General features: G+C 41.7%; 4 protein-coding genes across 9 annotated transcripts; all 4 read right to left on the minus strand.

The window, feature by feature from the left end:
- Positions 1–78,908: 78,908 nt before the first annotated feature.
- Positions 78,909–104,535, minus strand: PARVG (parvin gamma). Of its 2 annotated transcripts, XM_065637356.1 has the most exons (13): positions 104,331–104,535; positions 98,885–98,986; positions 98,339–98,403; positions 95,056–95,158; positions 93,858–93,998; positions 93,340–93,455; positions 90,824–90,879; positions 89,914–89,936; positions 87,820–87,881; positions 87,647–87,715; positions 86,437–86,538; positions 82,506–82,578; positions 78,909–80,566 (listed from the first exon to the last, which is right to left on the minus strand). In XM_065637356.1, the coding sequence occupies exons 2-13, from the start codon at positions 98,961–98,963 to the stop codon at positions 80,487–80,489; spliced, it is 969 nt and encodes a 322-aa protein (XP_065493428.1). In that variant the 5' UTR covers positions 98,964–98,986; positions 104,331–104,535; the 3' UTR covers positions 78,909–80,486. The 2 variants fall into 2 exon arrangements, with proteins under 2 accessions (XP_065493428.1, XP_065493436.1); XM_065637364.1 differs by lacking the exon at positions 93,858–93,998.
- Positions 104,536–106,435: 1,900 nt separating this feature from the next.
- Positions 106,436–175,245, minus strand: PARVB (parvin beta). Of its 3 annotated transcripts, none has more exons than XM_065629686.1 (13): positions 174,868–175,245; positions 149,933–150,022; positions 146,973–147,043; positions 137,687–137,789; positions 134,523–134,663; positions 133,551–133,666; positions 127,327–127,385; positions 125,597–125,616; positions 123,807–123,868; positions 122,655–122,723; positions 120,373–120,474; positions 116,957–117,029; positions 106,436–111,847 (listed from the first exon to the last, which is right to left on the minus strand). In XM_065629686.1, exons 1-13 carry the CDS (start codon positions 174,980–174,982, stop codon positions 111,771–111,773), a joined length of 1,098 nt encoding a protein of 365 aa, XP_065485758.1. In that variant the 5' UTR covers positions 174,983–175,245; the 3' UTR covers positions 106,436–111,770. The 3 variants fall into 3 exon arrangements, with proteins under 3 accessions (XP_065485758.1, XP_065485766.1, XP_065485774.1); XM_065629694.1 differs by lacking the exon at positions 174,868–175,245 and adding an exon at positions 152,645–152,768; XM_065629702.1 differs by lacking the exon at positions 116,957–117,029.
- A 4,431-nt stretch (positions 175,246–179,676) lies between these two features.
- SAMM50 (SAMM50 sorting and assembly machinery component) lies at positions 179,677–203,526 on the minus strand. The gene is made up of 15 exons (XM_065637925.1): positions 203,411–203,526; positions 200,446–200,556; positions 198,969–199,070; positions 198,275–198,362; positions 197,079–197,185; positions 195,041–195,171; positions 194,739–194,826; positions 194,060–194,188; positions 193,313–193,384; positions 192,143–192,229; positions 189,659–189,729; positions 188,833–188,900; positions 187,922–188,068; positions 186,856–186,997; positions 179,677–186,099 (listed from the first exon to the last, which is right to left on the minus strand). Exons 1-15 carry the CDS (start codon positions 203,429–203,431, stop codon positions 186,054–186,056), a joined length of 1,410 nt encoding a protein of 469 aa, XP_065493997.1. The 5' UTR covers positions 203,432–203,526; the 3' UTR covers positions 179,677–186,053.
- Positions 203,527–204,123: 597 nt separating this feature from the next.
- On the minus strand, positions 204,124–224,032 carry LOC135993933 (1-acylglycerol-3-phosphate O-acyltransferase Pnpla3-like). 3 transcript variants are annotated; one of them, XM_065644171.1, is made up of 10 exons: positions 223,221–223,310; positions 221,063–221,181; positions 218,987–219,219; positions 218,167–218,232; positions 215,068–215,277; positions 213,884–213,944; positions 211,597–211,812; positions 211,047–211,179; positions 209,724–209,840; positions 204,124–206,362 (listed from the first exon to the last, which is right to left on the minus strand). In XM_065644171.1, exons 3-10 carry the CDS (start codon positions 219,197–219,199, stop codon positions 206,071–206,073), a joined length of 1,308 nt encoding a protein of 435 aa, XP_065500243.1. In that variant the 5' UTR covers positions 219,200–219,219; positions 221,063–221,181; positions 223,221–223,310; the 3' UTR covers positions 204,124–206,070. The 3 variants fall into 3 exon arrangements, with proteins under 3 accessions (XP_065500243.1, XP_065500226.1, XP_065500234.1); XM_065644154.1 differs by lacking the exons at positions 221,063–221,181; positions 223,221–223,310 and adding an exon at positions 223,717–224,032; XM_065644162.1 differs by lacking the exon at positions 221,063–221,181.
- Between the last annotated feature and the right edge of the window lie 26,702 nt (positions 224,033–250,734).

Raw genomic sequence — 250,734 nt, forward strand, 5'->3', positions numbered from 1 at the left:
AATGTTTGAGAATACTCTCCTATTGGCCAAATTACTTTCTTTAAAATTAATTTTGGTTTGAATTACTTTTTAAAAAATGAATTTTGGTTTCAACTGACTGCTGGAAAAATGCCTTTTTTAAAAATTTTGGACTAATGAAAACAATTCAAAATTTAGAAGCATCTAACCATCTATGTTTCATTTGACCTCAAGTTTTTCACTCCCCAGCATAGAATCTACTAGTTCCTTTCTCCGGTATTTGCTGGCCTGGGAATCAAATATATTATATTGTTGATAACTAGTATTGTGCAATATCAAACTGTTCACTGCAAAGCCACTTCTCTCTAGCATGCCCAGATTTTGTTAAAAGATTTGATGTTGCAAAATGCTGCTAGGGTAGGTGGTAGCATAGTACGAAGTACGAACTCTGGTGAGTAAGTGATAGCTGGGATTTGCTGTATGAACTCCATTATCATTTTAACCACATAGCACACCTTCTCTCCCCTGAGTGAACACGCTCTAAGCAGCCACTAGAAAAAAAAAAAAAACACAACACATTTGGGAATTTATCTAGAAAGGAGACACAACATCCCTGTGCCATACCTGCTATTACTACACAGAGATATGAGCTCAAAGATATTTCACAACCTTTCCCTTTTATCTTTGCTAACCACATGGATGTTTGCTAATAAAAAAGTAGAAATCCCCAAACCCTACGAAAAGAAATCGCTCAATACTGCATGTCTCACAGATTTTTCATTTTGTTATACTACCCATACAAACACCACATGAACAACAAGCACCACTTAAGCCCACACTCAAATTTTTGAGTTCCTGGGCTGCAGGTGAGCAGCACAGGAGATGACTTCTGTTGTTTGTGCTATGCAGTCATCATTCCTCCATTTCATATCTTTGTCCAGCACTGCCCGCTCACAACGAGCTGCCGCTCCAACCACAGCAGTCAGTGCTTTTCGCACACCTGCAGGTGCTCCCACCCTCCCCAAGACCCTGCCGTGGCTTCTGGCACTTAGCGAGCAAACGCCTAGCTGCAAAGACCGACTGCTTCACCTTCTAAAACACTGTCCCTCCTAGTCTACACGTGAATGCTTTTCCTTTCAGCCAAGACATCATCAGCTGATGGCTTCAGCTGGGGGCCTGGCTCCTTTTTCTCAGGTACTTCAGCCTCACAGTGACAGAAGGGGTACCACACACATCCAGAAGTGCCTGAAACTGGAACTGATTCAGGACTGAAATAAAATAGGAACACTTGGACTATGTGAACACTGCGTCTTACTCTTTTAAATCGTCCTCCCAGTTCCCAGTGCTCGGACAACAAGAAATCAGGCCATAGTATTATATGGGAGAACCACCAAGATTAAGGAATCTCCTTACTTAACACCGCTTTGCATGAAAGTTTCCAGCATCCTTTTGCAGAGACACACATTCCTTGTTGGCAGGAATGGACAAATTCTGCAAATCCAGTTTCCCATTTCACTTCTTCTCCCTGACAGTTAAATGAAGAATATTTTGGCTGGACCATAGTCTTGACTCACCATCTCTCTCCAGCTGGTGCAAAATGCCCGTTCTCCCGCACAATCCTTGCAGCCCCACCTTTGTAGTCACTACAGATTCAGATCTCCTGGATGAGATCTCATTGCAGGGCCCATTTGGAGGTCCAGCGTACTCTGGACCAAGTCTTGTTCCCAAAAAGACTCTGTCAGAGCTGTAATAAACCCTGCACCCTAGTGCTACAGGCGGATTTCTATGCTGCTTGTGACCACTTCCTGAGGTTTGATCGAGGATTCCTCATTCTGTCCTGTCTTCCAGGTCTCAACTCCCGGAACACTGACATCGCCTTTGACAGGTCTCCCCTTGTTGCAGGTGTGTTTTTCCAGCCCCACCACAGCTCCCATGCCTCGCTCCATCACCAGCCAGTGAGGCATTTCCCTCCTTTGTCCCATGGGCCAGAAACATCCATGTGTACTGAGGAAGGAAGCGGCTGCTAAAACTAAAAACACTTTTAAGTGCGTGCTTTGCGTTTGCTATTTGAAACCCGGTTCTGCTGTCCAGATGCTCTCCAGCTTGTACCGCAGGGCTGGGCTTTGGCTTTGCTGCTGCCCAGACTCCGCTGAGATTAATTGAGGAGACCAACCCCGGTGAGCTGGCAACCGGCAAATAAACTTTGGAGGAGAGTAGGGTAAAAATAGCAGAGTCTGAAGGAAGGCCAAGCTGCGTGCCTGCTAACGCTGAGCCCAGACCCCTCCAAGCCAGAGGGAACCCAAACTCCTCTTGTTGTCAGCACGGCTGTTTGCACGTATCCAAGTAGCAGCTGCCTACCTCGGCCAGGCTCCTTTCCCACCGCAAACACACAGTGACCCAGATCAAAAGAAGCAGCTGCTCACCCAGTGTGTGCGAGCACATGCCAAGGACGTGTCTGAAAGCATTAAGAGGGATCTGACCCAAACCCAGAAAATTTCAGCCTGCTTGGCTAAGGTCTGCTGGACTTGGGCTTGCCTTCACTGGGCCATCCCCCAGCTCAAGCCATGGGCTCGACTGTCTCACTTAAGCCTATGTGAGTTATACCTCTAATTCCTCCAGAACTGCTATAGGAAAATGAGCATTACAAATGGCTATTCATGGAAATACACACAGAAAATGTCAGAACTCATGAGAAAATATAAAACTGGATGACATGGGTGGGGTTTCCGCAAAAACATGAAGCTTTTGCCAAAGCAACTGCAGGATTTGCCATTTCAGGCAAGTAGCCATGTTTCTCATCCAAAAAACTTAGCCTGGCGTAACCAAAACCATTGACTTTAGCAGAACTACCCCTGGGTTTACACGTGATGTCCGGCTCCAAGGCATGAAAGCAGGGTGTGTCAAACATGAAGAGCTCAGGTGGACTACATTTGGCACCAACCAGATCTTAACAGGCCCTGAAGCTTATAGGGCATTAAGAGAAGAATATAAAGCAAAAGGCTGAGCTAATTTTTGCCATAGACTATCAGAAGGAAGAAATGGAGAAAACGCCCAGTCTGTAGAATATTGCATGCTCTTCTTTTTAGTCCCTCCGAATAGACCCTTCTTGGATATGAGCTATTATATGAGATATAATATCTCATATCCTATATATGAGATATTGCTATATTACTCATATTACTATAATATGAGATATTGCTTCTAATGTCTTGATGCAGAAAACCCCTAGGTCAAAATATGCATAACAAAACAACAAATTCAAGGCTTCAGTCAGAGCTTTGTGAAAACTGCTGTGGCTATTGTAATCCCAGCATCTGCTGTTTTAATTCTCCCTTATTGAAAAAGAAAGGAACTCAGTAAAATGGTGGTAATTAATTCTGCAACAATGCTCAAGAAGGGAAAGTTTGATTTTAATAGGCAAAATGGAACTACTGATTTAACACAAACATGTTCAGTTAGAAGAGGAGGACATCTCAAAAACATTTATATTTGAAGCAAGAACAAAGCAGTAATAACCACACTCTACAGGAAGCATTTCTTGCTTTCTGGTGATTCATAAAGCCCGGGAAAGAATAAAATAGATGGTCTTTTTTCTTCCCTGTTTCCCCCAAACTGAAGTGCACAAAGGAGACAAATACCTACGCTGAAACTGAAGGCAAAATTTTGCTATGGGCTTACCGTATTATAGGAACACATTGAGGTCCCTCCCACTAAGGAGCTCAGATTGTTTCTTATAATGTTGATAAATCAATGATAGGTAAGGCTTCTTTCTTCACTGGAAGTTCGGTAAAGCGTTTGCACCCTCTGTGCTTTCAGTTCCAGGCAGCAAGTTAAGGGTCCCAGTGCTCTCTGGCCAGTGCAGCAGGAGGGTGGGTCAGAGACCTGCCCCTCTGAAGCAACACCTGGACATCACCTGGACACATGTGAAGGTGTGGTCAGATGGCAGAGATTGGGTGTGCAATGGTCTATGTCGCTCTGCACAGGAGGGAGAGAAAAGCGTAAGAGGAAAGTTCCCCAGCTTCCTCAGAGGCGACTGGAAGAAGCCGTAGGTTGGGCAGGTGTCATAGAAGTTTTCTTATAATTATTCAGCTCTAGAATAATGAAGAGCTCTCCAGTTTTTGGAGACTGTCTGTCAAGCAGGGAAACCTTTCCTCCCCTGCCAGCCCCAGCAGCCGCAGCTCCAGCAGAAAGCAGCGGGAGCTCAGGCACACGCATCCTCAGTCAGCAGCCATGGTTAATCCCTACCAAAACAATGCTAAAGAATCAACTAAAACCTAATTATGGCATTTCTCATGAAAACACTTAGCTCAACAGGAACTATGATGTCATATGGGCAGTAAAAGTTTTATTTTTTTTTATTATTATCCTTTGTTTTTTCAAGAAACTGTAGGAAAACAAACTACAGATCCAGTCACTCCTGGATGTTTGCCTCAGAGAACTTCTTAATATTCCTTTTATCTAAAACACTCTCTCTCCAAATCTGCCTGGCAATGTTTTCTCAGAATGAAATTTGTCATCAAAAATGTTTCAGACAGGGCTTTATGGCCCCCACATCAAACCACAACTAGAGGTCGGGTGGGTTTTTGGCTGTCAGAAGCTCTCTCTAAACCCTTGGGCTGCACAATTCATCTATCCCTCACCCTCTCAGGTCCCTAACAAAACATGTGTGTCTGAGTCTGGCACTGCAAGGGAACAACCTGGAAATCTTTATGAAGTTTTCAAATGCTGTGGTGAAGTTGTCAGAGAAAGGCAAGCAGTCCATACGGACTTTGCAGGCAGACATTGGAAACTACAGTACAGAATAGGCATATGACCACAATAGCATGGCACAAGCACCAAGCTGTGAATATGCTCTACTATCCTTGACTTTGGTCTTACCGCTAATGAATTCCCAGCAAATTTACCATAAGAAGGTAAAATCCCTAAGAAATCAGAGCTACCACCGACAGTCAAGAAGAGGAGCGGGAAGGATTTAGCCAACATATTTTAGCAGCTTAACAGAAATAAACTTACATAGTAAGTCACTCTGGGGACACTTTTAAAGGGAAGTCTGAAGGAAGGCAGAAAGAGATAATTTTGTAATACTCGGTGTGAATCCCCAAAATAAAGAGCTTTATGGATATTCCTTTGAAATATAAAACAATCATTCATTCCAGCTGTGTTCACATCTTTTTTGCCTTCCAGGGTTAATCTGCTGAAAAGCTTTTAGCTGAGATTAATGTAAATCCAGCTGTCTCTAGACTTTTCTCTTTTATCTGAAAATTAACACACAACAAACAAACAAACATTGGCAATAATATATTAGCAAAAAAAAGGAACATTTCGATTCAGACACAATTCCCACAACATTACCTTTAATTCTGGAAGAATAAAATGAATTTAATTTGTTTTCCAAAGAAAAAGAAGAAGGCGGCATGAAAAAGGTACTCTGCTAATTTATAACATTGCTTAGGATACAAGGAGATTAAAGGGATTAATAGCTAGGAGCTTAAAGTTGCCAATTGCCTGTGTGGTATGGGTAGTGATAACTTCACCATGGTAAGTGATACTATGGATGACATCAATGGTTTCACCTCACACCAGAAAACCCTCTAAAATCTTCTGCAGAAAAACATGTGCTTTGCTTGGGTCTGTTGAATCGCCAGGCTTTCTTTTATGTTTAGCAATTCCTGAGACAGGGCTAAAATTTCTTTCCACCTCTCACCAGTTCTCTTAGGCTCGCACACAACTGAGAAGCACCATGCCACATGCTCACCTTTGGACCCTCCATCCCATGCACCTCGCTACTCTGAGGACACCCTCACCCCTGGCTTCCTCCTGAGGGGCTGCAGTAGCGGGACACGGTGTGGTGTGGCAGAGCAAACCCGCTTAATTCTGCCTGTGCCTCCCTTGCCCCAGATGAACCCTGTACCCCCAAGCAGGAGGTTTATTGAACAAGTGCTTGTCCCTCACGTAGTGCATTAATCCCTCAGCTCGCCCTGCCCTGGCATCTCTGTACCACCACACAAGAGGTGGCCAAGAGGATGCTTCAGCATACCTGAATTAACTCATCAGTTTGCCCAAGTGAGACAAGCCTTTAGTTAGGTGTATTTTACCCTTCATGCAACTGGGGCAGAGAGGTCAAGCTGTCATTGTGAGCTGGCGTTGCTCACAGCCCCAGAGATGTGGGGTAGGACCTTGGGCTGGCTTTACCCATCCCAAACTGCTCAGCATGGGTTTGGCATGTCGGTAACAGACCATCTCCACAGCATCATGATGCCAGGCCTTCTACTCTCAAACAGAAAATGGAAACAGCCAAGCACGGCTTCACCACAGCTGGCTCTGGCGTCAAAGTTTCACTTGCAGGACCTGCCAGTTGGCTGAAAGAAACACGGCAGGTCTAGTTGCAGCGGGTTTGCTCACAGATGCTGAGGTGCCACCTCTGCGCTGGCTGGCTTGGTGTTGAATCAGGGGACTAGACAATCAAAATGATTTGCCAAAATCCCACAGCAACTTAAAGAAAAAAAAAACAAACTCAAATTGATCCCCATGGCGTGCTTCAGCCAGGCCATCTGCATACAAAGCGGGGTAACAGTAGACATGGTTTACATCCCAATGACAGACCACGATAAGTGAGATTCTGGTGGCAGCCTCTTCTGGCTGTGGGTATCATAGCCAAGGAGCCTCACTATGAGCTTCAAGGACCAAGACACAGCTGTTTTGTATCCCTTGAGCTGCGCTGGAAGAAGGGGCCCTTGTGGAAGGTTAAATAAAGACAAAAATCTACAAGATAAAAGAGCCTAACTATATTGGCAGAAAAAATATTCTTCACCAGAACACCACCAAAAAGAAACCAAAGTGCCCCCATGCAAATGCACATATCAAGGCTGAAAATTTAAGGATGAACATCCTTAAACAGAACAGAGAGAAAAAAACAAAAGAAAACAAAAAACCAAAACAACCAAGATGGTACCAACAAGTGTACTTTGATCTGGTCTTGACATGCCAGTTTTTAAGGCATCTTTCTAGGCCTTACTGGATTCCTTGATACACCACCAAATCTCACCTGGGTGTATTTAACTTACTATTTTTTAATTCTAAACTTTCATTTATGTACTCACCATACAGAATTTTTTTTCAATGCAAACAAAGTTGCTGTCACTTCATAGTACACAGCTAGACACTGGTAACTGCATCACCCTTCCTTACCAAAAAGAAATAATATACTTTTTAAAGCAGGGTTACTGTTCCTCCACATTTAATTAACCACCAACAACTTTTTGATTTACAACAATCACAACCTTTGCATAGGCCCTGTGATAAAAGCTATTTTTCTTTTTGAAATTGTGGGGAACCTATTTCCAGCTCTATAGAAAAAAAATCAAAAGAGCAGCTAGGATAACTTTCTAGAAGAGCTCCACAGAATAGCAGAGAAAATCTGCAGTGTAGTGGGAGGTTAAATGAAAGCTGTGCAGAAACTCTGGCCTGCACAACTAGTCTATCGTCCATGGACCAAAGAGCACCACTACCACATCACAAGGTCCGCATGTAGATGTGTACACACAGGAGGTAGCCAGAATCCAGGCACTTTTTTCACTGACAGTTTTTTCAACGGAAAGTGCTGCTTCAATTCTGCCCAAATTGGTAGAAAATAGAGTGAAACAATCTCATGAAAATGAAGTTGGACCTTATTCTATCACAAATGTTTCAGAACTATGTATTCCAAAGCGGATTTTAAAAAAAAAAAAAACAATCTTTCAAGCCATATGTACTATATTACATTTTCTTCTGAATTTTAAAATGGAAATAAAATGAATTCTTGCACACAGTCTCTGCAAGTGATTAGCTTGGAGTGAGAAGGGGGACCTCCCCCAGAAATCTCAACTTTTTTACAGAGTAAAACAAGCTCTTCTCTGATGAGTACTACTAGCAGATATATATATCTTTAAATACAGCTCTGGTCCTTCTCTGCACTGAGACATAGAAATACATGTCTGTTACAGCTAAAGAGAAGCTTAATTGGAGCTGAAGAAGTTCATGCTTTCAGGTTGGGAGTTTCCCTTGTCAGTAACCAGCACACGAACCAGGATGGAGTGCCATTTTCCATTGCCTTGCTTTTGTGAGGCCATAAAAAGATCAGCCTTAAATATTATAGCATACTTTTTTTTTTTTTTTAATAATGAGGGAAATATTTTCCAACATCAGCTTACTAGGAAAATTCTTCAGGATGATCAAAACCTTCTGAAGAGGTTGAAGTACTGACAAGGAATGAGAAATTCAAACATCATAGAAGTTGCGGAATTAATTCCCCTAACGTGTAAAAACAGCTATCAGAGAAACCTTAAAACATGAATTTGTTTACTTGTTTTTTTGGGCCTGACTGAGATTCCCTGTAGGGTAACTGTGAGAGCACAAGCCTAACCACATCCAAACCAGCTTTCCCTATAGAGCTATTCAAAAATGCTACACGAAAAGGGAAACCAAAAGTGCCAGGGCACTGCAATATCCAAGCACCTCATTGGCAAATGAACTACTAACCATACAGTGTCTAAGTTATAACAGATATTTTAGACTGTAACAAAAAATTCAACTTAAAAATAAAATTTTTAAAAAAGCAATCACAGAGTGCAAGACCTTAAAATTGGATAATCTTAGAATAACATGTCAACAGAGCTAAAACTAGTAATGATGTGATATGAGGTGGCTGAAAAGAGGTTATTCCTGGATCGCTACTGCTGTGCCACTTCTACCTACTCCTTTTCTGCTTGTTAATGGTTGCTGTTGCTTTTGCCTGAGAGTGCAGGAATTCAGCCACATATCAGGGACACGTATCCATAAAACTGAAAGGTTTAGACATCATCAGATATCTCCTCGGTAACACCAAAGTCTGGGTTGTATTGGTAGACCACTGTGAAAAGGAGGATTCCTGATCTTCTAGCCTTCCTTGAGACACTGCTCCCGAATCTGTCAAAGCACTTCTGCTGCCACATCTGAAGTACTATACAGTTTATCTTCAGGAAGCATCACAGGCCGATGCTGTCTTCGTCTTTTCCTACTTCCAAAAGCTGAGGCTACCCCAAAGCAGCGGGGTTTCCTTTTCAGCATCCCCCTGCAGCTGGCCTGCTCCTCGTAACATCTACTAATTTTGTCTTGGCAGGTTTTCTGCAAGAAGACAGACTGCAAGAAATAGTCTTGTTCTCTTCAAGTACAAAAAAAAAAAAAAAAGTCGAGGCCCTGTGAGTTCAAACTATATACTCCTCAACAATTTTTCTCTGCATGTAAAATTCAATAGTGGGCTCATCTGGAAAGCCAGCACACACAGTGTGCCAACATTGAGGTATTGCTGAAAAACTCAGCCACTGCAGTTTCTCAGCGTTGGGTGCAGACCCCTTCCAAGCACGTGAAGCCTCACAGCAACATGCACACCCGGCTGAGGCTTTGGTAACATTGCAGGTCAAAATAACCAAAATAAACCCTAGGAAATTTAACGTACGCTGCATGAAATATTTTCCTTTTCTTCAAGGGAAGCTCTATTCAGCAGACTTTCTGCTTTGCTTTTAATGACAGCATCCGTTTATTTTATTGGGCTATTTTCCAGCAACATACAGACCCTCCTGCGGTGCTTCCTTTTTAGTCTGATTTGGTGCTCATTTGCACAGCAAAAACAACAAATGGTGAAAATAAGATGCTGGTGAACAAGCCAAGGGTTGAGACCGTGTGTATGTGCAAAGCTGGCAGCAGGTGGTGTGGCCACCTCCCCCTTGCCCACACGTCGCTCAGGCTGTGGCACCGGTCATGCTGTGATGCACCACTCGGCCATGGAGTTCCAGCACTGGCAGGGACATGGTGGACCCCAACCAGCATGGGTGGGCTCACCAGCACCACAGAGCGCAGGGAATGAGCAGAGCCCATGCAGCACCCATGGACTTCAGCGATAAACAAGCTTGGCCGGGCTCAGTGCTGGCATCTGAGCTGCAGCACCAGCAGCTGTCCTTTGCCTCCCATCATTCATTGGTTATTAGGAAAATGTTCTTCCCCCAGAGGGTGGTGGAGCCCTGGAACAGGCTCCCCAGGGAGGTGTCACAGCCCCAAGCCTGACAGTGTTCAAGAAGAGACTGGACAAGGCCCTCAGACACATGGTGTGAACTGTGGGGTTGTGCTATCCAAGGACAGGAGTTGGACTCGATGGTCCTTGTGGGTCTCTTCCAACTCAGGACATTCTATGAGTCTATGATTCTATGACCTCTGAGGGTTTACTAGTGACACGGAAACACACTGGAATTCCTTGGGTGGGAAGCAGCATCCCAGATCATTGAGATTTTCAAAACCTGTGAGGGGTGCAGAGATGTCAACAGGTGCCCTGCAGCTGCTGCCCAGCACCTTCCAGCTGGCCCCAGGGTTTCCATTTGCTGTGGAGTCACAATCACCCTCTGTGATGTTCCATACCAGGTTGCTGACAGTACTAGGAAGTTATCATCTCTTTTTCTTGCCTATCCACTTTATTTTTCCTTTATGGTCTGGTTTTTTACCTTTTCCCCTTTACCGCCTTCTTTTCTCAATTGCATAACTGCATCGATATTCAAAGCCTTTTAAGGATTACATTACTTGTATAAAGAAAAGTTAGGCATCAGGTTAAAGATACATCAATTACTCTGTTGCCCTGTAATAGTAATAAGCAATGCAATACAGATCAACTGCAACTTCTTAAAAGCTTACTCAAAATAATAGATTTGTCCTCTACCAGCATTAAAAGAGAGTTACATGCCTCCTGGCGTGGACTACTTGCTTTCTTCTGTTTCCACTGTAACACCAGACTCCAGCAAGCTTACATGCAGGCAGAGCTGCAAACAGAGAAACCCGTCTTCTGCCCCTCCATCCCATCCACTGTGCACACCTAGATTACCTGTAGCATTAATAAGCTCTCAGGTCATAGATTGCTAATAGTAAATCTAATAGCTAATGGGTGATTAATTAAATGCAATTCAAAGCCAAACACATTTCTGCCTGTATTTACATTTTTAATGCCGATACAATGCACTTTTAAAGCAGCATGTCACCTTTAAATAGCACTTAACTTCTAAAGGTTTAAAAAAAAAAAGAGACACAACCAAAACAAAACAAAAACCCACAACCCTCTATTTTTTACTGCCAGTTTTCTGCCAGCTTATTGAGAGCAAAATGGAGGTAAATAAACCAAATTCCCTGGACTGAAATACATCCCATGCAGCAGATAAGCAGAGATTAAGTCTAAATACAACCAATCCAAGACTCACAGTAAACAGTGCTGGCAGAAACTTCAGTGAGTGACCTCATTGACGCCCAGGGCACGAGACAGGACCAAGTCTGCCACAACAGCTGCTGAATCCGCCTGACGAACACCCAGCTGGGGAGAAGCCTCTGTCCCCCCAGCCTGGCTGCTCCTGCGCCCACCCGGCCCAGCACATACAGCCCAGAAGCTTTCTTCAAGCCTGTGGGATCATTCAGAATATCATTTACCACTCCCCAGAGCTCCACCTGGGATTAGAAAGGATGGTTATCTTACTTCTTTTTTACACAAAATCACTAAACAGAAAGACTTCACTGTTTTTCTAGAGATACTACTGTCCCACTGTCTTCTGCTCTACCACTGAGCAACTGGCTGTGTTTTCTCTTACAACAATAGCAGTGATTGTACAGAAACAAAAGGGGAATGGCCTTCATATATTAACTTTGGCTCTTTACATGTTCTCATTAAAGACTCCTTAAACATCACTGAGCAGCCATTTGCTAGGACTCCTCTTTCAAAAAGTGAAATCCTGCCAAGTCCCACGCTCCTAAGCCACTCGTACATTTTAATCCTTCTGCCTGAGTGCAGAGAACAAACCTGCCCGGTGATGTTTATCAGCCTGTCACCAAACATAAACGAAGCCTTCAGTGTTGGGGACAGAAGATTTCCCCAGCAAACGCTGAGTGATAACACTTGCTCCTGTTCAACTAAATCAATCAAACAGCTGGCAAATGTAATCCCATGTGTACTTTTTTTTTTCCAGAAGTATAAATTCACGTTAGAGAGGAGCCTCAACTCAAATGTCACACTATTGTCAGAAACCCACTTTGGATTTGATGGTGGCCAGTGGTGTTGGTGCCAACCTGCTTGGCCTTGGCATCTGCTCTTCCCATCAGCTCTCCATTCCCCAACTCCTTGTTGCTCTGTGCAGACCTGGTGTGCTGCCTATCAATCATCATTACGGGGCAAGAGCTGCCTTTTGCCAATTATTATCGCAGGGAAAAGACACAACTGTGAAGCTGACATACCTATGAGAAAGGGCAGGTTATGCATCACCTTTCTCAAAGGCACAAAGATGTGGAATAAGTCACCTAGAAGCTAAGCCTAACATATACTTTGAAGAAAAAAAAAATTCACCAAGAGCCACATGTCAGTGAGAAGAGTTTCTCCAAGGCTTCCCACAAGGGCCCTTGGACCACCATGGGCAGCAAACACCTTGGGAGAAATCCATCAATCTGGGCTGGTTGCACACTGCTGCTTCCTTGGTGTTGGCTGCAGCTGCAAAAACTGTCAGTATTTTTCTAACATTTTGTCACAGCTGGTGTTACACGAGATTTTCACCACAGCCACGGGGTTGTCACACCACCATAGAGATGAAGGGCCATGTGCAGGATGGAGAAGCTAACATCAAGCACTTCAAATGATGACTTCTGCATTTAAAAGAGCTGGGCAAAACAAAGTCCCTTTGGTACAATGCAAATTAACTGTTATCACTGACAGATCCAGAGGGAGAGGACCGTGACACTACGCCAAACAAGAGAAGAAAGATTAATCTATTTACAGATATTAAGAAACTGCCTGTTAAAAAAAAAAAAAAAAACAAAAAACAAAAAACAAAAAACAACAACAACCAAAAACGACCAAACAAAACCAAACAAACACTCCTTGAAATGTGGCACAAAAAGGCACAGGCATCCCTCCATTATACCTTCTCCCTAGCCCTGACATACCTTTCAATCACTCATTTTGGCAGGATGATGCTACACAGTGCCTCATAGCCCCACACAGAGAAATTTGCTTGGCACCAGCTGCCTGCAAGGCCACGGCGAGTGGGAAGCGCTGGCTGCCCACTCGGCCCATCCCTCCTGTCTGCCTCCAGCACCCAGCAGCACTGCAAGGGCTCCCCACAAGCCCCTCTGGCTGAGGTCAAATGCCATTGGGCAAAAAGGAAAGAAATCTTCTCCAGTCAAGATTTTTGGTGGTTTGGGGGTTAAAAGAAAAGGTGGGGGAAAAAAAAAAAAAAAAAAGTCTGTCCAAAATTGTAAAAATCAACGTGTTCAGTATACTCACACATCCAGCTGGGAAGGATTTATAGCTCCATGTCCTGGAAATAGACTTTATTGAAAAAAAAAATAAGGAGAAGGAGCTCTTGCATCTAAGAGGGGGGATGGGAATCAGCAATGCAAAGCCCCATCTTTACCTAGTCATAGATATAAAAAATGGGGAAAAAAAATATAGACCCTGTGTATCCTCAACTCTCATCACACTGGCTTGCAAGCTGGGAAGAAATCAGCAAGGTGCTTCGGCCACCATGTACTGGAGGCCAGATCTGAACCAGGGATTTAGGGATAACACAGCTGGTTATTGGCTCCCCAAGCACTGCAAATGTACCCTGTACAGTACATGTGTATCTGAACCCTCCTGTCTATGCTGGGTAAATCTATCACATAAAAGGGAAAAACTCTATATAACTACAACAATAACTACAACACACTGGTAATATGATGTGGAACACAACTTATTACTTTGCCTAGAAAGGCCAAGGTGAATTTAAAATTAGTTTAGCATAGGATTGATCAGGCTTGAAATCACACCAGTAAAAATTGCTTTTATTAGGAAGAGTTTTTTAGTGGAGACAAGTACTGACAGCCTGTGGCACTCTAAAACCAAAAAAAAAAAGCTAAATTCAGATGGTCGGGAGACGCAGCTTAAAAATAATTAATTATAACCTGACAATACTGAGTTCTTCTTAATCTCCTTATCTTCCTGGAAGCTTAGTCAACACCTAGATTTTGGTTTTTCTGTTTTTTAAACATCCACCTATGATTGTGAGTGCTGAAAAAACATTTTTAATAAATGAAAGCTGAATTTCTCAAGTAGTCACTTGCCTCCAGAGGATGAGACTTCAAAAGGAGGGGAGAAAAACCTACTACTGAATCAATTGAGTAAATTTCATCATCAAAATTTCAGTTCGTGATAGATCTGTTCCTTCATGTCTTTCAAGAGATTTGCAAAAATGTATCATTACTTCCTACAATACGTTACAGAGAAGTTTGAAAATCTGTCTGAATGCACATGAATACACCTAAGCAATGCAGTGGCTTTGAAATGCAGAGAAGTTCCCCCCCGTCCTTCCCACTGCGTGACCTGAAGGGGAGGAAAAGGAGCAGGAACAGAGATGACAAATTTAAAAATAAAGGGAAAACCCAAACAACAACAAACAAAAACCAAACCAGCAAGCCCAGGCAGGAGCAGTGCATGGACTGTTTTAGGCGGTTGTTGAGTCACAGGTGTAGGGGACTCTGCTCCCCACGTGTTGCTCTCTGCCAAGTCCTTGAGGATGGGACAGTCATTACAGGTGTCAGCACTGGTCTGGAGAAATGGGCCAGGGCTCACCCAGAACGGGATCTCTTCCAGTAATCCACCAGCTAATGAAAGGAAAGGCTTGGAAAGGTTTCTGAGGGTTGGCCATCAAGGAAGAGCTCTGAGCCAAGCGGGGTTGATGGGCCTCCCAGCTCTTTCTGTACTCCCGTACAGCTGCAAGCTCTTTCCCCTCCTAGACAGACAAAATTGGTTTATCTGCCAGATCGGTGTGGAGGAAGAGGAGTCTCTGTATCTTTACTCTTTTTGACCTCTGTGTTTCACAAGGGGCATGTTTAAGCATTTTGCACTGACCTCTGAATTCAAAGAAACTACACACTGAAGCCTCCAGCCTTCCAGAGCTTCTGAGGGGAAAAAAAGGTCATCCAATTCCCCAGTTTTCCCTGGGTTTGCTCCCAAGAGCTTAGAGTTTGCATATTTGTGTGCCTGCTTTGGACTAGAGCACACCACACCATGACGAGCCAAGTGCAAGAGAAATGCTCTGCAGATGGTGCCAGATGGATACCAGACAAACCATTTTACTGTCCAGCAAAACCACTAAACTTTTGCGTCCCAGTCAAACTTCCAAGGCATCCAACACAAGTAATTTACTAGCTAGAGGGATGTGTCTTTCCAGTGCCAACTCAGGTCTCAAGTTTACTTATTCTCCTCACATAGCACAACTGGCCGAAGTAACATAGCAAGATCAAAAGGAAAAGAAACTAGATGAGAAAAGATGAAGTATGAAATAATACTGGTAACAGACAAGCTGCAATTCATGATCAAAGGAATGAATCAGGCCTCAGCTATCTAAATAAAGTACCTTCCCCCATTTCTGAAAAGAAGAATTTGCTATTTGCCCTCATGTCACACAATCCTTTCAAGTATACTTAGGTGGCTGAAAGAAAAAAGAAAAGTGACAAAGCACCTCAAATTTTATTTATTTGCTTTAATCATCACAAAAGAGGGCTCTCCTGGCATCTCGCTGATTTCTCATCCATGTTGTGTATAATCCAGAAAACCAAAATAATCAAACCCCAGAGCATCCTCCATTCCAGTTAAAGCAGGATAATATCAAAATGAGGTCTTATGACCATTACCAGCTCAAAGCAAAGGTTCTTCAGCAGCCAGAGCAGCGCTGGCTGTTCTCCACTTATACTGCATGCCCCACACATCTGCGCCCCTCCACAGGCTTGCAGTGCCCAACAGTGCCGGCACCTGTGAGTTGACTCTACCCCAGAACTTCATCTCCCTAAATGAAACATGCTACTGCCTGGCTGCTTCTACCCTCCCTCCTGTATCAGCTCTGCTATGGACACACCAACCTGCGAGGCAGTAAAATTGCCACCTCCACCTCCCCAGTCAGGGAAGGCAACAGACTGATGCTACCAACCCCATGGATCTTCTTGGCCATCTGCACTAAGGTGTAGGCAAGATACTCAAGGAGGACTTGATGACGAGGTAGTGGAAGCACACAAAGAGAAGTGGCTTTGCACCCACCAGGACCTCAAAACCTGAAAATGGAGAAGTACCCCAAGCCCCTCACCCACAGACACTAGCAACCCCATGATGAGATGGCTGTCATCAGGTCTGGTACTGGTGCTCAGGTGAGCAAAGGAGATCTCCCCACTGGGGTTACTCCTGGTCCTACAGCACCCATCATGCAGGTCCATCCTGGGGAATGGACTTTGGGGCCCCAGAAAAGAGAGGGGGGAAAAAAAAAAAAAAATCCAAGTTTTCACTGCCTAGCGGGGGGGAGAAAAAAAAAAAAGACATTTTACAATTCAGACAAAAGCAAATAAACCCAAATGTCTAGAAATTTCAAGAGCAATTCTGTGGTGAAATCCTTCCTTTGGTTTTAAAAGGGTCAAACACCATTCACCTCTCATCTTGTTTGTTGTGTGATGCAGTGCACCCCTTTGGACACAGAACACCGGGAAACCTGATGGCGTTGAGGTGAAATCTAGGCTGTGACAAGCTCAGTGGGACCCCCGACACATTAAACACCAGGAAGCAGCAGACTTTCTGTGACACATCCCAGGTCTGGATGAGTTGTTCTTTTCCTCTCTTGCCAGCATCCTACACCAGAAATGGGTGCAGACCCATCTCCTCACTTCAGGAGATGCCAGTGCCAGCAGCAGCACCGGCATCACTTTCCTCAGCGTGCACATTTCTTGTGCTCTGACCTCTTGCATCAGTCAGAAAAACATTACAGGGTTTCCTAACAAAATGGATGGTCTCACAGCATACCTGTGCATGGAGATTTTGTACCAAGAAGTGCTTCAGCCTGACATCACTAATAACTAATGGGCACACCAAAAAGCTGAGTATTAAAAGGCTTTGTGTCTCCATGGGAAGGACTGAGTTTTGCAAGACCTGGGCTCATGCTTCTATATTTTACCAACAACCTGTCGTGCAGAAAATTTGGTTCACCCGACACAAAAGGCTGCAGGTTTTGGATTCTATTTTGTTTTTCAGTGTCAGCTTTGAAATACACAAAATGTCCTCATAGAACAGAAATTTCCAAGTAATTTGATGTTTGCATGCCAAGATTTTTCAGTGCAATCGTTCCTGAACAGAAGGTGAACGTTAGTAAACACATTAAAAGGAAACATGCTAGCATCACTGGAATTAATTCATCCATTCCTGCTGACAACAACTGACACATCCCCATGGAAATCTGAACTTCACAAAGCTGCACCTTCTGAGAGAAAAAACTCCTTTGACAATTTCAGCTGTACTGCCAGGTCAACCAGTTCATTTTACCTCTTCACCTTCCCTCATCTCTTATCTATTTAAATTAACCACTCTGAGGCATATTTCTCTCCCTATTATTTTTTTGAATTGCTTTTGACTTCAGGGGAGCTCTCACCTCTGTACAAGCCCCTTGCCACCTATTGTAACATCGATCATTTCAGCATAAATTTTGACTGGATGTGTTTTCATAAATGCTTCGTTTATGTACATTACTCACCTAATAAATAGTTGGCAAGCAATAAGTGACTCCTGGCTCAGTGAATGGGCACGATGCTGCTAGGACTAGTGGAAACATTATCCATCAACACATGGTGTTTCATGGAAGAACAATAGAGACATGGATTTACAGCAGTGCGATACAGAAGGTGATGACAGCCGAAAGCAGGGAAGCTGGATGGTGGCTGCAGAAATCCAGAGTTTTGTTTGGCTTTGGATATAAACCCAAGCTGCTCTCAGCCTTATGTTTTCAGCTGACTTAGCTGCAAAGTATTTCAAGGTTATCTGATTCAGTTGATGTTTTGGGGCTGTCTCCCCAGGCTGTTTCGCTGTCCATGCAACCAAGAACCATGTTGTCATCCCATCACTTGACAATCTGGATTTAATTTGCCTCCCAAGACGCAGAGGCACAGAGTCTCTGCCACAGGAAGAAGAGGACAGTCTTTCTCAGCAAAGACAAACCACATCATGTGCTCCCACACCTCCATGCCACTCAGCTTGTCTTGAATTTTTGCATATCCTTCAGGCACACAGACGAGGTGGGTAACTCCTGTTTGGCTTCATCTCTCTTCCTCCCACTGTACTCTCTTCTCTACTTTTCCCAGTGCATCTGAACCTAGCGTGATTGTTCTGCTTGGGTTTGGGGTTTGTATCCTGAGGTAGACAGTCCAACTACAGCTACAGCTATGGGGTAATGTTTAGGAAAAATCATTTTATAGTTGACAGAACTGAGGGAAAAATAGGGTTCAAACTCAGGCAAGGAGAGGACATTTGTGAGATGGAACTGGGTTTATGCCAGAGAAAGAAGGACTATGGAGGCAGAGGGAGGAAAATTTTATAAAGAAAAAAAGAAGAAGAAAAAATAGAAATGCCAGATGTTTTTTACCATGTCTGCATGCCAAAATACTGGCTAAGAAGAGGAAGACTCCAGCTTCAGGAGACAGAGATGTCCCCAGACCTGCTGAGGGATGCAATCACAGAGGCCTGCTAGGGCCATGTCTCAATAGGGGTAGGACAGCAGAAGACCCTTGACCACACGGAGTACAACTTCTATCTCAATAGATTCACAAAAAGATAACTTAACAACTCCTGCCACCTGAAGCTGCAGGCCATGCTGAAAGGAAGCTCAGATCCAGGGGCTCCCCACCACCATGAGGCAGGTTGAAAGAGACCACGTAGCCCCTGGCTACCTCTTGTTCCAAGGCACACACAAGTTCATATGACTCCCCCTCTCTCCAAAAATACCACACTTTCCCTAGACAGCTGTATTGCACATTAGCAGACCCAGAAAGGTACAGAAGGTTAACATGAGATGCCAAACGAATTATTCCTAAGCAAGTGCTTTCTCACATATCATCTCCAGAAGAGAAAGGCCAGTCTCAGGGCAAGGGCTGGGGCTGCTCGTACGATGGCACCTTCCGACACTGAGCATCCAGATACAACCCAACCGCACTGCTTTCCAGTGAGTCTCTTCCCCACAGGCTAACACTGTGTTGCAGCTGGGCAAGGGCAGCAGTCACCCTCACACTGCTTGGACAAGGGATCACCACACTCTGGGAAGTTTTCCCAAACACCATTTCAAGCCCAGAAGGTTCCTTCTTCCACCTTCGTGTCACCAATGGGACTTTGTGACTAGACATCATCAGGGAAATAGAACAATGTCCCAGTAAGGTGGAGCAGAGTCCTCACTCCACCCCAAGACAGAACAAAATAAGGAAAGCACAGACCTCTTCCTAGAGACTGAAGGACTGTGCCTGATAAGTTGCCTCAGGTTTACAAACCAGGATATTTAGGGGTAGAAACTCCTTTTTTTTTACTTTAATAATTAAGGTCAATACCTCACATAACGTGTCCTTCTACTGATACAAATATTTAAACTAAACATCCTGATTTATTCAAAGGGGTTTTGTTCTTATCTAGGCTTTTTGTTGTCAGTTTTTCTTTAAAATAGAGAGGTGCCACCAAAAACAATTCTCTAGTGGAATAAGTCCTTCAGTGCTTGATTACTGTGACCCTTCAGTTACAAAAGCGTTTGCACAATTCAGTAATTCCTTCCCAACTAAATGTGCAAAACATCAATACTACACATTATTTTTCAAAAATTATCCTGGAGAAAATTTTGTTTTTCATTCCGTTCACCACAAGCTTAATGTGCTTTCTCTAAGAAGCAGCAAAAGAGAACCATTTGAATTCATGCTCTTGTCTCTTTACCCACTCCCATTAAAAGCCCAAGTGTCAATATTAGAGTACCCACTGGTTTTAAGAAAATAAGACGAAAAAAAAAACCAGCAACAGAAAACCTTCACAGCCAACCCTGACAAAAACTAAGCTGCTTTCTCTTGTTGACAACAACCTGAGCAGAGCTGCAGCCTGTCCAGCAGCGCCTTTGACCTGTGCACCAAACTCTGGGGGGCTCGAGATGTGTGTCCTTCTGAACTGCCACCTTTTCCCTTAGCTCAGAGTTGGGCAGCATTATAACATTTATAATTCATCAGTTTTATATCTACTTGCCTGCACTAAGAGCTCCAATATACAAAATTAAAATCCTTGTTGCAAAACTGAAGTCATCAGAACTTCCTGCACCAAAAAGGCCCAACCTCGATTAATAATTCATACGCTCAGAGAAGGAACAATATTTGCTTTACAGTGTGAGTTTGGGGCCTGAGTTTTATGGCCTGAAATGTCCAAAGGAATATTCATAAAATAATGAAATATAAGGCATAGTCTGGCAGGCTATTTTTAGAAAACTAAATTATCAAGCTTGAACACTAAAGTTAAAGCTAGGGCACTGCAGGACTAAGCAGAAAGAAACATAATAATGTCACCATTTTTGAATTTATTAAATATTTGCTCTTTTAAGTAAAATTGTACTTTTGTAATCTCTCCATTTAGAGAAGAGTTCTAGGAAATATTCATGCACACAATCTGATAGCTGAATCACCTCCATTTGCTGTGCATTCCATTTGCTTTTTCTGTATTATTCACTACCACAGAGATATGGTGATTTAACATTAATTTAATTTACATACATTAAATCTGCTCAGAGTATTTGCACAGCTTGACTAGAACTATGGGACCAGCTTTCCAAATTCAGCTAACTTCATGGCAAAGCCCACAGGATGCAGTTATTTTGCTAAGCTGGCTGTGGAACACAGTCACCTCTTAACTCCCCAAATTTAACTATTCATGAAGAGTTAATTACTTCTGTTCTGGGTATCGGCAACAGCTTGACAAGCCTTATGCATTGGTATCTTTACCCTTTCTCAGACCGTTGTTCTGCGTCTGTGTCTGCTTCAAAGCCTTTCAGAAAGCCTCTGTGTTGATCAATACTCTTTTCCTTTTGGAAATCATAAAATTTGCCCAGTATAAAAAAGACTGTCATCATTTTGAGATCAGAGGGAATCTGGACCTTCACAGTTACCTTTTTGCTCCTTGCATCTGTCTAAGTCTTGCTCTACAGTGCTATCTATCCCATATCATCGGTCAAAACATCCACTTTTGGCGATTATTTAGAAGGATCTTTATTGGAAACCTGTTCACAGGTGGATGCATTCCACAACTGCTACAAAACAAACAAACACACACACACACACACAGAGTCACCGTGCTAGCTGATGGAAATGTTTGTTGCTTTTAAATCTGGGAGATGAATTAAGGAAAGCTCACTAGGAGCCCAGCAGATGTACTGCAATGAATATGGTGGGTTGTTCGACTCAGAGAATCAGAACCTGGAAACTGGAAAAAATAGGTTCCTGAAAGTCACATTTTGACATTTTAATCAGCTTATGTTTGAAGTACGTCATTTTTCCTCAAATGAAGAGGAAGTGACTTGAAGTGCAACATGAAACAAAACACGACAAGGGCTCCAGTCAACAGCTCACACAATAGGAGAGTACAGTAATGCTAACAGTATGCCTCTACTGCTGTGAAAATCCTCCTATCCAAAGACTCTCTCTTCTCCTGCACACACAATCTGATGTAGGTAATTCATACAGGTTTTGTGAAGGGAAATATAGAGGCAGGTTTCTGTGGAAAAAATGGTAAACAATGCTGTAACCTTAGCTGTGGGATTATGGAGAACACACAAAAACGCGGCATGGGGACATCCAGACATGAGGCTAGGAAGAAATATTTGGGGGCATTTGAGGTAAATGTCTGCTCCAAAAGCCACATAACAACCACTAGTGCCTGGCGATAAATTTATGTATTGTAGTAAAGGACTAAAACCACCTATCCATAAGGAACAGATGTGAAAGAGATTACAGGATGTCAAGAACATAACCAGTGTCCTAAGTCTCTGTAATAGTAGGAACACGTAATATTTAACTCCTAGAATAATGTTGGCTAGCTGCATTCCATTTTTAAACAGAAATACAGAAAAGAGTTTGTGTAGTCCTTGTCAGTCTCACCCGAGAAAACTATCTTCCAGGGAGACCTTACAGCAGCCTCCCAGTACCTAAAGGAGACCTACAAGAAAGCTGGAGAGGGACTTTTTACAAGGGCATGTGGTGATAGGACAAGGGGTAATGGCTTTAAACTGAAATAGGATAGATTTAGATTAGATATAAGGAAGAAATTCTTCACCGTGAGGGTGGGGAGACACTGGAACAGGTTGCCCAAAGAAGTTGTGGATGTCCCATCCCTGGCAGTGTTCAGGGCCAGGCTGGATGGGGCTTTGAGCAACCTGGTCTAGTGGAAGGTGTCCCTGCCCATGGCAGGGGAATTGTCACTAGATTATCTTTAAGGTCCCTTCCAACCCAAGCCGTTCTATGATTCTATGAAAATACTACACACAGGACTAGGCCAGAGCCTTGCAGAGTATTTCTTGTGATGGCACAGGGCAATTTGATGGTGGAATGGGAGAGAGAATTGAAAAGGTAAAAGTGAGAAGAGTCATAGGGTGAGATACAGTTTATTTATTTATTTATTTAAACTAATTAAACAACTAAGAACAAAACCAAGAAAAACAACTAACACGACCCCTCCCCCTCAATTGCTCACTCGTAGCTGACTGATATTCAGCCAGCTCCCAAGCAACAGAAGTTCTGGCAACAACTCCCCTAGTTTTTGTTGCTGAGCATGGCATCCTATGGTATGGGATGTCCATCTGGTCAGTTGGGGTCAGCTGTCCCAGCTGTGTCCCCTCCCCATTTCTTGTGCACTCCCAGCCTACTCGCTGGTGGAGTGGTGTGAGAAGCAGAAGGGGCCTTGACACTGTGAAAGCACTGCTCAGCAAGAGCTAAAACATCCCTACATTATCAACACTGTTTTCATCACAAATCCAGAACACAGTACCATACAAGCTACTATGAAGAAAATTAATTCTATCCCAACCAAAACCAGTACAGCCCTGAAGGAGAGTACAAATCATAAAATCATAGAATAGTTTGGGTTGGAAGAGACCTTCAAAGGTCATCTAGTCCAACCCCCTGCAATGAGCAGGGACATCTTCAACTAGATCAGGTTGCTCAGAGCCCCGTCCAGCCTGGCCTTGAATGTCTCCAGGGATGGGGCATCTACCACTTCTCAGTGGAACCTGTTATTTCCCTGTTCTTTTTTTTTAGTAGAATCAGCTACACCAACCTCTGGTTAACAGATATATGCAGATCCACCTCTTGTCTCCCATTGGTGTGCTGTCTCCCGCTTTAGAACAAAGAAAATCTTGTTATTGATTCCTAAGTTTTATTCATTCTGCCTCTCCCACTTCATTAAAACATCACCCAGTTCTTCAGAACTACCATCAGACTACCTCCCATCTGAAAATTTATGGGTCATCCCTATTTTCTAAGAAATATCTTGAGCTAGAACTAACCACTCGCCACCCTAATAATCAGGTTTTAAAATTAAATGAGAGCTTCAGAAAGCAAACGAGAAATTGACCTCTTCTGTGCTGAATAAGTATCAGGGTCACTTAATGTTTTATAAACATCATCTTTTGGCTACCCTAGGAAGCAAGTTTTTTTAGGTTATGAACTTCCTTCCTACAGAAAATGCCATATGTGCAGGGATACATAGCAATTTATTTCTGGTTGTGTGCTGCTTCTACCCCTGCAGAGAAGCTTTGCAAGTAGACACAAGGAGAGGAGTTCAGCTCTTCTAGCTCATTTTAGGATGGGGATATATACACAAAAGATGAAGAATGGCACATACTAAAATTATGAGAGTGAGTAAGAAAGCAACAAGAGTCAGCAGACAAACCACCAACAGGATTTGCTAATTATCCATCAGCTGCCATGGAGGTAAGTGTAGAGGAAGCATGATGCCCCTAAGCTGTCACCATCGTCTCATCAGGGCTCACTTCCCCCAAACATCTCTTCTTTCTCTTCTCTCCACTGAAAGACAGAGTCCTCAGGGACAAGTTGATGAGGAGCAGGAAAATACAAAGCTCGGCAGGCAGGCAAGCCTGACACTGGAGAGCTGACAGCTCGGGGAAAATGCCTCTGTGCAAGCTTGCGAGACTTTTGCATTCCAGCATGGAGATGAACTAGATTTTGTGTTGGCTCCACAGGTACCACCCTTCAGTGGAGACATACTAAAAGCTGGTGGAGCTTCACTTTCACTGAGTCTTTGCCATACAGCCCTCGTCTTCTTTTGTCTGAACTTGAGCTAGATATGCAGAAGAAACTACAAATGAGAGATCTTCTGTTTATTAAACTGTGTATAAAATTACTGTGCCACATGGGTGCCATCTGTGTTAGCAGCAGTGGGTATTAAAAGCAAACAGTGGAAGAATGAAATTCATGTTGCACGGCAGTTTGTGCTAAATAATACTCCATGGTAAAGGTCTTACTTGAAAAGCGATTTGAAAATCTGATGCTAAGGCAATTGGCAAAATTGTATTTAAGAACCAATTAAAAATTAGGAACTGACATTCTGATTTAAGAAATACAACAATTTTTCATGTCTTAGCCCATACCTGGAATGAAGAGCACTCTTGTAAACTGAAATTACTATCTAAAAACAATGCTTTGAGGGAGTTTTCTGTAAGGTGTTTTTTTTAGTCTGAATTATCACAGTCTTTTACCTTAGCAAAATACATCTAATTTCCCATTCACAGAGCCCAATCTCTGCTTGATTTGCAGTCCACATTTTGCAGTGCTGAGCAAATTCCTGAGAAGAACGCAGATAAACCAGCTAGAAACAAAAGGAAAATAGTCAGTTTTGTTTCACTGTGTAAGGAGAAGGAAACACAAGGAATTAATGAACAGAAGAAATAGGAAACGCAGGGCAGAGAGAATAAAAAAAAGATATTTCCACCACCACTTTTAAACGGTTAACAGCCTCTCCCTTCTATGGAAAAACACTTGTTTACTGCAAAGAGATCCCTGACTCCCACAGGACATTAACTCTGTAAAGATGGGACCTTAACACTTTTTGAGTCACTGTCTTTATGGCAGACTGCATGGATTCAAATAGTCTCAAATAGGTGTCCATCACGCTTCCCAGGCTGCAGGGCTGCAGCTCATCATCGTAGACCCCCAGACCAGAGCTCTAGGCTTTCTGGCAACCCTATTCTTCACCCCCCACCCTCACATTTGGGCAGGTAGATTCACACCAAAGCCCTGTGGATTACCACACAATCCCTTTTAGAAAGACAGCCTTTAAAAATAATTTTATAACCACCACCACTTTTACTCCTGCAAGCAGGAGAGCACTGCAGGTCTTTTTCTGGGGGGAAGAAAAAAAAAAAAAGTTATACATTCAGTTTCCCACAAAGCAATCTTACTCTTCTGCCTCCCATCAAACAAAAAACAACAACAAAAAAAACCCACAACAACAAACCCTTAGTGATTTCTGGTTTTGCACCTTTCTTTTACTGACAACATGACAACCTGCTACCTCTTCGGTCAGGAAAACACCTGATTTTAAAAAACAACCCTTTTCTGTCCATCCTTTGCAGCTGGGAGACTTCCAGACCCCATCCCTCTAGCTGGAGTCAGCCCCAAATCAACAGCTCCCAAGCAGAAGACACTTCTGCAGATGGCTCTTCCTGACCAAAATGCACCATGCAAAGGAGTACAATGCCGTGGGCTGCCTGAGCTGCCTTTTCTACCTGGTAACACATCAAGCAGAAGTGGTGCTTTGGGGACAGACCTGGAGAAATTGGTGCTTCTCTCTTGCCTTCCTTCGGGTTTACAAGACATGGTGCTGTGCTGCCCCCACTGCAGCTCCTGCCTACCCAATGCTGCATTGGGAACATCCACCCCACCTGGGGCCGTGCAGGTGAAAACACGTCTTACACACCAACTGGCATCAAATCCTTGCTGCAGAGGGAGGTTTTAAATCAACCAAAAAGGCTGAAATACCAAAGAACAGTCGTCAGATAGCATGAATAATCCTGAAAGGCAGAGGGGTTCAGCCATCAAAATGGAATTTGGCTTGGCACAGTCCGATCCCAAATCTATTACAGGAGTAACTGAAGAATGCAAAAGTGAGGAAAACTAGTTTTGGCATTTATTTTTCTTAACTTGGACATGTTTTAAATTTTAAATGGGAAGGGCATGTTACTGCAATGAGAGTGGGCAATATATGTTGTTTTCTATAAAAACAGGCAGAAGTTACATCACCATTGACACAATAACACCATTAATACTTTCTGTGAAAGCACAGAAATGCACTAAAACTTAGGTAAAGCAACCTGGTCAGACTATCTTTTTGTAGAATTTACCACATGGACCTTTTAACTTAAGTCAAATAATCAGTTTTTATGAACTACAAACACTTGCGCTCCCTCTCTGAAGTAAACATTTTTCAAATTAAGTCTTGGGTGGGTGGCAGCAGGACAGGGAAGTCCATATATTTTTTTAATTAAAGTTCCCATTTCTCTTGGTGTTAAGTCTCCCGGTGACAGAACTGGAGCACAAGTGCCTGTGGGGAGCCCCAATAACAAATTCAACCCAAACAGTTAATCTTTAGGAAGTGCCTCATGACAGTCCTAGCACTTTCTTGCCCCTTCTTCTTTGCAGATGCCCAACATTTGGTAAAACACAACTTACTGCTGTGCCAAACAAGCCAGTGCATGGGAAGACCGAATAGAAAATAAACCACTCTCATCAATAACCTATGATATTATCTAACCTCCATTCAGGTGTATCTTTCTGAGATATTACTCTCAAATGACTACCCTAGAAAAGCAAGGAATCAGAGATCTCTTTTACAAAATATGCTGGCTTAGAAGCTGAAAAAATTCCTGCTTGGTAGGGCTTGGGCTAGAAACCTGGTCTTCAAAAAAGGCAGCCTTAGGTATTCACTTGCACAATCTGCCTGAGTGCATGTGCCAAATCTCTGGCATTTATTGGAAGGTTAAAAAAAAAAAATAAAAAAACCACACACACACACACAAAAAACCCTCAGAGATAATTGTTACTATCAAACTACTGCTACTATCAAATAGCAGCAGACATCATCACAAGTGCCCAGTGCCACTCACATCCACCTTGTTGTCTCATTTTCTCTCAGAGAAACTCAAAATGTTGTGCCAGGGGTTGGAAAGCACATACTTAAAGAGGAAGAGTTTCAAGAACTTAATGGAAAACATTTGCAACTGAGATAAAATAAATGTACCCTTTAATATTAGATGTTCAGAGGGAGATTGCTTAAGCCACAGAAGCAGAGCAGAATAAAGGGAAAGGATGGGATCACATCTTTAAAGATATGCCTTTGATTTTAGTGTAGAAGAAGTTATGGAAGAAAACTGACACCTTGTTGGTAAGATACAAGTAATCTAAATTATACAAAGGTTCCTCTTGCCTTATTAGAAAGACATTTATTCTCTCCTGCAAAAGATACTGGAAGAGAGGAATCTGAAAAGGCTGCTCTGCTGCGGTAGAAAACAAAAAGCTAGATCACAGGCTACAACTGAAGGCACTGAGAAGAAGCCTACAGGCTGGTGGAATGAAACTTCTGCAAAGGAAAAAGTTGAATTTTACTTCAATCACTGTTATACCATCTTCTCCTAAGGAGAAAAAATTGCAGACATTTGCATCGTCTGCTTGATAGTGACCCATTCAGCCCACACACCCACTCTAAAGGCCAGCAGGCTGTGAAAACCCATTTTCAGTTTAACAGACACATGTCATATTTCAGCTAGTCTAATCACACAAGTGTTCAAACACACCCAGGCAGAGAATTCAAGAGCAGTTTTTTCTGCCAATGCTGTTGCAGCATTTAGGGATTCACATGCAGGGCAGGGAGGACATCAGAAACATATTCTGTGTTCACATCTCTAGAGAGGTGGCCTGGAGCATCTCTCTGGGAAAAAAAAAAGGAGTCGCATGAATGGCAATAAGGAGACAACTATCGCACCTTAACAGCGAGGTGCCTGGGCAGGTGCTGTCAGGAAAGGGCTTCAAGCTGTAAATCTTTGTGAGGCTTGGCTGACCAGCACCCTGGGAATTTAATTCTGGGGGGGCAATAGGATTTAAAAGATATCCATTTGCTCAGCACTGTTTCCCCAGCTAAGTGCAAGGGATATGGTGAATTTAGAAACAGCTGGCATGTCCTCCTGCACTGCCAGGTGCCTGTCCATTGGTTTGAGTGCCCTGTGGAGGCTAAGTGTCCAAGAGCTACGCCAAGGTACCAGTGCTCTGAGCGTTGCTGATTCCCCCATTTTACCCATAAAGGGTGGGATTCAGTTACAGAGACATCCTGCATCATTTTCGGTACAATGGGAAGCCCCATCTAGTCTCCAGTTGTCATCCTTCCAGAAACAGACAGGCCTCTTAAATCCCATCACTGTTGTCCTGTTTGCCATCAGGGTCCAAGTGTCTCAGATTAATAAAGACATCACAAGTGGCACCAGGACCCTAGGTCTAGACAACCAAATCACACCTTAAGTGTCCTACCCCAGTAATCACTTGGGTAGTGTGCGAAGGAGCTAATAGCTGGACCACAAAATTTTTCCTCTACTTTTACCCAGTTGCCCTGCTACCATTCTGGTTTCAATGAGCGTATGAATGCACTTCAGGATGTTTATTCTGAAACAGGCAGCAAGAGCCACTTTCAAACTCAGGAAAAGTAAAGCCCAGTAAGACATTGCTCATCTCCAGATAAGTTTAAATAAATATTCATTGAATAAATTCTGAAATCTAGAGGGTATTCTTTCACAGATAAAAAGTAATTGCCATGAATGCAAATAGTTGAAACAACACAAGTGGTTTTAACTGGAGATGGTTGGGAAAACTCACAATAAGCTTTTCAGGCCAAAGTTTTCAAAGCTGATAACACGTATTAGAGTTCAGTTATTGTTATTTACCGTGCTTTGCTTGTTTTCTGTTCTTGCAATGATCATAACCAGATTGAACTTCCCCAGGCACATTTATGACACCAATATATGCAGTAATGTCTGGATGTCTTATTCTTGCCAGGTTTTGTTACCTTGATGATTTGTACTCAAGAAGTTTCTTTTAAGTCTTCCAGGTCTCAGATAAAACAGTAAAGTGATTCTTGTTGCTCAGAATTGGTCACGTCACAGAAAAAAGGTGGTACAAAGAGTACGCCAACACTGCAAGTCTCACCTGGGAAAACAGCAGTTCAAGGTTTTCCACAGCATGAGAAAGAGAAATATGAGATACTTTCAAGGAGGTTTACTGTCTCAGAAGTTATAAAGGGTGCTCTCTATCCTATCCTGGAATTCATTCCTTAAACTGCTCTTGCAGAGTTTGTCTACTTTCAAACACCACTGCAATGACAGAACGTAAATACAAGAGATTATGTATGATCCAAAGACCTTTACTGACCACCACTCCCCCTTGACCCACCCCCTCCTCCCCCACAAAAAAAACCCCAAAATCTCTTAGGCAGTTTCACTTAATTAACTTAGTTAACTTTCCAAAACCATCAGAGAGCTAAATGTTGTTTATCTCGTAGTTATTCAGAAAGGTTAGATAAATTTGAGGGTTAATTTTAGCAAAGTAATATCTGATGGCTAAGAGCTAGTAGATGTGTGGAGTATGAGAAGAGAGTGATGTAGAAGCACTGTGTTGTCATGGAAAGGAAAAATTACTTCCATAGTTTCTCTCCATTTATAATTTCTATAATTATATTATCTCGTAAAGAAAATAACCTCCAGGATGTCTGAGTCAATGACTGTTATGTTAAACCACAGCTTTCTCAGATCAGTTTTATCACATATTTTCCAGACATATTTTGATCTTTTCTTACACACCCTTAGTTAGGAAAGATCATCAATCTACAAGTTCAATACAGCTCTAGCCACAGCAGTTAGATTGCAGACTTTATCCACAAAGAAGCAGTAGGTTGTTTAGTACAAAATTAATCTGCTGGAGGTTGGAGCACTGACACTCAGGAAATTATCATGCAGCTTAGCACCATTTCATAAGCTCTTCTGTTCCCCATAACCCCTTCAACATCATCAGCCCTAGCATGAGAGGCTGAGGCCAAGCAGCTGAACAGCACTGAAACATGTGTCCCTACAGAGCCCTTGGCAGAGGGACTGTTGGGACCAAAGAATGGCAAGACATTTCCCAGAACAGGCCAGAAACTGGGGATGGTACCTTTACAGCTTCTAAAGAAGAACAACCTGCAGGTATTGTCTGGTGGGCAAGCAATACCAAATGGTTAATGAGGGTCCAAGAATTATCTTCCTCAGCTTTGTTTCTTCAGCTTTTGGAGACAGTCATGCCCCACAAATGGCAACAAAAGATTTTTGTCTTCCTTTAAAAAATTAGAGCTTCCCTGTGGTAGGGTACAGATTTTATCACAGCGCTCCACATTGCCACCTTTGCTCCTACAGAAATGGCCACCTGCACAGAGCGCTTCATGCCTGCCTGGCCAGGGTGGCATTCTCACTGCTTCTCAGTGCTGAGAAGCAGCATTTTTTTTAGCATCTCTCTGGCGAAGCTGGAGAAAACCTTTTTCTTTCTTATTCACACAGCAATTCTGTGAAGTGAGGCAGCACTAGGGCTGTCGCCCCACCCCAAAAGAAACAAATGGAAGAGTACCTCCTGAGGGCCATGGACCACAGATAAGCTTAACACAGTTTGTAATTTCCTCAACCCTTCCCAAACACTATGGGTTTGCAATAACCTTTTTTCTTCAGGTTTCTCAATAGAAAATTGCTTTTCTTTCTTCATAGGGCTCTTTTCAGCAAACTCAGACTTTGTATTAGTGCTCCTTTCTGTAGCGCTCAGCTGCTCAATTCCCTTTCCTTTCTCTTGTCTTGACTCTCCAGGTGGTGGCAGTTCCTGCAGCTTATTATGGCCACTAGACAAATGGGCAAACTTTTCATGCAGGAATTTTTCTTTTCTAGTGAAAGCAAGTACTCTTTTACCCGAGTGTACTTCATTTCTTTTTAAAGCTACACGCTTTACTGTAGCCTTTGTAGAAGAGAGGGAAAGAAATCAATAAATAAAATAAATAAACCATAAAGGTATCTTTTCCAGAGTCAAATGGATGAAGGGGAAATGGTACTGAGGAGGCCATGAGGTTATTTGTGTGGTATTTATCAGTCTGCCATAATTCCTAAAACATGCACCAAAATTAGGGAGCATCGTATCACAGGATGCAGAGGTCAGGCACATTGCTCAAAGCTTCAGATCCTGGAATCACAGGAGTACATTGAAATTTTAATACCTTAGAAGAAAGGAGAAAAGAAAGAAAAAAAAAAAAAAAAAAGTAGTTTCAAGCCCTGGTTGCTAGGAAAAGAGTACACATTTAAATATGTTCCAAGGTGATACAAAATGTAAGTGTAGAGCTCTGGAGGAAAAAAGACAGAAGTTCTGCTTCTCAAATGAGGCTTTTTAGCCAACTAGAGTACATCAGCATCAGAAAACTAATTTTTCTTGTGAGAATAGCAGTGTAATGCAATTACCATTAATTTGTAGAGGAGTGAGGAAATGGTTCACAGTGACCATGCATAAAGGACCCCTACAGGCAGAGTTTCTGGCTATAAATAGTCCAGTCACAAGTGTGAGATGCAGGGTAGCATGGCTAACACTGAAAACCAAATTTAAGTTGGCTTTGAAGTTACCTGACCTAAAGACAGTGTCAATCTGTAGTGGCAAAGGCATTTAGGAGCAGGCAGTCAAGTCAACTGAATGCAACAGAAGATTACTTGGATGAAATTACTCTGAAATCAGAGAGCAGGGAGTAAGGCTGTGCAGGTAGATCTGCCCTCAAGCAGTGGGATTTGGTTAGGCACAGGCAGAAAATAGCAGCTCTTGCAGTGAAGAGGGACTGGCTACAACCAGGAAGACAAATGGTGCCATCATTTACCTAAGAAAGAGCACCAATATTAGGGAAAATATCACCCCATAGATTTTCTATCTTAATATTGTTGTTTATATACTACCATTTTTCCAGAATTCCTTTGACTCTGATAGGCAAGTCTTAAGAGCAGGGACCAGACCTTCCCAACACCAATCAGAGGAAGAGAAATGTACTTTGAAGTTGTGCTATAGACTTTTTCCCGTGATTACATATGTAAAGATTACTGCAAAAGCACCAGCTGAAAATTTGGCCCATTACATTGGATGATGATTGATTTTGTCTTTTGAATGTCTTCACATACATATAAGTGACCTTGAACATCTGTTTTATGCTCTCCCCATTTTTTCTCCTTATATATTCTATATTTGAACAAATGACAAGTCTCAATTCCTAAACTATTTGACACAGTGTTTTTTCCAACAATACAAGCCATCAAATGCTTCAACCTTGTCAAATCATAGAAGCTAGGCAGGAGTGCAATAGAATCGCTTGGATGGCATATCTGCAGCACATCCCAAGATACTACCAAAACAGAGATGGTTACAAATATTTATGTGGTATCCTTCCTCCACGCAGGAGATAAACCCAAGTTACCAGGAAAATGGGACTCTAACCTTGATTAGAGAGTCCAGATTATGGGACTCACTGTATTTGTTCCAGCCCAAAGTCAAAATTAGCATGTTTAGCTTAAAAACAAGGCCACTTTAAAGGTCTAATATCTGAGGAAACCTAAGATCTATTAAAAAATAAAATTAAATTTAATAACCACTTAAAACCAAACAAAGATCCAAAAAAACCCCACAAACAAACAAACAACAAAAAACCCCACCTAGCAAATTATATTCTAGCTTTAGCAAGGTCAAAAATGTTAGGCCTTAAAAATGTGATTCTAACTATATTAGACCTTTTTAATCACTCTGCTATGAAACTTTTAGAATTTAGGATTTCCCAAGTCTAGAAAATTAAAGCTTTTTTCCTTATGAAAATACAAGGAGTGCCAGCCTCCGGGAAAACACACAAGATTAATCTCTACCACGAGCAGCCTGTGAGAAACCAGATGCTGAAATCAGGTGCATGCAAGTATAAAAGATGCAAAAAAGCTTATATTCAACACACCTATATGAAGGCTTTCAGAAACAGCCAACACTTCTAAATCCTGGTCTTAGACCAGTGATCACTAAACGAAAAAATCCCAAAAATCCCTGTTCTGCAGGCACTGGTGATAAGGGTATTGTTTTTCAGATGAGAAAGGAAAAATCAAGATCCTGTACTTGTAGTAGTTAAAATCCTTTGACATTCTTTCTAAAACAGGACTATCCAGATTTCTGCTTTGCCTCTAATTTGACTATTTCCTCCCTCTGCTGCCCATTTCAGTTTGGAAAGGTATCTTTGCTTCCTGTCCCTATTTTCATGTAGCATTGCAGAGAATTGGCATCTACCACAGCTGTTTCATACAAGATATTCAAGTGCAATACATTCAGGCTTATAGGATCTTTGGATTGTGTGGAAGAAACATACTGAAAAATGTCGTTATATAAGCAAGTTAAACAGCAGATTCAGGCTCATTTCAGCAACAACAAAAAAGGATTCATTGTTTCGTTACTTTGATATTGAAGAACATATTTTTCAAAGGGTATTTAAATGTATGCTTCCTAATTATAAGAACAATTATTTGGTACAAACAAGATACAGTTCAACAGCTAGCTAAATGGCCTGTGTACAGAGTTGTTTATAGATGCAGAGTTCATGCAGGGAAAATGTATTCACAGTACTGATACCTCTTTGAAAACATCAAGATGCTGCCCTAAAGCTCTAGACACAAAGTCGCAGCCAGTGTATAGTGTCAGTTCCAAAAATGAGGCTGTGAGGACTTCTTGTTTTCACAGATTAGTATCCACATCAATTACTTCCAACTTAAAACTAGTCATAAAATAAAGACAAGGTTTTACAATGCAATGTTTTCAGTTCAGAACATCCTAATAATACATGGGTAAAGAGGTGCCTCTTCCCAACCATTCCCTTTTTCTTAAAATTTAGTACAAAAAAATTCAAAAGCTTGAAGAACTGTAGTATCCTTGCTCTGGTCTTACTCTAAAGAGTATCTTTTCCCCTATCCTTTTTCTTCCCTCCTGAATTGTTAGTGATAGTTTATTCTATCAGGATTGACAGTATTTCATTGGGTTACGCAAAGATCTGGCAACTTATAACAGGAGAAAACTTAGCCATTCATAAAGGTAGAGTTAGAAGATGAATTATCATAAATCCCTTTAAGTCCAAATCCTAGTGAATCGTATTTGTGTAACAAAATACTAGAAGGTAGTTCTCTTCCTTTGCCATCTCATAAGTTTCCCTGTCATCCTGTAGCACAATTCTACAACAGAATTATTGTGGTGAGCAAGCCAATGATTACAACAATGGAAATTACACGAAATTCAGTGAGCCACAAAACACTGATATTATTTATGTGTATGAAAATACGGCTTATCAGAACAGTATGGACAGATGCTGCTACCCCAGCTTTCCCTAGATGGAGACTGATGCTATGAGATACTAAACATCTTGAGCACCAGTAACAAGTCAAAAATTAAGAATGCTCTACACCTCACTCATATGGCCAGGATCTATAATCTTAATTATTCACCAGTTAAAGTGGGACCAGTCAGCCGTACACACTCCAGCCTATGCTACAACATGGGCTCCTGTTGTCAGCTGCCTCCAGCGTCTGAGGCAGCACCAGTTTTCTCACACACAGGAATCGCCAGCAGTAATGTAGAAGGATGTAGCCTAAGGGTTTCAGCACTTATGTATGGGAGCTGTGGAGCATTAGTTACACAAAAACAATGTATCTGAAGATTTTATTTATTTCTAGTAGCTGTGCGAAGGGAGTTTGCAAATTTAAAAGTGTATCTGTTGAAAGCTTTACTGCGGGGAAATATCATTGTTAAGTGATTAATAAGAGAAAAAGGAATAAAATGTATGCTAGAAATGTAAACGCTGTTTAACTGAAACAAAGTTCGGAAAGAGTTCTGTGCGCCATTTAGTATTAGCTGTACAGGTTCCTTCAGACCAAATATCTAGCTTAACAAGAGGGGCTTATGTATATATCCAGTCTCTGAAGAACAATTTCATACCATTTTGTAATAGAAACCTTTTCGAATTTCTTTCTTTTCTAAGAATAATCCAGAATAATAAGGGTATTGAAAACCATTTCGAAGTTGAACAACATGAAACTCTAAGTGCCCTCTCTAATGACCCGCTGCCCCTCCACGTGAAGCATCGTTGCTCAGAAATCTTGCACTGATCCACATTTCAGACACTCTGTCTGTCTCAAGCTCACTAAAAGGTCATTTTTGGACTCCAAGGATGCAGTTTGAAAGTTAACAGAGCTCTGAAAATAACCTTTCATCTTTAGTGTTGTGTTATAATCTTCCCACAAAATACTAATAAAGTGAAGTGCTGGATTTTAGATACTGGTGAGGAAGTCCCTATGCAAGCACATTCATTTTCATATAACTTATCGATTTTTTTCTCTCCACACATCCTGTCATTTAAGCCAAGAAAAGAAGGAATATAAAAGCAACTTCTGCCAGCCTTCCTCCCTCTTCTAGCCTTATTTATCACTTTCTTCTTTCAGAAAAGGTCTCCTGTGAAGGATCACATCAACTCAGTGTGGCAGAAAACAGCAGCTGCAGGAAAATTCAAATAGCAGAAAGACTATGATAATGTCAATGCATCAAAAGGGTGATATTGTTACTGAGAATTTGCTGTACTGTTTATGTATATCCTTGCATACCGATAATTGAGACACTCAGAATACCAGTTGCCATGAAAGTGGATGCAACTCCTGGCCACTGTGATGGTGGTCAGCACCTCAGAAGAAACTAAATATAGCAGAGCTAAGAGAAAAGAGGCTGGGTCCTAGAGAGCTGTTGTGAGACGGAATAAACCTGCACCCTCATGTAGCTCTCCAGTTACATCTGATGCCTTCTCTGTTAAAAAAAATACCATCTCTTAGACTTGTATTATTTCAAGTGAATTTTGACATTCACTTGGAAAAAAAAAAAAAAAAAGAAAAGTATATAATATTTCCCCAAAAGAAAAATCAGGATAATGCAAATGCTAGAAAGCTCAAAGGAAGAATCAACATTCCTTAATGTTTGTTTTTAATCTGTCAATTTTTAAGCATCCAGCATTTTCTAGGTGCTCAAGGTTGAAAGTTGCATTTATTTTGTCCTTTTCTGCTACACATTCAGATAGGCAGCAGTCATCTAGAAACACACTGAACAGACCAGTCAGGGTGGGGTTTTTATGTGAAGCAATAGATTACAGAAGGTTACATAGAGCGTGGAGATTGTGTATCAGGGTTACATCACCAGGAACTGAAATAACATGACATTACAACTGGAAATTAGTTACAGGGAATTTTGCTACTATTTCTAGAGTGCTGTGCCATCACAGATGAAATTAAAAAATGTGGTGATGGTGGGAATGGGAAGGAGAAATAGCTTTGAGGTAATCTCTTCTGTAAAATAACATTCAAGTCAAAAAAGGAATTAAAGAATCTCCTTTTTCATTTCCAGGGAGATAAAGGACAGTCAGAAGACCATCATGCTTGGGGATAAGTTGACAAAGTGAGATTCTTGTCTAACATCAACATCTGTAGCTACACTCCCTTCACAGTTAATGCAGAGAAATCAGTGGCTGCAGGCCGGGATGTACCAGTGTAATTTCCGATGCCCACATCAGGCAGAGATGCATTTACTGCAGAAGCCTCCTTTCTAGCTGAGTATTTCATAGCTAACTAGTAGTATCTAACCTGTCTGAGATCCCACCTGTGGAGGTTGCCAGGGTTTGGAGACTTGTTGTCCAGAACCTGAAAGATATTTCCACAAACTACTTTTTTTTTTTTTTTTTTTTTTTTTTAGGTAAGGGATCCAAATCTATTTGAAAAACCAGCATCCCCAAAACACAGGCTATTCCATCAAAACATCACCCACTTCATGGCAAATAAAGAATATGTAACCCAAATTGTTTCTGATAAGATTTTTCCCTCCAAGCATCCCAGAAGAGGGTTCGCTAATCACCATCAGGATTTCCTTTGTCCACATTTTTTTCGTGTTTTGTTTTAATTTTTTTTAAACGAGCTTTGGTAAGCTGCAGTGTAAACAAATTTTCAGGTCTTTATATTTGGGGGACATTATTACCAACCATGACCTTATCTGACAGAGATCACTTCACTTCTGGAAAAAATATGACCACTCCACATCTTCAAGCACATTTGCTCTTTAAATAAAGTCTATGAAATTTCTCTGAAATTTTCCAACAGGATGTATCAATTCAGGACTGGGGATTAAAAAAACAAACCCATAACCAACACTTAGCTGCAGCTCAAAATAAAGCAGATGTTCCTTGCAGGATTTTCCACCTCTCTTTCTTGAGTTACTACGTAAAATCTAATCACACTGTGTAGTCGCTTCATCACGGAAGATTTCATTACTTAAAATTCATTCTCATCAGTAAAAACACAGATGGCTCCTAGAAGCTGCTTCTTCCATATCAAAATGTCCATCCATCTTCACCACGTGCTTGGCAGGCACTCAACAGGATACTTCTCCTTTGTGGTCCAGTGCTGGACATTTTAAAGTACATGCTGTCATTCAGTCAACTGCAGGACTACAGCAAGTTTGATTCAAGGGGTGGTGCCAATGGGTTTTTTTGAGATCTTTGAAATCAGAGCAGCATATCTAAAACTATTAGTAATCCCTATGAATCAATCCACCAACAACATTTACTCTGTCTCTCAGTGGATAACAAAGGAAATTTTGTACAATGAGAGTGGTAAGACACTGGCCCAGGTTGCCCAGAGAGGTGGTAGATGCCCCATCCCTGGAGACATTCAAGGCCAGGCTGGATGGGGCTCTGAGCAACCTGATCTAGTTGAAGATGTCCCTGCTCATTGCAGGGGCTTGGACTAGATGACCTTTGAAGGTCCCTTCCAACCCAAACTACTCTATCATTCTATGGTGCACTGAGTTTGCCACCTTGCCAAAATCTTCCACGCAGCTACCACCACTTTCTCTGTAAGCTACACTTGAGAAGATGCTGATGGGGTTTTTGTCCATCTGCCTGGGTGGACAAGCTGCGCCGTGTGGCTGGTGCAGAAAGTGCCGAGTGAAGCACAAACACTCTGAGTCCGTGATTTCCCTTTTCATGGGCTCCACTGAATATGTGCGCTCTGCATTTCTGCAAATGACTAATAATGAGGAAAAGGCTCACAGTACCAGCAGCCGGGCGGCTGGTAGCGGGGCAACACAGATACTAATGAAACACTCGAAAAGGCCATTATTCTTGCAGAACTAATGAGAATTAGAGTGGAAAAGTAAGTCTGAGTCATTCACATACCAATATATTTATACAAATGAGACCTACCTATTCGGTCTGCTTCTATCAGTTGCTCTTGTCTGGGAACCAGACTAAGAAAAGATTATCTTAGAGTGAGAAATGATGTGCAGAATAGTTAATTCTTTTTTCCTTACTTGCTTACAAAACATGTTCACATAAAAAAGCACTGTCTCTTCTCCTCATGCGCATACACACTTTCCTTCTTTCCCATCTATTAAAATATTACTTTCCTCAAGAACTTGTAGCTATAAAACATTAGACTAACATCCATCAAAAGTTATCAAAAGAACTACTAATGAGACCAAATTATTCCCACTAGCATCCAGATTAGAATCAGACTGATAAATACAAGTTAGTCTGAAACTGCTGGCCCTGCAAAGCAGGAATGGCTAAAGGGTTTTAACTTGACACCACGCAGATTGCCACGGCACCCTGTGACACATCAGCAACAGCCAGGATGCCCTCCATGCCCTAGGAGTCAAAGTTTAATAGAATTAAAAGAGCAAATGACTGAACTTCAGAAGTGAGGTTCCCTTTCTGTCAAAAAAAAAAAAAAATGCATATTCTTCATCTTTATAAGAAAAAGTTATAATGAAAAAAGTAGTACATAATCTAATATTTAATTGGGGGCAAAAGTATTTCAGCAAAATTTCCTCATCACAAAGACAGGGATAGAGGAGAATTTAATTACAAAACTTATTGAAAACATGTTAGCTTTACTATTCTTCCTCCTTCCATCATATTTCTCCTTTAAGAGTTACAAAAAGGCTTGCAGTCCAGGTACCCTAATGAAACTGGCAGCTTATGAATACAATATAAGCTCCTGAACATACTGCATGCAGCAAATCTTTTTTAAAAAAATCTTGCTTTGTCTCCATGACAAATTATTTCTAGCCACAATTGCACTGACACGCTAAGTACTAGGCTGCAAAGCATAATATGTAGCGCATGGAGCTTTGTGACTTATCTTTGGGTCTGATTTAAGAGGATGTAATATCATTGATTTCAAAGGTATTTTTTTCAATGTTGCCTTTCATCTTACATCCTTGCATCAAAATTAAATATTGAAGTGGTTCTAGAAAATAAGCACCTTCAAAACCTAATCTCTGCTCAGTAAGCCAAAGTTATCAACCTGCTGAGATTATCAGAAGCACTATGATATCCCACAGAGGCACTCAAACCTTTCAAAGTTCAACCAAAATGCCGCTGGGGCATCTGAGCGGGAACGACACTGGCAGCTCCCAAATTCTCAGCTTCATGAAGATGCCCATGAACGTGTCCCATTTGTTTCTGTAAAACTACTGGTGCACAGCCAGTTCAGTGTGTGCAGGGCCACAGCAGCACATCCTCCAGCTATCGCTCGGGAATGCCAGCACACGAGTGAAATACTCAAATAATTAATAGATTGAGTCATTCCTCCAGTTTGTGTGCTATCCTGGAAATGAACATCAAACCTTTGGAAATGACTTTGTTATGCGAAGAGGCCTGAGGTCAGATATTTCCACATACAGACCACTTGCTGTTACCAACCACTATGATGCTCTAGCACGTTCTCTGTCAGCTATTCACAATTCATGCTCTATGGCTGATTACTTAAGTCACTGGGTATTACTTCTCCTTCCAGAGAGCTTTCAAAACGTTGATTAGCATTTATAGAAGTAATATTTTGGGAACCACTCTGTTGCCTGAGTATTTGCTGGTAAATATTTTTATTGCACAAGCACAAGTCTTTTCTACAAACTCTAGAAATTAAAAGAATGAAAAAGATAAGAAAAAAGTTTCAAATCTAGCAGGTCAGTGTGTCATCTTAATTTGATTTTGGGTAATAGTGATAATCTATTAATGACAGTAGCATGAACAGCAAATATAAGAACCATAAAAATTAATGTGGTAGTTGCGGGACAATACAAAACAAAACTAGAGAGAGAGGGTGCACTGCAAAAAAATATTGTTCTAAGAAGAATTCGTTTAATATATTATTTTACACTTATAATGAAAAAAAAAACCACCCTCCATTCTTCTTTGCTTTTCTTTTCCCCTGAGAGTCCAAAAATTATCTCCTTAATTTGAATATTGATTTTATGCGAAGGGAGGCTGTGTTTTAACCAAAGATGACAAGAAGTATTAAGCCACATTGGGCTTTATGAAGTCAGGGAAGGAACACAAAGATTGAATTCTGCCAGCAATCCATCATGCTGTCTTCAAGGTGATTTTGGATTGAGGTATTAGACTTCGGGAATGTATCTTTCTACCCAGTTCACACGGTGTCATTTTTCAGTCCCTGTTCAGAGTAAGTTACCCAACATTTATTCTGCTTCTGGTGGGAAGGAGCCCACCATCTCATGTACCAGGGAACAGCTGTTGAGAGACATCTTCCTTGCTTAGGCACAAACCAGTGTTTGTGACGTTCAGCATGTTCTCCTGATTATAAGAGGAACCGCATGCCTTGACGTTTTACGAAACACCTCTCAGTCACATTGGGAACGAAATTGCTTTAAAAGCCGTGACTTCAGGGGTATCAGTGCTTCAGCTGCCTCGCTGCAAAGTGGGACTGACTGCACCCTGTTCAAGACAGCATCTAACTAGATAAAAAAGAAAGTAGGAGAAAGATAATACCAGAAACCCAACCGAAAATGTTAAAAAAAAAAAAAAAGCAGAACGTGTGATTTGCCTCAGTTCAGAAGAAATGAATAGCAGAGCTGGGAATTGAAAGCAGAAAGCAGTTCTTCTGGTCCTAATTTTGAAAATATCTGTATGCAGCACTACCTTTCCCAAATGAGAACTGATAGAAAAGCAGCTGTTTGATTTCTTCTTCTTCCTAAGAAAAAAATCACACTGTAAACAAGATGATAAAGCGAGGCAGGATCTAATCAGGACCGAGACAACCTCTGGCAGGGCTATCAGTCTTGATGTTCCAAGAGCTCTTCAGGCACTCAAGGAAAGGCATTTGCTCCCCAGTCCACGAGTCTGTCTCAAAGGCTGGCTTTGCCCAGCAGTTGAGGTAATTGGATGAAATAAATCCCTAAGGGAGCTGGGAAAGGGGTGTTTGAGTGTGGGTGGCAGGGAGTGATTTAGCTTCAATAATAACATATGTAGCTGGGCTTCAAAAGCCGTGCTAATCTTCAAAGAAAAGATGAAAAAAGCTTTGATCAAAATAGTTTACATTAAAAAAGAGAAAGAAAGAAACAAACAAAAAACCCCACAACATGGAAAGGATGTCCACAATCAGTTTAAGGCAATCTGATTTTTTATGAGATTAGAGACATCCTACATCTTACAACAGCAAGGAGCTTAACCTCATGAATACAAAGACACTTAACTCTCACTACATTCCAACAGAACTGCAAAATCGGTAAAATGATCTCACTATAACAAAATTACATCTGTCAATTTATACACAACTAATCGAGAGTCTGGAATAAACCAAGTTTCGGTGTGACTCCATTTGCATTGAAACCGCTGTATAATAGAGACCTTCCCATGTGTAAACATCTACTATAGCTCCTGCAAACAGTCTGTACAGCCACACTGCCTCAGTTTCCAGACAAGTTTTCAAATGCCTCTGGTCCTCCCACCAGAGCCTGTTTTTCCCCAGAAGGACTTCACAGTCAGAACCTATTTTCATGACATTCTGTTCTTTTTTCATTTAATTACTTGGGCTTCTCCCCACCCGCCCCCCAGCCCTGTACATTTAGAATAATTTGCAAATGTGACTATAGCTGTTTTGCTTTCCCATATCACTATGTTTTCTTATATTTGATAGGCTTATGCACCTCCTTTTCAGCAAGCTAAGGAGCTTTACAGGCTACTGGTCATCTGCAAATTTAGATTCAAAAGATCTGAATTGTCTTACTGTGCTTCAAATTAACCACTGTAGGACAGAAACACTTCACTATGGCAAGACTGACAAGAAAGAGTGAAGAGATTTCACTGGCAATGAGATATTATGACATATTAGCTAAATAGACTTGGGTATTTTGCAAGGATAGATAGGGTACCCAGCTTTAAGAAACAGTTTATTCCTCTTCAAAAATTTCAGACCTACTATGAAATAGAACCAGCTGACAATGGCACTAAACTGCTTTCCTGGGTGCACAAAAAATAAAAAAGGAGACACAAATACTGCTAGATGTCCAGTGAGACAACCTTCTCTAGATATTGCCTGAGAAGGGGGCAGTGCAAACTATCATAGGAGTGGAACACGGCTCTTTCCAAAAACCAAGCTGGCACCACTAGATATGAAAGCAAGGACAATGCAACATGCAGTCCAATTATATTCGTAATGAGCAGTTCTTCAATACTGACAGAAGCTTTAGTTTCAGTGACAATTGGAAATCTGGGCAAGGTACATTTTCAAGAATAAGGTAAGTTCTGGAAAATAACTGATAACACGATACTAAAACAAACAAACAAACACAAACCCACAGAAGATTCAAAGACATACAGTACTGTGTTTGCCATTTACTTTTGCACTGCTAATGGCGATAAATGGGGATAGACCAACGGTGGTGGATGTGGGTACACCATGGCCAACTTGGAGGAATAAGAAAATGCAAAGAGTAACCAACAGCAAAGGAAAGGTAAAAAAACGGGGAGGGCAAAACAAACGAACAAAAAGCAAACAACAAAAACAAAACAAAGTGCCAGATCCCACAGAAGAGGCAGAGAGGAGTATTCCCAGAAAAGCAGAGAGGGAAGTGTTACCTTTAAAACTGAAGCAAAGAACAAAATGAAGATTGCACTGCCCTCAGGGAGAGATACTAAGATGTCGTTCCCAGGAAGTAAGATAAAAGAGGTCAACTGAAAAGAGTCAGTAGTAACGCAGAGAAAGTAGAGGCAAGTCTGTGATAGCAGAGACAACGATAACAGAGTACGTAAAATAATTGCTTATTGTGCTGATCGTATGGGGAGATGAGGAACTGATGTCAAGGAAACTGAATCGTTTGTTGGGTTTTTTTAAGAAATAGTAGGAACTAGGACAAACTAGGTTAGTAACAAAAAAATTGAGAAAAACACTTGATCCCTACGAACTTCACGACAGATTCTGGCAGAGGCCCAAGTGGAAATGCTTTTACAGCCAGGAAATAATCTGAGTGTATGACAAAAATTCCTACTACATGACACTGTGTGAAGGACCTGGAGACTGTTAAAAGGATAAAATTTGATCTCTAGCTATTGTAAATGGATTTACAAAAGAAAACATGTCAAAATTAAATCTGGTAATGCTTAAGAGGTAAATGTTAATTAAGGACAGAGGAGACCCTGTGTGAGACCTGACTTGGTACCCTGGGCTAGAAGTCAGAAAACAGGTTCTGATCCCAGCTCAATCTCTGACTCTTGAGGGATCACACATGTTAAACCTCTGCTCTTTGTCTTATTTGATTTATTTGCCAGTAAACTCTTTGGGGCCAGTGCTGTTCCTTACACACCACAGACAGCACACTTCAGTTACAGATCCAGAACTTAACCCACTCACTTGTGCCGCATAAAGGCAATGAAATCTAAAGACAACAGGGCATAAAATAAAGCAGCAGATGACTTAGTGGGTAGAGGAAAATCCTAAAAACACTTTTTATTGAAGAACAAGAGTAAGTGCTGCAGAAGAACCATGTGGGAAAGTAACAAAGGCTGTAGATGTTACCACAGCACATACTCTTTCAACAGTGAGCTGTAGTAAATGACTGAGACAGTGCAGAAGACAGAAATCAAATTCAGGAGAGTGTGGGAAGACTAGCAACACCAGCAGATACAGGCTGCGTCATGTACAGCCTGATGTACATGAATATTCACATGTCCCTGTTGGGGGAAATGTCAGGCATGCTTTAGGCTATCCATATGCTTTCCGAAGAAACTCGTTGAATCCTTCTTGACATAGTTAAGCATTTCATCCAAACTTCCCACTCTCTTGTACCAGTGGGTGCAAAGTTCTTACACAATGTTTCTCTTTTCTGACCAGAAAAATATAGCCCTTAACCAGGTTTTCTCTGTTGACAGGTATTCCCCAATCTTATTTTTAAATTATGCACTTTCTTCTATTTTCCTTCTATCTCCTTAGAAAAGAAAACGAACTTGGAGTGAGGAAAAAAAGCAGAACAAATTCAATTTAAAACATGTAAGTATTAGTAAAATAATTGTCAATTAGGTAGGGGAAAAAAGGCAGCTAGGTGACACGTATTTGTGCTGTGAGCTGCAGCTCTGTATAGGGCAACTCAATCCCACTTTAAAGGAGTTATCCTAGTTCTTGCAAGCCCTCTGCCAGCCTGATGCAGAGCCTGGAGTATTTCCCCAGAAGTGGAACCAGTCTGCTTTGAGATCCCTATTGCTTCACTCAGGCAGCGAGGAGATAAACTGCTTCGACTGTCAGTGCTCTGAGTTGACACCAAATTAAACTCAGTGGTCACAGGATAGTTTTCATAGAATCATAAAATCATAGCATCATTTTGGTCAGAAGAGACCCTTAAGATCATTGAGTCCAACCACAATGTAACTCTAGCACTAAACCATGTCCCTAAGAAGCTCATCTATATGTCTTCTAAACACCTCCAGGGATGGTGACTCCACCACTTCCCTGGGCAGCCTGTTCCAATGTCAGACAACACTTTCCATGGAGAAGTTTTTTCCTAGTATCCAATCTGAACCTTCCCTGGTGCAACTTGAGGCCATGTTCTTTGCTTTTAGTGTGAACAATGATAGGTGAGCATTTGAGTGAGTGATGAGATAATCCACTGACTCAGTGGAAGCAAGAGGTGGGTGGTCTCCACCACTGTGGAAAAGGAGTTTCCTTGCTGTTTACTAGCAGTGGGAAAAGTTTTCTCTCAGCTCAGCATCAGCTGGAGCCTTCTAATCCTACTCTCAATAAAAGTTTGCCATCTCTGGGTTACATTACACAGGACACAACAGACATGCCCCAACACTCCATTGTGCAAAACGCTATGTACTCTCAAAAGCAAGAGGTAGCTTGCAGTATTTCTTGAGCATTAGAGTTAGTTAAAATAGAATCTTCAACCTAAACCTGCATTTTTCCTTTCAGGTCCATGCCAAGGCCACGTGGGAGAGACAGCTTCATGCTCCCTCTGGTCTCTGGTGGGCTGGGTGCTCACTAGGGTTTGCCCTTCCACAGCCCCAATGGCACAGCCCACAGCAGGCACTCAGCCCACACAGGAGGGAACAGGCGCAGGTCAGACCATGCTGCCTCTGTAACACCCATACAAAATCTCTGTTTCGGGCTGAACTACTGAAGTTTTCTTGCTCTTACAGAAAATTTATGAAATAATTTCCCCAGTATCTTTAAAAGCTCTGTGATCCTTAGGAAGGCTCAAAGTGAATTCAGTCTTCCCTAGCATACTTTAACAAGTATATTGAGATCAGAATAACAACCTATTTAATATAAAAAATGGCCATAACCTGCAAACACAGCTCAGAAAAAATAAGATTAGTGCTGAAACAATCATTACAGGATAGCATGTTGGCTAATGTTATAAAATGGTGGTGTCACGTTTTGAAGTGTTTGCTGATCCCTGCTTATTCTATTAAGGATGAGAAATTAACAAGTCAGAGAAAAATCTAGTGAAAGTTGCTGATTTATAAAGCTTAGCTGTACAGAAAGTCCTAGCAGCTCTAGCCCTATATCATCTTGTGAGGAAGAAAAATGTTGACCCGGTAGTGACATGCAGTGTTCTGGAAAGAGTAAAAAAGCCCTTACAGACACAAATTTACATCGCAGACTAGAGGTAAAATATGGAAAGGGTCAGATGTCAAGGAAGCTCAGTAAAATATAATTTGGAAAAGCTGATAGGTAATTTTGGTGAGCAAGGATGAAGTGGGTGCACTACTGCCAAGCTGAAGACCAGAGGTCTTACCTAGCACTTGCATGTTTTCTACTTTTTCTAGTTATTAGAATTTTAGATCTCATGCCTCTAGCTCGGAGAAGCCAAGGGTTGTCTCTCTTTTTTTTTCTTTTAAAAATATTTGATTTCTACCTACTTGCAACCAGTTTTAATACCATGATCAGATGTTAAGTCCTTCAGAGGGGAGTTCAAACGAGCTAGTCTAATGTTAAAATGAGTCAGCACAGAGAATCAGTCTCAGGTGCCTTCCTTTATGTAAGAGACTTGATAGACTGAACTTACAGTCATTAACTCCTCCTGACTATTGAAGGAGATGGTTTTGTTTAAAAAATTAGCACACAGCCTTCAGCATCTGGCACACTTCAGTAACTTTTTCTCCAAAACCAGTTTCCTTTACACACTGACTATGTGGGAATTCCCCCTCACCACTCCCATAAATCTCTGAAATTATGACAATATTATAGTACAATGTCATGTAGAAATCCCAGCTTCAGCCAGAGCCTCATTGCAGCAATCACAATGTAGTCACAAAGTTAAAAATATTCCTTGTTATACTCTAAATATAAGAGAGAAGGAAGAGGAGAAATAAATCATATCATTTTGTAGCCAAGGAACCAAAGCTCCAGGATGTTCAGAAACAGCCCCCTGGAGGCAGTTAATGTTTTTTAAGTCTTCCAACAAGACTCAGTCTTATGTGACAAAATATCAAAACACTGCAGTTCAATTTTTAGGCATTTCTGCCCCACCTAAACCAAAGCCACTCACAGAGTCCATGAGCTGAGCACCACATTATACACCTTTTCCCTCCCTCAACCCTACCCAGTATATTAATTTCAAAGTGGTTTCCCCAGTATTTGGCATAGCTGTTATCATTGGGACCATGCAAACAATAGATCTTGTATCCTCCTGTGGCCTCCAGTGTGCCATGAGAAACTACTAGTAGAAATAATTTAAAAAACCCTCTACCTTAAATCTTTTTCCTTCTGCTTTTCGCTTCTCATTTTCATCAGGTCTGTTAACTTGCCCAGGTTCATCTGTCAGTCTTTCGATCTTCTAATCAGCAAAGTGTCCATGTTTCTCCATTTCAATCCCTACTCAGCCAAGCAGAGACATGCACATTTCACATTAATGTTTTGCTTAAATCCTGTAGGTCTCAATAGCTGCAGTATGAGTTACACAAGCAATAGGGGCTTAACTTTTCTCCTTATTAATGACAGATAGTTGATAAAAGGTGATGACTAGTAAATAAATACATGACAAAAATTCCTCCTCTTTTTATCGATAGTAAAGGTGATGATGTCTGACTCTCCTTATCAAAAGGCTTTCCCTGACACACAAAATCATTGAACATAAAGCACTGGAGAGTAAGCTTCTGGACTGCTTTTTGAACATGACAGGAATTATGATGTTCATTAGCATAAGTTGGGAGGGGGGAAGCAGAAAGAGATATTGCTCTGCTATTTAAAGTTTTGGAAAACTGTTTTACTGAGAAATCACTGTGATTCCATGATATCATGCATAGTTTGAAGGATGACGTTATGAATTTTCAGAGGTTATTCCAGCATTCGGCCATACCTTTGCCACTCTGGCAAAACATTATATTAGCTTGGCTAATAACATATCTCTGAATACAATAACTTAGACATGTTGTAAGAGAGTTTGGCAGCTATATTCCCTAAATATATTATTTAATCTTGGCCTACTCTGTTATAGTCTTGCAAAGCAAAATTCATCTTTCCTCCCTGTGTTTCTTCTCCAAAGTGCAAAGTGTTGCATAGTCACACAGGGAGCTGAGATGGCGTGACTAGGAGCACAGGCACATAAGGGTGCTGGAAGGGTCTCCCTCAGCATCAAGGCTGTAGCTGCCAGACAATAGTATAAATAATTTTATAGCTGACTAGCCTCTATCTCAACAATAGTTTTTCCTCCACTACCCTTACAGGAAAGTTATTTCAAAATCTTGTTTTTCTGACAGTTGCATACCTTCTAATTTTCAGCCAGAGTATATGTATAGTTAACAAACACCTACTACTTTTTGTATTACTTGTCTTTTAATGCAAAAAGTTCTTTTCCATCCTGCTGCCTGCTACTTCTCTATTCCCAGACAGATAAATGCTCCCAACTTCATGCCAGCAGCAAATTCCAATAACGTATTATTTTTTCTGCCTATAAGCACTAAAGAAAATGTTAAATAAAAGTAATTACAAAAGCAACAAATGAAGTCCAACTGGCACATTTTCTTTCAAAACACTGTTACCTCCCCAGTCATGTTTTCTCCAGGACAGCACCACAAGAACACCCCCAGGTTGCCTTCCCCATTGCATCTGTGCACCAATTTTAAGGCCCATTTGCATCCTAGGGGTTCCTCCCCAACAGTGAAATTACACAACATTGATCAGTGTTATACAAGTATTTTGAGCAACCGCTGACTCCACCGCACAATTTTGCTGATAAACTGTCATGGCTTTGGAAAAGAATGTACCTCTGACTTTGCAAGACATCTTTTACTCAGTCCAAACCATTCCTTTGAAATAAATAGCTGTGTGTGCCTGCATACATACCTTCCACAGGCCAAGGAATCAGAGACTCTTCCAAGTGTCACTGATTACATATACCTGTATTGGTCAGAGATTTATTCATCGTATTATACCTGTAGTTTCAGGAATGTCATCAACTAGCTACCTAGCAACCATGCAAATCACAGGGTCAGATAATTTGTGCTGATCAGACACACAATCAGTTGATTAGCTCCAATTAATTTGGAGTTTGATTTCTTAATTTTTCAGCCACCTGTTCTCAGGGAGCTTTCAACACTCCTCATGTTCCTCAACAAGAAATAACTCAGCTAATATAACTGAATTTTGCATAAATATCTTCCTCTCAGGAATTTATATTTGTACTGCTCATTACATATGCAGGAGGAATAGAAAAACAAGAAAATCCATGTGCAAGAGTCCTTGGACACAGGAAACCCTCTTGGAGGAACCACAATATAGTGAACACTGCAGCAGCACATGACATTCCTGTGCACATTGAGTAGAAAATGTTCAACATTACACTTTTTTATCAGTGACTTTTCATTCCCTGAGCTTGAGCAGATAGAAAAGACAAAGCGCAGTATTTATGAATTTGCCCAAACATTGTTTTGTCGTGCTTTGCATTCAGAAACAAATACTGCTTTAATTTTGTTTGAACTTTCCTTATCTTTGCCTGTCTTTCCAGTGGAAACAATACATGATTTCTGCAGGCAATATTTCAAAGCTACAGCACAGAAGTAAAAATGTGCAAAGAAGCCAGAGAAGCATTAGAAGGTTGACATTCTTTGTCCTCTTCTTCAAACACTTGAAATTAAGTGTAATCAACTCAAGCTCTGTTTGGTCCAATAAACTGCTGACAATCAAATGGTCACAAATTCCCACAATTATGATTCCAAATTTTGCACAATTCTCTTTCTGATATGTCAAGGTACTACAATAAAAGGAGATCATATAGGAGAGGTTCAGTTTTGGTTTCTTAAAATCATTACACTGATAGAAATGAAGATGTTTTGGGCATACATACAGAAGCCGTATACCAATTCTAGGCACTACTGCTCATTCTTGCTGGGGAAAATACCCACAGAAATACAGTGTATACACCTTTCAAAGATCCAGCAAGTTTTAAACACCAGTTTGTAGAGAAAGAAGCAACAATTTTTAGCTCATTAAAGAGAAATGCTTTCAAATGCAACCTTCTATGGGGAATATAAATTAGAGCTAACCCTGGAAATGCACAGGCAGGTAAGATAAACAACCATATCCACGAGGTCTGGATGGTGGTTTCTTAACATGCAGTGGTGAAGAATCACTTGCACAGGCTCCCACTGAACTCGGTATTGCCTTTCCACAAGTCACCAGAGTGAGGAAGGAGGGACATTTCATTGCACTGAATTCACTCAAGACTCAGAGGATTCAGCTGCCAAACCCTGATGAGCCTCTGCTGGTAACGTGCAAACTGCAGCAGAGCCAGGACAAGCTCGGAGCACAACCTCGGTACAGCACTTCTCTCAGCGTTAGATGTTAAACCATCATTTCACACTGCGCGAGGCTCAATGTCTCGATTAAACAGATGCAAAGGTTTTAACCCTGGGCAAAAGCAAGACATTCTCCTCTTACCTCATTCCTGAGAACAGCAACACCCTTTTTTGCTGGAGCTTCCCCACAGGGCTGAGAGAGGGGCCAACACCAGCCTTGGGGGCTGTCCCCACCAGCAGCTGCAGCCTAACAAGGCTCTGACCAGCCAAAAGCAGAGATATGCTGATGGCTTTATGTACAGGTGGCACTACCTGCTTTAGCTGATACACGTACCTAATAGTTAATTGGAACAATTTATAGTAAAGGAAATACATTGGGAAGTAGGCTTTGCCAAAAGAGCCCTGATGGTGAAAGTTTCTGAGATACATCAAGCATCTATAAGAAAGATGAGGACAGACTTTTTAGCAGGGCCTGTTGTAATAGTACAAGGGGTAATGATTTTAAACTAAAGGAGGGGAGATTCAGGCTAGACATTAGGAAAAAAATTTTTACACTGAGGGTGGTGAAACACTGGCCCAGGTTGCCCAGAGAGGTGGTAGATGCCCCATCCCTTGAGACATTCAAGGCCAAGCCAGATGGGGCTCCAAGCAACCTGATCTAGTTGAAGATGTCCCTGCTCATGGCAGGGGAGCTGGACTAGATGTCCTTTGAAGGTCTTTTCCAACCCAAACTGTTCTATGATTCTATGGTTCTATGATTCTATGATCCAGGTCATTCTTCTCAGTGTTGTGCCTCACTCAGTCATTACTGTGACCGGCTTGCTGCCTTTGTAACAGCAACCCTGTGCTAACACCTAAGCCTTTCCATGTCAAACGATCCACTGCCTTCCAGTTTGCCACCCAGCATGGAAGCACCAAGACCCTTCAGCTTTCCACTTGCTGCCAGAGAAATCAAATTTGGCTGTGGACCCCACAAGAAGAAACACAAAAAGAGGAGTAGGAAAAATTAGACATATTGCTGTCAACATCACCCCTGTCCTGTGAGGAGCTCCTGCTCCTGCTACCTGCAATCGACAAAAGTTGGTTTTAGAAGTTATATGGGGAAATGGATGGACATTCATTCTATTCTCACAGTGGCAGAAAAGGGGGTACACGATGTCATGTAAAAGGTGTAGGTATTAAGGAAATCTAAAGGTATGAAGACTCTACTCACACAGAATATAAATGTTTATAAACATTTATAAAAATCCTTTACATTATTTCACCTCAGGTCATGGTAAATTCAGGTTTTGGCAGAGTCTGGGATCTGGAAGTCACCATCTCTCACAGGTGTGAGATGCCACCAGTTTCCTGCCTGGCTGCATCTTGTTTCGAGGCTCTCACTACGTTTCCAAAAATAGCCCTCAATCTTTTTCCTTTTACCTGAAACCATTAGGAGTATTCTGGTGTTCACAGCGTACTTCCATGGAGCATCCTGTTTTCAGCTGTGTGTACCTACAGATGCAGGTAAAAATAATTCGGGAGAGCAGAGTGATGAAATGTTTCCTTAAAGAGATTCCACTAAAGGTTTTTTTTAAATTATTTTAATTTTTTTTAATTAAAATGACTCAACCTACAAGTTTACCACACAATGTAAGCACCTTGATCATAAATATGTACGTATGTCAAAACACCACATACACATGAAGACCACCAGCTGCACACTGTTAACAGACTCGTGATAATACATACATTTCAAAACAGAGGAGTTGGTTTTGATAGCTCAGGGACAAAAAAAGCCTTTCGCCATCAGTGAGAGCCCTGCCTGTGCTCACTGCTCAGTCAAGGGCATGCCAGAGCACCTTTGTGGAGCTGACCCTGTGTTATTCCTGTTGTATTGATTCTTCCCTGCTTGCTACCAATGGGAGACACGATGATGCCTCTACCATAAAATGTGTTCGATTGTGCCATGCGTAATAAGGATAACTGTCCTGTGCAACAAATTTTTACCTAATTAATGTGTAAAACCTATAATAATTTTAAATAATAGTCTAATGTGATGTTCTTGATTTTTAAAAAGCATTAATATATGATGCGAAACACATTATCTCCAAGTACTGACTTTTTCCAATAAATAATGAACGCACACAAAAAAAGTCCACATTTATGACACCTTCAGGACAAAAGTATGCTGAACCTTGTGATATTTGCATGGAAAAGAAACAAAAGCATATACAGTTTTAAAAGGGTCCGTCACTTGACCCAGAAGGAAATTATACACTCTGAGAGAAACATATGATAAGACGTCCCTACTCTAAGGGCTTCTATATGAAAAAAATAATGAGACCCCAAATCTTTCTTCAAATACCCCATTGAGCTGTGCAAAAAGCATCCATCTCCCCAATTACTAAAACATCCAACTCTTCTGTCACTAGAATCAGGTTTTAAGTGAGGTGTTCACTCACCAGCTACATTTTCAGAGACCCTTTACCTCTCTTTCTTATCTTTTCCACTTCTAACACCATACACACCCTCCAGACAGACACCAAAGGTTGTGGGGAGTAGCATCCCTCTTGAGACCCCCCTTGCATTCAGCTCTCCAAAGTCCTGGAGCAAAGTCATGAAAGAAGCAGATGGTTCCTAAGGTTATGATGGTGTAAAATTGAACATTACTGTTTGCAAAGTGCTTTCAGCTGTCTGAAGGCACCATCCAGCCAAAGCTGGATTATCTCTAAAATGGAGGTACCACCACCACCCTGAGCAATCTCCTGTCTATTTACACTTCCATTAGAAAGGAAATTAGGAAAGGGATACAGAAATATAAATATTTTCTGACTTCCTGCCAGTTAATTGCATGAGGACATTTCAAATACATTTTTTTGAAAAGAATTCCTGCAATATTGTGGGAGGACTTGAAGGAAGATGACTGCTACCCTTGATTTCATTTCAGGAAAATCATATGCTAAATTGTAGGAATTAATTTTCCCAGCTAATATTTTGACATTTCTACAATATAGTCAAATTAAAATTATAATAACTGAGATTGGCTTGTTTATCCTGCACCTGATGGATGAATATATACTGGGGGGGGGGAGGCTGTATGTTAATTAATGCTAATTTGCATGAGATGAAAACATCAGTTGTGTTGAAGCTGTGAGATAGAGCTTAGAATCGTTTTACTAGCCTGATTTTTAATTCAGCCAGATTAACTAAGTAGTGTGTGTATCACCAAGATACTGACTGAAAGTATAATAACGCCATCTGCATCCAGAGTTACATGATGAGTTGCATGTTGGTGTCAATGCACACAAACACGCATTTAATGAGGAAACACAGACCCACACCGTGGCAGCTGGAGCTCAATAAAGGCAGCTAGCCCTAAAAGAGTGGATCTGCTCCAAAGATGTGGCCATTTCACCCACTTGTGAAAAACATCCACATCATTTCACCAAAGGAAGCATATTTCCTTCTAATTTCTAGCCCTGCACATACAGACTTGGGTGTGAAAATCAAACAATATGCCTTCTTTGTGGTAAATTAGAGGCTTTTTTTTTTTTTTAATGCACATGTACAACCGCCAGTCTAAATCTCCAGCTTTGACCCAGACAGAATGGTGCAATAGCTCCAAGTCAGGGTTCGCGCTGGGGCTCGTACTGCTCTTTCCTGCAGGATTGTTTCAAATTATTGGTCTGGCTATTTTCCCCTCCTTGATTTATTGATTCAGGAGGTTGCCTCTGCTAAGACTATATTCTGTCATCCTTATTCATGCAAATAATGTGTGATTCCAGTGGTTTAATTAAAAATAAGATCACAGACAGATTAGAAGAGAAAAACCATAACAGGACAAAACAACTGCCAAAAATACCTACATGAGCACTGATCATGTTCCTTCTGAAGCCCACAGAAATGCTGACATCTATACTCAGAGCTAAGTCAGACATTGCAGAAAAACAGTATGTCAGCCATGTACCCTAATTCAAGAGAAGCTGCTTGGCTTTTCTAGAGGGCTGCTGAAGTGGCGAGACTGAAGCGGCCTGCTTTTGACTGTAGACCCTACAAACCTGACTCTCACAAGGCACTATCTGTTTTGTCCCACGCAAAAATCTGTACAAAGTCTTAAAGAGATTATCACCTTTTCTTAGGAAACTCTCGGGCCTGGCTGCTCAGGTCTTCTTTGGGTTTTTCTTTACTGGACACATTTTTAAAGTTATTTTTAAAATAAATGTACAGGGCTGAGGCCCATCCCGACATCTTCCAAAATAACAACTCTACCCCTGACCACCACAGTCTATCTAGTCTTACCCGATAGCCAAGATTTTGTGTATCAGTACTACTAGATAAAGGTTATAATCTGATCCCCACTTAGTTTTCTCTTAAAGATTTAATCACTTATAAAACTAATTCTACCCTATTCCCACTTACAATTAGGCCAAGATTAAAACTCATAAATATATCATGTAACTCACTTTCTTCAATTGATTTGGTCTCACAGGACTCAAAGAAATAAGCAGCAGTAACAAAAATGATTTTCCATCACTGAGGTTAGAAGACACACCTCCAACACAACATTCGTTGACAAAGGGAACGTTGTATTTTACCATGCAGACTGCAGACTTTCTAAATAGTATGCAGATGCCAGAGTAAACCAAAAGAAGCAGCAGAAATTAAATTCTGCAAGTATTGAATTACGTCTCCTGACTGCCAGCCAGCTGCTGTTTATTTTCAGATTAATAGACAGTATGGCAATGCTCAGGCATCCGACCACTTGCAAAAACCATGAGAAACAAAGTTCGTCCAGCAGGTGACTGAAGGAAGGTGACTCATATTGTGAGTGTTAATTTTTTTTTTTTTTTTTTTGCAAGCAACTTAAAGTTATTATACTCTTTGCTCCTGAGTTCGGAAGATACACACATTTGCAGCCATCATCCTATGGCCTTTCATACTATATGAACAGATGCAGTATTAACTCTTTAAGTTAAACATAACACTGAGAAACAAAAGGTAGCTCAGATCATCACAGCACATAGCAAATGAGATGTCAAACTAGCAACTGGCAATTAACATCTTAATACACAATCTGCTTGACCTAAATGATCCACAAGGACCTGGAAATGTACTAATTGCAATGTTTTATCTCATGTGATTATATATATGCACTATTTCCTCTGATTTGGGCCTAATCCTTTTTTTAAAATTACCAAAGTACCACATGCAGGCCCACATTGACGGGTGCATGTCAAGGTTCAGTCTTTCTAAAACTTATAATTTTTTGCACTCTGTAAAGTTGAAAGCAAGAATTAAGTCCAGATCACTCCTTTCAAAAATACTCTCGAAGTTCACTATGACCTCTGATTTGATGTCTCAGGTAGATTCCCCCTGATCGTACACAGTCTAAGTTCATTTTCATTTAAAAATTGCTTTAAATATTTTCCATACTTCCTCAAGCTAACACTTTCCTACCTTAATGATAGTCTTATGTCTAAAAAATGTTAGGAGATATGCTACTTCTCTTTCATTGTCTCTGAGTAGTGTGACTTTTAAGGGACTCCAAGCCATTTTAAAAGCTATGCTACCTACAGATAGCTGGGGTGAAGGAGGCTTTTAAACTTGGTTGGGGCATTTTAAAAGTCATTATCTGAAAGCATTGAAGAGCTGGCTGAGACATGTTTTAGGTCGGCATCTTAAGGCTTTGAGTCCTGTCAGAATTCATTAAAATCTTACTTTAACTCTGGTATTTTAAATGCCACCTGTCCCAGCCCCAGCGTGGGCTGATGGGCAGAACTTTGCTCCCTAGCACTGTGTTCTCTGAGGCTCCCACTTATTTAAGGGCAGCTCAGGGGGCTGCAGCCCCATTCCTGAGCTCACCAGCTCCCGATGTCAAATAAACAGCCAGGCAGGGACACAGAAGCAGCTGGCACAAGCCCAGCCAGGGTCCCAGCAGCCAGGCACGAGGTTTATATGAGGGACGTTAGCGTTTGGACCAGAGACAGCAGAGGCAAAGGAAGCTAGAAAAGCCATCACACAAGTCTCTGAGGGGTAATGAAACAAACTGATTCTTCTGGGAAAGCGGCTGATCGTTTGTGCCAGCACGTAATAATCCTCTAAAGCTGTCAGACCCAAAGGCTCCGAAGATGGAGGAGAGATGCTGCTCAGCAGGCTCACAGCATCAGAAGCAAGGCCGTGCTAACAGGGGGTTGTGCATAGCCAGAGCCCCAGGTAACCTGGCCCAGGATGGCAGAACAAGGTAGAAAAATATTCAAAGGAAAATGTCAGAGCTGAGGAAAACACACTAACATTTAAGCATTTTTTTTTTTCTTACAAGATGTGGTATCAGCAGCAGCTAACTGATATTATTTGTTTTAAAAGAAGTAGCATAATGAAGCAGATTCTGCTACCCTCAACTCAGCTGAGTAGTCCTTATACATACGTAGTCCCAGTGAAATTAATTATTCTTTTCATAGACAGCAAGATGTTTATTTACATAGGAAAGCCAGACTTGAAACCTCAGTAATTTTCAAACACTGTATGTGGACACACACTATCTGCCTCGGTACTAAAGAGACCAAAAGAAAAAAAAACAACAACCAAAAAAGGCTTAACAGTGAGATTAATGAGAAAATGTGTTTCTTTGCCATGGACAACATAATCAGAGGAGAGGGAAGAAGGCAACCGCTGGCACTTCTTAGCTGCATTACAAGGTAAAAAATGCCTGGCAGCACAATACTGCGTTGTAACACTCAAAGCAGTAATTCTCTTGATCTATCCACCAGGAAAAAAACTATTTGCCCTAAAGAATGCAGCAAACACACAGAAAATGATTATATGATAATGATAAGGTGAGAATTACCAAGGAGGCAGACCAACCTGCAGACAGAGTTAATACTTTGTCTCTAATTAAAAAGCTAAAGAATACTGGATAGTCATGAAGCTCCACAATTTAAATAAAGCTGCATATTGTGAATGTTATCTGATACCAATTGTTGACAAAGGAGCAGCAGAGGTTCATAGAAGCAAAATCTTCCTCTATATTAGATGCATTTCAGCATGGAAAATTAGATGAGTCAATATCTGATTTGGTATTTAATATTCCATTTGAACACTATAAATGTAAGCAAATGTTGGCATTCAGGGATGATAGTGGCGAATGAAAGCAAAAATTACTTGTAGCAGAATGCTGCTAATTTGCACATCATTAATCTTCATGCCCCATAATTCAAATGCATAATAACAGTAGTCTCTCTCCCTGTCTCAGCAATAGCTGAATAACGGTGCTGTACTGTAATCTCACATCATGCATTCAATTCTCTTGGAGTCAGGGCTGGTAATACCAATTATTATTTAAATTGCTTAGTATTGCCTGCATAAAGGCATGCTTACAGTATCTTATAGATCTGTGCCTTGTGATTGCCATCTAGATGGATGCTGGGTGTCTTCCTTAAAGGAGATTTTTAAGTTTTTTTCAGATTAAACGCCTGAGACAAGATAATTCATTTGCTTCTGAAAATGTGGGCTTGTGAATGGGAAATGCGTTTTTCTATGCTGCCCTTTTTGGAAAACTGCTATTTTCCGTGTTAGGGTGGCAGCTTGAACAGGGCAGTAGGTGCTTCTCCGTGATCCCATATTGTTTTTGCCATCAGTAGAACAGCTATGAAGTGAAAGATAAAAAGTTGCCGAAGGCTCTGTCTCACTATGTCTCACGGGGTTTCCAGGGCTGAGCAGCCAACACGTGCACCGTCTGCTTGGTGCCACCAAGCGCATTCCCACCTCAGGAAGGCTTTACGCCTATTGGTGAAAGACAGCCAAGCTGTGTAGATCCCAAACGTGAAGTCTGGGATCTGGAGCCTTGGGTGGGCTGGGTAAGAAGGAGACCGTCGGTGACGAGGCAGAGACAGACCAAAACAAGGACAAGTGAGAGGCAACAGAAGAGTCAACCGCTGGAGAAACCAAAGCACGGGTGCATGTTAGGCCTTGTTTCCCTCTAGCACAAGAGGTGGAAGCATAAGTCTCAGGCTTGCTGTTTTCCAGTGAGCATACCTCATCCCTCGCTGGTTTTGCTTCACGTAGAGCGTAACCACCCACCGCTGCCAATTTTCGTCACCACTGCGTCGTCAGCCCTAGAGCTCTTCGTGGTGGACCCTAAGCCTCGCTGGTGATCTGCATCAGCATCACGCTGAGGCTGCACAAAGGAAATGGTTTCATTTTCTCTTCCACAACCTGAGATAATACACACAAACACACTGAAAAGAACATTATAAAAGCCAAAGAAGCAGGCAGCCAGCATCTGGGATGTGTAGAATTAAAGGCATAGAGGGGGATCTGAATTCATCTCCTTTATATATATACATGAAGATGCTGCCTTTAAATATCTGATCACACACAGGTTTTCCACAAGGCTCCCACATGCAGAAGACCCCGCACAGACAGCCCTCCTGCTTCCTCTGCCACTGCCCCCAGCAATATTCACTGCCTGCTGCTCACAGTTTCTTCTGCAACCAGTGCAATTAGGTTTCATATAGGGTCTCCATGACATTATTGCTAATAGTACTGTATGTGTGTTTAAATAAATAGCCTCTAACCAGTGAACGAGTACAACAATTATCATACACACAGATTAACCTAAAGTCAGCTGTGCTCAGTCTATCTGCAAATCCAGACAGCAGGGTCTTGGATGAGGACACAATTAGTGACCACCTCCAAAAAGCCAGCTTTACATGTCCAGGTATCAGATAAGAACAGACCTACATATAGGTCATATAGAACAGATCTACATATAGATCAATATTATTTGGCTTATCCAAAAAAGACACAAAACTTTTCAGAAAAAAAAACCCCAATTTCCAGTCAACCTGAACTATTTCTTTCAGACAGAAAAAACAATTTAATTTTCTATCAGGATGATTATTTTACAGAATTTTCAAATATCATTTGGTATAAGGCAATTTTAAATGAAAATACCATTTCATACTAAGAAGTCAGTAAGTTTAATTTCAAAAGTCATGGAAACCAAGCTCTTACCGGGTTTCACCATGGGAAAGGTCAGAATCCGTACATTCAGAGCAGAAATACTGTGTCCTGATTAGGCAATCATCTGTTCATTCACTATACAACAAATGCATCAGGGATACAGGCATAGTAACTTCTTTTGTTGAAGTCCTGTGGTGGGAGGGGGAATACTTATGTGATGGTGATAGCCTTTCTGTAGTGTCTATGCAAAAGCCAGCATGTTAATTAAGAAAAGCTTTATAAACGATGGCAGTCTCTTGGCTTTGAAGATTTAAGAGTTTTTGTTCTTAAATCCAGGTTTTTGCCTATGTTGCTCTTCCCAATAAGTTGCAGCTTTCTGATGAACTCTGCTATTTCTCACAAAGAGTCCTGACTATTTCAATTTTATAGCATTTTTTTATTTTATGGGTAAAATTTAAATGTGAAGATGTCGGGACAAAAGAAAAAAATATTATGACAGTTCCCAACAAAACCACAACATAAAAAGGCAGCATATCTTCATGTTTCCATCAAAGGATGTTCCTCATCCTTCAGCACAGGTTTCTGATACTAAGACTCTCTTCCTTGCCTCAGGTGATCACAGACTCAGTGTGAAGGCAGCCAGAGAAAAGAAGAATTAGATGGAACTATAAAAACGGGAGTCAAAAGACTCTTACATTCTTACCGAGATGAATATCGACATTCTTACCGAGATGAATATCGCTGCCTCCTTCTGAACCTCTGCAACCTAACACAGCCCACCTGTTCCAAAATTCCACTACTTTCACAGGGGTTTTTTTTCTGAAACAAACACATTGACTTTATATATAAAATATTGATATATGTAATTGTACACACATATGTATAAAGTATGTATGTGTAAAATACAAGCACGTATAAATAAATAAATGAATAAACAAATCCACATTTGGTCACATACCTATCGCATAAAGGGCATGCCGTAGATTAAGTGTCATGTTCACCCCAACCTCTAGGCTAGGAAGCTGGTCATCTGAATGACTGTCAGGATTCACTGAACAGACTGTTACACTGATCACGAGTGCCTGAGATTTCTACTGATCATTGCAGTGATGAGGAGGCACTGAGACTTCAGGGGGAGAGAAGACCTTGAAGTCATCTTCTGGTGCCTGGAGTTCCCAGTTCAGAATTTCTGAGATTGTAACGATATTTGTCAGTATTAAAAAATTTCATTCCTCCTTCCAAGCCATTTCTATGCAAATTGAGTCAGAAGAAAGAGCTAAACCAAAGTATTATTTCTGTGGCACATTTATAATACTGAATTCCAAAAGACAGCAGATTCAGAAAGCACTCCAAAGGATTGTCCTCGTTAAGACATAAGACATCATCGTGGAAATATGCCTTTTGCTGTTGAAGTGATTTCCCTGGATTACAACTAAGCATACACCAACGACTTGGAAGAGTTCCCATAGCATGGGAGTGAAACGTTTGAGGCATGCAGTTATGCTTTAGCACATGTTCCTGCTTAAATATACTCAAAAGGGAGTTCTTCTGGAGATGGAGAGAGAGCATTACTGATAGTACTGCAGTCATAGTAAGTAGTCATCATTTGGTGAATACCAGCAATGCCTTTCACTCTTATTCAAGTTATATGAAAATTTGAAACCTATAGACTAACAAAAAGTGAATTGAATGAAAATAGTTTCTGATGTTACCTGGAAAAATCTCCAAAAATGTCAGAAGTAGCAACTCAAACTGCTAATACCTGAAGGCCTATCAAGTCCTCCGGTTTACAAGAGAGGCAAACTGAAGTGCTTGGGGGTTTTTTCAGTATTTTACTGCAAATTAGCAAAGGACCTGGACAGAACTCTGTCCCTAAGCCCTTGAGAGTGAACAGGCTTTGAGAAAACACCTTTTATTGTATCTTTCTCACTATAGAGGCTGAGCACCAGAGAACACAGGACCAGAGAAGCAGAATCCTCAGGCAATTGGCTTTGATTACATTTGGATCCTTTTTACTTTCACCTCTGCTAATGCTGTAGTCAATAAGCACAGAAGTCTGTTTTAAACAGATATTGGAGAAAATATCTATTTGCATGCAAAATGTGATGAAGTATCATGATTAGCTCAGCTGTAATAAGTGTTTGCAATTCCAGGCACATTTCAGGCTCACTGAGAGGGTGATTTCTCTCTATAGAACAGATTTATTCTTCTGTTGCACTAACAAAAAAAGAACCAGAATAGAAATGAGTAAAGGATTACGCCACTGTAAAGCCTTAAGGTGTCTTATGGCAATCCACTTCAAAATCCCATTTCCAGCTAAATTAGCTGTAATTTCATAATTAAATAGTCAATCACAGAATTTCATTAAATAGAAACATTCCCCTAAAACCTTTTTTTTCCCCTTTCTTTTTACTACTCCCAGTCATTTCTCTTTCATTTATGGGTTCTTCTCCATCAGTTGACAGGTGACAGTAACACACACAAGATTTTAATGATTTTAATTTCTTTCCCACTGTGCTAAGTCTTTAGTACCACATCCATGTGCAGAATTGACACACTCAAGCCGCTTTGTCTTCCATTGCATAACCCAAATCTCTCTCATGGGTATCAGTGGGTGCAACACATGAATATTCAACATGTTGCATGCAGCTCCCTTGGATCTACATTGCAACATGCCATCGATGACAGTTCTACCAGGTGTTCAGAGCAATTCTTGTCCCATGACATAATTTAATATTTCTAATTACTTTTCACTATTCTGAGAATACATATTTTATAGCTCCATACCTCTGAGATGTCTCACTTGAAGTATGAAGTCTTCTGGGAAGCATCAATGAAATCACAGCAACAAAGTTTTGGAGAAGGGGGCAATAGCAAGTTAAAGTCCTGATGAGACTGGTTTCTTAAGAAAAATTAAGCTAGCTAAATATGTTGAGCTTGGCCCAAAAAAACCTAAAAGTAACGTTAAAGATAAACAGTGGAGAACCGCAAAGAGGAATACAACTGGAGGAAGTGGCCTGGAATCAAGAAAAGAAAATTTTGATGAAACATCAAATTAAAACAGAAAAATAGTGGAATTTGCCCCATGAAATGGCTCTGCCCCTCTGCCTCAAACATCTAGCACAGAGCAGCTCAAGAGGCTGTGTCAGGGAACAATTCTGTCATGGTAGGGTACAATATATATACATATGTGTATATACATATTGCAAGGGAGGGGTGTATAATTGTATTCTGTGATTAAATCCTCTATGCAGGCTACATTCAGAGGTGAAAAGCCCTGGAATAAGCTCAGTGAGTAGCAGGTAGGCATTCTAAGCACGTCTACCTAAGAAAAGTTGGGTAGAACACACAATCAGTGTAACCTGATGTCGTGGGGGAGTGATTTTAGGGTTCTGCTTCCTGCAGAACAATGTTTAGATTTCTTAAAGAGAAGAGCAACCTTAAAGAGGCAGGTGGCGGGTTTGTTCTATTATTTACTGCATGGGGGATATATACCAAGCCAAATGCTGCTTACCTTCTCTCCAGGTGCCCGTATCCATTCACGAAGCAAACTTTCAGGTGTCTTCTTTCCCTGATAACCATTCGCTCCAGGGGCTGTGTTTTGAAGCTCCAGAAGCAAACTTGCAGGTGAGGTTTATATCCGTCATGATGCAAACGTTCAGGATTCTTCTTCCCCTGATAACCGTCTGCTCCAGAGCCTGTACTTAGAGCTCCAAAGGCAAACATTCAAGGGAGACCCATAACCACATGCAAAGCAGACTTTCAGGAAACTAAATTCTCAGGAAAAAAATATAATGGACTAAAATAGCCGAAGGGCTGGCTCAAGTTGGGTACCTGTGCAGAGGTCCATACAAAACTACAAACTTTTATATCTTTACAGAACATTCACACCAATATCCAGTCCAATAGCAAAATTTTACCACCAGGTCCTTTGCTCCCCACTGGACCCTTTTTCCCTGACTCCACATGGGCCTCTGTTTTGTTCAGTTGTAGACATTGGTTTTGGTCCATATCCTTGCAGGTGCCATTTTGTTTGGATAAATCCTTTCTTCTCAGCGAACTGCAAAATAGGCCCTGCTTCGCAGATGTCTGTGATGTCTCTGCGTTAGCCTTGGATCGTTGTTTTCCCAGTCAGTTCCATTTTTCCCAGCAAAATGCAAGCTAGACTTTATCTTGCAGGCGTTTAGTGTAGTCTGCAGTTGCTTTTGGTAAATACAAGCAGGACCTTACAGCTTAAAATTTTAGCAAATCTAGTCTACCAAGTAACATGAATCAAAGAGTATGTTAAAAATCATACAACCTTATATGTCTAAATAATCCATTACATTTGGTGTGCATCTACTTAAGCTAAATGATCAACACTGAACTTGAATTGGGCTCAGCCACCGACCTGTGAGTAGTAAAACCATTGCCATACAGCTCACTTATTTAGCAGGGAGAGCTCAAAGTAGGCTCATCCAGGCTATTGTATTTATAGAACGAACTGGTTGACTCGTAGTCAAATTGCACACAGTAGGAGAAGTACGCACGAGACTCCCTGTGCCCACAGGCCACCGGCGTTCAATGTGCCGTTCTGCTTCCCTGTGGGTCTCCTGGAAGGAGTTCTTGGCCTGGCTGCGGCTCAGGCCCTTCCCTCCTCTGGAGCCTGGGCCGAACTGCTGCTGGTTGGGCTGGAGGAGGAGTCGAGTGCATCCTCCACACCTGAATAAAAGATAGAAGGAGAAGTAGATACAATGACCTTCTGTCTTCAACAGGTTGCTAATAAATAACATGGGCATAATATTAATGACCTACCTTTTGGAAAAACTGTGCAGATCTGTTAAATGGCATTTCAGAAGCACTTCAGGGGACTCAGAAAAATGGAATTTGTTATATAAAGTGCTTGTGTTTGGGAATTACTAAACAAATATAAATGCTAATAGGGAGTCTGGCAACGGTTAGCCACTCCAGGGAGTCCTCCATCCTTGCCATTTGGATACTGAAAACAAGGAGTGTAAATGGGAGCAAATGAACACACTTGTAATAGAAGAGGAAAATGCATGTGGTAATGAGCCAGAAAGTCTCAGCAAAGCCAAGGAGAGCGGTGATGTGCGGCTCGGTGACTGCCACAGCATGGCTGGAAAAATTGGCCTCCTACTATGCCAGGAGAAACCAGCTCTCCAGAGCTGCCATGGGCCACAGAAAAAGGAGAGTATTGCTGAGTAATTAATAGAGGTAGCTCTCATTCCACACAGAGGATTTGGACTGGTGGGGGAAGCTCTTTGAATGCCCAGCAGCCCTCTGGCAGTAAAATGTGCCAAAAGAAGAGATTCTGCAATCCCTTGCCGAAGGTAACGTGTCCTCTGGGATATTTCACTCTGTCCAGCAAGGTACTGAGCCATAATTCCACATCCTTTGTCCACGTGGGCTTGGGAACCTGACTCTGAAATCAGTATGCGGAGTGAAATTGCCTTTTCTGTTGCACTTTAATAAGGTAAGCCAAGCAAACATAAGAGAGCCTAACATAAACAGAGCCTAATGCAAACAGAGGTATCAGACTGCACCTTCCTTGCACTTCATTATCACCATGTTTACTTAATGTGGCCACTCCTCAGCATCAGCTGTCCCTCGGCCCCACAGACAAACTGTGGCCCACCACTTTATTGTTACTTACCTGGGCAAGTTGTCCTCACTGACCACCCTCACTCTGGTGGGGATGCTCCAGCAGCTGTGGAAGCACCATCTTTCCCAGGACACATTGCAGACTGTTCTGATGATTGACTTGCTGATAAAAACCACACTCACTCAGAAAAGCCCCTGAAGCATGGCTTTAACAAGCTGTGAGTAAAAAATGGCAGTTTCCAGCATACAGTTATTTGCTTTCTAGTCCAGGAGACCCTGGGCCACCAGCACAGCACTCATCAGATAGCAAAAGGTCATCTCCCACATTTCTACCTGCTTGTTTCCACTCCGTGCTACACGAGTATATCAGTAGTCAGCTTACCCGTGGTCACTGAGAGTGTCACTGGTGCAACTGAGGTGGCCCTGGCTCACTGCATGGTGCAATCAGCTCTTATACTTCAGTCCTATACAAGAATAAGGAAATAGAGAGGAACACTAATATGTACCACCTATAGTCCCTTGTCCAAAGTATAGTCTTTCGGGAGCATTAATCCATCTAGAAAGTAGTTCACCTTCCAGGCTGCAGGGGAGGCTGAGAACAAGTGTCCCAGCGCTGCCCAAACTTCAACACCAAAGAGCTGATCTGGGGACTATGGACACACGAGGGAAAAGCAGGACTCCCTGTACTACCTGGTACTTCTGCACCCTGCTGTGCTACCACAGGGCCTGCCCTTCAACCATGTGGAGTGTGAAGGAAGTTGGCATCTCCACCACACAGCTGTTTTTCTCCAGAAGCTTCCAGTTTTTTAAAGAAGAATAATCACAACCGAACCACGTTCTTCCTGCCTGTCCTTGTCCTAACACCCTTCTCTTCCAGAGTACTAGGTTTTTATATTGCCAATCTGCAAAATCCTGAAAGTCTAGTAGAAACAAGAAGAATCCCACACACCTAAGCCTCTGTCTCCTGCTTCGAAGCCTCATTTTGCAATGCCATACTCCACCATGCTGGACACTCAGTTCATCCAAGCTCTATCACCCTTGCTGTATCGCCTTGGAGCTACAGCCTCCTTTCCCTCTCCTATTTTTTCACTTCGTCAGCAAACAACAACTATGTGTTTATGGGCTGTCTGCAGCATTTCTTCCAGGAGCAGCAGCCTCCCAGCCCCTTCCTTGGCCATCACCAGCCATCACTGGTGTTTCTGCTTCCCCTCAATACGTGTCAGCTGCCAAGTCCCTTCAGAGATGCTGAGAAATCAAATGTGCCCCCTTCACATTGACTTTTAGCTAATGCAGCCGGGACAGAAATCTTTATTTTCTTCACCAAAAAATCCCTTCAGAATTTTTTTTGACCAAGATTTTAAGAGTACCTTAGAAACAAATATTTTGTTTTCTTTAGATTTCCTACTTTCATGGAGGAGAGGCAGTTGCAAGCGAAAATCTTTTGTTCCCTTTATCGAATACTGGGCCATGAAGGGAACAGGCAGTGAGAGAAGGAGTTTTTTACTTGTCTCCAGGGAAAGAAAGTGGAGGAGCAGGGAAGAACAAATGGGAAGGAAGAGAACAAGTCAGCAAAGGTAAAAATGAAGATATTTTGCATGATTTTACATTAATTTTCTCTTAATAGGCAAGTACAGCATTTCAAATATTTCCTTCAGAAGCCTTACATTAAGAACAGTGAAATTTACATGTCACTACATGTAAACAGGTTTTTTTTTGTTTTCCAATTATTTATATTTAGTTTATTTATTTGTGATATAGCAGTTTAGGTTTCTATGCTCAATTAAACCAGCTTCATTCCTTTGGTTTTTATAGCTCTAGAATCAACTGATCTAGAAAGCAATTTGCAATGGAAGGGCAAAAGAAGCAAGTTACAGCCTAGAAAGAAGCCAAATAAACCATTTAATATCCACCCACAAATATGAGAATATCCTTCCTTTCCACACCCCTGCTATGGAATGGAAATATTCCTTACTGCCAGATATTGGGCATAAAAGGTGCACTTTGCATTCAGGCTTCCTGCTTTTCTGAAGTATTCGCATGACAGCATCCTTTTGCTTCACCACATCTACTTGTGGACTAGACCTCTGTCAGAGCACTAATTTTTCTGATTCAGAAACAATTTTCCAGCATAACTACAAGATGTTCTCCATTTGAAAGATATATGTGTATGAGCAGCTCCAGATATATTGGTTTTTCTTTTTATGTGAAGACAAGCACGTCTATACAAATTCCAGTGATAAATTGCCTCATGGCCAGCAATCCTCTGAAGCTTGCTGCACAAAGCATTACTCACCACTGCTTTCTAAGAGATACAGACAGATGTTTTAGACTTTGGCCAGCTTAAAAAAAACAAAAACAAAAACATCAACAACAACAAAAAACCACACACACACACACACAAAAAAAAAACCCAAACAAAACCAAAACAAAACCACCAAAAAATGCCACTAAGGCACATGGGAAGAGGGCTGCCAGGTCAGTATTTACTAGGCTGCTTCTGTTGTGGTTCATCATAAGATGTCTTTGGCTATTTTAATTGACTACAGTTTTGCAGAAGAAACGGATATCAATGCTGACATCATTTTGACCTCATGGCAAAGAGGTCAGGAAGCATAGTCAGACAGTCAGACATCCCATGTATTTAATGCAGTGGAAATATTCCTGTAGGATGTGAACCACACCAGGAAAATCTGTTGTGGTTTGGCAACACCTGGCTAATATGGTTAAATTTTTTTTTAACTAAATAGCTGGTTACTGGAAAGAACTACTGAAAACAAAGTCCACTTCAAGGCAGTGAGTACCGTTAGGAGTCTTTAAGTAAGGCAATAACAATTAAATTACAATTGCTCCTGTTCTCCCTGGGTAATGAAGGGCAAATCTCTTCCAGCAGAATATTCTCTCTCCTTCAGTTCTAGGGAAGAAAATTTGTGGAAAAATAATAACAATACACATCCCTGCCTTAAAACTAGGGATAAGTCTAAAAAAGGCCAGTTCTAGTCAAACTACCTGTTGCTGACCCGAAGCACAAATTGACAGGTAGCAAAATCTTGTGCCTTTTATGGAGTTGGTACCAAGACACCACCAGCCAGTACAGAACAGCCCTGTAATGTACCTGTGATGAGACACTCAGCTGAAGCTGTAGGCTGCCCTGTTCCTCACAACATGTAAGCAGGGCCAGATGCCAGGGTGAATTAATTTGGAGGATGTACACCGCACAGGTACAACTGTGTTTGCTTTGCTCTTGCAAAGACCACTCCAGGGCTAAATTCGAGCACCTGAGGCTGGACCCTATGCCCAATATGGATACCAACACAACCACATCCTTCCACCAAGTTATTTTATGTATCATTACCAGAGGATTGCCATTTAAAATATGAAGGTAGAAATTCTCAGGGAGTCCTTTCACATCATCTCATTATGTTCAAGCACTTAGAGCACCTATAGCAGTTTCCAATACTGGGGAGTTTGAACTATCATAGTGAAACTAAACCTAGCATCCATAACCATGCAGCGCAGAGCATATCAAGATGGAAAGCTGGACTACAAAAAACTAACTAAGCCCTCACTGCTGCTCTTCTTGATTTATGGAATATTTCAGTCTTACTTCACTCCCCAGTATGATTGCTAAAACATGGTGTTTTGTTTCAGCGTTTTAAATCTTAGCTGCTCAGTACTGACAAGACACAAAACTTCAGTATTTCATCTGTAAAGACTTCCTTAGCAAGGCTACAAGCTACAAAGCTACCACTGTCCATCTTAACCATTCTCTTGCGTGATTTTTTGATTATTAAATACCTTCAGATTATTTATAAAGCTGTTTCATTTATCAAGTCCATTTCCCCCAAGCAAATAAATGTTAAGAGAGAGTCAGGATGAAAGTAAAGGAACAGAAACTCTTGTTCTATTGGCACCACAGCACCTGGGGTTGAAACAGCTCTGAGGGACAAATCTTGCTCTAAAATGACAGAGACACGAAGGAGGTGAGGTGTCTGTCTTCAGCCTCACAAAAGCTCTGGGAGTTCAGGATGACAGCAGCAATGTGAGAGACCCATCTTTCGCATCTCCACTTCTCTTTCTTCCCCTGCCCCCAGCCCCCCACAGCACCAGAGAGGGAAGGACAAGACAAAGCCAGGCAAAATTTAAAAATCCGTAGCCAGATTCTGCATCTTAGTGTATTTGTTGCAGGGTCTATGATTAGGTGCAAAGCTTAACGGGAAGTGGAAACAGAAAAAGGGAGAAAAAAAAACACACACAACTTTATAATGACATTAGACACTGAGTGGGAAAGGTTAGCAACTTTTGTCCCCTCCATACCTTTTTTAAATAGCAAGCCAGTGGCATATGCTTTGAAAGCAAATAAGCCTGAATATTTTTATTAGGAATTACTGGGAGCAAGTTGCTAATGCTATTATTTTTCTAGGTCCATTATCTGAGATTTGCTTTCAACTTGCCCCCCAGCCTACTTGAGGCAATCATTGAAGAAATTTATTGACAAAAATAAAATTCAATCACCACTTCAAAGGCTTTTTCTTGTTTGTTTGGGTTTTTTTAAGAGAATGCAGAGGTACCACTCTCACAATGACTCTCCTCATTATAATTATCAGAATATAACTCAGAGACTGGAATCTGGAAAATAGAATAAAGGTGGGAAGTGTGACCACTGTGCCTTAAAAAAAATAATCTTCATGTAGTTAACTGTCTCAATCGGCTTGCTTAGACTTCACAGTATTTCCAGCCTTATGAATTTCCCAGACTTGAAAACATTTATCTCAGCAGGTTGCAGAGCTTTCTGCTTCTGTCTTTGTTATATATAGTTGGACTGTCTTCATTTCTTATTTGCAGGGGGTTGTTTTCACAAGCAACCACTGTTTGCTTTGAAAGATTCATGATCTTTCATGTGCCAGTGCACAAGACATCTCATCACTGAAGGGTGGAAGGAGATTTTACCCAAATATAGCTGTCCTCCAAGTATCTAGCACAGTCATTGTAAAGCAATTCTGCTGGAGATGTTGTTTCACATTAGTACTTTTTTTTTTCTTTGCAAATAAAAAGGGTATCTCTGCCTTGACTTGCAATCATGGAGAGATACGGATTTGCAACTAAATGTAATCTTTACAGTAAACTTGGTATCTCTCTCCCACCCTCAAGAAAAATTATTTACTTTAGCATGCATCTGTTCACATTCTCACTTTCTGCATCAGAAAATGATTACTGAAATTTCTTATTTACTGGATTATTCACAATTTAGTCACTATGTTCATTTAGTCACTTTGAAATGTAATTTTGTACAGAATTTAGCATGCAGAAAGCCAGATGAGCACACAAACATGCACCCTCCATACAAAGTGTCAGACATGACAGATACTCAGTGAAAGAGCATTTTTAAATGAAAAATTAAAAAAAATTATGTAAAAGAAGTTATTTGACCTGTTTCTGTGTGTAGCCATCAAGACTCCCAAGCTGGTGTTTGTCCCCCACCCCGTGTACCAGAAAAATTCACGTCCTACCCAGATAAACCCTCCAGGCTGGCTTCCCAGGACCAGACTCTATGTGCAGACCCATGGTGGCTCTGTCTAGGATAACTGATTGTGTTCTGAAATAGCTTCACTATCACTGTGGCCCAGGGACATGTCAGTGGCTTTAAGTAGATGCCTTCACCCCAGCCAAGGCTCGGGAAATGTTGAGCCTTGGCGGCCGTTCACTGCAGATCAAAACAAATGCTGGCTTGTGTGCCAAAGGTAGAGACTTTTGGAAAAGCCAAAATTAAAAGAAATTTTAAAAAAAAAACAACACATGAAGAAAACAAGAAGCAATAACTTTAAGAGCTGTTTCAGAGGTGGAGAGTGTTGCAGGGGCTTTATCCCAAGTCTCCAAAGCAGCAGAGCTGATCCCCACTATAGGCGGGTGTTGTGGAGCAGTGGGCTGAGCCTGTCGCCTTCCCTACGAGCAGACCCAACAACATTAATCACACATCTCCATGAATGCATGTTCCCAGTTAGAAATGAGCCTGCTTATGCGAGGAAGATGATGATGCCCACTCAGGGAGGCAGCTGGTCAGGGAATGGGGTGGGGGGGCTGCTCTCTGGGGCTGCCTCCACCCGTCCCCCACAAACATCCCCATTATTTGGTTCCCAAGTCAGGGAGCCACATCGGGTTGTCCCGGCCAAAACCAAGTAAGGACTGGGGCAGCACAGTGTCCAAGGGACACACTAACCATGCTCACACCTCTCCAGCTGCTCTCGCCCCAGCGCCCCTCCTCTTTCTCTCATCCTCACCCAGAGCCGGGCCCACAGGGAACCCCATAGCAGTAGAATCTCCCCAGAGTCACCATCCACCCCACAGAAGAGGTGCCTGGCCCCTGCCGTGGGGCTGGGATGGGACATTTCCCTGCAGAGACCCCACCACCAGATGTACCCAGTTGCAGCACGTGGCAGCTCCCCATCACGACTGCTCAGCAGGGCGAGTATCACCTCATCCAGAAACACTGGCTTTCCTTGCTATGAAATCAATCTAGTTTGCAAAGCACCTATTTTTTTTTTTAATAAAAATCCTCATTAAAGGGCAGCAAGCCAAAGCAACTGTTAAAACACATCCCCACAGAAGGATAAATATGAAATTAAACTCACTGCAATTGGATTATTAGAGCTGTCAAATCACAGAAGTATCATTTCAGAGATGAGCATACTTCCAGCTATTAGTTCATTTTCCAGTACAGTAAGTCAGGCTATTTGCTGATAGATTTTGCCATGTTTGATTATCAATGAGTTAAAAAACCAACCCCCTTCCTTGGGACGTAATGGTTGCCCACAGTCATTTCTCCAAAGATAATGCGAGCAGGATTTCCATTAATTGTTTGCTTCAGCTCCCCGCTAGACAATTCTTAAACCACTAATAACAGATTTGCTTCTGCACTTGGATGAGAAGAAATCCAAGATAACAGAAAGTAATAAGGAAATATCCTAGTTCATGCTCAAATATCCTTTTCTACATGCAGATATGGCTAAGTATGCAAAGAGGCTGCCACTGAAAAGTCAGTACAAATGTCTGCAGTTAATCAAAAATAGCTTATGAGCAAAATTGAAGTGAACATTTCCTGCTGCTACTAGGACTGCGAAGGAGCGTTTCTTGATTGGACTGGCTCCAGGTCAGCAAGAAATGTATTTTCTAGAGCCACTAACTTTATAATAGATTTTTTTCCAGAGGAAAGTTGTGAGCAGGAGGTGGGATCACCTGTGACACGCACATCCATAGCTCTCCCAGCAACAGGTCAGCACCCAGGGGCCCACGCTCATCCCACGCTGGCTTCCATTTGCACCCCACGGGTGGAGTCTGTCACTCTCACAAGCGCTCAGCAACGATCCTGCTCGGCCTGGGAGCTGCTCTGGAAGGCATCCAGGCAGCATCCTCATGAATAGCAGGCTGCATATTTTGGAAAGGATTTTCTGAAATGCTCTAATTTGGCTTAATGCCCACTGAATTTACAGTTAAGTCAGTGGTGGGCGTCTTGGGGAAAAAAAAAAAAAGTCCACAGGACCCAGAAAGCACAAATTTTGGACAATGTCAATGTTTCCTCTGGGTAGAGGGGGTAGGAGGGAGGGCATTGACTGCCCCAGCACTTGCTCCACCTCTCCTGACACACGGTCGCCCCTGAGAAACCTTTTTCTCTTCTGCTCTCAATACTGTGTGGTCGCTTGCTCCTGTGCAAAGCTGCCTGTCTATCATGACTGTTTTGTACCCAGTTTCTGTAGGAACAGCCTCACAAGGATCAAGGCAGTGAGAAGTCAAAGAACAGAAAATTTTCCACTGTGCTCAGTAAGGCTGTTTGCTGATGGATTTTTATATATTTGATTACCAACCCATTAAAAAGTTTCTTTATAAGTACTGACTGCCCGTCATAATTTCCCCAAATGATGTTGTGAGCCCATTATGTAAGTGCCAGCTTATACATGGTAGGGTCCCCGCAAGCACTCAGGTCTGAGAGCACCTTTCTCAGGCTCTGCACTGGCAGAAGTAGTACAAGGTTAGGACCTTGGTAGCTGGCATGAGCTGACATTAAAGCAGACTGTACTCAGCCTTCTGGCCACTGAGCCCTTTGCTCGAAGGGACCCAAACTGGAAGGTTCCCAACCACTCAGCTTCCTCCTGCTGGGTCTAGGTTAGGGCAGGTTTCTTGCCTGTATTACTGTTTCCTCTTGCAGTCACCACCTCCTTTGAAGGCAAGACATGAGGACCTGTGACACTGCTGAGCAAACATGAATCTTCCTTGTGCACCTTCCAGGTTACCCTTTTAGTCCTGGCCAAGTTTCTTCTTCCTCCAGGCTACCTGTGCCCCCTTACTCTCCTCCTCCAGGTAACACATTCCCCTGCAATGTCTTGCAGCCCTGAAGTCCACTTTCCTCATTGCCTTGCCACAATTCACACCTGTCATGGGGTCTTTGCTGCTCCTCACAGGTCGCATCCTCACAGAGGTGCTGATCACGTAACCTCATCCACAGAGCTAGGGACTCCAGGTATGTCTCACTCTCCCTGGAAACCCTAAGAGATGGTGATGACCATAGCAAAGAGGTACCAAAAACTGGCAGCTCCACTGGTGAGAACGAGAATAGTCATAATAAAACCATGCCAGCTGGCAACAGCATCGTCTGTCAGTGGGCTGGATTTGCAGGGAGGGAACCTGCTGTCGTCTGTGTCTTGAAAAACTCAGAGGCCTGTAGGAATTGTGTATAAAGAGGATGTCAGCGCACCCTCTCCCTCCCTCAACCTTGTCCTTGCCAACACAAGTCCTACCTTGCACCTACAGACAAGTCACAGCATCTGACACAGTGCTGGCCACCACTTTGGCCAAGGTAGTGACTGGACTTGTGGTCTGCAGAAGCAAAAATAGGAGGTTTTAGGGCTCACACTAAAGAGCTCAGTAATATCACTGACTCTCATCCTCTGAGTTTGCCACAGATGGGTTCACAGAAGACACACCTTGGCAAATGGATTTCACATGCAAGATGTGCAACAAGGGAACGAAATGTGAAACATGCATAGTGATTCACAGCTACAGATATATTTTTAAAAGAAAAAGTCCATCTTAAAGACATTTCCACCCCTTGAGATCACATACAACAACAGTATGCAGGACTTTAAGATCTTCTGATACCACCTGTAAACACTATCCTGTGACCTGGTCCTTGGGATGCTCCGTATATTAGCTCGGCTTAATAGAAAGCAGGTAACTTGACAATAGTTTCAGATTGTCACTCATCCAACAAAACTGGAAGAGCATTTCAAGAGCAAGTCACTTGGATGTAAAGCCTTGACCTGCTTGCTGAGCATACCAGCCCACTCCAGGTGACAGCCAGCTGAACCAAGTACTTTTGCCTGGATTACACTACGATGTTTTTGAGAAACTGTTTCAGAGAAAAGAAGAACATGCAATGACATACAGAGACCTGAAGAAGCTAGTTCTTCCTAGGATCCCTTTGCAATGTGATCATGATTAATACGATCATGTTGTACACAGATCACATATATCTTTATTAGTACTTCAACACTGATGTTTGCATATTTTCAGTTCTTATTGTTAAGATTAAACAATACTTTGGTTTTTTAAACCTGTCTGATCATAGTGGGTACCAAACCTAATAGACTCTTCCGTGTAGATGTTAAAAGATTGTAGAAACTGTATTTTTTTGCAATAAATTCTGAGATTTTCATATTTCTCCCATTCTAGAATAAAGGGAGGAATTATTTCAAGAAGTATATTAAAAAGAAAATGAAAATACTATTTCGTACCAACTGGAAGGAAATTGTGGCTTTGGAATATGAATCAATTTCATGGATTTCAGATTGCTTTTCCTACTCACACACTTGAGACTCCTTTCCCCACCTCCGCTCAAGAGAACAAGTAGGAACACAACTTCTAGCATTTTTTTTCTTATTTAAGAAACTTTTGGTATAGCAGATGACATAAAATGTGTTAGCTGCCTACTTTTGCAGAGATGTGCAGTGAACTTCAGTAACATGCTATGAGCTGAATTAAATTGTCTGCCAAAAGCAAGCAAACTTTTCTAGACAATCTGTTATTTGACACACCACAACCAGTAAAGCCTGTTGTACCATCTGCTCTGTATAAAGTGCATGGTCCATGTTTTACATGGTTTCTAAACTTAGCAGTGAGCCAGAGTCAACATTTCTACAGTGGGGATCCCCTATAAGAAATTCTATCAACAGCTCTTGCCCTTTTGTTTTCGTGTCCAAGATCCTAGAAAATCCCTTTCTGTATAGACTTCCTTGCCCTTCCAGACTCTATATCACCAGGAGAAGCAAAAGTCTTTTCATAGTGTATCTTGCTGGTGATCTCATGAGTAACTGTAAGGACTAAGCAAGCACTGAGGTCAAATCTATGGCTCTTCAAGTTTCATTACACTGCTAGGATGCAACCTTTACAGGTATTTGTGTCAAGAAATTGTGTGCTTAAATTTCTCTTACCTAAGATACACTAATTTGGAAGAGTCTTGGTGTAAGAGTTGTATTCCTCTTGTCTGTACTGTAGTTGTCCCAAAAGCAACCTCCAGCCTTTGCCTTAGATGTCCAGCTTTCTGTGACTGTTTACTATTGATGAAGGCCATCGTCATGACATTATTTTTTAACAGAAGTATGTGTACAAAACCTGCAGAGTGCACAAAGAGCAAACCTGAGGTGTTGCAACTACAAGGTATGTCCTATACATACCTAATTCTACTTGCACACTGCAACTCTGACATGTTCGGGAGAAGTTACACTGCTACACATGACAATACAGCAGGGGATACATTCCCACCAGTGCCAACTGGGAGACTGGTATTCAGAAATCCCACGCATGACCACAAAAAAATCCCAGCATACAACATCTGTATCAGAGGAGTCTGATCTGCTGGAGTTCTCAAACATTCAGAAATTTTCAAAACCTCCCTGTTCAACATTTTCTTGCCACAAAGGGAAACCAGGAAAACTACACACACACATATATCCTAGTTGCCTTGCATCAAAAGGTAAAATGAGGATGGGAAATTAGCTCCTTTCTGTGATCTGGATATACTTCTGCATCCTTGACATACTGGGTCAGTCAAAACGCTATCTTGATCTTTGATCATTATTTTTTTTCGTTGGAGGAAGGACAAAGGAATTCTTCTTGCATACCACTGAGAAACACTTTAAAATCTTACACACAGCAGCCAGCTGGTGTTTCCAGATTTTTTTCACAGCTTTTTTGCATTGCAAATATGTCTTCTCTAGAAGCTGCCTTCCCAGTGACACCCCAGCAGCTCTGAGCAGGGAGAGAGGAAGGAGGAGGCGCTGTGGAAAGGCAGCTGTGTGACCACCTGGGCCAGCAGCACAAAGTGGGCACAAGAGGGAGGAAAATTGGGGGAGCAAGGAGTCAGAATGCCCAAGTACCAAAATATGCAGAGGGAAGAACACATCGCAAAGTTGGATGCTAGAAGGGGGCTGTAAATTGAGGTTGATTTTTTTTTTTTTTTTGCATAATTTTAGTTGGTGTGTCTATAGAATAACCTGATGAAAGACATATATCTGATTTCACTAAGACTTCCTTATTTTACGAGGACAGTATAATAACTTAACATGGACCAAACTCTTTTCTATCACATAACAGAAGTGGATTCTTTAGATGCATTTAAAGTTATACAATATGCTTGCAACTATATCTCTACTAAAAACATCCATGCTAAGAACTACTTTGAAACTTGTGGCTTTTTTAGTTTATACAATTTATTTTTCCTGGCTTTTGGTCCCTCAAAGCTTTACTAGCACTGTGGTTACAGACTTTAAAATATTTATTGTGTTTGCTGGCCTGGGGCTGGCAACTGCATTATATGACAGGCAGCCCTATAAAAGACATCCAAGCCCCGGAACAAACCAGCCACCATTACCTATGTGGGCATTTCACTGGAAAGATGCTCTGCAGTTTAGGATCCTGAGACACCGATTGCCCTGGTATGATAGTGGTGATTGAATGTTATGGCTGATATTTTTCCATTAAAATAAAATGCTTCTCCAATGGGAAAATTGGGCTTTAGGTGGGAAAAAAGGAGGGGAGGGGGAGCTAAGTGGGGAAAAGATGAACAAAGATGGAAAAAGAACATATTCCCATTATGCCAAATGCTTTCAGTCTATATATTTCAACCTTCCATTTACTATCATGGGTACAACTCCACAGTCGGGCTCCATTTCCCAAAAGAACCTAAACCACCCAACTGCTGTGGAGCATGTGCTCCCGACAGCATAAGGAAGAGCCCAGCACTGACTGCAGCTTTTTATAGGAGGTAAAGCCTGATGGTCACCTGGAACACAAGTGAAGGGACAGCATGAAGCACATGAACTGCAAGGGAGAGGGAGAGGCACTAAGAATAGGCTCCACACCAGAAGAGTACAGGTGCTGTTTCCACCTGGCAAGCACATTTGGGGGCTGCCAGTGTTTTCCCTCTGGAGTTTAACTGGCTGGTACCCAGAGAGGCACACCAGCAAGGTCCAAATTAGAGGGCTGTAGCCAAATAGGGGCATGAAAAAATGGCAATGTAATCCTCCTCCCAAAGAGAAGGGGGTTTGACAGCAGGAACCGATCCCCAGTTTGCTTTCCTAGGCTTTACAGCCAGTACCCGTCTTGTGTCTCTTGATCCCATTGACAAAATCTTTTGTGCTCCCGCTGCTTCCCTTAAAGTCATCATGGTAACTCTGCCCCTTCCACCTGCACTTCACTCCACAGACCGTTCCCATTCCACCTCTGGACAGACATCTTTATAGTTACAAGGCCATGTATTTTGGAAACAGAGGACAGCAAAAAGATGACAGCAAGCAGGAGTTAAAAACACTTCAGGCCACATCCCAGCCATTGACTTGCTGAGAACCCACCGCGCCACTTGTCTTTGAGACAAGGATAACAACAGAAGATACTGTAGGGATCTTCTCTGGCTCATTCTTGAACCATTTACTGGTTATTTAACAGATAAACAGACAGCATGTTTTTCCTTGGAAACCAAGTAAGATAGAGTCGGTCAATGTCTTTTGGAAAACTGAACAGTCATTGCAGTTAAACTTGCATACCTACCTGCACAGCACAATGAAAACACCGAAGACCTTAATAGTCCATCACACTTATCCGTCACAAACAGCTTCCTGTCTAGGATTTAAACATGAAAACTGTAAACTTAATTATGTGTCAATGAACAGCTCACATAGAGAGAGCTTAGTTTATTCAAAATATCATGGTTAATTTGCCACTTATTGCAGCTTTGTTTTTCATTAACTTGTATTTATAAGATAAAAGGGAAACAGGTTTTCTTGATGTAAGGAAAAAGTAACATATGAGAACAATAATATATATTTCTTTTTTCCCTAGTTTCATACTGTTGGAATATTCTTTTTAGTTCTGACACTTTATATTTACTATTAAAACTATGCCAAGTCTGTGACTACATCTCAAATGTAAATAGTGCAATTGTATATTCTACGCTAATTTATGGAGTGGGTGCCTGTATGATGGATTAGTAAAATTCTGTAGCGTGTTTTAGGAATCAAACACAGGCTCTTTATCAAAGTGTTCAGAGACATCATGCATGTTATAAATTACCTCGCAGCATAAAAAACAGATTAAAACATTCCATTTTGGTTTCGCTATATTTTTGATTCAAGCACATTAGCTGTCATTTTTTCCCCTGTATGTTTTCAAAAGAATGACTTGTTCAAAACAGGTTTAGGCAAGCTGGTGCTGGGAAGGGAATATGATCCTTTCATTTATTAAATACCAAGAACTAGACTTCCCCTGCCAGGAGTCTGCGGAAGTACAAGCACCAGATCTGCTGGTGGAAGGAGTGGACCACAAAACTCAAAACACACAGAGAAAAATCCAGCTGTTTCCTTGAGCAGTAATAACCATCCAACCAGGGCAGGACCCGCTCACCTTCACACCACAGACTTTTTCATGGCCTCTAGGTTATGCCTGAAGTCATGCACTGGAAGTGACTCCCAGTGACCAGAACCAGGAAAGAGATTCAGGTTGGCTTCCTCAGTGGAAATGGCCACATTGTCACCGTGTCACCACCAAATGCCCTCCTGCCCCCTCGCTCCTGCTTTCCACAAGCCACATCCCAGCTTTATCTGCTCAATAATGATTGATTCTACAACCCGCTTGCCATGTTACAGCAACAGCAGCAGGGATCTGTGAAGCAAGAACAAACTTCTCAGGTCTCCCAGTCAATTGTTGAAGTACATTACGAAATAAAGCAAGATACCTATGGAGACTTGCATACAAAAAACCATGTATTTCTCACTTAAATCATTTGAAACAGCACACACAACTAACATTTGCTAGGGAAGCAAACTGATCTTCTTGTAGATCCACATTGGACAACACATTGGATTTTTCTCCTCAAAAACATAACAAAGTAATTATTGGTACAAAAAGGATTAGGCCCAGGACAGTTTGCAGAACTCCTTCCTCCGGCAGCTGTGCAGTATTGCCATTTTCAAAGGCAGGACTCAAAGACTTTTCAGCATTACTATCCAAGGATCTGTCTTAGGCTGCGTGATCCAGAAGCAGACACAACAAATTCTCTTCTGTAAATGTCAGCACTCGCACTAGGCAAGCTTTGGTTTCCCCTTAACACACAGATGGAGGATCAGACCAGAGACCAAATGTCAGAGGCACTGACAACAGCAAATTAAATCAGTTTAGAAGGAAGCAAAAATAATATAAAAAAAAATTTTTTAATTAGATCTCAAGCTTTATGCAATACAAACATGACATCATTTTAAGGTCAAGGGAGTAGACAGAGGTTTTGAAGGAATTACGGTTTAAGACCTCTGATAGTGACAGCTTATATCAATTGCGGCTAGCCTTGCTGCATCCAGAGGAGGCTTCTGGGATGTTTGGGAATGGTAGCTGGACAAATTCAGCTAAGAGAGTCCCAGAGGAGTTTGAGAGTCCCTACAGTGTGAGTTTGCTGTCGGAAGCGGCAAAAACTGAGAGGTTCCTTACTCCCATCCGTGATGGCTTCTACTTCTACCAGCTGTCGAGGAAGCCAGCATTGATTCACCTCTTACCAGAGAGAAAGTGTGGTCGTGTTATTCACTCCCATATGCTGCTTGACACAAGAACTGGCATTCCTGCTACTCACACATTACGTAAGGGCTGCAACGGGCTGGAGCTGGCCACAGTTTGGTGTTAGCTTCGCAAGGAAATAAGGGCACCTTGCCACAGCTGTGCAGGAGATCCCTTTGTTACTGCACAGTCGCGCATCAACATGTTATTCTGTGTCCGTTTTCGACACTCCAGCAGGCAAATGGTAAAACTTTTATCGAACACTTGGCAAGTTCAGATTTCATTTCGGCTACCTATTCATTTGGTGTCCAATCCACGTGCTCTTCACTTAGAACAGCTGGCCACTGGTCTAAAGAAAGTTTTGAACTTGAAATTCAAGCGTGTCTTCAGTCTTTCTAGAGGCACCGTGGTTGGTCTTTCACTCCTCTAGTTTCCAGAGTGAATCAGAAGCAGGAAAGTGGGGAGGTTGCAATAACAGCTTCCAAATTCATCTCCAGAAGCAAAGAATCCAGACTCTAGGATAAACACACATTGCACCACTTTGCAGCATTAGGGGGCCTCAGAGAGAGTAAGAGACAGGGGCTGGAGCAAGAGCTACAGCCACAGAATTACACAGTGCACTGGCCCTGGATACACACATACTTACAGTTATTCAGACTGATTTGTGAAACCTCGCATGAATATATACTTGCATATACAATGTTAATACAGCAAGTATCAAACACAAGTGCATGCACATAAACAGTGGCAAATAGAGCTGCGAAACCAAAATTCAGAGCATGACATGCTAGGGAAAAAAAAAAAAAAAAGCCCAAGCTCTTGGCCTTGCTCTTCATGTTTCTTTGGTCTTGTATTTGGAATACAAACAATACAGAACCCGCATTGTAGTCTTCATATCTCCATTCACAATATCTGTGGATACACAAGAAACAACAAAACCAGATGTGAAGTATTAGCAGTCCCTGGAACAGAAAGAGACTGCAACTGCCAAAGACAATTTTCCACCTTTCCCCAATTATGACATGAACTTAGACAATCTAGTTGTAACAAGAAGCAAAATAGGTACTGTAGAGCTAGAAGAATTTATTTATTAAACGCACTTTAGGAAAAAGGACCTTCGCTGCACTATCTTGCTAGAAGACAGGATAAATAATGCATAGTAAGAAATAATTCTTCACTAGCAGGGAACAGCGTATATAATTTAAAATGACTTTACAGCTTTAGATTTTATGATTCTTCTATGGCAGGAATCATGCTGGGAATTACCTGACAATTTTTTTTTATTGTAATGTTTCCATCATGTTTTGCTGCTGTTGGTTGCTTTTTTTTTCATTTAGTATTTAGCTTGCATGTTCTTGGCTAAACAAACTGCTCTCATATCTAATAATTGCAATGGGAGAGAGCAACTGATTTAAAGTGTGTATTGTTTTTCTTACAGTGCTGTAAATCACCAGGAGAAAGACTAACAATGAAACACTAGTAAATGAGATCCTTGAACAGTCTAAATATTATAGCTGCAATAAGTACCCCTAAATCGTATTAAATTCAATCACTCGCTGAGGATTTTTCCAGTGAAGCTAAAGGCCCTGCAGATATTGGCACCAGTATTCCTTATACCGATCAACTCCATATTTGAAGCAGTACAGAATGGCCAGATGGAAGGAAAGCAAGCATGGGTTTAACTTCTTTCATACAAAAGGTGGATCTCAGCATGGAGACCTGAGCTTGCACAGGTTACTCCGAAGTTAACATAAATAGCTTTCCAATCTCCTAGCTCTGTGCAATATGGCAAAAAGCCCACAATTCATGCATGCCCATCATGCAAACTTCCAACATCACCAAAGCATTACTGGAAAAAGAAAACAAAAGAAAAACCAAAGAAAGTCCTAAATTCTACCCTTCTCTCTCCATGATGTCATGGGTTACATACCAAACACATGCACCCTCTTGCTTATGAATAACTAACAGAGGAAGAGATGATGTTTTCTGCTTTTTAAAATTATTTTAATTCATTATTCAGCATATTCAGCAACAAGCTTTTGAGTTTAGTGGAGGAATGACAGGTTGAGGTTATGTGCCCTGCGAGAGGTCAGGCTGAGACGTCATAAAACCAGCTATTAATGCATCCTCATCCCTCATGCCACCTGGAGCTGGTAAAAAATGTGGTGCATTTTTGTAATTGGAAAAGTGGAGTCTTCCAAAGGAAACTTTTTTTTTCTTCTTTTTTTTTCTTTTTTTTTTTTTTTTTTTTTTTGCTGAGGCAAGAGAAAGGAGCATGTATGGACATTAACTCAGCATCCACTTGGATGCAGGAGATCAACATTCAGCTCCCAGGCTTGAACTAGACAGAATAGCAACCTAAAACCTATGTACTTCACATTCAGGAGACTGAACCACCAGCTGTTCTGGGTTTGAATACAGCAGCCAATGTTTCTGATTTTCAGAACGTATTCTGCAAGGTATCTTACCACATGAACGAGCTTGTTTTTAATGCACTAAAACTTTTTATGACATAGGAAAATAACTTTCCCTCCAGCTCAGCTGCTGTAATTTCCCTAGAAGTGGCCACTATTTTAAATCTTTAACAAATACTGACTCATTAAACAGTTTAAGTTTAGGATAAAGTTACTAAACTTACAACAATCCAACACTTTTACTATAGAAATAACAGCTGTTCAAAACAATTCTCAGCTTTATTACTGTTCATTCTGAATGAGGAGCTATGGAACAGCCATATAATGAAATGTGTCAGTGTCACACTGCAGAACCTACTTTCTTCAATTACCCTAACTTTTGCTCAACCAGGATATTAGCCATTCTATTCCAGACAAGTTTGTGTGTCATGCCTCACCTTCAGAGTTCACAGAAAAATTCAGAAGACCTCCATCTGTCAGTAAGTCCAATGCAAGGTTAACGTTGTGAAGCTGTCGATGAGAGAGAGAAATCAATTTAACAGAAGATATTTTCCACCCAATGGTGCAGTGGCCATGAGGTTTTAAAACTTATTTCTCTAGTTGCTGAAGTAAGATACTGATTCATAAACATGTACTCATATCCATCTCCTTAGTTTTGATGGAGTACTCTTCAGAATTTCTACCAATTACCATATAAAATCCATCTCCAACAAAATGTATCCCATGAGGTGGGTAGAAGAATCCATTTATTTAAAAATAGACTTTGTATGTGAAAGTCTTGTCTTAATGGATGTTTCTACAGGGGAGAGAGGCTAGATTAATAACTGTATCTAATAGATGCATGGAATTTATTTCTACTTCTACAACAATGTCCATATGCTTACCACATTTGGAACAAACAAAAAACACATAAGGAAAAAGGTTTCCCTATTACGTTCAGAATTACAAAGACTGGAAATCTCCCAATCAGCTATATTTCTGAGCTAGAAGTTTATGCTTTAACATACAAAGATGTCTATGAACGATAACAGTAGTGATGATATCCTTAAATTACTCATGAGGAATTAAACACATGTCTATGAATGCAGGCTGGGTTTTTTTTCTGTTTTTTCCTCACTTGCTTTTCTCTCCATTCCCCACATAAAAGCAGCATCACACACACACAGTAGTCAGGAATTATTTTTTAAAGTAATATAACATCCCATTGGTAGCTTCTAACAGCTTAAGGGCAATTGTTTACTTAGTTGGCAATTAGCAAGCTCCCTTCCTCTAATGAAGTAACAAGACCTGAATGAACTTCAAATTGTCTCTTCATACATTCCTTAGGCTACTGAGCAGTTTATCCTTTGGGAAGCACATCATAACTGCTGCCACGCTGTTCCCTATTATCTTCTGACAATAAGCACAGAGGTCTCCCACGCATAAGCCAAGCAAAAACTATGTGCTCTGAAGCGAGGTGATAGATTTATGTTTTACCTGGTTCTGTGGTTTACAAGTAACTGAGACTGACAGTTCAGATTTGAGCTTGTTTTCTTCCGCTGATAGCCAGCAGACAGGAGAGCTTAAGCTCATACAGATCTACACAATTTTCTGATCAGGATGAATACATCAAATGTTTCCTTAACGAATCAGTAAAGGTTAAAAGGGCACATTTCCCTCTCTCTAGCACATATGAGATTTCAAGGAATGATAATGTGCACATTTCAAAACAAATCTTCACATAGAAATAGTGACAATTAGTAAAGAAAGGCAATCTAGAAAAATCAGTCATTTCATCCAGCTGAGCTTCCAGACTCAAAAGAGCCCAACAATTCTCCAGGATTTGTGACTGGACAGAGGTCAGGACATTTAGGGTCTTTCAGCTCTGGGCCTGTTTTGGCAAAAGTACCAAGTTCGCACAGTTGTAATAAGCACAAGGACCTTCCTTCATCTTCTTCTTCATCTCCCGAACACACAAGTTCACCCTTAATTTCAGCCTGACCTATTTCATGATTATATTCTTTGCCTCACAATACTTACTTTTCTATACAAACGAGTGCCCAGAGCTGGACTTTCTTAGTTACTTGTAAACTCCCTCCCCTCCTTTTTTTTTTTGCAATAAACATCCAGAAAAACAGCAAGAAACCTACCCACACACAGTGTTATCTTCTTGCACCTGCAGGTGGGTCGCCTCCCAAATTTCTGCTTCTGCTTTCCTCACCCCTCCTGTCCCTCTAACATGAGATACTACCCTGCTTATTTCTTGTTTCTATTTCCTCCTTGCTATCACTGCTTCCATCCCAATTTCCCCTCCTTGCAATTCATGAGGTGTACATACCAGCTATGAACATCAAGCTTTCCACTTGAATGAAATTTGATGCACCACACATAATGGTGTGTGTAGTTGTCACCATTCTTACAACACAAATTACATGTTTTAAATCTCAGCAAAGGTTACATTTTCATACTTTACTGTACCAATTAATGTCTAAAATGACAGGGAGTTAGAAAGCACAGAGGAATTGAAAGACATTTTATGTACAAATGACAGTTGAACTATGGTCGCTCGGTATTTTTAATTATATTGGCATCACGCTTTTCATCTTGTAATGAACACCAGAGGAGTAACGAATGGTAAATACCACTTCTGCAAGCCATTCAACAGTAAATCCAGTACTTGGAAGTAACTTTGCTAAATGAAATTACTAGGATGTAGAGAATTGTACTGAACCAGTACACAATTCCATTATATACTTCTCCAAGACCAATGACCAGCGTGTCCAGGGTAAGAACTAGAAAGTGTGAGCTCTGATTTGTACCTAAAATGTAGCAGTAACTCTTTTCTTGAAAGATATCTGTGAGGCTTGAACAGGGCTGATCCAAAAAGAAAAAGGTTTTCTATGAAATTTTAAATACAAAAAAAAATTTACTTCCTCTGAATAAAGTTAATTAAAATGTTAAAAATTTATTTCCAAGTCAATGGACAGGAGCAAACAATTTTGAAAACTGAGTAAAGGAGGATAAAGGGAAGAAAAACAACTGCAAGGAGTCACCATCCCTGGAGGTGTTTAAAAGGTGTTTAGACGAGGTTCTTTGGGACATGGTTTAGTACTAGAGGTAGGTTAGGTTATGGTTGGACTTGATGATCCTGAGGGTCTCTTCCAACTGAAAAGATTCTATGATTCTAAGGAAATGCTTTGATTTTGTTTGAGTCAACCCTTCAAAATATATTTTACCGGTCCTTATTCATCCTGGATATGAAAAAATTCTGAGTTTTCCTAATACCTTAAACAGTCATCAACTGACAGCAATGGATTTTTGACAAAATGTGAACCTAGGTCTCAAGCAATTATGGTTTTAAATGTTTTGAAGAAAAGCTCCACAGGAGTATTTATTAATTAATATGGGACCTCTGAGAATTTTCATTACAAATAAATATTGTCCAGCTGCACTAACTGAGGTGAGGTTGGGAATCAGACAAAAGCTTCATCTGTGTGGGGAAGCTGTAATGCAAATGATGCCAGATGAGACATTCCCTTCTCAGGCAGCTCTCAAGCAAAAAGGATCTGACACATTTCACTTTTGGAAACATAACTGAATATAACCCAGGAAAAATAGCTACAGTTTCAAGATTTTCAGAGCTATTCAGTGACCCAAATGAAAAACCAGAGGCAATTTGAAAATATCTCAAATATCTCAAAATACATCAACATCCTAGATCTGTGGAGGAGGCATTTACATCAGCAGCCCATCACACGCTACCTTCTGGCTGTTGCCACCTTTTTCTTTTAAAGCACTGCCTGCTAGAGGTTGGAAAAGGAGTCAAGCAAGTCTGGCTGGGTAGGTTACAGCTCCCTGCCTCTGGGAAGGAAAAGATGTAAATCCTCAAGAGCTTCCTAAGCCCACAGGGGGACTTCAAAATGCTCTGGTCATGTCTTGATTAAGGTATATTTTTAGCAAAGCGCAAGGAAGCCTATAGAGATCCAGTTCTGCTATGAAAGAGGTGTTAACCATTTTAAAATATTGTTTGCAGGACAGACTTGTAGGAGATAGCATACCAGTTCCTTGTCACACAGAGCCTCTGTATTTCAGTGGAAGGCTTCAGAAGGATGTATCTGCCTAACAAATGCAAGTAACAATAGTTTGCCTCCCGTGAGATAATAATTAATTTTTGAGAAGGCATCGACCTGTTCCAAGGTATTTTTACAGCATCAAGTGCGTGCATTTGTAGTGTCCCAAACCATCATCCTGCAAACCCTGTGCATGCATGTGACTTCATATGCAGCAGTAACAGCTAAAGCAAGAGGCAGAGCTCTTCACTGACATACGGAAGCATTAAACACAAGAAGTCTGAAGCCTCAAGCTCTAAGTAATTAAATAACAACCTACCATCTCCGTGCTGCTGGCTGGAGTCAGGAAGAAATCCCTTAAATTCAAAAAATAACCCTCCAGTTGTCCAATTAACAGAAGTAAGATAACTCCATCTGCAAACTAGATGAAGAATGAACATTATTTCTTATGCTAGCTTTTAGTAAATTACTCCAATAAATGCCATTCTAGCAATAAAGGAATTTAAATGGTACGCTGGCAAGCAGACAACCTAATGACTCAACCTCTTCTACAGTGAACTTCATATTTAGTTACATAAGGCTCCCAAGTTCATATTAGTAAAAATGCGACAGCTACTAAAACTAACTATTCCAGATGTGAAGAGACTTCAGATGACCACAAGCAATGAACACATAACTATAAATAAAAGTAACTTGTGCCTAGTGTCTGAGATTTATAACAAAACACTTGCAAAACTTCTTTTCTTATAGCTGCCCACCACGAAAACCTAGAAGAGCACCAGAGCGCAGTTCCTTTTCATCCACGGGGCACAAATCGCAGCGACCGCCACCGCTCCGAGGTCCTGAGTGCCTGGAGCAAAGCAAGAGGCGTGGGTTGATTTCTCCCACAGTTATTGCCTGCATGTTTGCAGAGGCAGGGAAGAAGAAGCCAGGAGGGACTTAAGTCCCCGAGCTCATTTCCCGTTGCTCGCTAGCTCCCTGGAGATGTGCGGAGACGATGCTGCAGCTCCCCAGAGGCAGCGGCTGCCAAGGTGCCTCTTCCACCGCATTGGGGCAGGTGATGCCAAGTTGCCTCATGAGCACTACTCCTGCAGTTTCATGGACTCTAAAGAAGCTCAACGTTCAGAGGATGGGACTTGGAAATGTAATGACAATCGGGCCTTTCTACCGTGAAGCAAATCGAAGGCTAAAAATCACTGAGCACCAGCGATCAAGTTGGCTTTCAGTTTAATTGTAAGAACACCCTTATTTCCGTCCTGACAGAAAGAGTATCCATAGTAGTTGGGCAGACTCTGAAAATTACCCCCTGCAGCATTACAAGGGCAGCATTCAACACAAAGCCACATTTTTTCACTACTTGTTAGCTTCAGAAACTTCAGAGCCTGAAGCCTGATATCTTAACCTGAAGCTACAAAGAATTGTTATGTTGCCAAGTTTCAAATTACTACAACAAAAAGGAGGAATCCTAATGGTGAGAGGAAACACCCGGGTGACGAAATGTGGTTAACATGCAGTTTAGAGCAGGCTACCTGAGATTCGATGTCTTTCACATTTAATCCTAATTTTCCAACATGCTGGTTGACAAACTGCAAAAATACCTAAAGAAAACAGAAGAGGGTGGAAGAAGAGAGAACTTTTTTAAGTGAAGTCATGAATTATGCTTTACCTTACAAATTTTGATGTCTATTAAAAAGTAAATTACCTTTTTTACAGCATCCAGTTTATCTGGAGCACGGCTAAATAATTCATCAAAGGCATCATCTTCTGTATCAAAACAAAATTAATTGGTATTATTTGGAATAGCTGTCAGATTAGAAGTTTAAAGTGCCTCCAGAATGAGAAAGGTGTTCACATCTTAATAAGCCAAGGGGTAAAAACGTCATAGGGAGATGGGGAAAAATCCTGGGTTTGTATTTATCAGAGGACAGGGTGACAGGGCTCCCTTCGGCCTCCCTACATCAGAGATAACAATTTCCTTTATTCAGCTTTGTAATTTTTGCCTTCAGAGGTTCTCAAGATTTTTGCTGCCACCAGTTTGAGCAATGGCTAAATTTTGCATCACTACAGTTTACCTCTTTTCAGTATTTTTTTTAACCCCGAACCCCTGGGATAAAATGTTGCAAGCAGAGAAGAGCTATACATTTTACTGCTCTTCCCCAACAGAAATGCCAGTTACATCAAATTTGCAGGGGGGAAAAAAACAAACAAAGAAACAAAAAACAAACAAAAACAAAACCAAAAAAACCCAAACAAACAAAAACAAACCATACAAACCTTGCTTCAAAAAAAAGCAAACTAGATATCGGGTTTGGAGACACTGCTCTCTGAAAACTCACAGACCTCTAAAACAACGAGCGCTGCCATCCAGTTTAAAGGCAGGCTCCAAGCCAGTGCCAGCAAATCTGCACCAAAGAACTAGCACGAGTTTAAAGATTTCAAAGGAAAAAAGATCCATTGAAGTCCTTGTGAACACCCACCCCCACCTCCATTTTGAGCCCAGGTTTAGTGAGAGCAGGATACATCTCCTCACAGTAACCTGGCCACAAGACTGCTCTGGTTCAAGCACGAACAAAGCATTTGAAACACCCTTAAAAATCAAGGGCACTCTGGCAGCATAACTAAGCAGAGAAACAATTTCTATGGTGCAGGAAAGCAAAGGCAGCCCTGCTTAAGCAAGTTTCCTCCCAAAAGCCAGTGACAGAGAAGCCTCTGCTGCAGAAGGGTTTCCCCAGGCTTCTCTGTTCTCCCTGGTAAGGCGTTGCTGCAGGAGCAACATCAGGGAATAGATGAATCCATCAAACAAATCACAGAGCAACAGTCTGAAACCTGCAACCGTCTCCCTAACTAGAGAGCCCTCTCCTGGAGCCACGCTTTGGGACTTCTCTCTTTGTTAAGCAAGCCGTGTTAAAAATAGAGGGAGCATTTTGAAGAGTGAATTGCAGATTTCTCTTTCCAGCAGAATCAGCAAACTGGAAGAAACACCTAATTACAGGGTTGGGGTTTTTTTTTTCACAATTTCAGCCCACGCTAGAGGCCACTCAGTGGAATAAGTGACAAATATGTATTAAATGATATCGTTTGCACCTCTGCAAAGGATGAAAATGCTAACATAAAGGGCACAGCAGAGAATTAAAACAGTTACATTGATTCATTGGGGATGCGACATGCTCCTTTGGAGCAAGGAAGAGCAGCTCACACTGAAGCCTGAGCAGTGCCCAGGCCTTCTGCAGGCTCTGCACACATGGACGTTTTTCACCTCAGGTGTTTCACAGCCCTCAAAAGCCCTAAAGGCAAAATCTCAAGGGATGCTGGCTTTACTGAGCTGCCGTCCATAATCAAGAACCAGTAGATTTCGAAATCTTGTTTTCAAACTGCAGGAAAGAAACTATTAATACATTGAAACTGGTAGCAACAAGAAGCACAATTCTCAAGCCATTACGCTCATAAATATTTCCAACAGTGAATGAGGTCAAGGTGTAAATCCAAGATATACTTTGTCCCTCAGTCAGGTCTTCTCTGTTGGGTTATCAACCTACTCTGTCATTTCTTGTCTCACCTCCCACCTGTTTCCTGCAGTCCACGGGCAAAATGACCATCTAATTCCCAAACTGTATAGTGTTGATATGAACAGATATTAATAGAAGGCATTTGGAGAAAAACACTAGGAGAAATCCAGGAGTCCCCATTAACTCTAATGGGAGCATACTGATTTTATCATGAAGCAAAAATGGATCAGAATGTGGTGTATAATAGCACATAATAGTGAAACACTGAACTTGGCAATGCCAGTACTTACTTGACTGCGCTTCTGAATTCTCCCTATAATGCAATAAAAAGCAAGAATTAGAAAAAGCATTCAGCAGAACTAATCTTATTCACAAGCAAAGCTTATCTGGGCCATCAGCTATCTTGCAAATCAGGAGATAGAGTACAAAGTGCCATTAACTTTATGTCAGAGTAACTTTCTAACAGACATTTTAAAGTATACTGTATATCTGTGTAGGTTTTTGGAAGTATTTGAAATTTCAACTGGCCCACAGACTAATGAACATTTATTTTATAAGCACAATCCTTAATATCATCTCCCAATAAGCTACTCATGATATTAGAGTTAGAAAATGTTCTAGCATATAAAAGATGATAGTAGGAAAATCTATTTCTAGTTCTCGGAATGATGTCCATATTTTCTCAGTATGTAAATTGCATCCTACTACTTAACTCCTTTAATAATGACAATATTTCACAAACTCAGCAAGCTCAAACCTTTCTCTCACAGTAAAATAAGAACTGCATCCTTTCTCTTTATTTAATGTCGCAATAGCAACAAATTAAAAATAGATTTAAACCACTGTGGCTTTAGAAAATTTCCAGTTTAGTCTGGGACACGCAAATTTACAGTACTGGATTTTTATTATTATATTTGTTATCATATTTCATGGCAATGACAAATACTAAGCCTCAGAAATAATCATACACATTATTTTAGAGAGGTTTATATAAAGAAGGGTATTATAGCATAATACCGAATCTGAAGAGGGGAAAAAAAAAAAGGAAAGAAATCAGAGAAATGGTTCGCATGCATATGCATGCTTGGGTTTATGCTTTTTGTCATCATCGTGATCACAGCTATTTTTGCTAAGAGGGAAAACGCCCACAATATTTCCTCTTTGATTGACAGTGTAAAAAACAGATACATCCCCTCTTACTTGTTTTCTGTGATATATTCCACCGCATTTACTGTCTTTAATCCTCTGGAGGTGTTCTGTTGAAAGGACAATAAATATTTTTGGTTTTGTTAAACAAAAAAAATCCGTAAGCATTAAGGAGCCTTTCACGACCTGTTTGCTGCCTTAAATGATTACCAGAGAGCACTTATTCAAGAAATCCAGTACAATTAGTGCTTTGGGAAGTTGCTGCTCCCTTCTGCTCTCTCCACTCTTCAACCAGAAATTACATACTTCTCCATCAGAGGAAGCCAAAGGAGAAGCACATGGTGCCTCAGCTGGTGAAGTTCAGAAGTCGGCATGTTCACCTGGAGTCTTGATGATGTATCAAGCTGCTTCAGGCAGGCAGCGATTTTCTTGTGCACCTCACTGCACTAAGGACTCCCCAGTTTTACAGCACTGGAGGTGGTCACCTCTGCTTTATAATAACCTTGTGCCATGGCCTGCCACCCATCAAATCCCCCATGCGGAGGACCTAGGTTCGGTGGGTTGCTTAGATTTAGGTTAGCAATTCTTACTATTCCTGAAACCACCTGAGATCTCTGCTTATGTCATTGCATCTTTTTTTTTTCCTCTGTATGAATGTTAGCACTCCACATAGCATCAAAAAACCAGTGCCTCAACCCAGCTGACAGTTTGAAGGGACAGGAGAGGATGGGAATGCCTGCTGCTTTATTCAGGCACCTGGCAAACATGTCTTACAGAAAAGTCTTCAGTGTTTGCCACTGTCCCCTTTTAGGCAGTGAAAAACACCCTCTGTTTATACAGGGTCAATTCCTTTGGGTCAACTCATGGTTGAAGAGGACCAGACCTGCCCCACCGGGGGCAAAGGCAGGTCCTTCCTGCAGGCACATGTCGCAGAAAGGCCCAGGCCTTCTCCAGTCTCCCTTGGGCTTCCTCAACATTTCCCAATACTGCCCTCAGCCCCTCTTCTGAGCTGTGCCTTCACGGGCTTTCCTCACTTTTGACTTAATGACTATCATTCCCATCAATTTTTCCTGCGGGAAACCAGCTCACTACCACAACCCCGTTTCTCCATTGCCTCTTCTCCCTCTCTCAGGGTTAACAGCCCTTTCCTGTGGCTGCCGTTTCATGCACAATCCCTCCCGATTTCTGTGCAGCTGAGGCGCTCACAGCCCCACAAGGCACTAGATGGGGAGCTGCTTTCCTCAGAGTCTGGGTTGCCACCAGTCAGACCCACATGACAGGAGCATGGGCAGCAATGTGCAGTTTGGACTCCCATTAGACACCAGAGAGATCACTCCTCTGCTGAAGTAGTCAGCTGGGACGGGGCCACAACAGCAACCTTTGCAGAACTAAGTCCCAGAAGAAGCTGTCCCTCCAGGATACTTTTAAATTTCCTAAAATGGCATAGAATCACAAAATAATTTGGGTTGGAAGGGACCTTCAAAGGTGATCTAGTCCAACCCCCTGCCATGAGCAGGGACATCTTCACCTAGATCAGGTTGCTCAGAGCCCCGTCCAGCCCGGCCTTGAATGTCTCCAGGGATGGGACATCTACCACCTCCCTGGGCAACCTGGGCCAGAGTTTCGCCACCCTCATTGTAAAAAATGTCACCTAGTGTCTAGCCTGAATTTCCTCTCTTTTAGTTTAAAACCATCACCCCTTGGCCTGTCATAACAGGCCCTGCTAAAAAGTCTGTTCCCATTCTTCTTATAAGTTCCTTTTAAGTACTGAAAGGCCGCAATAAGTTCTCCCTGGAGCCTTCTCCAGGCTGAACAAACCAAACTCTCTCAGCCCGTCCTCATAGGAGAGGTGCTCCAGCCCTCCGATCATCTCTGTGGCCTCCTCTGGACACATAGCTCAAGTGCACACTTTGTTTCAGTTCCAGTTATGATCCTTTGAGAAGGGAAGAGTGTTAGGTCATGCCATACAAACCATGTGCTGGGCTCCCAGCACCACGGAATTGCAACTCTGTAACACAGTGGTGCTAATTTTTGCAATTATATCCCAAACTGTGGGATATTTGATGTTGTCCTGAAGTCCCAGAGTTGACTTTAAGAAACAAAATACAGGAAGAAAGCATGTGGATCTCAGCTTGTAGAGAAAAATAACAAAATGTGACCTGAATGCAGAGGGGGTAAAAACTCCCTTCCCCTAAAAATACAAATCCTCAGCATTAAACCAGTGTTATGATTTAAGTGTGCAGGCTTCTACTTTAAAACATGTAGAGACAGTAACAGCAGAATTTCTTTTTTCTTCTTCTTCTTTGCAGAGATCAACAGCTGTTTTCAGTTTGGACCATTTTTTCTTTGATCAAGGAATAAAACCAGCATAGTGTTTCTACCCTTCTAAAGACACAGCATCTGAACTGAGCCCAAAATCATAGTCTAGTCCAGTAAACTCAGAAATTAAAAGGCACAGTTCACTGCATCACTTTCACAGCTGCACACACATTTCTCCCTAATTCTAAGCAAGCTAAGTCTTGTGCAAGGTCTCTAGGATCTACTGTAAGAAATATTAAAACTATATTTACCTCAATGGTGATTGTTTCCACTTGAACATTTGGAGGCATTGCCAGGTTGGGTTGGAAGTGCTTTGCTATTGCAACCAGAAGATGCAGTGTGCTCAGTAAGTCCTTTGTCAAGATAGCTATTCCATGCAAAGGAATAAAACAACGTTTAGTGTGCAAAACAATTAAACCTCACTCTGATATCCTAAATTCTCCCTGTGTAGAGGATCCCAAAGTCATGGAGGGTCACAACACATATTGGGGTTTATATAATATCACAATTCAGCAGTATTACGTCTTAAAAGTCCTTTTTGTGAGACATATGGACGCTGAGGGTGTTAAGTGTTCCATAAGCCACAAATTAGAGAATGTAGCTTGTATGACCCTGTCAGGTGAGATATTCCTGTCTCACTTGTGATTCAGCTAGTAATTGAAAACAAGCCATTTAATTACTCTTCTGGTGCCCCTTTGCCTCTTGGCAGCCTCATAGTGGAGGAGGCCCCATGATGGGCAATTTTCTTCAATTTCACTTCTGCACCTACATTCCACACTCCATTTCAGCTGACTTTCTTCCAGTTGCAAACACTTGGCCACAGCTTCCAGAATCACAGAGAGTTTCTGTCGCTGTTTTTTTTCTGTTAATGCAATCTTGTCAACATCCAGCTTGAGAGATCCTAGGTTTTCTTTGACAGAGAGTCCACATGAAGAAGGATATATTTTAACACCACCATAGGAAAAAAAAAATTAGAAACATAAAATGACAGCAAAGTACACAAAGCCTTGTTTTAAATGTTTTATATGACTCAATAGCTTCCACAGAACCACAGCTCTATACCTTGTTAAACTCTCGTGCTCTCTGAAAGCCTCAGTAAAATCAGTGAAGCTTTGCAAAAGGGAGAGGACTCAAGCCCTCAAGCCATTCCTTGCAGCATCATCCCCCAACCCTAGAATGTCACGTTCTTCCTTTTCCTACTGGAAGCTACAGGAATCCAACGAGAGAACCTTTCCTGTAGACAGTGCACAAAAGTGGTATCAGCTCACATATGTAGAAGAAATCCCAGCTCATTACTCAGGCAGGTAAACTATGAAAATAAGCCAATCCTATTCACGCTGCTGTCCTCAGCCTTGGTGAAAAGGAGGTATGATTTGATAGACTCACCAAAGAGAGTGAAAGGGGAAAGAATAATGAAGTAGGGACAGGAGAGATGGAGAAATAGAAACGAACCAACGGGTTGTTCCAAAAGGTCACATCTTTATACAAGCACCTCAAAGTGTAGAGAGCCTCGCAGATTTTCAGCAGTTCCAGCCCAGTACTTTAGACCTAGACCTTTTTCCTTTTTTTTTTTCTTTTTTCGCCCAAGCAGAAAAACACATATAGTGCTGATTCCATCCAATGTTTCTGGTAGCATCACAAGTCACCTTTGTGCTCCTAGCTTATGAAGGCCTTCCTCCCTTCAGAGGCACTGTAATTTCACACTTCGAAGTTAACCTTTTTAGTATGTTAACTAGCAGCTAAAAAGACTTTCTTAGAAGAAAAATAATTATATAAAAACAATAGTGGATCATTGAGCATTTGTTCAGAATTGCAACTATCACCGATGGCTCACAGTGCCCTGCTTTTTCCATTAGTGCAAAGCGAGACTTCAGCAGATCACTGCGATTGTGATTTGTGAGGTTTTCCTTTGATCTGGAAGTTCCTCCATAATGTGTTTGTGAGCTAAACTCAAAGCAGCAGCTTACCCAAAAGATGATGAAGTACCAGCCCATCATACAGATCTTCTTCCAGACTTCTCACTACTATGTGTTCCTCTTTCAGAGTTGTGTTAATCCAGTCAGTCAATACCTGTGGAGGAAAACAAAGCAGCTGGCAATTATATTATTATTGTTTAGACAGTATAGCACTAAATGCTATACTTCCTGCTTTTCACCTTTCTCTTTAGTCCCTTATCTCACATCTTGGTTTGCTTTCAACCTCCACTTCCTTTGTGCTCTTTGGTTGGTTTTTTTTGTTTTTGGTTTGTTTGTTGGTTTGGGGTTTGGTTTTTTTTGGGGGGAGGGGAGGTGTTTGTTGTTTTTTGGTTTTCTGGTTTTGTTTTTGAAGGGAAGTTGAGTATTAGTTCTTCCTAACAATATAGGGCTCATTGGCCAATTTGGGGCAAATTTTCAAGTGAGACAGACATCTCACAAGTCATAGGCCTATTAATTTTTTACTAATAGTTATACAGGTGGAGAGACAGACCCTATTCCCAGTTCCATCAGGGAAAAGGCTGCAGAGTTCACTTCCCAAGCCCTGCCTCTATTTGACATCAGAGAATTCACACACAAATTCAACCATCGGACAAAAGTTTGTAAGAAAAGAGGTTTCATTCATTCTGTTGGCTGTTTCTTGTAGTCATCCATGTTACTAGCACTCCTCCCTTTCCTCTCCTATTTTTGTTTTCTTTTTCTTTCAATTTTATACTACTCTGCCTCCAAATAGCGTGTTGGTTTTTTTGGGTGGTGGGGAGAAAAGTATTTTGTTTATTTCACTTTCTTGCATGACAGTCGTCCCATCACCCTTTCCAGTATCCTTCCTGCCTTTGCAAGGGGAAGCTGCTCAGGAAGCCAAAGGCTGGCTACAACTGGAAAGGAACCATATTCCCAGTTACACCCCTTGAGCCTTGCAGTCCCTTCCTTGAGCACGGAACTCCTACAGAGGAGACCAAAGGAGCTCCTCAGCACTTCTCCGACCACGTGTTTTGCCTACATGTTGGTAAAAAGGGAAGAGGACCTGCTGAAGCAGAACTGAAAACAATAGCCCCAGCTGGCTGTTAATGAGAACCTCTCAAAAGAGGGATGGGTATTGCTTGTATCGCTATTATCGCTACAAGTGAGTGTCTGGAGTTTGCTGTAATATCCTCCATACTTGCTGTAAACAGAGGAGAAAATTCATAGCAGATCTCTGTAAATTAGCCATTTTTTTTAAAAAAAAAAAAAACAGTTTTAAGAAAAATACATTTGAGATGCTTGAAACCTCACAACAGACAAAAATGCCTGGCTCTGGCACTTGTGTGAAGGAGAAGCTGTCGAAGAGTTTGTAATATACTTCCTCAGCTACCAAGTAACAAGAATTTTCTAGAGCAGAAAGCTGTGCTCTTCAACTAAGGCTTGCAGGTTAAGACCTGGCGGTGCTTTAGATGTGTGAGGGACAGAGCGGAACCCCAAACATCATGGTGCTATCAGGTGGAGGCTGGAAAAGCAGAAAGCACTGCTGAGTACAGATCCATGACACCCCTCATTCGCGCGCTCTCGCCTCCTTCCCCATCCTGCAGCCACCCAGCTGTGCTTTCAGTCCAGCTGTGGGGGCCCCCCTCAGCTGCAGAGCAGGGTCTTGTGTCTAAAAATGAATAAGTAGGGAAAGGAGAAAAGGAATACTTAAAGAAGTTTGTTCCTGGCTTCCAAATGTAACGGTCTTCTATTTTACATGCGGTTTGATATTTAGAGTAACTACAGTGAGCCATTTCACATTCCCTAGTTCCCCAAAGCCACCTCAAAATGAAAACGCAGTGGAACACAGTCTTTCTCCCAAGCGACTTTCTTTACTTCCCTTCTTCTTCCCTTGAAGACACCTCGCTGTCCCCTCCTCCACACCAATCTCTTCTCTAGAGAAGCCATGAACTCTTTTGATAAGAAGGCAATCAGTGGCACCAATGGACACCCATAGGATTGCCTCCCTTGGGACCCAATTTCCACCTCCTCATCATCGAAAGAAAAGAAATTAGACAGGGAAGAACATTGTTTCAGGAGTCTCTGACAGGAAATGGATTAAGCACTGAAGCTCACAGGAATCTTCATAAACTGAGGAAAGCTCTTCATTTTTGGCAGTCTGGAAAGAACAAATTCAGTGTCTCTGTAGACAACATAATTGCGTTTTGCAGCATCACCTTTCAGATTTTCTCTTTTGTATAAAAACATTATGAAAGCCTGACACAGAAATTAAATCTCTTTGATCAAATGTGCACAATGGTTTAAGAAAACATATTATAGAAACACATATGCTTATGGATTTATGAATGCCATATAATATGCACATAAGCATATAGCCTAAGCTGGTTTTCATAAAATTTATAACAATTTTAGTATCCCTGTAACACAAGAAGTGCTGGTCTCAAAAGAGACACGACACTTTTCTTCCAGGAAATTTCAGTATGCTAGCCTTCCCTTGGGCTGTGCCATTAGAGAAACACGGTGATTGAATGCACGGAGGAGATTTTCAAAATTACTTGGAAATAAAGTACTTTCCCGGGAAAGTACTTTCATCCTTCACAGTTACCTCAAGCAGACAATGTACCATGCAACAACTTGAAAGCTTTTCTCCTGACTTCCAGTGATGACTCTCACACACACCCTTCATCCCTTTTCCCTCTGCTCTGTGCCATCCTCAGCAGCCTCATGCCAGCTGAGCCAGCTGCCACTGGTGACTGGCAGACAGGAGGTCAAAAACAAGACAGAAGACTGCTGCAAATCAGCACAGTAACCCTAAAACTTGTTGTCATGAGATCAGGACAGCAAACTCATGTGTATCTGAACATCTCTCTTCAGCCACAGCAAATGCTGATGTGGGTTTGCTTTCAGTCATGGTCCGCGGCTCCAGATGGATTCTCTTTGCTATTGCAAATGAATTAGCAGCTGGGTACTTCTGATGTGACTCATTCACATGTCCAAAGTTAGGAGACGTATTATACAAGAAGAAACTCAGTTTTTAAATCTACACTTCACTTTACCCTCAGTAGTGACCACTCTTGGGTGACACGAGCATTTGAAGCATGGTCCTGTATAGCCCCAGGCACTCTCTCACTGTGCTTAAGCAAAAGCTTTGGTCTACCTGTGTGGAGCCCAAGTGCCAAAAGCGGAGCTTATCCCCATCCACAGAGAGCAGGGGACTAGGGGCAAAGAACTGAGTAATTTACAGGGCTGAGCATCAACAAAACAGGTTAAAACAACTTGAGGTGGGGGTTAAGTAAAACAGTAAAAGAAATGGTACCGATTTTAATTCTTCCAATTTGGGATTGTTGCTTGAGGTCGGTTTTATGAATTTCTTCTTCTCACCTGTGAAAGGAAGCAAAAAAGATCCATTACAATTATCAGATATGACTAATGCAAATTTGCTGTAAAATCTGCTATCAGTTTAATATTACCCAGTATCGCTAATTGCCATATGTAGAAACACTGTCATTTTTTATTCTAACTAATTCCTTATAATTGAGAAAATTATGTCAGACTATTAAGACTGCTGTTGGAAATTATGTTTCAATGTAACTCAAATCAGTGAGACCTAGACAAACCTGGTCAGATCCTTTATGTGAAATTTAAATTTCAGTTAAAGAATCAGCTAGAATTTGTGCTGCTTCTTCATGATCTGCTTCTAGAGAGTCAGCAGCCAAATTACACACACAGAGCTTGCTTATTGCTGCCAAAACCATGGGACCACTGCTGAAAAATACACAATTCATTTGTACTGCACATTTTCTGCTTAGTTCTTCAGGTCATTCTTTGGGCCGCCTTCTGTCCTGGGTCATAAAGTACATACCTTGAGCAATGACAGTCTCATCCAGGAATTGATTAAGTGCAGCAGGCTGTGTAAACACATTTAAGAAGTCTGAGTCCATTGTCTTTTCTCACTCCTGGCAAACTGGTAAAAAAAAAAGGTGGGAAAAGGAACATGAGTAAAGGCACGTAAGGATCAAAATTAGTACTAAGAAGAAAACAAACTGCAGGGTTTTCATCAGTTACTATTTCATGTCTGATGGATTGCTTAAAAAAAAATAAAATTTAAAAAAAATGAAAAAACAGAAAACAAACAAAAAACCCAACCAACCAACCACGAAACCAAACACATCTGAAAATGTATTTTAATGTGTGTAAAGAAAAATAAGTTAAAAATAACTTTCCTTTTTTTTCTGTTAATTGTCAAAATGTAGGGGAAAAAAGCCCTGAAGTACTAAAACTTGCCTTAATCCACCTAATTCTGTTTCAACTGAATTACATTAGTAAAATCATATTTCAACTGAAATTAAAAAACTTTCAATTTCTAGGTATCAATGAATATCTGGTATAAAAATGACCAATACTTAAGTATTAAAGCAGGAATACAGCAGTTAAATTACTGACACAAGCTTATAAGCAGTTTCCTTTACCAGACCAGCTGGTATAGCTATGGGGAAACAATGATATGTTTCTGGGTAGATGATCCCATCTTCACGCTAGATTAAGTTGCACGGCTTCTAAAAGATTTTTTTATTTTAAAAACAGATTGGAGAATGACTTCCCTTCCAATCCAGATGTCCTCAAATGAAAGCAGAATGACAATACACAATACAGAGGTGAAAATACCTTGACAAAACCCACAAAACTATGGGTGAGGTTTTCCAAATCAGCTAGGCATCACGTTGGAGGACAGTAGAAGTCAGAGAAAGGAATGGGGTTGTTGGAGCTGGGTGGAGAGGCTGCATAGCCATCCATGCGTTCTGTCCCAGATGAAGTTCATCTCTATTGTCAGCAATTATCTATGAATAAGAGCCTGGCAATGGTATCTCCCAGCCTTCTAGAAGCCGTGAATCAAAGTACAGTTCGAGCAGAGATGAGTCTGATTTTTTAACCCTGGATATGTAAGGTTGTGCCATGCTGCTTGCACAGGCAACACAAAAGAGAGCCAGGTTTTACAGGCAGCTTACGTGGTAGGTAATGTCCAGTTATAAGTGCTTGCTTTTGCAATCTTAATGTTTGTGTAAAGGTTTTTCGGTCAAGTCCAGAAGATGAAGAGTACAGGAATGTTTTAGCTTGGCAAATACTAGAATTACAGCTAGTAGAATGATGAAAGAAGTAGGATGGCTCTTTATTAAACCAAATGTATGTTTATTCAAGCACAAGCGACCAGGATTACATACTAGAACTGTGCCAAAAAATGGTTGTCTGCAGATGTGAAGGGAACTACAGAAGAATCACAGCTCTGAGGCCTGGACAACGGTTTGTGTCACGGCAGCATCTGCACTGGCACGAGTAAGAGATCTCATCTTTCTCAACAGTCCTAAAATCTATGAAAGCCAGAGCAAAGGCTACAACAATATGATGACCAGTAAGACTTTTTACACTCCTCTGAGTCATCAAATCCCAGCTGCTGCTGGACATGGGGTTCCTGGTGTAATACCTCCTCATGGATGGGAAATGCTCTCACTTCTCTCTGAAGTTCAGTGCTGCAGGGCCACTGTAGGAGAGGGCACTCAGACTCTTTTTGTTCTTTTTTAACAGAAAGTGAGATGTCCATGTTAGAGGATCACACAGGAGAGGACTCCTACCATCTACCAGAGGTGTCTGTATTAGGACTCCTCTCTCTCACGGCTCCCTCTGCAATGAGTGGACATGGACACGCACCTCTATGGTTGGACTCAATGATTACGGTTGGATTCGATGATCTTAAGGGTCTCTTCCAACCAAAACGATTCTATGATTCTTTAAAGAACAATCCAGAGCATTTGAATGAGGGTCTACCCCTGGCTCACATTTTTCAGTTACCCCCTTCATTCGCTTCCCAAAGAGGCAGCCTCAGCTGCTAAGACAGGTGCCCGAAGTGAGATGCTATGGTGACCCAGTCCCACAAGCACAGTGGAGCAAGGGAGTTGCTGCAAATGCTGTTGCACCCTGCCTGTGGAAAATCTTCAAAGTGATATTTCTCTCATTGATAGCTTTATACACCAAACAATATGGTGCTGCTCTGCAGGCTCTCTCTCGCACGTTTACTAAAGGCTTCAGTCAAAGTGCATTACTAACACAGATTTTAACATGGATTTTGCCAAGCCAAGAATATTGGTAGAAAACAGTGATTGGATGCTTTTGCACATCAGTCTGGTAAAACAAATCCGATACAAAATTCCCAGCACACCACTAGGGGGAAGGGTCACAAGAGAATTAGTTTCATTATGGTGGCTGCAAAACTGAATGTTGTCTCTAAAACAGTGCTTGGTAAAACAAGATAGCAGAAATTGAGTCATTTAGTGCCTGAGGAACAACCAAACTATCTGAGATAAGACTGCCTAGATGTAATTAACTGAGAGAAAAAAATTTCATTAATATAGAGCAGCCTAAGGACAGCTTACTTTTAAATTAGGTTTCTGACAGCTGTTATGCCTTGAGAAGTCGTGCTTATAAGTCTTCTGTAATCATCTGTGTAAACCACAACTTACACTAACCCAGCTTTGCTGCAATACACAACTTGTGTATCTCTTGAACTTCCTTTGACTACTTACACACCAAAAATTCAGATGTACTGCCCACCACATTCTTGGCCTCTGTTTGGCCAAGGAAACAGAAGCCACTCTTTAAAAAATAGTCGCCTGTATGAAAGGGCCTGATATTAAGAACTTGCAATAGCATAAGTTAATATCCTCTAAGGCCTCAGTCCTGTGTGTCCTTGTCAGAACGTTGCAATTGCTATAACGGGTAAGACTAGCTTGCCTAGTGCCTAAGTCCCTCACAGCACCCAAAAGCAGAAGCTTAGGGGGAGAACAAACAAACAAACCAAAACCAACCAGCCAACCAAAACAAACAACCAGCACCAAACACACACCACAAAACATAAACAGAGCAAGCACATACAGATACTTCCCTAAAACACACAGAATCACAGAATGTTAGGGATTGGAAGGGACCTCAAAAGATCACCTAGTCCAATCCCCCTGCCGGAGCAGGAACACCCAGATGAGATTGCACAGGAAGGCGTCCAGGCGGGTTTTTAATGTCTCCAGAGAAGGAGACTCCACAACCCCCCTGGGCAGCCTGTTCCAGTGTTCCGTCACCCTCACCAAGAAGAAGTTTCTTCTCAAATTTAAGTGGAACCTCTTGTGTTCCAGCTTGAACCCATTACCCCTTGTCTTACTGTTGGTTGTCACCAAGAAGAGCCTGGCTCCATCCTCGTGACACCCACCCTTTATATATTTATAAACATTAATGAGGTCACCCCTCAGTCTTCTCCAAGCCAAAGCGACCCAGCTCCCTCAGCCTTTCAACAATCTCCTGAGCTTCGCCAGCCTGCACCTCAGCCTTACTAAATCAAAACTTGGGCCCTGGTAACTAGAAGCTGTGAATGTATTTACTTCCCGTGAACTTCCTGACCACCCCTTGAACAGGTTCAGCAGTTAGGGGCCGAAGATCGTGGCTTCACCTCGCGTGAGGCAGCACCTCGTGTTGCTTGCTCCGGCCTGCCACCTGCCAGCTTCCCCTGACGCTCCCCACCACGCACAGTGCAAAGGAAACCAACTGATTCACATTCCTCACATTGCCGTCTTACTACTCCACGTTTACTACTCTGTTGGTATCCTATACCCTCAGCAGTCATCTCTTTCCAAAACTTTCCAAAAAAGCACAGCCTACATCTTAGCCATTCTTCACAGGGGAGCCACTCAGTGATACCTTTGGTCATGCCGGTCGCCCTTTTCTGAACTCTCTCCAGCACTGCCACGGCCTTTCTGAAGTGCTGGGAACCAGACCTGCATTTACACCTGGATTTAGAGAGGTGCACCAGAGTGTTTGCTGCATTGCTCTCCATTCCCCTCTCCCTAATTCCCAACGCCGTTTGTTTTTTTGATCACTGCTGAGCACCGAGCAGACACTTTAATGGAGCTATCTATTATATCCCCAAGATCTTATTCCTAAATAGCAACACACCACTCAGAACCCATCATTTATCTGTAGTGCTAGTATTGTTTTTTTCCCCCATGTGTTTCACCTCACATTTATCAACATTGATTTCCCACAGCCATTTCAGAGCCTGAGAACTGCAGCTCCTTAGCTTGTTGCTTATTAGTAATAATTAGCATTCACAAGCAGTCCTTTATGTGGCAACTTTAATTTCTGTAAGGCTTGATCCTAGACAGCAGCCTTTTAAAGAATAATATACCGCAGAAACAAATGGAACACGACTGGGTTGGGACTCCTTCTTGGGGTTAGCTGTTTCATGAGAAATAGGAAAGGACGGGAGATTTGGTTCTCACATGCAAGCTTCTGTGTTTGCCACAACCAGCCTCTGCAGCCCATCGCTCAAAGTTGCTGTTCAGAGCTGTGAGTGACAGGCTGTTTTTTCCTGCCTCCCCCCTCCCGCAGGCATTATTTATCAGTGCTTGGAGAAGAGATCATTGTAGGAGACAACCACTTGAATACTGATTGTAGAGGCATTTAATTATGACATGTTAAAATAAAACTGAGGTTTAATTATTGACTATTCAGATGAAACAGCATAATTTGGTCCTTCACTCTCTGAGAGCATCTTAGATGTACAGGCTTGTCTGTTTTAAAGTCAAGAGGTGTTTCATTTCTCTTGTGCCACCTGTTGAGGCAGCCAACAAGTGACTTTTTCTTAGGCCAAGAGCTAGACGATTGCACGATGTTGCAATGCCACAACCACCAATAAAACAACTAATTCTCTAAGTGGGTCAGATCAGTTCCCTTTTCCTCCAAGATTCTTCACACAGTCTAGCTCCCAGATATCCCTGATATACAATATAAAGCATTAATGAGCTACCAGGGGTCTCTGGCATACAAAGTAGCTGCATGACATACACACAAGGCACTTACCGGTGTTACCAAATCATTTCAACTTAGTTCCTGTTTCAAAAGACAAAAGCTCTACTCCGCATGAGCTTAAATACATTTCCTAGGAAAAGTTGTCCAAATAGATCACACAAAGCAGGGAACAAAAACCAAGTGGAAATGTTGATGTCGAGAGTAATATTTCTGCCTTCAGAAAACCAGAATTTAAAAAATAAATCAGAAAAAGAATGAGAATAAGCATTGTGTGCCCAAGTTTAAAACTTACTTCTACTTCCTTGTTTAGTACTGGACTTTTCAAGAGCCACTTTTGCTCATTAGCATCAGAAGAAATGTTGCCTTAGCAAGAACAATCCACGTGGACACGAAGTCTTACAGTTTTTAAAAAAAAAAAAAAAATTAAAAGCACCCAAAAGAGTCCCTTTTCCCAAACTTACTATTCTCTCCTGTAGTAATTCTCCAGAAGCTCTTCCAAGATCTTCTTGCAGCAAGCACGATGAAATTTTTGGGGAGAAAGGCCTGACCTCCAGGGTCGGAGCGTCCCGCACCGGAGCTGCAGCCTCCCACGCGGGGCGGCGCGGGGGACACACAGTGTGCGAGAGGGAAGTCGCTCGGCGTGGTACTCACTGCTCTCAAAAACGAAACCACAGTCGTGTCCGGAACTTAATTGTCTGTGTGCTGGGTTCCTTGCTGGAGACTAAGATAAACAGAAACACAAATGCAGGAAACTTGCAACACTGCAACTCCTGAAACAGCAGAAAGTATTGGGAAGATACGATCTTTCTTCCATGGCACTGCACAGCGTGTCTGTCTGCGTTTTTGGGGCGACTCACAGTGCACTTTTGCATGTAATAATAAAACAGTCAGCAACAGACAAAACCATCATGCTGCATTACACCTTTTACTCGTGGTCCTTTGAGCATTTTATGAAGCTGATCAGCACTACTCTACCTACCTGGTAGAAGGAGAAAGCTAGACAGAAGGAGATTAACTCATTTGTCCTTAGAGAGCTAGTTAGCCACACCGGGGCCCAAAACGCTTGCCTGAGACAAGAGTTATCTGCACCAGGCAGTGCTGCTGCTCTGCCCTCCCCTTTCCATCATCCATTACAGAGGGAAAGCTCCCTACAGCAACCACCCACCCTGGACATTTCCTACAGGTATCAGTTAAACTCGTTAGCTCTTCCAGAAAGAAAAAGCAACTCTTGAGTTCTCCATGAAATCCCCGAATGAGACAGTAAATGCTTCACTAATTAGGCTGGTCTGGTTTGACACTGCTAAGGGACTGACTCCTGTGTTTAGCTCCGTGCTATTGAGAAGAACGGATAGTTCGGCACAACCTAATGGGATAAAGAAAAGTGGGTTGCAAACAGATTTCCAGCTGCCATGAATTCTTAGTAACTGAGAACCCAAAATTCTTCATCAACAGGCAAACTTAACTGCATTTTCTAAGCAGGTAACAAGCACAACAAAATTAGCAAAGACCCAGAGAACCTTCTTACCTATGCAGAAGTGCATGCCACAACCTAGAAATGTAGTAATTAAAAAAAAGGAAGGTATAGTTGGAAATGCTATTGGGAACTTTGGACAAAGTCAGTTTCGTATCACCAGGCAGAGGGAGCAGGAAGAATTAAACACTGGGAAATTCATCTGTAATTACTAGATCTCTGGCAACTCAAATGTCTTCTTGAAAGCCTCATTCGCAATACAGTGTGCCAGTACTAAAAGAACAAATCTGAAATGCATCTTCTCCAAAAACCGATGTTGCCACCCATGCATGAAGTATCCTGTCTTCTGTGGAACAGCATTAGTAAATTCTGTATCGGAGCTGCATTTGATTTTATGCCCTTCTCCCCCCTCCACCAGAGTCTTTCTGTACTTTCCCAAAGCACACCTCACGCACACACCCCCCACACACACCTGGCCCTCACATAAAAATAGCCACTGAAGAACAATTCAAGGAATCAACAGCACACAAGTTCTGATAAGGCATTTTCCTGCTTCTCCACATGGCCTTGTTTTGTTGGAGAGCCGCTTTTTGCTCCCTTCATATCAGAGCAAAGGGAAGCATGCGGGCATTTACAAGTGTTACTCCAGACTTACTTGGACTTCTGGCTTCCCAAGTGCTCTGTAGACCCACACGAGACTGATTTTGGCACATCAGGCTTCCCTCCTGTGCCCCTGCGGAAGAACTGGGCCCTAAGTCTTCCAACATTATCAGAGGGTGTAATACCATTACTTTTCTCTTGTGGAAGGAAAAAGGTAAGCAGCTTGATCAGGTCCAGTAGCAGGACAATATTAAAAAAAAAAAAAAAAGAAAAAAGAAAAAAGTGGTTGATGAAACCTACAGAAGAGCTTATTTGTATCTGACCATAGAGTCTCATTACCTGTACCAGGGCCAGAAACCTGAGCTCACTGCTTTTCTAGGTCTACATAGATCACCGTATATCTAGGACACTTGATGAAGGAGACGATTGAAGATCACCTTCCCTTCAAAAGTTCTTCCCACAGACTTGTCCACTGAGCAAAAAAAACCCCAAACATAGAAAACCAAGTGATCATCATTTATTTATTTGAATAAATAGTACAACTGTCACAAACAATGCTCAACACTCGTGCTGTGATTTTTAGCAAACATAGCATTGCATTGTAACTTGCCTACAGTACACAACTCCTGTCACAAAGCTGGATGTCTCCAGTATATGACAAGTCCAGAAATCTGCAAGGCTGGTTTTTAGTAGTTAGAAATCCAGAGTAAACACTTAAAAAACAGTAGAAAAGAGTCTTAAAAAATACATTAATACTGAAAGCAATGGGGTGTGGGGAAGAGGGGTAAGAAGCCCTATAAAGTTTAAACTGATTTTTAAAAATCTGCCACTGTTGGATTTTCATCTTGAGAAACAGGATGTACCTGGGCTTCTTTTTGTGGTAATATAGCTCACTCCAACTGAGGATGTCAAGCAGATGCACCTAAACGGCAAGTTGTATGGGCTGGAAAAGACAGGCATTCATTGAGTACTTAGAAATGTGGAAGCTTGAATGCTGCCGAGCATGCAGCATTCCAGATGAACTCAACAGGATTCAGATCTACCCCACTGGCAGCCAGGGAACATACCTAAAGCTCCAGTAACACAGAATTCATTAATAACATTTTAAACACCGATTTATGTTTTCGAGAGGAAAAGAAGTTAAGTATCATGCATATGTAAGAGAAAGGCATGACAAAAACAGGTGGTTAGAGAAGCTTCACCTACAGTGCTCTTCATGTAAACTGGACTGCTTGAAGCTCCAGTTCAGTTAAATCCACCCTGCTCCCAGTCTGGTTAACAATAAATACAGCGTCTATGTGAACAGTGACCTGGCTAGACAGCAAGGAGCAAAAGAATGAAAAATATTTTTTCCCTATGCAACATTTACCAACAGACTTCGAAACAGCAAAACAGGGTATGACACCTGCCCACAATGTGTTCAGGGCATCAAACCTGCAGTCTTCACTGACAGGGTTATTAATCAAAGGAACCCATGCCTCAGGTTGTAGAGGAAAGACTCCCGTTTCTGCAGAGCGACCAGAAACACCTAATTGAACAGAACAGAGACTGTCTTAAAACTTGGCGGTATGCTCACATATGCCCTCACGCAGTGAGGATGCCAGCTGTAAACCCCCACCTCAGAAACAGCCATCCCCCCTCCCAAAGCCAAGCTCCTCTCATCAGTCTCTTCTTGCTACTTTCTCTCTGCTTTTGATATCAATACTGCTTGCAATTTCAAAAACTAGATTTCTCTGGAGGTCTTTCCCAGCACCTCCGAGAATATAAACAGCATCGGCACTTCCACATGAGCTGAAGGGAGGTGGGTAGAATGACGGCTCTTTAACAGACTGGTTTCCCACAATAAACCCTGCATTCAACTAAAAGTTTGAGAAACCTTTCAGTTCACTTTCCAGACTCACGCTACTCCTATTTCACAGCATGCAAGTTAGACCAATTTCATTAACTTGCCAGGAGAGCTGACCCACCAGGCCTTACTGCCTCTGCAAGTCTTCGCTGTAGTAATTGCTGCCAATGTGGTAGAGTCTAGTGAAATTTGGGCCAAATGGCCATAGGCTCTGTATAAACAGCAAGAGGTCAGCTCCCTCCTGAAGTACAGACAAGCAATGATTCCCCACAGAACCTTGTCGAGCACATGAGATATGAATTTTCCATGGAAAGAAAACAGCAGCTTCCTTCTATCTTTGTTTTGGAGGTGTGAGAGGAGGTGACAAATAACTCAGTACTAGAACTCTGAACCCCAAAATATGAAACAAAGCAGTAGAAGCCCATTTCTCTCCCTCTGAGATTACGAAGTACTTAAGGAGGGAAGGAGAAAATCCCAGTTGTAAATTATACCATTCAAATAGCACTTTTCCTCTTGAACTCAGAAGAGTAAATAAAGTTTGGTATAAGACATCAATGGTTACGGAAAAAAAAAAATGCCTGCTTACAGCTGGACTGAAGTGAGCCCATGGAGCAGAGCAACACTGCCTGCCTCTTCTTTGGGGCACTCAGCCTAATGTTTCATACAAAATCATGGTTGCCCATAGAAGAGAAGTTGCTGCTGTGATACATAAAAGCAGTAGTCAAATCTGTCCTCTATGCACCCTGAGGAAAGGACTGCTATTATATACATATTACAGAAATAACTTACTCTGGAAATTGCGATCTCATTTCCTTTGCATAGCTCTCTTCAAAAACCTACTCAGCTCACATTCCAGCACAGCCTCCTTGTACACACAGCTGCACCTGCACATCACCTGCCAGGAACAGCTCTACAGATGAAACCTCTTGAGTATCACAGAATCACAGAATGTTAGGGATTGGAAGGGACCTTGAAAGACCATGTAGTCCAATCCCCCTGCCGGAGCAGGAACACCCAGATGAGGTTACACAGGAAGGCGTCCAGGCGGGTTTTGAATGTCTCCAGAGAAGGAGACTCCACAACCCCCCTGGGCAGCCTGTTCCAGTGCTCTGGCAACCTTACCATGAAGAAGTTTCTTCTCAAATTTAAATGGAACCTCCTGTGTTCCAGTTTATACCCATTGCCCCTTGTCCTATCATTGGTTGTCACCGAGAAGAGCCTGGCTCCATCCTCGGGACATTTACCCTTTATATATTTATAAATATTAATGAGGTCACCCCTCAGTCTCCTCTTCTCCAAGCTAAAGAGACCCAGCTCCCTCAGCCTTTCCTCATAAGGGAGATGCTCCACTCCCTTCATCATCTTCATGGCTCTGCGCTGGACTCTCTCCAGCAGTTCCCTGTCCTTCTTGAACTGAGGGGCCCAGAACTGGACACAATATTCCAGATGTGGTCTCACCAGGGCAGAGTAGAGGGGAAGGAGAATCTCTCTCAACATACTCACCACTCCGCTTCTAATACACCTCAGGATGCCATTTGCCTTCCTGGCCACAAGGGCACAGTGCTGCCTCATGGTCATCGTGCTGTCCACCAGGACCCCCAGCTCCCTTTCCCCTACACTGCTCTTTAACAGGTCGTTCCCCAACTTATACTGGAACCTGGGGAGTACTATGAGGTAACTAGACTCTACCAGATAAATCCAGAAATCCTTTTTTAAAAACAGATTCCCACTGAGATCCACGACAGCTGGATTTGTGCAAAGCATTTGACACTGTCCCACACAAGATCCTTGTCTCTAAATTGGAGAGAGATGGGTTCAATGGATGGACCACTCAGTGGATAAGGAACTGGCTGGATAGTTGCACTCAAAGAGCTGCGGTCAATGGCTTGATGTACAAATGGGAGACCAGTGACAAGTGGGGTTCCTCAGGGGTCCGGTGCTGTCTAACATCTTTGTTGGTGACATGGACAGTGGGATCGAGTGCACCCTCAACAAGCTTGCTGATGACATCAAGCTGTGTGGTGCGGTTGACATGCTGGAGGGAAGGCATGCCATCCAGAGGGACCCTTGACGTGCTTCAACAAGGCCAACTGCAAGGTCCTGCACATGGGTTGGGGCAATCCCAAGCACAAATACAGGCTGGGTGGAGAACAGACTGACAGCAGCCCTAAGGAGATGGACTTAGGGGTGTTGGTTGATGAGAAGCTCAGTATGACTCAGCAATGTGTGCCTGCAGCCCAGAAGGCCAATCATATCCTGAGCTGCATCAAAAGAAGCATGAACAGCAGGTCAAGGGAGGTGATTCTCCCCCTCCACTCCACTCTTGAGACCCGACCTGGAGTACTGCATCCAGCTCTAGGGCCCCCAGTGTAAGGACATGGACCTGTTAGAGCAAGTCCAGAAGAGGGCCATGAAGATGATCAGAGGCCTGGAGCACATCTCCTATGAAGACAGGATGAGAGACTCTGGGTTGTACAGCCTGGAGAAGAGAAGGGTCCAGGGAGAACTTCTAGCAGCCTTCCAGTACCTAAAGGGCACCTACAAGAAATCTGGAGAGGGACTTTTTACATGGGCATGTGGTGATAGGACAAGGGGTAACGGCTTTGAACTGAAAGAGGGCAGATTTGGATTAGATATAAGGAAGAAATTCTTCATCATGAGGGTGGTGAAACACTGGAACAGGCTGCCCAGAGAAGCTGTGGATGCTCCATCCCTGGAAGTGTTCAAGGCCAGGTTGGATGGGGCTTTGAGCAACCTGGTCTAGTGGAAGGTGTCCCTGGAACTAGATGATTTTTAAGGTCCCTTCCAACCCAAACCATTCTATGACTCTATAAAAATACTACTAGGCCAGAGGCTAGCAGAGTATGTGTTGGGATGGCACAGGGCAACTTCATGAAATTAGTTTACAGCATAACCGATTACTGAAGAGCTTCACATTCAAGTGCTAACCTTTGCCTTGCGCTATGTATACCACGTCTTGCATAGTGCAATCCATAAGTACAGGCAAGCTCTTATTTGTACAGGAATTCAGTTTTGCTCTTTAGGAAAGAAAATATATAAAATTCTGTTTATAAATGCCTGACCCCAGAACTGTACAGCTGCCAGTAACTTCAACAGGAATGAATCTGAACCTTTCAGCCACGTGAAATGAAGAGTCATCCTATAAACTGCCAAGCTCATTATTGCTCATGTTTGTTCCAGAAAGGATCAGCGGCAAAATGCATTAATCCAGTCTGTGCCTATTTGACCAGCTCCCAACTGACCTGATGGAAGCTGCATGCTTAACACATGAAAGTGGCTGTAGCAATCAATTTTATCCTAGAAAGGAGATGAAATAAAAAACAGACATCAAAAGAGTAGCTGGTTATCCCATTGCAAGACTTATTTTGTGTAAACACTGAATGGAAATAAAACTGAGTAGCATGAGGTGAACACAAAAACTGAAACTTTTGCCATTAGCTGCAGATAGTGCCTGTAATTCCCCTCAGCCCCACTCACCCAACAGAACACACAAAACCTTATTTAACAGAAAAGGCTCAGCTTCTAAATAAATTCCAATGCTGATTTCCTATTGCTAACACGTAAGCCTGAAAAATTATCAAATGCAGTGGCAACCAAGGAGTATGCAAAAGAGAATCAAAGAGTCTCCAGCCATGAGGAAGGTCTCATGTTTTCCCTGCTTTTTAAAGTAGCTAGTGGTATATTTCCTTTATCAAAAGAACATTTGTTGATAACAAACAACAGACCCAACAGTATCTTCTGGTAAAAGTGTGAAATATCTACACATTTTCAAGTGACCTAGAGAATACACATGCATTATTTTTAGTGGGATTGTCATACAAACAGCTACAGAGAGACCATATCAACTGTAGAAAGAATGCATGAAATATAGCATAAGGCACAAAGGGAGCGTGCAGAGGGTGTGTTTATTGTGATTTCAGCCTAAGGAGGTTGGAAGGATGAAGGCCTCAGCAGCTTCCAGGGTCATTCAACGTTCTTGTACTTTGTGAACAGGTTGTATAGAACCCTGAGGGTGGACTTCAGATCCAAGTTGACAACATCTGTGGAAGAAAAGGAGAAATCCTTAATTTGCTTTTTGTTCTCCCTCATTTCTCCTTGTCTCTGACCCAGTGGGATCATCAATAAAAAAACCAAACCAAACCAAATACTACCACACAGAGTTCTGATCTCCTCAAAACAAGTTTTTAAATTCCCATATGATGCACTTCAAAACACCTTCACAATAATACATTCACAGCTAACTTCTCTCGGTAACGAAATAAAGATAATTCCCTTCCTCATTTAAAATTGGTTACAGAGAAAGTCTACTTCTGTCTGAGACCTGGGATAAAGGCTTTGGGAAAAACTGTCAATGATTTCACTGGCCACAGAAGCAACAAACAAGCAGCCACACACATCACATGAAATATTGAACCTCACATGCCCACCACTCTGCAATGATACAGTCCATGAATAAACAAAGCCTGAATTCTCTCAGCAGACTAAAAACTTTGTGTTCTCTCATATCCCTTCTTATCATACTAGGCCAGGGAACAGGTCTGGAACAGTTCTCAACAGAAAGCTTTTCTGCCAGCACCTCCCATCCTTTACTGTCATAAAATGCCAGGAAATACCACAGACATGTAACCCAGGGACTATGGGGGAAGGCAAAGCACAGACAAGGCTGAAGAGTCGGAAAGAAAAGTTGGGTAAAATACATAAGAAAGAAGGAGGAGGAAGCAAAAGATACACAGGAAACCATATATATGGAAGCAGAAGTAAGGAAGGCGGGATAATGAAAAATAATTCAAAGAACTAGGAAGACAGCAAGCAGTTAACAGACTAAGTATAATTAATGTGAGGTCCAGGGGAAACACCTACTGTCTGTTTGGAAGAATCATTGCCAGGACCTCTGCACCCTTCCCTCCCACCCCATACTGGATAACACCCTAACCCCCCCACTTCATCTCGTATTTTCAGCTAACTCACAGATTTTTCTTTCTACCTCTTTCCTCTTTATGTATTATTTTACATATTTCAATTATAGTTTTGTATTTTGCATTCACAAAACAATCTTCTGCTGCCTCAAATGAAGGAAAGGTCCTAACTACTGTGAAGTGATACACCCTGAAAAAAAAAAAGATGTCTTACCTGGATTACTGAAATATTTCTAAGTTTTTCAGGTATCACAGAAAGTTTCTTACTACTATAGCATTCTCAGTAAGGTAACAGGCAGAATCAATATTGGTTCCTCTGCACCAAGATCCAGTTCCCTCAGAGACACATTTAAAATGTAAATTTAGTCATGGGAATCAACACTTAGCAACAGCCACGCATCTCTAAAGCTGGGAAATTGAGGCAAATAACTGGAGAAGAGAGAACTACCAGCAAATTTGACCTGTTGATGCTGGCAGCCACTTTCGCTTGCTAAACAACTAAACAAAATAGCGCTGCCTCTTTGAAAATGCCAAAAAACTCCCTGGGCCAAGCAGCCAGCTCTGTAGTGGTCAGAGGTTTGTAGCGTGTATTTGCCCCATTCCTCCCAAATAGTTTTCTTCTCCCCATGCGACCCATTTCCACCTTCCCACTGCGAGCAGGATGGGTCTTGTCCCTGAGCCACCGTGAGCTCCATCTCAGCTGCCAGGGCATGAAGTCTTGCAGGGTTCAGCTCCTGCCTCCGGCTGACCTCAGTTCAGAGACAGGAATTGCCTGTGCTCTAAACCAAGATCAAGGTGGCAGTGGAGAGAAACAGAAATCTAGAGGGTAGAGGCAGAAAAATCACCGGAAGCCAGAAGGACAGTTGGGAAAACAGGGCACGGCCCAAGGAGAGAGCAGCTGGGAGTAAGAGGCAGCGAAGTGCCAGAGCGAGAGCAAAGGCACCAGGAGGAACCCAAGCAGGAGCTGGAAGGGGGTCCAGATCTACAGCTCTGGGCTGGGGGGGCACTGTGCATCTGCCCTCATGGAGACATTTAAAGCTTACTGCTACTGTACTGCAACAGGAATCTGAGCAAGGTACCTGCTGCTGATCATCCCTGGCAATCACCCTGGGGAATGAGAGGTACGGGAGGCCCCATCGCTAAAAGCAGGAATGGACCCAGCTCTTTTATTTGGCAGCATAATGACATGTAAATTTAGGGTCAAAAGAAACCATTGTGGTCATATAGTCCAACCTTCTGTACAACACAATCCTTAAAGAACTTTACAGTGGAAATCCTGTAATGAGCTTACTAACCAAGCTGTGCTTGATTTAAAAAAAATAAACTTAACATTGCATTTTTTTTTCCTTTTCCAATGGTGGAAATTCCACCTCCATCCCTTGACAATTCAGACTGATAATTAATTACCTTCACTGTTGCAAAAGTTATACCGTAATTCTAGTTTGATGTTTTCCTAACTTTCAGACCTTGTTATGCCTTTGTTTGCTGCATTAAAGAGTGTGGTAGTGAGAGACGCATCTTCTCTGTGGGCAATTACAGTGCTCCTTACTGATCAGTGTCTAACAGGCATTCCCAGGAATAAGCATATTCTCAGCCTCCTGCCTCTTATTTTAAGATGAAGCATGCACATTCATTACATTACCAAAACCAACTAATAAAATGTTAACTGAAAGTGGCCATAAATCATCAAAATAGTTTAAAATATTCCATTATTTTAAAACTGTCACACTCCATAACCCCATTAGAGGCTAATAACTTAATCCACCACAACATACTTTTGCAGCAATAACTCAGCATCAAGTGCTGCTGCTGGCTCAATCTACCGAATTGGGCTGGAAGAGCAGTGGACTTGTCCTGTATGCTCCTATTTTTCTACATCACCTGTACAAAGACACACTAAAATATTAAACAAGACCTCTTTCTTGCATGCACTGCAGAAAACATGGGCTATAGAAATAAAAATTGTGATGTTCTGCTCTACACAATGTTTTACATGCAAATCCTACAACCAATTCAAGATGCACGTACAACCCAATTCACACTAAAGGACATGGATTCACCTAACAGGTTTTGCAGACTATTTAGAAAAAAACAATACATCAATATGACATTAACATAGTATACTATACACAAATCCTTTTGCAGAGCATCAGTCTGTGACAAAATTAATTCTTCTTCTAAGAAACATGTATTACATGACCGTACTGACTATCAAGATCCTACAGATGATTTGATGAAACTACGGTGACAAGCAAAGTCCAAGATGTTCCTGTCCTTTCCAGAGGAGCAGCCTTTCAAGAGTGACAGTTTCAAAGGCAATTGCAGCCACACAGACACTACAGGAGCACACTCACTCCAACAGCTGTGACCTGCTGCCAGTGGGAATGAGTGCACATACAGAAGAGGAATCATAGAATCACAGAATGTCCTGAGTTGGAAGGGACCCACAAGGATCGTTGAGTCCAACTCCTGTCCCTGCACAGGACAACCCCACAGTTCACACCATGTGTCTGAGGGTGTTGTCCAGTCTCTTCTTGAACACTGTCAGGCTTGGGGCCGTGACACCTCCCTGGGGAGCCTGTTCCAGTGCTCCAGCACCCTCTGGGGGAAGAACCTTTTCTTCATGTCCAACCTAAACCTCCCCTGGCACATCTTCCTGACATTCCCTCGGTTCTGTCACTGGTCACCAGAGAGAAGAGCTCAGCACCTGCCCCTCCTCCTCCCCTTGTGAGAAGCTGTAGCTGCCATGAGGTCTCCCCTCCGTCTCCTCCAGGCTGAACAAACCAAGTGACTTTAGTCGCTCCTCATACGGCTTCCCCTCCAAACCCTTCACCAAATTTGTGGCCTCCTCTGGACATTCTCCAGTATAGAAATACAAGGAAGGAATACAAACAAGAGACCATACATCCTGCAGCAGCAAAAACTGAAAAGGAATGTTTTATGAGCTAATTTGGCTCTCTAACTTCTATTAATAATAAAATTTTCAATCAGCAAAACATGTAAACATATTCTGCTGCTTACTGAATCTACACACCTTGACTGGAGCAAACAAAATATCTTCTGCTATCATGTTGTGCCACTCATGATAGTGTACGGATATAAGATAGCCTTATGGGAAGGTAATCTCTGCTAGATCAACCAATGAAAACAAAAGACAAGCTTTCAACTAGAGAAGTCTTTTCCTAGGTTTTTAACATTTTCTCTCTCTCAAAACAGGCTTATCTAGCTTACCTGGTCTCCTACTGCAATCTCTTTAACCCTTCCACTCAAAAACCTGCTGTTCTTTATCCTACATTCATATTTCTCCAGCTTTCTTGTCCTCCTCATACAGCCACTGACTCAGCTCCAATACTCAGAATATTCCATTATTTTCCCAAGTTAGTGTCTTGTTTCACCACATTCTTCAGGAGCACTTTCCATCCCCAAATTTAAAAGAACGGCACTGACAGGATACAGATGCATTTAATAATGTCTTTTGCTTTTTTCCCCAACTATGTCCAGCTCCACGATTTGTCAGTCTATTTACTATCACAGCTTTGGCTCATTTTAAGTCAGATTGAACATTTCTTAGAGGCTCCTTATTTTCCTTTGTTCTGCAGAAGCCTCTAACACATATGTAGTTTGTAACACCAGGAATAAAAATTGCTCTTTTATTAGTCATAAAGTTTTAATCCCTCTTTTTATCCCTGATGCAAATAACAATGCAGACTTCATCGTTAATTAATTTCAAGGTTCAGAGACTTTAAAGGAAAACCTCTGTTTTTGTTAATACACTTCTCAGTTCTGACTCCCAAGTCCACATATATCAAGAAGAGAGTTTGCTTCTGGTTCTCCTGAAAAAAAAAGCCAAAAGTCTTTCTTACCTGTCACTGAAATTCGATCACAAGAGTCCAAACTAGCGCTAACTGTAAGAAGTATGAGAATTAGACCATGAAAAGCTTCCTGCTTGGATTGTTGTTAAGAATACCAGCTGAATTTCTAATATAGCACTGAACAGCTCTTGTATCATTCACTAAAGCCAGACTTGAACACCTCAGTGAACCTATCCCAGACAAGAAACAGGTAAGGATGTACCCCAGACACAGACAATGAATCCTTTGGAAAACTGTCAAGGGCAGCATTTACAGCTCCACTTTGTAGTACAATTGCTACTGTCCCAAATGGAGTTGCACTTGAAATACACCTGCTATTATGTCTTTAGATACAGTTTAAAGCTACATGGCACATCCATACCTTCAGGGCGAGCTTTTGGTTTCTTTAGTCCTCCATCTTGCATCAGCTCAAAAGCAAAGGAAACATTATGGACCTGAAAGAGGTAAAGTACTTGGAATCTCAAAGTTATGTAGGCATTAAAAGCCCTTAATCACATTTTTAAATGCTTTATTCTCTCTATACTTGACATATAGAATGATAATTCTATTTAAATCAATATTAAACATTCACATGTTTAAGCATGGCAGAAAGTACATACGGGTGATTAAGAAATGAAAGCTAGTATCGTTATAGGGCTGATATTCACTTTTTGATACAAAGGAAGTAATTTAGAATTTCCAAATTTCAAGTGTAAAAATGTGACTGGGTACCACATGAACCAGGAAACCCCATTAAGCCATGATCTCAGTCTCTATGGCAGAGGCCAAATAGCTCCCAGTAACAACTACAGCAAAGCTGCATTTTGTTGAGTTCTTCCTGCCTGTTGTTTTTCGGTTTTGTTTTTTTTTTTTAATGACTACAAGGCAAGAGATCACTTGGCATCCAGGCAACAAAGAATGTAACAGAAGTGACATAACTGAACAGAGATGAGAAAATACATATGGGTGCGCAAGAAAGAAGAAATAAAGACACTAAATGAAATCATTTTCAAACAACATTAGTCTTTTCTGCATTATTATCAGCTGCATATCAAGCAACACCAACATCACATCACCAAGGAGCCAGGCTGTTTGTTGCATGGCTTTGTGCTAATCCCTTAGTCTCTTGGTGCTTTGGTCTCCTCTACTTGAAAACAAAGATAAAAGTCAAATTAAGTTCCTCTAATGAAGGTTAGCAAAAGGCTTTGTGGTGGCAGTTCCTGGACAGACTGTGCAGTGAACTTGCAAAATAAGCTGGGCTCAACTGTGCAGAAAGAGCTCCCTGAGCAAGCCACGAAGGATCATCCACGAACATGAAGTCAAAATAAAGAAAACGGACAAAAAATAAAAATGCAAGAATGTGGGTGTCTTCTTTTCATCTCTCCTCTGAGGAGCAAACATTATGGTTTAAAGAGATCTGTACAGCAGCTTTCTCATCCATGCTTACCGAAATTTAAGCAAGGTAATTTGGATTATGAATTCTGTGCATTTCTGCTGCTGCAAATAACGGTTCTGGAGATACACAGTAAGGGGAAAAGATTTAGTTAAAGCTACTCATCTTGAACATCAGGGAATCACACATCCAGAGATCACCTACAACAAGGCAGCAAGGCCCCTTTCACTGGCGCTTATTGCTCAGGACTTCATTAATCTTTTTTTACCTGCTACAGTTCCTCCTCATTCGTTGTGACAAAAACTTTCAAGATGAAAATCTTTTTTCCTTTCCCAAAAAACAGAGAGTCTCCCTATCCTTCTTTGATTTACAAATTCCCTTTCCTCAAGGCAGAGTCTCCACACAAAACCACAACATTACTTCAGGAATACCGGATAATCTTTATGAATTTAAACCGCTAACAACAAAATCATGACTGAACAGGTGCTGGCTATAACTCAGCATTTCTACAAGGGGAAAAATTCAAGATACTAGGATAGAACAGCAAAAGAAAGTTATAAAGGAGAGCTTATATAAGACATAACAGATAACCATTTTCCCATTGCTCTACCAAGTTCCTGTGCAGTATACAACATTCAGAATGAACTAATCCTGATCTAACCCACAAACTTAACACCTAAAGAAGATCCTCTTACCAGAGCCTCATTTCCTGCTTTCACGGAGCCCCTTTAAGCTACCAAATAGCAACTACTCACCTCCTGAGGAAGTCAACAAACCCTGTATAACCTACAGAACCAGCAGGCTCAGCACGTTAGCCCTGGTCTGTAACAGCGCTCATTCGGTGCAGCTCCATTTCCTCTTGCAATGCTGATACGATCTACCCAGGCAAAGCTGGGATGTTCTACCAGTGATGAAGTCCCATCTCTCAGAGAGCAGGTACTATTGCTGAGGGGTGCTTGACACCAATAATCTGCACCGAAGTCTGAAAATCTGCACTGAAAAACCCACCATTTTAAACAGCCCTTGCATTACAAAGCATCTGATCTTTAAACTTTTGCCAGTGTTTCCACTCCTAACTGACCTAGCCATCTCCTGCTCCAGTTCAGCCAACACAATACTTGCATCCTCTCCACTGCAGAACCTGGCAGAATAAAATGCAGAAGGCTGATGCATTACTCCAGCACAACCAGGCTCAGAGTATTCTGATACCAGGCACTGAATATACACAGATGCGTGTGCATGTCCAGGAACAACTGCAGAAAGAAGCAAACTTTTGGTCATGACAACAAAATATGTGTTAAGCACTCTTCTCATCATTAACACTAGAAAGGACACAGGACAATGGAGCAAGTGTGGGGCTAAAAGCAGAACACTTATTTTGTATCCTTCCATCTCTAATACCCTAAGAGTAAGACAATCTAAGACTGCAAAGAATCCACTCTTCTTCCTCAAAGCTTGTTTCAGCGCTATTTGGCAGCAAGTCATTCACTCCTTACTAAACAGAAAGAAATATCCAAAAATGTCAAGATAGCTTTCTCTCAAGTTAAAGTCAGCAATGTTGGCAATGATCCTGGACACAGAATCAAAGTCTGTCCTCACAAATTGACTTCAGACAGGCAATTTATGGCATGGTCCCTTCCTGGCGGAATCAGGGCATCCATCCTGAGCTTAGATCAGCTCCAAAACATGTTACCTGTGAGCGCTCAATACCACCTCTTCTACTACAGTATCTCATTTACATTTCAAGTAACGATATTTATTCATTGGGTTTGTAGGAACATTAAATAAACTACAGAAAAAGAACTAATGGGTATTAGGTAACTGATACTAATGAGATGAGGGGGTGGCTTTTGGGGATGACATTCTGTGACTTTGAGAAGAAGCGCTGTCTCCATGTCAGTTCCAGTGTATAGAATGCAGTTAAAGCAGAATTTCCCATCTCTCACCTTTTGCCTTTCTTGCCTATTTTTGCATAGTACATACTAAGCAAGGCCAGGCATCAGCTCTGCTGTCTAGCACAATAAGGCATCCCTGCACACAAAAACACTTCAGGCAGTACTACAATTTAATAAGTCACTTTGATTATGCAAAGTGTTATACAGTACAAAGCACTTATTACTGATTCATTCATTCTGGATATTCATGAGCTTTATGTGTGACTTGATGCTAGTACCAGAATACCCTTCTTGCTTAACTACGGGGAATTTACCCTTTCATTTCACAAGCAACTTTTAGTGGTATTAATTAACTGTCAAGTGTCACACCTGGTGCACCTTTGCTACAGCTCCTGAACAGAAGAATGTACCAGGTTCTGATTTACTGGGCACAAAGAGAAAGGACACAATGATTGGAAAATATCATGTGGTAACAAAGCAAAAAAAATATAACCTGGAATTTCTACCCACCTTTTGATCAAAACTTTCAGGTGTTAAGTAGAAGTTGTGAAGTGGAACAAAATAGTCTTCAAGAAGACCCATGAGCAAAACCAAATAAACACCATCTGCAAACTAAATAGAAATAGTGATGACATTCTGACATCTGTTTTCAAATAAGCATTCATAAGCAAGCAGGACAAAGAATGTTTGGCCCAAATCATGTGCATTGATTTCTACCACTGTTGTTTGCTAACACAGAAATGCAACATGGCTCAGGAGTCACAGACTGCTCCTTTCAGGCACAGCAAGGAATTGACAGCAAATGTAACAAGCATTCAGGTCTTTGTTTCATCTGCACCCTGGATTCCCCTCTACCCTTACTATCACCAGTGCAGCTAAGCAAGCTCAATCAGTCTGTTCTTAAGAGCCTGTTGATATAGCTGCTTTCTTGCCAGTTCTCTGAAGAAAAGAAAAAAACCACAGGATATATATAAGGCTTTCTCCCTACATCTGGTAGCATTATTTCCTCTACTCATTTCCTGAGCAAAACAAGGCAGCCCATCAGCTATTGCTGTAGCATTAACCCATGCAAGAGCATGTGCCAATGACTATTTAAATTACTTACATAGAGTAAATAGCTTTAAGCAAAAGAAGCTGAAAGCAATTCACCTGGGAGCTATCTGCAATTTGTACTCCTTAGTTGTGCAGAGTATTATCTCCAGCCAGTTATTTACTTCCTAGGCTATCGAATACATTGGGGTGAGGTTAGAGTATATATGTCTGCTCTTGCTTTTCCTCATGCTCATTTTATTTGCCTGAGGAATCTTGGCAACCTCGATACATTATTTAACAAAGCTTTTTTGATTAAAAAAAAAAGGAAAAAAAACCCCAAACACACACAACCAACAACAACAGCCTCCTGGGAAACATGTTTAATCATTATATACTCCCAGTCCTACTGCTACAGCACCTGGTCATTTCAACCACTATCCCTCTTAAGTCGTTTGTATTAGACATTCAAATCCCTGCCCTTGATCAGAACTTGAAATTGTCTCCCCTATCACAGGTAGGAAGTTTAACTTCATAAAATAATTGTTTTTCAAGTCACAATAGATTGTTTGCAGTTTCAGTAAACACTAAATAATATACTAAATACTTTCAGCAATACTGTTTGGTATTCCTACCTACTGCCTACAGGGGGGTAATGTTATGTATTTCAAACAGACTTCTCAGTTGTGATTCTGATATGGCATTTGTAACACCCTCTAACCTTTTCAAAAATAAATTGTTGGGTACTTCCAAGGCATTAAGCCACAATTTCTTGTGACAGATCAGATCCAGTCACCCATTTATTCCAGCAAAGATATAAAATAGCAGTGAATGACTGGTATTAAACTAAGCCAGGCTCAGACCAATTACCCATAGCCCTGGTATAATTCTCTAGACGCCATGCTTCTTTTTTTGCCAGGACAATAAGATAACCACCTCTGCACAGTTCATTGAACTCTGAAAACAATCATTGCTTCTGCTTAGCCAAGACCGTACCAAAAAATTGCTTAATTTGACCCGTAAAAGGAGAACTACCCCAGTGACTCTGAAATGCACACTAACAGTTTCCAAGGCAGAACTCCTCCAAGCACACAGTGGTGGCTGACAGTCACCTCCACCAGCTTTAAACAAACTAACTTGGATACTGCTGGCAGCCAAGCCACCGCAGCACAGGAGCTCCGAGTCGTTAATCCACGTTGCTGAGGAGCAAGCACAGTGCATGCGCCCTCAAGATAGCCGGGTAAAGAGGAGGATTCAAAGGCCTTTGCTGCCACAGCGAAATTGTTTCCAGACCCACTTTGATGCGATCAAAGCTCACGCTGATATCTCTATGATGAACTGCACGCTGCAGCCCCCAGGCAGCCAGTGGTCCAGAGCTCATACCAGTTCATCGCGAACCCTCACAGCTGGGAAAGACACAGCACACCACCCACCCACCCATGACTGCAGCAACTGCTCTGCAGCACTCTGCTTTGATCCCAGAGACAAGCTCCCCTGAAACCCGGCTGTATTCTACAGTCATTAATATGGCTGCATTAAACACTCAGGAATTTCACCTGATACAAATCAAAAGCCATATGAAGTACGTGTAAACATGAGTAAAGCAAACAAGCATAATGTCATCGCTACTGAAAAGACAGATCCCCGATCCCATAAATTAACATGCCCAAGATAAACAGTTCCATAGCAAGGTTTTATGCAGTGAGGGCCTAGATTTGCCATTTACACACTTAGATTACATACAAAAAGACAAAGTCTCCTACCTGAGTTTCTAACTCCGTTACTTCCAAATTCAGTTTATTCAAGTGTTTGTTCACAAAGGTGATCAGAGACTATAAAAGAAAACACCAGAACCAGTGATGTTAGAAACTACAGTCAGTGCCTATGTGAAAGGGTTAACATAATCTTTTAAGACATTTTTTAAGCTTAATAAATATGCATATGTGCTATTTGCTTTTGCATAAATAAGCACATAAAACTGAAAACAACTCAGTCATACAGTCATTTTGCTGCACCATATGCCAGAAGTCACCAGATGGTGCTATTACACACAGCTTACTAGAAGTTATTTTTCCTGGCACATACACATACTTCAGTGTCATGGGAAAAAGCTGTGAAGACATTGTTTTTTTTGTAGGTTCTTTGTGAAAATGAAGCAAGGAGATTCATTTACTGTCCACGCTAATCTCTTCAGGTTCCATGAGAAGATCCACCGCCTAGGAGCAAGGCACCAGCAGCATTGAGCTAGGACTCCCAAGAGAAGATGCCAACAGCACACAGTCCTGCACACCTCTCTGCTCCTGGAGTGATGTGTGCATGTCAATTAGCAAATTACAGTCAGGCTGTAACCCAGGTCTGGCATTTCTGTTCCCTCAGGAAGCAGACAGGCAAGATTCTGCTACTATGAGCCAGAGACATGCTCACATATTGAAGGGCAGAGACCTGCCAACCTGCTGACACCACTTCCAGAAGGGACACAGATGTGTTAATACTTCTGTTGCGTGGACAGAGAGTTAACTTCATTCTCCATCAACTTTAAAAACACTCTTCTAGAAGGCGTTTCAGATCAGAAAGATAAGACCTTCCAGAGACTTCAAAGCATTACTTTAAATGCTTACATTGTCTGTTTCATATAAAGCAAAGGGACAAATTACAGTGCTGATCTTCACATACTACTTCACATGCTAAATAGCTTAACATCCACGTTGGAACAAACTGATGGAACAATGTGGAGTCTCTTCATTATGTGTTCTCTAAGACTAACAAGAGCTGGCAGAGATCAACAGCTATTTTACCCCTCCACTCTGTCTAGCAAAGAGATTTCTTTTGCAATTTTCCAGATATTTCTGGATATCCTTCAAAAAGCATAAGAAAAAAAGCAATGTAGCAAACAAAACTTGAACTTCATTTTTTACCTTTTTGACTACGCTGAGTTTGTCTGGTGCATGATCAAAGAGTGTGTCAAAGGCATCACGCTCTGGTTTTAGGGGGGGAAAAAGGTAAAATTAATAGACCTCCAACGGCCAAGTATGGGAAGCAGGTTATGTGTCACAGGCTTACAGGTCCGTCTCAGAAAACTGCAAAACAGAGACTCAAGCTAAAAGCTGTCACCCTGTTTTGGTGTCTTAACTAAACACCAGACTGAACTCCTCTGGGAATTTTAGAGGTAACTGAAAATCAACATATCATTCTCTGATTGCCCTTTTCTGCCATTCATAACTGGTAAACAAAACATGTAGGTGGAGAAAAAATTAAAATGCAACACCAGTTCTGATTGTGCCGCAATCCTACCTTAAACAATGAGTCACTGAAACATCGCCTGGTTTTGGTGCACTACAGCTACAATGATAGCTATGGTTGCATCCACCTCTCAGCGTCAAAATCAGAAATTCGCTTGGTTAATTCAAAATTACTGGTAGTACCCATGACTTCAGTAAAGCTTAAAACTGAACACAAGTGAAACCTTGTGATTCAGTAATGAAGAATAAAGCTTACATACAGTATGAAGATTTAAATTATGTTTAGACCTTCAAGGCCTCGTATAACAATATCTAATCCAAACTAAAATCTACTAGATTTACTACATTAGTGCAACATTTCATATTGTGGCAGCTTTGGGTTGACTGAAATTTTCCAAACACTAAGTTTTTTGAATGACAACTGTCATCATCAGGTAAAACAAGAAAAAATTGGAAATCTAACCAATTGCAGTTGCATTAAAAAAACGGCATAAACAATGCTGGAAAAGTGTGCACGTTTTAAGCTGTTATAACTTTCACCACAGTTTTTAACTGCTTTTCCAAGTTCAAATTATTTTTATTTACAGAACACATTTTAATAGGTTTCTATTGTTAAACAAACAAATGCTTACTATCCAAGTTCCTTCAGTATCTCAAGATATGTTATCCAGCCCCTATAGCCCCCTGACATTACTTATTTTCTGAGTATCTTATTAATTATTAATGTTGATACATTCCAAAGGGGAAATGGTAGTGTTCACGTATTGTAATTGGGGAACAGAGAAACTAAATGACATGTTCTTCATCACACAAAGGTGAGAAGTGGTTACTCAATGCCACTAACAGAACTATACACAAAAAGAGAAGTCTCTTGGCAGTGACACCAAAATATTTTTTTTTTCTTTAGAAGACCAGACCTATGGTTGGTCAGGACTAAACTCTCAAATCTAGTGAACATGGAGGAGATAAGACACTCCATGAAAAAGAATTAGAAAAGGATGACTGGTCACTGAAAATGGACAGAAAAGCAGAGCTTTCTTAGACCTCATACCATACACTTTTGCTTCAGTAATTTTCATGTATTCATTTATACATAAACTAAATGGCCACAATACGAAGAAGGTGTAACTTTTATTGCTGGGGGTTGCAAAGATTTTTACGTGAAAGCCACTAACAACAGTACTAGGAAATATTGCCCTGTGCAGCATTTTTGCTGTTCACTGCTTACAAATGAAAACAAATCAAGAGACCAGCCTAAAGAGCACAAGCAGTATACTGGATGATCTGGTTCTACCCATTATGCTCCACATCTGTATGGAGTAACAAAACCTGCCCCCGCAATGCATTCCAACCCTGTGGGATTGCTCAATCCATTGTCTTGATGTGCTGAAGGAAAACAGACAAGATTTCTGTGCCTGACATAAATTAAAAAAAAAAAAAAAATCAGAGTCAATTTTGTTACTTACCAAATCTTCCCATCATCATCCTGCAAGTCAGAGCATTCAAAAATATCAGGTTAGTTCATGAATAATCACTTTGAAAAGACGAGACCATGGGCTTAACGGGCCTTTTCCTGCAAGATGCTGAGGGCTAACCACTTCTATCAGGTCAGGAGGCTGAATATGCTGCAGACCAGACCCAACCTGATGCGGGAACAGGGAGGTGCATTTGAAATGAATGGAAATGCGTAATTATGTTTTACACATAATTACGATTTCTTATGCGTAACTATTTTTATCAAGAGTGAATGAACAAATGTACTCCTGAATGCAGTTTCTACAAATGTAGTCATCAGGTGCTACACCACACAGCTCAGAAGGAGCAAGGCTATCTATCTCACTTTAATCTGTTTTCTCTGTAGAAAGAAAACATACATCATATCTGGATATTATGTAAATAATACTGCCACATATGAATTATATACACAGCCAGTGACATCACCAGACATACTGCAGATGTTTATCTGCTGAGAATCAGGCCCTGATTTGCACGGAGGAATTTGAAAGTATTCAATGAATGCTGGATTCTGCTGATCATTGCATTTTCCGTTGCTATACTTATATCTGGGTACGCAACACATTAAACAGTAAACCTCTTAATATTGTGTAATATTAAATAACTTAATAAATGTATAAACATACATGCAAATCTGTAAACGTATTTCTTGCTAAAAAATGTCTAAACCCCACAAACCACATCTGAAGGAGAGGACAAGAAAACTACATTGTTCAAGAGCATAGGAGTGAAGGGAGGTATTTTGGCCCACAATACTGAGGCAGAGCTCTGATCCTACAAAAAACCACTATGAGATCTTCAGTGTCTACACAGAGATGTTATGATCTCATTTTTGAGTGTTTCCATCTGAAAGATCTTCCCCACTGAGCTAGCCACATGGTACTTCATTTATCTTCAAAGTCACGGAAAGCTGAGCCAACACGCTGATAAACTGAAGGAGGGCTCATGTAAGCCCCTCTTAGAAGAGTTGCCTTCAGGCCATGCGAAGGAAAATCTCAGCTTTTATTTGCAGCCAAAGTGCGTGCCTAGCCTTCTCCTTATAAAAAGGACTATAAAAACATAAAGCAACGTAAAGCTGTTGCAAAACTGCAGAGGGAAGAGGTTTAATTATTTGATTTATTTTTGCTGAGCTCTAGTCCTGAGGTACTATATGACAACAGAGATCATCTCTCCTTACAATTTTAACAGGGTATCACTTCGGTTTTGAGCGGTATTTCAAATAATTGCCTTTTGTCAAGCTAATTCTTCCCCAAAATATCTACATTGGCCAGCTTGTCTAGACTGTGCTTTTGCCAAGAAAGGTTGGACCAGATGATCCTTGTGGTCCCTTCCAACTTGATATTCTATGATTTACTTGAGAGAGGCAACAGCACTGGGCAGAATTAGTTATATATGGTTACCTGCAGAAGGCAGGGTGGGGAAAGGGCCCACAAAGGTCACTTTCAATGAACTATTCAGTTAAACACTCCTATAAAACAAAAATTACAATAGGACGCTTTTCTCCTTTGTGACATATTTCCAGAGCCCAAGTTATTTCTACATAGATAAAAAAGCACCATGTTAAGGGATTTTGTTAATTTAGCAGGAGCAAGAGGAAGATTACATCTCTGTTTTGTCTTTGCAAATGGTTTCACATCATGCACCACAAGCACATGCTGAAGCTAAACAGTTTTGTGCTTACTCTGTCGTAGTCGTCAGCTCCTCTGTAACGTGAGTTGTCTGAAGGAGGCCTTCGCGTTTCTGGAAAGCAAGACAGAGTTAGAAAGAGAGATGGCATTAGTAAAGAAGAAACTCATTAGGGGGTCTGCAGCGTTCAGTGTCTTTCAGAATCCCAGAGGAGAAATCTGGACAAAGCATGCTCGCTGCATTTTGTAGAGGTAAGAGGTGAAACAGCTGACACAGGAGGGCTCAATCCCAGAACAGTGGCATTTATCAGGCTGACAGCCAAATGGATGTTTGGGAAATGTGTGTGTGTGTATATATATATATATATTTGCAGCCAACAAACTCACTAACAATTCTCCTCCTGAGACCAGAGTCAACATCGTGCCTGGAACACAAATTAGAGAGAGTTTGTCAGACCTGTCTTAAATTCCCCAAGAGCACTCGTTCATGTCACAGTATCAACCAACAATTCGACATAATTGGCAGCCTGGCTCTCCGGAGAGCTCCGTGGCTGAAATAACATGGATGGCTGCCCCGGGCCAGGGCTCTGGTGTGCCGGCAAAGCTCTCCGGGCATGAGGGCAGCTCGCCTAGAGCAGGGACATTACTGAGGCCACCAGCCACGCATCTGTCAGGGAAACATCCACCCAGGAAACACAGGGAGCATAATAAGCCCAACTAGCGATTTCACAACAAATAATATTTCCTTGTTACTGGGTTTTCTCTCCATGAGATTTTCTGCATGAATAAGGATTCTCCTAACCGACAGACAGACATCATGCAGTGAGACCCAGTTTCAAAACAGCTGCCTCAGCTCTGTTAAGACACAGTCCCCTGACACAGGGAGGGGCAAATGTTTTTGAGCCTCTCCAGGGTTTTGGAGACACAGCACATGCCTCACAGAGGCTGGAAGTGGTTATACCAAGTCAGAAACTTTCGTAATGTTTCTATGGGTCCCTTACAAAATTATAGCATAAAGCCTTATGCCTGAAAGGGAGAATTTCTTTATGCTTAAAAAGCTGACACAAAGAGCTCAAATCTCAGCAGCCATCTGTGGCCAGCAGGACAGGGAAGTGATTGTTCGCCCGTACTCGGTGCTGGTGAGGCCACACCTGGAATCCTGTGTTCAGTTTTGGGCCCCTCACTACAAGAAAGACATTGAGGAGCTGGAGGGAGCTCAGAGGAGGGTGATGGGGTTGGTGAGGGGCCTGGAGCACAAGTCTCATGAGGAGCAGCTGCAGGAACTGGGGCTGTTCAGCCTGGAGAAAAGGAGGCTGACAGGAGACCATATTGCTGTCTACAACTACCTGAAAGGAGGTTGTAGCATGGAGGGGGTTGGTCTTTTCTCCCAAGTAACAAGTGACAGGACAAGAAAAAATGGCCCCAAGTTGCTTCAGGGAAGGTTCAGATTGGATATTAGGAAAAAATTCTTCACGGAAAGGGTTGTCGGGCATTAGAACAGACTGCCCAGGGAAGTGGTTGAGTCACCATCCCTGGAGGTGTTTAAAAGATGTGTAGATGAAGTTCTTAGGGACACGGTGTAGAGGTGGACTTGACAGTGTTAAGTTAATGGTTGGACTGGATGATCTTGAAGGTATTTTTCAACCAAAACAATACTATGATTCTACCATCTAGGGACCAGGTCCTGCCAGAATGACTTACAACACAGTCAATAAAGCTGGCAGCTCAGATAAGCAGGGAAACCGCTCCCCCAGGCACAAGCTCTGTACACATATGCCATCTCAAACATTTTCACCAGCTGAACCCCAAACAAGAACTTATTAGGGAGAACAGCTTTGAAAATAAACACATCCTTCCCGGAGGCAACCTAAGAAACAAAAATTGCAATCTAAAAAGCAGTAAGAAGAACTCCTGCTGTTCCACTCTCTGCTCAACAAACGAAGGCAGCATTGCTTTCTCCAGCCAGCAGCCAGGGGGCCTGGCTGAAGCACGATGTGGGAGCTGTGGTCTCCCATGGCTGTGCTGTCACAGTTCCACACATGAGCCGGGCCCTGGGCTGGATGCTGCCAGCTGGCCGCGTCTTCACAGCCCCTCACCTCCCTGTCATGCACACATCTCATCCAGCTCCTCCGAGGGGACCAGAGGACCAGCGCCAGAAGGTTTGGTGAAACAAGCCAGGATGATGGCATGGATGGAAAAATGAGGAAGCACCTGACAGGGCAATGTTTTCTCGCATGCAAAACAATGTTGTCTTTACTCCATCCCACCCCTTCTCTGCTTTATTAACACAGGTTTCTGGACCTTCCAGACACCATGTACCCCGGGGAGAAGATGCTATAAACTGTGAACAAAAACTCAGTACATGGTGACTAGTGAATAATGCCTCCAAATGCCCGATGAGAAAGAGGAATGGATTCCAACACAGACTCCCCAAAAGATGGAAATGGCACCATTTCTCTGAGGCAGCTGAACATGCTGCTCACACAGCAAGTCTAGGCCCCTCAGCCTTGCAATCCAAAAGCAAATGTCATTATTTGATAAAACTTGTATTCTTTGTACCTCAGCCACCAGACACATTTATTCTTCACTCTGCCTTGCCTCTGACCTTTCAGTCTGCAACTCAGACTACAAGGGAATTCCTGTAAAAATACCTCAGATCTCCCAGCAGCACCAAGGTGGGACATGCTGCACTTTCAGAAGTGATGAAGAGGAAAGCTAAGTTCAAAAGAAGGTAACTGCTGAGCCTTGTAAAAATAATCAACACAGGGAGCCTTAAGAAAATTTTTACATCTATTTCTGAGAACATTTTTGTTTTCCTGAATTAGGGTATTTCTTCATCATGGAAGCTTACACTTCAAATATAAAGCAGTATAGTCAGCTGGAAGAAAAATCTCAGGATTTTCAGTTCTCACTGGAAGCACACACTGAAACAATAAAGTTTGTCTCCTCACTTAGTAGGGCTGGAACGAGAGGTAAATGCTGAGTGACACCAGTGTTAAAACATATACCATCTTAGACTCTTCACTCAGCACTTGGAGTAGCTATCAACAGGATCTTAAACAGAAGACCCACCTAAACCTAAGCTCTGCTAGGACACTTCATGTATAACTTGGATGTACATTGCCAGGGTTACAAAATTTTCTATTTCACACAAAAACCACCAAGACCAAGAAAACTAATTCTGGAGCTTGATTTCAAAAAGGTTTGAATGTATCTAGGTTTCCAAAACTCTGTTCTTGAGAGATGCTACCTCATGGCCCCTGTTATAAAATAATATGAACAAGTGTTCTTCTGACGGATTAGTCTGGCAGTTATTCTAGGTAATATTGACAGACAAATAGATAGCTAAAGGTTCTTCCTGTCAAGGAAGGCAAAGCAGAAAGTCCTCTCTAAAATGCTTGTGGGTTTCTTAGCAAACTATACAGTGCAGGACCAAAAAAGGATAGTGTTTTTTTGACAGATAAAGATCCAGCTACAGATCTTTCTCAGACTATAAATTAATTATTTTTAATTTAAAAAATACAGCACTTTAGGAAAAGATCCTGATAAATACTTTCCATGTAGCACAGTATTGTCATAATATTATCTCATTTTATGCAGCAGGACACTAAAAATTAGGGAAGAAAAAGTCCACAGCACTTAAACAAGCTAATAAGATATTCTGCATAGCTCTGGGATGGGCTATGGAAATGCACACAACTTGGCTAAGCAATAACTTGCTAAACCAGTATGACGCTCTTATTTTTATAGTGAAACACAGCCCTTCTGGGCAAGAAGCAACTCACGCACCTGCACGGTGTGAGGATGGCTCAACAAATTTGATAATGATAATCCTAAGTGCCAAAGTCACCCACGAAAGTGAAACTTCACTAGTTTTGAAAACTTCCGTGTGGGTATGTTCTTGCACAACACTCCCACAACAACTTGCAAGGTTTTCTTGCTGTGAGGTCAATTCTGCAAAGCTTACAAAAGTCACTTAGCAAACAGTTGATTAATCCCCTTAAATGCACATTCAAGCATTTAAAATAAAACCTCTGAGAGCAGACATGTTATATTAATTATGAGCTAGTTTGACAGAACCCTAATCATTATTTGGATTTGTAATAACAGATCATTTCACAATAAATTGATAACTATAATAATAATAATCTTCTTAATAATAGTTTTCTTGCTTGGATTAAGAACAATATTAACCTCATTACCTTTCTGTTTGTTATTAGTATAACAAAGGCTAAATAAAATCCATTTAAAGAGATCTGTGTTACTGAACCAGCATATATTTTTAGACTAATTATGGATGCTGAGCTACAAAAATTCAGTTTACCAAGCTATAAGGCAAAATTTCTTGTTTCAGAAGAAACACGCTTCAGTTTACACGCTGTGCCTTGCTTTCCATTTAAATAAACAAAGCTGAAGAGGTGCAAGTTTTTCCTAGCAGTGGGATGAGGGGCTGAAACAAGACTCCTCTTGCACAGGGCCAGCTGAGGTAGGCCCACAGCCAGCAGTTGCCATAACCATCTCCAGGATTCCAGGCTCTAGGTCCAAGAGTAAGAGCTTACAGCCTCTCGAGCATAAATTAACTCCCATTGTACCACTGCTCTGACACCTTCAGAGTGTCTCTTTCTTCCTTTCTTGCTTCCTTCCTTTCCTTAGTTTCTGTCAGCCATTATCTCATCCTGTCTTCACCACAGCCTTGTCTATAGTCTCAAGATGCAGCGACACTGGTGAATGAGATGGCCTCAAGTAGGTGTCTTCTCTATATCCCTCCAATAGGAAAAGATGTGAAAACACTTTCACTACAGCCTTCCTTCTGCTACAGGGGTGGAGGGTCCTGAAGCTTGAAATAAGGAGAGGAAAGGGAGGCTTTCCATCTTTACCTAAGGTTTTTTTCTGACTCATCAGTTACGGAAGACATTTCACTGTAGTGGGCAGAAGGATATTTCTAGCATCAGGGTATCAGAGGACTGTAAACCACTTTATATCTACATTTTCCGCTTCACCTATCCAAGAAAGTCAAAAGAAATTTAAAAATAAATCAGTCTCTTATTTCCATTCAAGTTACTTTCTACCTAACCCACTGTTCTTAAATTGAAAGAACTACAGCAGCCTGAAAGCAGTTCAAAATCACCTCTTAAAGATAATACATACATTTATTGTAAGCCAGAGAGTATCCATCAATTACTCATTTATATCACACTTCGTACCTCTAGAGCATTCAGCCAGACAGCCTGGAAAGTGCCATTATTTAAATGTAAAGCAAAATGAGGCTTGCCTCATCAACCACCATGCAACTGCATCTTGTAAGGGGATCCACATTTGCAAAGCTGAGTCCAAGATCATTTTATCGTCTTTATTCTTGAAAGGAAACCTACTACAGCCTGACAGCTCCAACAATAAATGGCACGTACAGAAAGGATTTCCACAGCCTGCTGCCAGCAGTTGAGCCTGCCTTGCAACAACAGCGCTGAGCACCACAGCAAATGTCTCAGCATGATCAGAGTCCCAGCTGGAACAGCTCTGCCTGGGGTTTCAACAGCTGTTGAGAAAAGCTGGGTTCACATGCCACAGACTGTAGCGTCATGGGAGCTTCAGTGGGGTTAGAAGGCAAGATAAAAAGCAAGAGTATATATGTTCCAAAAGTAGAGTCTTTGTAGAGTGAAAGGAAATGGTCAACACCAAGCAGAGAAAGTAATAACTATAGCAATATCTAGAGCAGGAGGGAAGGAGTCAGGGTTCCTCAGGTCAGACCTCTTCTCCATATCTAAGGAAAGCTAACAAAAACACAAGGCTGTGAAAGAAATGATGAAAGCCTATTAGGATGCCAAGGAAAACAACATGTCTAAGTCTGAATAATAGGTCATTGGGGAAAAACAACATCAGTAACAGGCTTCCCAGATTAGGGAGATTGTACATGCTGAAACTCCTTTCTGTGCTCTTTGTGTTTCAATGGGTTCTCTACAAAAAACGCAAGGCAAAACCCATTTACTAAAGTGCCAGAAGTTACAGACACAACTCTCGCTTATACAAAATCCCATCGAATGTGTTTAGCTTGATACTGAAATAGCAAATGGTAAACCTGAACATATTAAAGCTATGATGCTCTTGTGATCACACTTAAGCACACCAAAAATGCATTCCTAGGACTGGGACTCTTAATTTCCAAGAATTTTTGAAATGGCAAGAGACCAGGAGGCAATGGATAGGAGCAGCCCAGTAGCACAAAATCAGAGTGATAAATAATGATTGTTCTGATCAAATTTTCTTATGAGTTCATACTCACCCGTACAACTACCACTTGTACAGACACATGTTCAGGCAGTCGAATAGGAGCCCGGAAATGCATTGCCAAAGCTACCAGGAGGTGCAGAATGGAAATCAGATTCTTGCCATGTATTGCTGCAGGGAACAAGGAAAAGGAAGGAAATAAGATAATACTGAGGCCTTATTCTAAACAGTTCTGGGAGAAAGGCAGGTAAAAGGCAGTGAAAAATGCCTCTGGTGAACAGAGTCTTCTTTTTTGTTTTACCCCTCTACCTTCTTTTTCCTAAATTAACACAGCCTACAATATACTTTTACAGGTTGCAAAGCCTACATTTAACCGTCCCTTCAAGTTACATGCCCAAATTAAAAGTCCAGGCTCTTCAGCGCCCTCCGTAAGTCAATGAAGAAAAAGAGGCGGACTCCATCACTTGCCTTCCACTGTACTGTAGAATACTGAACCATTCTGCTTCTAGCAGACTTTCAAAGTGTTAACACAAGCTTTCCTGGCTGTAAGAGATGAACACTGCCCACTACCCAGGTGAAGTGACTTCTCAAATTCCATTCTCACTTTTGGACTGTAACAGGCCATGCTTGAACAGAGGGCACTTTCTATTCAGCCTGTCAGAAGATGAATCCTCAAGCAGGGTGCAGGATCCTTTGATTCTCAGTGTGGTGGCCTGAGGGATTAGACCAGCCTCTAGTACTAACAAATTCCTCATATCCATAGGGATTCAAATTCAGGAAGCAAACAAAAAGCTTTTTAATGAAAGCATATGCTTATAGGAACTTCAATTATCCCATAGCCTTGTATGTCTGTTCTTAAACAAAGACCACAGAAGAAGGTACCAGTTACAATCCATACATGGATGTGGTAAACCCCTATGCAAATAGTTTTTAAAAACACTGCATCACAGAGAATATGATCGAACTGTTGTTTATCATACTCTCCTTGCCTGTGAAGCTGAGACAGAAAGTATAACAGAGCCCTTACAGTCAACGTTCCACTTGATTGTCCAGCCATGGGGTCGGAGTAAATCATGGACAGCTTCCAGGACCGTCTGCAACTTTTGTTTCTGACCAATTTCAGATTGCGTCACTTCTGCCACATTCAGTTTACGGTCAGCCAATTTTTCTGTGTTTGAAAAAAAAAAAAAAAAAAGAACAACAAAAAGAACAAGCAAAAACAGATTAAACAGGGTCTGGGTGGGATGAGCACAAAGCACTGGGCAGACCTGAACTCTGCTAGCAATTTTCCAACAGAATGATTTTCTTCAGAAAGCAAAATAGCTGAAAACAAACCTTTCATCATAGTGTGTCAGTTCTGATAAAACCCATGACAGAAAACTGGTAAGGTCTGGCCGAAAATGTTCATCAATCAGGTGCCAAAATAAAGGCATCAAGTTAATGATAACATTTATTGTGCCTTCCATTTTCTTTCATTGCTGAAAAGCATTTGGCACAACACAGCCTTCACTACACAAGTAATCTGCACAGGCTTAATGAACTTTTCTAACAATAAGTTAATTTAGGACCAAAAAAAAGGGAAATACTGTGTGGACATTTACTTCAGCTTGATGGGCATTATTTCAGGTTAGCTGAAGGTATGAATTTAAGCTAAAGCAAACTTTGCCTTCTCAAACCATCGAGAGTCATATATGACCTACAGACTTCTACTGGCTTAGTAGAACTGGTTTAAAGAAAGAAGTTGGTACAATCTTGTTTGTCATGTTGTTATGGCATTGTCACGTCATGGTTGATTACTTCCAAATATGAACTAATGCAGGAAATGTTGTAAAATGCCATTACTATAATTTGAATTTTGTTTCTGTAATATAATCATTCGTTGCCAAAGTCATAGACAAGTTATTCTTCTCTTCCTCTGCATTGTGGCCCTTGCCAAAGACACAGGAGCTGAATTTCCCTCAATTAAGAGAGCTGATGAAGGTAAGGTAGAGTTCTCCATCTACCAGAGAAAAGCTGATCCCTTTTCCACCTCCTCTCTGTGGGAAAAACAGTAAAACTCACTCTGCTGCTGAGTCTAGGAGATCAGGACTGGTTTTGACTGTTTTTATTCATCTACAGTAGGAAATTTTTATCAGCATCTGAATAATATTAATTGGAAAAATGTTCTTTAGCCAAGATGTCTCTGAGCCTTTTTTAAACTGACTACTAAAACAGGCAAAAATTATTTTAAATTATTTTAGATATTTTTTAAAAAATCTCCTACAAGATTCATTTTTTGGTCACATGTTGTGGCTCCTATCTATTCTCAGCCTAGATTAGCTGTCAGCACGCAGAAATTTATTTCCTTCCACCCTGACACTATGTGTAGCAAGCCACTTCCAGCCTCTCTCAGTGGCACTGCTTGTACCTTGATAAATTTAACTAATCAAGGAGCCCTGCCTCAATCAGCCTGCCAACCATTTGCTAATCTCTTACTCCAAACTGCTTCAGAATAAGCCCACTGACAAGCTGTTGTCTTTCATCTTTGTGTGTCTGCCTATCAAGACAGATCTTCTTGAAACATCTCTCACACATGAGGAATGATAACTACTACTTGAACTTTAATGACTCTACTTTGCTGGCTTTTCCTGCAGGCACAGGAAGAGATGACTTGCACAACAGAGACTCGACTTAATTCTGAGGCCTCAAGCACCAGGAGCACCACCAAAAGCATGAAGTGCTTTGCCTCTTGCATCAATGAGACCGCACAGTGTTAAGTCTTGCTGGATAAACCAAGACACCGCTGAAGAGTTCTTGTGACAACACAAGACTGAGACATGATAGCTTCAGGTCAGGGGAGAAGCATTTGCTCTCCAGTCAGAGGCCCAACAGGAAGAAAATGAGGAAAAAAACAGTCCGGTTAAAGTCTCAGGCTGCAAGATGCACATGCCCACCTTTTCTCCTGTAAGATATTCTAATTCTAGCTAAGATATATATATATGTATGTGTGTATGTATAACTAAGCACTTTCTAAAAGCCTGCAGGCCTGAGGGTGGAACCATGGCCTCCACAGGGAACATAAGAAACCATTAATATCTGTGACAAATGGCTACACTGAAATGTGCTACCACCTGCTGAAGCAGAAGTGTCTATATGTTAAGAAGTAAAACTGTGTCCACACAAATAGTCCCCAGCTAAAACTAACTCTACACCCCTGCACCACACCATGGCTGGAGGGTCCCAGCTGTAGTCTAATCAAGCAGTTAAAAGTACTCTTGTTTTATTCTTCAAGTTATTTTTGAGGAGTTTTAATTGCATACAGAGTAATTGTTGCTAACCAATTTTAAAACCTTATGAGTGTTCACCAAAATGCTGCAGGTCTATTATTTAGGGGACATATGCAGAAAATTCAGTAAGCGGCATCCACTAGCACCAGTGGAATTAGCACCATCAAGTCCTCGTGCCCCACTCTGACACGCACATCCCAGATACCAGCCCACTCTTGAAAACATGTCATAGGTTAAATGAGAGCAGTTTGACTATCTTTCTCCAAGAAACAGTGTGGATTTACAAGGGCACTTGAAGCTTCAAGTCTCTTTGTTTGCTAAAGGCACTCTCATAAATCACTGTGCCACCACTAGAAGTTTTTCTCCATCGTGCTTCTTGCATGAACATACACATTGCAAAGATGTAAGTGGGTTGCAGAATCACGGTTGCTTAACTGAGTATATCCCTTCCTGAATCATTCACGCATAAGTGCACATTATGAGTATGTGCCTGCTGCCATGCATTCTCTTTTTCTCATTTTTTTCCCCTAGAATTAATTCTATCAGGACTTCAAAAAAGCTCTCAGCCCAAAAAGCTTTCAGAAGAAAACTATACAGACAGAATTTCGGACCACATGGCTTCTGCTTGGTCCCCCACTGTAAACACTAATCTCTTCACCTTTTCTCTGCCACATATTTCAGTTGTCTGGACTAGTCTTAGTCCATGAAACAGAAATGTAGGAATCACCTGGATTTCCTCCCCTTTCAGCAGACAGCCTGAGAAGAACAGATGGAGAAGGTGATGCTGTAGCTATCAGTGAAACAAACTGTATCTCTGGTGAGATGGTGAGTTACTGCACAGACTTCTTGTTGTCTGCAGCTTTGGAAGAGATTAACTTTGGGCCTCTTCCAGTCCTTGGGGCATTCTTCTCTTATGTGAACTCACCAAGCAGCTTCTGCAGCACCTGCCCATCATAAAGGTCCTCTTCAAGCTGTTTGACAATGATTCTCTCCTCCACCAGCACATCATTAATCCAGTCAATGAGAACCTGGAAAGACAGAAAAAAAAGGCAAATGTCTACAAAACACTGAAATATGTACCTTCCATTTAAGGCAGTAATCAGGAACATAAAACAGAGCAGGAGTAACCATATTTATGTATTTGAAAGTTATAGAGATATAACAGACAAAAAGATGGTTTTGCTCTTCTTGTTTTTAATTCAGGTCTTGCAGTATAGCAATTTTAGTGCCCTCTATTTTTCCTCATTAAAATGTCTCCTTATTGCACCAATCCTAAAGCAAGTAGCAACTAGCAGCTCTGCAACAATCACCTTTGCTAGTACCTATGTTCTCCAGGTCCCAAAATTCAGGTCTTAACTGTTTTATGTGAACAGCAGACCTGCCAGTAGATGACAACAGTCCCATGATCCCACCTTGACCTCTACCCTGAAGAGATCTGAGTGGTACGCTAGAAATAAGAGCTTCAAAGGGGAAAGAGTGAATGCTCCTACCAACATGAGCTAAACAGACCCACTAGCTAGATCCCTGCCATTAGCAACAGGACAAGGCATTTTATCTTATGGTATTGTAGAATACAGAAGTCTGGAATTATAATTTTGGTCAACTGCACCTGATAAACATTTTACAACATATATAGTAGTCCCCATATGCTGACTACCATAAGTATAAAAATCATTTGATACCTGCAAAACAGGAGTGAACATAAAGGACCTCTAAAAAGAAAAGGAACTGAGTTAGGTTTTCCAGGTGCCAAAGATAATAATTTCCAAACAGTTACAGGAAAAACAGCCTTGACTGCCTGAAGCTGGCAGTAGTGTTTTCCTCCAGTTTTTTATTTGGAAAATTAAATTACTTTCACAAAAATAATATAGTTCTGTGGGAAGAGATGTAAAGTTAAATCCTGCTAAATCTTTGATTCCATAAAGGGAGATGAGTATTACCAATCATAGACATGCAAAATCCAGCAACAAGCTCCCTAAAACAATAAGCCTTATTTTTAAATTCTGCATTTTTTTATTTTCTTCATTTAAAAGTGCAGATTATTTTGATTCACCTTCTGATTAGATCACATACTTTTTTCTGCCTCTTCTCAACAGTCATGATGGCGAAGAAATTTTGGGGTTTTTTCGTATTCAAGAGATTGTGAAACAAAAAGCAAATAAACAATTATAGACAGGCTGGCACTGGAAAATACACACGTTGGCAATTCAAGTAAACAGGAGTATTTAAATATGTTATTTAAGTAATTCAACCTGGCTACTGAGGTTCAGTGAATCTACCAACCTCAAGGAAGTTTTGCTAGGCTTTATGTTCATAAAGAAGTTTACAACCCAAACATGAAATACTAATGTGTCATGTACCTCTAATCTCTATCTTCAGTACTTCCAAAGCACACTGAAAACATGCAGGGCTGAAACTCAGCTCTAAAAGTAGAGTAAGTAGCAAACTTTAGCTGGGAGATATGGCAACCAGACAATTCATGGATATTAATGATCTGCATCAGTGCTCACATATGTACATCAGTTTTGCCCTCTAAGCTGCCCAGAGAGCTGAAAAATCTCAATAATAAAAATTACTCCTCTAAAGAGCTTTCTTTCGAAACAAAGGTTTTCTGAGAAGTTGTTTGCTACTCAGTATCAGCAACTTGTATCAGAAGTGGTCTTCCCTAGAGCAGGTAAAGGAAAGGTGGAGGTGACATTTGAAAATAGACGTGGATACACAACGACGTGCTCTGCACCAGTATTATTGCCCCACTGCTCCCCTGTGACCTTGCAGGAACCTCATCTATCACTTAGGCCATTCCCTGTATCAACCAGATGGCCTCTGCTGTGCAGTAACAGCTACAACCACCATTTCAACACATTCAGACAAGTTCCACACTCTTAAATCCACCTAATGCCACTTGTTGGGCAGGAGGATCACATAGTTTCTCCCTCTCCTTCCTCTGCCCCATGCTGCCTTGCTGCAGCACCTTCACAGAATCATAGAATCAAAGAATAATTTTGAATGGAAAACACCTCTAAGATCATTGAGTCCAGCCACTAACCTAACACTGTCACTAAACCATGTCCCTAAGATCCTCATCTACATGTCTTTTAAACACCCCCAGGCATGGTGCCTCAATCACTTCCCTGGGCAGCCTGTTCCAGTGCTTGACAACCCCTTCCGTGAAGATATTTTTCCTAATATCCAATCTAAACCTGGCTTGCACTGCCAATGAATTGACAACCGCCTGAGCAGCCCAGCCCACTGCCACACCAGCTTCCACTGGCACTTGGGGACCTGAATTGAAAAGGACATTGCCGCACCATGCTCTGGCACGTACCGTCGTCCTCCCGCTTTTGCTGTGGTCATGGGAGAAATGATGGGAAGCTTGTCCCCTGACACATGGTCCAACATGCCCTGGAAACCATCTTGCTCCTGGGTCACAGGGCCTGATATCTACATCACATATGGGCAGAAAGAAAAATGTCTAGGCAGTTGTTCTTCCAGCATTTCATCCTCTTGCCATTCTCAGGATGCCCCTTGAGCAGCCTCTGGGTCAGGTAAACTCTCCCTGCCCAGTCTTTCACCTCTAGACTTAAAGCTGTGATTTTCATACGTTAGCTACCGTCAGACATAGGGCATCAAGCCTTTGGATTTCCATTGAAAACCCCAAACAAAATTAGCTCATCAGAGATTACAGCCAGCAAAAGTTACACGCAAGAAGATGCAGCCTAAATAAACCCATCAGCAGAGCTCTGCTCCGCAGGTGGGGAACGATGACCGCATTTGGAGAGAAAACCCCAGTCAGCTATTCTTGTCTCTTTCAATCTTTTTGAGGGGATAGAAGGACATCTATGGTAAAGGGCTGGAGAGAGACATTAGACAAGTTAGCAAAGGATTACCACAGCTGGGAGACAAAGAGAAGAGGGATAACATCTTTGGCCTCAAAAACTGTTTACCTGTGATAGAGAAAAGTGACTCCTAAATAACGAGATACTTTCTTGTCTCATATCATCTAGAAAGAGATTTTTGAAGCCTGTCAATAAGGTGACTGCCCAATTCCAAAATGACACACATTTGATACATGTAGACATCAGCAGAAAAGCAAATTAAGAAATCAAAGTCATAGAAGATTTGGGTTGTCCGTGAGATTTACAGAGCAGACTTTAAAAAACCATCTGAAGTTCAGCTTCAATTATAACCAGATAACCAGATCCCATGGCAGTCCCTATGGAAAGAGGCCAGATTTTCAGAAGGCCCCAGAAGCTTTGTTAAGGAAGACTCAAGATGCTGAACTATTTGAAATGTGTAATTAACATTTTGTCTTTCCTGTGCTGAATGATATTGAACTCAGAATCTAGAAAATGCCAAGGAATTTAAAATAAAAATCTGGAAGCACCTTCTAATGTAGGAGCAAACATACCATTTCCAAGAGCATAGGTCCACAGGAATCATAAAGCGGCTATGGGTACAGGGTGTTAAAATACAAAAAATGTAAATGTTTCAGAGAAATTTAGCACTGAGAAACTTTCGGCAAAAAAAATACACAAAAGAGATACAAATTAAACAAGGTCTAGCCATAGTTGTTTTATTATTTTAACAGTTCAGCATCTAAATGAAAGCAAAATATCCCAAAGAACATTCTAAATTCTTTAGTATTCAGACTACAGCTATGCTTGACCAAATGAATTAGAAATTTATATTTAAGAAAAAAAAAAATCCAAGTTTTTAAATTTTTTTAATGGCTCTTGAAGCCTGACAAGTGCTGTAATTAAAAAACAAACAAACCCCAAAAATCTGCTGCCCTACCTCTTGATTTCGTGATTGTCTCTTAATTAGGAGCCTGGAAAATGTTTCTGCACGGAATTTTTTTTTTAACTTTTACAAGGGAAATAAAGCACCGTGTTCCTTACTGAAATGACTAACGTGGAGAAATACTTTCTGACTTTCTGCTCACAGAAAATCAGCTCTACAGTTCTTTGCAGTTGCTTCTTCATGCAAGGACAGAAGCAGAAATTATTCAATAACCTGAATGTCTAAAAATTTAAACAGCTTGATACAGGCACGGAGTACTTGGTGTGAAGCAGACAGAAGGTAGAGCCAGAGAGCTTTTCCTGTGCGTGAAAATACGCTTAACTTGGCTCTCACACTCCTCTACCCATTCCTTCACTTCTATGCCTGCACTTTGTACAACCGCTTTTCAATATTGCCTTTTAAGCTCCATTTGCTGCATTAAATATTGGGTGTAAGAGAAACACTGCAGGCCTGAGGAAGAGCTTTATTCCAAAGCCTGTTCTCCCAGCATCAGCCCTAACACCAGCCTTACATGTAACAGTTGGTGAAGCCACCACAAGATCCCACGTGTAGCTAATGGTCTTCATTGCACCAGAGACTCATCTTCTTCTTCTGTATTTTGAGACCCACAAAAGACCATGCAGGTGCATAGAAATGTTTGTTAGGTCACTTAACTTGTCATACCTTCTTAAAAAGCTGCTTTTTTACAGTCTTCTATAGTATTTGGGATTAGCAGAATGATTTTAAAACTTTAATATAATATCCTCACGTCCTTAAAACCATGTCAGCCCTTTCATGGATATCCACGCTCATATAAAACACCTCTGAACTGTGTCAAATGCTCAGACACATGCATTTGTAGTTGTAAAATTTCCGGGGCGCTTTAAATCCTGACATATCCATTTATTGTATCATTTTTAGGACAAAGGCATACGTTCAGTTAAATGAGCTGTGTTGCATTACTAAAAACTGGACTGAAAACTGAAATTTGCCATGAGGCAGAGAGCTGAAACAAAAGAGTTTTACAAATCTAGAAGGAAAAATGAGTCTGCTTGGCCAGTTCGTTGTTTGTGGGGTTTTTTTGGGTTTTGATTTTTGGTTATTTTTAGTTTGTGCAAGATGGGTTTTTTCATCAAACTTCACCAGCTCAGTGAAATATTTTTGTTCTGTAGGATGACAGTGAAGCACATTCAGAGTTAATCTGCAGAGTTCAAGGGCATAAGGACCCCACAGTCACTGCTATACAGTAATGAACAAAATGAAAAACAAGACAAAATACATCAACACATCTGGCACAATGGGAAAACAGGAAGCCCAGTCACCAAAAACAGCAAAGAAAAAAACCCCTGATTTCAATGACCCTTTTCCCCCCTGACTTCTCAGAGAATAAGGAAGCAGAGATTAAAGGTATTAAAGTTTAACTGGCTTCAGGGTTGAGCATAGACATTAATATTAAAAATTCATATTCAGACTTGGAAACAATTGACTCAGCACAAAGCATTAGTAGCCTGTAAAAAAAGAGAAGGCTGCTTGTTTTCAAAAGCAGTCCACAGAGCATTTAGGAAGCAGGGTTGCATCTGGTCACACATGAAACCTTAACAAAAGGACAGTGGCTTCATTTTGGTTTTCTCTACGCCACAGTGAATGTAAAAAAGCCATAAAATTCGATATGGAAAAGGTGATATTTTCTAGGACAGCGAATGATTTACTACAAATGAGAATTGTTCTCTCATTTCAGAGCAGCAGTGTTTGGATCTGTATTAGTTTAAATGAGGCTTCAAAGGCCAAAAGTTGTTGCAGTATCAACCAATCTTATGGAAGTCTTTGCAGGGAGAGAAACCATCTTGCAACTGTGGCTTGCTGTCTTTTGTCAAGGCAAGGCACCTTCAGAAGAGACCAAATTCTTGCAAGCTGCTGTTCTAAAATTTTGGATTCAATTAGTAGAAGCTCTTCTTCATACTTTTCCTACTGAAATACGTGAGAAAACCCTAGGGAATCAGCCTCTCGTGAAATCTTAAAATATCATTTCAAAGTCTCTGACTCAATTCCTACAGCCTATTAACTCTAATTATTTTTAGGATGACAACCAGCAATGCAGCTTTTCAAACTTTTACCTTTCAGCCATATCTGAACCAGAAGGTGGAAAAAAGACTCCACTTTTTTGTAACTATTCAAAAGAGAGCTAGAAGAACCCCCAAACACTCTTTAGAATTAGTGACATGGACCAACTAAGGGGTCTCTTGATATTAATGGAAACTGAATTTTGAATAGATTCACAATAGCATACAGACTAGAATCCCGATCTTGAGGTATACAAGAAGACACAATACATCACACGACACCTCTGTATTCAATCACAAACCAGCCCAAACTTATAATTAAAATGCTTACTTTAAGTGAGTTGTGCACTTGTCACCTGGCAAATATGGGACAATGAATAAAAGAAGCTCACACCTTTCAGACACCAGAAATAGAATATTTTGTGAATAAATTATTTATATGCATATTTATATATTTATATAAAAATAAAACAATAACTCATCTCTCTTCCCCTAGTCTGAATTTTCAGCTTTGAGTCTGTTCAGCCATGTACCAAACTGTGTTTGATTACACAGGGCAAATGAAGTGAGGAAAAAAAGGCTGCTGGCCACAGAGGGAACTTATTTGATCACATCACTTCATATTGACAAACTGTGGCCAACTATTTTTAGAGTACCATCAATGATGATAACAAACAACACTTTGAGGCGTAATTCTAGTTCCTGATGATTTTCATATGTGCAAGCGGATTTAAAGTATGTATTTTAGCATCCCCAACTAAGCAGCCTTCAACAAGGGGATTCACTGTATATGTGCTTTAGTAAGAGCGAGGAATGAGGCCTTCTGTTGTTTTGTTTTTCCCCTTTTGGTCTCTCCACATTACCACAATGCTATACAATCTGTCTCTCCAGAGTTACAACAGCTCAGTCAAAATCACTTCCAAATGCTCACACGAGCTTGCACTGATCACTTCACTATGCATATAATTCCTGTTGCATGAGGCTAGCAGAAATTAAAACAACATTTTGTGGAGACAAAGAGATACTAAAGCAGAGTCAGCAACAGATATCTCTGCTGCTTCTTTTCACTGAGATCCATTTCCCCAACTAGATGTGACTGACAGAACAGAAACACTCAAAATCAGATGGCAAACCCTTGGCACGTCTAACTCTGGTGTTGAAAGAGATTTGGGCTGGCACCAATTAAACTAAGTCGTACTGCCAAATTTCAAAAGGCACGAGGCTCTATTGCTGCTATTGACACATTCCTCTCCGAGCAGAGAAGCGAGAGAACCACTTTGAACTATAAAAACCTCCATCTATTCAACTCCTCACTCTTTGCTAGTCCGTGGAGATCTTTCATTTCAAGCTCTGTGGGGCAGGCAGCCTTTTTTGCTGGCTGCTGCTGTATAGCACTTAGCATGGCTAGTTCTCATTCAGCGCTGGGGCTCTTGGAAAATGTCATTAACTAGTGAAGTACAGAAAACAAGGAATAAATTGCTCATTTTTTTGCATTATCAGAACTCTGTGGCATAAAATAGGTTTTGCCAATATAATTCAAATGTCTCCCTGCCTTACAGGTTCACACCAACATAGTGTTAAATATTTCTCTAGCTGAACATCTGTAAAAAACTCTCAACTGCTGAGAGGTATGCAAATGATTAGCAATTACCTAAATTGCATAATTTTCAAGTAGGTACTCTACAGGACACATCTCTCCTTTGAGGATGATCCCAAGGCAACAATCTCCAGTTACATGCTGTTCCCTGCACCAGCTGCTCTGGTTCAATGGGTAACACGCTATTCTCTTCACGCAAGTGTAAACCGGCGTAGTGAACCAGAGCCTGATTCTGTAATGTGCTCTGTGCACTCAGATACATGTGTGAGTGCTTCTCTATCCCTGATTTTCATTCCTCCTGAAGGTTTTCAGGTTTTTAAACCAGAAAATATAACCTTGCTAGACTATGACATCCAGGGAGGACTCACTAACTCATATTAAATTCAATAGCAAAACTCCCAATTTAAAAGCATTTCTGATCTCAATATCAAGTCTCCCGCATTGCAGTGCATCTGGTTCTTTCACTGCAATGATTCTGGTTCAGCTGAATTATTCATGATAATATTGCTGCTCCACTATCAAAGAAACCACAGTATTTTTTGAAAGAGTGATGCAAGACCACTGTACCTTTTGAGAGAATTAATGGATTTAGGTACTAATAAAGAAAGAATGTGTAAATTCACTCAATTTAAAACCACAATGTATTCCAGGTGAATTAGAATAACAAAGAAATTCGAGTACAGCTCCTTGCTAAACTCAGTTTGATGTGGTCTTATAATCTTAAACGTGTTATTGCAGTCTTAATAACAGATCACTAGGCTTGTTTTAAAGATGTACCAAGTGAGCAGTTTGCTGAGGCATTCTGTGAAGTATTTGTGTGCAGCCAGGGCGCACAAGGTTTCTTGAAAGGAACGTGCCACAGCTTGACCCACTGTCTGGGGACGGTATACACTATCCAAAGTTTTCATTCCCACTCAACTATAGCTGTGTTGTCGTTTCTAACAAAAATAATTTTTTAAAATAGTAAAGAGGAAGTGCAGGGGGAACTGTAACACAAGCACAAATGCTTTTTGGAAAGAGATCACATTTGTTCAGAGCTGCCAGCCCTTCCCGCCCTGCTCAAGCTTTCACTGTTAACCTCAACAACTTACCACATAGAAAAGGTTCTCCTAAACACTAATCCCTCAGGCCTAAATCCTCCATCATAAGCATTGTTGAGGCAGAAAGCCACACCTCACATCAGCACAGCTGGGAACACCATTATCAACACCTTTGACAGGTGTCTCCAGTGACAATACAGATTCAGGACAATCTGGCCTCTGCCCTGGCTCACAGGGATAATGAGGACTTTTCTTCTTAAAAACAAACAAAAAAAACAAACAAACAAAAATCAACAGAATATAGGACAAGAAGAATCTCAATTCTGCCTTTCTTATAATACCAAAGGTCTCCTCACTGTCCCCTACCATACCCTTTCTCATTTCAGCCCTACTCTTTCCTCTCTGGAAATCTCACTAATGCTTTCCAAAGCTCCTTCCCTGTTTCCATAAACAGAAGAAACTCAGGTTTACATGCAGGGACTGCAGGTAGATTCAAGCACAAAGACGTAAGTGGACAATGGAGCCTTACCCCCTAACTACCATGCACACCCTGACATTCAGCCTTTTCTTGTTGCTCTCGTTGCTTTTAGCCTTACCTGGTTGACGACCTCCATTTTTACAGATTATATACTTCAGAAACAAGATGTGTTCCTCAGCTGTATTCTTGGTAACCAGCTTGTCAATTACTCCATCTCACCAGTTGAATTGAAGAAGGACAAAATAGTAATTTCCTACCTTGATCAGTTCTTTGAACTTGGGGTCTTCTTTTGAGTTAGGATCAATCATGGTGCGTTCCTCATTCTCCTCTGTCCAAGAAAAATGGGAACCTTTAGTTACAACCTCTTCAAATATACACTGCTGAAATACTGCAACGGTTCCTAATCATGAAGTGGCCTGTCAGCTGATCAAGAAATGACAGTGCCTACTCATCATCTGAGCAAGGGAATATCCTATGATCAAAGTGTTAGGCATTTTACAGATACGCAGAAAGAGAACATAGCCCTAACTTCCCTGAAATAAGATTATTACCCCTGACCTTCTCCAGCTCAGACCCTGCAGAATATATCAGGGAAACCACCGTCCTCTATACCCTGTGGGACATGTTAGTATTAACATACCAAAAAGTGCAGTCAACTACTTTTCTCCCTCTCCTCAATTCATGTTTAATTTAGATTTTAAAACACCTGTTCCAAATTACACCATTTTGAAGAGTATCCCAAGCTTACGGCACTGCACTCATTGCAGCTGCTGAGACCTGGGCTGACAGTTTGTGTCTCCGCTCTCTGGTTCCCTGAAACTTGGTCACACATACGGCCCTGAGTGCCATGAACTCCTTTCACCTCTGGTTAAGCTGCAGAATGAAAATTGCCCCAATTTACGTCAGTTGTATGTGTGCATGGGGGAAGAAAATAAAACAGGTTTCTCAGGCGTGCAGTCTTTATTTCTTTTGTTGCTGTGGGATGGAGAGAAGTGAGAAATGCTCCCCAATAGCCAGGAGGACAACCACAAGAGGCATGAATATAAAGAATAATTTTTAGAAGGGATGATTTGATATAGAAATGTTGGCAACAAAATCAACTTGGGCTTGGCGAGGCTAACAACCAAACAACCTTTGGCAGAATTATCTTCACAACTGCACACACGGACACATGCATGTTTGTACGTTACCATAGATATGGATACCAGTATTTAGGAAACAGCTGGAGCAAGTCTAGTATCTTAAATTCTGGTACTTGCTTTTAAGTAGCAGACCTCTCCCTGCACCCTTCATGTCAGCTCCTTCAGTAGCAAAGTGGTAGCTGTGATCTGGGTTAGATCTGTTCCTTTAAGTGGAGAGCAAACCCTGGCTACTACAGCAAGAACACAAGGATAGGTGTCAGTGTCACAGCTACGTGAGGGAATCCACATCTCTTCAGCTAAAATCATTACTGAGAGCCCCCATGGATTTATCTTTAGCTGAGTGTAGACAAGCCACACAGAGTCCTATTTTCCTACTGATTTCCCAGTTCCTTCCAGCATGACAACAAAGGAGGGGTTTTTTGGTATGACCACAGGTCAGGCCATTGCCACATTGCATAGAGGAACCCTTTCCAACAATGACCAACCTACAGTGACTTCCTGCTGCAGTGCCAGACCTCACTGCTGCCAGATGACAAACACAACACTCACACATCCTAGAGATAAGACAGACTATACCATCTGACTGGGTTACTTTAGAATTCACCCAAACACTTGGGTTCGGTATTTTCCAGGGCCCCTTATCTTTATTAAAAAAAAAAATAAAATAAGACCCTGCTATCTGAGCATACTTGACAAATTTCCACAAGCCTACGAAAAAACCATGAATTCTTTTGCTGCTCTTTTTCCCCTGTTCCTTTACTTCCTCATTATTCCCTGGGATGAGTCAGGCAGTCTAGTCGTAAGGAAATGACAACCACTACACACCCAAAATACTGCTAACTGAAACTCTGAACACGGTTTGACCCATAACGGTATATGATTCACCACAGAACTTTTCTTAAGGTTCACCTGTGGCCATGTCTTTGCATGACAGGCCTTCAGGAGTGGTCCTGCATCTTCTGAAGTCATACACACCTTTAGTGGTACCCAGAAGAAATCACTGGAGACTCTCCTGATCCGTACATATACACAGAGAAACCAACACTTTGCCCACATCTTAGAAGAACAGCACTTTGAATTTCCTACTACTCTTCCAATCAGAAAATCTAAATGACTAATAGTTCTTAATTTCCTGTTTTATTATTTGTCTCTATGACAGCTTGCTTCAGCTAATTCCATAGGTTAGGAGACATGTGGCCAGAAAAGAAAGCTTTTTTTATTTCAACAAGTTTTAAACATTTTTTGCTATTAAATTATGTTGCTGCTCTTGTAGGGACTCAGAGAGGGCAGGGAATGGAGAGAACAGGAATTTGAATATTTACCTTCTTTCTATAAAGCATTTACATACTTCTACCCTAATCACATTTAATTACTATTTTAGCAGCCTAAATGCTCATCTGTTCATTCAGTATCAGGACCCATTTTGTCATTTGTACTATCACTTGCAAAGCGGCAACAATAACCCAAGGAAGGACATGGCATCCACTAGTTAACAACAGTGTAGTATGTACATTGAGACAAGGCAGTCTAAGGGTTCCATAGGAACCACCACACACTTCTGCTACAGACTTTCTGTGGGTTGGTCCTTTTGCACTTCAGTTTCCAATCTATATATACAGAGAACATACGACTTCCTTACCAAAGCAGGATGTCCGTGAGGACAAATAAAGACAGACATCCGCTTGGCCAGTGGGTTAATGGAACTGAAGTAACTCTTAAGCAGACAAATTCAGCAGTATTTTCCACCTAATTCTTTGCAAATCTCAACTTTCTGTTTGCTTTTGGGGTGACCACAGAAGAACAAGTTCTCTGCCAATTCATTGAACAAGTCAATTTTCCCATAAACTACCTAGTTTAAGTGTATCTACATAGCTGGCACTGCTGTTCAAATTTCATTTTAGCCCGTCTAATTTCTAGGCTACGTGTAACATACAACAGCTCTAAATGCTCATGCCCAATTCTTGCAGTTTCAACTAGGCAATCTACATTCAACAGTAAAGCAATGGATATGGGGGTCATAGTGGCCACCTTTATTAATAATTGCTTAATTGAGGTCTGTATCTTGAATACTTTACCTAATAGTGTGTCTTCTGGGTGGATGTCCACAGCGCTTGGGTTCATCGGTGCATTGATAGCATTTTTACCTTCTTCTTGGAGGTCACTCACTGGAGAGGGGGAAAAAAAAAGAAAAATAGACTGTAATAAATGCAAAGTTTGCAGATATGTAGGGGTTAAAGTGGGCATTCATAATAAGAGAAAACATCTGGTAGGTCCATTTCAAAATTGGCCTACAGTTTCTAGAATTAAGAACTGCAGCCACAGTGGAAAATAAAAGCAAAGAAACATCTTTCTACAGGTTCTTATAAAACTGAGCTACCACACTACTGGCTGAAAATATTTTCCAAGAAACCCAGTTCTGTGGTAGGAGCAACCTCAGAGTGCTTGTTTCTGCAGAAGGAAGGGGTGTGAACTTTGTCCACGGGATGGCCCAGATCTAGAGCAGATGCAAACTGTAACAACAAACTCGGTTTCTGATAGCATGTCCAGCACTCATCACCGCCTTTTCCAGCTGCAGAACATCAGGAGCTGCAACTTGCTATTGGCCTTATTAAAAGCCTCGGAGAATCCCAGGGAGACCTACTAAATAAAGATGAGAATGTATTTAAATCTAGCATTGCCACAGGCTAAAAATAGATGTAGCATGATCTGGTGAACCTGAATCTTGAATTTGTGATTTCAAGCTCTTATCCCAAACCTACAGCTCTCATTTGGGAAAGTCAGTAAAGTATCCTTCATCAATAAAATGGATATTAAAATACTTCCCTACATCCTGCCACATGGGAGGAACTGAACTTGAGAAAAAGTACTGAATAATTCTTTAGTATCTTCACAGAGCTTTACAGTAAGAAAAGCACTACCAACGCTGTAGCAATTTTACACTCTCCGAGGTATATTTCCTCCTAAACTCAGGTAATGATTATTTATTATAAGCCAAGCTATTGAAGTACATGCATTTGAAATAAGCGATACAAAGGCACTGCAGTAACCCCATCTATTCAGTGACAGTTCTACGTTAGTGTGGGCTAAAATAATTTGTGACAGCATTTGTGGTAGTGCAGTCTCTCTGGGAGAGGTCCAAGTCCCATACTCTTATAGGGGGAAAAAAGCGCAAGGACTCCCAAACAAATAAGGTCTGCAAGACAAACTTCTCTGGGGAAAGAAAAGGAGGAACAGTTAGCCAATAGTCACAGTATCCCAACAAGCACTTCCTTCAAGAATAGTCACTATTTCCCTATCCAGATGGAAAATCAAACCACAGGCTATCATTTGCCTGCAGCCTGCAAAGGTTACAAAATCCTGTAGCAGCACTTGCTTTTGCCCTGTGCAACAGAAGGGGAAAACAACAGTGGTCCTACTGCCCCAGAGGAGGACAGGGAAGATGAATACACTACAATCCCCACTCCTCCTCTCACAGATACTTGAAAACAAGGTGCTTGAAACAAGTTACCACATTTTTTAATTGCGGTTCCAAGATGTTATTGAATTCTGGTTCACAGTATGATACTGAGCATGACTCAAATCCTCAATTATGAAATGCTGTTAAGTTCAGCAAGCAACCAGTCCCGTATTTCTGAGACCTTATGGCTTATGAACCATGTCAGTGGCTGGTTAGAGCTAACACAGCACCAAGCCTGCGAGGAAGGGGTCTGCAGCAGCAGGCACAGCTTGTTTTTTGGTATTGTCTTCCCTCTGCAAAGGGAACAGAACAGGATTCTCCACTGCAAACGGAACACAATGTCTGCAGGCTATTTAACCTCCTGAATAAATGTCGCTGTTAAAGAAACTCTTAATTATCCCTTTGCTGCATTCATCCTCATGTTTTGGAAACCTCTACAAAGGAAGGTCAGGGAGTGAAGAGGCCTCATGCAACAGACCACAACAGGTCTCACAGCACGCCTTACCCAGCCCTGCCTGCATTACACCCAACTAGAGCTTTCTCACCCAAGCAGCTCCTACACTGTGATGCCAACAAGAACACAGCCACCAGGAGACACATGAAAAATCATGTTGAAACTGGACGTTACAGGTTAAGATTGTTAAAGCCCTGCTGGGACTATAAATGCCCAAATTCCACTTAAACCACACTGTTTGAAAGTACCAGCCTTCTTTCTAGATGTAACTCTTTTCATTACTATAGCATTGCTGTCATTCTGAGAATGCCAAGCGTTCAAAAAGGCCAGGGCATCACTGTTCCTAATGCCCTGGAAATGCAGAAAGGGAGCTGCTAAGGTCCTCAGAGCAGTGAATACACAGTACTGTCTTCAGCGGATGCTATATAAATAAAATACTGCATAGATTTCAAGCCAGAATACTCTTAAATACAGCTAAACTGGTTTTATTCCTAAAAGTTTAATTAGATGATACACTTTTTTAAAAATATAAAAAGTATCACACTCTTCCTAACACAAATACCTTGTTTCTGAGCAATTTCTGAGCAAAAAACTGAACCGAAAGAGAATGTTCATATGGATTTGAGTATTAAGCCCCGTCCCTCACAAGATGAAGAGCCACATAAAGCCCTTACACTAGACTTCGGATCCCATGTGGCCCGGCCAGATCCCACAGGACCAAATCATCCTCGCCTACGGCTACCAGCAAAGCACAGCTAGGCCAAGCTTCCCAAAGCCTTCTGCCCAGGGAGAGCCCACCTTACAGAGAGCTCATACACCAGGTCCTAGGCAGACAGCTTAGGAAGAGATTCTCGCTGCAAACATAATCTTTCCTACCTCCTTTTTTGCGCCTTTTACACAGGAGCCCTGCCATCCCAGCCCCAGCAGCACACGCAGGTCACCGATGAACCGCATGGGCCGTCTGAATGCTGAAGGAGAGGCAGCAACTGGATAAGGGGCTGCCACCTCGGGACTGCCAAACCTACGTTAATTCAGGCACGGTGACATTGGAGGAGGCACTAAGATAGCCTGCCAGCTGCTAGGTGGGGGTGGGGGCCAGGAGGGAGGACACAGCACTTGGCCATGGACTCCCAGACAGGAATCCCTCTCTATCCTTGCCGGTTCTGCTGCTGGCTGCCTCAGGGCGGGCACAAGAACCTCAAAGATTGCTCCTCTGTAAGGATCTTCCCGAGAAAGCCACCTCCAACCTCTGGCCAATGCACAGATGGGTTCCCCACCCCGACAGCTCGCCTCAGGAACACACAAGTTCACAGAGCAATAGCCAGCATGCAGAGAAGCAATTGCCTTCAGGAACATACATTTGCCAGGGGAGTCCCAGCATCTGCTGCACTCCAGAACCCTTTCATGCTGTGCTTGAACAAACACAGAGGACTTTTTCCCTGCTCACTGCCCCCAGTATTCACTTATCACCGCTAAGCAAAGAAACAGAAGCAGGAAAAGGAAACTGAGCCCCAATACTGGAAAAAAAACCAGAGAACCCACAAACGAGCAAGTGGAGATAGCTAAAACAATAGTCAGGGTGGAGCAACAGGTACATTTCTGAGGAGAACCTGATTAAGTGTTTTAAAGCAAATTTACAACAAAGAACAGCTTTCAGCCCATGCTTTCACAAAACCAAAGGTACTGTAAAAGACTATGGATATGACTCAACTGTCAAATGCCAACCTTCTCGGCTTTGTGTCAGCAACAGTGACTTCGCTGTAAGATTTATACCTGCACTGAATGAGCCATCCATGCAAGAGGGCATTTTACTGGTAGAGCAGAACTGCGCTGGCACAGCAGGTTATAGTCACAGTAGGTCCCACATGAGGCATTGCTGCTCCTTGCCTGCTCTCCACCTGCCCATTCACAGGCTCCCTTCTTTTCCCCTTCCCTTCCCCACAAGAAACATCTTCCCATCTTGTGTTGCCACAGTTCTTCACCGTCTAAATGAGACTTGTGTAAAACATCTTTCTCTAAAGCCTGATAACTTCATAGATGGGTCAGAGGAATCCTGCACTAGGGGAAGACAGGAAGGGGTAGGAAATTGAGGACAGGCTAGGGTAGCATCACTTAGTCCAGGCTGGTCCCCTTTCCTGTATTTGTTGCCCTGGGCTGGTTTGTTTGCTCCTGATGGGGTACTCCACACCACGCCAGTGCAGAGGTCTCCCCCACACATGCCAGCAGAACTCATACGAGCAGCCCCAGCATCCAGGGAACAGTCTCCTGCCCATGAACAGGGTTTGCACCCACCTTGGCCCACAACACAGGCTCTGCTAAAGGCTTACAGCCTTAACATAAAACTTGCCAATTGTCTAAATGACTCAGCTGTGAACTAAAACAGGACAAGTCAGGTGTAACTACAGGCACAGAAAGATGATGCCTGGGAAAGGTATCTGGCAGAATTAGCTATGATGTCTCCCAGATGTCTGTTATAACCTCCCTCCCTTCTGGCTTGACATCCCTCTGAGCCGACCCTCAGTTAACAGGCAGCACTAGTCCCCCAAACTGCTTCAGTACCCCATCGGCCAGCACCTGCAAAACCCAAATGTAACAGGGACGGGCAAGTGGCCAAGGCACTCAGCAAAAACCCTGCTTCCCTAAACCAGAAATTTAAATTCACAGGTAAAAGGTCACTTCTCTACCGGTCCCCAGGAAAGCAGCAAGGGCTCCTGGCAGCCCTCTGGTGTTTTAACAATCTCCTGGCCGTGTCAGCAGTCAACATGATTTAGTCACATTGGAAGCTGCACTGGCCTTTCGAACAAATTAATATAATGAGCAGGTCACATACACACATGCTACACACCACTACATCTGTAAACCAGGAAGGTTGTCTCGGTGCATGGGATTACACACAAACTGCACAGAACGGGAGCAATTCACTGCAGAAAGTTGGAAGCTCTACCAGGGCCATCAAGGATTTCTCACAAGTCAGGAAATGGCCTTTAAAGTCAGCAGGAGAGCTATAAAAAGAAGAAAAGTCCCTGCTTTCTCCTTTTTATAAGAAAGAGCAAGCTGATGTCAACAATTTGATCCTTTCTACCTTCACTCTTAATAACTTTAGAGTAATTTTAAAAGATATCAACAACAGCACAGTTCACCTCTTAAGTCTTTACCATTCACTGCCTTGTTATTAAAAAAATGACCACGAGCCTCTGCCTCTTACAAAAACAGATGGTAAATGCTACTTAATTTTAGCCCTAGTTATTTCTGACTGCAAGGCTGAATCCCACCCCGCAGAAAGCAGCAGCTGTCATGACGCTAATCACGGGTTCCTGGATACGGTGCTTTCCTCCGCATTCAACCAGTGCCCAGCTGGCGCCGCAGCGCTGCCCGACCGCAACTTTCACACAATGTATTTTCATCTCGTGATTAAACCCTAGCTTGGGAAGATATTAGACTGGTTTGTCACCCTTGGCTCCGTTGCAGATGATTTGTTCAAGTGACTTTGTCATCCTCTTAGGTCGGAGCAGCACACGGAAGGGACACATGCAAAGACCGTGTAACACAAACTGCACGGGAAGCTCTTTTCCTGCCCCCAACCTCTTACTGCTGCCCAAATTTCCTTTCTCTTCCTAGAGATAAAACCGCAACTAGCTGCACTTTTTCAAACAGTGACTCACCTGCCTGCAACTCATAGGAGTTCAGATAATCATGTGCAAAATAAAAAGTCCACATTTAAGACCATTTCTGCCCCATTCAGACCAGTGACATGACCCTCATTCATTCACATCTCAGGTCAGATGTGGCCACTGGACAAATCCCCCTGATGAAACAGCCAACCCTCACATAAAAGGTCAAGTATCTGCTGGAGCTTTTGCTTCCCACGTGAGGTGTCAGAAGCAACAGGTCCCTGGTGGGTGAAGACCCTGCAGTGTCTGTCTCTTAACCTGTTCCGGACCAGAGGCAGGATTTCTACCTGACACCTAAAACCTTTTAACATAAGTTGTCTTCAAACTTGTAAGGCTTTCAGGAACATTATTTTTAAAAAAATATTTACAAAAACTGGTATTTTCCAAGAAAAACTATTGCATGAAAGACTTAAAACCAGCCCCAAATGTAGTGCATGCTGATACACTGAGACTCTTTGTCTCTTTTCTAGAGACAAACCATACACACAACTCATCAGAGTCTGCTAGTGCATTACTAATCATTTAACATTTACAAAAGGCTTTGAGATCTTTAATAGAGACTGCAGGAGAAAGACAAACCCTCCATTAATTGTAACAGAGAATTAATAAACCCAGGCAGATCAAAGGCAAAGACTTGATCAAATCCATATAAAGGTACTGTATCAAGGGATTGCATTCAAAGCAGAACTGTGGTAATAAAGGAAATTATTTATATGCCTCGGTAGGCAGACAAGGCACTCATACAGCTAGGCTCTGTCACTTGAATAAATGGAAAAACTTAAAACACCAGAAGAGTAAAGCTAAAGGCAACCTGTAGGAAAGGGCTGTGATAATGCTTTTGGTTTAGGGGCAAAGAGCAGGTCACGCTTGCTTATATGGTTGTGTTAAACTTAACACAGATGAGTGGTCTGTTCTGTGACTGCCAGAACAAAGATCTCCCCTTTATTTTTGCCAGGGGTAAAATATGTATCTAGCACGGTAGCAGCACATCCAACACCTGGGCCAGTCAGAAGCATTTATGGGAAGCTGAGGCTTTGTTTTGTTTTGTTAATGAGGGTGAAATACCGAGGAAGGTGCGCTGGGGCAGGAGGGGAGTGGGCAGAGCGACAGCAGCTCGGGAGAGAGCAGCACCTCACAGCCAGCGGCTTTCAGCATCGCCAGCACTGGCAGCTGAACACCCAATCAAACAAAATCAGACCCTGTAATTGCTAAGCAGACAGAACTTCAGCCTGTTACACGGCCCACTTTAATTCAGCAAGAAAGCTGAATCCTGCAAAAAGCAAGCTGCTTCATGTAGAAGCTACACAGTTTTGGTGTACATTATTTTAGTGCTTAGGAGAGCTGGGTAAGGGGTAGATGCTTTAGATATTGTTTTATTTTTGCCTTAGAAATAAAATACACCCATAAGGGCCTGAGACCATTTTATTAACAAGTCTCTGCAAAAGCTAGTGCTTTTTTTCCTTTTTTTTTTGTTTCCTGCTTGCAAAAAGCAAGCAACTGTGCAACCAGTCCTCTGTTCCAGCTGTTTGCAGGGCCCTGTGAATGCAGCGCTGGCCCTGTCGAGGAGGAAGGATGCTCCTGTCCCCACCCAGCCACTGCCCTGCTGGGCACCCCCACCTTCCTTGATCAGCCCTGGACAACACAACAGCAGGACTGACACTGCTGACATAACACAACAGATACATCCCCCTCCTCTGGTATTAATCTGGCTCTGATAACAACTGGCAAAGCCGGAGCTGACCCGCAGCTGCCTGGGCATAAATAGAGTGATAAAAGCCAAGATGAGCCCATAGGACCAACACAGAGCCACCGTATTTAACATTCGAGTCTTCTTTCCAGCAGTTGTACTGATCCCATTCAAGCCTCACAGCTACAAAAGCACCAAGCCAGAATTCAGCTCAGCATTTGGCTCCCCGGCTGTTTTAGTCCCTTTCTGCTCAGCTCATGCAACAGGTCTCATACCCACTCAGTAAATACTTCAATAGGAATCCTTCAAAATAGGTTCTGCAAGGCAGAAAAGCAAGATGCAGACTTTGACAGAAGCTTACAGAGAGCTACAGAACTAAAGGTCAAACTTGGGATTCATCATTTTGCTGTAAGTCCCTGTTTCTTGTTTCTTTAATTATTGTCCTAAGCCATAGTTATGCAGCTGTCTTTATCAGGCACAGGCAGGCAGCCATGCTGTCACCAAAGGGGCACTCCAGAATTCACCTCCATCCCCAGCTGCCACTCACTCCTTCCCTTTTGCTGGCACTAGTGGTTGCAGAAGCCACATTGTGGCGCAGAGTAGGGACACGCTGTGCCTGAAAACTAACCAGATAAGAAAGGAAAAAAAAATACAAAGTCAATTTTCACTGTGTAGACACACAAAGACTAATGATGGGGGGAAGAGGGGAAAAGTTAAAAAAAACCCCACACACCAACTAGCAGAAATAAAAGTGTGGACAAGAATGGTGTTTTAAAGTATTTATAAAATTACACCTACAAAAGTAAGGTTTTCAAGTAGAGAAAAAGCCACCCAGTAGGGTACTGAGCAGACATACTGACCTAGTCAGCTCTGCTTCAGTCTCCCTGCATTGACCTCACAACAGCAAGCCCACAGCTTTGAAAATTGCACATCTTTTTAATCACATTTCCTTATGCCTCAGAGGCATAAATTTTTAAGCAGCTCCCAGCAAACAGTTCTGACATTTTGTCCTCCCTGCCCACAACGAAACAACACCCCCCTTCACGCGGATGAGCAAGAAGAGGTCAACAAGCCGCATTTGCTAGTCATAACATGCTGCAGTGTTCTTGGGATGCTTGCTGGCTCTTACAGCTCAGCATCACTTCGTGCCTTCTGGGGTCTGGAACCAGCATCAGGCTGGGAGCAGGACCTCACAACTTAACACTATGTATCTGTTCTCATTCCACAGATGTGAGATTTTTCTCCCCCGTTCCCTGCCCCTTGCACTAGCTTTTGCACAGATTTGTTAATAAATGGGAAAATGTTTCAGGTAAAGATGGTCCTAGTCCCTCATGTGTGTATCTTATTTCTAAGGTGAAAAATAAAACGATCTCTAAAGCACCCATCCCTTACCTAGTGCTCCTAAGCACTAAAATAAAACACACCAAAACTATCCAGCTTCAGCACTTCAGGACTGAAGTGCACATACCTTCGGCACTTGTGTTGTCCTGATCTTGTAAACAGATGGCTTCAGTCCTGGAGTTTTTTGACAGGGAAAAGCCAAGCTGTTGGGTCAAACATCACAGGCAGTAACTGCATCTTGGAAGCACCGTAAAACAAACTAGGGAAAGCTACACTCGCCCCTTCTGCACACAGCTTCTACTTGAAAACGGGGAAAATGTACTTTCTCAGCCTTCCCCAGTTACAATTCCATCACAACACAGAAAAGGTCATTTCTTCCCACGAAGCAATGGTGGAAGATTATGTTCTCCCAAGCACACCATATGAGCACCAGGACAACTTCCACCTGAAAGAAGGATGTGGAGTCAAATCTGCCTGATGAGAACCGAGGGAAAGTAAAAGTCTGATAAGAAGAGCAAAGGACTGAAGGAGACTTCTGGCTTGTATCCTATCCCAGCAGAAAACGTGCAAGGCATTTTGAATTTACTGTCATTAATTCTCCATGTAATACTGTATTTTACTACACAGTGCTTAGTACTCCCCAAGGCTCCCGTGTACGCCTGCAACCAAAGCTGATGGGCACAAGCAGGTAGGGAACAGCGCAGTCACAGTCTAGGAACTCAGTCTGAGATCTCCCACAAAGCAGGCTGATTTCTGCAAGGTGCCCAGCACCACCAAGACTCCTTTATCCAAAAGCAACTCCAGAAACCATAACTGGCTCGCCACTTAAGGTACCCATGTTTGATGGGTCTGGGCAAAGCAAATCACCAAGGGAGAGACGGCAGAAGCTGTCAGAAACAGAAGCCAGTAGCGTTACTCTGGAAGAGACATGCCTAATCCATTCATTGAATTCTTGTCTTCTCCATCATGAAGAAATCAGGGGGAAGACAGCACTTCAGTTTACTGTCTCCTACAAACTATTTCTGATCCCACATACAAATACAACCATGCAAACTTTATCAAGCAGAATGTTCAGCATCAAAAAAGTCACTACTGCTGCTCGTGGTAACACATTTTATGACTGAGCTGGTTTCCATCCCTCCGTCGACTTCTTTCCCCTTCCTTCTCATGGTTTGACATCTCATTTCTAGCTACCTGAATGAAACCCCCTTAGTTAATTAACAGCCCAAGCAGTTTTACCTGCTTCAGCTTGCTGCTTTCCCCATATTCTCTGCCCCCCTTTCCAAAGGCATGAAAAGGTTAACAGCCACCACCGAAAGTAGTCTACTGTCCAAATATGAAAACATTTGATGTTGCTTGTTTTTCTGAACATGTCAAGAGAAGTACAGAGTAACAGACTCACTTCTGAAGGCAGTGATGGCAGGAGAACACAAGGAGTAAAAGAAAGGCACCGTCTTCTACAGCTGATAGTACAGACCCCAACAAACAAATTTCACACAAATGGCAAGGAGGAGACAGCTATGACTTGCAATTCCAAAAAAGCAACTTTTCTGCTTGTGCAAGATGATTCTACAGGATGAATAAGCTAAGATAAATGGTCCTGCAAACCACAAAAAGTGCACATGCCCAGTTGCTGGAGTTGCCCAAATGTCACCCAGAAAGACAAGGAAAACCCTGAAAAACACTCATATATAGCAACCACATTTGCAACACACACATTGAGCATTTTCTAGTAAATATTAGTTTTCAGTTCAACAGAGTACAGAACCAATGGACGGATAGGCACCAGAAACTTTATCCTAAACACTCAACACAGAGTTTTCAGAGTACTGTATACTAAAGTCACTCATGTCCAGCTCTACCTTTCCTGTGTCTTACCTGCAACCAGGGCAGTAAAGCAGTATATTGAAAATGAACTGAAATATCTCACTATACAAGCAGATGCTGCAAAATACAAAGAAGTTTTCTCAATGATTTCCAGACAAGTGATATCTGGAAAATTATTTTACTTGTTGCTTTGAGGACTGGAGAAGCCTGCCAAGACAAGCACTGCAGTGATAAGCACTAGAGATCTCACAGTGAAAGCAAGACTGGAACTCAGAGTCCACGGTCAGATAAAATTCCATGAGGGGAAGGTACAGTGAAGATAGTGTCTGCCATAAAAGTGGTCAAATGTTTAACTCTGTCAGGTCTAAGTAAGAAATAGACACCACCATGTCCTAGCTGAGCTGCTAAAGACCATGTAGAAGGAGTGGAGCCCAGGCCTCCGGTTGGCATTCCAGTCCAGTCTCCCAAACATGGCCCTCAAGGGATAACAAAACGCAAACGGGAAACAACAACCCGCCCAACAATCAAATTAAAACAAGTCCAAAGCACAAGAAAATGTCACATTTCACCACATATCAAAAAGACCTGCAGCTGTTATTATTTGTTTACTTAGCACATAAGAGTTTTGCATGATTTGCAGTTCTAGCTTTCTGTGGTCTCTTTCAAAGCCTTTGAACCAACAATACCAGGTCCCAAGAGCTAGATAAGGTGGTGTTTCAGTGGGGTAGACATCTTAAAGACCTTCAAGCTCAGCTACTAGCCAGTCTCAAAATAGCTTTCTAACTACACAGCCACAGCCTCTCCAACTCACCTTCGCTAAAGAAGCAGTCAGAGCAGCAGCCCACTGGAATCCGTGCTTTCCTCCTCACTAAAAGGTTAGACAAAAAAAAAAAAGAAAAGTTGTCCTCTTACTAGTGTCTTGGTGCAAAACCAGGAAAAGGACCCTGATGAGAAGCACAGCTCCACTGCACACTCTTGTATTCACATGCTCACAAATCATTACTCCACAGACTTCGCACTGTTGAAGAAATGTCCTTACTCTGGCCTTTGACGGGTCTAAGCTGCCAGAAGGATGCATAAGATGACTGGATAATTCAAGGTGGAAAGGACATCAGGAGGTCTCGAGCTGAACCTCCTTCTCAAAGCAGGGTCAACTCTGAGATCAGGCCAGGTTTCTCAGCGCTTTATAGTGTCACATCTTAAAACCTCCAAGAATGGAGGCTGCACAAACTCTCTAGGCATCCTGTCTCACTGCTTCGTAGCCCCCAGCATGCAAAAGTTTCTCCCTTTGTCCAGACTGAACCTCATTCGTTTCAGTTTACACCTGTTGTCTCTTTGCTATGCACAACAGTGAAGAACCCGGCTCCATCTTCTCAATAATCTCATAGGTATCGGCTGACTGCTTATCAAAGATCTTCTGAAGCAGACTCTTCCATAAGCTGAACAACCCCAATTCCCTCAGCTTTCCTCACAGGACCAGTGCTCCAGCCACCATGCTGGTGGCCCACTGCTGAAGGTGCTCCAGTTTAGCCCTGTCTTTCATATAGTGAGGAGCCCATAAATGGACACAGTGCATCAGCTGGAGTCTAAGAGAGTGCAGAGTAGAGGGGGATAATCACTTTGCTCAACCTACTGGCTGTGCTTCTGTGAACACAGCCTGGGATATTGTTGGTCTTCACAGCAATGGCACACTGCTGGCCCATGGTCAGCTCGCTGCCCACCAGGGCCTTCCCAGCAGAGCTGCCCCCGGGCTGGCACTGCCCAGCCAGCATCACTGCAGCACACCAGCATCCCTCCCGAGTGCAGGACTTTTCACTTGCTCTTGTTGGATTTCAGAAAGTTCCTGTCAGCCCATTTCTCCTGTCTGTCTGCCTCTTCCTGAACAGCAGCCCTGCCCTCAAGGATATCAGCTGGTCACCCAGTCTGGTGTCATCTGCCAGCTATACAAGCATGCACTCCATCACCTCCTCCAGACCACTGAAGATGTTAAACAGGACACGTTCCAGGATAGACCATGAGACACGACATGGGGCAGTGCCACGGGCAGACATGAGGATCTTTTTCTACCTTTTCTTGCAGGGGGATTACTTACCCTGTTTTTACTCTTTTAGTATTAATAGATATAAAATCTTTCACACTCCCAGTACAGCTCCACAGAATCACCTGGCCTACTGTGCTGCAACACATCAAATTACCCAGCCTCCCTGGAACGATAGTGCCCATCTCCCTTGCATTCAGTACAAAAGTGGAAATTCCCAGCTCAGTTTCAAAGTAGTTGTGTTTGCATTCTTGGAGAAACCTCTTACCAACCACTGTATCAACAACACATTTGTTTAGCAAATGAAGGAACCCAGTGAGGATGCCTCATACCAAAACTCCGGGCCATACGGCATCTGCGTGTAATGCCATTCATGGCAAGAAAAGTCACTCACTAAAAATTACAATTTGTTTTACCAGTTTGTCCACAGAAAAGAAGATCCACAGGTGTCGCCCACTGGTTAAAGAGCTGACAGAGAAAGGCTTTTTACCAGGTGCTGAACTAGCTTGGCAAATGTTGGTACCTGTGATCTGTTTGTTAACCTGTAAATTACAGAAATTAAGAGATCAGAAATATATAGTTGGAAAGACAGTATAAAGCAAACAAACACCTTAAATGTCAAAGTCATGGCTTGGTTAAGCATAGCTCCCTAGCCTTCTTCTTGCCCTTACTACTGATGTCAGCAGAGCAAAAGCCACCACAGTTTAGTTTTTTTAAACTAAATGATATGAAGCCAAATGATACTGAGGATCCAAGGTGATGATTTGAACTACGGTTCCTCACTGTGTTAATGCAGCTACAGCTGCAGTGCTGCAGTAAAAGTGGGCATTTTCAAGACAGCAGTCTAATTAAGCACATCATGTGTGCTCCAGAGGGAAACTATTAGTCTGAATCTGTGTGAGCAGCCAGAGGAGAACCCCACAAGCACCCAGTTATCCCAGACATGCCATGGAAACAAATATATACCTTTCCCCTTCAACCATACAGCAGAGAGTGGATACCAGCACCAGTCCCGCTCCCCTTCCCGTTACCTGTCAGGCCTCTCTGCCTGACAAGGCACCTTCAAAAAACCCAGCTCCACAGAATCAGAGAAATGTTGCTTGGAAGGACCTGCCAAGGTCCAGCTTGAAGCTGGACAATTGCCATATTAGATGAGGTCAGTCATGACTGCTTCTCCCCTTCCACACACAAAAAAATCCCCATCAGTTTGTGTGTCACACAGCATCAGATCTGCTACAGAGGCAGCAGATCTGGTTTGCTCCCGACACTGCAGGACCACTGGGAGCACAACATCCTGCCTCCAATTAAAGTCCAGTTTCCCAGTGACAGGTCTCCATTGCACGTGCTTATTTAATTACCTATTATAATTAGAGAGTTAAGATCCCTGTCAGACCAAATTCAGTACAGATCCAAGATATATCTATAGTGTGAGCATTCTTACAGCCTGCCTGATTTTCCAACAAAACCAATTCACTGTAAAAATACTGGGAGCCATACACAGGGAAGAAGGCAAACAGTAATCCCAAGGGACAATTTTCTAACCCTATTCCTGAGGAGGAATATTAAGCAGAAGATGCAAGCCTGGATGCCCTGGTACTTTCTCCTATTCCACCACTTCTGAAGAAAATCCTGTCGATTCTCTAAAGCCTCTAAATCCATCTGCTGGACTAGGAAAGCCACAGAGCAAACACTATTCTATTTTAAAATGACAGAAGTGTCTGCATCTGTTTAATAACATACGTCCATACATCTGCCAAGCAGACCTAGTGGAAAGACACTTTCTGAGGATTACACATTTTTCTATTTAAAGACAGCAAAAAAGACACTGTGCCTCTCTACAGACATCACAATAGCTCTCCTCCTCATCCAGCTCTCACAGTCTCCTTCCTTACTCCAGATAAATTGTGTATGCAACCATCTCAGCTAATTAAAAATTAGCAATAAGGCCATATGGCAGCTATAATGGAAAATACACTATTTCTTTTTACAGTGAATTTCATTATGGTTCAACCACGCAATGAAAGAAGTACCAAAGAAGGAACTAGAATTCAGGAGCCAGAACCGCTTGCATTGCTTGTTTTATAACCAAAATGCAGCATACATTGAAAAGAGATTTTATAAGCGTTTATAAATGATCACCAGACAGGTCTCGGGGATTATAAAGAAGCCTTTTTTAACCTGGAGAAACAATCACTGAGAGGTAAAACAGAATTCCCAAAGATCCTGTTGCTCACCACTAGCAAAGCCAAAACCAGAATCCTGTCCCATGGCCTCCCCTCTCAGCCTAAGGGCTCTCAAGAAGGGTCTGCAGCGGGTGCACGGAAACAAATCGTGAGTACAGGATTCATAATTAGAAGCTTCGTTGTGTGGATATATGTTCCTCCATGAGGAAGTGAGAGTGATTTAAAGGCCCGAAGAGCACGTGGTCACTGCTCTAGGCCAGCAGATGCTGCCAGGTGTGCATGTTCTCTCCACATCTGGCTTTCAAACTAAGACTTAACCAGATTCAAATCGCAAAACCCTGAAACTACATATGTTAGCCATAATACTTTTTCCAGCTAAACTAGACATACGCAACAGAAGTAACAAATTTCTGGTTGCAGCTTTCTACTTGGCCAACAGAAGAACCCAAATTAGGAAATCCACACCTAAGCAGGCTGGATACGCTTTGCCCTGGAGAGATCACTTGGCCGCTGACCCACTAGTTGTGCAACACAGAGGTTTCTGTTCCCAATACCCCTCCATGCTCAGCTCACCCCCAAAGACAACTGGGGATCACTGTCACTCACATGGGAACTGCTGGATTAGATCCCCTGCACACAGCGATGATGGGGACAGCGTGCACCACTGCTGAGCAGCCTGTCCTGCAGCAGAGATCCCAAGATCCAGCCCTCCTCCCGAGGGCAGCCTGGAAGAGCCCCCTGAAAAGCAGGGCTCTCCCATTGCTCACCCTGCCCCTCCTGCCCTTCTGCTTCCCTCCTCCTCAGCACAGCACATGCCTCCTTCCCTCAGCCCGGGGCAAGAAGTGCTGATGGAGCCCACGACAACAACCAAGAGGCGGGTACACCGCAGCCGCCAGGATGGCACGTAAAGCAAGGGCCAGTCCGCATGTCATACGCGCCCCGGGGAAAACCTGCCAGAGACGTGCGTACGTCGCAAGTTACAGTAAACAACGCTGACAACCGCATCAGATGATTTTGCTGTGCCCTGAGGAAAAAAAACCAAAGTGACAATATATAACATGTTTCACAGATCAGGCAGAGGATGTATGAGGGAAGGGACAAGTTCAGTTTTGGGCCCCTCACTACAAGAAGGACATTGAGGTACTAGAGGGTTCAGAGAAGGGCGAGGAAACTGGTGAGGGGCCTGGAGCACAAGCCTGATGAGGAGCAGCTGAGGGAACTGGGGCTGTTCAGCCTGGAGAAAAGGAGGCTGAGGGGAGACCTCGTTGCTGTCTACAACTCCCTGGAAGGAGGTTGTAACTTGGAAGGTGTTGGTCTCTTCTCCCAAGTAGCAAGTGATAGAACTTGCTTTTGGCTTTAAGTTGCGCCAGGGGAGGTTTAAATTGGTTATTAGGAAAATTTATTCACAGATAGGGTTGTCAGGCATTGGAGCAGGCTGCCCAGGGAAGTGGTGGAGTCACCATCCCTGGAGGTGTTTAAAAGATGTATAGATGAGGCTCTCAGGGACATGGTTTAGTGCCAGTGTTAGGTTATGGTTGGACTTGATCTTAAGGCTCTCTTCCAACCAAAATGATTCTGTTATTCTATGAACTACCGAAGTCACCATGCAGAAGAGCTCAATTAGAGGGCTGTGCAGAGTAAGGCATGTGGACACCAGGACAGATGACCAGAACAGAGCCTGTGCCATCAGTCATGTCCAGACACTGGCACAGGTCAGATCCTTCTCTGGAGCCACCTGGTTGACTTTCAAGTTGCTGACTTTTGCAAGAAATACCCAGATCCCACTAGTTCAAGAAACCTGAGGGTTTGCTGAGGTCATGGTTGCTATAATGAGCACAGGTCAGCACAAGGAAAATCCTTCAGGAAACAGGCCTCCCCTTCCTTCCTTCTTGCTGGCCTTCAGGTCTCCTGAAATTACTGTGAGGAGTTAGTCTGATGCTGCAATGAAGACCTTGCCCCACCGCCATAAGAACATGGACAGGTGGAAAATGCTGAAAACAGAACAAGACTCCAGGGTTAAGGAAGCAAGCACAGAGCCTCCTTCATCACCAGCAGCAAGGGTGACAAGGATCACAAACAGATGATGTTACAGCAGAAGCAGAAAGCTCCTCTGCCTTATGATACATGTGAGTGTCTCTGTACAGTCCTGTGTCCTTGTTAAGACAACATGTCCCAGGAACCCTGACACAGGTGCCTACTTGCAGGCCAAGATTTCTAGTGGTGCTCAAGAGATTTATTTGTATACTTGACTCCCTTTGAAAACTAACAGCAATCTGGCATCTAAATCCCTCACTATAAGCTTTAAAGTACCAGCTACATTGGCAGTTCTACAGCTACAAACTCTCCTCAGTTGTGTCCATGACACTCGGATGCATAAGGTACAGACATTAAATTTCCTTCCCAGTTGAACAGCAAAGCTGTAACTGCTGAAACACCAATTCCTGCAACCACCAGACTCTACATCACGCTGGTCTTGCCACAGACCACATAACCCTGGATCCCTTAGCAACAAGTTGTTCTGACATGCTTTCACAATGGAAAGAGCTTGCCAGCTAATCGCCCAAATCTCCTAACAGCAAAGTATGATTTAAAGCCCAAGGCCGTGCATTGGAAAACTCCACCATCTCCATGCATTTTTTGATCAGCTGGCCTGTAGCAGCTCTTGAAGTACATAAAAAGACATTTAGCACTTTTATGCATAATTATACACAATCTTCTGGACTGCTGTATTGGTGAAGTACAAATCAGTACAATGCATTTATATTAATAAAGATCTTAAATATTATAACTCAAAAATAAAAACACAAGTATTTAAGTCAGTATGATATAATCTATTGCAGAACACAGCCTGATCTCCCTGCACAGATCCACCAGTGGGACCAAGAATCTCCCCTTCACACAGTCCAGCAGAGAACATCTGCACAGACTTTGCATGGAGTCGTGACATTGCAGCTCCCCCCATTCATATCAGATCCACCTGCAGCCCTCCATACGTCAAAGTCTCACAGGGCTCAGCCACACACTCCCCAAAACAAAGGGCCAGATGCCAGCACCTACAAGTCTCTCCCAAGACATTACTATTTAAATAAATCCTTTAGAAGAAACTAAAATAAACAGGTATCACTGAACAAGTGCCTTTAACTAATGGTAGACTCATTTATAAGGAGAAAAAGGAGTCCCTTTCCAAATCTTTGCATTAGTACTTTTAAGCAAATCTAAAATCAGGCCTTTGAAAACTAGAAGTGGTGATAACCACCATGCTAAGGTTTTATGATGCAACATCTTACAATGAATCTTACATTAATGACTGCAACTCTGAAAATAAAACAACCCTAAAATGTCTGTTTTTCTTAAATAAAAGCAAGTCACTTTCTTCAATCCACTACTGAAGAGCTACAGAGCTATTTCACATATCTTGCTGCATCCTGTCTGGAAGAAAACTTTCAGCTGTAATTCAAAACTCTATTGTCTCACCGAGAGACTGTGCCTAAAGCTGCATTGGGTGAACTATTATAACCCAGCTGTAGTTACAGGAGAAAAACGTGGGGTTTATTATATGATTAAAAGGGTGATTCCTGTGCATGTAAAGTTCATTTCAGCTGAGACACTGACACGAACAATATCCACAGCAAAGCTTTTGCCAGAATAGAACAGTGTCAGAACCCAAACTGGCATTGCTCTAGCAAGAAAAGACTGAAACCAGACCTGGTCAGAAGTACACCTGAGCCCCACAGGAGAAACTCAGCAATTAGCCTACACAAGTTCCAACTGGAATTTTACGTCTCTCTGTGTTTAATTTACTAGTAGAAAGGATAATAAATTGAACCTGAACTTGCATATGTCTGCACACAGTCTATGGATTTATGCATGTCTAGAACAGTGTGTAGCTTCAATACAATTATATGCAAATTCCTCTCTTAAAAAGCAAGTAATTCTGCTTAACCAGCACCCATCCCATCTTCTGTTTGGATATTTCAGCAGCAGTAGCCCATTATGATGCACAAACACACTTCCCCAGGCAAATACCCTCTCAGGCTGCAGCAAACATGGTTCTGTGAATCAGGACAACAGATCAGACCCTAAATACTTTGTATTTGTCTCATCACCTAACTAAGAATTCACTGCCACATACTATGAGCATGGAAAGTAAGTTAAGATGGGAGTGTGCTCCAACACCAGTATACTGAAAGGAAGAGCCTTAAAAAATAAATCAAGTGTCAGGTCAGGAGATCGTAAGAAACGACCAGTTGAATTTTATCTCAGATTGCACCTCAAGGAACTGCGAGAGGCAGATTTGCTCACGAAGCTTCCTGTTGGGTGAGAAATGCCACAAGACTGACCTGCACCCTGCAGGTTACCTGGCACTTCACCGCTACGCTGAAATGCAGACATGCCTCAGGACAAATGCAGGCACCACATCAGTAACACACCTCTGTCCTGACCTTTCTAGGCACCAGGTAAATGCCCAAGTCCCACTTCTTCCACAACAGAGGGGTCAGAGCAATTACTCCACCCGTACCAGTTCATTAACTAGGATACATGGGCACAGCCAGCATGAAACACAATCTGCAATGGCCAAGAATGGTTGTGACTGAGACAAATCCTGGCCATGAATAATACCAGCAACATGAGTGCCACTTGCAAAGTGCATGAAGATTGAGTTAAGCGTGCCTTACAGCTTTACATCTTTTTAGTACCTATTGAACAGGCATCTTCCAGCATCATTTTGTAGCTAAATACATATGTTAGCAGTCCCAAGCAGCCACCAGGCAGTGGCCAAAGCAAAGGTACAGCACACTGAGACAGAGACATTACATTTTTTGCTGTCTGTTTACACAGATAGACCCCTGGAGACTGTATAACAGACAGCATTTAAAAGATATTTTAACTGTTTTCAGCATACTATGTTCAAATGAAAGATGAAATACATTTTCTAAGAAAGTCCAATTCTCCTATCCTGTTGTGTTCAATGGGATGCCTTACAGACTTGAGATGTGCTCATCAACACAAAGGCAATGAAGTGGAGCTGGTTTTGAACCTCTTTTCCCTCCAGAGAGCAATCATCTGCACAAGCAGTCCCATCGGTTTCAAAGGAATGATATAGAAACTGTTTCCTCCAATTTAATTCTGCTGTTGAGCTTATTTCCTCATGTTCTTCCCTCCAGAAAGCCAAAGTGGATCAGGCAGTACGAGCAGTCCCACTTAAACAATTTGGAAATAGGTTTTAGCATATGTAGCACTGTGGGAAATGCACAGATTGTGCGGTGCCTTTGGCTAAGGATCACAGCACCAGAGCGGACTCAGGACATACAGTTTGTTTGCCTGGCTTTGTCACTGGCTTGCCAGATGACTTTGAAGAAACCACTTCGCTTCCTCACCCTCCGGCTTTTCTCCCTGCGAAAGAGAGGCAACAAGTGCCACCTTTCTCTGGGAGAAAAACCTTGCCACCTAGTGAAGTACGTGACTACCAAGCTATTGACCAAACTGGTGTGCCCACAGGCAAACACAACAGCAAACTTCTCACAGCCACGCCATCTCACTGCTATGCTGAGCCACAGACCTCAAGAACAATACTTTAATCTCCCTTGATATGCATAAAACCTTCATATTATTCAGCTGCTGTTGCAATAATTCTGCCCTCTGTAGAAGTGTTATCTCCCACATCCCCCCCACTCCTCGACTTCATCAGAAACAATAAATTGCTCTTTTCTGGAGGAGTTGCCTTACCCCTGTGCACACCCTCAATCGTGTTCACTGGGAAACAACACTAAGCAAGTAAGTCTGTTGTATTTTTCTCACTTGACTTCTCCATACAGGCCATATATATACATACGAATACACAGATAGAACAATAGGATGTTTATTTAGCCAAACACCTGTTGTCTGGATCTTTCATACAGTGTGTCAGGAGGAAAAGCAAGCAAAGCTTTGCAAATGGGCAAGTAGCAAAGCCTGCAGCAAACCCCCTCCTTTATTTCGGTACAAAGACACCACCTGACTGACAGGAAAGGAGAGATTTTTTTTTTTTAAGTTCCTTTTCCAGATGGAGATGAAACACAGCACTGTCTGAAACCATATCTTTTACAGGGTCTGAAAGGAAGATAAGGGGTCATTTAGCTTACAAACTGTATCCTGCTATGGGCCCTGCCAGCATCCCAATAGCTTCCTAAGGTATTTAAAGCAGATTTTGGAGCTCCTGAACTGATGTGCTAAAGTTTAGTAACCACATTACAGATGTGGCACATCCTGAAAGCCCAAGATGCAACAAAGATAGAATCTTGTTGAAGACATCTCTGCTCAATGCAGGGGGTTGGACTAGATTACCTTTGAAAGTTCCTTCCGACCCACACTGTTCTATGATTCTACGTCACAGTAACATCTGGCAAACTTAGATTTTTGCAGATTTCCACATAGCCTAATGCGGGGGCAGTGGGTATAAACAAAGGGGTTGCACGAGCACTGGAACTAACACATCCCGCTTTCCTGAAGATGTGTGTCATGACTGACTGTAACATTTAAGAACACAGTGCTCTTCCCGCAGACACATCCTTTCTCCAGCTGTTTCCCTCCCAGCTGGGCTCCCTGCTAGCACTTAAGGGTTGAGCTCATTTGCAGGTTTTCCTGCGGTGGGACTCCACGGAGATCTTTCTATACTGACATTGTTCACCCACTTCAACATAATCTGCAGTCATTTGATAATTCTTAAGATGGGTAGTTTTCTCTCAGGGGCATATTTAGCCAAACTAAAAAAAACTGGGTTAAAACTGTTTCTGGGAAGGAAGAGGAAGGGAGGAGCCAAAACAGACAGGGAGATCACCCACCCCTTACTTCCATAGGAAACCAGGGTAAAAAACAGCTCCCCCATGAACAACGGTGGCTGCTGCTGCTTTTCAGTCAGAGCTGCCTAATAAGTCAGTTCTGCCATAAAAATTCAGAAACATAAGCTGTAATGGTGTAAAGCAGAGGTTCAAGGTAAAAATTCAAAGGCTTCCTCAAACAGTGAAGCAACTTAGGGAATTTGACTTAAAATGTTGAAGAACTTGACCTGAAATCTTAACCCTGCCTCACCTATCAGCACCCACTTGCAAAGCACTATGTCATGCCATACCGCTAAAGCAAAAGCAGCAGCAAAGCTGTTTACATGCTATGGTAAATACTTCGAATACTGCTGTAGTGACTATCACCAGCATACCTAGGAACCTTATTTATCCTTCCGTCACAAAGCAATGGCATGAGCTTGTGCTGGCCGCCTTGATAAGCCTAATGAACACTCCTCTCCCAACACAGCTTCTCTAAAAATAGATTGCAGCGTGTTATAAAGTAGTTAGCCAAAAAACTATTTAAATGTAGTTGCTTATGGGTTTGTAGCTACACATTATCTTTATTTATGACATGGCTGCCATCAATGGTTAGAAAAAGAAAACTGCGTAAGTAACCACGAAAAACTTTTTCAGTGTCAATATAGGGATCTCTGTGCTGCATGTCTTATAAGTTGTGTGCAAAGACGAAAAGGATTACTATAAATGGATTACAATTCTTTATACAAATACAGCTGAGATGGTGATAGCAGGCCTGCATTTACGCTATGATACAAGAGACAGGCAGTGAAAGCAAGAAGATACGTATGAAGAGCCCTCTGGCTTGCTTACTCTTCATGCTGTTAGAGGCAGAGGAGACAAGAATGATTTTTGATTGTAACAAATCTGCAGCCAGAATTTTCATTTGCTATCGTGGACAGCAGTTGTTGGAGAGGGCAGTGTTTAATGTGGGAAGATCACTCTGACCTCTGCTGGTCCCCTCTGAAAAAAACAGCAGAAACCGCCTGAAGGGAGGGAGGGAATCCCCCAAGGACAGAGCCATTCCAAAGCACCCAAGAAAAGTTGACTATGGCTCCTATATGGTCTGTCAACTCATTCAAGGAACGCCACTCAGATAAGCTTCCAGTTAACTTCTGCTTCAACTCAGATATAAAGATTTGGTTTCTAGACCTGAAACGTGCTCCAGCAGCTGCCCAGGTCCCACCACAAGCCATGGAACGGCCTCTCTCCCCCTGGTGCGGACCTCACCCCACCACCTGGTCGCTGCTTAGCCCTGGGCCCCCCGTCCAGTTTCACAGCCGTGGTCTGGAGAGCCTGCACTCGAGAGCTGTCCCACTTGATAAAGTGCAACATGTGCCTTCCTCAGGTCTTAAAACTTCCAGCGACAGAAAACTTAACAGGGTAATAAGCTGTTTCCCCTGACAAGGAAGGGCCTCAGCTGCCTGCGGCCCCACGGCGCCGTGTGTAGGCACCTCACACCCAGCACCCCTTTCTTACAGACCGCCCTTTCTCCCTTCGCATTTTCAGGCCCAAATTAAAAGCCGAGTCACATGTTTCAGTTTCCTCCCCATCCTGCTGACAGAAGCGTGACCATCGTGCTCTACGTTACCGCAGCGGCGGTTCCCCACCAAGTACCGAGGGCAGTAACCACAACAGGCCCTTCCACCGCCAAGAGGAGCGTGGCCGTAAGAGTAGGCAAGTAACGGGCAAACTCAGCAAAACGAGTGGGTGGCCCCTGCTCAAAGTGGTTGCCTCACGAACATCGTCTAGCGGTATCGAAATTTGTCATTTTAAGATGGGACACTGCCAACCTGTTCAAGCTTAGAAGTCACCTTTGAATGAAATACACTCTTGAAGAGTGGGTGGTCCATCCCCCGCTGGAGATGAGTTTTCTCCACCATCTTCCTTCAGAAGCAAATGAGATCATCAGGAAGGCACAAACGCTTCTGCTGCTCCTCAGCAGAACCGCGTTGGAGAAACTTGATTAAAAATAGATAATAAAGGAAACACCAGTAAGCCACACCAAAACAGCCGGGAGAAGGAAAAGGAAGCAATTTCCTTGAGCCAGGTTTTGAGGCCAAATATTTTATTTTTAAATATTAAAAAGCTGCCTTCTAAATGTTGCTGGCAATTAATAGACTCAATATGGGTAAAACATGTGCTCGCTCAACAGCCAGACGAAAGGAGGCTGAAGCTCGCATTACGTCCCTACCCTACACCCGTCAGACACTAGAACAGAACCAAGGCCAGAAAGTCGAAATTGCCTTGAAGCATAAGGCAAGGACACCCAATTTTCCTGCTAGCAGACAGCAGCAGTTTGTGGATAACGTGGAGGAAGAGTTTCTCCACAGAAGTTGATACTTGGTCAGTCAAAGAAGCAGAAGACGACAGAGTATATCACCCTAGGAGGAGACAACACGCAGGAGAAAGGTACACGCTGTGTATACAGGGCCGGACCGCCTTTATCAAGTCTAGCGGCAAGACGCTGTCCCCTTATCTACAACAACAACAACAAAGTCACTTTGCCCGAGAGTAAACAGTGCGGTGTCCACGCAGCCCCTGGTGTAAGCAGATGGCTGTGAGAACACCTCACACGCGTTGCCCACGCGAGCAGGCGGTGCCGGGGGGCAGCGCCAAGGCAGATCGGGGCAGAGGCACCTGCCCCACACAGCAGCAGGGGTGGGCGCATGGAGGAGGGTGAGACACCCCAATGCGGGTGCTGGTCCGCTGTGCTCGGGCTGAGAGAGCTTCTCCAGGCTCCCGGCTCCGCAGAAGGGGCTAACACCTCCCGCCCCGGCTGGTGCCAGCGGTGACAACCCAAATGAACACGGTATACCCAGTATAAGTGTACCCATGTCAGATCCCGGTGCCCACAGGCTAGGTGGTTTTGCTGAGGATATCTGGTTATGAAAAACACTCTGGGCAAAGTATCTACGCCAACACGGAGCCAATGAATGAAGCGGCCCTGGAATGAAACGCGGGTGGATTTAATCGTTCCCTTGTGACTTCCCCGACTCTCAGACTGGAAAAAAACGACACCCACAGTCTCCTTGGTCACCAGAAGTTTATTTCACAGCAGAAAGTGGGTTTGGGGGTTCCCTTCCCAGCAGCGGGCGGACGTACGAGAAGGGGAGCCTGGAGCCGGCGGTGCCAGCGGCCGAGCCCGCAGCAGCGCTGGGGCGCGCCCGATGAATGGCCGCCCCGCACCGGCGTGTGGCGCCGGCACCTCCCGGGCGCCGGGACCTCCCAGCAGCCCCCCCGCGGCGCCTGGGGCCCTGCAGGGCGCCCGGAGCGCCCACCCGCCGCCCCCCTGCCCGGTCCAGCCGCGGTGGGCGAGGCCCCCGTGCCCCACCGGCGCTGCCGCCGCCCCCGCTGCGGCCCCCGCCCCAGTCGCGGGGCTGGCGAACAAAGGGGGTTTCTGCCCGCGGGCTTCCCGCGGGGGGACGGGACGGGACGGGACGGGACGGGGGAGCTGCTGCAAGTCACGCCGTTCGGATGCGCTTTCCTGCCTCCCTTCCGCGCGGGCGAACTCACCCTCCTTGGCTTTCTTCTTCCTCGCCAGGGTCCCGCCTAGCTTGCCCAGGAACGACTCGTCTTTCTTCATCCTGTGGGGCCGCAGCGTCGGGGATCGGACGGGCGCGGCGGACATGGGCTTTGCCGGGGGGTCACCGGGGGAGGCTGCCCGATCCCTGCTCTGCCCTGCCCGGCGGCTGGAGCGGCTCGCCGAGCCGAACAAAGCCCGGCAGCGGGTGAATCGACCCAACTCGCGACCGAGCGGGGAGAGCCGGCAGCGGGAGGCGGGGGGTGTGCGAGCCGGAGCCGCACGGAGGGCAGGGGGCGGGCTGGGAGCCGCTGCCGGCGGCCACAGCGCCCTGCCACGGCCTGGAAGTCCGCGGGAGGCGGGGGCGGGCCGGCGGCGCCATCCCGCGCCCGCCGAGGGGCTGCGGGGCGGGGACGCGCCCGGGGGAGCTGCCCGAGGCCAAGCCCGGGCCCCGGGCGAACGCGAAGGTGTCACCTGCGGGGAGACGCGCGGTTCCTTCTGGGCTGCGACCGACGAGGAGAGGGGCGGAGGGGCCGCGGCTGTGTGTGCGCTGAGCCCACGGGCTGGGCTGGACCCACGAGGGTGGGGAAAAAAGTGGGTAAAAAACATTGCAGGGAAGCAAAGCTCTGAGTCCCAGCACGGCCAGAGCAGAGGGCAAACTTGATGGCAAACTGAGCGCGTGTGGTTTGTCAAGTCTCTGCTTAGCAGTTACTTGCTGGGTACCTTGGGATTTGCCTCCTGATTTTCCAGCCAAGCTCTGGGCTGCCCTGTGCTCCTGGTACTGTTGGGTTTGGCATGTCCCTTGGAGCAAGGTTGAGGAGAAGGGGAGCAGAGGCTCCGTGTTTGCCGAGCTGATGTGTACTGAAGCTCGCAGGCACCTCCGAGAGGTCAGCCGCCAGCTCCCAGGTCTTAAGCGCAGCTGCCACCGTAAGCGTGGTGTATATGAACACAAAATCAGCCCAAACCAGAAAGCTGGTTTTGATCCCACGGAGAGAATTTCTTATTACTTATCATTTTACAGCACCTGGGAGTGTGATAAGGCATTTGTGGAATATGCATTAAAAACAGATCCTGAAGAGTTCATAGCGTTAAGCTCCGACCCTGCAAAGTCTTACGCACATACCTACCTTGAAGCCCCTGAGGTAGTCCCATTGGCTTTAACGAGACTATTGGGGACTTGAAGTCATTCACACGCCTTTGGCCGTGCTTCTGCAAGTGGTGCCTGTCAGCAGCCCTTGCCCCAACAGAGAACCCCATTTAGACCAACACGACTTGGCACAGGATCCGACCACCCGGCGTACAGGGCAGATTTTAATGCTTGACCTGACACAGAAGTAACACTACAGAACACATCCAGAGCATAAGACAGCAGAGACAGACCCTTCTCTGAGTGTGTAGTTTCACGTGAGATCTAACCAGAGCTAATCCCTTCTGTCGTGAAGACCTACCCTTGTACCTCACCTCCAGCTGCTTATTGCTTTTCTACGAGCACTTAGGTAACTAATAATTTAAAAAAAAAAAATCGCCCTACCTAGTTTTTTGGTGTGACTGAGCATAAAGTCACCCAAGTGCAAGTGCCCACAGAAGGGAAGTGTCGGGAACATATGACTGGGGCTGGGAAGGCCCTTGCAAATGGCAGCACAGGCTTCTATGAACTAAAGATTATCATTGACTTGCAGCCAGATATATGACAGAATGATTCTGAGTAGACATTAATTCTTTGGAGATCCAACTCTGAATATTTTCCAGAGTGAATACTAACTTTTCAAAAATTGTATTTTATTTTACTTTTTTAATGATAGTGCTTTCAGAGGAAGGCGACAAACTGGACTGACACATTTTAATCCAGCTTCGCAATTATAAAGAGAGTACCAAAGAACAGGAGGGATATTGCTGCTGTCAGTGGCCAAACAGCGGACAGGGGAAGTTCAAATGCTTTTTAAGAAGAACTATGAATTTCAGGAGTGGGCAGTGCAGCCCACCTGTCGAGGCATGGCAGGGAGCTTTGATCAAGAGCCTGGAACTCATCCTGCGGTCACAGGCCCAAGGGACTCGCTGCACCCAGCAGCTATCCCACCATGTCTGCTGAGAATACGATACTACTCAAAACAGGACAGAGCTGCCCTTAACTGCAAGGAAAGAAACACGGCACAACACTCAACATTTAATGAAAATGCCTTTTCCTTACATGAGGCAGAAGCTGTGGATAATTCTTCGGAGCACAAACCCAAAACAGGAGGGCGTTTGAACAGGAATGTGGCTTTTTGTCCAAAGAGGAACACGGTGCAGAATACAGTTTGATTTTGCCCGAAAGTGTTTCTAAGAGACTGAGAGTTTGTGTTTCTCTCATAACTCTAGTTAACAGAATATGGAGTAGTTTCTAAATATAGAGATACTGTTAATTTACCTGTGTTGCATTTTAAAATCTGTATATTTTTGTATAAAATCTATAAATTCCTGTATAAAAATATTTTGCTTTTCCCCGTTGAAAGCAATATTTAACACAATAGCTAATGAAAGATTCAAGAAAACAATGCTTGCTCATCTGTTTCTCTATTTGGTTTTCTTTCTGCATTTGAACCATTGGTTTGCCTAACAGGCTCTGCTCCTGCTGTTGTGCTTTGCAAATCCACATGAGAGTGGCGAACAGACAAATACTGTTTCAAAGCACAGAACTGAGGGGTAGTCAGTCACAGGTTTGGAGGAGGACCTGCAGCTGTTTTTAATATTCACTTTTAATGGATTAGATGTCAAGTTTGTAACATTCCTCTGCTCAAGCCGCCTACTGCTCCAGCACAGCGAGGTCTGAAGTCACCCGCAGCACCGTTGTGCATCACTGGCAAAAACAGCAAAGAAATGGGAGTGCTGTTTCCGTGTCTCAGAAGTCCTGCATTGATGGGAGCTCAGACCAGGATTTCTCATCAGATTAATGAGCAGCATTGCCATGTCCATCATCTCCTCCAACCCCATACTACCATTACGTGTTACCACATCATTTAAATATCTCACAAAATAATATGTACTGTGGATTTTAACAGAACGGTCACTCCCATTGGCTGCGCAAGCAGTTCCTACAAGCCCGTCGTCTTCTACATCATCCCAGCTCCATGTTCCTGCGTACTGGCCACAATGATATTCTTCTCATGTGCTCAGCTCTTCCCTAACCAGCGTGGATTTTCTTTAAAGGTTACTGCTGCACCAGGACACGTGTGTCTTGCTTCGTTGCAGAAATGTTTGCCTTAGCTCATAGATGTCACTGCCTTTAAAAAGCGGTGAACTTTATGCTGTGCTGATTTTGGAGGGTGCAGTAAACCTAAAACATAAAATGGAGCAGTTTACTCTTAATTAGACAGCCCACTGTCCCAGCTTTAATCAAATAGCCTCCTCCCTGCAAATACTGGATCTTTATACCTCACAGCAAAATAAGCCTGTCCTGTGTTTGTCCGTAAAGGCAATGATGATTGTTATTGATACTGCTTCTTTGGAAGAAGAATTCTATTTCCTGAAACAACAATGTGCAAAGGCTTTTAGACGGTGAGAACTTACTGAGGCTGGGATCAATACCAGTTACAAATCCGCCTCTCACTTAAATGATTTTGAGGTTTCAGGCTATACCTAATTAATGTTTTATGTTGATTTCCTGCATAGGAGAGGGTTCTTCCATGTGCTCTTGCTGGTGGAAAAATTGGATTAGCATACCAAAAACTTTAGCTATTCTACTTTATTCAAATACCTACACTTCAACTATTACACATTTTTCTAGCAAATATTTAATAGAATCATATAATTGTTTTGGTTGGAAGAGACCTTTAAGATCAGTGAGTCCAACCATAACCTAACTCTGGCACTAAACCATGTCCCTAAGAGCCTCATCTACATGTCTATTAAACACCTCCAGGGATGGTGACTCCACCACTTCCCTGGGCAGCCTGGTCCAGTGCCTGACAACCCTTTCCGTGAAAAATTTTTTCCTAATATCCCATCTAAACCTCCCTTGGTGCAACTTGAGGCCGTTTCCTCTTGTCCTATCACTTGCTACTTGGGAGAAGAGACCAACACCCTCCATGTTACAACCTCCTTCCAGGGAGTTGTAGACAGCAATGAGGTCTCCCCTCAGCCTCCTTTTCTCCAGGCTGAACAGCCCCAGTTCCCTCAGCTGCTCCTCATCAGACTTGTGCTCCAGGCCCCTCACCAGCTTCCTCACCCTCCTCTGCACTCTCTCTGGTACCTCAATGTCTTTCTTACGATGAGGGGCCCAAAACTGAACACAGGATTCGAGGTGCAGCCTCACAGGTTGCCAATGAGATGCACGCCCCGTTTGCCATACAGAGGCACATATGGTATAAATACCTGCATCTTTCACACAGTTCTGTATCTACGTGTCCAGCACCACAACTGCCACGCTGCTCCAGTACCAGGTTTGTTAGACAAGTGTGTTTTTGCAGAATTTAACAGCAGGAGTGCCAGTACTGCGAGTGTTGAAAAGTTGCATCATTTCTTAAATAATTTAATTCAAATACAGCTCCTCCACCTTTTTGGAGGAATGCTCTTAAAGTCTTCATAGACTGGAACTTACAACCTGTGAGTCTTATGTGTACAATACAAACACTGACGACAAAATCAACTCCCATGCAGCAAACATGCCCACGTAAAGACCAGGCACACTTTGCATCCACAGAGAACAGCAATCCCTGCAGTTCTTTCTACGCTTTAAGTTAACATTACAATCAATATGTCAGGAAAATAGGAATAAATGAATAAATAAGTAAAGGAATAGCTTTAATTATGCTGAAGTAGTACACGGAAAGACTTTAATTGGTTAAATTGCCCATTTCATTTAAGGTTATTATACATTTTTGCAAAATTAAATAATTAGCAAGTACATCAACTGCATTCTGCTGGCACAAGCCAAATGAGCGACTTTACAAATTGAAAGCACCATTTTAAATGCATCAAAAATAACCTGAATCCATATGAAAAACACTAGTAACACTAAAGCACACATAGATGTTGATCTGCAACAGGACTAGCAGAGTGGGTGTTTTCATTTCATAAAATTCATACCGAAGTCTTAGATTACATTTAGCCTTAAGCCAGCGTAGAAAAAGTATTTTATCCAGCCTCTGTGGAAAAAAAGAAAATCAATCTTCATACCTGAATTTTTTATGAAATTGTAATCAGAAAATCCATGAGTACAATTTTCAAGCAAGAACACACAGAAATTGGTTCACAAGTTATACACACAGTCCAAACAGCATATAAAACTTCACTGACTGAAGTACAGCACTCAATCTGTAATGACTTACAAGCGAGTATCCTTTAATAATTGAAATAAAACCACATAGATAGATCCATTCACCTCTGACTTTGATGTCCTAAGTATTTATAAAGAAATGCTTACAAGAAATTTGTAGCCTAAGTAGAAAAAGTATGTCGGCCTATCGCAAAGTAGGAGGAGGCTGGGTTGTTTGAGAGAAGAAGAGGGAGCCTATGGCAAAAGAAAGTAAAATTACACTTCAAAAAAACCAAAACAAAACCTGGAGTCATTCTGAGCCACATCACGGTGGTTCAAACAAACAGTGCTCTTCAAAATAGGAAATGAAGAGCTTGAATCAGTACTTTCATCAAATGTGTGGTAGTCTTTTAGTACTTTAACTGGCTGATGGCCATTGAAAGTGACACAGCTGCTGCCGCACGAGTTGAGTGGCCTTCGGTTTGAAGTGCGTATTCTGTCTAAAGACAAGTCTGAAGGTGGCCAGCTGCGTTGTTCCTTTAAACCTTCCATACCAGCACCCTCCATCCCAGAAAATTCTCTCTGGTATCCCACCTCTCATCAGGCATGAGACTCCTGTGAGTGTATGCTCATTAAGAAACTTATCAGAGCATAAGCATGTCTTCTCAGAAATAGAGAATTACACCGGAAAGACTGAAACTAGTTCAAAATCTGTTTTAATTTCAGCCCCAAACTGTTAGCTTTAATATTTAGCTGAACATTTATAAGTCTGAATTCACATTTGCTCCTTTTGATATTGCTCGCCTTCTTTTTTATAAAGATTTTCTGTTTCCTCTACTTTAGCCTTAGAGCATTTTTCCTGTATTCAAAATTTAGACTTCATGGAATAACTGTAATTAGATGCATCACAAAATAATGGTGACGTTGAATGCATGGTCTCTTCTTCACATATTGCAGCAAAGCAAAACAACCCACTTTTTAAACTAGAAAATCATTACATACAGTCCTATTCTATTCTAATAATACCTTTACTGATTTTTCTAAGATGATAGATACCTTCTTGCCACAAGACATTGTTACAGTTGATTTTTCTTCCTGGTCTACCAAATGAGTGAAAATGTGTTGGGGGGGGTTAGTGTTTTGTTTTAAATAATATTACTTATCGAATACTGAGGTAGAAATGTACCACTTACCTGATGCTACTGATTTGCTTCAGAATAATTTATATTATATATTCTATTTAACTGAAAAACTTTAAAAAATACCATTTATTCTGTGCAGACGTTGGCTCTACCAGCTGCAGACCAGGCTGCATTTTTTACTTAACGATGGAAGAATGCCAAATGCTCCAGCTTGCACAGAATACATCCAGCATAAAGTCTTGTCCCAATTAAGTTTAAATCATCTAAGAGCACTGCAGTTGCTAACAGCGATTTAGCACTGCTGTCATCAAACATGTCTTCAATTACACTATTTCAAAAACCTTTCCATGGTGGAGAAACTGTGTAAAAGCCCTTCTGAAAAGGATCACCACTGCTGTAGCTGCCAGGATCCAGCCCTTCTAAAGACAAGAACGGTACAACAAACCTACAATCCTATACACTCAAATTCTATAATTTTAGGATTATTTTCTTATGTTATCCCATACAAAGTTCAGGATAATCTCCCAGACTTCTGACCAACTCCTTAATATTCCCATGAAGGAGTAGTTCTTTTTCTCTGTAACATCACAGTAAAAATTTATACTTTTTAATTTGAGTAACTGCTCACACACCCCAGAGAAGGCAAAGCCAACCTGACCCCTGCTCACTTCTCTGTAGGTCTGTACATTTTATCGCACATGTGAGAGGAAGACCCTGAATGCTTCCTTCAAAGGGCACAACGTGGACAGCAATTTTGACAAAACCAACAGGTATTTTGGAACAGTAGTATAATCAAACATTAGTTGCTGCATCTCTGCAGATTTCCATTGGCAGCAGATACAGACCTGTATTAAAAAAGACAGAGCAACAGCAAACGTACTTATGTTGAAGTACGCTTTCAAATTATTCAGAAGTCAGCATTATGGTCTATTTTTAAATAAAACACAGTTATGCTTTTAACAAGATGGCAGCAAACCTGCCCCCTACGTTCTAACAACCTTCTCATTTCCTCTTCCACGTTCCCCCAAAGCTCCTGAGCAGCTTACTAATGAGCACTATCTAATATCACCAGATGTCCCAAAAAGAAAGAGCATTTTCAGGTTTCTTACGTAGGTGGAACAGCTCCAAAAAGTCAGTTAACTGTCTTACAGTTGGTAATGCAAGTATTAGCCCTGTTTCTGAGCGATTACTGCGTTGTTCTCACTGGCTCAGAGGTGTCTCCAATACAGCAACAAGACTGTAAGAGCCCTTGTCCCCAAAAGCCCTCCTCTCCTCCCCAGGCCTCTTTAAGCCCCTAGAAAGGACTGTAAGCAGTAACGTAGCAACACAGCTGAAGAAACTCTGCTTCAGACAGTATTTGCAACCTCAGCACTGTTCAGATAAAATTAAGGAGTCCACAAGCATGTGGGCGGTCAAGTTCCAGGTATGCCATTTGGAGGCATTTATCATCATCTCCCCATCCCAAGGAGCAGGCATGGCTGTAAAAACAAGAGCATCCTGAGTTCTCCATGGGTAAAATGATATCCAGACCTATCCATTTAAGCAAATACCACGCTTTTGCATTAACTGCAAGCCTTCCTTACGCCTTTTATCATTGCACAGACAAACTCTGGCCAGAAATGCAATCAGCCAAGAATTCAGATCTGTCCAGAGCTGTTCTGCTACTGCATCTGCTCAGTACTACAGCAGCTTCTGCTGGGATTCTGATTTCTGTCTTATCCACCCTAATTATTAGAGCCTCTGTAATGAATTTTAAATGGGAATATATTAATCATATCAATATTCTATAGAAGTAACTGTAATCCAGATGTTGCTTCCGGAGGAATGCAGGAATACTTTATGTACCATGATAGTTTTTGCGCGCTTGTTCATATGCTGTAAGAAAATGTTATCTTTCGATGTACTGCAATACAGGTGGGGAAACAGTGACCCAGGTAAAGGCTCATGTAATGTGATTTTTCTCCCTTTATCCTTACTGGATAATTCTATAGTATGTGCTACAGCATCGTCTGTCAGCGGATGCACCTGAAAGGCCTCTTCAGCCTTCAGCAAAGTTTCTCCCATTCATCCCTTATTTCTCATATAGATCACAGTTCTTTCCAAACTTAATTGTGGACTATCTGCTTCTTGGTGTGCAGGCTGAGGCTATTTCTGTAAGCCTGCTGAACTCAGGAAGGCTACTATGCCCTCTAAAATGACCTGCTTAGGGCACTCTCACGTAATACAAAAGTACACTTGAGCAGCCTTTAGTAAGAAACAACGTGCACAAAATGGAGTTTTTAAGGCATCAGACTACATCTAATATTATCAAAAGGACCAAAATAAACTTTGAAGTCCTAGGAGAGAATCCTAACAGTATTAGGTATCTAAGCATTCCCATTAAAAATATTTGTACATGTCAAAATGTAGATAGCGCTGGAGATAAAATAGTAACATTTGTTGACATTCTTAACATAGTGTCATGTTTTATCTCCTAACAACAAGAAATCATCAGAAATGCTTTGTTAAATATATCTTTGCTACAGCAGTTGTCAGATATACACACTGAAAAAGGTTCCTTATATTAGATTTTGGTATTTGAAACAGACCTGACCTCTGTCATTCACACAATTTTCTCTTTTGAACATCTGTGAGCCTGTTGCTGCAACTTTATAAAAAGGGAAGGATGTTTAGTCAAGCAGAGCTCTGCAAAACCAAGAGGGATCAGTTTTTAGCCTTCATATTTTGGAAAGTGAGTTATAAACAGATTTAGTCACTGTATAACAGCAACGGCAATATATACCAATGCCAAAGCAATGTATAAAACTGGTCTCTTTCTTTAAAGAGAGTGGAACTTCAGTGCTAACCTGACTGGGGACAAGACTTCATGGGAGTCCTGGCAGCATTCAGCAAAGTTGAGCAGCTTGTCAGTATGTCCAAACCTGTGTCTTTAGCTGAGTGGAAAAAAACAGGAGTATAATAGCTTGTCTATTTCCATTCTACTCTCCCAGAATCTTCTTTGTATTGTGATTTTAATTTTGCCAACACCTAATAACAAAAAGTGCAAATTTAGATGCAGGGAAAATGGATTCTAGGTTCAGATTCTCTTAGGATGACAACTCAAGATTGATGCATATATAAAAATTTAATATGTAACCCAGTTTTTAGGACTAAACAAGTGACTTAGTCCAACCTTATAAAAACTGGAATATACGCCAAGTGATAAAGCAGGAGGCTGCTTTTAAGTGAAATCAGCATCTGAAGAAGTCGGTCAAGAGGCCTCTCACACAAGAACAAACAGTATCATATGACCACATCTGGACATCCCCTTTTGCAACTGCTACAAAAAGATCTGTTTGCAAGACCCAAATCACTGGCTTTCCTGAGAGCATTAAAACACTCATAACTGCCTCAGAGATGAGACCCTTGAACCTTTCAAAGTTATTTTTGAATTTTAGTATTTACTGTGCTGAACAGCTGTTTTGAACTATTACAGTAAGCAATTCAGATTGTAGAAGGCATTTAATGATTTTACAACAGTGAAATATATTAGAAACAGAACATTTTGGTTCACTGTGCTGATTTTGCTGGGGTTGAGTTAATTTTCTTCATAGTAGTTATATTATTTTTTTTTTGGTAGCTAGCACAGTCTTTTGTTTTGGATTTAGTATGAGAATAATGTGATAGCACACTGAACTTCCCATGGGACAGAGTTATTTTTTCTTTCCAGTAGCTAGGCTATATTTTGGAGTTGGTACAAAAAGAACGTGAGAACTCACTGATGTTTTGGCTGTTGCCAAGAAGACCAAGGATTTTTTCAACTTTGCAGCTGCAGGTGCACCTAGAAACAGAACACCTAGACTGACATCCAGGTTGGCCATATTCTTGATCTGCATCATGCTCCATATAGAACTGGAGCTGACTTTTCCAGCTCTGCGTTTTTGCCTTTTTGTGGGATCAGAGCGTTTTCTCTTCTGGGATCAGCTGTTGGTGTGGTCGTGTTCAAGCATGAACTGCTGCTCAGATCTCCGCTCTTCCAGGATCAGCTGTACAGGACCGGTGTTCATGAGCAATCGCATCGTTTATCACTTATTTTATTAGTAGTAGTGCATATATATATAATCATTATATATATATATAATCATTATTATTATTTTCTCTTCCTTTGCTGTCTTTAATTAAACTGTTCTTAGCTCAACCCATGAGTTTTTCCCTCCCCTTTTGTTTCTCTACTCCTGTCCCACTTGTGCGTGTGTAGGGGGTGAGCGAGCGGCTGCATGGTCCTAGTTGCCGGCTGGGGCTAAACCGCACCATTCACGTACAAACATTATTTGGATAAAATAATTTTTGATGCATAACAGAATTTTTTCAGGGTCATTTGCTCACAGAAGTTGATGGAGAAGAACTGTTCCCCCTTAATTTCTACTCCAGTCATACTCACAGTTGGTCATCTCAACACTTCTGAGACTTGTGGTTGGAAGAGCAAAGGCTGTGCAGGCCAATGGCTACTATAATAATGTGAACTGTATCCAACAGTCAATTTCTGACACAAATCTCTAATATTATTAATAATAATAATTAATAACTAAAACCTGTAAGTTAAAATAGCTAGAATCTTACAAAAATCCTCCCATCTTTGATAAGAATCAGAAGTACAATGAACCTTTAGAGCATATTTTTTTAATGTAGTTTCTGGTGGAATCTGAGAGGTAAATCACTCAGATGCATATATTCAAGAAAAAAGTTAAACTGTATCAAGCTATATTATAGTCTTGATTTCAATTACAGAGCACAATTTCATATAGTGATGTAAAAGGTTTCTGTATTATAGAAATCTGATTCCTGCTCCAAACTGAACACCATCACATATCCTGAAAAGAAACAAATAATGAACAATGTAAGTGATATATAAGGTACTGATGAAATTAGAATCAATTCTCTCTACTCCCAAATTCCCAAGGTTTTCAATCTTTGGAAGGTTACAATTCAAATTTTAGCTGACAAAGGCTTTTTAAAATAAATGCTCTGCCAATCTGTCATACATATGGAGTATTTACATTTGCAAAATAAAGCCCAGAATTTTCAAATTGCTATTATTCATTCACATGAATGACAAGTAGAAACATAATCCAACTCCTGTATGAAATACAGAGTATGTCACACAGTATTCACAGGCAAGAACAGGCTCCCTGAAGCTTTTTTATTGTGTACTATAATATTTGCTTGATGTAGGATAATTGGTTGCTAACAAATTAATTCGTTCTCCTTTCCTCTTTGTCTATAGTTAAACTTGTTTTCATTTTCAAGCAAAGGCATTAAACTCATTATTTATCCAACAATTTGGTTTTGGAAGGCTTAAGAAAATCCCATGAGGTGTTTAAGTGATCATTTCCCCTAAAGAAATAAAACGTGCTACACAGCTATTCATACATTTCAACAGATGATCTCAAGTTCAATGAACTTTGAAATTTGAGATACAAAGTCTTAAACCAACACAAATATAGCAAGCTGAAAGAAGAGCATCAAGTGCTGAAAAAAAGCTAAATTGGTATAGAATAAACAAAATTAAAAGGTGGCGATTTTCTCTGCCAAAACCAGATAGAAATACAGTAACCTTTAAAACCAACCTGTCACCAGACTGCACTCCCATGGGGAAACAGTAGTTAAGTTCTAATCTAGCAATGTTTCCAAGTCGGAGCACTATTCCGGCACCGTAAGACCATCGGATATACTCTGCCAGCCTCTGCAGGTGAGCTCTGGGACCCTCACCTGAAAGCAAAGGGGCAGAAGAACAAGAATTAAAGTCAAGGTGGTCAAAGGTTGTCAAGGCTACCTGGATTTTCAGAGCTAGAAGACAGACTACTTGGAGTACCCTCTGCAGATTCAACGTTTATTTACTACCCACAGCTCCCATAAATGCCAACCAAGTACCTTGTACTCGAACTACAAACTTCTACGATTCTAGTTGGATTGCTGGTTGATCTTCCTTTCCCTCCATAGGGTACCTACTTGCATGAACCTGGAAATGAGTACTAAAGACCTAACTAGAAGTCTTGACTGGGCCTCTGTTAAAACTGATTCATCTGCTTTTCAGTTGTGCACAAAATGTTTCCCTCCTGTATGAATGCCATCTCTCTTCCATCAAGAGAGGCAGACATCAAGTATCACTACATCCCCAAATTGATTGAACTGATAATGAAAAATTGTACAGTAATACTCTAAAATTTTGAAAAAAGTTGGGGGTGGAACTAAAAAAAACCAACCAACCAAACCAACAACAAAAACCAAACTATCAGTTACCACACCCTCATGATCACTTTTTATTTAGTTCATCCCAGAATACATTACAATCCCACTAAAATATCATCTTCCAATCTCCCTTTAGATTGGTGTATAGCAGGTGTAAATCAATTACCTCACTGGTCTGCAAACATCACAAATTCACAGATACTACTGTTACCATCCTAGCTCTCTTTCCTACAAATTGTGCTAGAATTTATGTAGAGAGCTAAAAACAATTACTGGCAATCTGTCAAATACGTAAGTTAATAGCAGCAGCTTTTTGACAGGCACCAAGATATACACAGTAATCAAACTGCTTCCGAGTAAACAGACACCTAATAGCTCTCTTCTTTTTGCCTTTATATATAGAGAGAAGCAGGTTTTGTTACATACAATTCTATTGAGTCTTACCATAGTCAAGATTGCAGAGGTTTCCAGCATTAAGGAAGAAATGTGTTCGGAAAAGGTCTCCGAACCCTCCCCGGCCTGGCCGAAAAGGGAGAGGGGTGTAGAGATGCAAGCCTCCAGCCCAGTAGGCTTCTCCTCCCAAGTAATCACCTATTTAGGGAAAATGTTGGAATAAAAGCATTTACTGTGGTATATATTAAAAAACCAAGAACACATCCTTAAATGGTTTTATATTGCACTGCTACCTCTTTTACAGCTCTTGCCACTTGCTTCTACCTCTCTCCAACCTCACCACTATCAAGTAAAAAATTAGCACCTACACAATTCTTTAAACCTTACAAGTGAATTGCCCTTTTTCTTCATTCCCTCACCCAAACAAGCCTGAGGTATGCACCTACTTGTGGTTCAGCAGAGACTACCCTCTGAACACCTCTGAAATACTTGCCTTAGTTTTAAAAATTAAACAATTAGCTTTAAAATATACTGAATACTGAATCCGCTGATAACAGCAAGTCAGCAGCAGAGTAAAGAATAGGACTGAGGAAGGTTCTGGCTCTCCAAGTGCCTTTATTGATCAGATTACCTTTCCCCTCAGCTACCTGAACATCTGCTGTACCAAATAGAGATTTAATGTGACTGTTGTTGCTTACTAATTCAAGTGACATGCTGGAAATATGCAAGTCTGAACACACACTGGGTTTACCAAAGTAGCTTATGGCTGAACTACGAACTGCCAGGCTTCATTCCATTGTGAACTAATATACAGTAACAGATCAAAGACATAACACTTCTCAAAGTGCAGAATGAGTGCAATTATTTTTAAGCTATGCAAAGCTTAAGGACAGAATCTGATTCTTTGTTACACACTAATATTTACAGTATTGTCAGAGGAGTAGGATTTCAAAGTTTCAGACCTTCACTCTGGGGTCCAATGCTGTACATACTGAATCCACGCACGCTTGTTGGTCCACCAAGGTAAAACCTAGTGAATACAGTCAATTTAATTTAACGCTTCACTTCAAGGACATATTTGAAAATACTTAGCCATACTTCTAATACTGCTTTTCAGAGTTACAGGTAACTTTGTAACAGGTTTAGTACAATGTATTTAAAGAAAACCACGAAATTATATCTAAATCCTGATGTGTTTGGCAAAAATTCAAAACAAATGGAAGTATTAAAAAAAACCACCCCAACCAGTCTTCTATCACTTACAAAGATCAAAATCAAAGGTTCCCAGCACTTAAGAAGAATCAGAACACTGTCTGATTCTGTCTGTTGTAATAATTTTGACAGAAATACTGTGGCTGACACTTGGTATTTATTGTAAATAAATTTTAGCCTAAATGGCTTCTGCTAGTGATCTTTAAACACAGGTCGTAATGGGCAAAATTGCCTTAAGAGCCGACATAGTTACAATATGACTGTACTTCTAAAAATACCTACAGTGTTACCTATGCCTGATACAAAATTTTGCAGATGATAAATACCATTTTGCAACCAGAAATATTGGCAGGCAGAGCTACTGTATAGCAAATTAAAAGTTTATACTACCCTAATAAGAAAATAAAAAACAGAAAGTGTGGCTTGAGCATTAACATTCAATTAAACCTAACTGGAAACTTATTTGATTCTCCTCAGAACCAGAGCTACTACTGCTTCTCTCTTCTACTATAGGATGTTCTTTATACATTACCTGGGTTGGCTGAAAAAAAATTAGGAAACATTTAAAAAACTTGCCTATCAGCTATACTGGATGGCTTGTCTCCAATAGGTACTAGCATTCCACCCCAAAGTGACGCTGAAAAAACCTTTGGAGAGAAAAAGAAGGTGTTTATTAATATATATTACTTAATTTCCCTAAAAACAGTATTAGTAAAAATTCATTGCTCAGTAACAAGCAGAGCCCTCCTTAGTTTGACAGAAAGTTATAGGTTCTCACAGTGTATACTTGGATATCACACCATCAATAATGGTATTTTCAAGAAACTTGATCATTGCTGCCCTCTTTCTTTCATGCAGTGCTACGTCTTGAAAAAGTCAATACAGCATATTTGAACCAAGTGCCACTTCCACAACAGCTAAAGGGAACACTCACCCAGCTCCTATTTTCTTATGAATTTTCATGTTTTGAAATAAGACAACACTGCTGACAGAAATGACTCCCGGCAATTTTAAACCCATAGGAGGCTAAGTCCAGAAAATAGCTACCAAAAATGCACAATTATTACCTGTCTGTAAATCAGCCTTATAATTGAATGAAACCACATTCTGCAACTCACTATATTGACATCAAATACACTTATATAATTACTGCTTATCTATATAGTAATTCTTGGGAGCCAAACCACTATAATAAATACATTTAATGATTTGCCTGCTGCTTGTGTGTCAAGTGCTATTGCCAGATGGTGAGATCTATTGTCAATACCAAAGCCACAGGTGTTGGGTATCTTCTCTAGTTTTACAGCACACTCCTGCTGCCTTCTGCCCCGAGAGTCCCCAGATGCCTCCCCTGCCATGATCAGACGTGAACTCATTGCACACATAGTATCTGGTTACACAACACACAATGTGCAAAAACCAGTTGCACACAAGCCTACCTGCACTCACAAACAATGAATCACATAAAATTATGTGCACCGTACGATAAGCTATGCTTCACTTTCATTCCCAGTGGAGGCATACTAGCAGTCACAGGAAAGAGCAAAGTCCTCTTTGCAAAGCCATTACATTACTTCACGCTGTCTTTCTCAGCTGAAGGTCAGTGAATCAATGTGAGATGACTAGAAGTGCACTCATCAGGCAATGCCTTTTCCTCCATCACACAGAATGTGCAAATATAATGGTATAATAAGAACAGGGTAGCCTTAAAATGCCCTTCTGTGTTGGCCTCATTGGTCTAAGTCAAGAACTTCATTCTACCAAGTCACCTAAGAATCAAAGTATGAAACAGCAGAGTGACAGATCCTTACAGAATCAGCTGATTAGTATCTGCACTACAGAAGTAGCTTGGAGCTTTTCAGTCGTACTGTTGGCATAATGCTAACATTATTCCAGCCCCCTAGAATTTCTTCGTTGTTCCAATACTTTTTAAAAAGCTTTAAAGGGGCAGAGATCTTCTCAACTCTTGGTTTGGTTTAGTATGTTGGGATACAAATTATTGTAACCTCTGATTTTTAATTCTTCATAACGGAAGTTGCTGTTTAATTCCCCATTGATCTATGATACAAGAACTTACTGCACAATCTCCGTGTGGTAAAAGAATTTATTTCTAAATACAGACAGAAATATTTATAGTATATAGTTAAATTCTTATTTCACTAAGCAGAAAAACACCTATTTCCACCTAATACTAGCTCTATGCTGTTAAAAATGCCTGAAACTTAAGACCTCTATGTTCTCTTAAGAAGCTGGAGTACATTAAACATGGAGCTATCCAGTGTCATTTCCTCTGAAGGAAATACGGTGGGGATACACAAGAACTGCTCTGCCAGCCAAACCGAGTGATGATGATACAGAAATTGGCTTCAAAACCACACACTCCAAACCAAAGTACGAATGTAGACATCACACCACAAAACCATGTGCTCTGCCTACATGGTGACCATACTGGGGTCTCATAAACATGTCACACTACCATGTGTCTTTCTTAGTGGAACTCTCATTCTTCATTGTGCACAAATATGAAGAAGTTCGAAATGTTGCAGTGCAAGCTTAGTGTTGTAGTGAAATCAGCCTTCCCATTCTTGCTCAACAATTTTACACAGAAGAAATAATTATATGCTATGATAACAAAATGAGTAATCATACATTCATAATTTACAATGACAAAAGAAAACTGCACCAAGATTAGGCAGAATGTTCAGAACCAGGTGAAAGTGACAGAACAAAGGCTGTAATAAGTTTTGGGAAAATCACTTTTAAGAAAGATCACAAAGAACAGACAGGCCTAACATTAGTTCTGAAAGGAAAACCGTTCATATAGTTAACCATCGAACAAGTCATTCCTTCCAAAATGCCCACTTCTCAAGTGACAGTACAAGGCAGGAACATCAAGTTAGAGTATTTACTTCCAAAAAACAATTCAAGATCTTTACACCAGCCATCTTTCACTTCCGTGACCTTTTTCTTATCCATAGTGAACAACCATCATAAGACACAGATTCAATAATCTCACTTGATTACTCAGATCAATTACTAAAATATCTTTAAAACAATTACCGAATCCCAGATAAGTTGCTTATTCAACTGAAATTCAAAATCCTCTTTTAGAAAGCTCACGTCTCCACCTGTATAGCCAGCCAGCTCCTGCAAAGACATAAGATTACGAAAGTTGTAACAGATATTACATGTTTCTTCTCTCTAAAAGGTCATCATGTCTGCATCAGCAAAAGCAGTGTTTTCTGCACCAGAAATAAAAATGCACTAATATGGAGAGACAACTGAATTTGGGATCAATGAAAAACCACACATGACCCTCAGGACAATAAGGTGAATTTTTCTCCTCCAAATATTAAACCAAGCTATCACTTTCAAAGCCATTTTGTAAATGACACCTGGAAAATTCAGCATCTGAAATCAAAACTCTTACTGTATTTACCTAGACTTGAGAAGATTTCATATGTACTAAAGCAGGGCTGAAGAACCAAACAGTCAGTTGCGTTACACCAATTCTAGTTGAAAATAACAAGTGAAGTGACTGAAATCAGTGTTAGAGCAGGCATCTAACAAATGCTATGTTAACTAAACCCTGAATTGTAACCACCTTTCTCACTCAGAAACAAAATAGTTCACTGCTGCTAAAGAACAGCAGCACTTCTAGTTCCAATGGCACTTCAAAGCAATCTGCTTCTGAAGCATTAACCCATAGAGCAGAAAAGCCAGCTTTTCTAAAAGCTCTGAAAGTAACTAGAGTGAAAACAATTTTCTGTGCCAAAACGATACATGCATATGCCTTTGAGAGTTATTTTTACCCAGTCTTTCATTTTTAAGGCTTATAAACTTTGTAAACAGCAACAGGACCACAGTGTGGTAGTTCTGTGTTATAGTGTTAGAAAACAAGGACTAATACCTACTGTAAAGTTTAAATACCATCAGGGATAAAGTATCTCAGCTAATAAATAATTTAATGCTAATGGCAAGATAAAATGGCTGTGCTGTTTGAACAACAGTATATGAATGAAAATTTGCCACCATAAAAAAGGTTTTGTAAATTTAAAAGGCACACACTGTAAAGATAAAAAGTAAATACTGGTCATTACTGTATCCTAGTCAATTTACCATGAATTTCTAACTGTAGACATTTTTAATAAGAACATTAATTAGATAAATTAACACTTAAACACACTTAAGAGATAAAATTCAATAACAGTACAAGTGATTTAATACTACCTGATTAATTTTCAGCAAAGCACCTCGTCTTGGCAAGATTGAGGAGTTTCGGGAATCAATTACCATGGCATGCTGAAAAGAATCGAAAAATTATTTTTAGGTTTTGTATCTGTGTAATACCATAGAGTGACACTATTCTTTTCCTTCAGAAATGGTGCAAACTGTGGAAGACAACCACAGCTCCAGCTAAGGCTAGCATAGCTTCGTGGATTTGGGAACAATATACCTACAAGACTAACTCAGTTCCAAATTTAGAGGCCACATGAAATCAATACATTTATATCTTTTGGCCATGGTATGCACCAGAAATATAACAGCAATAATGACGCAGTGTAAATAGCCAATTTTGTGACAGTAAATGGCAAATAGTTGATCTACAATTTGTAAACTACAAGTTAAAAATGACAAATAATTAAAGACTGCTATAGGAAATAATATTTAGAAATGGCACAGCAACTGTAGGATGAGGAAATTCACTGATGCTGTCATCTACTAACCAAGACAATTCTGCAAAAAGAGATGGCACATGACATGGAGGGAGGCCCAGCAGAAAGAACAAGCCAGACTACGCAACAGTCAACTACTCTTTGGACTTCCTGGATGACTCTGTGTGAACAACCAAACAAGGCACAAGATGTCTGAAATAAAACACGCTACCTACTAAGACAAAAAGCTCCTTTGGTATCATTCATAAGTATTAGATTACTCAAAATAATGTTTAAAAAAATTATCAGGAAAAAGCCTTACAGAGAGAGAAGATTTAAGAGAGTGTCCACTTTCTTCTCGAACAGAAAAGGATGCTGTTCTAGCGAGGCAGCCAAGCTCTCTCCACACACCTTCCCACTTCAGTGTGTGATTAGTCTTCCAGATTGGAAACTGCAAATAAGGATTTGGTATGACGTTAACAATTCTTGATACAAATTAAAGTAAACATTTCCCTGAAAAATCTTTCTCTCTAAAGTTTATTTAATCATGAGTCTACGCTTTTTCTTTCCAAACTTCTTGGACCAGAGAGAAACCCTTTTTCATTTCAGACTAATGCTAATTTGGCTCCAGTTGACAGTTTCGCCAAGTAGGTGCACACTACTTAATCCATCCCAAACAAAAAAATATCTTGAACTGGGCTGATACAGTGAGCTAGGCAATCAGCTGTCTCTCTGAAATGATACTTGAAACATTAACAATGTGGAGAAAAACATATTGGTATTTTTATATAGACAAAATAAGATTGAATTATAAGAAAAAGACTAAGATTTATTACCTCAGTCATTTTAAAATTGTTGATCTCTTTCAAATAATGACAAGTTAGCCCTGTGCACAAGTGTTTCAATCATTAAAAAAGTAAAACAAGTATTTGTGAAAGCCAGCTGTGACCTGAATTAAATGTAGATGAAGCACGTTCCACAAACACTTGTGCTACACTTACATTGAGTTCTGTTGATATTCCTCTGTCAGTTTCACGAAGAGAGCTCCAAGGGAACTGCCCAGTTACTTTATAGAGGTTAACTGAAAAACTGAAACAGGATATTACTGGTAGGTTTGAAAGTGAAACTATTTCAGTAGGTGGAATTTTAAATTATCACAAAAACTTAAGAAACCAGCTCTGCTACATTATTAACAGACTCTCAAAGGAAAAATGTAATCATTACTCAAAGAAAGATCTTACTAATTGTTTTATATGTCTTCACTTAAAAAAACAAAGAAAGTACTCAAAAATGCATCCCCTACTTTCTTTCAAAGTTTCCAGGCTGTGGCTTGAAGAATGACAGGCCATATGAAGTTTCCTTTGTTCCATAGGAGAACTGGAAGGTTACCTTTTCTGCACGTCCAAAGAGATTTGGGAACTTGAGCCCAAGTACCTATGGAAAATAATTAAAAAATAATAATAAAAAACCAAGTTCATATAGTTTGCTATCTTGCATCTTAATCGTATTTTGAAGACAAGCATACCTCACCCAGAGAATGAGAAATGAAGATATTAAAAAATAGTTGTAACTAAATCTGTTTTTCTTGTAAATTAAGCTTCTCTTTGCTCTGGCAGCAAAAGCCATCACAATAGCACAAGTTACAGTTAATCACCCAATTTCTAGTGCTGTGCAGTAGCTGCTGACTTAAACCTACTATAATTAGTACTGCTATTATTTCAAGCAAAATCTCCCAGCCGGTCTCAAAGCCTGGGAGAATTAAGTCTTTGGCATAATAAGCAACTGCTCTGCAAATGCAGATTTTCCAGCCAGGTAGGGAAAATTATCCATACAGAGCTACTCCCTTCTATTTTTGTTCTGAGAAACAAGATAATTTTGCAATCAGTCCTGATGGCAGTACAACATACCATTACAATTCTCCAGAAACGACAGTTAAACACTTTTGCCTGTTCTGACAAATTCCTTGTGTCCCTTTGGCAACTCTTGGCCCTTTGGCAGCAAGGAAGAAGCAGGCTTCCTCCAAGCACAGACACTAATAGGACTGTTCTCCTGTTGTGTGTTCTATTTTAAAAGAATGTTAAAAAGCTACCAAAACCTGATTGCCTTTGTCTAACAGGCACTGGAAGCAAATCAGTCACCTGAACTTTGTGATGACGGCTAATATGCAATTATCCAACTAACCAGAAAGGGCTATTATTATGAAATATTATATCTATAGGCTTCAGATGAATTTAAGGGATTAGAATAAATGTCAAATCTATTAAACTCTTGAAGAACCATGATCTCTGCTGCCTAGACCAGTGTATACGAGTCATGCTTTCATATCACTCAAATGTTTTACTTCTCTGTAAGAAATTAAAATCAAATAGAAGGGGAAGCTGAATACAAAAAGAGAAATCCAAGTAACTTTCAGATTGTTTCCAAATGCAGTAGAACACATAAGTAGGATTCTGCACTGATTTCATTCAGGCCACAACACCCTGGACATTGCTCTCACCAGCAAGGCCACATAAGCAGCTCTCAACTCACTGAGTTCCTGTTTTTCCTCAACTCGCAAAACACCATCGCCTGAGTCATGCAGTATCTTATCCAGGTTAAAAATATTCCTAAGAAGAAAAGGATGATTCCCTTGATCTGGCTTATCTACCAGCGGCACGCAGAGTTGTACTGTGCCCATGAGAAGGCAGAATGGGTGCAGGAATGAGCACCTGAAAGCATCATCTACTTACACCAGCACTTCTGTTAAACGTACATTAACAGAACAGCACAGCTGTTACTTTTTATGTCAACTGGTAAATATTTTTCACACAAGAGTTTAATGTGATGCATTCTTAATTGAAACAAGTTCCGCAGTTTATATGGTTCTGGAAAACCTTGCATTTTGCAGCCCAGAGTAACTGTTACAACATTAAAACAGCGAAAACCAACAAGAATTTCTAAGTCAAACATAAAGCATTTCAACTGAGAAGAAAATGATTTTAAATACACCTCACAGAAACTAAATGCCAAACTTACTATTCTCTCCAGTAGATAAAGCGCCTTAAATATTATCAAGAAAAAATTTAAGTGATTTTTGGAAATCAAAAAATTAACATACTTAGTTGGACACTACACTATTCTTCCCTAGCTCAAAATAGGCTTTTGCTGAATGAAAGCCTGACTAATACAAAGACTCTCTAGAGACAAAGGTCTGGCAAAGCCTTAGTAAAGCTGGATCAAGAAAATACTTTGCCTTGGATCAAGTCCTCACTTATTTAATCACCAAATTCCTTGCTAGGTTTGGAACATGAAAGTAAGAGGAATATCAAAAGGAATTAATAATTATTTGAAATAATCCATACCATACTGCCTTCATTGTTGCCAACCATAGTGTTATAGCTTCCAGTTAGTCTTCTCAATTCTGTTACCTCAAAGATTACATCTAAACCATTTGGAAGGGCATCATCTCCTACATAAACAAACATATGTTATCCCTAAAGAGCTATTTAAAAGAATGCAGACAGAAGATGACTTGAATTATTTGAAAACTGGTTTAATTAAATGATATAGTAGGAGTCTACATTACAAACTAAAATGGCTTGAAAAAAAGAAGTTGCTTGGATATGCACGCAGAATTTCGTTCAACCAAAGCATGACTAGCTCTAATCAACAACACATCAGTTTAATTATGAACTAGTAACATTTGTTTGTTACCTACCCACTAAAAACAAAGATGTATGCAAATAATTTCTAATTATTCTAATACAAGAAAAGTGGTCCAGACACGGCAAGAAGAATGCCGTCCCTAGGGCAGAGCTCCCAGCACACTGTGGCCAAGTGCTGAACAAAAAAAAACCGCCCAGTTCCTACAGGGCTCTCTCTGGCTACAGCAGCTGTTCCAAACCACAGCTGCTGCCAAGGGTGCCCAGTTCTGCTCGAAGCAAATAGGCCAGTGTCCCAGCACCAGCAACCTGTGGGACTGCACTGCGTTTCCTTCTCAATAACACAACTTTCCTCTGCTGAAGAGAACAGCAACAGGTTTGAACAGCAACCACAAGCCTGGGAATGCATACATTCAGCTGCCCCATATACACTATATTTTTCCTCATAAGCACTGATACAATAACTAGTATTTCCTTAGGCACCGAGGATGTGCTGATATAATGTTGGTTATGTGATGTGTAATACATGAAAGTAAAGGACATGTTTTCAAGCTTTTCCTCAAGTGTTCCTCTGAAACTTTGGATTAAGGGATGTGCACTGTAATTAATTTAGTGCTGGAAATTCACTCATTTTTGCATGTATACAAGTAACATTTATATTCACATACACAGATATACAGACACATGGAAATGCATCTTCTTCATAAGGGTAATGGATGTAGACACATATTCATATATATACCACACCTACATGTGCATCTAAAACATAGAAAGGTATATGAGAAAGCATGTTATATACACAAAAATGTCCAACCTGTTACACAGGGAAATATACATCACGCGTATGTCTATGTGTGTATGAGAAAAAAGGTAAGGATTAATGAGGCAATACATACCTTGACAGGTATCAATCAGAACCTCTACCTGTCTAAAGATTCCTAGATGAAGTAACTTTTCACGAGCTTCATGCGATTTTCTCATCACCTACGTGACAAGATAATTAGCTCAGTCTTTCAGGTTACCAAAAAATAACAAGGATCAAATAGTAGAAATGCAGCTAAGTCATACAACGTTCACAGATTTTGTGTGCAAAGACACATATATGGGCCTTCGAAACACAATTTAACACTTGAATCTGTAAAGAAAGAAATTTAATCAAATCCAGAGCATCCGTCTCAATTCCTACCTTTTGTTAGTTTGCATGCTAATTGTTATAATACTTAAACCTATTATTCAAATAGGTTTCAGTCCTTAAAACTTACATAACTATTTACAGGGCCCATGCTTTTGGCAAAAAAACAAAACACCCTAACCTGTTTAGACTCATTACAGGTCTAACTGTCAGCCCCACTCCAGAAGGAATCACCACCTAAAAGTGCAAGGATATACAGCCTAACTCACACTTTGATCCATACAGTATCTGTCCGTATTACACATTTAGGTTTGGCTTCTATAGCACAAGACCAGAATCGTCACAAAACTTTATGAAGTTGCTGCATGTCTGAAGGGAGCAGCCCAACGCAGAAAAAAGATAGAAAGTCATAACCTGAATTTTTAAACAGTAGGTCTGATACTCGCTGCAATACTTACATCAATAAGATTTTTAGCCTTGAAAACATCAGCAACTTCATACATGATAATGTCATCTTTGGTCCTTCCAAGTCCATCGAAGTGCACATGCTGAACCACCACCTAAACAGAACAGATACATAAATACTGAATTTGCCTCTAATAATGACTATCAAAATCGCCAATGCAGAAAAAAATATTGTTGTCCAAGTGAAAAACCCTGAAGACTTCTAGGCTAATTACTGCTAATCGACATTATCAGAAATCAGTGCTATCTACAATTCCGGAAAGTTGTTCCCCTACCATGAAAATTAAAGAAAAAGAACTCTTAATATGAAAGCTTATATTGATCGTAGCAGAAGCAGCAGTAATGGATTGTAGCTGCTGGGATTTTAGTCGTGTTGTATTGACAATTAAGTCACTGCAGAAATCACACCGAGATATTACATGTAAGACAAAACAGGTAGTTAGTCATAGTTAGCTACTTCTTGTAACAGCTACACATAAGCAAAGTGTTAAAAGGAAAAACAAACCTATGAGCCATAAATATTTAACTATTAAAATTATTACTACCACTGGAGCATTGTAGTTTAAAATGCCATATTAAGGTCACTACAGCTATTAGGTTTTATATTTTCTTGAAATCATTCCTCTTGTTATATAATTATCTGAGATAATTTTACCGTAAAAACCACAACATGCTCTAAGTTAGCTGGTACAAATGGACTACACTGACTGCATTTCCCTTACTTTTCCAACATTTTCAGTGCATTATAATTTTAGGGGTAAGTGTAAAAAAAAATATCTGCAAATGTTTCACATATTCGCATAGAGTAAAACAGCAGAATAAGAGCAACCAAGCATTACTGCAAATTGCTTCAAAAAACCCTATCAGAATATATACATAATGAACTAAATAAAAACCAAATGTTGTTATCAAGCTTCTAGTTAGGATGACTCTCAATAGCATAAGGGAAAAGAAAACATTAATAAAAACTAAGATAACGCACGATATCTCATCCCTCTACCATGCCTAAACATATTATGGGCCAAGACAGACATGGTCTTGCATGTGAAATGTATTTTTTTTTTAAAAGCTATCATCCTCTGCTGAAGTTAATATTTCCATTAGTGACATAATTCACGTGGTGGCAGTTTACCCTAACCTGGCCAATACTGCTCTCTAGCAGATTAAGGACAGTTGCTTGGTTTGCTCCTAAGCAGTGTTGCAGAAGCAGTAATCTCTTATGAGAGAGAGGGGAAAGTAGCATCTGGAAACTGGTCTGTTAACTCAAAGTTGAATTTTAATAACAGCTCCTGCAGTAGGGAAAAAAAAGAACTGGAACTAGACAACATCAGATTAAATTCACTGTACTAAAATTAATTCTTTCACATCTCAAGCCACAGTTTAGAAAGTTCTCTTAGGAAAAACAAGCAAGCAAAAGTGTCGAGACGTTTCTCTTAAGAAAAAAATCAGTACCATTGTTCAGGTACTTACATCTTTATTTTCGAGAATTTCCTGCTTGGCCTCAGGTTCAACTTCAACCAGTTCAGCTTCCTCTCCCAGGGCACCAAAATCTGGCCCACCCATCGGAAGAGGCTCCAAACTCTGAAAGCATAAAAGAAAACAGCATTTAATATGGTACGCAGATTTGTGATTTATGCCTTTTTCAAAGGAAAAAAACTATGGTTCTTGACACTCTGCTTATCAGATCATAAGGAGGAAAAAACAAAAGAGAGGAACTAAAATGAGGGGAATTACCAGCACACTTCTTGCCTACCTGTTTGCTGAAATTTTTAATGAGCCTCAATAGCTTCCGTGTTGAATGATTTCTCAAAAATACTCTGCACTCTTCCAAAAATAACCTTATTTTTAAGGTATGCTTCCTGTGTTAAAGATAAATTCTACCTTCTTAAAAAAATCAGGGTGTCACTACTTTTTTTTGGGGGGGGAGGGAGAGGCATGTGAATGTTGAACAATGAAAAAAATTGCGTTTACAGTATGTGACTTTGCTTTGCATATATTTATATGCTTCTATATATTAATATTTCTTTTAAAAGTATCCTTCTAGGTTATGCTCAAGAACCTCAGGCCCCACCCATCAGAGGTGAACATTTTAATCAAAACAGTTTCCAGCACAGCATGGCTTTATTTACTACACCTGAAAGAGTCCTAAAATAAGACTTATCAGAAGATAATGGATTCAAGGAGGAGCAAATAGAGGGTTGCCTGCAAAAGCAGAGCTCAGGATTGGATAATTCAGTAAATCTACTTTTAGTCTTAAGTCACTAATACAGCACTGGCTGCATTATTTAAGGCTGGCTGTTTTGCTGGAATAGTAAATTGCTGTTACGTATCAGAATCAAGTTCAATGAAGACAGAATCCTCTCTCACTCCTGATAATTTTCAGGTAAACGTGAAACACTCTGCACCCACACAACACTGTATATCACTTTTTACTATAGAAGGATATAAACCCAAGAATACAAGAAAAAAAATTGACTCAAATTAATTTAGTCATGGTAATTAGATACTCTGGAGCCTTAACAGCCCCCTGTAGCAATATATTCCTCAGTCTAATTAAACACTATGTACAAGCCTGCTGGTTTTCAACAGGCCCACGGAAAAGAGGCAATCTGCCTGGGATCCTGAGGAATCATCCAGACCATTCTCAGCCCCCAAAGAAGTCAGTCAGTCATTAATCAGACTTGAATTATCTACATCACAGTTTTAAACAGCCCTATGCAGGCTCGCCATGGTTGTTTTAAGGGGAAGGTAGTTTAAGCCAATTCACAAAGTTTTTCACCAAATGAATTTAAGATTTGTTCTGTGATTCCTCTGCTTTACAGTCAACAGTACCATTAACTTTTTCTACATTACACTGATATTCTTATAGCTTGACTTTCTCATAACCTGTCACATACGGCTCTTCCGCCTTTCCATAAAGCAGAATGCTCATGAGGGGACTGCTTATCTAAAATTATCCTGAGAGATGCCTCCCTAACGAAACCTGGAAGCATGGAGAATTCAACGCCTTCCTAAAGCATTTCAGAACCTGCTTACCCTTATTCTTTGAAATTATTTTCTGATGTTTAAGACTCACTTTTTCTGTTGCCATTACAACTGCTACTTCTCGTCCTACCGCAACAAACACTTAAATCTTTACCTTCCTCTTTACGCAACGGCATACAGGTTTGGAGATTTATGCTTCTGTTCCTGAGGTTTTCCAAGTGCTTCAGGAGCGTGAGACACAACCACTCTCTTTAAGCAACACAGCTGTTTTCTGGGAAGCGCAAACCTACAACCTCCACTTTTCGCTGCCTGAGCGCTGCAGTTAGGGGGCAGGTTCTCTTTGCCTTGTGCTTTGGATTTGTGTTTTTGTTGTTGCTTTGGTTTTGGCTTGGTTTTGGTTTTGCTGGGGTTCTTTTTTTGTTGTTGTTTTATTGGTTTGGTTTTTTGGTTGCTTTGTTTGGGGTTTTGTTTGTTTATTTGTTGGTTGGTTTGGTTTTTTTCCTGTCTTCCCCTCAGTTCAAGAAGGACAGGCAACTGCTTGAGAGAGCCCAGCACAAAGCAACGATGATGATTAAGGAAGTGGAGCATCTCCCTTATGAGGAAAGGCTGAGGGAGCTGGGTCTCTTTAGCCTGGAGAAGAGGAGACTGAGGGGTGACCTCATCAATGTTTATAAATATGTAAAGTGTGAGTGTCACAAGGATGGAGCCAGGCTCTTCTCAGTGACAACCAATGATAGGACAAGGGGCAGTGGATACAAACTGGAACACAGGAGGTTCCACTTAAATATGAGAAGAAACTTCTTCATGGTAAGGGTGATGGAGCACTGGAACAGGCTGCCCAGGGGGGTTGTGGAGTCTCCTTCTCTGGAGACATTCAAAACCCGCCTGGACGCCTTCCTGTGTAACCTCACCTGGGTGTTCGTGCTCCGGCAGGGGGATTGGACTAGGTGATCTTTTGAGGTCCCTTCCAATCCCTAACATTCTGTGATTCTGTGATTTAGGCAGCCTGGCTCTCGCCAGCCCACCCTCGCAAGGTCAACCCCAGCCGCCGCCAGGGAGAGAGGCAAGGCCCGGGAAGGGAAGACAAGGAACCTCCGAGCCCCGGGACGGCGGCAGTTCAGCCGCGCCGCGCCGCTTCCCCCCCGCGCACGCCGCTGGCAGGACGGCGGTTACCGGTGAGGCCGCCCCCGGCGGCGCTGGGCACGAAGCCTCCGGGTGCCGCCGCCCAGGCCTGCATGGAGCCCCTCAGGCAAAGCGGCCCAGTCCGGGTCCCGGGGAGCCGCGCTGTAACCCGCGGAGGAGCGCCACCGGTCCCCGCTCAACGCCCTAGGCCCGGCCCGAAGGTCGCCGAGGCGACCTCCGGGCCAGTCCCGGGGCGAGCACCGGCCGCAGCCGCCGAACCGCCCATCCGCCCGGGCCCCTCCCCGCTGCCCCGCGGCGCGGCGCTTACCCGGGCGTGCACGGTGCCCATGGCGGCGGCAGCGGGGCTGCGCGGGCGGAGGCCGCTCCTGCTCAAGGCCTCGGCACGGGGGCGGCCATGACAGGCAGGCCCGCCCCGGCCCCCATTGGCCGGGAAAGGGGGAAGAGGCGGGGCGAAGCTGCGCTTCCCGGATGCTTCCGCCGGGAAGGCGCGCGTGCGCGGCCAGGAACAGGGGGACGGGACGCGCCGGGGGTGAATCGCTGCATGAAAATTAAAAAATAACCAGTTTTCGCGTGTATCCCCTCACAGGGGCACGCTAAAGTCGAGGCTCTGTGCCTGTTGGAGGCCAAGCTCGACAGGCGACAAGAAATTTAACTGAGGCTGCAGCACGTGGAGCCCCCAGCGCTCACCGGAGCCCAGGGAATCGGACCCGTCCTCTCAAACCTACGTTAAAAACGTCTTAAATGGCTTTAAACTGTTGTTTGACGCTGTTACCCGCACGGGAATTTTTCTTCCTCCAGCCCTAAGTATGAGCTTTGTTTTTAATTGCCTTAGTTTACAAATAACTTTTTGTATTTAAGACAAATGGATTGCAAATAGAGGAGGTTTTAAATTAAGGCGATTTTCAGGTCCAGCTGGAGCAGGAACAAGCACGAACTTCATAGCGTATCTTAAGATACCTCGTGACCATTAAATCTTTCAAACCTTCAATGAACACACTCTGATTTAATTCACACGAGGTGAATTATACTGAAGAAAGCTTAGAAAACATGGTAACATTTTTATTTTAGAAAAAGGAGACAAAATCAGAGCTATGCACTACAGGAGATGTTGTTAAGGTAGATTTAAATGTAGTGAATGGGTCCATTCAAGTACAGAGAACGGAAGAAAAACTTGGCATTCCTGCTTAAATTCTAAAACAGACTGGTAAAACTAACATTTTGCAGAACTTTAACATTTCTAATTTAATTTTATAAAGTTGTAAATAAATATAAAACCTCTTTTGTCTTGTAATTAGACTAACATTTTCAATTTTTCTTGCAAATTTGAAGATACGTACACAGAAGAAATGAACAGAGTTGAAATAAAATAGCACCAGTCTTCTGTAGTATGGTAATGGAGCTTGAAACCTTCCTCCCTGTCCCACACCATTCTAAAAATCAATTTTAGTGTTTTAAATTCTGCACTTCAAGCTTAGGGAAATCATGGAGAAACTGCTTAAAGGCTGGTCCAATTAGAAATGCTACATTTTGCTCTTTGACAGACTTCTGGACACCAGAGTTCACAGTCCAAAGTTCCCTCTTCTGAGCATCACAATCTAATGGCTGCTGCTCCTTCTATTAATACAAGATACTCTCAGTAACCATCTGTAGTCTCTTCCCTGGGTGCACGAGTTGCACGAATAAGAAACCTTCACGTCACACGCCTGCCCCCAAACACATGCACAAACTCAACTTTAAAGCCACCATCATTCCCTTCTACTTTTAAAAAATTGCACAAGACATGGTAATAAAATTGAAATTATGCAGAACCTTTGTAGCTGACAGTGTTTTAAAATGCTCCCCGCTCAATACAGATGTGACTTGGCTAACCTTCAGCCCATTCTTTGAGACCTTTGCACAGCTCCCTGAGTATTGATACTTCCACTAAGTCTTAGTGTTTGCTTCTTCTAATGATCTGTCTTGGAAAACTTCCTTTGGATTATCATACCTCGTTGAGACAGGAGGGGCCCTGTTTTCCTTTTCTCTCTTAGCAAGAGGGAAGTGAAAGAAGGGAAGAAAAATCTATCAAGTTGGAGGGGAAAATGAGAACAATCGGGCATCAGTTCAAGAGAAGACCTAAACAATCACCACTTGCCGTAAGTTGATTTTTTTGTTAACATCTTCTGTGAAGTTTAACACACCTCCACAAATTACTGTTTGCTACTAATCACAGTCACCATTTTACCTACTTTTCAACATTCAGTGAAGTATTAAGCTCTTATTAAGTACAAAAAAAGTCATTTGAAATCACTGAAACTGTACCTGTTCACACTTCAGGGGAATGTGTCCCATTTTTTGTGTCTTTTTCCCCTTGAAGTCTTTGAAAAGGAAAAGAGCCACAGAGGAGAAGCAATGTGAACTGTGGAATACATACAACAACCTAGAATAATACTGTTCCTACAGTATAGCATGCAGCCAAATTTCCCATAAACACTATAGTATGTTTAAACATAAGGCAAAGGGACACCGGAGGCCACTAAAAGGCTCATTTGTGTATTTCCCTTTTGAAGTAAAAGTCTGATTTAAGTGCTAGAAAAGTAATCCTAACACATAATATTGTTAATTATATTTTTTAAAAGCTTTTGTTAGCTATGGTTCTTTGTCCAATCTGTTTACAGAATTTACATTTTTATGCTGAAAGTAGTTTTTTTTTAAACATTTATTTCCAGAGACACACCGTTTACTGCAAGTCTTAACTACAGTTGATTGAGCTGGTGCTTCAACAGAATTGTAGTCTGTTACTTAGTATAGCAGCCACCATTTTTATAATCATTGAAACAGTAGAAATCCAAAGGCAGATTTGTCAGGAAGCTGTAAACAAGGAGCGTTCAAAGACTTATTGGCAATAAACAAAGTGATCTTAGTCTTTTATGATTTAAATTTCTCTGCCAAATTGGAATTTTGGAAGCTGTGGAATCTACTTCCAAATTAATACTCTGGAGCAGTTTGGAAACTTGTATCTGAGGAAGAGTCCAAATCTATTTCCAACCCAGACTCATCAGAATTTGGCAGAAAATTAGGATGGGGGTTTAAGTCTGAATCCTCCTGTGTGTTAGGAGAAGCACTTTTCATAGCTGAGTGCGTGAAGCATGAAGATTCCCAGAGCCAGGTTTCAAGATCTGCAGAAGAGTGAGGCATTTTAAGCTGGCGGTATGAAGAATGAAATTCCACAGTAGATGGGACAGTTTGACATTTTCTTAGTGATGCATAATCGTGTTTCCTGTTAAAAAAAAAAGAAAAATATTATTAGCATTTCAATTACATTTCTATTACTGTTCAGATGTCTGACAGGAAGTATTCATATAAGGAGAAAACTAGAGGAAAATAGTTAATTCTAAATGCATGTAGTAAGTAAGGATATGGGACAGCAGGAAGAGGATCTTGAAGTGATCATATCTAAAAGAAGGGCACTCTGCCATTACGTGTTGTCCTCAGAAGCAGGTACAAAATATTTACATGAAAAGTCACACCATTCTGATGAGCTCAGAGGGGTAGACCCAGTTTGTGCATTACCTCTTAAGTAGTCCTGATCTCTTGCCAGCTATCCATTTGGAACATTTGGTGATTTACCAATCACAGCACTAACTGAACATTAACAAGAATAGTACCAACATTTACAAGTTGAGTAGCAAATATAATTTGTTCAGCTTCCCAAATGCCACCTCTGCATTACACTTTACAACCAGCTAATTATCACCAACCTGATGACAGCTGGAACAGAACTTTCCTACCCTCTAAAAGAGCACCTGAATCACCAAGTTAAGTCCTTTGCACCCTGAGAAACAGGAAACTGAAGGTGTCACCAAGAATATAGAGTTTTTTCTTTAAGGTTCTCTCTCCTCCTTTGCAGTGCTTTTGGGTAAAAAAAACCCAAAACAACTCTCAATGCCTCTTCTCACACACAAAAAACCCAACTTGTCATACACACACTTCAACACCCATTTCCCTACCTGAAGTTTAGGTGCGCTAAAAGATATTATCCACCAGCTTAAGTTTTCTGAAAGGATTTTCAAACTGTAAACAGCGCAGATTTTCAGGAGATTTAAGTTTGATTCCGAAACAGAAGCTAGATCTTATGACATAAGGGCAAGAGCATCAAAAAAAAAAAAAAAAGGTGGTGGTGGCGATTAGTTTCTGCAAAAGCAACAGTAGGTTCTTGGTGGATGCTGAAACAAAGTACAAGCCCACGAAGAGTCACCTGCAGAATACAATGCAGGATTCCACAAACAGAACCCTGGGACCTAGTTGCCTGAAAAGGGAATCCACTTAAAGGAAGGCTCCAGAAAACTTACAAGTTTGACAGCGTGAACAGTTCAGTGGGAGCTGATCACCTTGAAGTTCTCTTAAAAGCACACAGGAAGAGCTGCATAACCACTATGTTCTGTTTTAGAGCCAAGAGCTTTGTGCTCTTTCCACAAGCAGAGAAGCAATGTTTCTAGTTAGTCATGACTCAGTGACCAAATAACCCCTCTGAGAAGGTAGATCAGATCTGAGACAGTCCTGTGATTTTCCAAATGTCCATTTCCAATGAAGAGTCTCACAACTGGCAAGGCTGGAACAGGAGGACCAGCAAGAAGCTGCTAAATAAAGGTAAAAGCAGGAAGATGACTATACGCAAATTTATTGTGGAAAGGAGTCAGAAATATCATTAAGCAAAGAAGGAAAAAAGGACACTGGATTTGATGTGGTATCAAATACCTGAAGAGGTGACAGTAGGATGATAGCAAATATATAGCACGAACATTTGTGCTCAGAGAGATGGCTTCAAAAGCCAATTAGTGTTACACAATAACAGCCTTTAACTGATTCAGAAAGGGAGAAGAGAAGCTATTTGTCTAGAGGAATTAAATGCTTCTGAATTCTCAATAAAACCAAATATTGTAAAAAGAAATATTTTCACAACCTAATATTAAAGCCACCATTTAATAATTCCAAAAGGGGAGAGAAACCCAAGCTTAAACCTCATGAAGTCTTCCATTAAGCCAGAACCTTTAGCAGTAAGTTTGACTACCCTCTACTTTTAAGGGATGAAGCGTATGAAGCAGATCTTTTATGACACCCTTATAAGAAGCTTTGCCAGGTTCTGGATTGAAGTAGCATCAAGCAGTTCTTCTCAGACATATCAAATCTGCATTTCAGGTTCTTCGGTGCACAGCATTGCCGGGGCAAAAAAAGAGCATCCTTGATCTTCCTCCTTATCTAACTTTATTAGTAAAAACAGGAAGACAAAAGCTGAAGAATTCTTGGCTCAAATGAAATGGGTTTTTTTGGTTGGTTGGTTTTGGGCTTTGTATTTGGGTTTGTTTTGTTTTTTGTTTTTGTTTGTTTTACTTTTAAACTATGCTGTGTATAGAACACAGCCCTGCTCTAATTGAAATAACTGCTGCAGTTAGGATTCTCCAGTGCTAAAGCTCTCTCTTGGAAGCCTTCATGGAGCATTTAAGAATTCTGTTCAGTCCTAATAGCTTTTTGAGCTAATTACACTCCCCTTTCTTCCACCTCCTACCCAGCAACTCCGGTTGAAACAATCATTAGAAAACCACTGTAAAATAGATGTGACTCACTCTGCTAAAGTCTGGATTTCTGCTATTTTTAAATCAAATCTTAAGAGATTTCATATTTATAAGCATTTGGACCTCTGAGAGCGCCTATGGCTCTCTGCTCATAGCACTAGTGACATGGCTGTGCAACTCACTGTTTCAGCAACAAGTCCACTTTTCAACACAAAAACCTAAACTGAATGGTTTTCATATTGTGAAAGTTTGCTGAGTTCCTTAGGCAAATACTACACTCCCCAGGAAAAGATGAAACAATATAGTATTCTCATATTCATAGTGAGGCAAGTTGTCACTGATTCCTCCATACATATAGTGCTACCAAGATTAACAGAATTAAGAAGTCTGAAAGGCTAAATGTCTTACCAGCTTGCTAAGAGAAGCATAATGAACCTAGTTACAACCAGCTTAGAGTACATGTTTATCTTCCATAGAACTAGAGGTTCCTAAAAAATTTCCATATTTGGAATTAAAAAAAATTAATTGGAATAAAAAAAATGTAAAAAAAAATTAATTCTTCCCAGCTATCTTACAAGACTGCCCTTCATATTCATCTGCTTTTACTCTCAGAACCTCCTTTGGCCAGACTCTTTAAACTCTAGTCTTTCTCCCAATGTTTTCCAGTTCCTACCTGCCCAATCTGATTTAAAATATCTTGAACAACCTTTTCCTCCTCCTTTCCTCCTGATTGATCCAGCTACCGTGGAGCAGAGCAGAAACAAGGTCTCTCTTCTTAGTCCAGTGCCTGTTCCATAACCCTCCCAAAAGCATAAGCCTGCCCACAGGCAACACCTCATAATCTACAATACATAGCAGTCATTGATCAGTCTCAAACAAGAAGCTCCAGAAAAGATTCTTAAGAAACAAAGCTAAGGATTAGAAGCAGCGAGAACTGTTTTGTGCTACCTTTGAGAAAATTATTAAATCCTGTCTTAAGAGAGAAAAACTTGAAGTACTTGAAGTTCTGCCAAAAGAGAGAAAATGTCTAAAAACGCATCATTTGCACACAGCAGTGCTCCAGTTTACCTGGATGTACAGAACAGCTTGCTTTTAGCCTGGGAATAGACTGTACCAGCAATCTGACAAAGCTGTTCTTGCATCCATCGAATATCAGCAGGCATATCAGGAAACCAGTTTACTAACCTACAATCAAAAACAAAATACACTTGTTTTGTAAGCGGTAGATCTAATCCACATTATATTTTTACATACCACATCCAACAAAATAATAGTTTTCATTCTCCCCAACTTAACTTGCCCAAAGTCTCCAGTTCTTCCCAACCTCCCTAAATTCCCATCTAGCCCACTCACCTCTTTCCTACAAGCTAAGAAAAAGGGCAGCACACACCACAGCATCTCTGATCTACGCTGAGTGGCTGACTAGTATGTGCATTCCACACCCTGTGACAAACCTTTAGGAAACCTGCAAAATATTCCTGTCTCTGAGACCTCTTTATGTGTGGCAGGAATTTTGTGGTCAGTTTAAAGTTAGGTGGAAGAGGAAGGAAGAACAAAAGAAAAAAAAACAATGGAAGAACAAATAGAAGGCAGTAATAGAATAATGTCACAAATTTATTTTTTCCTTATGATACTTGTAGTAGAAGTCAATAACACTGGAGGAGGACGAGGGGGGAAAAACCTCACATAAAAATTCTGTTGAAACTTGCTTCCTCCCCATCCACCACAAAATGTCACAGAAGTACCACATTTAGAGGCACAGAAACAAAAGATATTTTACTGGACTTCTATGTGGTTCCATTTACAGCACATTTGATTTTTCAAGTGTTTTCTAAAGATAGCAATGACATCTGCTGCCCAAGGACTAGAATTCTCTTAAGCACGCACAAAGCTTAGGGTTCATGGTGCATTCATTTAGCAGAAATTCTCCTTTACTGGAATTGTAACACTTATAAAATTAAGCCCTGTTTCAAGAGTACAACTTGCAGTCAACCTAAACAAATCTGGTAAGAAAATTTATGTGGTGGGTAAACACTGGATTTCACTCCTGACTTCAGAAAGAAGCTGAGGCACAAGAACTATCTGGATAGAGTTCAAATACCACTGCAGGATATAGTAACAAAGAATGTGCTCCTGGAAAATACAATGAAGTTGTTTCTTTCAAGCAATTACAAGACAGCTACTAGTAATAAGAGTAAATTGTTTAGGAATCTTCTTAGTGTGTTTATTTATCTTTAAACTATAGAACAGGATGCATTATGTAGGTAGAAATGATGGTCTTTGGACAGTTACCACTTGAATTCTAGAATACCTACAACACGGATTAAGCTCTCAATGAGTACATTTCTAGAAGTATAATCATTCTAAAATTGTTTATTAAAAGTTCCTTACCGTAAAGCAACAGAGTAAGCAGACTCCACTGGTAGCGTATACGGTAGCATCAGATAAGATATCACCCGCATTGGGAAGAGTTTAGAGAACTGAGTGTAGAATCCATTCTGTTCTTTACAAGCTTCCTGTAGTGCTTAAGAATAATTAGTTTTGAAAAAGATGTTAGACTATTTTAAAATAATTTAAATAACTTGCTCAAAGTTTGGTAATCTTCAGTCAAGTTTATCAAGAGTTACTGAATAAGGCTCAGATAGAAAATAAAAGTATTAATCTCAAGGTACTCTTACCATAAGCCTTCTTTATGCTATTTTAAAATATGGGAAACACAAGGACAAAGGGCATTAACCAGAACTTCCAAGTACTTTAAATGAATGTATTTACATTTAGTAAGTATTTTAATAACTTTCTTGGGTTGAGCTAGTCTCTAATATCACATGTAGTTATAAGTTCAAATAAAAAGCACCTTATGCAAATTATAAAAATAAGCAGAAGGAAAAAATAAATCAAAGTTCGCCATTCAAAGTTACAGGAAACAGCCTGAAGAATGTACCTTTACGAAGTCTAGGAGGTAGACTCTCAAATATACTCATCTCCAAGGGCTGTGGATTTTGCTTCAGCTGGTCACTAAGCACTTCCACTTTCAAAGTTTCTACTCTGTTGTTATCTGTCAACTCTTTTTTCTTCATATGGTCAGTGTGTTGTTCAGTCTCATGAGGATTTCTTTTTGTGAAGGACAAGTGGATGTAAATCGAGTCACTCACAATACCTGAAAGAGTCAAGAGTTTCCACTTAGGCTTGAGCCACGCATGTGCAGAGTACCTGTAGTCTCTGTATCTGTACAAAGGCCTATCCTGAGGGAACATTATCTACCCAACATCAAGTACAGTGATGAATCCTCTTTTGCAGGTTTAAGTCTAACTTTAAAACAGGTTCTAAAGAAAAGGGAAAAGTGAACAATTAACTGAAACTGCACTGGAATCATACAGTCATTTACCAAAATTGTTTTCCAGCAAAAAAGCAAATGATTTAAAGGAGAGGAGGAGAACCAATGTAATATTTATTTGAAAGAAAACACCTAATGCAAATCAGACATTTGCAAAATTTAACACGGCAGGTATGACATGAGTACTTTGAGGCATTGCTACAACAGGGTGGAGAAGGAAATCAAGTTGAGTACAATATTTTAAGATATATCCAAAATACAGATCTAAATCAACATTGGCTGCCTTGCAAAACTGGTGCCAATTAAGAAATAGCAGATAATGACCTTAGAAACAAGCACCAGATAATGAGCACAAAATGAAAAACACAAGAAGGGTATTTATACTCAGTTTTCAGAAAATTGTTATCAAGTTATTATATATAAGTGACTACCAAATTTGACTGGGATCCATACCTACATATAACAGAATCTGCATCCTACTTACAATTACTCTTACAAGATAAATATCAAAAGAATATACAGTGAATTTAGCAAAAATGTTATCTGAAGTGTTACAGATGGAGGGAAAAAATTAACTCCTACAGCTGAAATAACAAGAAAAGAGACGCAGGATGAAATGAGTTTGGAAAGGTTATCATTACCACCGATTAAGCTTGAAGCAAGGCAAACCTGTGACAGGGTAAGAACAAAGGTTACCACAGGGTCAGTAGTGTGAAAAAGGAGGGCAATAGCGTGATATGGAGAAGATGTGGGGGACAGGCACCAAGCAAGAGCTGGAAGGAATCTCAGATATTAGTGTCAGATGGAAACATGCACACAGGAAACTTGCAAGTGCAGTACAGCAACAGAACCCATCTTAGCACTGACAACCACAAATTATAGGCTCTTTGTATAGCTTGTGCTTTTAATCACCTGGTAAAAGGTATAAAGTAGGATGTTCTAATTAAATATTTAGTAATATTACTAGAAAAATCAAGCTCTTAAGCAAAACCATGACAGTCTTTAACAGTGAAGAAAATTGTTCCAAGCGAACCTGAATATTGAATGCTTAGTTACAGAGTATAAGCAGTAAGCACATCAAGATATGGCAGCATTACAATACTGCAGCTGATACTATCTGTAACAGTGCAAACATCCCATTTCAGTTTCCATTCCTCTAATCCAACCCAGTACCAATTTGCTTCTGCATCCAAAGACTACAGGGGCTATGCATATTCAACACATGGTTAACTTCACGCTATAGCAAGTTACTGTTTTTAACTTGTTTGTTTCAAAATGTGCTGAGCAAGAACATTAATATAAAACATGTTACTAGAATTCTAGGAGTAGAGCAACTTTCAATTCTTCTTCTTAAACTTATCTGGGTCCCAACAACTGCTACAAGTCATCTCCTAAAGTCTTTCATGATGATTCTATACAGACTAAGGATTTGTCTGTGACTGAGTTTATATTGTTGCTAGCCAGCTCCCAGTTCTGGACTATAACACTTTACTTAGACATTCACTTGGATGATAGCAGAGATAAGAAGATAAAGGTTTCACAGGATTGGGAAAAATAGCCTATTCCTATCCTTCATGATTAACACAAAAGAAACTAATATAATTTCCCTAAAACTGGAATTCTTTGGTAATTTCACTTAACAATACCTTAACATTCGCTTCACACAAATTTGACAAAAATCCTAAAGTTCAATTTCTGTGTGGCAGCACAAATTACCTCAGGTGAATAGTTACTAGAACTATGTGATTTCTATGAGTACTAAACTTACCATGATCCCTTCAAAACCCTCAAAGACCTAGCCCATTCTTAGCTACACAGAACCCTTCCCTCTTTTTGTTTTTGTAAATTCAGATTAAGACCACATCATTAATAATTATCCACAAGTGTAACATACCGTTCTCTTTTAAGAATTTAAGAGCATCTGAATATCCTTGCTCACAGATCTCTCCCAGTACCTGCAAGCACAGGGTAAATGAGTCAGACAAATAAAAGGAGATTCAACTTAACATCAACAGTTTGCAGAATGAAAAGCCACTTCCATTCACCCTCCATTCTTGCAAGAAAAATTTACATTAGTAATTCAACTGATTCAGGCTAATATGCCTACTGTGATGATGCAGACGTGACTATGCCTACATGAACTTATCTTTCAGCTATTACAGATGCACTGAATTATTCACCTAAAATGACAGTATTCTAACAGTTTGCAAGAATTTCCTCCCCCTCTGTTTCTTTGACTAGCCTTTCAGCAGATGCAAGCAACGACAAAAAGGGTGGCTTGGAGTACGCCAGTTCCCCTCCTTCCCTCCCAGTGCTTCCCATTTCCCAAAACTATGAAAAGTCAACTGTGCAATTCTCATGCTCAAACTCAGACTGAGTCCTCCACATGAAAACATCTTTCATCAGATGCAACACCAGCTCACCTATACAGTAGTCCTAGACAAAAAAAAAAAAAAAAAGAATTAAAGCCTACATAAGTAGAATTTAACATTTTTCTTCAAGTGGTCAAAAAGCTCTCAATTGAAAAAAGAAAAAAAATCTATAGCAGTCAGGAACATTACTTTTCCTCTGAAGTATATGCCAAGCCAATAGGCAAAATCTGTTTTCACTTTTCCTGCTACTACAATAGCAATTCAAGAGCATCTCCCTCATCAGATCTGCAATAAACACCACTTGGCAAAGCTTAAAGGCAACTTGCCCACATGAAATATTAATTGAGAACTTTACAAAATGAAGCTTTAGAACTGCTTCTAAGTTCTGAAGCACCTGGTTAGCAAGTAAACATGAAAGGACTACAGACTGACAGTTATTAATTTACCAATGTTGATTTTATGATAGAATCCTGTCCTAATTCCCAAATAAATACTGAAAGCCTGTAACAGGACATGCATTTTTAGTCCGAGACTAAAAATAAAGAGATTGAAGACAAGCTATGGAAAAAAATAGAATCAAGAAGAGAAATGTCACCAGATAAGTTTATATGACTGTATGAAATGCTAAGATTACTGTAGCTTTCTGCAAAAGCAAGGCTTTTATATGGAAAGCTGTTTTAGTAACTACATGAAGGCAGTGAGTTACCTTAGGTTCTGGTGGAAAGAGCGCTTGCGTTAAACGATAAAGGTTTCCCAAACTAAGCTGAATGCTGGTGTTGGTCAAATTCATTTCGTGGAAGTTGGCAGAATTTCCCTTTGGACAGATATCACACTCTCCAGCAAAAGGCGAAACTGTGATGGTATTCTTAGATTCATAGTGAGGTAAGTTGTCACTGATTCCTCCATCCACATAGCGCTACAAAAATTAATAGAAATAAGAAGTTGCAAAGGCCAAAAATTTCTAACTAGCTGACTTACCATGCAAGAATTAAATAGCATTTAACACTGTAAGAGAACAGTCTCTACCTGTGTCCCCAGGCTAAATATTTTGAGTAGTGTGCTGTGTCCTCTAATGCCATTTAAAAAAAACATTCCTACCTATAGTTCCATAGATAGCCCACGAGTATTCTATTGGGATTTTTTTGTATGTTTAAGAAAGAGTAAGTCCATTTTAAAGATCATAATCCCAAACAACATGCAGAGAAAAAGCAGCACAGCTGTCATCTCTTCCTCAAAGGAGAGCACCAACCAAGGAGCTACCAGGGCACTTCTTTAGAAAGAATGTGAGTAAAAGAACAGCTCTACACTTCAAAGCTCCAGTTCCATCATACTAAACAATTCAGTTCAAAGAAGAGTAACTTAAAATTACTCTTAGTAAATGGAATTTGATATAAAAGCATCAAAAATATTTGGACATAAACACACTGCAAGTAAAAATGGCCAATGCTTCAGAAACCTTGCCAGTCGTGGATTTCTGTTCTGCTTTGAGTGCAAGCTTCGAAGCTGTTCCAGGTTATGCTTTTTATCTCCTTTGTGTTCAGTTGCCCATTTCTGTAGTTCTAATGCGTCATTACCACACACATTTTAAGATCCAAGACCTGAAGAGTTCTATACTGGGGTAACTAATCTATAGTGCAGCAGCTGCTATGGCCCAAGACAGCTCCTCCAGTCACTCACAACAGACAGCCTTCCGGTGGCACCAGTTGTAGCCAGTTTGTTCTGGCAGCAGAATACCACTCCACATTACAGCTTTGCCAGTCTAGTAGCTGCATTTGCCTTCTTCCTAATTAGCCAACAGAAATAACCTGTAGGCCCTTGTAAAATGTGAAGGTAACAGAGCAGGTGTTTTAAGCAGGAGCAACCTGGATTACTAATTTCATCAGCCTTGGTACTCGCTCCTTGACCATTCTGAGAAATAAATTAGGAACAGGACAGCTCAGAGCAATTTATCCAACATACTCTTCTAGAGCAGCCTGCTCCTACCTGTCAGCTTCCTTGGGCACTTTAAACCCAGCAGCATGCAGCTCCTGACAAACTTCCTATAGGTGTATAACACAATCACTAAGGTACCCGTGCAATCACCAAGTCTCTTGTGGAAGCAGTAAGAACAACACAACAGGTTTGGCAAGGGAGGAGCCATAGCATGCAGCCTTCTCATGAGATCATTAAAAGGTGGAAGGACATCTCTGAGCCACTGTTCTACAGAGGTAAATGGTTTTAATTATTTGGAGTTTCTGCCTGTTTGTTCCCTCCAGTAATTTTTTTAATCTAAAACCATTGCTGTGTTGGAAAGGGGTAAAAACAACCAAACAAAACCCACCACACCCAAAAGCTTCACAACTGGCAATCAGATGCACCTATTGAAAGTTATCCTTAAGTCTTCGTTTTAAAGTGCACATGCATGAAGCACCAAGCCAGTAAACAGCAAGATGCTACAAAGTTTACCTGCCTTACATTCTACTGTGTTTAAGCCCTGCAGGAGTCATGCCAAACAGATGCAACTGTGCTATTTTTACCAAGTTACATCAAAAATGCCTCCTAAGCATTAAAATAATATCAAAATAATCACAAATATCAAAATGATACAACAATTCTTTCCTTCTCCTTCCCTCGAAATAGGACCAAATAAAGCATCACCTGTATGTTTCTGTACTCTGAACTAAGCCTTTTAAAATAACATTGTTGTCTGGTGACAAGAACTGAACAGCCAGATTAGCCTGGATCCACCTAAAGCTTGGATTCAGTCCAACGTCCTGTTTTCATAACACCTTTAATCTGGGAGAGTTTAAGGAGACACAGAAGGTTTAGAAGTACAGATAAATAAAAATCCCTCTGCAGTTCTAATCACTTTTGCTTAAATTTCAGCATGAAGAAGAAAATGCATTTCATGTCCATCCTTAACCTTTTAGGACTTCCAGATTATCTTTAGAACCGTCTGTAATCAACTGCTGTTGAAGATGGTTTGAGTTTTCTTTCAGTATTCTTCCCCTCTCCTTGTGTAATGAGCACCAAAGTTGGAAGGAAAGCAAATGCAAGTTAATACAACACTATTAACAAAAAGCCATGAATGTCACTGCCTTGATTTGAAGTGCATGTCTGTTTCCAGACCTGTTAATCAAAACACCTACAACAAACTATACTAACTTTTCTGCAGTTGTTGCCACTTTAATGAGGGGTTTTAGAAAAGCCAGTATAGCCACAAAGTATTAAGAGGTTTTGTAACCAGCAGTTCCTGTGAAGTAATAGGGCAAACTAATACACTGACACTTTACCTTCAAAAAGCAGCCTTTCTTACACTGAATACAAACGACAGAAGACTTGAAGAAGTTTTATTTCTATCTAACTGAACATGGAACTTTAATCCAGTTTCAATGCAGATCTACCTACTGCAAGGACATAAGGATAAATATTTATTGAAGAAAGTGATCCTCATTCACCTGCACAGATTTATAGGAAGTGTCACTTTTTTTTTTAACCAAACAGGTATAATCTTTTAAGATAGTTTATTGTATATCTTTAAGTTAATTATTTGCTAGCTTAGAATACCCTCTTTTAATGACTGCATTAGCAAGCAAGAAGAGAGGGAGCACACATGTATATTTCTTCTTCACCCTGCAAAACACACAACAGATCTTTCACACACTGTTTCCTTGCTCTTTTGAAAAGCTGTAAGATACAGCTGCAGTACTAGAACCTGTGATGAAGGCATTTCTTTTACAATAGGATAACTGAAAAAACATATACATTGTCTTGATATTTTCAGAATAACTAGAACTATTTTTAGATCTTAACAGTAGAGACTTACCACACCTCTAAATGATGGTGGAATTAAGCCACAATAAATAGGGACAAATGAACTACAGATTAAAGCCTGTAAGAAAATAAGACCATATGAATTAAATGGCAACTGTTCCATTATTGAAATCATCATTTATTGTTATCTCTTTAGATGTTAGCAAAAAACAACTGAGCAAGCAACCAAAACAATCCCCAGCAAGTACACCTGAATAAAAAGGTGGTGGTGGTGGGGAAACTTATCAAGCAGTATTTTAAACAGGATGAGGGTATTCTACATTTCTTTTTTAGAATGTAACCACACTCCACCTAAAAATTATAAGACTCATTAAAAGACCATTTCTAGAAATGCTAATTAGCAAGGGAAAGTTTATGATCATTTACTCAAGCTATACATTTTCTAATCAAAGTAGAATGACTAACTGGGGACACAAATGTCAACATTCTTGGATCATATTAAACTAGCTTTGTAACTGATATCAAGAATTTTTTTAAAAAACTATTTTTGACTGTTTCTTGATCACTGCTCTTACAAGAATGACCTTAAAAAAATCTTATTCATTAAGTATATAGTTTTATTAGATACACTACACTTTAAAGGCATTTATCCTTTTAAAGATTTATCCTTCACACCTACTCATTAAAACAGTTCACAGATGCATTGACTAGGAAATTTAGTAAGTGAATTTAGCATAATGAAGCTTGAATTCATCTTTAAAATACTGTCAAAGTCACAATATCATAAAATGTTTAAAAATGAAATCCAATGGATGGCATTAAATGGATTTAAGATTACAGAAACTTTTAAAAGTTGCCAAAAATAAACATACCTGGACAACTTCTTCCTTAGAGTTAAAATGAGATATCAATGCGTTTTTACCATCTGATACTCTGGTTAGTGAAATACAGAGTCTCCCTGAAGACAACTGGTGAGTGTTTTCTGGAAGATTTCTCATGAGTCCATCTCTTATTATCTTTATTACATTAAAGGAAGGATGAAGAGGACCAAGATTTCGCTTTCTAGCTTCTTTGGCTAATGCCATAACATCTGCACAAGCTTGAGCTGAAAATAAAATGCATTTCATTTAATAACAGAAGGTATGTCCAAAACCAAAAAACACACTTCCAGTAATAAAGCATGTCTAGAGATCCAACTTTTCTCTCTGATTGCTAGCATGAAAAATTCAAAGGCCTTCTTACAGATAAAATAACTGTCCACTAGTGTTTAATGGGATTTAGGAGTTTTCTGAGGGAAAAGATGACACTTCAGACTTTCAAATAGAACTCTTTGTGAAGACCCAGCCACTAAGTTACTTATATGTTATTTATATGTAGACTGTAGGTGTAAAATACCCATATAAGATGCTACCATTTGCAATTATTCATTCCAGAAACTTTCAGAACAAACAAAGATGAGTGACCTTCCATAAGCATATACACACAGATGTATTCCAAATGCAACATCCAGAAAAAGCCAGTGTATGATGCACAGATTTAAGGTCCACACTATGTCTGCTGAATAACCGGGGCACCCAAGTTCATCACAGCTAGTAACACTTATTGGACTTTAACCAAACTAAAGGTTTCAGGGCACCATTTACCTTCATTTATATATAAACACAATAAATGGAACATTAAAAACTTCCCTTCTGATGTTCCCTACTATAAGTTCACATTTAAAGTAGTGGGTAAGGAACATGGAGGTGATCTGTAACACCTCTCACGTCTCCACCTAAATAGGTGCATTTTTACCAATATGCAACAGACATTTTTTTCTCCAATTAAATCAGCATTTTGGAACCAGACAAAACCACTACATAAGACACAATTGTTCCCGAAGAACACTAAAATCGTTCTAACCACCACATATCTAATCATAGCAAGAACAGCAGCTCATCCACCTGCAATGTTTTGTTTAAATTTTTAATGTCATGTTTCTCCAGGGCATACTTTGAGGAAGCTGCCTGATAAACTCTTCAACTTGGTAGAGGAAAGGGGGTGGGGAGGAAGGTCAAAGTAACAGCTTGTTAACCTGAATGATATGCTACAAGGTCATCCAAAAATATTTTCAGAACTTGCATATTTTAACTTACATAGACTCTTTCTAGAATAGATAGGATTCAACTTAGCAAGTTAAATTGACCACTGCACTGGAAACAACTTTGCTTTAAGCCTTTGAACTCAGATTAATTTCCAAAAATATTACCTTTCTACAATATTATTTACCCCCCCGCCAAAAGCAATACGTAAACCTTTCTAATTCTTAGCACAGTAAGCCAAGAGTCTATATGCAAAAAAGAATATATCTACAAAAAAATCTGATGTATCAGACATACTCTATTTTTACCACAACCTTTTTTTTTTTTTTTTTTTCCCCCTCATTCCATCCTTGCAGAGTGAAGCCTTGGGCCATGAATCTGCTGATACCGGTGGCCTGATCCTGCCTCTCACCCCAGAAAACAGCAAACAATTTATTAGACATAGCTCACCATTCATGGTCAAATACATGCTTATGTTAGCAAAACACATTTTACATGCAATTAAAAAAAAAAAGGCACAAGACACATTGTGGCAAGTGATGAAGTTATTTCTAAAAGCAGCTATGTAGACAGTTTTAGCAGTTCTACTTTTTAAGCACTCACATGTAAATCACAAACTAATTTAGCAATGTTCAATCTTCTAAACCTTCTAAAGAGTAAAATCAGGCATGTTGCAGGAGTTTGAGATACCGAACTACCAGAACTCTGTCCAGGAACAGCAGTCTTCATGCATGCATTACTTCCTTTTGCAAAATAAGTACATTTTTGAAAACTTATGCGCCAAGCAAGTAAACTGCTTGTTCTAGGAAACAGACCAAGAGTACTGGGTACACGGATGCACAAGCAAACAAATACACACACTCTCACCTCTCTGCCAGGTCTTGACCCTGTTTTTTTACCTGGCATCCTGTCAAATTTAAGATCGTGCTATAACTTAAGTCTGAAGCATGGCCACATGTTCACTCATTTGCACTGCAGGCCTGTTTCTACAGAAAAATACGAAGTAAGCCAGTGCCCTCTACTAGCCTTGTGTTGCAATTATTTACCTCTCACTATAAAAAACAACACACCAGGCAAGTATAACCTTACTTTACATATCCCATTAAAGGGCTGCAAAATTGAGGACTTGAAACAGTTTAGATTTTTAACTCCTCTCATTTCAGCTTCCTTTCAGAAAACAGCTAGCTTCAAAATTAAATTTGATTTCAGAGTTTCCCCATCTCTTCTACATATAAGAACTTCTACATTTGGGGTAGTCCATAGGGAAAAAAATAAAGCAAAAAAAATCAAGTTTACATATTTTGTTTATTGTAACCTATTTTAAATACAAGAAGGGCTTCTAAGCAGAAAAAGTAACGTTTTGTCTACCCAAGAGTATGTGATATTAAAACACTGACAATTTTAAAAGACATTCATTATTAATTCAACGGACTTCAAAGTATTCAAATTTCTTTTCCTTCTCCCTTCCATCCTCAATAGGAATAAAACAGTTACCTCTTAGGCTGGTGTATTCCCAAATGGGATCTTCTCTTTCCATGACAACAGAAGGGGACAGAGGGCTAGATCTCAAGTCAGACTGAGATTTTAGGCAGACCTTGGTACATCCATATCATTTTTTTTAAATGCAAGAGGTAAATAAATTAATGTTCCTATTAAAGGTGAACTGTTTCTAGTTCTATTTCTATATTCCTAGTTATGTTTCTATGTTCCTTTTTTTTAATGGTTAAAAAACTAACAATTTGTTTCCCACAGAGGAAAAACAGACATTGTATTTACAGCCCTCACCAAACTTCTGCTCTTTCGTGCCCCTCTAGAATGGACAACCACATTGCCACTGAAATACCAGATCTCCAAGACATCCATGGAGAACATCTAACAGCAGTGCACCTTAACAGTGCCAGTTTTGAGTAGCGTGGAATGCACTTCATCCTCAAAAGAACAGTAACCTCTAAGCTTCTCCCTCTGCCTTCTTGCTCAGTCTAGGAAAGTACAATTTTTTTCATTTGATGGCTAATGTTTACAGTTATTCAAACTTGAAATTCTACAGACTCTCAGCGTTGCCTATCCAACAGGCAACATGAAGCACAAAGAAAACCCTTTATTTAAAGCGTCAGGCTACAAATCTGTGAGACACAAAACGTGCATGTTAATTCTAGTCAAAACCCCCTGGTCATACGCACACATACACACTCAGTTTTCTGCCCACCAAGTGTAATAATTCAGGGCTGGGTCCAGTCAAGTCTTGAACACCACCAAGGATGGAGATCTTACAACCTGTCCGGGTACCTGTTTCAGTATTTTACCACCCTCAGGGTAATTTTATTTCTAACCAGAATTTGCCATGTTGCAGTCTGTGTCTGCTGCCTCTCCTCTTTCCACTACACATCTCTGAGAACTGAGTCTGGCTCTGACTCTGACTAGATAAACGTATATTCAGGTTCTCATGAACCCAAAATAGGGGAAAGTAAGGTATCCTTTTTGTAGTGTTAGGAAGTGTTGATTTCACAAGACTGTTCAGTTGCAAGCTAACAACTTTTTATCAGAAAACAGCGAGTATAAATATAAATCAAGATTAACTCTTATTACTCAAACTGCAACTAAAATCAGTTATTTTAATCAAGCCACTGTTTCTAACCATATAGCTAAGCGACCTATGCAATATACACTGTGCTCAGATTAAAGAGGAAAAGCACATTAAAACTAACCTAAGCCTTGACCTTAGCTCTCTTAGCCTTACCCCAAGAAAGGAGAAGCTTTAGAGGAAGCAAGTTAAAGCTCGCTGAAACTTCGTGTGCAAAGATAACTACAGAACAGATGCCCTTGTTATTTTCCAATAAACTGTTAGTATCTCGTTTCAAACTGATCACAGGGTTCAATTCTTCGTCCTGAAGGGGGTTATTATTCAGCTGCATCCCGCTCTCCCAAGTTTTCAACTCCTCCGCCTTGCGCCAACGTAAAGAGCAGTTGTCACCAACGCGGTGTTAGCGACCCTGAGGCCAGGAGCTCCTCAGACAGACACACGTACCTGTCCCTGGGGCTGTAAACTCCGACCGCTTGCCTTACGTGTTGAAATCGGATGAGGCACCCGGCAAGATCGTTTCTTGTGCCCGGGAGGTTGCTAAATAACCACCTGAGGTGAAGACGCGCTAACCGTACCGCCTGCCTCTTCCCCTACCCTCAAGGAAACATAGGATTTTTAATGTATTTTACTCGGGATGAGACGTAAGGGAACGAAAAAAAAAAAAAAAAAGCCATAGAACCCGCTCGGGTTCAATTTCAGAAAAGCGGGCGTGTTCCTCTTTGGGGGCAGAAAACGAGGGAGAGGGGAAAAGCGCCATCCCCGCCCAAGGCTGTCCCCGGCGGAGGCGCTCCCCAGGCCCGCGCTCGCCCTCCGCCGCCGCCGCAGCGGCAGCCGGCCCGACCCGCCAGCCCTGAGCCCTCCCCGGCTCGGCTCTCCCCGGCCCGCTCCCCTCATCCCGCCAGGCCCCCCGCCGCCGGGGCAGAAGCGCGGAGCCGCTGACCCAGATTGCCGCCTCCGACGAGCACGGCGCCGGCGAGCGCCCCGGCGGACGCGCCGTAGACGTGGCGGGCGTCGCGGAGGATGTGCGGGGCGCGCTCCTGCAGGCAGCTGGCGGCGCCGATGTGGTAGACGCCCAGGAAGCCGCAGCCGGCGAACGAGACGCTCCAGCCGCGCTCGCGGTCCAGCATCGTCACCGGCGGGCGCGGAGCGGCGCCAGGCGTCTCACACACAACGGAGCTCCCGCGGCAGCCGCCGCTGCCCAGCGACTGGGGCACAGGCAGCGGGGCCGCCCTGCGGCTTTACATGGCGGCCGCGCCCAGCGCCGCCGGCCGGCGCAGCGGCCAATCCCGCGCTCCCGTTCGCCCCCGCCCCGGTGGCCCAAGGCGCCCCAGCCAACCCGAGAGCAGATGCAAAGGAGGCCCCGCCTCCTCGCTTTTGTCTTCACAGGGAGGGCGCGCGGCGGGCGGTTGGAGCGCTGCGTGACCGGTGCTCCCCGTGGCAGCGTCCCGGGCACCACCCGCGGCCCCTCCGGGCTCCACAGCCCCTCCTGTGCCCGGCTCCCCGCCCTGCGGGCCGGCTGGCTGCTCGCTGCGCTCGCGGGAGGCGGTTCCGCACACCCCGCCCGCAGCCGCGAGAGGGGGCCCGGGCTGGGTCAGGGGGGCGCTGGCAGCCGCGCTGCGGTGACGCCGAAACGCGCCCTCGGGTCTTCAGATAGGAAATAGCGGGGTAGCGGGACGCGGCCCGGCGCCCGCAGCGCGGGCAGGCAGCGGGAGGTGCGGGTTTAGCAGTTACCCTAGTTATCCAAGGCACAAGGAATATATCATGCTAGGGTGCGCAACCAGAATCACAGAATGCCCTGAGTTGGAAGGGACCCACAAGGATCATCGAGCCCAACTCCTGTCCCTGCACAGGACAACCCCACAGTTCACGCCGTGTGTCTGAGGGCCTTGTCCAGTCTCTTCTTGAACACTGTCAGGCTTGGGGCTGTGACTGCGATGTAGTCTCCTCTTCTTATCCCGCTCTGCTCTGCACTGGTGCGGCCTCACCTGGAGCACTGTGTGCAGTTCTGGGCGCCACAGGATAAAAAAGATATAAAGCTACTGGAGAGTGTCCAGAAGAGGCCATGAAGTTGGTGAAGGGTTTGGAGAGGAAGCCGTATGAGGAGTGGCTAAAGTCTCTTGGTCTGTTCAGCCTGGAGAAGAGGAAACTGAGGGGAGACCTCATGGCGGCTACAGCTTCCTCATAAGGGGAGAAGAAGGAGCAGGCACTGATTTCTCTGATGACCAATGACAGAACCTGAGGGAATGGCAGGAAGATGTGCCAGGGGAGGTTTAGGTTGGACATTAGGAAAAGGTTCTTCCCCCAGAGGGTGGTGGAACACTGGAACAGGCTCCCCAGGGAGGTGTCACGGCCCCAAGCCTGACAGTGTTCAAGAAGAGACTGGACAAGGCCCTCAGACACATGGTGTGAACTGTGGGGTTGTCCTGTGCAAGTACAGGAGTTGGGCTCGATGATCCTTGTGGGTCCCTTCCAACTCAGGACATTCTGTGATTCTATTATAAGAATAATCTGCATTTTTTTCTGAGTATCTCAGACTGTTAACTGACACAATTCCATGTTCACGTTCTACCAACATTTAACAGGCAAGTACAAGCAAAGCAGCTAAATGCCTTCTGAAGTCTAGAACAGTGTCATCTAACAGTTACCAGTACCCAGCTGACTGATCCATCAAAAACAGACGTCAGATACTGATGGACTTTCGGGGGTCTCATAGTGGCATCTTTAAGCACCTGAAGACCTCCAGAAAATCTGAAGGACACTGGTCGAGTGATTGGCACCAACTGATCCTTTGCAAATGCCTTTACAGAACTGCTTCATGCAGTGCCACCTCACGATGTCTAACTTAGCTGCAAAGAGGCTCATATGTTTCCTAAAACAGCACTGTGGGAGATCTGTCTATTTGCTACATAATATGTCTATACAAAAGTGCTGCATTGGTGTCAACTAGCCCTGGCTCTTGTCTATGTCAGTTTAGCAATACAGTTATGCTTTCAGCTCTGCAGACTATTTTCCTCACCACTAGTTCAAGTATTGCTGTGGAGTACTGCATTGCAGGCCAGAGATGTCTCCTAAATGTTTCTCCGCTCAAGTCCTCTGGAATTCCTAAATGCATCTAAACACATCCCAGCACGGTTTAGCTCCCTGTAAAAGGTGCTGTTTTCCTCCAAATGTTGTAAGAGGAACTGGTATTTGTATGTAACTCCATCTCCACAAATCTGGGAGTACCATCACTCTCCTGCTGAAATTCTGGTGGAGATGGAGCAGCTCAGAAGGGAATTCACAATTACTTTGCCCAGCGCGGAGCTCCCCAGAGCTGGACTATGAAAAAACAGAGAATGGCACATCTGAAATCCTCTAGGATTTAATTGCCTCACTCAGGACTGCAGAAAACCTCTTTAGCTTCTTGCATGCACCATCATATCCTAACAAAGTGATTTAAAAACATCTCAGGAGTCCAAGAGGAGCTCATACTTTCCAAATACACCTGGGAAAGGTTGTGTTGCACAATTTTTTGTTTTTAGAAAGCACACTAGCAGGAAGAGAGAGCAGGATTCAAGCTCTTTTTCAATCTGAGTGGGCTTGAAGCCATGCTGAGCAATCACTAGACAGTTTTACTAGGGAGATTTTGATAATCCTCGTCAAACACTATGATGAGAAACTCGGGATTCTGCTCCAAGTGAGCACCACAAGCACTTGGTCATACTTCCACTTCTCCAGCCTCTAACTTGGCTTTCTAGCCACTTCTGTCTTGTTGGGCCATGCATCTTCATATCCATTCATTGACTCATCATTTCAATCAGCAGAGAAGAGAGAGTCCTAATCCCAATCCTGCCTGTCATTTAAGCACTTCCCCTCATTTAGGGAACAGGGAGGTGCAATACTGAACCCATTTTAGTTCACAGGGAAGGAGGGAGCTGAAAAGGGAGAGGAAACTACATCCCATGCTTCCTAGAAGAGTCCTATTTCATTAAAAAGGTGACTGTGACCCCTATCTTTTTCCATTCTCTTCTAGAGGAAAGGGCCAGCTCCACTGTATGTTGTATTCTCTCCATGTGTGCTCTCATGCTATTTACTCGGAGTTTAAGTGCAGAAGAGTACCATTTCTTAGTCCATGTTTTTGGAAAAGAGACACTGAGGTGTTCAGAGAGGGACATTTCTGAACATCTGCAGAAATTTGACAGGAAGAACCAATTAAATGGCAGGGAGGTTTCAGGGCATTTTCAGAGCATTATCCCATCAACAGGTTTTTCAGGGCTAATCTCAATTTTGCTAGTAGAGATCAACTCCATTAAAAAATATTTTTTATCCCTAAACTGTCACTAGAAGGCTGTTCCTGAACCTCATTTCTTGAATAGTTAGGAGGAGTCTTATATCTATGGTAAAATGATACATGGCCAGTTCATACCCATCTGCTCCTGTACTTTGTCCTTTTACATTAGTATCTCCTGTATGTCACTGGCAATGTTTGGAGAAAAAAGTCTTATTCCATGCCAGCCCTCATTCTGTGATACTTGGGGAGCTGAGCTCCCCTTGCTTCCTCTCATGAGAAAGGTGATACAAATGCTACCCAACCCATACTGCAACAAATTGGATTTCACTAGAGCCTTACACAGTCTTTGCTAGGGAAGCTGAATCACTGATTCTGATTGCTTATAATCATATTATAATCAGACGATAAATCCTGGTCCTTCCCCATCCCACCTTACATAATAATTTCTTTTAAATATGTTGCAGTTCCCCAGGACACAACATCAAGTTTGTTCCTAACACTGAACTACCCTTCCTGCGTATGCCTACTCTTTTTCAGCATCTGTTTTTATCTCACAGAATGTTACACAAGGTTGGGTTTCTCCCTAACAGGTCTTGCAGTTTCTTCACTACACCATGTCCAGCTTAGCAAATAGCTTCTCATGCAGAGAAAAAAAAAAAATCAGCTGAGGTACACATTGAGAGGATGGATGCCATTTCCCTTCCTAGGAAAAGCAGCTGTGTCATCAAAAAGGTAGTTTAGTTTGCCACACTGAACCTTTGGCTATGTCATCATCACTGGCTATGTCATCTCCCTTTATCTCCAGGCCTATAAAGATAATTGTCCTTCTCCCCAAAACTTGTTCTAATCCCTTTTTTTTCTTTTTTTTTTTTCTTCACATTTTTCAGTTTATTCATTTAGTTCTAGTTACAGGTTTAGCTGCCGTGCACATAGCTGTTTAGGATAAAGATCCTAGAGCTAGCTCTAAAATCTGGGACATCTGGGAAAGTTGATGCAACCTCGTCACAAACACTGCCAACTAACCCTACTGCAGTTGTACAATATGCAGTTTCAAGATTGTCCCATTTATCTCAAGTATCACTACATATACTGTGCTGCAGTCTGTGTTGCAGGCACATCCTAAACCCTTTACTGAATCCAATCCATAATCATTTCCCCATAACTCCAGGAATATGAAGTAAGGCCTGAAAGGCCACGTGATGAAAAACAAATATAGTTTTACGGGGGTAAAATCTACAAGGAAACCTGCATGCAGTTTACAAACTTTGGTAAACAGACACCAACCCAGCCCAATGTTTAGCATGTAAATTCAACAGGCATTCCATCTATCCAGCATCTAACCACCAAAAGCTTCTCCCTTAATCCTTTCCATTTAGCTACCACATTAATTATGACATTGGCATGCCATTTTCCTCAGGTACAGATAAAATCAAATCTATCATAGAAGAGAGAAACTGATAGTGCACTCACAAAGTGCCTTTAGCTCCTTAGAAGAAAGGTACCTTTCAAGTACTAGGCTAGCTGAAGGCATATAGTTTATAGGAAAAGGAACCACAAAGGATAGAGCACCAGCACAAGGTAATGAGCACTACTGGACAGGTGGCAAGTCATCAGATCTGAGAACTTGGCCAGCCTTGAAAATATGAGATTTTCTGTCATTGGAAAGAGAAGGATATGAGCTCCAAGAGATGACTGCCAAGGGATACCAGTAGTGAAGTTGACCCAGTATCACTCAGCAAGGCCAGTTTCAAAGGTGGAGGAGAAGCCTGATTTAATGAGTGCTAAGCCAGATCAACAGCCTAGCACTTCTCCAGAAGGATGACAAAGTACCTACTAGAATTTCTGGAGCCCGGGAATATTGCCTTAACTTGCTAATACAATCTGTCGTGTGTGTGTGTGTGTGACATTACTCTGGCCTTATCAAGTCATAATCTACCTAATCTAAAACCATCAAGGCTTCATCTCTGCCTAACACCTTTCTGGGAATGCTCTACTGTGAAAATTTTCTAAAGAAATACAAAGCATTTGTTGGCACAGTTTAGGTGCCTTTGGTGAAAAATGCAACCTTGTCTCATGATAGAAACCCTTGTTCTCCTCTCCCTAAAAGGATCCAAAGAGCAAAACCAAAGGATTGCTTATACTCCCTTTGAGATCTCTCATATGCGATGCTGCAGGTTTACCCCTCTTGTTTCAACGCATGCAGGGGAGAAAGTATGAGCTATGTGGTCTTTCTTATTCTGGTAACCCCTGTTTATGTTTCCCTGAAGAAGCCAATTCGTCCCAGAAATTATAATCAATAACAGAGATTAATTGTACTGGTTTTGTATGATCATCCTGTATGACTATCCTGCTTCGGCAGACTATAAGGGAAATCCTACTGGATCAGCGGCTAGGAGACCATTAAACAGCCTTTAATGTTTAAAAAGTACAAGGAGCCACAGGGCAGGAATGGAGAAGTGTTGAGTTACAGAGGGAGGTAAACTGAGGACAAATACTGATCATAACCTGGGTGAGGAATCCCATTACACTCCTTGTGCCAAGGCCCCACGTGCACACTGCACCACTCTCTTCACCCACTTCTGCTGCAGGGCTGTACCCTGGGGAGCAGGGACAGAGAAAGGATATTTAAGTTTTCCTAGCCAGAATAAGTTTTCATGGTTTTTAATCTGCTTGCAGCACCAACTGAAATACCCTCACTACACTCTACACTAACCTTCACAGAGAAAATACACTTGGCACGAGCATCACTCTTGTTCTATTATTGGCTTCCAGCAAAGACACAGGCACTTTGTGAGGATGTTTTTCTCTTTGCATGTCATATCATGGCCCACAAAGCTTGCAAAGGTCTCACGTTAACTACTCTCAGGTTTCTTTGGTGAGAGATGGAAAGTAGGTCATTTTAGTGAAAGCTGCTTTTCCCTTGGGCCTGATCTTCCAGCATTTGAGTAAGATTTTGGGGTTTGGGTTAACAGTCTGGTGATTATGTTCCTAAGTGATTATTGTAGTGCATAGTAAAGCTGCAGAAGTTTAAGAGTAAGGTCTCAAAAGTTGGTTTGTACACATCTAATACAGTAGACGCTGACAGTTCGAACAATTTTAGTGTAGCTTCCAAGCTTCACAGCATAATTCTAATGATTGCTTTGAGCTAAGCTAAGTGGTCTGTTCTCTGAGTTTTAGTTGTGACTGTGGACTAACAGGCTGCAGTTTGGGCAAAGGGAAATCAGCTATGAAGACCTGTATGAAAAGAGCAATACAAAATCTAAAACCAGACAGATAAAGCAACCTCTGGAGTTTTCTATAGGCTTCTGCTCTCATCTTCTTTAAAAGAAAAAGAAAATCAGGCATCTGTTTCACATACCTTTTGCTAGGATCTAACACCAGGTCATTCTGTAGAGGCAGACCCCTATTTTCTCTGTAATACGGCTGAAGCATGGGGGCAGTAGGGCTAGCTTTTGAAAAAAATCCTTTACAGGCCCTATTTCAAGCTGTATGTTCTTAAAAAACTAGAAACTTCATTTTGGAAGCTTTATCGGAAGTATTTTTTCTCGTTACTCTGCCTGGTATTGTGTAAACTATTTCGTAACTATTGCTGAATCTCAAAATATATAGGAGGTTCTCAGATTCAGGTCCATCTCATGTCCTAAAAATTCTGTCTGTTGAAATGTTAATTCTGCTGCCAACCCTCACTCTTAAGTGATGTGGGAGGGAGGAATGTGGCCATCGAAATTTAGAAAAGATAATACAAAACATGTTAACTAACAAAACATATTGAGTGCATTTGCCTTTGACCAGCTTGTTTGTAAACGGGTCTCTCTAAAGAATATAACCTGTTTTAAGTGACAGCAGCGTTAGAGAATCGACTGCCTGAGTTCGTTGAGCAGCAGGTTGAGAAGAGCACGGTGCAAGAGGCACATATGCACCATGTGCTTTGCAGCACTGTGCAGCTGGCAAGGGTCTAGTTAATCCAAAGCGCCTGTAATCCACTCACTGATAATCAAAAGCTATCCACCCTATGCTAAAGGAGTGAAAACAGTGATTGAGTACTGTGACCACAGCCTTGCTTTGTCAATTTATTTCTAAAAGCAGGAAAAATTATCTATCGCTTAGCAAATTTTCATATTGGAGGGTGGCTGGAAAGCAGTGTAACTGGTTCTGGTAGGAGAAGCGATGAGTTTTCAGATCTTGAATTCCTTGGTGTGACCTGTGTTTTTCATTCTCAAAGTTAAACAGATAAATACTGAGAGTTAGAATTTGCTTCTCAGTCTGTTATCACAAACATTGCCTTTACTCTTCATAATTTCAAAAACATTGCACAGAATAAATAGCATAATACTATTTCACATGAACATGGTCCATTTTTTTAATATTTTTGCATTATTTTTATTTCATAACTTTGTGGCCTGATACGTATGTGGCAACAGTTTATTGCAAAAGAGCCCATACAGCTTTATATATCCTACAAATGAGAGAGAGCAATGACCATGCCCATTGCCAACTTGCAACTTTAGCTTTATTTGATTAGTTACTTTTGAGGAATTTGTTATTCTTTAAGACAGAAAACTAAGAAGAAAGAATATGGGTAACAAACTGTGGAGGAAATTCAGATAGCCATCAGACTTAAATTTTTCAAATCTTGTCTTGCAGAGCACAAGTTCATTTTTCTGTTTGTAATGGCGCTACTGTTTTCTCTCATAAACTGTGTCATTTCTACGCTAACTATGTAATTACTTTTAATTACAAATATGGATATTACTGTATCTGGTAACTGCTAGATGACAAATAATGTTGCATCTTAAAGACCTACTATCTTGTCATAAAAAGACCTAATAATTAGCACCTTAGAACAGCTGCTGAGACAGATTCTCAGCAAAGCCTCCTTCTTGGTCTTGATCTAAGAAAATATTTCACAGAATCACAGAATCACAGAATGTTAGGGATTGGAAGGGACCTCAAAAGATCATCTAGTCCAATCCCCCTGCCGGAGCAGGGGGATTTCAAACCTGTTATTGCTCTAAAGACTAGACATCTGTCTTCCCAACTTTTAAGACCAATAGTATTTTGTGAATTATTCTAGACATAGATATGTGTCAACTGCCTGAGGGACAGGATGCCATCCAAGGGGCCTGGACAAGCTTGAGAAGTGGGCCCATGTGGACCTCATGAGGTTCAACAAGGCCAAGTGCAAGGTCCTACACCTGAGTCGGGACAACCCCCAGTATCAATACAGGCTGGGAGATGAAGGGATTGAGAACAGCCCTGAGGAGAAGGACTTGGGGATACTGGTGGATGAAAGATTGGACATGAGCCGGCAATGTGCGCTTGCAGCCCAGAAGGCCAAACGTATCTTGGGCTGCACCAAAAGCAGCGTGGCCAGCAGGTCAAGGAAGGTGATTCTGCACCTCTGCTCTGCTCTGGTGAGACCCCACCTGGAGTCCTGTGTCCAGCTCTGGAGCCCTCAGCACAGGAAAGACATGGACCTGTTGGAGAGGGGTGAGAGGAGGCCACAAAAATGATCAGAGAGTTGGAATACCTCTCCTGTACAGAGGGGCTGAGAGAGATGGGTTGTTCAGCCCGGAGAAGAGAAGGTTCAGGGGAGACCTTATTGTGGCCTTACAGTACTTAAAGGGGGCTTGTAAGAAAGATGATGGAGACAAGGGGTAATGGTTTTAAACTAAAAGAGGGAAGATTCAGGCTAGACATGAGGAATAATTTTTTTTACAAGAAGGGTGGTGAAAGACTGGCACAGGTTGCCCGGAAATGGTAGATGCCCCATCCGTGAAGACATTCCAGGCCAGGCTGGACAGGGCTCTGAGCAACCTGATCTAGCTGAAGATGTCCCTGCTCATTGCAGGAGGGTTGGACTAGATTAACTTTGAAGGTTCCTTTCAATCCAAACTATTCTATTATTCTATGTACACAAAGAACAATTTATCTGGCAGAATATTTCCCAAGAATTATGATGCATTTTGAATCTTGTCCTGCAGCAGAACTATGCATCAGCTAGGCAATACACGTGAAGATTATTTTACATTCACCTACTTACAGAGGTTCTCATTCTGCAGAGAAACTGTGGACACAGAAACACGTGATCCTTTATTCAACACTCCTGAGAGGTAGAAACTCATGAGAACAGTGTGGCACTAACATTTGTAATAAAAGGAAATTATTGTTTGTGTAAATAGTAACTAGTAAGCTGCTTAGTGTGTATTAGCTCCTTCTTAACATTTGAAAACGTTGTAAGAAATTCTGGAGAGGAGATTACAGAGCTGAACATAGACGAAGATGCCGTCAGCAGAGTGTGTGGGTGGGATATAAACATATGCGCTGTGCTTAAATATAGGCCTTTGTTATAGTAGTCCTGGTTCCCTTGATTCTTTAAATACCATGGATTTGAAATTCTCTGATTTTTTTTCCTTCCAGTTCAAGGAGGGAAGAAAATTATACTGAACAGTTGCACCTTGCAGATGGCTAAGCCAAGCCAGGGACTGGGTGACAGAACCACATAATGCCAGCACAAAAGGAGCAGGGACTTCACAAGTGCCACAGAAGGTTGCCCAAAGGAGTTCAGGCAGTTTGTCTTGCAAAACAAGAATTTCTAGTGAGCTTTTGGGCAACAATACCAACCCGAGCAGTCACTGCCAGCCTTCTGCCACCCTTGGCTGCACTCACAGAAACATCCATGCATGGTGGACCAGCTGGAGGAACTACATTGCCAGGAAATAACTTTTTTTCCTGTGGGATGTCTCTCAAACCATTCTGCTGCTGAACAGCTAACCACCCGTGGCCTCACCGTGGACAAGCTTCCTTGCTGCTTTTGTAAGCCAGGTGACCTGGGAGAAAGGCACTCACTGGCACGTAACAGAGGGCAAGGGGAGCTGAGAGACTGGGAGTGGGAGAGGAGGCTGCCTAGATGGGGGTGGTGTAAACTGTATGCTGCACAGTGTTTAGGAACCTTGCTGCTCAAATCAGCTATATTGGAAATTTGAGGGACTTAATGAAAGTTATCCCTGTGTTGTGAAGTCAACCAGACAGTGCCCATTGTGTCCAGTCACAATTCTGTAGCCTGTAGGCTTCCTAAAAATGGGAGTAAAGAAAGAACATAGGGAATATGCCTTTTCCCAAAAGGTCTCTGAGGACCCTGTTTGTGGAGCTGGAAGTTTGGAGCAGCTATTCCAGAATGCAGCTAGAGAAGAGTGGCTGACAGATCAGAGCTGGCTACAGCTGCATCTACAGGCCAACCAGCTGTCTTATAGGAGCTGTTGTAAGTGACCTTCCTCAGCCTGGACCTCTGTTTTAAGCATTGAATTATAGTGCAAGGAGGAGGACTTGGGGAAGGCTCTTCATCCTATAGCTCTGCTTTAACAGGAATAGAGAGCTTTTTCATTTTTTTCATAGAGGAAGGATGTCATTTAAGGTCAGTGAGGAAGGCATCTAAGCTATGCATCTCTCATTGGCTTAAAGTAAACATCCGTCCTCATCATCATCCTGTCAGTTATTTTAGGCAGCCAACTGTGCAAGGCCCTGGCCATTGTGAATTCCATTTTGAATAATTCACTATTCTTCCCAAGTGTCAAATAGGAAATTCAGGCACAGCCTTAACTCTAGGCTGTAAATTTTATTCCAGGGGATCTAGTGTTTCAAGAGAGCTGTTGAAATGGCAAATATAAGAATACCTAATTCCTTTTGTTGATCTAATTACCATTTCATTTTCATCTAGATGGCACTAGATATGATCTAATTGTTTAGTAGGCAAATAATCTATACAGCAGAAAATAAGAACCTGTTAAGTTGGAACCTACAGAAGTTCACAGTCAGCAAGAATATTACCGTAGACTTCCAGTGTCACCAGTTGCTTAAATGCCATTGTAAATCAACAACTCTCTCTCCATTGGTATCAGGATTTAAAAGTAAATGCCAGGTCCAGATCTTCAATTGCTGCAAATCATTGTGTTCACATTTCAAAACGGCTGGTGAATTTGCATTTAGTTTTAGAAATCAGTAAACTGCTCTGCTTGAATAACACTTTTACTTTGAGTGGTCCCCCTTCTGCGATGCTTTTCAGTGAGAAAAAAATAGTATAAAATTTGTACCAGAAAGACAAAGTGCTGTTCTATACCCATAAAACAGGATGGCACTGATTAACTGAAAGGAGACATGCCACCTATGTGATATGGCTGCCTGAACTTCAGGTGAAGAGCAGGGATAACTAGAAGAGATGCTGCATGTATTCGTGGTGTGGTTTGAGGTGATCCTGAGCAAACATGCTACTCTGGGTGGTGAATGATGGGATGGTGACTGCTGCCATTCTCTTCTCCCACTAAAACATGTCCAGAGAAGGGGCTCTAACTCCAACTTCAAATGAAGAAAACAGCAAAGAGGAGGAACAAAGGTAGGGGCAGGCAGTGAAAGCAGAAATTAAGCAAATCTATGAAGTCACATTAGTTGTCTTCTACATGTACAATGCTGAGAAGTTTCCCAGTGTCCCCAGTCAATGGTTAGTATGCTCAGAACAAGGCAACTCTTTATCAATTTTGAAACAGTTATATGAATAGGAATTTCTCATGGTACTCTCAAACTCACACTTCAAACTTATAGTGATAAGTGAGGCCAGTGAAAGTCTTTACTTTGACTAGAGACCCTGGAGTACATCCTTTAAGCATGACACAAGGCTTTGGAGAATTAAAGCCTGGGTTTCACACAATGTAGGATGTGATGGTGAAGGAAAAGTTAAACAACCATCTGTCTACAAAGTAAGCATTTGTCAGGGCTTACCACTTCTCTCACTATTGTACAACAATCTTACAAGCAACTTGGCAGAACAAATTAATGAAGGATTTGAGTGCACATAAGATGACAACTGAAAGATAGATTCCCCTCCCCAGCCATTAATGTTTATAATTAAAATGTAACTAGGTTTACTTCTTCAGCTAGAGACAATTTGCATAACCAATAATAGCATCATGGTCTGCATCATTCAAGAAACTTCTATTGGCCTCCACAGGAAGAGCTTGAAGACCTCATTTAAAACACCGTGGTGGCCAAAGTCGTCTAAATTACAGCCCATCCCAAGATTTATCTGCTAAAATACAAGCGTCTCATTTCCCTGTTATAACTGAATCATTCTGAAACTAACTCATGTAGCTCATCCAAGAATTTGATGTTGTATGTAGAGCAAGTTCATTTTAGAGTTATTTTTATAGGTCAGTGCTGACTGCTACAGAATTTTTTGTTGTTGTTTCTCAAGAAGAAATTGCATGCACATTCTCATTGTACGTTTGCTGGCTTTCTACTTCTGGCTCAGTTCAGTCAAATTCACACTACAGGACTCACTGTCTACTGTTAAACGAATAGCCCATAGTAATATACATTTTATAATACAGATTTTAATGTGGTAAGCATATATATTCAGAATTTGTCACTGGAGAAATACATTCATACAAAGAGTTTTGACTAAATGCTTGAAGACTGAAGCAGATTTCCCAAACAAGCACTGTCAGTTCATACACTGTGCTGATGCTCTGCTAAATTTTTGTTTCACTGCAGCATCTGATCTTCATTTAAATATTTGCTAGTTTGATATGAACCTTTTCCTAGCATGTTTTTCCTCTGACCTCGTAGTCATATCTGATAAATCCTATTCTTGTATCGGCAAAAGAGAAGCTGTAAAATGAGAACAGAATGAATACATCTTCTTGTAGCTGTTTTGGGCTCCATTTTTTATGATTTTACACCTTCCTTCCTCTGAGAAAGTCTAATATTTTCAACAATAATTGCATTCTGATTTAGAATTTACACCAGATTACTTTTGCTGTGAAGAAGAAAATAAATTATTTTTTGGACTGTTTCAGTGTGAAAATTCAAATATTTCCTTTAAATAAGTGGGTTTGATAATGTTAAAATATATGAACCAAATTAATATTAGTATGGAGCTAAAACCAAATGAGTATAAATATTTTACCTTACTGGAAGTAAATTGGTTATTAAAGTTAAATACAAAAGCTGGAGCAATTATTTTGTTCTTTTATCACTGAAAATTGCTGAAACCGCCACATTCCTGTGATTTATTATTTCCATGAGATTGAGTTTTCTGAAGGAAGAACGTGTTCTTTGTGGTTTGTCTATAATTTAGTTGGAACTGATATATAACTTTATTTTTATCAGTGCCTTGGCCAAACTTTAAATCGCAGAAGTCTGAATAATCTTCATCTTTGATCTTCACTTGTGCTTACAGATAAGGCCAGTGACAAACCGAGAGCCACATATAGCACATCACAGCCTTTATTCACCTTAAACCAACTGTCCTTTCCTCCCTCTAATAATAACCATTGGTATCTACAGATGCCCACTGTTTTCGCAATGGAAATATGTGAATGTATTCCTAGTGCATAGGGGCGATCACTTCTTGGCCCCTTTTTTGTAATAGTTTGTCCATTTGCTCAATCGGATTTGCTCAAACCCCTCATGTAGAGGGACACCCTGAGACCTTGCTCACTATTTTATCGTTATTTGTAAGATTTCTTATCCTGAAATAAGGAATTATGCAGCTTATGGTAGGTGTTTCTTTGGACCAGGAGTATTGACATCTTTCCTAGCTCTGCTCTACTGCAAGACCAAGGACTCTTCACTTCTTGATACTTCCATCCTTCATCCCTTTGCCCCTTGTCCCACGCTGAATTTCTCTGTTCCTTCCTCCTCTGCTTCCATGTTTGTATGCTCCCCATCTTCATTTCCTTCTCCTGCCACTTCTCTGATCCTAGGCTTAGCCAATTCAATTAGCAAAAATCAGAAAGACTGAAGTGGGTGAGAAAGCTGCATTGGCTTAGCAAGGAGCAGCTTAGCAAATACCAGAGCCAAGTTTTTCCCTTCCTGGCAGGAGCCAGCTGGTGGCCTGACCGTCTGTAGCATAACTTCACCTTAAAATGGGGGTCAGGGCAGCGAGGCCCTGGGTGCGGAGGCACATTTGTCATCATCTCATCTTGCAACTCATGGGCAGCCCCTGCTTCCCTCTCTCAGGAGAGGGCACAGCGCGGTGCCAGCAAGAGCTGGGCAGTGGGTCAGACTGACCTTCACCTCCTCTGCCCTCTGCCATTTCCCAAAAACACATGCCATGGAAAACAGACTGCTCCTGTATCTGCCCTCAGTTCTTTCAGACGTCTAGTCTTCTGCAGTTTCTGTCTCTGCTGTGACAAAAGAATGACAAAAGGGTGGGGTTTTTTTGGTGTGTCGCCCCTCACCTCCACATCTGCTCTCTCTATACCCCAGGCACACATAGATGCCGCTTGATGTACTTCTGATGTCTGTACGTGTGCCTGCTGAGAAATGCCGCAGTGGACCAAACTGTTTACATTTTTAACCATTTTAACTTGTGTACAAACCAGTAATTGTCACCTTCTCATGCCTTAAGTTCTTGTCCATGTACTAGGAAGGCACAAAATCCTTTTCTCCCTTTCCCTTCCCTAATCCATTCTAATTTACTAATCTAGGCCACTGTGTCACGCCACCACCCCATACTCAGCACTCGCCCTTCTTTCCCAGCTGCAGAATGTTGGCTTGCTATAGGGAATTTGGCTGTGGAGTGATATATCAGTTATGTTGTGAAACAATCAGACTTTGATCTTAATTGCCAGCCAGCACATTCAGAGAAATTCTTAACTTCAACTTTACCCACAGTGGCCTGACTTGTCACATGGAATGAATAATATTACTCCAAAAATAGAATAAATACGATTGTCCTTTCCCTAGCTAAATATTGGCCTGGGTCTACCCAAGAAACAACGTTTGTTTGCTTCAGTCCATTTCAGAAGCAAATAATAAAGTTTAATCTCACTGGAGTCAAGTTCTGAATAAGAAAATTCCCTATTTCTACCCACACCTCTTCCAGGGAATGCGGTTGCCAGCCCTCTGCCTGCTGATTTCCCACTCAGCCCCGCTCAGTGTGCACACACACCGAGGCAAAGCGCAGTCCCAAACCCATTACATCTAGCTGAACTGTGCTCCTCAGTTCAGCAAAAGATGATGTTCGGAATAAGACACTGCAGTCCTGATAGCTAGCAGATCAATCCCTTCTTTGCCACCTCTAAAAGGGGATAATATGCATCTCACTGTACAAGAGATCAGGCTAATACTGATTATTCCCAGGAAATACAGCGAGGTCACAGGAAGCTCACAAGGACTGCAGCAGTGTACCCAGGTGGCCAAAAAGGCCGACAGCATCCGGGCTTGTATCAGGAATAGTGTGGCCAGCAGGACTAGAGACGTGATTGTGCCACTGTATTCGGCACTAGTGAGGCCCCACCTTGAATCTTGTGTTCAGTCTTGGGCCCCTCATCACAAGAAGGACATTGAGGTACCAGAGAGAGTGCAGAGGAGGGTGAGGAAGCTGGTGAGGAGCCTGGAGCACAAGTCTGATGAGGGGCAGCTGAAGGAACTGGGGCTGTTCAGCCTGGAGAAAAGGAGGCTGAGGGGAGACCTCATCGCTGTCTGCAACTACCTGTAACGTGGAGGGTGTTGGTCTCTTCTCCCGAGTAGCAAGTGATAGGACGAGAGCAAATGGCCTCAAGTTGCGCCAGGGGAGGTTCAGATTGGATATTACGAAAAAAATCTTCACGGAAGGTGTTGTCAGGCATTGGAACAAGCTGCCCAGGGAAGTGGTGGAGTCACCATCCCTAGAGGTGTTTAAAAGGTATTTAGACAAGGTTCTTAGGGACATGGTTTAGTGCCAGAGTTAGGTTATGGTTGGACTTGATGATCCTGAGGGTCTCTTCCAACTGAAACAATTCTATGATTCTATGTGCCAGGCAAAGGATTTTGGTTTGTTTTTTCTGAAACACAACAGGTTTTTTCCTACTGCAGCAAAAGTGTCCTATCATTTCTGGATGTTTCATGGAAGGGGAGGGATAGTTCTAGCCTACCTCGGAAGGAACACCACTGCTTTTTTCCCCCCAGCCCAGGCATACAGCAGTACAAGTTAAGATTAACTGGGAGACTAGGAGGAAGAAACAGTATAGGTAGTTGGGATAAGCAATCTTATCTTTCGATGACCTCTTTTAATCTCAATTGTTGCCAAGACCAACACAGCCACAAGCTCTGCATATTCAGAAAACAAAAAGACAACGCATTTGGTAGCTTTAATCTTTATCTTGCATGAAATTTGCCAAGCAGAACTAGAAGCTTAGCATGATTTCATGGGGGCATTTCAAAGTTCAGCTAGATAATCATGTCTTATCCACAGGATCTTTCAGTGTGTCATCAGGGTAAGCTGTTTTTCTGGCATAATTTAAGGCACATATTTTGATTTCTCTCTACTCAGAGAAGACTATGTGGCTTTGCCAGCCTCCATTCCACCATGAAAAACAAGTATCTACAAAACAAGTAACAGCATAAGCAGTGAAATACAATTTTAGGTCTTTTGCTGCATCATAGGTTTATAAACTGAGCTGTTACTCTATCACAAACTATTAGCATAAATGGTTCAACTACATAGACACATATATGCTCATAGACACACTTACTAACCTTGGTGTCTGCTTACATTTTTCAGCCTTTATAAAAAGGCTGAGTACCAAGAGAATGCTGTTCTGTGTGGGGCCATGGAAATCCTGACCCCAAAAAGCAGGGTGCAGTCTCTGGAAATACCGAGATTCAGTCATGATTAGCTGCCACAAAGACTAATACAATTTGTCCCAGTCCATGCCCACTGTCTGTTACTGGGCTGTTCATTAAATTTCAGCAAATCTCAGACCACAACCCTTGCTAAAGACAAGTATATAGGAGACAATACTACAGCCTGCAGCAAGTGTTTTCATATCCAAAGTTCTATGGGCATCCTTTTAATGGCCATATGTCACATCTAATAGTTACCGAGGTTGAGGTATGTTTAGCAACATAATTAAGATTATAGTATGGAACAACTGAAGTAAAGGTTCCCCTTTCTATTTGCTATCCAGACATGATGAGAGGTTATTTCTTAAAGAGGTACTTAAGCGCTGTGTGCTCTAAAGTCTGAGAGTTATGGCATACTGGTGGGTGTAGGGAGCAAGGAAGCTGGCCGAGGAGCATGTCTAGCTAGACAAAGCTAGACAAGGGACAGGGTGAAAGTCAGAGAGAAAGAAAAAGATTAGTCTTGGGAGCACTGTTTTGTAAACACTTGGATCTGCCCTCTAGGCTTAGGAAGCCTGTTGCAACAAAGTACGGCAACTCCTCATGACCCCAGTTACCTGTACAAGCTGCAGGACCTGCTCAGGTGTCAGCAGCTGCTCTTTTCTGTGACTCAGTACAATAATTGCTAGAAGATGACACCAGCTGGGTTTACATTACCACAACTACCATTTCCTGGCATTAGGACTGCTACCACTTGTGCTTCTGCCTGTCCTTGAACGCACATGCCCTTTTCCTTTGCAGGCAGCAGACTCCTTGCTTTGTTGCTGTAACACCAGGCAGTGCTACAGCCTTCCTCCAGCATGTGCTGCAACTCTGTACCCATTGATCTGGCCAAAAGGCTTTTCAAAGTGGAAACACTGACAAACATGGGACTTTTTCCTGTTGTTAGGGGCGAGCAATCTGTTCTCTTCATAGAAAATACCCATTAGCAATGGGTAAGCTGTGAAAGCCACCCCATGACATCAATACTCCGAGGGCTGTCTGCCCCATGGAAAATTAAAAATCCAGAAAAAAAACTTTTCATGGATGCCTTCTTAAAGAGGCATCAAGAGGTTTATTGAGTCTACAGCTAAAAATATTTTCATGTAGGTCAACACTGATGGGTCAACTGAGATTAGTTATAATTCTATAATTCTTTCAAGGAGCATGTAGAGACAAACCACCCTTCCTGGATTAGTTTCTAAATTGGTGGGGTAGGGGTGTAGCTAGTTTGAAAGGATCTTTAGACAAGTCTAAAGTTACCAGTCATTTTGTGAAACACAATTTCATATAATTTACATTCAAATCCAATGTCCAACAGAAAGAGCATTTGGGGATGTTTTTCCCCATTGTTTGATAGGAAGGTCCAGCTAGAAGCTCTTGGCTGTCCAGCTGTTAATCACTGGTGAATCCTAGAAGTACAAAAGGTCCAGTGTCAGATGGAGGCCTATTGTAAACAGCTTGCCCGATACATATCCCAAACTGCTCACAAGCACTTTATTCATCCTGAGTTGTAGAGACCTCAGTCAGCTCTCAGCCCAAGACCTCAAAAAGCCTTTCAAAATAAAACCAACACTAATAAAACACATTCCTACAACTCCTAATCTTGTGAGTTGGCTGTGATGTCCCCTGCTGAGGGGAGGCATCCATTCCCTTCCTTGTTATCTGTTGCTAACTTCAGTGAATCCAGAACTTCAGTCCCAGTCTTCTGCTTAAACCAACACCATTATTCCTTTTCCCTTCCTGAGAAATCAAACCAGACCAAATCTGTCCTCAAAATTCACCAAGTCTCCTGACTGAAGCCATAACATACTGCTTCCTAGCTCTGAAGAACACATGCCTACTTCCAATTCAGCTGCCTAAGAATCATCCACAGAAAATGTGGAAAAAAGAAAGTTGTCCCCACATCTCATTGTGATCTTCCAGTTGCAGATAAGTGACTAATTCCTCAGATCCCCACATCACCTTTAAAAAGAGCGAGACAGAACACTTAACTGTCTGCCAAATAAACATAAGGAAATTTGTTCAGTATTGCCATCCTGGTCACCAGGTAATACCAATCAAATATTAGATTATAAAATATTTTTATTTTCCCAGAATGGAATGGACATCAACTTGTTTCCATTTCTGCCAAGATTTCTCTCTTCTCTTTCATGTATCAATAGTGCACAGGCTCTAGGTCAAACAAACAGCACCCTGCAGTAGCAACAGGCAATAGTTCTATGTTGTATTGTTCCTAATACATATATATTTCTGCTTTTCTTGTAAAGAAAAATCTTATTCTGTATGACTCATTCACGGATGTCTTGCCGACCAGAAGCCCACCTCCCTAAGAGAAAATCATTCCCAGTTCAATGCTTAGTGTCAACACCCGCACACCTTTTATTTCCTCCTCCCAATAAAAACTCTGAACTTAAAGAAGGCTGCAGCTTACTCTCTCTTATCATGCTCTGTTTTGCAAAGTGAAGGAGCAGCCACAGAAGCAGTCAAATAACATGACTGAGAAGCCGTCTCAGAAGCAAATAAGCAAGAATTAACAGCTGAGGTTGGGCAAAAGAGGGAGATGGGCAAGTGACTGATTGAGAGAAAGGATGGTGGAACAGCAGCCTGAAACTGTTCTTTAATATGCTAAGCTTTTTGTGAGATCAGGGATATGTGCTGTCTTTGCCTCACAACAGGAATGATTAAGTTCAGTGCACACAAAATAGCTGCTTTAATTGAGTTTAAGAGATAGTCCTAATTCTATTTAAAGATGTTATCTTTTGTTTAAAAACATTCCTGATGTCAAGTAAGCTTGATTAATTTGTAGATTCCTGTAATCACAAAATAAGTTAGATCCTTAGAGCAACACTGCAAAACATGATGATGCAACCAAGTTTGTCAATTGTTCATTTCACAATTAGAAAATAGTACAATATAGAGAAAAACTGTATAAAACGACCTTTACATCTTGCAACAACTCTTAAAAATATCGAAAAGGAGATTATAGAGCTGAGGAGAACATTGCATTGCAGTAATGTAATTTTCATAAGTTATTTGAGGCATATATCCCAAGCATATATGAATCTGCAAGTACATCTACATAGTAAAAAAAATTCCTTGCTGCAGCTTCTAAGATCCAGTTAAAATATCTGAATGTTGTTTGACTTTTAGTCCATTTTCTGTATTTCAGTAGTTTGATTTCTCTGTGTAATAGCAGATTAAAGGACCACTGAATGTTACCTCTGTATTCATTATTTTTAGTGCAACACCATGTGTAGAAAATACAACTCTTATTTTTCTCATTCTAACTCTTTCACTTCCCTTTACAGAGAAGGAACAAAAAGCAGATCTAAGACCTAACTGCTCACCCACTTCTTGCAAACCACAAGGAATCTTCTATACAAATAGAACTCTTTTGATTGAGGCTTAGCACTTCAAACTAAGATTTCTAATGGACAATGTATCACTAAGCATTTACAGAAGGAAAAACATAGTGCTCAATATTTAGCTGATATAAATTGTCATAGAGCAAAAAGTGAATGGTGTTATAGTATTGACAAGTAGTCCTGTAACTATCGTTTTGCTTTATCCTACAGCTTTTCCTTTGTAATGCCAACAGCAGTAATCTAGAAAGCAGGTCTAGCACAGAGTAATGCAGTCCTATTCTCAACAGGGAGTTTACAGTCTCAGTAGCTGGAAGGCACATACACAGGCAATGTGGATTGTGGTTTCTCAGTTCCACAGCCAGACCTATTAAGCCAAGTTTTCCTTTCTTATTAATTTTTTTTTCAGTTTCATTTGGATGTAAGAGTGTGTAACACCAATATAAATCAAGTGAGAGAAAATCCAGGTGCAAGAGAACTAGAATGAAATTAATTTAGTTTGTTGTGCAAGAAGGAACACTCCCTTTCAGGTCAGATTTTCAAAATCTGGCAGGCTGAATTTCTTGCTAAATTCTGACAGTCCCATTTGACATGTACCTGGCTTTTGCAAATGCAACAGTATAATAAAGGACCATTTGAACAAGAGTTACAAAGGTTAGGTCATGCAGTACCTAGAACTGGAGAGGACAACAGACCCTCTATTACAGCTCAAGTGCCACTCTGTCTTCTGTTTATTTGCTTTTTCCATGCATATATTATTTACTTAGGCTGTGAGGTATCCTTTTTTAACCAAAAATCATTTAAATCCAAGGCTGCTTCATCCCTATGACAGAGATGAAAAGCAATGCAGTTTATGCTCAATGTGTTCCTAGTGTTGCAGAATGACAACTGGTAGTCACAGCTGTAGCCCTCAATTGGAAACCACCCCCTTGAAAGAGAAAGGAGCATCTGAAGTTGCACCAGTCATTGGAGTTTCAGCCTGTGAATGCAAATTGCATTGTCTGAAATTGCAGTGTAGGAAGTTGTACACTTTTTTAAAAGTTGCCTGGAGTTATGCTTCTGTTAAGTGTATTCTCTAGCACTGGAAATATTGGCACACGAAACATGAGTAGTGGATATTTCCTTATTATTTATTAAAATAAAAAGTATTCATTGAGATGCAGCAATTCTGATTCTGGTAATGACTACTGCAGTGCAAACCAAAAGCAATGGAATCACTGAAGACCACGGACATGCTATTTAATTTATGAAACATGACCCTGGCCACAAGTTCATGCTGTAAATCTATGGACCAGTTGTGTCTTGTTCATCTCCCTGCTACCCCTTTCTGGAGATGGCTGCTCCCACAGCAACGCTGGTAAAAGCAATGGGAGCTGGCATTATTTGCTTCAATGTGGAGTTACGCATTTTAGTTTAATTTGCTACAGAAATACAAGGGTGACCTGGTAGTAAAGCAGATCAGAGGAGCGCTCACACAATGAATGTACATTGCTCCTGCAGGACTCTGGCTGAGGAAGCAGGGACACCCATCCAAAGAATGGCAACTCCTATCACTTGAAAACGATGGCTCTTTCTTCAGGTGATGGTTACATCAGGAGTGAGTACACAGTGACTCTGGTCAAAAATAGTGCTCCATTTTAAAACTAAATTTGAAAAGAATAATGCAGGCTACTTGTTCAGCACAGCCTGTAGTGAACATAGAGTGGTGCTTTGGAGAACCCCTACAGGCTATCTACAGCTTCAGTGCAATTCACAGTGTAAATACCTAAGCAGTTTAGGAAACTTTAATATTTTTTTAACATATGGCCCTCCATTATGAACAAGAAGTTGAAGCTCGATAATGGATTTGGGCCTATGTGTGAAACGCAGAGCAGACCTACCCAAAGAGCATTTCCTGCCCAAATGTACCACCATCACTGAAGACTTTACCTTCTTTGTTACAAAGGAAAGCCTTACTTTCAGCAGCAATCCAGAATATCACCCTCAGCTTCAGCTTCTGAGGGAAAAATAAAAAAAAACCCAAGCTGTACTTTGGAAGATTATAGCTGAACACAAGAATAGTAAGGACTTGAACAATTCCACTGTTGTTAAAGTTTAAAGAACACCCCTGTGCATTTTCCTCTTCCTAGTGACTGCTTCGAAAATCAAACATAACTGTTGTAAAGCATAAGATGTTTGGCACATGAGTGCCAGTTGCACCTTACTACCTGACAACGATGTGAACTTCACAGCTGCAATATAAAAAATTAAACCGCTCTGGCGGTATTTAGAGACTTACAGAATAAATTTCTCCATAACATGCTAGCTTGAACAGCTGGGATTGAAAAGCTCATTTCATATTTTCCTGTTGTGCTGGCAGATTCCCAAGAGCACAAGACACTTGGAGTTGCTTTTGCAATTGGACTAAACCTCCCTCCAACTTACCTCCACAATGAAAGTACCCCTCCTGCCACAGCCTTTCAGAACACCCGTCACTGATTTAGTAACTACTGGCTTGGAGTTAGATTGTCCAGGAGGGCTTTTATCTGCGCTAACAGCAGCTGAAAGCCTTTCATGTTAATTTGAACATAGCTCCTTGAGGGTCTTACTTCACGTTAATTTCTCATATGCATCCAAAGAAATTGCCTTTACTACCCATCTCAAAGTAGTGGCAAAGCAACTCGGTGACAGCTGAATTTATTTCTATCTGCTATTTAATACTTTGCTCAGTACAGCATCTTCAATTATATGTAGAACATATTCAGTTGTGACCTGAGCTGTATTTATTATGACTATTCAGTGCAATTCAATATTGTTTGATGAACTCTCTACCATGATTTTAAAGAACAAATAGGAGAATGAAAAAATAATACAAATTTCATAAAAAAGGGCCCTGGAGCTGTGTACTAAATCGCAGCCTGTTCAAAACTGCATCACTAAGCCAGCCAATGCCCCCAGCACTCCACCCAGTACCAGGGGAAAGAAGCCCAAGACTCCTGGGATGCACTTCTGAAGTTTTCCCTTCTCCTGGTCCCCAGACTCTTCTAGCCTGCAGCATCCACAGGAAGCACAGTGAGGGGGAGGACCCTTCATTTTCACCCACTATATATTTGATGACCAGGCCACAGTCCAAGGACATGGATGATGGGGATTTGAAGCTTTCTCACAAAGGTGTTTTTCGTCTTTGTTTGCCCAGGCCCTCATTCAGGGTCCTTCAGTGTAAACACAAGAAAGGCTCATCTGTGAGAAAACAAGACTTATTTCTGAGGCCTACTGTAATTGGTTCAGATGGCATCTGAACACATGCAGACTCGGACACCTTGCCTTCTGCTCCTGGAACGGCTTCCTGCACAAGCCACACAAGGTACTGGACATAACCGGAATAGCTTGCAGTACTAGGTCAGAAACTCCCAAGCCTTTCAATGCAGAACTTCTTGGGCAATAGCTTCCTTTTAACAGCTTCTTCCCCTAGCAATTGCCCTGTCTGTGTCAGTGCTTGATACAAATACCATTTCCTCTGTATCATTCCCATAGAAGATTTTAATTATGTGCTCACTGCAGCTGCCTCTCAACTAAAAGTCAGTCTTTGCTCAGCTTTCCTAGGTCATAGAAGTAGTTCGCCTGTGCTTTAATTTCTCCTATTTCTTTGATGCCTCCTTCACGTCTTACACAAACTATACCAAATGTGTGCAGATCAAGTGTTCTCTGAGTGGATTTGAACTGTTCACTCACTAGGTGGTCACACATACATGCCCTAGTGGCAGAGTTACAAAGCTTGCAACAGAAGACAAATAAGAGAAGCAATTTTTAATAGTCTTGCTATGTCATTGTTGCTTGGGTGTGTAGTTGAAGGTTGAACAAGTATGAAGTATTGGGAGCTAGAGTTTGTGGTGGGAAGAACACAGCACTGGACAGGGGGTAAACACTCTCACATTTAGCTCAGAAGAGGGTGCTGTAAGGGAGGAGGCTGTAGTAAATCCATCATAAAAACTTTGAGACGCTAAGAGAAAGACATCCGCTACATTTTACAAGTATGGAAAGAGGAAGTTTAAGAACTGGAGTAAGAACATCAAGTAAATAAGAGCCAAACTGCGATTGGGAACTAAGATTTCTACTTCCCATCCACATGCTTAAACGTCAGAACAATAGTGTCTCTCCTGGAGTACATCTAGTTTGTATTGGTCCTCTTTTTAGAGATGAAGCTTACATCTCTTAATTCACATGATCAGTCCCATAGAAACTAGTGAGAAATGAGTCAGGATTTAACATTTAAATTGCAGTCCTAAGGATTTTTTGGCACTTTTTTTTTTTAACCCAGCACCTATGCTTTCTTGGCACTCAGTACATAAGCTATGATAATAGAAGTAATTTGGAATAATAGCAGGTGTATTCTGAAGGCTCCAAATTACATTTAGCAAACAGGTACGCTTGCTACTGAAGGTATAATGTAAGAAAAACATACAGAGCTATTTGCCACCCTAATTAATGAGTTTGATTAATATAAGTCATGTTACACCTGAGCATATGACATACTCTTCAAAGACTGTGACCTCTACCCTCATTACAGGTCCACCCACAGGATATGAGTGCAGCCATTTGCAGAAGACACATTATCTCTGAATTATTCACGGGTGCTTTCATGATGCAGCTGATGACACATCCAGAATCATCATGATACTGCCACAGGCCAGCAGATACTGTATCACAGTCCTTGCGATGTTTGTCTGAAGAACCATATTGCTAGCTGTACATAATTAGGATCAGGATGGAGCTAGAGGTGGTCTGGAAGCAAAAATCTCTTAACTGTGCAAGAGTCAACATGTGAATTTGGCAGCTGAAAGCTGAACTCTTCATTTCCAAATACAGCAACTGCCACTAGAAGAGCCTGCTCTTCCATTTGTATATCACTTCAAACCTTGCCAGGGCAGAGTGGCCTTGAAGCCTGGCATATAGTAATGCACAGTAGTAATGTGGTTTGTTAATCTCCATTACAGACACTTGGGCACAATCAGGCCACTATGGATTAATACTGCTCTTATCACAGAACCAGTCATGGCATCTTACAGGGAAGGTTCAGTCAGTTTTGTGTAATCACTCTTGGGTACTTGAGGGTTGTTCTCCCTGTGCCTTACACAATCCATGCAGGTGATGCTGTAGGCATTGCTCGCATCTCTTCCTGCTCCCTGCTGAGCAGACCTTTTTGTGGTAAGAATAGAGGAAGAGCCTGGCTTCCCTCTTCCTGTGCCACGCAAGCCTACAGGGAGTGCACTTTGCACAAGCAGCAACAGGCAGGATCAGAAAGAAGATGTGTCCTGAAGAATACTACAGCAGCTGCCACCACTCACACAAAAAGCCTTAGCAAAACAAGGGAAAAGTCTAGGCTGCGATTTCTCAAGTGCTAATAGCTATTCTGTCTGCACCCCATTTACATAATAAGAAAGGTTACTCAAACACTTGCATAAGAAAATATATCCCTCCCTTTCAGCTGTATGTGCCTGCTACTGTGCCAGTGTCTGGAATAATTGTAAGGGAAATTTACTTTGCCCTGTGTTCACCAAGCAGCAAGATCATGGTCCAAACCTGCAACTTGTACTCTCTACACTGAGAGCTGTAGGAATGATATTTTGATGCTTTGAGGAACTACCTTCCTCCAAGTATCTGTCACGACACTTCCTTCTGCCTTTTTAAGTTCTTTCCAACTACGGCTCTTTCCCACTGCTGAGTATTCTGCTAGAATCTAGCAGCCCCTTTTCCTCAGAGAAGCTGCAGAAGCAGCAATTGGTAGGTGTCCAGGATATTTACCTCATAGAGGTTGTCATCCTGGACTGACTACAATTACAGAAGAGGAAATAGTCCCTTAAAATTCCTCTTTCTCCACCACACACTTAGGAATCAAATGAGTGACTAGCAAACAGCTCAGGAGACAAATTTCAAACTCAGACAACAAAAACCAAAAGGTTCCTCTGAAGACTGAAAATAAGCACTCTAGTTGCATGATAAATCATAGATGGTACTACCTACTTTGCCTTAAGAATGTGTGAAACATGTTCAGCTGAGGCCAGTGTTGGGTGGCTGTACTGTTGTGGCTCAAGTTCACAGGTAACATGTATCAGGCACCACCTGCTCCAAAGATGCTTATCAAAGAGAAGGAAGGAGAACTTTTGCATTGATTCTAGTATGTAAGAATTCTGTTCTTACGAACAGGCTCTGTACGTGATAGACATTTTGTCACTATTTAGTGTCTCACATAGAATAAAGGCAGCCCTTTCCCCAGGATTGCCCAGGAGTTAAAAACAAGAAGCAGGCATGTTTGTGAGAACTATGTGAGCCAGTTGCTCCATGTCTCAGATAAGGGTTCTCTCATCACATTTCCTTAGGTGTATGTTTTGAGGCTGAGGTGACGTAACTCACAATACCGGACTCTCTGGGAATACCTTTGAGAATGAGTCTAACCTTTGCAACCGTCATGGGTTCTGTCTGCTCACATGCAGACAAAATACAAAGTAGAACAACTTGACAGATGGAACCATGAGGAATGACACCAAGAGTGACTATTTTCTTGATCATCATATCTAGCCTGACTCAAATCTGTTCTGAAGTGGTAGATGACTAGTTAAGTGCATATGTGATACGCATGAACATACAGAACATTGTGTCAGTTGTGCCACTAATGACATTACTACTATAAGTTCCCATTCAAAGTTTG

The sequence above is a fragment of the Caloenas nicobarica genome, chromosome 1 (genome assembly GCF_036013445.1).
Source record: "Caloenas nicobarica isolate bCalNic1 chromosome 1, bCalNic1.hap1, whole genome shotgun sequence".
Lineage (NCBI taxonomy): Eukaryota > Metazoa > Chordata > Aves > Columbiformes > Columbidae > Caloenas > Caloenas nicobarica.

Coding starts and splice junctions, on each gene's coding strand:
- PARVG (XM_065637356.1), bottom strand. CDS start 98,963: ATGGACTCAGACTTCTTAAATGTGTTTACACAGCCTGCTGCACTTAAT. Junction 93,456..93,857: donor GCTGAAATGGAGTGTGGAAT/GTAGGTGCAGAA, acceptor TGCATGGAATAG/CTATCTTGACAAAGGACTTA. Junction 89,937..90,823: donor GAATATATCACAGAAAACAA/GTAAGAGGGGAT, acceptor ATTGCATTATAG/GGAGAATTCAGAAGCGCAGT.
- PARVB (XM_065629686.1), bottom strand. CDS start 174,982: ATGTCCGCCGCGCCCGTCCGATCCCCGACGCTGCGGCCCCACAGGATG. Junction 137,790..146,972: donor AGTTCAAAGAACTGATCAAG/GTAGGAAATTAC, acceptor CTGTCTTTCCAG/GTTCTCATTGACTGGATTAA. Junction 133,667..134,522: donor AATCAAGTGGAACGTTGACT/GTAAGGGCTCTG, acceptor TGTTCCCTGCAG/CAATACATGGCAAGAATCTG.
- SAMM50 (XM_065637925.1), bottom strand. CDS start 203,431: ATGGGCACCGTGCACGCCCGG. Junction 194,189..194,738: donor GAATATCAACAGAACTCAAT/GTAAGTGTAGCA, acceptor CCTTATTTGCAG/TTTCCAATCTGGAAGACTAA. Junction 188,069..188,832: donor CATTGGACCCCAGAGTGAAG/GTCTGAAACTTT, acceptor TTCCCTAAATAG/GTGATTACTTGGGAGGAGAA.
- LOC135993933 (XM_065644154.1), bottom strand. CDS start 223,903: ATGCTGGACCGCGAGCGCGGCTGGAGCGTCTCGTTCGCCGGCTGCGGC. Junction 215,278..218,166: donor CACCATCATTTAGAGGTGTG/GTAAGTCTCTAC, acceptor TAATTTTTGTAG/CGCTATGTGGATGGAGGAAT. Junction 211,180..211,596: donor ACCTCCTAGACTTCGTAAAG/GTACATTCTTCA, acceptor ATTATTCTTAAG/CACTACAGGAAGCTTGTAAA.